At 41.2% G+C, this 288358-nt stretch overlaps 1 protein-coding gene across 10 annotated transcripts; it reads right to left on the reverse strand.

Annotated features, from left to right (window-relative positions):
* Positions 1-10411: 10411 nt before the first annotated feature.
* Positions 10412-156888, reverse strand: EYA4 (EYA transcriptional coactivator and phosphatase 4). Of its 10 annotated transcripts, none has more exons than XM_063124658.1 (20): positions 156801-156888; positions 138476-138577; positions 86555-86604; positions 69654-69778; positions 67410-67478; positions 62271-62351; positions 56165-56231; positions 52550-52692; positions 52296-52439; positions 49984-50063; positions 49653-49836; positions 35913-36049; positions 33395-33478; positions 27722-27811; positions 21073-21131; positions 20813-20973; positions 17666-17780; positions 15676-15797; positions 14279-14379; positions 10412-11461 (listed from the first exon to the last, which is right to left on the reverse strand). In XM_063124658.1, exons 2-20 carry the CDS (start codon positions 138506-138508, stop codon positions 11381-11383), a joined length of 1926 nt encoding a protein of 641 aa, XP_062980728.1. In that variant the 5' UTR covers positions 138509-138577; positions 156801-156888; the 3' UTR covers positions 10412-11380. The 10 variants fall into 10 exon arrangements, with proteins under 10 accessions (XP_062980728.1, XP_062980731.1, XP_062980729.1 ...); XM_063124661.1 differs by having other exon boundaries at positions 52296-52418; positions 62271-62366; XM_063124659.1 differs by having other exon boundaries at positions 49671-49836; positions 62271-62366.
* Between the last annotated feature and the right edge of the window lie 131470 nt (positions 156889-288358).

The following is a 288358-nucleotide window of genomic DNA, read 5'->3' on the forward strand; positions in this document are numbered from 1 at the left end:
CTAGCCATGCTTACCAATGATAAGTCATTTTATGCTAGAGTCCAGGAAGGAAAGGAAAGGAAAGGAAAGGAACTTCTCATGCAAGCACTTGAGTCATTGCTGACTCCTATTTATTTATTTATTTATTTATTTATTTATTTATTACATTTTTATACTGCCCAATAGCCGAAGCTCTCTGGGTGGTTCACAAAAATTAAAACCATGAAGAGCATAAAAACAACCAACAAATTTAAAACACAAATACAAAATACAATATAAAAAGCACAACCAGAATAAAACCACACAGAGGGATGCCTGCTTTCGCTGACGTTTTATTGGCAGACTTTGTAGTGGGGTGGTTTGCCATTGCCTTCCCCAGTCGCAGTTACCTTTCCCCCAGTGACCTGAGACGGCTGCCTGAGAACCAGCTTCCGCTGGGATCGAACTCAGGCCGTGAGGAGAGTTTCGGCTGCAGTAACTGCCGCTTACCACTCTGCGCCACACGAGGCTCTGGGCAGTGTCTCAAATTTCAAAATGTGCCTGTGGGGCCAAATGGTAGTGCAACCTGTGGAATTGGGTTTGGAGTTCTTGTCTAACGTGCATCTTGTAAGGAGGTATTACCATTATGAAATTCCCACTCACCCCCATCTTAAAAATAGGAAGGATGTGATGCTAGTTATGCACTCCTATTTTAAGGAGATTTGGGTTTTATGGGTACTTTGCTTACATTTGATGGGTGTTCTGAAAATTTTCCAATGGGGGTTTCTCACATTTTCATTTTTCAATGCTGGAAATGTCCTTTCAAGTTCTCACTCTATAAGATGGGAAGAATTTGTGTGTGTGTGTGTGTCTGTGTGCGTGTATAAGTCAAATATGGGCATTCTGAGTGTGCCTCATGAGGCAATTCATATAAAATCTGTCCTGTTTTACTGTTTTAATAAAAATAGCACTTTGAAGAAGCACTTTGTTGACTGAAAATGGAAGCTGGCCTCAACCTACAAATCTGCTTTGTTTCTTAATATCAGATCTATTTCTTTCCATGTGCCCCTCTTTTTTATATCTGCCAACACCAAGGGGTCAATTGGGCTGCCTAATTTATGGATCATTCTGAATTATTATTGTACAACATTCCAGTGTTTAGTTTCCAAAGCATCTTGTGAAGAGTTATTGGAAATGATGAATAGACTGCAAGAGGCCAAGCAAATGCTATTATGGTAACACCACATAAATATATATATATATATATATATATATATATATATACACACACACACACACACACACACACACACACACACACACACACACACACACATTAAAAAGCCTGATTTCCTTTAACATTGTTAAACATGTCACTTTATTAGGTACTTCCAGTCTGATGAATTTAAAGTCATTTTTGGAGAATGAATGTTAGACCCCTCAAACTTTATGTAAAAATAGAAAGGTGGGGGAGGCAGAGACAACCCAGAAAAGCAAAGAAGAATGAAGAGGTGAAAAGGGGCGAGGGAGAACAAAGGCGAGGTGTCCTTCCCCTTGAGTTTGAATGGAATGTGACCAGACAAGAGTCACCCAAGAATTTTCAATTTTCTGCCTTGGGGGAATCTAGTGTAATACAGATGGCAACACTGGATACAATCTCCCAGAGACATATTTGGCAAAGCCTCTGTATTTTGTAGCTAATAAATCCACCTTTCATGAGGAAATTCTAATAAGTTACATTTACCAGCTTTTCAGGGAGAAAAATTGAATACATTAATTATATACACTTTTACCATCTGCTAAAACAAGGCAATTTCTGGCTAGGCCATGGCAATTTCTCTTTTGGCAAAAAAAGGGGGGGAGGAAAAAGGGGGGCGCGTTAAAAAAGAGCCATTTCAGTCGTAAAATAGCTGCTCTACTTAAGGAGATATGGCTATCTAGGCAAACAGCTTATTACTGTCAAGCTCATGATTTGTTGTTTCATTACTGGCATAGGCTTTAAGGTTGACATTAAAAGTTGGGAGGTCAGCCTTTTCTCTGGTGTACAGCTGCTCGGCTCAGGATTGTACCCAAAGGTTCAAAAACACCGTCAGCAGAACCTAGGTTAGGAAATGCTTGCAAAGCCAGGCAAAGGACTGTCTTGTTTGTTTTGGAGATGTCTGGGCCACATTGTACATAAACCCGGGAGCCATTTTCAAACAACAGATATGTCATGCCCAAAAGAAAAACAGCATAAATAGGAGAGAAGTTGTCTCTATGTGTTTCTTTCTTGTTGCTCAGCATCATGATGCTCAGCTGCATGATTCTTCAATTTTAAAAGAAATGTGAGATAATATACATTTAGGGATTCACGATCAACTCCTATGCTCACCCCAAGCCCCGTTATTTTATCCATTAAATACTAACAAAGGTGATCACAAAGCACCCTCCTCCACCCGCTCCCCCTCGGCCCACAAACACAGAAACAAAGGCAGGTGTTCACAAGACCCTAGTGGAGCATCTTTTTCCAGCTGGGGACGAGGAGCTCCATCAGACAAGTGTTTTATTGCATGCTCATTACTGGGCACTCACAGATTTTCATGGGTCCCTCTCACGACATCGTCTGCCTCCTGTGCGCCTCCTGCCTCTTCTAGCCTTCTTCATGCCACAAAGAACACCCCAGTAAATCCAGATTATTTTTCAAGACGGATGTTGCCACTATCTCCGGTGTGCAGAAGCAGCATGATCAAACGGCTCACCGAATGGACCATGTGCACATTTACTTCCTCTTTCAAAAGGGGGGAGTAATGGACAAACACGCGGGTGGAGAAGCAATGGTAAGCAAACACAGTTTTGCCGTTTGTTGATGCTCTAGGACCCTAAGTATCTTGGCAGGAAATATATGCTATGCAGATCATTCATGCCAGGAAGGCAGAGAGCCTTCTCCTTGGTAGGAAAAATGTGCATAGTGAGTTTTCCACTGTGGTTGCAGGGAGTTGTCAGAAACCTGGTGAAAAAAGACCCTCTTCTGAGTTCCTAGGAGTGCCTATCTCTGCCTCCTTTCTCTTCCCAAAAGTAGGTTTCTGGGCCTTGGGTCAGGATAAAGGGGTGGATAAGGATAGAAATAGCTTGCAGGATTTAGGTGTCCACAACCCCACTTGCTGTACTCACAGCAGGCTCCAAGTAGCAGCGCTACAACAAAGTTTTATTCTAAATTCTCCCCACACACTCACACATTATCATTCAATTTGATTGAAAATAAATTGCTTTCAAGAAAAGGTTTCAAAGGGAAAGAACATTTTGGTGAAATTCTCAGAGGTGAGGTGTGGGATTCTTGCACTTACCTTCGTTATGAAGTAACTGAGGTGTGTGAGAATGCCTTGTCTTTCATTGTACTATCATCTCTCCATTGGCCTCCTCAGTTTCCTCCATTTCTATTACAATAGAAATAGTAACAATAGGGTAAGGAGGACAGGGCTCCTGCAACTTTAACTGTTGTGATGAAGAGGAAATTTCACCAGGTACTGCTTTCATACAAATGACACCTGCTGAAATTCCCTTTTCTATGCAACTGTTAAAGATACAGGAGCCCTGTCCTCCTTTCCATATGGTCACCCTAACTTTTATTAAAGCCCAGGGGATGGCATCACAAAATAATTCTTCCCATAGGGGTTCAGATCAGGAAGTGTGGGCAGTTGGAGAGGTTGCTGCAGAACAATGGAGAGACGTGTTGTTTTTATAGGGTAAGCTCAAAAACATAGCACAAGCTCAAAAGAAATTTTAAAGTGCCCTGAGAATGAAGCAGAAAAATGGAAGCCTTTCATGGGGAAAGAAAATATTGGGAAATTGGACAGATTTTAGCACAGCATTATCAAGGTGATCAGTGCTCACTTTGAGCATGTTTGCAATTATTTGAGCAGGGGAACTTGCATAAGCATCCCTAATGTGAAGTACTTTCAATTCCCCAAAGCACTATACTTATATTATTATTAATTCCTGTGAAGATCCTAAATTGGAAAATTCCTGTGCTGATTCCTGCATTGAGCAGGGGGTTGGACTCAATGGCCTTACAGTCCACTTGCAACTCTACTATTCTATGATTATTATTTTCAGGTTACAGATTTAAGAACACAAAACCTTCTCCTACTTTGATCAGAAACCATAGTAAAACACTTACAAATTAATACATATCCTTTTGACACGACAGCACTACAATACTGACTCTAAGAGCTCTAGGCCTTTTTTTGGATGAAAGACGTATTTGAATCCGTGTTAAAGCCAGAGTTTAGCTTTTAAAAAGCCTTTCAGTGACTTTGGATACATTGATCATGGTTTCTTGCTGGACTGGCTCTGCAAGTTAGGGCTGAGGCCCACAGTACTAGCGGGATGGATAAAGGCTAATACATTGATTCTGACAAGACAGTGGCACAGTGGTTTAGTGGCTCTTGGGCCCAGGAAATTGGCTTTCAGCCTATTCTGCATGGGGTAGCACTCCCCATGAAGGAGCAGGTGTGCCACTTCTTGATCCAACATTGCCACTAGAGACTCAACTGGTCTTGGTGGTCTGGAGCACTTTTTACTAGTTTTGGCTGGTTTGCCAGTTGCAGACTCTCCTGGATAGGAATAAACTTGCCACAGTGATTCACGCTCTGGTAACTTACAGGGTGGTTTATTGTAATTCATTATCCATGGGGCTGCACTTGAAAAGTTTGTAAGCTTCAACATGTGCAAAATTCAGCAGCCAGAATTTTGACTGGTTCATCTCAATGGAAACATATTACACCAATTCTTAAGGAATTACATTGGCTGCCTATTCACTTACTGAGCCCAAGACAAGGTGTTAGTTATCACCTTTAAAGCCTTAAATGGCTTGGGGCCCTAATACCTGAAGTTCCACCTCTTCCCATACTCTCCTCTCTGTGCACTATTATCTTCAGGAGGCTTTTTGAACACCATCTGTGGGAAGCATACACTATACATTTACAAAAGAGAGGGCCTTCTCTGTAGTAGTGCCCTTCCAATACAGCACCAGAAGCAATGACACGATAAACCACACTCAAGGGTTGAGTATGGGTTGTCATTGAACCTTAGCTTCTTGTTGATCCATGACTTATAATGCTGTCTGAACTCAGCCACACTAAAAAGCCATGGTTTATTAACTACACAACCTATGAAGAGAACTCATTGTTTGTTGTTGGGTTGTAATCTGTAGGTTGTTCGAGCTTAACAAACCAGTTTGTTATCACAACAGATTCAGACAACATAACCCTTCAACAACTCACACTCAAACCTTGTTGTGTGTGAACAGAGTCAGTATATCTATTATTAGTAGTATCAGTATTTATTTATATAGTGCCATCAATGCACATGGCACTGTACAAAATAAAAAATAAAACAGCAAGTCCCCACCACAAGTTGTACATTCTAATATGCATGTACACCATTTGCTCAGGAAGATGGAGGGTGCTATTGCACTCATGTCCTGCTTGTGGGTTCCTGGTTGACAGCTGGTTGGCCACTGTGTGAACAGAATGCTGGACTAGACGGACCCTTGGTCTGACCCAGCAGGGTTCCTATGTTAATTGGCTGCGACGTTATTTTCTTTTTGATGCTAAATTACATTTCATTTTAACATTTTACAAAAAAATAAATAAAAACTGGTTGATACGTTTTTGTTTGGCTTGCTGACTGAAGAGCTGCTGCATTAATTTGTCTTTTAATGTGTAATTGTGTGGTTTTTATATCGGATTTGTTTTAAATGTTGTGTACACTACCTTGGTATCCTTTATGGATGAAGGGCTGCTTATAAGTTAATAAAAAGAATTGCATTAGAAACATATTAGATTTATACCAGTTTAATAATTAGGTTTTACCAAGGAATATTTCGGAAATTGTAATTTGCTGTGGATTCTTCTATTAGAGATGCTTTACCTCCCTCAGAGAATAGTTTTCTGAACTATTTTCCTGGGAAGGAAGAAATGACGATTAAAGTTAAACCAGTTTAACTCTATAGTGCAGAGTTGCCCAAGTCTTTGAAAAGTGATTCACCCCAATGTAGGCTTCTGCACATATATCCCCAAACAGATAGTAACCTCATACACAAATGGTTCTTGCATACATGTTTCTCCTTTCTAATCCAACAACTTGAATTTGCATGTATGGAATCATTTCAAAAAAGGTTAAAATTCCCTTTCCCACCAAACAGCTCATCAGTAGGATTTTTATCTTTAGGAAATGAAATGGCTCCGTATATGCATCCCCGGCTACCTTGTGTACACTCCTTCAGATCAGTGCACTTATCTGTGTCAATGAATACTAAAAAAGACCAATGTCATGTAGAAAATCAAAGGTAGCACAGCATGGTAATGGTGCAGAAAATGACATTTCCACATGTATTTATTGAGAAATAGTAAAGATATACACATTTTTACAAGCTTTCAATATTAATTTACATTTTCTTAAATAATGTTATCCCCCAATAAATCATGATTTACATTACATAGACCCTTGGCTTCAACAGATCCACAAGGCTGCTATTGCTGGGAGTTCAAATGCAATAATGGCTCATGTCAGTTAAGTTTTTTTCTAAAAACACTAAATACCACATTTATTCAAGCATCTAGACATGGCTCCAAAATGCTCCCCCCCCAAAAAAAAAATCTGAAATGAAAATCACATCTAAAACGGCAGCGGGCATAGCCTATACTCCCTCAACATGTGGAAAGATATAGATATAAATTAGGTTCTGTTGTTTGACATTTTGTTTCAGGAGCATTTAGTTCAATGTTTCAGTTTAGAGATATCCTCTTTAAATGCATATTTAATAATATTTTGGTTGGTCCTAACAAAGATATTGCCCTACTATAGATTTAACAAACATCACGTTTAACTTCTTTCAGTGTGCTCAGGTTGTTGCTCCTACTTGTATAATAGACCATCAGTGCCGTGAGAACAATTTCCCCCATGCAACTGCAGGGCATGAAAAGCTTGTGCATGAGGTCCTTAGAAAGCGTGGGCCATGTACAGGCTTCCCATAGCAGGTAATGGCCGATGTGCTATGATGTGTGTATTATTTAGCCAAGGGCTAGTGAGGAAGGGAGAGAGAAGGGTTCATTGAGCCCCAACGAGATAGATTGTGCACAAAAATATAGATCATAATCTGCATATTGCATTTTTTCTGCTTTTCACTTTAGTGGTTTACTGAATTGAGTCCATCTATTCTTTATTCCTTGTATTTACATCAAATCAAATTGTGCTGTATTTCTGTATCTCAAGCACAATATTCAAAGTGCTTAATATTTAAGTGCTGAGTCCTTTTTTACTGGTACAGCAACGCCAAAGGCACAATGTTCAGTATTTTAATTGCACAACTTTTTAAAACAGAATATTTTTGTTCTTTGTGGTAGGACAAGGATTAAGGGGGGAAGGGGTTTGATTGCCTAAAATATGACGACAATCCAAATGACCAAATTTCAGTTTGCACAAAATCATACTTTATTCAGGATAGTCTGATATGCCTTAAATTGTGGCTTGGGTAGAGATGCGTGAAGCCCTTTCCCACTGGTTCACCCTTGCGGAATTTCACTAATCTTATTGCAATGATTTAACTTCCATCAAAAGGGCTACCCAAATTTGCTTCAAATCTCAATTTTTCATACAGACAGCTGAGTGTTTATTTCTATATCTAGAGTTTTGGCAATTTTGATCCCCTAGTATGCTGGAAGTCAGGCTTCCTCAACCTGGTCTCCTCCAGATGTTATAAACTACTACTCCCATTGGCACAGTCAGCACGGCCAATAGTCAGGGATGATACGAATTGTAGGCCAAAGCATGTGAAGGTCACCAGGTTGGGGAAGGCTGCTGTAGGTGATATAGAGTATTTTGGATTTATGAGCATTTGTGAAATATTAATGTAACAGTGTACAGACGACTAAATGAAGAACGGAATAGAACAGAAGTGACTCTGACATCAGTTGTAACTACATAACTCCACCAGTTACATTACTTCCAAACAAATGAAACAGAAACACCCAGTAATGGCATTCTGTAGTTTTGTCAAAATAAGGCAGTTTTGTCAAAAGATGGTTTTCATTCTGTATGTGTCACTGGAATATATCTTTCTTGTTAAAGGTTAAAGAAAACAAAATCGACAAGAAATGTACATTTACAGCCTGATTCAACAACATAAGTGTCTTTTAAGTATACAGCTTAAGTAATTTTTTAAAAAACAACAAAACTTGTATCAATAGTGTACAAGCATAAGTGGTTGGAAGACTACACCTAAGATACATTTCATTCAAATTTAGTCATAGGCTTCATGGACACCTCATACATAACTGTGTCCAGCTGAGAACAAGAAAGTCTTTTATGATTTCAAAAATTCCTTTTCAATATCATGTTTATTGAACAACAGGGCAACCCTGCCCCAAGCATAGCTCTATGCTATAACTTTGCTAGAATCTCTGTCATTGGAAAGATTTACTAATTTTTTGATGTATTTGTGAAAACATTTTCACACATGTAATCAGGAACTCTGAACTGGTGTGAATTTTGTTAATTTTGTTAACACAGAAGAAAATATCAGCATGCAATCCAATCCTGTGCACACTTTTGAGAAAGTAAGCCCTATTGAATATAAAAGGACCTGCTTCTGAATAAACATGGATAGGAGTACACTGCATTGCAGTCAGTGTAGTTTTAATATTCACATTTTAGACCAATTCATGTATGAACACATTCTAACTAAAGACCAAATCCTCTACTCTCTTTTGCTGTGCCCTAGGGAGAGAAGGCGCCCAGTTTTGCATATCTTACATAGCAATTCTATGCATGTCTATTCAGAAGTAAACACCATGGAATTCAAAGGGACTTACTCCCAAGTAAATGTATATAGGATTACACCCTTAATCATTACAAAGCTTGTGTGATTATCAAATAACCTTGCAAACTGGGAAACAAGAACGGGTCACATTTCACAGTACATTTTGAACTTACTATTCTTTAAGACAAACTGCACATGCACCTTTCCATCTCTGAGGCCATAAAATACGTTGCTTTGTTACTCTACTAGTAACTGTATACACATACATGGCGAAATGGGATTGTGCATGTTTCATCATATACTAATATAAAGGCTCTTTTGTACCAAAAACTCTTGTAGGAGAAATGTTGTATTTTAGAATGATTAATGCACTGAATCTATAAATCAGAGAACAAGATTGTAGGGATATATATATTTGAAAATTAAGGACATGATTCAGACACATATCCCAAATGTAGTTGTACCTGTAAGAGGGGATCTACATATCCTTCCACCACCTACCCAGCTGACCCACAGTCATGCATGCATATCATAAGTGCACCAGTCATTAATTGCAACAGGGGCTGATATGCAGCTCTCATATGGCTATCATATGGCTATCTAGTCTTGCCCATCTCATCCCCAAGGTCCCAGCCAACAAGCTACACATTCCTAAAAGAGAAGTAACTTGTAAACAGAGCTTTGGGGGAGGAGGAAGAGCAATGTCTGAATGGGTTTTATTTGTAATTACATTTCTATGCTGCTTTTAACACCTAAACAAGGTGGTTTACAAAACAAAATACCACAAAACAATTTTTTTTAAAAAAAGAATTAAAGCAAAGTATTAAAAGACTAAAAACTTCAATCTCAAATTAAAAACCATTAAAAGCTAAGCGGAATAACAATGTTTTCATTGCCTGCCTAAAAGTCATCAGGGATGGGGCTACTTTGACCTCCCCTTGAGAAGGATTTCCATAACCAGGGTGCTGCCATAGACAGGGCATACGGAAAAACGCATGTTGCCCTCCTATTGCGAACAATAGCTTGCATGCTGTGGTTACACATGCCCAGAGCAGGAGTAACTTACAGGTTGGAGCCATGGAGAGAACGAGAATGGCTGGACAAGTATATAGAACACACAAGTAATGCAAGTACGTACCATTGCAAGTAATCACGAACACACTACAGTGTGCTCACCGGGGAGGAGAAGCAAGAAAAAAAAGCTCCACTGAGCTCAAGACCAGTTGCAAAAGATTTAAATAAACTGGAACTGGCCTTTAGCTAAACCATACAGTGAAGTATCTAAATACTAAATTTTGAGTTCCATCGGCATTTTAATCTTAGGAGAATATTATTCTTGTTCTAGACTTCCAGTATAAAGTAATGTAATTTAGCTTGTTTGACAGGGTTTCTCTTTGGTTGAGTCTGAAGTAATCTGGAGTTAAACTACTGTTCCCCTTCTTTTCTGAATTGGCTTTCTTTATTTTGTGAACTCAGAGAATACGTTTGGACAGTACCAAATCATGTTTATATGTAACTTAGTGCCTGTTAAGTATGTAAAAACATAATTTGAGGCTAGGTGATTGAGAAGTAGCCTATTGCTTTTTATATAAAAGCGAACTCATTGCAGCACAAATAATTCATGAATTCAGTTAAGATAAAAATAGAGAAAAGTTCTCAAGTAACCAACTGTTTTATTTTTTTCTCCCAGCATTGCCCAATATCATTCCAGCTTCTTGACATTTTCTTAACTTGCTTGCCTCCTACAGTCAGTGGAATTATTAAGAAACTAAATAAAAACACTAACTTTAAATTATTGTACTTTTTTCCTTACTGCAACAAACCTTTAAGTGCTTTAGATGCAGCACTGCTCTTTGATTATTTGAATTTGAATTTTGGTCATGTCAAAAATTATCACAAAGATTTATTGTTTTATCTACATAATTTTAAACCAATGTTACATTGTAACACACAAACAAGATCTTGTCTTTTAAGGCACAACACATCATTATGCACATTCTGTTTGCCAAACTTATAAAAGAGACAATAATAATTATTATATACCCCCCCATCCCACACACCTCCAAAACGAAAGAAATAAATTGCATCCACTTCCAAAGTCAGCTGCTAATAAAGTCACAGTAAATTATTTTCATCAATAATTTACACATATTACAGATCTAGACAGGATTGTCATCGTACAGTCTGAGTGCATTCCAATTCAGATTTTCTGGGTTAGGTAGGTAGACGAAAGTTTGATTCAAACCTCAGTGCTGAGAATATATCCCATAGTGAGGAATGTTGTTGAATACCACCCTTGTCGATCAGAAAATGTATGAGTCCATTGCAAAAGCTGTTGACTCTGGCTAGGGCTCATTTGGTGTGTACCAGCAACCTCCTTTTATAGTTCTTGAATCATCAAAAATGCTGCGTATATAAGACCATATAGAGAATCCTCGTGTAGAATTAAAAGTTGTAATTCCATTCAGTGATCTGAATTCTTCACAATGGAATTTTCATTCCAAATATTGCTTTCCTTCTTAAGACCATACATATGTGTAAAGCCAAAGGCATCGGATCACACATAGAAAAATTCAGTGTACTTCAAAATATAAAAAGAATTTGTCAGCTATGTGACAACTGTTACAAATACTCTAATTCCAACGCTTGGTGTAGAGCCAGGAGGTCCGAGTGACTAGATATCCTCCAGAAAGGCATGTTGTGCTGTGTTAGTTAAGGGGTGGGGTGGGGTGGAAAAGTGAGAAGAAATGAGCAATATATTTTACACATCAGACATGGTTACATTTACTTTCATACACATTGAACGTTATGGAATCATCCTGATTTTTCTTAGTAAGGCACAGACAAAAAGAAACGAACAAAACCCAGTCCCAAATACATCTGAACTTATATTTTACAGTAAGGAGCTTAAGTAAGTTCCATTTCATTTTTACTAAGGCTGCATAAGGAATAATTCTGCTCGCATATTTATGAAGCAATTATTAACAATAGCCTAATGTGTGACAATTTTCAGGAGAAAATAATACACTTTTCTGCTCATCTGGGGAAAAGCCATGGCGTATAAAACACCCACTTTGCATTCATTGATTTGTTACATTTATACACCATCCAATAGCCAAAACTTTCTGGGCAGTTCACAGCATTCACCTTTGAGTCTTGCTTCAGGAAGCTTTTCCCCCTGAGGTGTACCCCCAATGTAAGGTGTACCCCCAACGCTTTCTCCCCTGTAAAGTATACCTCCAGTGTAACCAATACTTTTCTCTGTGGGGGAGATACAAAAATATCTATGTGTCTGTTGTTATGTAGCAACATCTTCAGAAACCAACTATGGGATTGTTTCCAATAGTCTAGTATTTCAGTTGTTAACAATGTCTAGTTTTATGTGATTAATATCAGCTTTTAGTATGATTGTCAAGCGTCACTCAGATTCTAGGGAGTTGTGAAAACAAAATCTTAGGGGGCGGGGGGAGGAAATATTTTTTCCCCCAAACTAATGTTGTGCACATGTGGGTTGCACTTTAAGAACCTTAATTTCACTCAGTTCAGATCTATTTGTGAAGAATTTGCATTCATTTATTCTTCCACAACTGTTCATGCAAGCAACAGGTTCAGTTAGAGAAAAGCATGCCAACCATAAAGAAACCAACCACCTGGTTTTTTGAACAGACTAGAAGACAATCCCAGCACCTGTACTGCATCTAGATAAAGCAACCATTTGGAACCAGCATTTAATTGTTAATAAAATTGCTATAGGTGTAAAGAGCAAAACCAGATCTATGATATTAAAAATTAGATGGTCTTTTGTTTTCCCAAATCTAGGATGGTTTTGGACATTTCCAAATGCATGTCACAAAGTATATGTCCTCTCCACATTGCTGATGATTACTTTCAAGTATGGAATGCATTAAATTTTGGGGGGAAATCCAGCTAAGTTTCTTTAAGGATTCTGATTACTGAGCTGTTAAATGTTTTGGCATTCAGTACAACTAATCATGGTACACTCCTGGGATGCTTGGCTGAAATGGGACTAGGGAAGTCCTGAACCAGTGTCTGGGTGCAGAGGACAACTGGATGTGGGTGAACAAACTGATGGTCAATCTAAACAAAATGGAGGTCCTGTCGATCAGTAGACAGGCCAAACTGGGATTGGGGTCACAACCTGTTCTGAAGGATCAGGTACACAGTTTGCGATTGCTCTTGGATCCAGCACTAATCCTGGATGGTAAGGTGGCAACAGTGGCCAGGACAGCCTTTGCTGAGCTTCGGTGAGTGCACTACTTGTATCCCTTCTTTGGAAAGGTGGATCTGGCCACAGTGATAAATGCCTCAATCACCCCATGTTTAGATTACTGTAATGCACTTAATATGGAGATGCACTTAAAGAATGTCCTGAAGCTATTGCAAAATGCAGCAGGCAGACTTTCGTCTGATGTGTGTTTTACAGACACAACTGTTTTGAAACCGCTGTGATTTGTTTCTAAACTCAATTCAAGGTCCTGGTTCTTACCTATAAAGTCATAAATAACTTGGAGTGAGGGTATCTGAAAGACCTGCCTCCATCCATATGAGCCTGCCTGAAATTTGCACTCTTCATCTAAGGCCGTGGGGCATGTCTCAGCTTCTGAAGGGGTGAAGGGCGCTCATTGTATAGAAGCAGCCCAGTTGAGGAATGCCCCCTCCAGGGTGGTTAAGCTGACCCCCACCTTAGTGCCCTTTAGACAGCTGGTGAATACAGTTTGTTTCCGCCGAGCTTTTAATAGTCAGTGCCATTCTCTTCTTATTATTATTAATTCCTGCTTTTAAAATTTGTTTTAGGCTTTAGTATTTGTATACCTCTTGATCTTTGTATTTCTATTGTACATTGCCTCAAGCACTCATTCAGTGAAGGGGCGATCCAAAATTTGTCTAAATAAATAAATAATACCAAATGCAAACTTTGATGGCACATATCTGTTCCTTTATGGATATGGAAGCAGCACATTGTTGATGAACCTTCGTGACTATAAAAAAAATCCTTGTTCAGTGTAATGGAAGGGTTTATAGCTGCAATAGGTTTATAGGTGAAGCGGCTCGTCTGTGGAATAAAACCAATTGCCTTTTGATCAAGATCTTCAGGTATATTGTATAGCTTTTATTTTGTAATGGCTGATTTTTTTTAAAAAAAATTTTTTTTTGCAGGTTTCCCATTAGCTTTCCACATTTGTCAGATAAGCTTTTGCATGCCTTTCTTCACAAAATTTCACCAAACTCACTCTATTGTGTCTTACAAATCCATTCAGCAAGTTTAACTTGCTAGAATTAAGGTCTTCAAATATCTATGGTCATTATCTTCTTATCATGCAAGTCATCATAAAGCATATGCTTGAATCCAAATGGTTTAATGGTAGGCCTTATGCCTTTGGCTTTTGGCATCTATCAACTCGAATCATTTGCCAAATGTGCCATAGCAACAGAAATGCAAACAGAGTAAGCTTGCATCAATATCTATGTATCACACCAACATTTCGTGAGACAGGTTACCTTTTTTGCTGCCTGTTCTTCTTCTACACCATCCCCAATTACAACATATACTACTTTTCTGCCAAACCTTTGCATTATTCGTTCAAAGCAACTTTCTTTTCCTGGAAGATAAATAAGATACAGTTCAGAGAGAAGTTTACCTGATTAGCTGCATGCTCCTCATCTCGGCCATCTCCAACCACAACATAAGTTATGTTAGTGCCAAACCTGGACACTATACGCTCAAAACAGCTTTCTTTGCCTGAAAAACAATGCACTACTTGAGCTATCAAAGAGAGGTATCACAAAGCGACAGGAGAGTACCACGAAAGACAAGGAGTGTTTAAAAGTCACATTATCATACCACTTGGCTTTTGGCTATTTCCCAGTTAAAATAAGAAAAAGAAATTAATTTGCTTTGCTACAACTAAACAGATTTATCTGATGATATATAAATATATGCATTTCCCAAATCAATACAAAGCTGAGTAAGTTAAAGAGTGGCATTGTAAGACACTTTCCGGTTTTCTATGGGGAGCCTGAGAGTGGTGAGAGTCTTATGGAGGGACAGCAAGAGGAGATGCTAAGTGACATGAGGCTGCAGTCTTGAATACAGTACTGAAGAGGCATCTGTGCAGAATTCTGCCCGCATCTTCTTTTACTGAGCCAGCTGGGCTGAAGCTTAAGTCCACCTTACCTGTGGAGTCCTTTCTGACTGTCCCTCTCATGTTGGTCCTTCTCAGGTCTGATTTCACACTTTTTATTCTTATTGCTACTGCTACCATTTTGGTGTGGGGCTCGGAAGCAAGGAGCCCTAGTGGAGCCTGACTACTCACACAAAGACAGGAAAATGTTTGGTGATTAAGAACCAAAACCCTTCCTTCACTGCACTCAAAGATGGTTGTTGCCTACCCAACTCCTGAGGAGGGAGATATCCCAAAACAAGCTGCTTTCCCTCTTCTCAAGAACCATAGAATCATAGAATCATAGAGTTGGAAGGGGCCTATAAGGCCATTGAATCCAACTCCCTGCTCAATGCAAGAATCAACCCAGGACCTCATACCAGTTATGTTACTGTTTTTTAAACTTCAACGTTTACAGCTCTAACGTTTTTAAGGGCTGAACCAAGGTTCCATATTCAAGGGTGGCAATTTCTAAATAAGGATTTTACTGAATAAATTAAACATACACAGTAACTGTAGTATGATAGGTACAGTGTTCATTACATTGATATACAAATTATGTACATTACCTGTGACTAGATATATCAATTAATTTTTATCCTCTGGTCTTCATAATTCTGCCATGATTATCAGAGCTGAATAAATTGCTTAGCTTAACCAAAAGTGTCATATTAGGGATGCAGGTTGGAACCCATACACAAAACAATGTAAGTTTAGGGAGACTAATTTTCTTACCTATTTTAGTTGCACTGTAAATATTTTCAATAGGAAAAGCACCTCCTAAACTATACAGCAGAACTTTTGCAAGGGCTGGTATAAGTTGGGTTGTTGTTACCAAGACATTTACACAGTTACTCCTGTAAGGAGAGACAGAACATACAACTATGTAATGATAACATGTATTTCCCTGACATCAATTATTACTCTAAATCTGCTACTCTCATTTATCAGTAAAAGGTTTGAGACTGAACTTTAAATAGGCTTCTAAACATCTCTCACAACTGAATACTACTTTATGGCCAGAAATTAAAGGTCCCTTTGTGCCAGATCTACAAAAGCACGTTAGCATTTTCTCTTTTTTCTTTCACAACCCAGCCCTCTGCTGAACTGCAAATTGGTGTGTTTTATAACTTACTGGAGTTTAAGCCCTGGGTACATATACATATGCAATTTTGTGGTCTCTGGGACTGTGGTCTCTGTATTCAGATATCATTTGGATTTTTATTCTCAGGCTACAAGAGTGCTAAAAGCTCAAACGTTGGCCAATGGTTCAGAGATAGAGGGAAAAATAATCAAACATTTTTTTCTTGTGATGCTTTTGTCACTATAAGTGAACTAGATAAAACTCATCTTTCTCATTTAATTATTTTAAGGCGCAATCCTACGCATGTTTTGACAGAGAAAAGGCTTACAACTTCCAGCATACCACAATCTTAGATGACTGTCATACAACACTATCTATAGCTGTTTCTACACCAGCCCGAAAATCCAGGCTGGTCACAGCCAAGTCCCTGTGCATCCAAATGACGCACAGGGACTCCCAGGGGCAAGCGGGGGGAGGGGGGAACAAGTGTGGGTTTCCCCAGGGATAAATAATCCCTGGGAAAACCCGTTTCTTCCCGTGGTCTCAGGATCATCTCGAGAGCACAGGAGGTGTGGGTGTCTGTCCCGGCTTTTTCCCTCCTCCCCGCAAGTAGCGGGGTTAGCAGATGGAAGGAGCTGGGCTGGGAGGAATGAAGAGACATGGGGATGGGTGGGAGCAGGGTTGTGGTTGTTGTTTTTTACACCTTAATTTTCGCTGGAGCACGTGCAGTCCAGCTCTTCTTCTTTAAAAAAAAATAAAAATGGCGGCCACGACAGGCACGATGCCAGGGACGTCATGCGGCCATGTGAACACAGGGCGACGATCTCAGAAGCAGGTAAGCCTGCGATCGCCCCTCCCCCTCCCTCTACACTCGTAGTTGTAGAAAGTCTCACCAGCCACAGACTAATCTGGCATACATGTGAAATGTTTTATACTAATTTGCAGAGCTTATGCAACCCTCTTATAGGCCAAGGATTGGGATAATATTAATCTAAAGTGTTTCTAAATGTGTGGGTCATGATCCAAAATAGGCTCACAGAACTGTTCCAGCTGGTCTCAGGTCCTCCTCACTCCTAGCTGTCACTCACCCACTTACATCACCTCCCACCTTGCTGCCTTTTCTCCTGCTTGTGTATTCTGATTGGCTGTAAACTTTTTATTGTTTTGCTCTCCTCTAGCCTTTTTCATATGATTAACAAGTAAAGGAAGATGTTTTGGTTTGATCCAGTTCATTGTATCCTGGGAACTGAAGTTAGTATATTTTGTGACTGGCTCTGCTTGTGCCTGCTGCCATTTTGTAAGTGCCTCTGCCTAAACCTGCCAATCTTGAATGCAGTATGGAGCCAGACAAGCTTACACAAATTCATTTCTGCTGAAGGTTATTCTGAATAATGACAAGAAAGCTTGAAACTGGGAAGGATCATAGCTCAGTGATAGAGGACATGGTCTGCATACCAAAAGTCCCAGGTTCAATCCCTGGCATCTCCAAGTTGAGCTGTGAAAAATTCCTTTCAGAAACTTTACACAGCCACAGCAAGTCATTGTAGACAATACTCAGCTAGATGGGCCAATGGCTGCTACTTGGTATAAGGCAATTTCTTATGAACCTAACTGATTTGCAAAAATTAAACATATACTTACCTTGTACTAATAATTGATAATGATTTAAGTGCATTTGTTAGCCAGGAGTCAGTGAGAGCTTCAATCTCTGCTCTTAACTGTAGCCATGCATCTCTTTTTGCAGGGCCAAGAAGTCCTGATACACAAAGGAGAACATAAGCAATTAAAAATGCATTCCATTTAAATAGGAACTGTCAGAATAAAATAAAATAAAATAATACTGGACTTTAATTCTGCATTAGATTGAGCTTATAATGAGTTATAAAATACCAATGGATCCATTGAGTTATCTAAAAGGGTATGTCGAAATCTTGGGAGAGATGGCTCTTAATTTATTGACAGCAGTCTATTCAACATAGTGGGAAAAAGTGTATTGCCCTTCCACTGTTTGATTCGTTTTTCAGGATATAAGATGTTGCTGTTATCATGACATATTATATAAAAGTAAGAGAGAATCATGTTTGATAACAGGTTTATTGAGCGTCTTAATTACATTTTGGAACGATAAATTCCAGGATAGCATTTGCCCATATTCCTTACGTTTAAATTCATGTATTAGAAATCATGTATTAGTAAGATGATTTATTTTGCATATTTCTTATTATTTTAAGAAACAAATGACACTTTTTTTTTTAAAAAAAAGAATGGTCAGAGTATGCAGTCGTATATTAATTTCAGCCAACTGAATGTCTCCCCCCACCTCCTGGAAATATTTCAGTTTTTTAAAAAATCTAATTCACTTGCCTACCAATGCAAAACGTTAATTAATGTGCATTAAATTGCTTTATAGAATATAATACGGGAACAGATAGGTATTTCTCTGTTAGATCTGCTTTAAGCTTATTTTAGAATGAAAGAAATCATGTCAAGGCCAAGCTACACATTCAATGGGAGAAGTTGAATGCTGTCTCTTTTTTTTAATGAAATGCAGCCCTCGAAACTAAAAATTTGAGTGAAACAAGAATAGTGGGAGAATTAGTGATGAATGTGAAGGCTTTTTTTTGTTTGCCAGACTCTTCACTCTACTCTCCCCACCGCTTTTGGCTTTTTTCTTCTGTTTTTAAAGCGCTTGCTTCTAATTGTGACCCTGGGCTGGTCCACAAAGTCTCCTGTTGGGAGTAGTTAGCAGTGGCTGTATTAGCTGGGAAGGACCTCCTAAGTGGCCCCGGACGGCGTGTCAGCAAGAAGGGGACTCTGCTCATTGTCCAGCCTTGCTCTCATCAAAGTCGTGGAAGCCATGAGCCTCGTGGGCTCCCTGGCAGCGGTGGCAGGAAGAACAGTAAACAATTTCAACTCCCACGCCTATCCCCAATTCAGCGTCTCTCTCTCTCTCTATTTCTCTCACTCACACACACTCCAAAATAAGACAGAAGGAGGAGGAGAAGAAGCGAGTTGAGTACAGAACAGGGATGATATCATGTGAGTACCCCGCTGCAAAAACACATACCAGGCATGGCAAGACTGCGATAAATCACCGGTGTGATGGAGCTCAAAGAAACAAACCTGCTGTTTTACAACCAGTTTCAAAATCACTGATAATCTAAACATATTTAAACTATGGTTGCATGCTTTCTCCGCTGTGGCACCCCGGTTGTGGAATGAGCTCCCCAGAGAGGTCCGCCTGGCGCCTACACTGTACTCCTTTCGTCGCCAGCTGAAGACCTTTTTATTCACTCAGTATTTTAACACTTAATTTTAACTTAAATTTAAATTTTACTGTTTTAACTCTGTATTTTAATCTTATATCAATTTTGCTGCATGGTTTTATTCTGGTTGTGCTTTTTATACTGTATTTTGTATTTGTGCTTTTAACCTGTTGGTTGTTTTATCATGGTTTTAATTTTTGTGAACCGCCCAGAGAGCTTCGGCTATTGGGCGGTATAAAAATGTAATAAATAAATAAACAAACACTGGCCATCTGCCTAGTGAAATGTAAACTATGGAGGATGGGGCGATGGATTTCCCCTCCTCCCTGCAACTGCCCCCCATCCCCCAATCTGCTCTGGAGAACTGGGAGTTCCTCTGGAGCAGATTTGACAGGTGAAGCTGCAAAGGAGAGAATAATATGAGGAAGTCCAGTTACATAAGCCAAATTCCACTTGCACAATGTTAGACTTAACACTATGGCTGCGTTTGGACAACACAATAGTCAATGGTGGGTTAACAGTCAACTTCACAGTTGATTATTGAGGGGCTACTCCCCACTCGACTTGGTGTGGATTAAGGCGAGCCCTGAGTTGACTATTAGTCTATGATGTGCTTGATTGATACATCTCCTGCTAGTATCCCATCAGCCATTATTAGTTCTGCTGGTTGGACTAGAGTGGCAGCCACTGCTTTGGTCACTCTTGCCAGAGGATTCTCTTAGTCACCGAAAATAACCAACTGTTGTACACTGCCTTGGGAAGTCTCCTGCCCTGAAAAACGGCCTAGAAATATAGTATGAAGATTTTGATGTAAAAATCTACAGTATTAGAGTATGTAAACTGTAGAGTTCAATATTTCAATATTATAAAGTTTTTGTTGATATCCAAATATGCTACTAGTCCTTAATATTGTGACTGTATTTCTAAATAAATAAAACACTTTTGTTTTCTACAAAACTTCTGGCCTTTATTTTCATCTTTTTTCCCTACTTCTCAGATGGCAACAACTAATATACATGTGCTTAGGTAGCATAGGATATAGCTGTTTGCAGTCCTACCTCTCTCTCTCTCTCTCTAATACATCACTTTAGAGTGTAGATGAGGAATAACGTATTTGAATGCTCCCACAAGATAAATAAAAAAACCCCTCCATGTATATAGAAAACTAGCATTTCAGGGAGAAGACTTGCCTAGAACACTTCTAATTGGCATGTACCTGAAAACTCTCCTTACAGAGATGAGTGTTTGTTTGTTTTTAACCTGAGATATGAGGTAAAAGTGATTACCTGCAGGAAGGGAAATAACACTTGATAGTTTAAAACGTGTAGTTCAACTCTAAATTTTCATGAAATATAGGAGATTTCTTTCGCTTTCTTTTTTTATCCAATTGTATTGAATAAATACCAAAACAGCAAATACCGTTTGTTTGTTTTTTAAACAGTGACATGGATGGGGGAACTATAATTCTCAACGGGGGAGTATAGAGATGGGATTGATCTTTTAAAAATAATAAAGCTCTTACCTCCTACATTATTCTTGTAAGTATTATACAATTCTTTTACTCTTCTGTAACGGAATGCCAGCTTTCTCATCCAGTCAACTCCTCCTCTTACACCTGTTGGCAGACAAAGGTTTGCACTACTTGCAGCTGCATGGAAGCCATCAGTTGCAAAACTGTAGGTACTGCAAACACCCAAAATATGCAAAAGTGAATACTTCTTCTTCCTACAAAATATACACTTATTTAATTTTGTTACAATGTATTAAAAAGGTATGGCTCACCTTAGGTCTTGTCCATTGTCATCTGAAGAAACATCATCTATATGTACTTGATCACATTCCTGTTGAAAGATTATTATTTTTTTTAAAAAAAAGAACACTGATACCTTGCTTGCTATATTTACATGATGTGGTAATGCGTCAAGACACAGAAGATTTAAATGATGAGTAGCACTTGTACTGCCAGAAGATGGCAGAACCTGCTCACATAAGATCTCATAAGCAGGACCCTTCTTTTAACAGAATCAACCATCCTCAATAGCTCCTTCCACACTGGGGTATACCTGAATTTATTGCTGTACTTGGAATTCTAATTTGCTGTGATAGCCAGGAATATAATATAATATAATATAATATAATATAATATAATATAATATAATATATATTCCATATAGTAGAAAAGGTGCTCTCTAACCAACCACTTTAACATACGCTTACTAACAATATCTGCTTACACAGCAAAAAAACAAAAGCCAATTATTATTTTTTGTTCACACTATATCATAGGAAAGAAGTTCACACCAACATATGTTATATATTTGATAAGACTAATACATCTTGAAACTCTTTTTTTTAAGTCCCATGGTTGGCTCTTTCTGCACCTCAAATTATATTAACATTTTTAGAGAAATAGCCAGGTTTTTCAGAAATAAAAATGTATTTAAGATAAATTATACTGCAATGAAATCTCAAATCTAGATTCATGTCAGTCACCTAATTCAGACTAGATTTATGCCTAGTTACACATGAACTGGCCAGGGTAGTCTCACAAATGATGTTGGACTCCCCCAGACTGGTTGTTCTGGGACACTTCAACATCTATACCGAAGCTTCCTTGTTTGGACTGTCTCAAGAATTTATGGCTACCATAGCAACCATGGGCTTGTCCCAGGTAATTTCTTGCCACACACATTCAATTGGACACAGTCTGGGTTTATTTTTTTGTGCTGGGTGGGATGAGGTTGATCTGGGGTTGGGGGAACTTGATATAGGCCTTAGCTAGACCTAAGGTTTATCCAGGGATCATCCTGGGGTCGTCCCTGCCTGCTCCCGGGATCCCCTGTGTGTCATTTAGATGAACAGGGATGACCCCAGGACGATCCCGTGATAAACCTTAGCTAAGGCCTTAGTTTCATTGACATGGATAGATCACTGATTGCTTAAATTTTGGCTTATCTGCACGCCAGATGTTCACAAGGTTGGGGGACGCATTAAGATGGCCCTCCCCATGATGATTCCAAGTGGTTTTCTGATAGCTCTTAGGGATGTTCTTACCATAGAGGTTGGAAATCTTTTCAAATCCCTGGTTGACCACTAGAATAGGGATATGATCCAAGTGGTTGACATAATTGCTCCTTAATGTCTTCTCCCTAGGTGTGGAGTTTATATAGGAAGCTACCTTGTTGAAACATCCACACTGGCTTTCCAGGAATGATTCAAAATGCTGCTGCTGACCTTTAAAGGTCTTTATGGTTTATGACTGGGATAGCATATCTGAAGGACTGGCTTCTCCTTCTTGCCTACTAAGACCATCTTCGGAGATCCATCTATATTCCAACATCCCCAGAAATACATTTAGTTGGGACCAAGGAAAAGGTCTTTTTGGTGGCTGCATCTAGGCTTTGGAACTCCCTTACAAAGGAAGCCCATCTTAAGAACATAAAAGCCACGCTGGATCAGATCAAGGGTCCATCTAATCCAGCATTCTGTTCACACAGTGGCCAACTAGCTGTTGACCAGGAACCCACATTGTTGCCTCTTTAATGGTCTCTCATAAGTTGGCAAAAACCTTCCTTTTCAGTAAGACTTTTTGGTTGTAAATAGCTCTTTTTACTAAACTGGTTTTAATTGTCTCAGGATTTTTAATCAATGTTATTCTGTTGCTTTCTGTTCTTCTTGCTGCTGTTTTAGTGTTACATTATAAGTGATATTTTATATTGTTAAAGTTTGCTGTTAGTCACCTTGAGCTCTTAGGAAAAAGTTAGAAATGTTTGAAATAAATAAATAAATATATCCCAAATGGCTCAAATAAATATTATATTCAAGCAACTGTTAAAATTTGAATAAAAAGATATTTCAGAAAATAAACAGTTGAAATGCTTAGAATTCGCAAAGGCCCAATTTTATATCAAAAATGGGTAGAAAGTTATGTCATATTATCTCCCATTTGGTTATATGTTATATTCAAAAGACTGCCTTTGTTGAAATTATAGTAAGCTTTAATATATAATTATATGAATATATTGAATTTGAAATTGATATATTCAAATCTATGTAGCAACACTTTTCCCTTTATATTTTGTTGAAATTTTACAATAAAAAAATAATTAAAAACATTTAAAAGTAGCACTTCCTAACTGACCTACCAAACTGGTCCTGGATCTCACCCCCTTCCTTCTTTCCTATTTTCACTTCAGCTCTACACAGCCATAGCCCATTTCCTAACAATTTCATTTCTTAACAATTTTGTTTTGTAATTTCATCCAGCCAAAATAAATTGAATTTAGGTCCCATTGAAGTCAATGGGACAAATTTAGGCATGACACAGTTCTGTTCATGTTTACTCAGACAAAAATTCATCTCCTTTTGTTTATTATTTATTGTATTTCTATGCCATTTCTATGCCATCTTAAAATAAAATATCCTGGTTTGTTCAGCAGCAGTTACAAGGCTATGAAATAAATACATTACTCCCAAATAATACCTGGGCAGAAGCATACTGGTGTGTTTGTGTGTGTTTGTGTGTGTGTAAGCACCCCATTGGAGGCTGCCCAATACCTACACCTTCCTTGGATACAGTTTATTCTTGGGAAATGGAATGGGATACATTAACCACTGATCAATGATCAATCAAGCTAAATTAAAACAAAACAAAACACCATCTCATAAAATCCCTAGACAGGGACAAATTCATTATTTCATACTTTGATTTCTTAGTCCTCACAATTGGAGATTAAATCAGGGAACCTCTTTGTACAAAGTATGTTCCCCAACCCTGAGCTCTGGTCCTCTCACTAATGGCTATTTGCTTTTCATAATAAATATTCTATTTACATTTGGGGCATATTTGATTTCCTATTCAATTCTGTATTTAAATCCTCCTCCTAATATTTCAGGGGAAGTAACTTCCTGATAACTATATAAATGCCTTTAAATTAAATTACAGCCCACTGATGTATTGATAAATTTTTGAATCTGCAACATAGTCCAGCACCCACTTGAAAGTTCTGAAACGCACAAATTGGGAAGAATGAAATGGAGGGGAATCTAATCGGTGTCTAATGCCACAAAAATAGTCAGCTCTGCATGATGACGCATGACTACTGGCGGTTTCTCCCACTGCAGTTCCCAGGGTTGCAGGGCTCTTTGGGAGACTTTCTCTATGGCCAGAAGTCACAAGTTTGCAAAATATAAGATGTCTATGAAATATGTACTGAAACATGTATTGAAATATGGCCATAAAGATTAGCCACAGCTGAGTGGGTAGGCAAGTCCCAGCTCCAACTTCCCCAGTCACCATTCCCTTCATCTTCCTTTACCTTGGCCTCTGCTTCCTATAGTCTTCCTCTCTTAGCACCTTGCTTCCTACCAAACTGGTCCTGGATCTCACCCCCTTCCTTCTTTCCTATTTTCACTTCAGCTCTACACAGCCATAGCCCATTCTTATGATTGCACTGGTATTGTATAATTAGAAATCTGGGCTAGAAAAGGGCTGTACTTATGGAATTAGCATTTTTGTCAGGCACATATTTTCTCCTTCATTTGGCAAAATCCCTACTTTCTCAAGTCCTTCATTATCATTATAGTCTATAGGAGCTGTGCTGCTTTTGCGTATGTCTCAATGCTCTTAGCCATTCCTAGCATTGTTCACCAAGTCTGATATTAACATTTTCCATGTCGTCTTCTTCTTTTATTTGTTCCCATCATTTCCGTCCTTTTTATACTTTTCCTCCAAATATATCAGTTGACTAGAGCAGTTTCTGTTTCTAGACAGTGCTATATTACACAGTTCTTTCGGGGGATTAGAGCCTGCAATATCCCACCCTACCCTTCTCACAGCTTTATACTCCACTTGAATGTAATTATGCAAATAATTTTGAGAAGAGAGATGGAAATGGAATATTGTCTAGTGATGTCACAAAGGGATTGAAAGCTTTGATGCAGCTTTCCCATATGCTGTTCTTGGGGAGCAAGGCTTTTGAGAGGTTCTCATCGAGACAATAGGTCACTGATTCCCCAAACATAGCCTATTACCATTCTGCCTCTCTTAGTTTTCGCATGGTATTATTCTCATCAATACCAGTGAGGCAATTCAGGAGGAGATAGCAGGCAGACAGACTTGCAGACACATAAGATGATTATGTAAGAAGCTAGAACCACACAGTATTTAGTCTGGCTATTATGAATATAAAGTGGAACATTTGCTGTTAAAATCTGAGTGACAAATCTATATGGTGAAAAAAGTGCTGTGCCTATTTCCTACTCTTCTGTGGTTCTATGGCACATTTTAATATATCACTTGTCACTTGTTTGAACACTAGTTGAACGCTAAAATAAAGACATTATATACTTTGTGCTCTGTGCATATAGTTCTTTCAGAATTCTTGTTAAACTAAAAGATTACAATTTTTTCAAGATACCCGAGAAAAATCTGTAATACACACATAATATTGCAAAAATCTCACACATACACTTGTTTAAATCAAATCTCAGAAATATCCATGTTTTAGGCCCAAATCCCAAAAATACTCAGACTTGTACAAGTACTTAAAATTAACACTGAACATAGTTCGTTTAGTATGTAATGGGTTTTTACAACATCAGCCAAAATTAATTCCTCCCATTCCCAGTGGAAACTAACAGTCTGCTAGCATAACATCAAGATATTGTTGTTTGATCATAATAGAGATGGGATAAAAGTGGGGGAAATGCTCTCTGTTAATTTTAATTTTAAGGTAAAATACCTTTCAAAACAGCTACAGAACTGGCTACACTCAAGTCACAGTGGGCCACTGGCTGTGCAAGTTCAAAACTAAGAAAGATAAGATATATTGTCCATTATTGAGTGTTTACAAATTCATGTACAAGAACTGATTTTGACTGCTGTAATATTAACTTAAATCATGTCTCAGTGCAACTAGTTCGTTATAGAAATGTTTCACAACTTGACATTTTACTAAGGAGTGCAAAACCTACAGATGACCCACAAAAATGATCCTTTTGGAATTGTCAGTAATTTCATTATCCAATCAAAACAATGACTCACTGCAGTAAAAACAAAAATCCTATTATGCAGCAGAACTTAGAAGTTAGAGTCTTGAGGGTGAACAACAACTCCTATTCACCATTATCTTCTGGATAATAGGAAAATTGGCATATATTATCTGCCAAGCATATGAGAAATATTTTCCTAAATAGTAAAATAAAAATAAAATGCAGCATCGTTTTTCATAATTTACGAGACAGAAATGTTTTTTGTCAAGCTCATCAATTCAACTTTTGAATATAACTTTAGAAAACATTTTCCTTTGCAAAGGACTTTTTTTAACACTAAATAATAGCGGCACAAAGCTTTTACTTTATTTCCCCTAAAAGTAGTCTGTATTCCATAAACTATATTCTGCATAGTGTTCTTCTGGCTCCTATTAAGAAAAGCACTGTTGTATCTCCAAATAATTTTGCAAGCAAGTTTAATTTGATGAAATAACATGAGCAAAAAAGAAAGACAGGCTAACATGGAGTAGAACTTTCATTAACCAGGAGATGAATATTTAGGTCACTGAAGGTTCTCTTACCATGTTAGAACCTCTACATTGCTGTGATCGGAATATTCATTCAAATACACAGAAACTAATGCCTAGCAATGACAAATGCCTGCCCTTTCACTTTCACAGTTTTGCAGCCTGTGCATAGGAGCAATACTGAATATACTGCCATATATGAAAGTTATACTGAAACCCTTCCATGGAGTAGGACATCCATCAGAAGGTAAGATTTGGATAGTCTTTCTTAAAAAGCTGTATAGAAGGCTCTATAAACCCCTTATAGGCTCACCAAATCAGGGAGTTAATGAGCAATTGGAAGGAAATATTTACTTTAAAAAGGATTGAGTAAAAGGATTTTTGAAGAGAGCAAGAACGCCCCCCCCAGGATTTAAACATAATCTATACAATAACAAACAAAAACACTATTAAAATGCCATTTTAAAACGTATTTTTCTCTTCTTTAAAAACGGTTGTTGTAGTGCTTTTTAAAATTAAAACAAGCTGTATTGGGACAAGCTAATAATTTTGTCTGTAACTGTGATCAATTCTAAACACTTCAATTGAATTTATAACAGCATATGTCACTTGAGCAACCCTCAATATTAGACTGCAAGCTTTTCATGCAGGGCCTTTCATTTATGTACAGCATGTAGTTGTAGCAGGTGCTTGACAACTAATAAATATTATCAGATATTATTAATTGTCATTCATTTCCAACTTTATTAATTGACAGTTATTTGCCACTTCTGCCAGTCTAACATTCGCACAGACCATTGCCACAAATGTGTTTCTATAAGATTTTATTTCTAGCTACTGATAATTGTCAGAAAACAAGGGATTATATACTTGGATACAGATAGCCTAATATAGATTCTGTGGATACATACCTCCAAATCATTAAAAAACAGATGTGTATCAGCGAGATTAAAAATCATTTCTTCCATCCGAAGTCCAAGAGTCACTGCCACAGGTGGGTCCTTGGGTAAAAAGAAAGAATATGGATACTCTTATGTAATGGGTTGACTAAATGAATGTTTAAAAGGACTGAAAAGAGATTCACATGCATATACTGTAACTATGCACAGAACTGCTGTCATAATTTTATTTTTAATCACAATTAGATGTCTAGTGACTTATTTAAAATTATTTAAATCCTGGGAAATTAAGGAGTTGGAGACAATTTCATTTCATTGAGACATGAATTCTAAAGGCAAACACAGGGCATGGCTAGACCTAGGGAGGGGAGGGGGAGGATAAGGTGATATGGTGATTGTGAGATCCTCCCCCTCAGTCCACACGCGGCGCGTGACGTCCCGGGAGGAAGAGGACATCCCACCCACCATTTTGTTTTTCATTGAAAATGAGTGCACGAGCGCTCCAGCGATGCAGGTAGTTTGTTTGTTTGTTTTAAAAAATGATCTGGCTTTACCCCTCCCATCCCTGATGGGCACAGAGCTCCTGAAGACATCTGTGTTTACTCACAAGGAGCCGGGACGAAACTGGGATGGCTGTCCACACGTCCTGCAGTCTAGGGACAATCCTGAGACCATGGAAAAAGTCGGGATTAAAGCCGTCCCAGTTATCCCGGGGAAAGGGAGAGATCATCCCTCCCTACCCCCGGGATCCCCTGTGCATCATGTGGACGCACAGGGATGATCCCGGGGCGATCCCCAGGATAAGCCCTAATCTAGACATGCCCACAGTGGTTTATTTAAGATGCAATAACTGTACAATAACTACAAAATATTTATTGCAGTCTGAAAATGCTACAAAGAAAATAAATTAAGCAATGATTCACTTGAAGTCTTAGTTTTGAATTAGGCACAGCATGTCTGGTTTGAAAGCATACCTAATTTCTTATGTAAGAGTGAAGAAGATTATGCAACAAAGGTTTATATCCAAATTAAATGACTAACAGAGTAATCCTAGTCATGAATTACACCCTCTGGCCAGGAAAGTTTTATTTCCAAACTTCTTTGAACCAGCAGGCAACAGAAAAAAAATTACATCAGCATACCAATACCAGTGGGAAATCATTGTCGGCACAATCGGCGACAACTGGGTTAGATGGAGTTGGGAGCATGGTTCGAGAGTGGGCTCGATTGGAATCCTATGCTTTCTCAGCGGCAATAACGCCTATATTGGCAGAATATTATGTCTGTAAAAGCTAAGACACTTTTACTGGAGTCAATGGAAAGCCACAGTGGACTGCATTCCATCTCTGTCTCAGCCTCAGCCTCCCCAGTTATTAGGATAGGATATAATAGGATTCCAATTAACTCTACTGCCAATTATGGGAAACTATGTGGAGTATATTCTTTGTAAACCGCCCAGAGAGCTTCGGCTATGGGGTGGTATATAAATGTAATAAATAAATAAATAAATAAATAAATAAATAATATAAGATCAAGTCAGAGAATACAAAGCACCATTAGAGAGCCCACGGGGCTACATTATATGCCTTTAGATGCCAGGTGAAGACCTTTTTATTCTCCCAGCATTTTAACAGTCTATAAATAAATTTTAACTTGGTGTTTTAAATTTGTAATTTTGCATTGCTGCTGTTTTTATCTGGTTGAGCTTTTATATTGTATTTTATATTATGGTTTTATACTATTGTTTTATACTTTGAATGGTTTTAATTTTTGTGAACCGCCCAGAGAGCTCCGGCTATTGGGCATTATAGAAATGCAAAAAATAAATAAATAAAAAATACATTACTGTGTCCAAATTTCTGAAGAACTATGAGAACACTTCAGTCAAAATAGTAATCAATATATCCAGAACAGCATAATATTAAACACAATAACATATCAGCAATGCAAACATTAAACATTAAATGAACACTTCAAATACAGCTGAATATAAAAAAACAATTCAAATTTCTCACAAGAATAAATATGAATATAAAATTTCCAGTTAAAGAAGCCTAAGTACAATAAATCACCGGCACAGTAACATTATTAATAATCTTTATACAAAAATACAAAATGTAAATTGTAAATGGAGAGGACTAAGATACTTGCAGAACTTAATTTAAATCGGGGCAGGAATTGACTCCTCTTTATGAACCATTCTGGAAGCCATACAGAGTCACTGCTCTCCCAGAGAAATGCTCAGCTCTCACCTGGGCCACATACCAATACTCAGTTCAGTGTCTCTCATAGAAGAGTACTGAGAATTTTGAGCGCATCAGCAGCAGAAAAGGGAAATGGTTAAGACTGCAAACCTATGCACACTTACCTAAGAGCAAAAGCTATTTAACTCCATTCCGTTTATTTCTGAATAAACATGCATAGGATAGTGCTGTAAATAGTCCTTCACACCTTTCAGTCCAAAAGCCTTTTCGGTAAAAGGATACTTTTCAGTTAAAAAGAACTATCAATGGAAGGAAATACAATGGCACGTAACTTGTAGTTTGGCCAAAGGATTAGCTTTCCTGCCAGAGGAATACAGCTTTCTAGAGCTGCCTATATGGGGAAGAAGATTCAGCACGATATTCCCCATAAACGTCAGCATGTTAGAGGAAATCATGACAGGAGGCAGCATTGCTTAGAAGGTACAGAGACAGAAGTCTTCTGGCAAGGATAAAAATAAAAAAATAAAATCTATGCAGACTAGGAGAGAAGAGAGAGTAACTGGATATAGCAGGTTAGATACAAAAGGGGCAGGAATAGCACTGCAGCAGCAGCTAACAGAATCCAAGTACATGTGTTAAATGTGAGTATTTAACTGATGCATTTCATAGCATGTTATGGTAAATTGAGCAATGTGGGTTACTAGTTTATTTGGTGATTAGATCATGAAAGACTCCAGCTTTATTTGCTGCACTATAGTGACAAGGGAAGGGACATCATCTCATATTAATTATCATTGTTTAACAGTAAAGGTATCATTTTATATAGGCTCAAGTAGCAACTTACTTGTGATAATTAAATAATGCTTTGTTATTAAATCCATTTATTGTATCCCAAATATTACACTTTCCTGAACATAAGAAGACCCATGCTGGATCAGACCAAGGGGCTATCTAGTCCAGCACTTGGTTCACAGTGGCCAACCAGCTGTTGACCAGGAACCCACTAGCAGGAGGCTGTCTATACATGGGGAAAGCCCCGGGGTGGATCCGCAGTGGTGCTGTGTTGTTTATTTGAAGCAGAAGCTACAAATGCTGTGTTGTTTATTTGAAGCCATCCCAGGGCTTTCCCCTGAAGCTCCAAAATAAAATAGTTGGGGACTTAGCCCAATTCTTTTGACCAGAGCATGGTGAGGATGGCGCATCACCATCTGCTGCTGTGCTCTGGGGTCATGGCAGAGGTGTGGCTGGGCAAATGGCGACCTCTGGTTGTTCGCTATTCGCCAGGGCAGGGGGAAGGGGGGCAGTGAGCTGAATGGCCACCAGAATACCCCTGCGCTGCCTCTGGGGAGAAGAGTCTCCCTTTAGGAAAGTTCCAGGGAGGAACAGGCAGCAGTGGCACACTGAGGAAAGTAGGCCAGGGGGGAGGTACTGGGGCGGCACTGCCTTTTGGCTGTGTCAGTGTAGGCGACCAGTGCTTACTTGCTTCCTCCCTGTGTGCAAAGAGAATGTGAGGCCCATTTGGAAGAAGGAGCCTGAGGGCCAGGGGGAAAGTGGTGGTGGCGGCTCCCCCCACCGACATGATAATCAATATAAACCCTGCACTTTCTCCTGCAAGTGGGAAGAACATGGTTCAGCCCTGCAGGAGTAAAACTGTGGGGCTTTGAGGGCTCGTGGTGCCAATACACCATTGTCAAGACAGCCCCTAGGACACAAGTACAACAGCACCCTCCTGCCCATGTTCCCCGACAACTGGTGTACATAGGCATACTGGCTCTGATACTGGAGGTAGCATATAGCCATTGAGACCAGTAGTCACTGATAGCCTTCTCCTCCAGGAATTTCTCTAAACCCCTCTTAAAGCCATCCAGATTGGTGGCCATCACTACATCTTGTGATAGCTAATAGTTTAACTGTGCACTGTGTGAAGAAGTACTTCCTTTTATCTGTCAGGAATCTCACACCAATCAGCTTCATGGGCTGATCCTAGGATCTAGTATTTTGAGAGAGAGAGAGAAAAAGTCTCCCTATCCATATTCTTATACACCTCAATCATGTCTACCCTTAGCCTCCTTTTTCTAAGCTGAACAATCTCAGCCATTGCAATCTTCCCTCACATGGGAGATGCTCCATCCCCTTGATCCTTTTAGTTGTATCAAGGCAGTATAATATTGGCAGTTTTATTCTCAATTCCTTCTCTAATTATGCCTAAAATGGAGTTTATACGTTCAGTAGCAAATTATAGCAGCTTTTCTTCCAAGGTGACTATTAGTCACACATGACACAAATTTCATATAGCTGCAGCTACATGAGAAATGTGATGCCTGAACTTGCCCTCGTTTTAAAAGAATAAAATATGAAAGCAAGTACAGAAAAAGCAAAGAAACAGTTAAGTAAATTCAGTTGTCAAATTACCATGAGGTTAAACGAATGGTTCTGCATTAATACCCACCATCTCTGCAAACATTTTAAACAGTTCGCCCCTCAGGATGTATTGCAGATATAAAAAACCTTCTTAGTTCATTGGCTCTTGGGAACATGGCCCTTAGCCAGAGATTGCCAGCATTGCAAGGGAAGCTAGATCAACTATAACACTTCCCTATATCAAAATACAAATGCCTTTGGTTACGTTTGCAGTGGGCATAAATTGGAGCCAGACAGTCTGTCTGTTGACTTCTGTGCTAGACTGGGCCATCTACTAGAATGCCTCTTAGGAGACAACGTAAAAATATCTAGGAGAACCATCACATATATTTCTGAGGAGCCAGGCTGAGCAAAGGAGCTGAGAAATTGTGTCAAAAGACTGCTACTCTTTTTCATTCCAAAACAAAGTAGTTGAAAATTATATAATCAAGCAAAAAGCTTTTTTAAATCATCTAATAACATTCTAAAAGATAAAAATATTTCCTAGCAAATTTTTCATGATGCTTTCTATATGGTAACCAAATAGATTTCCAATCTACATCATGGACATTTAAAAAAAAACAAAAACAAAAAACAACCCAGTAATGATCTTCCAGAAAATGCCTGGATTTTAAATGGAAAATCTGGCACTGTCTTAACAGCACTTTTCAGTACTGTCAGAGTCTCTCTAACAGAGTTAGAGTCCCTCTAACTAGTAAAACTCCATTTTGACAGACTGGCTCCTTGAAGGTTGTTTCTTCCAGGCCCTGGTCATTTGGGTAGTATTTTGGATATGTATTTATTCCCTCTGTTCCAATTGTCCTGGAGCATTGCAGGCCTTTAGAAAAGCAGTAGACTCATTTGTTTTGATGGCTCTCTCATGAGATGTGAAATAATGCCCAAAAAAGGTACGAAGTATTGCAAAGTATTCCTTTATACCTGAAATTGCCACTGAATTCTGGATTGTTCCAAAGTTTTAAGATCATGACTTATGAGTGGATTAATATTTTCAACACACACAAAATAAACCACAAGAGAAGCAGTTTGTAGGACTAGTATTTTCAATTTATGTGTCACATACCTTCCCATATTTTTGAGCGTAAGATCCTGTAAGAAGCGAATGGAAGACAATGATAGTTTCATCCAAATCCCAAACAAATACACGCTGAAAACAGAAGCATTGACAAAAATCAGTACCTATAAAACAGCAGGAAAACCATAGGAAAAGTATATTTTATTAAAAAGTGAATAATGTATCCCAAAACTGTTATTGTGAGAAACCACCCTAGTTCCTGAGATCTGGGTTCACCTAGTTCCTTTCTTATCTATGAAAATCCACGACTGTTCTGTTCATGCCAAGAAAGGCTTTCATCTCCAAAAGAAATGACTTATATGACTTCCCTCAGAAAAGGACTAAAATACAGATTGATAAAAACAAGCATAGGGTGAGTCTCCACAACACTGAACTGATCAGTCTTGTAAGTAATAATTTACAGGAAGAACACCACTTTGTTAATCCCAGAAAGGTGTTGGAAAAGATCTTTTTTCTTTGATGGGCACTTGAATGCATCAGTTATGAAAGGAAGACCATAGCTTCTTGTGAGCTGCCACTTTCAACATCTAATACCAAATGTAATTAAGAAAGGTACCGTACATTTGTTTGTTCTATTTGCCTCTTATTCCATGTAAGTGTTCACTACTTCTGATCAATCTCTTCTTCAATTTATTATAATTGGACATGTAGTGTTGTGTGGTTAAGATGTAAGGAACTGAAAAGAACTAGTCTGCTTTGAAAGGTTCCATTTCTACTCAGGTGGAGGTTCTTTTTCTATTTTGTCATCTATTCTGAAGGGCTTTAGGGTTGGAAAGACAGGCCAGACTAGCGGCAGACTGATTGAGGCTTCCTTGCAAGTGGCTGCGGTAGCAGCTTTGATACCCAGGAACAGGGCAAGTGGAAATTTACAAATGCCAGTCTGGGAGCTGCAGGGATGGTGTGGGCCATGGAAATATATCTGTTACGGGCATAACAGATATATTCACCATGAGCAGGGCGGGGATGGGGACGGGACCGACGACACACACTAAAACTGCAAGGGAAACTCTTTGAAAGAGATATTGATCAAGTTCTCCATGGCAGTACAGCACAAGTGCCACAAATTGTTCTCAGCAGTGACTCCTATATTACAATAGATACAGAGGATGAAAAAGGAGAAGCAAATGTTGATTGCTGAATGTTATTAAATATGTATAGGTGGCTGGAACTGTTCCACACTGTTCTGCTTAAGCACTGTGAAGGGACGGACACATGAATGTACAAGCAATTCATTTCTGTAACAGTAATGCTATAGAGAACCCTATCACAAAATATGGGAAATAGTTTACCACTATTGCCATTTCAGCTCAAAAAATAGAAAATTTATAAAAGTTGTTTACGTTTTGCATTATAAGGTATTTGGTTCAGTGATGTATGTAATCATTCTAAAATTTATGGAAATATTAATGATAAATGTTGTCTTGTAAAAGGGGATTTTTTTTACTCTGACGAAAAGAAAGAGTTATTGGAAAATATATCCAGGATAATTTAATGAGGCGTTCAAACAAAATCTACCATTAGATTCAAAGGGAGTAAACTGTTACAGGCTCCATTACAATTTTGGAAAGGAGAATAAGGGTCCCGGGTGAGGTGGGGTGCACGAGACAGTTTTATATTACTTTAATTAGTTTCTTAATTTTATTATTGTGGTATATTAAGTTGATGTCATGTGATTATTGTATGTGTAATAAAATTCAAATAAAAGCTTTTTAAAAAAGGGAAAAAAAGATTCAAAGATTTTCTTGCTGTTTTATATAAAGGATGTAGTGGGTTTTTTTAAAGAGTTATTGTTTAGAATTATAATAGCTGCTAGAATAGCATACACTCAATATTGTAAGCAAAATAAAATATCAAGAACAAATGGTTAATTATGCCTGAATTATCAAGTTGCACTCAAACCAAAGAAGGTGGATTAAACACATACACACACACACACTATAGGTTTCAATTACCTACTGTAATAAGAAGAATAGGGGCAAAGGAAACCACTTTAAAAACCAAATTGTATTTGAAAGATTGATTTTACTTTTCTATAATGGTAAATTAGAAACAAAGTATTTATATTTAATTTGTGTGTACTCATGTTAGAGAAGGAAGACATTACACAACATTTAAGAAAACGGATTGAATTCATGACTTTCTGGAATAACCAATGATGGGCCTAGGAAATAGCTCTGCTTTATGGTTTGTTTGTATCCTCTCACAGAACATTTCAAAGAAGACAAAAAAAAAGAAAACTGATCAACTTATACCTTTACTAAACCAGTTTCTATTTCAAAAGCTTGCATACCACTAGACTAATAGTAACTGAACTAATGAATAATATTTTATATAATAATCTATTACCTGATTTTCATTTTAAGAAAATAAATAAGAGAGCTTCGACTATTGGGCGGTATAAAAATGCAATAAATAAATAAAAATAAATAAATAAATAATTTCTTCATCTGTGAGTTACAGCTGGGGGCAACCTTGCATTACTATTCTCAGTTTCTAAAGGACGTACCTCCAAGTCACTGTCAGGAGGGGGTGATGGATTATTTTTCCGCCCTCTGCCCCTTGATTTTGACCCAGAACTCCTACATGTTCTTTCATCTAGATCTTTGATTGGTGTTGAGGGGCTCTGCACAGAGTCAAACTCTCCTGTAAACAAAACAGTTCAGGAAAATGAAATGTCATTTTTACCTCTATACAAAGGCTGTCTACACAGTTTTATATACAACTGTTCAAATAAGGTACCATAAAGTTTTGGAAATGGGTTTTTTATTTACCTGGAAGTTACTTGTTCTTCCCAGGGAAGTAAGGCAGTCTACTCTACTCACTGGGATTTCCTGCCTTCTTTAACTATAATGTCATCTGGGAAGAAAGGCTCCCCATGTAGCCAGGTTGTGTCTGCATGACATAGAGCTCCTCGGATTTTCCTACTCAACTAGAGGCTTTTCCACACGGGATTTTTATCCTGTGATTGAGATCAGTTACTCATAGAACTTTGTGGGTCCTTTCCGTGACATCGTAAACCTCCAGCGCTGCTTTTGTGCTTTCTGAGCATTTCCGCAGCTTAATTCGAAATGGAAATAATGTGGTAAAAAGATCGGATTTCAATCCGTTTGCATTTGTCCTGCATAATGAGGAAGTGCCGCTAAACTACAGCCACTAGATTGCACTTAACATCTATTCGAAAATAAAGGGGAAAAGGGGGTGGGAGAAAGGCGCATGTAAAGGGCGAATCTTAATCCTACAAAAACTCTAGAAGCAAAAGCCCCAGTAAAAATCAAGGGATGAAAAGCCTCTGGGTGGAGAAGCCAAAGTAACTTGACAAACACATTACAAGGGCAATCCTATTCAGAGTCAGAGTGCTCAGATGTTGGAGCCTCTGGCATATTCAAAGCTCTGCTAGGTTGTTGCCAGCAGAGCAGAATTGAGGAAGGAATTGCATTCTCCTCACTTCCTTACAATTCTGTGGAGATGGGATTCGACGTATTTCCCACTGCAAGGAAGCAATGGTTGGGAAATTATTTGTGGTAGCTTCAGGGCTAGCACAAATTCCTCCTTGTGTTGGGGACATAATTAGAGACTAGGAGGACTTTGAATCTGATTGACCCATGCAACACACCCAATCCAACTCCCTTTTACCTCGCCTGACGTTGGGGAGGTATGGGCCATGTAAGTTTCTGTAGGGTCTAGCAGGATCCAAGGTCAGATCTCCCCTCTGAGGGCAGACCTCTCTCCTTACCCTTGGATGGAGAGATCTGATCTATTCTATAGTCCCTGGGATGCCTTCCTAGGGCCATAGGATTGCAACTTAACTGAACATGGAATGAAGGACAGAGAAGATGAGAGAATATCCCCATGAGTCCCTGTCTAATCCTACCATAAATCTGATAAAAGAGAAGAATGGTATCATGTGTGTATGTGGGGTGCAGACTGTTCTATTTTCATTAGGAAGACCAGGAAATGTAGAGGGGAGTCAAAATTTCTATTTCAGTTATTACTGGTGGTAGGGACATCTGTCCACTGGGATGTACAAGAGCAGTTCCATCCCACCATGGGATGTTCTCTTTCTGTACTCTTCAAAATTCCATCTCTCACAATATTCTGCACTACTTTGCCTCATGAAGGCAGCCGCTGCAGAAGGCCAAATACCATCTTGTCCCAGTGGAATATGTAAAACACATTAAAAGCCATTAAGAAAAACAGTTTTCCAAGTGAGCTCTCCATGGTTGCACACAGTTTTAATTGTTTCTATTGCTTTTTAAAAACTTCCACTGATTTTAATTTGTTAACTATTTAATACATTTTTAGTTGTGATTATTATTTATTGTTTTACATTGTTCTGATTTTATCTGCACACTACCCAGAGATCTCAGTAATATAGGGCGGGATACCAATGTTTTAATAAATAAATAAATAAATAAATAAATAATAAAGATATGGATGCTAGAGGTTCAAAGGGCATTAGAGATTCAAAGAACGTGGCCATGGGCCAGAGGTCCTGCACTCCTGATCTAGCCCAATATTGTCTACTCTGACTGCCCAGGGTCTTTGGAAGAGGTCTTTCTTATCACTTGCTCCTCTGAATTTAATCTGGGATGTTTTAATCAGGGATTTATTCTGGGATGTTTTGCATTCTTTTCCTGGTCTATGGCCGTAGCTAGACCTAAGGTTTATCCCAGGATTGTCCTGGGGTCAAACCTGTTCACCTAAGTGCCACACAGGGCATCCAGCGCTCAGGAAGGGACGAACCTGGGATGATCCTGGGATAAACCTTAGGTCTAGCTATGGCCTATGTCAGTTTTGCATGTGCTCATTCATAAGTCTGTTCCATCCTGCTTCTGCATCAATCTCCAAACTGCATGAAAATTGGAATTATTTTTGATGCATTATTTCACCATGTCTGTTTCTGTGCGCATTTTACCTGAACATATGCATTTTGTATACATTTTATCCTAAAATGTGCAATTTTATACACTTTAGTAATTTTTTTGAGCTGAGAATAGTGTTGCAAAATTAGGAAAAACTATGGAAACATGATTTCCTGCCCATGCTAGGATTATAGAAAAATAAACAAAATCCTCACTTTCTGAATATACTTTTCAAAAATGCTGAACATAAGCAATACAAGGCATTTTTTTCTTTAGTTACTAAATTATGCACTGAATTGCTCCAATCCACCTGATCTCAATTAATATTCTCTTTCTATCGCTGCCTTGCAAAGTAAACAAATAAATAAATGTTAATTTCAGTTTCACTTTACATTAGTCATTACCATTTGCTCTAGGCTTAATTTTTGGATCAAGTTTGTACACAATAGTATAATTCCTCATTAACCAGTACTGTAACTAATCATTGGATCTTGTATGTTCTGGATATTTAGAGCCAAGTTTATTTCATTAAGTTAATCTCTAATTCAGAATGGCCAGCTGTCTCTTACTTGAATGCAAGGTATGATTCTAATTTCAGATTGCAGAAGTCAATGGTTCTTTGAGCAACTGTAAGTATAATTGCTTGAATTGCATTTTACAAAAAATAACAGGTCATTATTATTATTATTATTATTATTATTATTATTATTATTATTATTTAATTACATTTAATGGTTTTGATCTTAAAATGATAGTTTGCATATAAGAAACACCACCAGTCTTCTCGTATGAGAAATGTAATATTTAACCCAGGAAGTCATACAGGAATATGAAATAATAAGGAACAAATATAAATGCTTATGCCAAGGTTCCCCAACATTTTGGGGCTAGTGGGCACATTTTGAGTGTATTGTGGACACTGTTACAAAAGGGCTGCCATGATGGGTGTGGCAAATTAGAAAACACCTATTTCTCAGAAAACAACCTGGTGGGACTAAAAGAAAATCACTTGTCCAAGAATTTGAATACAAAGCAAAGGTGAGCATCTGTGTTACAAAGGCCACAGCTAGACCTAAGGTTTATCCTGGGATCATCCAGGGTTCGCCCCTGCCTGAGCACTGGATCCCCTGTGTGTCACCTAGATGAACAGGTTTGGCCCCTCGCTGATCCAGGGATAAAACTTAGGTCTAGCTACGGCCAAAACCACTCTTTTGAACCCACAATTTTCTGCTCCAAGTTCCATTTCACAGTCTCAGAGACAATAACTTGGCTAAAAGACTCAATATAAGGCTGGTGGGTTCTGACTTCAAATGCCAAAACCCATACTTGTCTCCCTAGACCACAACAAAATTCTCATTTCACAGAAGCAAAAAGCTTCAGACAAACACTGCTCCCCAAAACACACAAGGAAAACAGGTCTAGCTATTGGCCCCACCACCATTTCCCTGTCTTTCTGGGTGCGCTTCAAAGTGAAGCATAGTACATCCAGAGGCATTCTTAAAAACATTGGTCGGCAAATTCCTTGGAGCACCCTAGCCTACATGGTCCATGAAATATTTTGTTGTAAGGCGCCACTTGTCCCATCTAATGCCCGTTTTTAACCTCTCAACAACCCTGTAAGGTGGGTTACACTTAGATAAAGTCATTGGTCCAAGTTTACCCAAAAACCTTTGTGGAAGAGCAAGGAATTGAACCTAGGTTTCCCTGGTTATACTACACTGGCTTTACCATATTTATTTATGCATGTTTCTATATTTAGTAACTGTTAAATAAATTACTGTGATGATGTTCATATGAAAACAAGGCAAACTTAGATATTTTATTTGTTTTCAAAACAAGGCTGCTCTCTAAAGCCCTTGCACCTGAAATATAAGTTTGCCCACTCACTTCCTATATCTATGAAGTGTTGAAATGATCATGCAACACCACACACACTGTCACACCCACTCCGAAAATACACCACATACCTCTATCCTTCTGTATCACTTTAAAAATACACTCAACTTAAACAGAGTGCAATGTTTTGAATGCGTAGCCATGAAATTTTACTGCAGTTCTGCATCATGCAAATAAATGGTAATCACAAGTAGCTAAGTAGTGTGCAAACTATATCATGTTTGTACGTGCATCTATGTCCTGCTTTTCATATAGATTATCCAAGACTGAATATGCCATAATTTGGGTAGGAAGACTAAGACCCTGAATTTGAAGCCCGTAGCATCAGAATGTCTATTTCAAACTATGAACTTAGTGTCTGCTAAATGCTCAAAAGCAAACTTTTTGTATGTTAGAAAAATTGAGAGGTTTTGGAAGAAAAGTTTAGGTCATTAGATGGGACAAGTGGTGTCCTACAACAAAATGTTTCATGGAGTAATTAAAGAGTTTAGAGCCCCACAGAATCCCACATTTCTATGTGTCTCCTTTCCCTTCCCCAGTGTCATTCCTCTTCGTCTCTCTATGCCTCTCCTCCCATTTCCCCCTCATTACTATGCTGTCAATTGTCCTGCCGTTTCCCCTTCTCTCCACCTCTGTTCCCACCCTGATGTCAGTGACGGTTCACCTCATCCATCCCCTTATCTTCCACTATCACTACTGGTTCTATTTTCTGTTTTCATTGTCCCTGCTCCTCTTCCTCCTCCTCCTCCTCCTCTCTCACTAAGGACTTCACCACACAAGGCTAAAATGCCACATCTTTCCCGGGACTTCTACTTATGGATTCTTTGCAGGAATAGGATTGGCTCCTTTACACAGGCAGACATATGCTTTTATTCAGGAAATACCTTTCTATGTGTTTCATTTTACAGCCACTAGATGTATAGCACAACTTCAGTATTTCACAGGAAAGAATTGTGCTTTGAAGTCTTCTTGTTGTATTTCCCCTGATCTTTTGAAAGTGAGGTAAAGCTCAAAAGCATGGGAGATGCCCTGGAGGTTGACGACATAGTGTAAAAGACCAGCAAACCTCCATGAGTGACCAATCATAAGTATGCAATAAGAGCCTCATGTAAGTCTCCTCTGTTCTAGTCCTCTCTAACATCTTTATTCACACACATATGTTTCTTCTCCTGCTTCCTTTCCCAGGCACACTCAGGTTGGAACCTGTGCATTGGCTTTGGAAGCCTGCAATGTGAACCCTGGTTCCAACTTTTTTATGGCAATGGTCCTGGGTGAGTCAGGCATATGTTATATTTTAGTCTTTGGGGGATTTTTCTACCAGATTTTTGTACTTCTGCAAATCTTGAGGTTCACTGAGCTTGTTGATACATCCCCCCCCCTTTGTGGGTGTGATATTAACTCAAAGTTAATATCAACAAAAATGGGCATATTGGAAATCTGTTGGAACACTAAGAAGCAGAAAGAACAATGAAGGGTTTATTGTGGGTAGTATTGCTTTATGCATCAAAGAGGGTATAGAGTTCAACAAAGTAGAAAAGCTACAAAAATGTACTCATCCACAGAATTGCTGTGGGTAAAAAGACAGGTTGCTTACCTGTAACTGTAGTTCTTCGAGTGGTCATCTGTGCAGTCACACATATGGGGGCTCTGCGCCTGCGCAGGGCCAGCTTCGGAAACTTCTCTAGCTGAAAGTCTTTTAGGCGGGAACCCCTCCCCCACCATCCACTGAGCATGCTCAGGGGTTCCCGCCTAATCCCCTCAGTTCCTGAAACCGCCTAAACAGTCTCACTGAGGTGAACCACCAGGTAATCAAAAAATGACACCATAGTGGGGACGGTGGGAGGGTTGTGTGACTGCACAGATGACCACTCGAAGAACTACAGTTACAGGTAAGCAACCTGTCTTTCTTCTTCGTGGTCTCTGTGCATCACACATATGGGCGAATAACAAGCTGACTACCCGGAGGTGGGTGGTGTCAGGTGATGGATGTAAATTCAACGGATTGCCGATAAGACGGCACGCCCAAAGGCACAGTCTCTATGCGCTCTGATGTCCCGACGGTAGTGACTGGCAAAAGTCAGAGGTGTCGACCAGGTATCCGCTTTGCAGAGGTCCGGTATGGCAATACGTCTTTCAAAAGCTGTAGCAGTGGCCCCTCCTCTGGTGGAGTGAGAGCGCACTTTCCCCTTCAGCGGGGGGCCAGCAAGTTCATAGGCTAATTTAATAGTCTGAAAAACCCAAGCAGATATTGTCTGCGGAGATGCTTGGAGTCCCTTTTGCTTGACCCATAACAAACAAACAAACAAACAAAAAACTTAGGGATCTCCGGAGAGTCACTGTTCTGTCCAGCGTATGTAGTGTCGACTCAAGAAGAGTTGCCGGAGCAAGGAAAAAGCTTGGCAGAGTAAAATCCTGCCCAAGGTGAAAAGAGAAACAACCTTTGGAAGAAAGCTGGGTCCGGTCTAAGGACCACTTTGTCGGCATGAAAAACCGTATAAGGTGAATCCATACGGAGTGCCGCTAACTCTGATGCACGTCTAGCAGACGTTATGGCAACAAGGAATACAACCTTAAAGTCGGTAAACGCAAATCTGTCTTTGCCAACGGTTCGAAGACAGTGCTTTTCGCACCAAGGAAAGGATCCATTGCGGAACAAAGGAACGAAGGGGTGGAACTGTATCTTTCATCCCTTTCATAAAGCGCTTAACCAGTGGATGAGTGAAGGCCGAACAGCCCTGAATCCATAAATGTGAGGCAGAAATCGCTGCCAGATAAACTCTAAGTGAGGAAACTTAAGGCCTCTTTTAACAAGGAAAAAAGGAAAGTGAGGATGGTGGAAATAGGCTCTGAAAGGGGTTTCTCATTCCTGCTTAGTGCAAAGGAGGAGTGAGCTTCCCATTTGGTAGCATATGACTTTCTAGTCGCTTGTTTCTTAGCTGCTAGAATTATGTCCCATATATCAGGGGGTAAGGATTGACAGTCTAACATAGTGGTTTCTACTATCAGGTCCAGAGAGCTCAATAAATTGAGGATTACTCCCACTGCCTTCGATAGCATCCTCTTCTAAGATGCTACTAGAAGCCAGTTGTCTAAATATAGGTAGACTTTCACCCTGTGTAGGCAAATGAACTGCCATATATTTTGCAAACATTCGGTGGGCTGTGCTTAGGTCCAATAGACGCACCCAAACTGGGACATATCAGTACCTATGATAAACCCAAGGTACCTCTGGCGAGTGTTCTGAATGGCTATATGGAAGTATGCATACTTATGTGTATGGGGCAAAACCTACTCCCTTCTTCAGGAGCAGCATTAAGAAAGACAGTGTGTCATCTGTAATTTGCTGGTTCTGATGCAGGAAACGAAATGAGTAATGAGATTGAACAATCCTTCACCATCGGATGGTAGGTCCTCAATCTAGTTCACAGAGTGAGACCTGCTAATCATAGGTATGCATGCGAAGCGCCAGAGCGCGCACCATCGTTCTCAATTCACAGTGAAGTGACGGGTCATGTAAAGTTGCTGACAAGAGGAAAAGTTGTATCTGGACATCATAACTAAATAGTGTATGACTCTGGGGCACAAAGCAGATGAATATGTTCTGAAAACTCCCCTTGGGGCTAACTGAACTAATATAGAATTGGAACACGGGTGCATAAAGAAAAAAACCCATGGCCATTACTGGACCTTATGTAAAGATTCTGCACTTTCCAATGTCAGAGCCATCAAAGAAGGGCCCTTCCAGGAATTTTTAACTGTCAGAAGCAGTGCTGGGAGGAAAAATATCGACACTGGAGTTGGCTTCTCAGTACATACAGCATGAGATACAAAATCCTGCACTTTATTTACCTAGTTATGTGTCTCAATACCAAGCCTGGTCATCCTCAATGACCAGGAAGTGGTATAAGTCCTCCAAAGGAGGTTCTGCCCTGTGTAGGTGATGCAGAAGAGAGCAATGTTGAGACCGACTGATAGTCCTCAAAGGATTGAAGGGAATCAGGTGTATTCTTATGCTCTAACTCATCTTCCCCAAGTTGATCTCCTGATGTCCCATGGAATGGAGGTGGAATGGGGAAGAGCTAAGTAATTGTGCTGACGCATTGTGGCTGTAACAGCTGAGCCCTGTGTATTGGTCGCAATGACAGTGATCACGGTTGTACGTATCCCCATCACGGTACTAAAGCCAGTATCCATGCTTGTATGGTATTCTCAGGAGACGTGGCCCATTTAACATTGTGTGCCCTCCTCTTCCAAGGGAGGGGGGGAGCCCCAAGAATGATGACATCAGACATCATGGTAATAAAATGCTCTCCATTGAAAGCAAAGCACTCAGAGCATAGAGACTCTGGAATGGGGACCTTGCAATTGGTGGTTAGGCTGCAAGGTATACACTGCCTGATGTAGTGGACAGATGTCCATTGGCTTTGGAGGGGAGGGATATTACATCTCACCCTCTGACACTGAAGCTGCATGCGAGATGCCCTCTTGGTATCAAGAGTCTCAGCGTTTGTACCAAAGAGCTATTAATGTTATTGCCAATCTCAGAATCAAGGGTGTCAGCCTTGGTACCGAAGAAACCAGTTATGTTATTATCATTTTCAGTACCAAAAATGTCAACCTTGGTACCAAAAAAGCCATTTATGTTATTGCCAGTCTCAGCATTAAGAATTCCAGCGTCTGTATTGAAGATGCTAGTTATGTAATTGCCACTCTTGGTATCGAGGGTTCCAGTCTGTACCGAAGCAGCTATATTGTTGCCAGTGTCGGCATTGAGGGATTCATTCTCGGTACCGAAGAAGCTAGTTATATTGTTGCCAGTCTCGGTACCGAGGGGTTTCAGGCTCAGCACTGAAGAAGCTAGTTATATTGTTACCAGTCTCGGTATTGAGAGCAGTCTAGGTAACGAGAGGTCACAGGCTAGGCACTGAAGAAGCTAGTTATATTGTTGCAAGTCTCGGTATCGAGGGTTTCAGTGTACTAAAGAACCTAGTTATTATTGCTACCGAGGAGGCCAGCCATGGGGTCTCTAACAGTAGAGGTTAGATCTGGCTTCCATCGAACGGCAGGTCCTCTATGCGGGTGTGTGCCTGCTGGGACAGCCCTGCGGACCTCAGCTATGCATGCCTTAGTAGCGCAATGGAAATTACCATGGCTTTGAGGTGCAGTCCGTAGCGTGGCGTGCTGTATTATGCTATTGTCGAGAAAGTCTCATAGCCTCAGTACAAAAACATCTGCCAGTTCCCTTTGGTCATCTGGCAAGAATCCGGAGAGAGATGTAATCTTCCCCCATAAAAAGAGCTCACGTTTTGCCATTGTGGCTTGGTAATTATGCACACGAAGGGATAAAGCTGTAGAAGAGTATACTCTTCTCCCCAGGCCGTGCAACCTACGGCCTTCTTTGTCCACTGGTGCATTATTTGAGTATTATTGAGTTAGGTTTTGGATGTGTAAATAGGAACGGGGCAATTTAGTCCTGCATCTTATAAATATATGTTGTCTAGCCTCCTCGACGTTGTGGCATAGAGGAGGGCAGCTTCCATTATTGTTGCGCTGTGCGCAGCAGCACAAGCAAATATGGGATAGCCACTGGGGTTGATGACCCACAGTATACATCATCGTAAACTGGGTCATTAAATTCCTCTATAGGTTGGGATATTTGAGTCCCTAGAGACGTTGCCATTCTTTGTACCTGATCAGTAAAGTGTGCTAAGTCCTCTGAAAGGGACACCACTTCTGCAGTGACCACGAGGTCATCTGGTGGTGATGTATCTAGTGAGGAGTCCGATTGGTAATCCTCCTCCGATGGAACATCCAGTCCCATGTCTGATGTAGGCAACGTCTGCAATGCTTGCGACGGTACTGAGCGGTTGGTACTGCGGTTTGTGTCATTGCGGAACGCGCCTCGGTACCGATGGTAGAGGCGGCGGTGGCATGGCCATGACATCCTCTGGGAGAGGTGGACGGGTGATCGTTGGGAGGGTAGTTGTGCGTACTGATAATAGTAATCTAAGTGCCTTCTGTGTCTCCAATCCTCGTAATAATTCGGAGGATACTGGGGAGGTTGCCAATCAGCGTAATAGTCCCGCATTCTTGGAGGGGACATAGGTCGTTCGCCATGGGTGGCATACTGGCGACCTGAATGAGTTAAAGCCAGTGAATGGCCCCGGGCTTAACCATAAGGCAACGCGTGTCGGTATCGATAACCTTCGGTATCGACTGACAGCTGCTGTGGCATTTATCGGTACCGACATTCGTCGGTATTGATGGGTTATGGCTCTTCTCGGTATCGAGGGGAAAGAGGGCCCCGATCAGCCGAGGTATTAACCATGGACGAACCTCTAATTTCGCCTTCCGAGACCGATGCCCTTATGGTAGGGTCGTCAGCCGGTACCATGATGATCCGTAACGGAGATGGTGCTGGCGAGTCAGCAATACACTCTGTTTGCTGCAGAGGGTTCAGTACCGGTGGCGAGGATGGAGTCGCCCGTCTCAGTATCGAGTATGGTCTCGGAAGCAATAGCCTCGGTACCAGGCTTAGGTAGGGAAAGCAATAGCCTCGGTATTGGGCTTATCGGTAGCGGTGGAGACCTTTGCAGTGAAAGGCTTGACATAGGGCTCCTATGCCCTGCCGCATGCCTCGGTACCGATGTGTTCGGTACCGGGCTCCTCGGTATCGTCGAATCAGTATCAACGACTTTTTCCTCACATTTATATTCTTGAGTTTTGCTCTTATTCCTCTGAGGGTCGTGTGTCTCAGAACACTCTCTCTCTTAGAAATCTTTTGCCGCCCTTGCGGATGCGGACTGAGAGGAGGAGGAGGGGGGAACCGGTAAGGCTCACTCTGTGCTGGAGGAAGTTGGGGCATAGACTCCATTACGATAGGAGATTTGGAGCGTCGAGATGGTCTCGGTTTCTCCACTGCCTCCAACGCCTTATCCCAGAGTATCGCCCGAAGGCGGTCTGAGCGGTTCTTTCTCGTTTGCCTTGAGAACGTAAACAAACACACAAGATTCCACAATGTGTGTTTCCCCCAAGCAGAGCAAACAAAGTGAGTGTCCGTTGGTTTGCGTGATCTTCAGCCCACAACAGGGCACTTCTTGAAGAGGCCTTGATGTGCCATAAGCCACAAGGCTAACTAACAACAACGGATCCTTTTTTTTTTTTAATAACTAATAGAAAAGGTTAGAAAACTGGAGAGAAAAGACAAGAAGGAAAATAGAATATTTTCAGCTGAGGTAAAGTATACCACACACGAGAAGTCTCCACAAGCTGTTGACCCACAGGCGGTTGAAGTGAACTGAGGGGATTAGGCGGGAACCCCTGAGCATGCTCAGTGGACGGTGGGGGAGGTGGTTCCCGCCTAAAAGACTTTTAGCTAGAGAAGTTTCCGAAGCTGGCCCTGCGCAGGCACAGAGCCCCCATATGTGTGATGCACAGAGACCACGAAGAAGAACTGGAAACATACTATCACATCCTTCACCAAAAGTCTGAGGGTGATCTTGAAATGGATAAAGAAATCAAGGAGACAGCTAAAATGGAAAGTATTGAAATAACTTTGATTTTGCTAACCCTCACAAAGACTGGATAAATGTACTTCTATGTTGTCATCCCCCCACCGCACCTCCAAAGACAAAATGTCAAGTTATGATCGACATGGTTCGGATCAGTTGGTTGTGCAACTTATTAAAGAGCAGGCAACCCTGGACTTAATTGTGAGTAGTGCCCAGGCTCTGGTGATATTATGTGTTGTTGAACCAGTTAAAAGCAGTGACCAAATCAGAAAAGCACAAAAGAGTATTCCCAGAGGATGCCAGCATAGTTAATAGAATAGGTCAAGGAAGCTATAAAAGGCAAGAAGCCTTTCTTTTAAAATTGCAAGGCTTACCTAAATGTGGAGAACCAAACTTTAGGGAAAAATGAACTTAGGAACTTTTGATGAACGGGTTTGTCAAAAGTTGTTCAAGTGTTTTAGTCTGCAATCGTATACATACTTACCTCGGAGTAATTCCCATTGAACTCAACAGGACTAACTCAAAAGGACTATGAATTCCATAATTTAACAATGCCCAGAGTCAGGACAAATAAATTGAAGTACTTCTTTGCACAGTGCATAGTTAAACTATGGAATTCACTACCACAAAATGCAGTGATGGCCACCAATTTGGATGGCTTTAAAAGGGGGTTGGATAAATTTCTGGAGAAGGCTATCAATGGTTACTAGTCCTGATAGTCATGTGCTACCTCCAATATCACCCATGGAGTTTTTGGGTTCTATTTCCAGTAACTTATTTCCTGGCTACTTCTCTGCTGCCTTTATCGTCGCTGGATGTAGTGAGAAAATTCACAACTGCCCTCTGTGTGAGTTGCCTTGGAAGCTCTGAGTTGAAACGTGTGTTTGCCTGCCTAGGTGGGATATGTTTTAGTAAGGTAAATGTTAATTTCTTTTGTAACAGTCCTAATATCCCACTTCCTCAGAATCCTTATGAAACCACAGTGGAGGCAAACCATTTCTGCCTAGTGGTTCTACAGCTTTTCACCCCACAAGTTTCAGACTGCGATCTTCTTTTGTTTCAAGGAATTAGGGCTTTTTGGGAGGCAGCATAGATGAATCACAGCTAGGACCATGTAACAATAGTAGTTAACCTTGATACAAAACGTGTCACTTTCCCACCCTTTTAAGATTATAAAGAATTATGGTGGCAGTGGTCTAAAAGTATTTTGATATGGGTTGAGAGTATGTTATAAAAGAGAGCAAGGGGCTTTTTTACATCCCCTCCTGCATCACAAATCCCATCTCTTTCCATTGGAAAATAGGATATTGTATCTGTTCATGCATGGAGGCAATTGTACCAAAGCAGGGATTTTTGTTTTTGTTTTTTGCAGGTGGACAGATTAAGCACGCATGTTTAAAAAAGTGTGCTTAATCTGTCCACTTTTGTTTTGGAGACGAGGCAGCCCCATGTCCCCGATACAGATCATGCTTGTGATCCAGATCAGGAGCCATGGTTGATTTCTGCTGAAAACTAGTCCCTCTTATTTATTTATTTATTTATTTATTTATTGCATTTCTATACTGCCCAACAGCTGAAGCTCTCTGGGCGGTTTACAAAAGTCCTGCTTACTACAAATAGCACCTTTCGGCGAAAATAGAAGCTAGACGAGGAGAATTTTCAGCAGAAAATTGGTACAGGGGCCCAATCCAGATCAAAAGCCCATTCCAGACTGCAGCCAGAGCTGCTTTTTCTCCAAAATGAAAGTAGCAGGATAATTATGTTTGTTTAAAAACATGACTAAGATCATCCATAGTTTCAATTTCTCCAACATCTAGACTTCCTTCCCAGTCATCTTTTTTTTTACAACATATTCCATACTGTTTTAAAACCTAGAATTCATTATTAGTAAACAACTACAACTAAAATACACATATATCATGGTTTGTAATTCTGAGTGCAATTTCTAAATAGATGGGATAAACAATTTTTTTTCACCTGGATGAAGATCTGTACCTGGTTGACTAGTTAGCCCAGGGAGAGATTCCTGGAGCTGATATGTTGATGATGAAGAAGAAGTACCATCTGTGGTATTGTTTGAGGTCATATATGCGCCATATGTTGAAGTTGAGTAATACTGTGGATATTGGTTTTGGCCAAATGCTGTATATGATGGATAATCCTGGAATGATAGAATTACTGTTTAAATAATAGTAACATTTTAAAAACATCTAAAATTCATTGATAGGACAGCAATTCTTGTGATTCTAAATAAATTGCTGAATCACATATCACTTTGAGCTTTATAGAAAAATAATCATTATCATACCTGTTGTGAACTATTGAAGTTTGTAGAATTTGAGACTGAATTGTTCGCATAAATCGTGGAGGATGGTGTAAAACTAGAACCTAGAGTTAAAATAATAATTCCCTATAAGAGCTAGGCAATATATTTCTCATAATGCAGACAAATGAAGAACAAAAAGTAAAAGGTTTCATGTTAAAATATAAAGAATATGTAAGTGAAATGTGTATATAGTTGCCAGCCTGACCTTCTATTAAGATTTTTTTTTATTTATAACTATGGCCTTAGCTAGACCTAAGGTTTATCCTGGGATCGTCCCGGGGTCATCCCTGTTCATGTAAATGACACACAGGATATCCCAGGAGCAGGCAGGAACGACCCTGGGACAATCCCGGTATAAACCTTAGGTCTAGCTAAGGCCTGAATATCATAAATAGCATCTGCTGCTTTAAAATCCAGCAACCTGCCAATACTTTCATTCCTCTATTAATTCCAAATACAGCTGTCAAGTTTCATAAAAGCACTAATGCAGATATTCATGTGCTACTCTATGAATCTAATCTATGAATCAGTGAGCCTGCTCAACCTCAATGATTTCCCCTCCATGCGTCCTGGCCTTTCCCTTCCTGGAATCCAGTTTCCCTAACACACTGAACAAATATAGTAGTGATGGCTGATGGAGAAGTGAGGGTAGAAGTAGAAGAGACATAGTAATTCTTTCCTAGGATGAGAAGTTCCATTAGTCTATGAAGTGATCATAATCTAAGGAGATATTCCATTTATACACTTACCCCAGAATTGTCAGCCTTGGTTGGCAGGAAATTCCCAGTCTCCCTTACCTACTACCTGAAATCTTTTTAACTGGAACTATATAAGACTAAATAAAGTGCATGACAACTCATGCACTTTATTATAGAGATAAAATGGAATATAGGATAGAGAACACCCACCCACTTCCTTTTCACTTTTTAGTAATTTTAAGCTAAAAAATTTAAGTAGAAATGAACTACGATAGGGGTTTGTTAGGCAGGAGCAGAATATTTCCCACCATTCCACCTTCCTCAAAATGAATAGACAGGAAGTGAAGCCATTGGGAAGAATATCTGCATGACTGTTAAGTACTTTTTCACACAGCGCATAGTTAGACTATGGAATTCACTACCACAAGATGTGGTGGAAGCCACCAATTTGGATGGCTTTAAAAGGCAGTTGGATAAATTCCTGGAAGAGAAGGTATCAGTGGCTACTAATTATGATGGCTATGTGCTATCTCCAGTATCAGAGGCAATAAGTCTATATACACCAGTTGCTGGGGAACATGGGTGGGAGTGTGCTGTTGTACTGTGTCCTGCTGGTGGGTCCCTGTTCGATAGCCTGCTGGCCACTGTGTGAACACAGTGCTGGATTAGATGGACCCTTGGTCTTATCCAGCATGGCCCTTCTTATGTTCTTATTGTTCCAACTGTATCATTCAAAATTATCTACATGCTCAGAAGTTGTTTTAAGTTTACAATCTTAAAGGTTTAATTTCTTGACAAGATCTTCTCCCATTTTCAATACTGAATGTCAAATGCAACTTAGGTAATGAACGGTAGTAATGAACAGGAAAGTGTGGATTTATTCAACTAATAAATATACTAGTGAGCTTGTTTGGACCAGATAGATGTGCAATGTCAGTCCTAGTTAAAACTCAATATCAGTATGGGTGCATAATCATCTTAACATTATGTTATTTTATGTTGTTGGGTAAAGATGAGATTCTAAATTTAAAAACTTAGGACAGCTTGGAATCAATATATAATAGAATCTATAAATAAAAAACCAATGGATTCTCATATTAAGAATACATTAGCCTTAAACAGGGCAGTTTGCATCCGCTTTATCAATTCTGAGTCCAATGTATCCAGAGATATGTTCAAAATGTGGAATGTCAAAGGCCTATTTCACGTAAGTTGGTTAGGATTGTTGCTTATATATTTCTCATTATCAAGGAAATGTTTTCAGATTTTCATTGTGATTTTGTTTTAGATTAATTTTGCGATTGGATATTTTATAACACTGTAAATAGACTGCAATTCCACTAACATTAAATTGTCTTATGATAAAGACATAGAAGAAAAATCATCAAAATTATCTAGATAAAATTTCAGACTCTCATGCCTTTAAAGAAAAGCACACATGATGCACCTATTATAATTGTACTGAACGATGTGTTTCACATTTTAGTCAAGATACTTATTCCATAAATTAAAAATGCATAGATTCTGAAATATTTTTTTAACAATAATGAAATATTTCAAAAAATAGTGACAAAAGAAGGACAATGGATTACTGACCTGGCATTTGGTATGAATATGGAGTTTGGCCTGGCTGCGGTGTGGAGAACCCTGGGCTGTAGCTAAGGCACCCGGTCTGCAAGGGTGATTGTGTTTGTGAAAGTCCACTTTCTGTCTTGATGCCTGGCAACATTACACCCAAATCTGTGTAAGAAATTAATTTTCAACTGATTCTTACAGATGGGGGGGAAAGCACAGCAGTTCCATGATGCCAAATATACTCGTAATAGAATAAAGAACTGGAAGTCAAATACCGTAAGTAGGTAAACTGTAAGGTTGCCCAGTCTGTGAATAGGCTGTGTAGACTGCTGGCTGCTGCATTCCCGAATACTGGGTCTGACTGGCATAGGCAGACATTGTTTGGGCTGCTGGAGTAGAAAGGATGTGTGGATAGGGCCTAGAGAGCAGGGGAAAATATACCATTACTGGTGACAATAAATACATGGAAAGTTGATTCAAACAAACAACAGTTTATTTTTTTTTAAGGTTACTACCTCTTTGATTGACTCTGATCTTTAGAAGCAGCCACAGACAAAACAATTAAGCATGTGAAACTTTTCATGGAATGGATAGAAGTGCTAAATTCTTGGTCTTGGGGCAATGGAAGTTTTTCTCACTGTTAGGGGAGATCTCACCCCAAATTTAGTTATTTACCAGGTCTCACCAGTATACACCCCTAGATCCCATTTCCAGTGCTAGGGCCCAGCCTTCCCTGGTGAACTCCAGATGTTTAGAATCCTGGAAATTCTAGTCCAAAACATCTGGAGGACACCAGGTTGGAGAAATCTGATGTATAATAACAAGAAAGTATCAATAAAATCCCTACACCACTGGGATGACTTGAGTTTTGGCAGCTTTCATTTTACCAATTAACCATGATGCTAGCTCAAAGGAAAATTTCCCCAAGACTTGCAAATATCTAAGGACAGAACTGGACAGTTTGCTCAACAAGTGGGTTACCACCCAAAATGGCAGCCGTGGGTTGAGGCAGACTCATGTCAGGAAATCATCATGTGAGCTTCCCTGACCTATATCAATGGCTATCACTTGTAGGAACAGGGAAATGCAGGAAAACAAGATGGTTAGGGAAAAAGCTCAACATGGGGCTGCCATTTTTAGTAGCAACACTGTGTCCAGTGTAATCACTAGTACTGTGCTAAGCTGTGATGGAGTATTTTTTCTACCTTATGTGTTAAGTAGCAACTAATAGACTCTGGAAAATTCAGCAAACTGCTGACATATCTCTCAGGGAGTGCTTGAATACTTCCCCCCTCCCACTATCTGTTCTGAAATCAGGAAACTTCTCTTGCTTCCTTCCTCTCCTCATGAAGAGAAGTAAACGTACAAGGGAGTACACGGCTGTTTGAATATGGGATTTTCCAGTGACCATAGGTTTTGGTATTGTACTGGAAGGGTCTCCCAGTTTGAGCATTTACTGATATGCATGATGTGAGAAGTAATGGCTGGCTGGAGAAGACAACAGAAAGGATGCTTACAAGTATAAGATCCACTCCTAACCTCACCATTAATTGAGGTAAGAGGTAGAATTAATGTCTGAATAACTTTACATGGTGGCAGCAAGATCAGGGAAGTGGGGTTTCCCAAGGATCCATTTTGGAACTGGTGGTTTTTAACTTGTTCATAAGTGATCTGAAGTTAGGGGTGACCAGTGAGATGGCCAGATTTGCTGATGACACCAAATTATTCAGAGTGGTAAAAACAAAAAGGTTTTGTAAAGAACTCTAAAATGATCTCTCCAAACTGGGGAACTGGTCATAAAATTGGCAACTGTGGCTCAGTGCAAGTAATTGTAAATTGATGCACACTAGGGCAAAAACATTTCTAAACATTTCATATTTGGTGATGGGATCTGAGCTGCCAGTGATTAACCAGGAAAGGGATCTTGTGGTGAAAACATCAGCCCGGCGTGGAGCTGCTGTGAAAAAGGCAAATTCTATGTTAGGGATGATTAGAAAAGGAATCAAATACTGCTAATATTATAATGCCTTTATTCAAATCTATGGTGCGACCACTCTTGGAATACAGCATACAGTTCTGGTCATTATACCTCAAAAAGGATACTGTAGATACAGAAAGTTACAGAAAAGTAAAATCAAAATCATCAAGCGCCTAGAACTACTCCCCTATTAGGAAAGTCATGCATCCAGTATACTGCCTATACTAGTATACTGTGTCCAGTGTCAGAGAGAGGCAGTATGCCTCTCAATATGAGTTGCTAGACAACATTATGGGGAGGGTGCTGTTGTGCTCATGCCATGCTTATGGGCTTCCCATGGGCAGCTGGTTTGCCACTGTCTAAACAGAATGCTCAACTAGGTGGGGCTTTGATCTTATCCAGTACAGGTCTTCTTAGCCTTATATGGATTTATAAGTCTACCATATTATTTATTTATTACATTTCTATCCTGCTGAGGCACTCTGGGCAGTTCAAAACAATTAAAACCATAAAACAAAATAAAATAAAACATAAATATAACACTTTTGAAATTTAAAAATAGCATGTAAAACCAAAGTAAAACCCAACAGCACTTACAACCCAGGGAAAGCGATGTGTGTGATGTTCGTGCAAAAGCTTTGCCCTAATTCAGATCAGATTAGAATGAACCATACATCGTATTACCGGAAATACTTGAAGGATTTCACAAGCATGGGCTATACAAGACTACCATATTGTGTGTGTGTGTGTGTGTGTGTGTGTGTGTGTATGTGAGTGTGAAATGGAACTATATACAGATTTTGAAATGGATACTTCATCTTTATTGAATTCATAATTCACATGAAATTTAGAGAGCAACCCTAGACAGTATCTAAGGGTGAAGCCATAGGATATTTTGGATTCCTGGATCTGATTTTGGAGAATGGGAATCTGTGTTTCCCTCCCTGTCACACCCAGTGTGGACAGAACTGTGCCAGCTGCCTCTCCCAGGTCACAAAAGCAACCTGGGAGAAGAAGGTAAGGGGGAGGGGTTCTGTGGGTAGGAAGGTTTTGCTGTATCATCAAGCCACTCCATCTTCTTTCCTTTCCCCTTCGCAGCACCCCAGCTAGATGGGTGAAAAGACTGTCTAGCTAAAATGCAGAGTAGGAGGTGACAAACACTTCTGATACCCCTCCCACTCTGCATTGGATATTCATAAGCTTCCAGGTTCAGAGGCTTACAGATATTCAGGGCGCAGTTGCACCCTTAATGGACTAAAGCTGGAACATGAATATACTGAAGGTTTGACAAAATAAAACCTGGCCATTTTCATAACTAAATATGATATTAATTTCATTTGTTATTTGTTTTTTAAAATTACTCTCACATTGTCAGTATAAGTTCTTTATCACATGTGCAGCATATTATCCTTCATAGTACTTACAGAATATTAAAATAAGCTTAAAATGTGTTTAATGTAATGACAACTACCTCAGAATTACACTGATTCTTTCCTTCTTCTTTTTGACACGAAGACCAAAATTGCAAATAAAATAATTTACCATTACAAGTTACTATGTAGCCACGCTGACTTTTAGAGAATTACTCTGAAATAAATAATTTTGGGGTTCTAAGTAGTACTCTATTAGTATACATCATGGAGCAAATCTCTTACAACTGATATCCATTGCAGAAATTAACATACCTTGATTTTTTTTAATCCTAAAAACATGCATGTAATTAACTTCCCTTGATATCAGTGGCGTTGAACTACCAATTTAGATTAGAGCGTACATCTCCAGATAATATGCATTTTCTATCAAACCAATCATTGATTTTATGCAGTTTCTGACTTTTAAAAAAGTCTTTGAATAAATAAATGACCTAATGAAATGACATGGAAGAATTCATTAGAAGATCATGCACACTAACTTGGAAGGATATAGCTGCGGTGAGTACTGATGTGATGATCTTGGACTGTAACCACTACTTGTTATTACTGTAAAATAAAAAGAATACAGAATGTTTTTTTGATTTATCAGAAGACTTGCAACCAAAAATAGGTTTTCATAAATATCAAACCTATCGAATCAAAGTATAATTGCTCTGACCAAAATTAATATGAAATAGATAACATCTATACAATATTCATTCTTTTTCTATGGAATCATAAAATAAGTACCCAAGACAAGCAATAACAAGGGCATATCTACACAGGATATTCACTCTGTTGTGGCTGTGAATTTGTGCACCTTTGGACACATGACACAGCCCTCAATTTGCAGGCACATTGCAGCTTTTCTCCCACAGCTGCACATTTTCACAGTAGCATTTTGCCATATATTTTCACTTTGGTACGTTGTTCTGCAGTTCTCCAGTTGTGTGTCATTGGTGAAGTGAATGTGGGTTAGGACATTGGGCATACTTTGTGGGTAAATCCCACCACCATCACCACTGTGGGACTTCCCATTTTTGTTTTCCTGCTTTGCTCCTTCACAGCTGTGCATGTGTGAGACAGGGATGGTGGCGCGACCCAGGTGAGTGTTTACAGACAGTAGGCATGGAACAGTCAAGTACCACTGATGAACCGAAGTATGGTAGATAATGTTGGTACTTTGTAGCTTCAACAGTCTGTAGCTTTGTAGTTGTGCAGTGTTACAGAAGATAAATTTTTTTTAGAGAGCCCTTTTGTTAATGACTATTTATTGCTCATTTACAGCCATGTAACTCAACGGTGCAAAGTTTCGCAGCTGGATACTTCACATTCAATTCCTTCTCCCCCCTCCTCATTTGTCATAGTGGCAGTTGTTTTGGAACTGATATGGTGCACATTTTTTGGGAGATCAGCATTGACAGTGGTGCTATGTAGGTGATGCCCTTATATGTCCAGGGCTGCATGCATGCTACATTGACTAACTCAGCATCTGTCTACCCTATGCTGGCAGGTGCAATAACCCTTTGAACTTATAATGGGGATCAGGATTGCAATTATTCCTCATGAACAAGAAATTCCCAGTAAGTGCAGATCATAAGCTTGTGTTGATCAAGTCAAGAGAGCTAGCGTAGTGTAATGGTTAGAGTTTTGGACTAGAAGTTGGGAGATCTGTGTTCTAGTCCCCAATCTGCCATGAAGCTCACTGGGTGAATTTGGGCCAGTTGCTGATTGTCAGCCTATCTACCTCACAGTGATGTTGTATGGATAAAATGGAGGAGGACTATGCAAGCTGCTTTGGGTTTCTTTCAAGTGGAAAAATGCAGAGTATAAATGTAACAACAACAACAACAACAACAACTACATTTAGTAAATAGGATTGTATTCAATCCTGGCTTTGCATTACTAGAAAGCACTTCTCTTCATACATATCAGGGAGAGTTTTCACCCATCCCCTTGTGATCCTGAGGACTGTGGCTTATATCCCATTTTTCCCCCAGAAGGCTCCCCAACCCTTAGGAATGGCTTTTACAACAGCTTCTAAAAGACAGAGGATCAGCAAAAATTGTGTGCATCTATTTTAGCAAGTGGAAAGCCATTAAACTAAAGTCACAATTGGCTACAACACTAATTTAAAGAACTGTGGGAAAAGTAGAGGTTTTATCACCCCAACATGTATAGCGTGTTTTTCTACACCTGGCACAACAGATCAGCCAGCAAAAATCTCTTTCTCTACATGGGGCCTGTTCAGACGACACGTGAACCGCCCAGAGAGCTTCGGCTGTGGGGCGGTATATAAATGTAATCTATATAAATAAAAATGAAAAAGACCGTTCGTTACTGTCGTTATATCTCCGAAAGTTCTTCACCGATTGCTTTGAAATTTTGACACAGCGTTGCGTTCGAATACGCGAGCGTTGTTATGTAACTATGTTCTCTATGGGGTCAAAGGTTTGTCTTAAAATCGAAAAAATAGGCCTCCTCAAAACCAGTCCTGCTGATCATTGTGACATCACCAACCAGTAGGCCAATCCGCTGCCTCTGCCTCCTCTCCTATTTGCATGTACTCTCGCAATTGGCTGAGTGAATATAGATGTCACACCTGTGACAGTTACACGTTCTGAAGAAAGGTAACTGCCAGGAGTTTTCAGTAACCTCCTCACCGTAAAAACATGCTTTTATATCTCCGAAAGTTCTTCACCGATTGCTTTGAAATTTTGACACAGTGTTGCGTTCGAATATGCGAGCGTTGTTATGTAACTATGTTCTCTACGGGGTCAAAGGTTTGTCTTAAAATCGAAGAAATAGGCCTCCTCAAAACCAGTCCTGCTGTTCATTGTGACATCACCAACCAGTAAGCCAATACGCTGCCTCTGCCTCCTCTGACATCGCCAACCAGTAGGCCAATCCACTGCCTCTGCCTCCTCTCCTATTTGCATGTTCTCTCCTATTTGCTCTTATAGGTCATTGTGACATTGCCAACCAGTAGGCCAATCCACTGCCTCTGCCTCCTCTCCTATTTGCATGTTCTCTCACAATTGGCTGAGTGAATATAGATGTCACACCTGTGACAGTTACACGTTCTGAAGAAAGGTAACTGCCAGGAGTTTCCACTAACCTCCTCACCGTAAAAACATCCTTTTTAAAAAACCAAACAGCAGGCCAATCCACTGCCTCTGCCTCCTCTCCTATTTGCATGTTCTCTCACAATTGGCTGAGTGAATATAGATGTCACACCTGTGACAGTTACACGTTCTGAAGAAAGGTAACTGCCAGGAGTTTCCACTAACCTCCTCACCGTAAAAATATCCTTTTTAAAAAACCAAACAGTAGGCCAATCCACTGCCTCTGCCTCCTCTCCTATTTGCATGTTCTCTCACAAAACTTTGCAACGGCACGCAGCTTGCAGTAAAAAATTACTGAGCAACGTCATAGAAGGAACAATCTTGACAGGACCTTTCAAAGGTGAAGATGTCCTCATTCCTTGCATTCCTATGATTCCAACAGATATGCCATTTCAATTTAAGAGATTGCAATTCCCAATTCGATTGGCATTTGCAATCACCATCAACAAAGCTCAGGGCCAATCTTTAGAATTGTGCGGTTTAGATCTAGACACAGATTGCTTCTCACATGGACAATTATATGTTGCGTGTTCTAGAGTCGGCAAACCAGACAATCTCTTTATCTACACAGACAATGGAACAACTAAAAATATTGTATATCCACAAGCATTGTGAAATTAAACATATTAGAAACATCCACTTTGTCTTTTCTTTCTTTTCAATTTAACCAGACTGAGCCACAGCAACTAGCAGGGTACAGCTAGTAAATAAATAAATAAATAAAGCCATGGTTAAACCTTTTGAAGCAAAAGGTAAGTGAGTGTGTTTAAACAGTGGTTATGTAGCACAACACACTAAGCCATAATGTTTAGCTCAAAATGCTTAACCACAGTGGCTTAGCATGTCCGTCTGAACATGGTCAATGACTGAGTTTGCTGACTGAGGTCACTGTTTACAATCCTGGCCCAATCTCCCTAATGTAAAGGCTCTACGCACACAAAAGTTCCTGTGCACTTGAGATTCAATAAGGGAATGACTGGAGGTTGCTTCAAGCAGACAATGCCATATATAAATGAAGCTACCACCTATATTGTAGTGAATGGAGAAGCTTGCTCAAATGGAAACAGAGCTCTAGTTTGATAGCAATGAGTACAGTGGGATGGTTTATGAGTGTTTCACTTGCCTTACCAATTTGATTTGATCATTTAAGATGAATGTTAGGAGTGGCTAAATACATAGGGCCATAATACAAAGCTGCTTAAACTCACACAAGGGACATTTACTTGTTAAGTGGCCTTTTTTTTTAAACTGCTAAGTTACAAGACCTGGCATGCTGCTAGCAAACAACTAGAATAAGCATAAACTAGCCTAATTAAATTGTAATGAATCGTGCAACGCCTTGTCGAATGCCTTGTGCGATAGCTTGCATAAGTGCAATCAAAGTATTGGATCTGACACTTGCACAAGGAAGAATTTTTTTTTTTGCAAGCAGCAGAAGCTTTGTACTAGAGCAGGATGATACCTTTAGATACAGCCCACAATGACACAAACACAAATAGATTGGCAGCAACCCTACGATATAACATGTTCATTTCATTTCACACAGAAATGAATAATCAAAAGCTCCAGTTTTGTAGTCATCTGATGCATACATGCCCATACAAAGAGCAGCTGTATTTTTCTGACCAAGTTTATGATGACAATGATACCCTTTTAAAAATTATTCAAGAGTACTGCCTAGCCTGGACTGATCCCCCAAAATTCAAAGTTTCACTTTCGTCTAACCATCCGTCTTGACTAAGACAGATGTGTTTTAAACGTATGTACTCTACAATTTTGAACCAATCCCTTCATAGCAAATTCATACTAGTTCTCATTAGGCCATCTGCTGTTCATTCACTTTTGAAAAGATGAAAGCAGTACACGAAGTTGCACTGGAATAACTTTAGTTTAATCGATCATAATTTTACTTCAAAGTACAGCCTCCTTCAATATGTCATAATGGTACTAGAAAGTAGCCAGAATTGCAGAAACAGGGAGTAGCACCTCACTATTTTGCAAAACGTATCTAAAGCACCATTCAACAGGCTCCATGTGCCTAAAGGAAGTTTGGGCTTCGGTTTCTTGAATGGTATGCTCTCCATATAACATGACAAACTGTTTCAAGAAATAAAGGCAGTTGCAAAAGCAGCTTATGATATGGTATGGGAGTCTGCTGTTCAAAGAAGGAAAAACCAAAAAACCAAAAAACCACACCAAACAAACCATTGGACGTATTCAAGACTTTGGTCTCCCAAAAGCAACACTCTGGAACCCTTCCTATAGCTACAGCTCAGCTTAATAAAATATACCTCACAATATAGCACAAAAAGAAATTGTTCTTAAGTTATTCTAAGTATTTAAAATATTAAGACGTCTTAAAGACAGCAGCTGAGTTCCAATGAGTTCAGTTCACTGACAAGTTTCCTTGGACTCATAGCAGTAATTCCATAGTTCTTTGAATCTTGGCCAATATGATATATAAAGATGTAGAAGAAGGAAAGACATAACTCATCTAAGGATTCTAAGCATATTTACTTTGCAAATCTAAACTTATTTACTTCTGAATAAACAAGGGTACGAAGGAGCTGCAAGCACAGTAAATTGACTTTTGGCAAAAAAAAATTAGGATCTGCTCAATCTGAAGGAACAAATTCTTTCCAATATAATTTAACTAGACAGAGCTGTGTCAATTGCCCACATAGGCCCAATCCATTATGTCTTGAAGAAAAAAAAATCACACCTTTTCTTAAAGGAATTCAACTCTCTTTATGAAGACAAAGCCAGAAATATTTTAACGACAGTACTTTGCTATTCAGGTAACCAATGATTGTATTCAATGCATTTTTGCTCTTTCTTGTTATTTTATTTCTAAAATGTATTTCTTGCCCAACAGCTAATAGCTCTTATGGTGATGAGAGTTACTTGAAGATTTACATAGAACTATATACTGCCACTACAGCTAACTGATATAAGAATACATGCATTTGTCCCGGGTTTTCCAACAAAGAAGTATAAACACAACCATCGTATTGGCTGTGCCTGGACAATCATATTTCATCTTAATAAGTCAAGTAATGAACAAGCCTTTGCCTAGGCACGCATCGTGGAAGCAAACAAACCAGGAGGATTCTAGCTAACAATAGTTTCAAACTATGTTTTAATGGTGATACTTTACACTGAGTAGGAGCATTGGTCCACCTTGCTAATTACTGCCTAATTTGAGTGGCATCATATCACCAAGGTCTCCAACGGGGATATTTCTCAATCCTACTACCTGTAATGTTTTTAACAAAAGATACCAAGATTTGTACCTTGGGTTCTACTACTAAGCCATAGATCATTTAACAGGGCAGTTAAATGGTTGCAAGATAACTAATTGCCATTAAGAAATCCTGAGTTTGCATTCTTAAGTTGTTTGTACTATTTATTGTTAGAAAGAATAACTGGCAAAAACTATCAATACAGATTTGACAGTACTATGAGCTTATTATATCTTTACCTGATCCAGTAAATGTGTCAAGGGATCCATCTCCACTTGTTGTTGCTGTCGATTCGCTGCTGTTCATGGGCTCTGTTTTGACTGCAAGAAGAGACACTATATAGAAGAATAAGCAGACATGAGATTTTACTTCCAAATGTACACATAAGCTACCATGCCTATTTCGGCAAAAACATGCATTTGCAGTCCAGCAAAAATATGCATAAACTGGAAAAATGTAGAACGATTCTATGAATATTCAACTACTGCACAATCACAGTTTTAAAACCATGCATTTCCTCTTTTTTTAAAAAAATAAATAAAAATGCTAACATTTATCCAGATATGCTTTAATTTAAATTCAGAATAGATTCCAGCGATGAAGGTAATTGAATGAAATAACGTAAGGAACAGGTATATCTTTATATGGAATGTTATTATGACCATATTCTTGCCATAAGAAGATTGGGGGTGGGGAAGGGTATCCTTAAGAACTATCGCTATTCTAAATATATCCTCCAAATTCCTCTAAATAATATGGTGACATAGGGTCTTTCAAGACTATCCTTCATGCAATAAATACACGATAGCTATTCCGCTCCCCATCAAAATCTGCTCTGAAGAGTTGGTTAACCTTCTGAAACAGGTTTTGGGAAGTGTGGGAGGTGTAATCACTGACAGATGCCTTCTGTTGGCAGAGGTTCACTAGCTGGATACCAACCATTTTGACTACCTTCCCCTATATACACCAGCCAACTTTTAAGATCTTCAGAGGAGGCCTTCCTGATCATTCTGCAACCACAAAATGTCACCACAAAATACCTTGAAGGCAGGCCTTCTCTGTGGCAGCACCTGCCCTCTGGAACACCCTCCCCCATGCAGTACGAGAGGCAAAAAAATGTAGTATGTTTTAAATCCCTTCTAAAAATGTTCACCCAGGCCTTCTCTAGCATGCAATTAATTGTAATTAATCATATGCTGTTCCATCTTATTGTTCCTTGTATTGTTTTTATTGTAGTTGAAATGGTTTTACTAGTGTATTTTAAATGTGCTTTGTACTATTTAGATGTAAACTGCTTAGAGATTTTTATTCTATTAAGTAGTATATATTAGTAGTAAATTAATTAAATAAATAAATTATTGATGCATGGCTATTGAAACATCGTGGGAACCTACTGGAGAGTGCCTGTGACATTTGGAGTTCTAACAAAGTTTGTTTTCGACTGTCTTGTTTTGTATTGTATTTACTTTTAACTACTGAATATTTTTCCTAGTTTCATAGACTCAGATAGTTTTATGGTTCTTGATTTTTTAAGCTGCCCCAAATGCAGAATTAGGTCAGTTGTAAATATATAAAATCAATCTCAATGTCAGTAATTTAACATAATCCCACTTTATATCCATGCCATTTTGTAATCTTTTGGTTTTATATTTTTTCAGAACTTCTTCAGATGCTGAATGAACTCCCAGTGTTTCATTTCTGCCTGGGAGAGCACTCATAGAACCCCTAAAAAAAATTGATGAACACCAACAAGGCCTGCCAAACACTACTCATATTTTGTAGGCTTTTTCATTTGTTATTTAGTGATCCAAAAGCTATGCATTTTTCCTCCTCATGTCTGAAGCACAATATATATTTTAAAATCATTGACTGGGAATATACCTAATCGCAGAACCTCCCCACTTTCCATTAGGGACATACAGTTGAACTACTGATATTCGTGTTAGCACAAATGTAGTACTAAGAAAAACATATAGGGTTGGATTCACACCTAGTCATATTTAGTGTAACCCACTGAAACCAATGGGAGTTAAATTCGTCATGACTATCTTAAATCCCATTGGGTTGTATTCAATGTTAGTCCATTTTGAGCCTCATTAATTTTAAGAGGTCTATTCTAAGTAGGACTAATATTGGATGCAACCCATTTCAATAGGTCTACTCTAAGTATGACTATATCTGGATCCTATCCATAGTAATTGAAGTTCCTGAAAAGATTCATAGTTGCTTTATATGTTTCAGTTTCATTTGCAAAATAGACCAAATACAGTAGTGATATGGTTGAAGTTAGTATGTTCATAAAAACTAAGTAGCTGTGACCTTGAGAAACAAAGAACATTAGTTCCAATTTCCAAAGCTCTGACCCACAGCCAGCAGGCAACTATTAAAGAAGCATAAAATGCTTCCTACAATTGCCTGATTCTTCACAATGCAAGAAGAATGTCAAGTTTCCATACTTACAAAAAGGGAATCAGTCAGATGAATCCAGGCACTATATTTTGCAACTCAAAGATCAAGACAGGGATTTTTTAAGTATAAGAAGCATGCCATGCAAAGAGAGACAGGCTAGTGCAATGGGTGAAAATGGATATGGAAGACTAAGTTCAATTGCATGTTCAGCCAGAGAAGATCAGAGGATGATTCAAGACTACAACCCTAGACCCATTTACATATGGATATATTCCTATGTATTTCTTAAAACTAGACTTCCAGCCAAATCTGCTTTGAAATAGGATCAAATGAGATAAGGCTAGGTTTTAATCCTACCACAAAACACATAAGACAGAAATCTATTAAATAATGTCGATGCACACACCTACGTGCATCTTATTATTTAGATGCTAAATAACTACTTTTGAACTGAACTGGTACCCACATGGTTTGTGCATTTTGCAAGGTTTGTGCAAATATACAGAAACTGTATTACTTTACAATGCTGAACTGGAGAAAGCAGTCTAAATACAGTCTTTGGGATGGACAGGGTGCACCTCTGAGAATTCTCTTACTTGTCATCAAAACAATTAACAGGCACTTATCACCTACAGTAAAAAACATACTTCAGTAGAGTTTGGATTTAAGCATGAGAAGTAACAACAACTAGTAATACAAAAAGGAAAACAACATGGCCTTGATTTGTCAGTTCCTCTATCCCCTCCCCACCCCCTTTGGGATGGCTGTGAGGAGGATATTGGAAGCTTCTGCTTCCATTTTCAACTAATCTCAGTTTATCATTGTGTCCAATCCAAGACAAAATAATCATAGCTATGGTTTAGAGAACAAGCCAACTTCAAACCATGGTTTACAATTCTGTCTTGTTTTCCTAAACCACAGTTAAGATACACCAGTTTTAGTTTCAGATGTAACAATAAAACACAGTTAACTGAAAATAGAAGTTAAAACTTTCAGTCTTGTTTTTCTGGATGTGCCACAGGATTGGGGAAGGAGGGGGGGGCGCACACAACCCTAATTCTTCTGCATGTAACACTAACACATACTTAGTATTACATCTCAGCCAGGTTAATGTCAGATTTGAGTAAACTGCTAATTCAATACTCTGCCTATTAAATTCATATTCTGCATATTCTTACTCAGCAGAACATCTAGTTAAATAAAATTAGAATCTCAATTACACATGTCAGAAAACATGTCAATCATGTGATTATAGGCTTCACTGAATTACATCTAGGTTTATCCTCATCATCTTAACTACATCACACCATAAAATGTCTCCAAATGCACAAGATCCTTTGTAATCAGCACTACATTTTTTAAGGATACCTATTTCTAGACTTCCATTCAGATGATATTTTCTATGAAGCAAGGATGCCCATGACTGCTAAAGTGCCATCATCAGCTGATAAGCTATATAAAAATATGATGAAAAGGGGACATTATAATAATTTTGCTGTAGGGGAAATTCCTGTTTGCTTCTTAAAACATTCACTTTAAAGTCGAAAAGGGGGAGAACATGCTGTCTAAACAAAAATGGCCATCTACTCCCTCCTGCACAATGACAGGACAGATAATCCATGTTCAATTTCTGCAATCCATATCACAGTGGGTGACTTCCAGAAAAGTGCCACCAAAACAAAGAGCTCCAAGTGGCAAAGACACCAATCCACTACCATAAGGAAAAGCCAGTATAGGGTTATTTCCCTGGTATAGAGAAGGAGGAATCTTATATAAGAACATCGTAGTGAAAGGCTTATTACTCGAGATCTACCAGACTGATTTTGCTCATTTTTGTTTTAAACTGAAGCTTGAGAAGTGTAGTTGTGCAGAAAATTTTGAAACTATGAAAAAGATCAAAAGTTGAGCTTTGGGCAACTCAGGAAGGGAGAGGGATGAGGCAAAGGGAAAGTTAATGCATACGCCCCACGTTGTGCATGTAATGTAACATGCAACACCAAGTGTGCATGCAGGTGTAATAATGCTTACTCCAGTGAGCTCTTAGACCATTGGGCCAATGAAAGGACATACACAGATTATTAGGAAAGAGAGTAGGAGGAAGAGAAGGTGAGGAGAAAGAACTGAAGGGCCACCAGAAGGAGAAGAAAGAGAAAGATCTTGTATCATGTATTTTTGACCTCAAACTTCAAAAATTGGTAAACAAACTTTTTTTAAAAAAGAACATCTTTTTTGGTTTTCACCTTTGCCAGTTTACTTGTAGTACATTTATTTTAGAAAGTGTAAAGTTGTTCAAGTTGTAAGGGAAATGGAAAAAATATTTTTATCCAATCATTTTCAGACTACTAGATCCCATGGCAACAAGGGAATTGCACTAGTACAATTAGAGAACAGGAGAGCCAGCAAGGATGCATGTTATTTGAATTCCCCAACAGAATATAAACTTTTGTCAACATAGTTGGCAAGAGAGTGCTGGGAGGTTACAACATCTTTGTGGAACACCACTCATTTAATGGCAGTGGAAAGTTAGCAATCTAGCCTGGAACTATAAGCAATCAATCTGCTGGCAGAGAAACTTTTATTTCTGCTCCTCCTGGAAAGATATTTGAGATGGGCTACACATATATGCTTGAATAATCACAGAACAGTTATATACATATTCATTTTATAGCTTGCAAAGTACACATGGAACTCCACAATACTATAGTAAATAACCACAACATAAGAACCCAAATGATCTGCCTTTTTCTAGGGGCTGAACTCTTTGTTGTTATACATGAAATATAGAAATATTTCAAGCTCTATTATGATAAAATGTTAAAACATCCTTGTGTTTCTCTTATTATGTAAAGGGTTCTGAGAAATAGACTGTTGTGCAATGACAAATCAAAAAGAATAAAGCAAATTATCTAATACTCAACACAAGTCAAGAAGCCAGCCACACACATGCATTGTACCAGGTTTGCTCATACTTGTTGCAGAAGAAGGAGTGCTGCAACTCAGCAACCAGTCTGCAGTGTTTAAAACAGTCATGTTGTCTCCTGAGAATTGGAATGGTATATAATGGTTCATTGTCTGAATATCTGTTTAGTGTACAGGAATATTTTTCAGTAAGAAAAAAGAAACAAAAATAATTCTCTAGACTGTTTTAAGGACTACTGGGATAAATGAACATGTACAGTTTTGGCTTCCCATCACATAGACAAATCTACACAAGGTAAATACCCCTATTTCCAGTAACATTTCTCTAAATACCGCACTAGCAAAAGGGAGATTTCACTGGCGTATTGTATGGTAGGTAGCACCACACAAATGGAATTGTAAAGTCCAGTTGATATCTTTAAACAATGATATAAATGCAATTGTAGCAAAGTACTATTTCTTATCACTTCAGTTCCTCCTGATAATGATTACATCCAATGGCTTATGCTATACAGGCACAAATTATGATATCTACGGCATCTATTTTTGTTTTTTAAAAGTTATAAAACCTGAAACATGCACAGTATCATTGCATAATAAGACAAATATAGAGCATTAATGCATGATATTAAATATTCTTTAACAAAACAATAAACAGCAATAAAAAAATAAGTTTCGCCTCCCCAGAAACATGTATGCCTAGCCATTTTCAAAACGTATTCCAATTACATCTTGCATGCAAAAGTCTCTTACATCCTGGTTCTTTTTCTCACTGATGCTTATTGACAGGGAGATCCCATAGCTCAGTGACAAAGCATATGCTTTGTATGCATAAGCTCTGGAAAAGACTCCCAGCTTAGAGGACCCTGACCTGTCACTGCCATTTACAGTTGATGACACTAGGCAAGAGGGATCTGAGGTTTGACTCAACAAAAGGCAACTTCCTATGTTCATATAATATGCCTTCAGGATTCTGGTACAACAGGGGACTCACTTGGGTCAAATGGATGACGTAGATGCTAAGGCTCAATACCTTATACATTTTCTCCTTCAGTTTCATCCCCCCTTTAATAAAAGTAAATGGTGATAAATGCACAAAATCTAATGTTAAGGTTGCTCAGGTATCTAGCTGAGCTGTACATTGATAAGCTGTGTTTTCCCCTTCTGTGTTAAAATACTAGAGGGCTGAAGCAAGTATGTTGACTTGCAGGCTAGCACAAATATTATACAAGCCAACTAAAATTAAATAAATTCAAGAACAGACATGTTAAGTCAAACCTACATGGTTTTTTGTTTTTTATCAAACATAGGCTAATTGACAAAAGCCTCAACCTTATCAATTGCCTCTGTCAGGAATAAGGCACAGTAGTATAAAACTCTCCATAACAGTTGAAATATCACAGGGAAACCTGCAGTATGTATTACAACAACTGAGGAGATGAGGCACCGCAAATGGACTGTTGCAACAAGTAGTCTCCTAAGAGAAGTGTAACATGTGAGCCAGGCTGTAGTCTGTAGCAGTAAGACCACAAAAAGTGCTGTGACACCTTAGAAACTCACTAGCTGACCATGGCATATAAAACATAATCCTGGTGTACAAAACAAGCCCTAATTAAACATATTAATGCTATATAAATAAAGTAATTTCCTTGAAGTATGAGAATCACCCATAGTCCACACTTTAGAAGTACAATGAATTTGCTAATTAACTCAAATACAGCAGACTTTCATTATAATTGTCCTTTGAACGTCAGCATTTGATCAAAAGGATCAGACACAGCCGTATACAGGTAAATTGCAATTTTTAAAATTGTAGCTTGTATTGGCGTTTTGGCTGGATATTTGGATAATAAGATGAAGGAAGAGAGGATGCCGACAGACTTGGCGGGTTTGAAGTATAGGCCAAGTTGCAAAGCCAGAAAAACAATGAAGGAATGATGAGACTACTATGCAGACAAAATGGTAGCAGTTTCAGGTATTAATGCAGACATAATGGAGATGGAAAAGAAGGTGGGATATGGCCTGTAGAAGCAACAGAAGGATATACAGGAAAGAATAGAGTGCTTATATAGTTTGCAGAACTGTTGGTAAACAAGAGTAGGTCCTTCCATAGGTCTCTCTACCTTACATACAACTTATTACTTTACTATATTCTCCAGTGTATATATATCTACCCCGCCCCCCTTTTTACCTTCTTAATGAATGTGAACTGTTGCCACTATAAACTAGTTGGTCTCTAAAGGTGTCAGAGCACTTTTCGTTTTTAAAACTGAAAGAAGTAGGTCTTCACTCACCGCCTGTTCCGTTTGTTGTAACAGATGTGCTGCTAAGATTAGATTTGTCCAGTTTAGAGCTACCCGGTGTTTCACTGCTTCCCACAAGATTATGAGGGTTTGCTAGATCCTGCATTTCCATAGATCTATTAGAGGGGGAAAAAAGTAGTACTATTACTATACTATTCGCATTATGGAAGTTTCCAGAGACCCTTTCAAACTAGCCATTTTACATACATATCTCTGAAAATAAACACTTTCCCCAAGACATATATGTAGAAAAACAACAAACTGTATTTTAAAATCAGTCACATATCCCTCTATATTCCTTTTGGAGTGAAACTGGTGGGAAACTGGTTGCCCAAGGAAGTTAAAGGAGGAGAAAAGGAGTAGTCCATCCCAATCATGCTCTTGTCAGCATTGGCCACAATGGTCAGTCTGAAAGGTGTATCCCAGCATTCCCGGGATCTTCATAAAGTGTGCCAAGTAACACTTTGTGGATTACAAACTCTAATTGTTAACACATGTAAGCTTCAGATTCCTGCAAAGCTGCAAGGAATGCTGAGGTGCACTTGTTGAATTACATTCTGTTTAAAATTTTGTTCACTTGCTGAGTATGAATTTGCCTGGCACTAAAATTAGTACTAAACTGTATATGTTGAAAGAAGCAGGAGCAGACAGACGAGAAAGAGGTAGGGTTTGCTGCTTCAGAAGCAGATAGTGACTTATTTCAGCTGCAATTGATAGCTGCAACCCTTCCTGTCTGAGATAGATCCAGCCACTGCCATCCATGTACTTATTAACCTTCTCCTTAGATTACGGCAATGTTCTCTATGTAGGACTACCTTGAAGACAGTCCAGAAATTTTATTTAGTGCAGACCTCTGCAGCTTCCCTCTTTGTTTTGGGGAAGATGCCAAGATCATATCACATCTCTTTTAGCTCAGTTGTAGAGCCCAGGTTAAAGAGCTTAAAGCCCTAAAAGTCCTATGCCTGATGTATCTGTGGGAGCACCTCCTCCCATATACACAACTCCCCATCATTTATCCAGATAAAACTGGAACATCTATGCATTTGGACCTTCTCTATTTTGACATACACACTGTGGAAACTACTCCAAAAGAAAATTTGCTTGGCAACCTTCCTGGCCAATTTCCAATTTTGTATTAGAGCAGAGATGACTCTGTCCCTAAATTGCCACCTTGCCCAAATGGATGGGTGCCCCCATCCATGTGGGGGGAGAGCTCTGGAAAAACTATTTGGATTATTTGAAGGGAGAATGGACCAGTGCCTAGACTCAGTAATGGGCTGATGAGGGCCAATAAACTGAAACTGAATCCTGGCAAGACAGAAGCTCTGTGGGTGAGTTGTTCCCGTGTCCAGGAGATAGGCTCACTGCCTGTTCTGGATGGGGTTGCACTCCCTCAGAAAGATCAGGTTCATAGTTTGGGGGTCCATCATTGCCGCTGGAGACTCAAATGGCCGCGGCAGCTTGGAGTGCTTTTTACTAGCTATGGCCTGTCCTGGACAGGGACAGCTTGTCCATGGTGGTACAGGCATTAGTAACCTCAAGATTGGATTAATGCAATGTGCTCTATGTGGGGCTTCCCTTAAAGCTGCTCTGGAAGATGGACCTAGTGCAGAATGCTGCAGCTCAGCTGTTGCCAGAGCTGCCCCTTTCAGCATGTAATTCCATTGCTGAGGGAACTGCACTGGCTGCCTATTCGCTACCGGGCCAGGTTTAAGGATCTTGTACTAGTGTACAAAGCCCTAAACAAATTGGGACCAGGACACCTGAGAGAGCACCTTCTCCCCTATCAACCTGCCCAGTCACTGAGGTAATCTGAGGGCATGCTCCTGGTGGTTCCACGTAAACCTATTTTCCGATTGGAGTCCACCAGAGGAAGAGTCTTCAGTGTGGTGGCCCCCTCCTATAGAATTCCCTGCTTCTGGAGGTCAGGCAGGTTCCAACTTTGCATTCTTTCTGGCACCTCTTGAAAATGCCGTTGTTCCAAAAAGCTTTCCCTTAATGACCAGTTGCAGTTTATTTTGCACTCTGTTTCTTTTAAAAATGTACTTTTAATGTGTTTTTATTCTGTTTTTATTCTATTTTATTTTGTCCACTGCTCTAAAATTCTGAATGGGAAGCAGTATATAAATATTGTAAATAAATAAATAAATAGCAGCAGGTTTTTTAAAGGAAGGAAGCAAGGAAAATGTTTGCTGCTGTCTTCACAATATGCACCTTCCTGTACTCTCAAAATAATCCGAATAGTTTCCCCTTCCCTGGAAATTTTCAGAATGTCTCCCCTTACCTGAGAATTGGGTAGCAAATTGGGGAAAGAAGTTTTATAGTAAGTTTTTTTTTCTATGAGCTGAAAGTCTATTACAGAAATAGAATTGAAAATTGCTGATTTTTTTTACATAATTTTAAATTTTCTTGGTGTATTCTAAGTATTTCACTCTGCTTTATGTATTTTTTATGAGATGTGATTGTGTTGGTTGTTTTAATATTGTACGCCTCTATGGATACATTGGGTTAAATCCAACATTGTGCAAGTGGACTCCTGCTCATGCAGTGAAGACTTCCCCTTACTCTCTTCCCTCATGCAGCCCCCTGTGTGCTCCCAGAATTTCTTACTCCAGAGTAATTGCGGGGCTGCAAGGGGGAGGAGAAATCTGTTCTGCCAATGTTTTCCATTCTTCTTGGCAGTCAGTCAGCATTGGATACAACCTATTGGCAAAAAAGTGGATCCAAGTTTCATAAAGAAATGAAAGAAAAAGCAACAATTGCATTTTTCACCTAACCGTGTGGTATCCTAACAGCAACTTTGGCTGATAGATCTGGCTCCTTTGTCATAACGTTTTCTTTTCTTTCTTTCTTTCTTTCTTTTTTTGCTTGTGGGTTCCCGGTCAACAGCTGCTTGGCCACTATGTGAACAGAATGCTGGACTAGAAAGACCCTTGGTCTGATCCAGCATTATGTTTTAACTGTAACCATTTGGAAAAGTGGAGTGGAACTGGCAGGTAATACATATACCTTGTCATCAGACGAGTGTTTCATCACACACTCCTTACTGGCCACTCACGTTTTTTTACAGGTCCTTTTGATGACAACGTCTGCCTCCCATGCATCTCCCACCCCTTCTGCTTGTTTTCGCGGAAAAAAAAAAAAAGACCCAGAAAATCAAACATTTCCAGCTGTAGCAAAATGTGCCATTTCCTGCTGTGTGCAGGAAAAGCAGAGGGATAAAAATGCCCTCTGAATGGGCCAAGTGGTCATTATTTACTTTATCTTTCTTTCCTGTGTAAAGAAAGAGGAAGTATTGTGGGACAGAAGTGTGTGTGTGTGGGGGGGGGGAAGCGACAATAAGGAAACATGATTTTCTCCCCATCTGATGAGACTCATCCTGTCCATTGAGCTGCTATTGAAGTCAGTACAGCTAAACTAGACCACAGAATTCTTTTTTAAATGTCAATAGGTGGGGATGAACAAAGACCTGAGGGAAAGAAGTTAAGAATAAAAGCTTGCAAGTGGGAAAATACTCCTCTTCTGAAATATGATGAGTGGCAAGGGTCAAAATATGTTAATGCAATTTCAATAGCTTGGTGAAAACTGTAATGGCCATTAAGTAGCTTAGTATTTTCATACTGTTGCCAAAGGCCAGTGTGTATATTTGAGTCAGTAACTGAAATATAGGAGTATGCAGGGATAGTGAAAAGGGAACAGAAGAGCAATTAGAAAAAAAGGGAGGAGGAGGAGAGACTCAAATTGCTGGCAGGCCACTTGGAGAAAGCGGGGATTTCCTAAAAGTTACAGCTCTCCAAAACTATTTGCTGACCATGAACAACTCAGTAAATTAAAAAGAACCAAAGCACATTTTGGAATGCTGGAAAATTCTCAAGGATGGAATCACCCTTAGTGACCAGCCACTATTTTGGCATTATATCAAAATTTCAGAGTAAAAAAATAAATAAAGGAGCCAAATAGATAAACGCATAAATGGGTAAAACAACACAGGGACAATACTTTTTGTCAACAGATAAGACAATTCTGAAGGCACAATGAGGGTGGATTCCAAGGTCAAAACTAAACATTATGAGGAAAATGTGGGGTTCTCAATCAAGGGTTTTCATTGTATGGCAAATGTGGGGGCTGATGAACATTTGCACTGGAGAATCAGTGGGTGCATAGTCTACTTATTGTTTCCAATTTTTTAACTTCCCAAATTCCCCCTGCAAGTCACTCTTTCTGATCATTTAAAAAATATATTTTCCCCATAGCCTAGCTCCAAAATGTAAAATATGTTTGAAAGAAATACACCCTTCCAACGTCCTATGCACATTCTTTTGCATATTATTCCAAAGATTCTGTCTTTTCTACTTTTTGCATAGTTGTACAATATATTGTTTTTGCGTGCACACCCCAAATCCCAGAGCAGTTCAAAGTTCCAGGGATAGCTGTCACAGGGTCAGTTATGTTGCTAGAGAAGCTACTGAAGATTTACATATGGTGCTTTCATAACAGATTCTGTTTATTAGTTTAGAAGAATGGAGCAAAGATACTCACAGGCAGTACTATTTCATAAAATTGCTTCAGTGTGCAAAAGACTTCTTATTGCTAGCTAACTTCAAAACTCAAACTCCTTCCCCTTTCTCTTCCCAAAACCAATATTGTCATTTTTCTCTTGGCCTCTGCCCTGCAAAATAGTTGTGACCTGCATCCCTTCTAGACTTTCTTTTCATTGATGATTCTTTTCACTAAACAGGATAGCATATGGTTGACAACAACAATATAGCTCCTAACAGTCAACAGTACAGAATAGCAGTTTAGCAAATGCCTAATTTTTAGGGTTAGATCTGGAGATTGGTATTTTTGTGTTATTATGCACATTTGTACTGCCCACTTTTCTTTTGAAGGGAGAATGGGACAGGATAGCTAGATATGCTTAAGTACTGGATGAAAGCTCTTTACAGCTGGCCTTGCAGTTGCCTGTTCGGGCAATCACACATTTGGGGAATGTGCATAGACAAGCAGCTTGGATTCTGCCTCAGTTCTAAAAACCTTCCTGCAATCAAGTGTAAATGGGAATCGTCCCTAAATACGTCACAGTACAAAGCATCATGCCTTTTATGCAAACAGCCCCTGGTTCTCCAGATAGGGCTGGAAAATATTCCTGACTGAAACTCTGGAGAGACACTGCCAGTCAGTGCAGAGAAATTGAGTTAGATAGACTATGGTCTAGCTCTGTATAAGGCAGCTTCCTATGTTTCTATAGAAGCAAATGGTTTGATCTATGGGTTAGTGCAAGCATATTATTCAAGTTCCCTGCAACTGGGCATCACGGCTGCAGCACTGATTACCTATTGTCATATGCCATGTCAGCTGAATCCATTTCACAGCTGAGACTGAAATTAATCTAAAGATTACTTGGCTCACCTGCCTACTAAAATAATCTCTACAACATTAACATATATCCATACTGAACATTAATCTAATCCTCGCTATCCAGATTAAAGTGTGCCATAAATAAAAACTTGGTACAAACAAGGTATATAATTCCAGAGATATCTGCAATCAAATATTTTTTGGAAACAATATTATTAAATACAAGTGATTTAAAGAAAGTAAAAGTATGTATTTTACTGCAAATAGGAGCTCTGAAAATGGAGTGGACCCCAGATCACTCTTAAAACGATTTGGGGGAGAATCAGGGAAGGGTGGAATGGAAGGAGGGAGCCCCAAAGGTAAGTGCCATTCTTCAAAACCTGGGAATCAGGTGCAATTTGATCCCCTTTCTTCAATTTGACAGCTGTTATCATGCAAAATCAACTCCCCCCACCCCGAAAGTTACAAATACATTTGTGCAAATTCCTGGGGCTTAATCTTTTTTAAAAAACACATCAGCCCTGTTTTCTGCAAATATCGGGGTACAAAAATATTTTTTTAAAAAATCTGAATGCCACTAGTATCATGACTGGTGCAGGGAGGGGGACTTGGAGGCAGACAAGATGGGTCATGCTGTCAAGTCCCCTGAGATATGTGCTGGACCTGGCTGGAGGACCAAAAGGGAAGAAGGGGGAGAACAACCCATAATAAACCCAATAGTCTCTTGAGTTCACTGTGGTTTGTTTCAACGACAACCCACTCTGTGTAGCATATTTCGAAGGGTGGGTTATGTCGTGCAAACTGATCCAATATAACCTAAGATTTAAACCTATACTTGCAAGTTGTAAGCCTATGCCAAACAAACCCAAGAAAGAATACTAAGTAGACAGGCAAAAGAATAAGTGGCTCTACCATTTAATTGTCAGTAAAAATAAAACTCAGAATTCATATTTTTGGCTCATTGCCTTTTTCAGTGTTCTGAATGTGAAAGCATTCAGCTGAAAAATATGTCTGTAGAGATTCCTAGACTGCTGCGTGCACTTTTCTAACATAACTCTACCAATATACCTTAATCATGACCTGCAACAACCTCATAATTCCGGTTCTGGGCCTCTTCTGAACAACAGACAAGAAACCCCTAAGGACTAGGTTGAGACCACCATACTCATTTTCACTTCTAACTAAATCCAGATTTGAACTTTGAAAGCATAAGGTGGAGAACTGATTGGGGAAAGGCAAATCCATTTTATGCTTAAAAGGGTGGGTAAAGTTACTTTACTTTGGGAATTGACCTTATATTTGGTCACTTTCAAAGAAACTTGGCAACAATGCAGACACGAAACATGCTGAAATACAACAGTTATATTGTAAAACTTAATTCTCTACAGGAAGCAGAATTTCGGATGCATGCTGGGATGTATAGGAGTCTTCTGGATTGCTCTTATGTTATAACGTAACACAGAGAATGTTTGAGACTCATAAAGAATAATATCTACTGGATAAAGAATGTGAGAGTCAAAGAATCAGTGACTTTTGGGGGTTGGGGTGGAATCTTGCAGGATAACCAGGTTGTGCAAACAGCCCATCTGCAATGCAACCACATAAAAGGCCCACGGGCAAATCCAAACGCATTAGGAGAAGTGCTCGAAGAATCTGCCAAGCAGCCAGATGCTGCTGATTGCAGAATTTTTTCTATAGCTGTCATCTGTATCCTCCAACTGCCATCCAAAATATGGACAATGAAAAATGGTGACCTGATAATGCAAGATGCAATGAGTACTACTTTAATCTGAATAATCATCTGTATTTGTGAACATATTTTAATGATGTAAAAAATAGAGAACAGAAAGCTGCTGAAGTCAGTATTATTCCTAAATCTTTCTTTGGATTAAAAAACAAAATAAAATTTCTTTTTTCTGCTGTTACCAGATATATTCCTGCATGCAAATAGAGCCCCCACTTCTTCCAGACCTCTATAGACCCCTGAACTCCAGCTACTGCCCTCTTTAGTCCCTTCTTTGCCTTCTTGACATCCTCCCTACTCAGATAATGCCTGTCAATTTGTAATATTGCATGATATCTGTAATATAAGTGTATAAGGAACACAGATTCTACCGGTTTTCTGATGGAACAAAGTTATTGAGGATTGCTTGGACTGCCACCCTTGCTGTGATTCTCCAACTCTGATCAATCCATCCAATCACAGTAAATGTTGGACAGGGAAACTCTTTAATGTAATCTCATACATAGGCCTTAACTAGACCTAAGGTTTATCCCGGGATCATCTCGGGGTCGTCCCTGCCTGCTCTCGGGATATCCTGTGTGTCATGAACAGAGATGACCCAGGGACGATCCCAGGATAACCCTTAGGTCTAGCTAAGGCCGTAGGTTAGGGAGACCATATGAAAAAGAGGACAGGGCTCCTGCATCTTTAACAATTATAGAGAAAAAGGAATTTCAGCAGGTGTCATTTCTATGCATGCAGCACCTGATGAAATTCCCTCTTCATCACAACAGTTAAAGCTGCAGGAGCCCTGCTCTCTTGACCAGATACAAAAGACAGCAGGACTCCTGCAGCTTTAACTGTTGTAATGAGGAGGGAATTTCACCAGGTGCTGCATGCATACAAATGACACCTGCTGAAATTCCCTTTTCTATACATCTGTTAAAGATACAGGAGCCCTGTCCAAATAACATAGGCAGGGTTTGGGGTTAACTGACAATTTCATGCGACGACTGTCTATATATGTGTAATTTTCACCACCAATACACAGCCAAATACAATTGCCGGTACACACAATGGATTGGACCCGGCTTGTGCTCAGCCAAGTTCTACTGGTACTGGATAACGGGAATGGAGCAGCATTTTCTTTTACAATTCCCCCTTCTCCCTGCAGATCCCACCACCACCACCACCCTTCTGCCTCCAGTGCCCCAATCCTTGGAAGCAGATTTCAAGAAGCACAGGAGGTTAAAGACTGAAGGAGAAATCCATGAACAACCCCTCCTCTCCCTTCTGCCAGAAAGAACACTCTGTGATTGGAATCCCATTTACAAGAACTCTAGAAGATCCATGCCCTTTTATTTTCAAGCAAAGAGTTAATAAATCTGTGTTTAGGTGCTCTGAGGTTTATGGATGCACACATCTATAGACAAACTATTTTGTGTACTATATACTCCTATAATGAAATATTTGTAATTTTTTTAAAAAATAGGATTCAATATGGAGACACTCTAGGCAGCTCAAAACATGATCAAAGAAAACAATTAAGCAGTAATCGAACAAATAAACAATTAAAAAAACTGCCGAAAGCAGGAAACAGCAAGTAATTTTAGACAAACATATGTGAGGGAAGAGGCGAGAAATCAGAAGAAACCAGAATGCAGCTGTCATTGCTCCAGACAGCTGCATTCTGAATCAGCTCACACTCAAGGGCAGGGTTGGAGTACTTATAGTAAATAAATACTCCAATCCTCAGGTAATTAAGACATGGTCGACTATGACCCAATACACCTTCTCCAGAATGAGTGCAGCTGGTTCCCCATCTTTAGCCGACAAAAGCACTCCTGAATAGTGCTGCTACCTTGACATCTAGTAGCAAAACTAGATCGAGAAGAACTCCCAAATTGAAAAGCTGAATCTTCCAGAGGAGAGCAACTGCATCCTATACAGATTGTGTCCCTATTGCCACAGGTCCTACTGAGCATCCAGCCCATTACTGATTCCAAACACCAATAGTATTGAAAGCTGCTTAGAGGTCTAGCAGAACCAACATGGATGAACTATTTGGTTCCCAGGGCAGGGTGTACATCAGGGTGACCAAGGTGGTTTCAGCCCCAAAACTGGGACAGAAAACACATTATCTAGACCAGCCTTTCCCAGTGTGGTGCTCTCTAGATGTTTTGGACTAAAACTCCCATTCTGCTTGACCATTGGCCATGCTAAGTGGAGATGATAGGAATTGTAATCTAATAGTTCATGAGGGCAGCAAGTTGGGGTAGGCTGATCTAGACCCATTTCAACAGGTCCCAAATTGAATATTAGTGACAATATGAAGGGGATTAAAGGACTTAGATATGAAAGAGAATCCATAACTGGGTACAACATTGGGTTATTGACAGATAACTGATTTACTCCTTTTTCCAGCTGAAATGTACAAACCGGGCTGCAATTTCACAACTAACTCTCTTTGGCCTTAGCTAGACCTAGCGGTTTAGCGGGGTGGGGGGTGAAGATCCCATGATAAAAAGTGAATGAACAAAAAGTGAGTGAACAAAGGACAGCAATCAATCAGCCTTTGTCTATATTATGTATATAATCCGTTTCTTATGACTTCCCGAAGTCATACATATATTTTACCAAAAGACAGCACCTAGCAGTGATTTTAAGTTCTCAAGTTCATGTTTAAAACAGTTACTTCAATGGTAAATGTCATCCTTGGGGTTGTATAACAGAAAGATTCTAACGTCAGAACTTCTCATTTTATGTTCTCTTTTGCTCCTTTTCCCCACTCCCACATAAAATGCATTCTCTGTTTCATAGGCAACAGGTACACCTAGAATCATGATTTCCTTTCATATATTTTCCTACATTAGTACATTTCTTTAGATAAATAAGTGCACCACAAATAAAGCTTGACCATTTATTCATTTCTAAAGAGAAAAGCCAAGACAAAGAATTTGCTGATACACACATGTCACTCCATGAATTCTCCTAACGAAGTTCCCACACCCAACTTAATTACTTCCCTACTGTAAAAACATGTTCCATCTGCATTTATTCTAATAGTTTCAAGTCCAAAACCAACACACAATAAAGCCAGCTAAATAAATGAAAGACTTTAGCCCCAAGTAAAAGGCCAGGAGTTATTCTCAAGTGAAAGTACCTCCAGCATCCATTTTTATGCTGACACTTCATATAATGTATGTTTTCACAAGACTTGTTTTAAGAAGAATTATCTTGCCCTACACTGTATCCTCTGCTATAGCAGTGCTCTCTAGTACCACTATGTAGTGCATAGTTATATTGCATTTCCAACCTCTCCATCTCCTATTTAAATCTTTGGTGAAGAATGCATAAACAGGATTTCAATCTATCACATAAAAATACTAATGAAAAATAAAATTCAAGGAACTTTGATAAACAACATTTTATCTTTTATGAAGTAAGAAGACACCCTATTCCCTAAGTGGGCATATTATTTAGTAACACTAATTCCACTCTAGCTATTGATATTGTAAGAATATTGTTAGTCAATACAGTAAGGTAATTTGTGCATAATTTCTGTACTTTTAAATTTTATTTTATATAGTTTTAAAAATCCTGTTCGACACCACATAAACTTATTCACTGCTATCAGTATTTATCAAAGTGGGCAGAACTGTGGCATACCTAAGATATAGCCCCAGTTCATGTGTAATGCTACACCATGGTTTAGCGTTACAGAAATGCACCATTGAGAGCCTCAGCATACATTCTTCCCAATCCCCTCTCTTCCTTCTCAGTGCACAAGGGAAAGTAATTTAAAACTTTTACTTTCAGTTTTGATCAAACTTTCCTGTTAGTTTCCTGAACTCACTTTTGGTTTATTCTTACTGTGGTTAGAATTACTGTCCTGGTTCTCTTCTTTTCTGGCTCATTTCCACTTGGCCTCGGAGAAAGGAATCCTGACTCCAGCTGAAGGGTTGCTCCTGCTGCTGAAGGTGCTTAAAGAACACCTCTCTGTTTGGTGCATGTTAAGGAAGAACTGATGATGGTGTATGTTTTTGGGTTCCCTGTTGAGAGAAGAATCCCGTGATGGATGATGTCCTTGGGGAGAACTAAGGGGCACAGACAAGGCAACCAAGACGAGGCATGGACAGACAAGCCATTGTTTATATCTGTGAACTTTATTGGCATGGCCTTTTTGGGTGGTTGAGGGATTTGAAAATATTAGCATATTTTCTGCTGCTTAATGTTTATTAGGATTACTGAGTCTCTATTTTGTGCTCCCTTATTATAATGGTGCTGGCTTTTATAGATATTGAATTAATTACTTTAAATTGTAACATTTTAATATTTATGCATTTTCTGATACAGATGTGGATTAATTAGCGAATAGTTTGTTAGCTAAATGGCAAACTGCCATCTTGGCCCTGTGGGGAAGAAGAAGGACCGAGGGGACAGGAGCAGGCAGAAGTAACATCGGGGCCTGCTCCTGCTGGACTCTTCCCCCCCCCCCACAGGGCAAACTGCCATCTTGGCCCTGTGGGGAAGAAGAAGGACCGAGGGGACAGGAGCAGGCAGAAGTAACATTGCGGCCTGCTCCTGCTGGACTCTTCCCCCCCCCCACAGGGCAAACTGCCATCTTGGCCCTGTGGGGAAGAAGAAGGACCGAGGGGACAGGAGCAGGCAGAAGTAACATCGGGGCCTGCTCCTGCTGGACTCTTCCCCCCCCCCCCACAGGGCAAACTGCCATCTTGGCCCTGTGGGGAAGAAGAAGGACCGAGGGGACAGGAGCAGGCAGAAGTAACATCGGGGCCTGCTCCTGCTGGACTCTCCCTCTCTCTCTCTCTCTCTCTCTCTCTCTTTCTCTCTCCTCCCTCCCTCCCTCCTTGACTCCTTTTCCTTGTGTGTCATGTCTTTATTAGATTGTAAGCCTGAGGGCAGGGACTGTCTTTTTTGCTAAGTGTAAGCCGCTCCGAGAGCCTTTTTTGGCTGAGGAGCGGGGTATAAGTATGATAAATAAATAAATAAATAAATAAATGCAGTTTTTGTGTGTGATAATTGTTCTTATTTATGAAAGTTATATGTTTAGAGAATTTTAATTTCGCTTGTCCAAATCAAACTGGACCTCCTTCATTTTTTTTCGTAATATAAAACTCCGCCAATACTTTGGGGAGAACACATCAAGATTTACAGACTCATTACACAAGACCTTGAAAAATTAAAAAAATACAGCTCCACATGCCTGGAACAACCTGAATCACAAAGAGAGAAATTCTACAGGCTTAGCTCAGGACTTCTCCACTGTGATAAAAGAAGCTGATAAGGAAAGTGCCATTGTGATTCAGGACAGTGTCAAATATAAAAACTTGATCCTTCGACAGCTGTCAGTCACCTCTGGATACAAATATGTACATATGGTCCTACCACTGGCCAAAGACATAAAGAGCATCCTTGTGGAAGGTCTGAGTTTGGGATATATAACAGAGGGGGAATGTAATACTTGTAACACCAACCCCAGGGTACCTGTATTTTAAACCCTTCCTAAATTCATAAAGGAGAGACCCCTCCTCCACGTTGCACCATAGTCTCTGGTTGTAATACAGTGTTAGAAGCACTTTCCCAGTTTATAGATCATTTTCTAAAACCTTTCATTCCCGTCACGTTCCTTTGTACGTGATTCCTATGATTTCATAACTAAAATAACACCCATTAGTATAGAAGACAGAGATACTTTAGTCACCATGGATGTAACATCTCTTTATACTAATATACCACACACTGGACAAGAGAGTAGAAAACATCTTCCTACACATTTTCTTCTTGCTCTTTCAGACATTTCTTTGACAAAGAATTATTTTAAATTTAATATCAGCTTTTATTGGCAGACCAAAGAGCCCCATGGCTCCAGAAGTAACCAATTTGTATATATGACTGATTTTGATAAAGTACTTGTGTCCTTTTTTTTTATTATTATTTAAGCATTTTTATGCCGCCATTCAGCCAAAAAAGGCTCTCACGGCGGCTTACAAAAGTATTTCTTGACAGTCCCTGCCCACAGGCTTACAATCTAAAAGACATGACACAAAAGGAAAGGGGATTGGGAGGGAGGGGGGGAAGAAAGCAAATTCAGGCACTACAATCTTAGTTTCAAAGTTCAGCAGTGACAGTTGACAGTTGGCAGCAGGAGGGAGGGTGCTCTCAGCTGGAGCTGGACCCAGGCACGATGGAGAGGTGCCTGGCTGCTCCTTCCTCCCCCTCTGAGGGCCCATTTACAGAACATCTCCTAGTGGTAGATTGACGACATCTTCACTATCTGGAGAGGGGATGAGAAGGATCTGTATATGCATTTACCACATGGATCAACTCAAAAGGTGTAAACATCAAATTTGACATCCATTATAACAGCCTGGAAATCCACTTTTTAGATTTAAAAGTGAGAAAGGAGGGACCACAGTTTAAGACCTCTGTTTATAGAAAGTCCACGGATGTCGCAGCACATTTGAGATTTGACAGCTCTCACCACTATTCTCTTAAAACTCCATCCGACGAGCGTTTTATTGCACTCTCATTACCAGGCACTCCCAGAGTTTGCTCAGGTCCCTCACATGATGTCTTCTGCCTCCCACGTGCCTTCTGCCCCTTCTTGTGCGACAAAAAAAACCCTCAATAAGTCAGATGTTTTTTTAAACTCGGAATTGCTGCTCTCTCCTGCTGTGTGCAGGAGAAGCAGCACCATTAGAACAGTGGACTCAATGGGCCTCATGTTCATTGTGTACTTCCCTCTTTTGAAAACGAGAGTGCAATAAAATGCTCATTGGATGGAGTTAAGAGAATAGGGGTAAGAGCTGTCAAATCTCAAATATGCTGCGACATCTGTGGTCTTAAGCTGTGGTCCCTCCTTTCTCACTTTTAAATCTAAAATATGGATTTCCGGTCAGTTATAATGGATGTCAAATTTGATGTTTACATCTTTTGAGTTGACCCATGTGGTAAATGCATATACAGATCCTTTTGAAAAGAGGAAGTTACTGAGGAACGAAAACACGGGCAGAAAAGAGAAGGTAGGGAGCGTGTTAACCTCCTGTGTGATGGAGCTTATAGGGAAAACTTCCCATATGGGCAATTTTTAAGACTTAGGCGTAACTGCTCCAAAGATTCTGAGTTCAGAAAGTAACCTCGCACATTATCCAAACAACTGAGAGACAGGGGTTACCCAGCAAGAGTGATTCACCAGAATTCCAACAGGGCAGATAAAAAATCATGAGCTGATCTTTTGAGAGACCAGGGAAAAAACCTCAAAACAGATCAACTGCAGTTTGACATATAAATATGTAACAAACCACATGCAAGGGAGCATAAGAAAACACTGGCATATCTTGCAACACATCCCTGGCTGTCAGGATAGGCCTCTGGTTTCTTTTAGAAGAAGAAATTCTTTTAGAAATTTTGTGAACTGCCCAGAGAGCTTCGGCTATTGGGCAGTTTAAAAATGTTATAAATAAATAAAATAAATAAGAAGGAATAGCAGAGATATGCTGATCAGTAGTGATTTCAATGAGTACAGGGAATGCCCACCTATCATTTTAGCAGATACAACCACGCCTAGGGGCCATCACCCACGTGGACAATGTAACTATTGCAAATACACATCTAGAAGAACCACATTCAAAAATCCATCCAATTGTATAACATATACCTTAAGATATTTTTCAACTTGCAGCAGTGTTTATGTAATTTATGTCTTCCAATGTAAGTTTCAAATATTTGCGTAGGAAAAACCATCAGACCCATTAAGAAACGAATAGGGGAACACCTGAGTAATATCAGAAACAACAGTCTAGGTGCTACACTGGTATGCCATTTTGGGGGAAATGAACATCTTCTAACAGATCTTAAGTTTTGGACACGGGGAAAACTTAACCATAAGGATGAGAAGCCGCTGCTGAGAAAGAAACTGGAGTGGATTTTGAAATTAAACACCCCGTCTCCACAGGGGTTAAATGAAAAGATAGAATTTTATTATTTGGTGAATACCTATGATGCTGTAAGGTTGCACTCATGTTAGTACATATATTTATCATACAAGTAAACTCATCAGAGAGCCAGGATATGTTGCAGATCCAATTGCATATACATAGACTAACTCAGGTTTGCCTCTATAAGGTAAGTGAAATTGTCCTAAAAAAAAGCAAACTTGATCTACTTCACATACAATGCAGTCTTATACTTATCTATCCAGAAACACGCCCCATTGAGTTCAATGGGCCTTCCAGATATGTGTGAACCGGACTGCAGACCTGTGCAATCATGTATGTTTACTCACTGTGTTCAATGGGTCTTATTCCCTATAGTGTTTAGGAATGCAACCTTAAAATATCTTCAACACTGTGGTGTAGAAATCAGAGTTTTATGCCTGAACTGGGGGGAATAGGTTCAAACCTCCACTCAGCCACGACCTTGAGCCAATCATCATTTCTCAGCTTAACCAACCTCACAAGAACGTTAGGAAAATAAAATATGGGCATCTATCATATATGCTACCATGAGCTATCCTGAAAGGAAGGATAAAAGTTTAAGAAATAATAAGTATTAAAATGTTTTTGCTTAAAAACTATGTTTTAAAATCCCAAGGAGAACTAAAATATTGGGTATTCCCTGAATACCACTTGAACTCATGACTTTAGCATGGCTAAAACTACACATTCAGGGTTCTGAGTGCTATTGAAAATATCTGTACCTAGCAGTTATAGATATTTAAGTACCCCAGCCTTTAATGAGAACAGGAAGGAAAGATGTAATCTTATGAAATAGCATGGAACAGGAACGTTTTGCTATTGATGTTAATAGCAAAATTCTCATTGATCTTGGTAGGAAAAGGGTCATATCTCATGCTACACTTACGTACATTTGGACAATATTCATTACAGAAAGTGTATTATCAAGCAACAAGAAACAAAATAAAAGATTCCTACAGCATAACTTGAAAGTCCCTAGATCTTGTAGGCAGCTTTTTCTTTACTCAGTTCCTAGAAGGATAAGTTCAGGATGGGTTTCAAAATTCATTTTTATTACTAAATCATTTTATGTCCCAGATAACCGCCCAGAGAGCATTGGCTATGGGGCGGTATGTAAATGTAATAAATAATAAATAACAATAAGAATTGTCACTAATAGCTTGAGTCAAGTATATGATGTGAAGATTGTTTAAAAACTAAGAATATTTAGACCTATTTGAAAACAGAAGCAATAGATGAAGCAACTCTGAAAAGGCCTAAGTTGTTTCACATTACAAATTTTACACAAAACAGATGTAACCTCAGAACATAAATGCCTGGATGGCATATTTACAGTCATTCTTATTTTATTGCCCAAAACAGAAACAAAGCTGCCATAAATGTAATATATATGTGCATGAAGCAAACACTAAAACACATTGGAGACTATAGTAATTTCCTAATATCTATGGCACTATTATTCCACTTAAAAGACAAAAATATTGTGAAAGTAAATGTTAATGTATATACAAATATATAAAATAAATCAGCCATCAAGCTACTTTAACTGGAGTATTATATGTTCATAAAGGTTTTCCTATTGATTATGCATTCTACTTCCTATCTCTTAATCCAGATCAGTAATGCCAAAATAGTATTACCTTTGAAGTGAAATAAATTCAGAGGAACTTAGCAGGAGTCATTTTTCAGTTTGTGAAAATAAATGATCCATCAAGCTATTTTCATTCATCTTTGGCTTTAATTATCATTTTGGTAAATAGACTTCTTGCTTTATACTGCTCAAACTCAAGACAGCGTTTTAGTTGCTTTACCTGGAATTCTGAGATTCTGAAACATCCGAACCTGTGCACGTTTTCTTCACCTACAACAGAAAAAAATATTGCCAGTTATTTTCCCATGAAAAAGAAAACAAACAGAAAGGCTTCCTCGCCCGCAGTTCATGTACTTACATCACACAAAATGGATATAGCCCTGCTCACCATGGTCTCTATAAAATACTTCTCACATTTTACAGTGCGGATATGCAACACTAAACAGTGTGCTTCATTATTATCCCACGAACAGCTGCCAACTTAACTTCCCTTGACTCCATCAGCATGTAAAATGTTCAGCTAAAATAGTTTGGGAGTAGTCTGACTTGGAACAAAGAAACCAAAGAACCAGGTTCCCTGCTTAGAAAGGAGAGAGCCAAACTGTTCTCAATTCTGAAAAGAAATGTTTTCCCAACTGATACTGCTTCTGTTTCCTGCTAAAGCTCACAATAATAAACACCAGATTCTGTGGCAAAAGTGCAGTGTTATCTAAATAATTCATACATTAATTTTCATCTTCTGAATCCGGTTATGCTTAATGTATTTTGCCAATGTGTGTTCCTCCAGTTCAAATATTGTGCAAATTTTCTCAATATGTATTTATAGAATATACTTTGTGTTTTCTATCTTTGTAATACAAGAAGTTTTACAACATCATTATACTTCCACAAAACCAATACAGTTTTCTCCTTTGTTCCTAGAACACAATTTCATTGAACTTGAATAAAAAGTTATAAGTGTGTGTTCTAAACTTCCAAATTATGTTTTATATCATACATGTTATGTTTTATATGACACCTTGGTATATAATGCTTTAGGACACAATCCTATGGGACTGATGCTCAATGGATGGAGGACTCAGAAGTTGGATCCCTCTGCTCATCCTAAGCCTTGCTAGCAAGAGATCTACAGGGCGAGATAAATAGAAGGTAGTTTCATAGGCTAGGCTTTTGCTGTATTTTTGGTTAGATGGGCCTTTGAGCCATTCTAGCTAATGCATGCTGCCAGGGATAGCATCTGAGAAATTTCTGGATCCAGTGGATCAACAGCTTCTCCTCCTATCTCCCCTGGCATGCCCCTCCCTAATTCTTTGTTATCATTATTCTGAGGCTGGAACTCAAATTTTGGGAGAGGAGCTGCTGCAGAGCTTTCCACTGCAGCTGGGAGGGGTGGAGAAAACTGACCACGGATTTTCATCTCTGAGGTCATAGCTCTTTCTACAGCTTCAGAGGGGAAATCCCTAGTATCCTATGGCCCCTCAGACGCTGTGTCTAGGCTAGGTATGTGCTCCGCTCCTATTAGAAGCGCAGAAGCAGGAGCGAATTGGCCTGCTCCGCCTTGCCCAGAGGCGGAGTAGAAGCGGACCGCGGACCCCTAGAAGCAAGGCGAAGAGAAGCGCCCATTTTCGGAGCGCTTCTCTTTCTGCGGAGCGCTCCGATCGCCATCTTGAAACATTTCGCCCATAGATAACTGGGTTGTTTTTGAAGCTATCGTTCTGAAAATTCTTGTGCTTAGACAGTCGTGGATGGGGGTCATTTTGAGACTACTCTCACCTTTCTGCGTCATGCAGGTCGCGTGCTATATTTTTTAAAAAATCGGGTCAACAAACAGGGACAGCGCGGGTCAAACGGCGGTTTTCGCCCATAGGATTGCATTGCGGAAAAGAATCGGGGATAACTGGGTTGATTTTTAAGCTATCGTTCTGAAAATTCTTGTGCTTAGACAGTCGTGGATGGGGGTCATTTTGAGACTACTCTCACCTCTCTGCGTGGTGCGGGTCGTGCGCTAGAATTTTTTAAAAAGTAGGGTAAAGGCGGGAAAAAGATTACCTTTTCGATTGCTGAGGGGCACAGTCAACTCCCGGTCATGATCACATGATCCCAAAGTTGGAGGAGGGGATAGGCAAAATGGGTAACTTGGGATTCTGGGAAACTTCTCTTTCTTAGTCTGAATGGACTTTTCCCAGTGTTTTTTAAAACAGTAGCCCCACCAAATGCACAAACACAACCAGTGAAATCATATACTAAGCCAATAATAAGAGATAGAAACACAGCACTGCTACCCACCCTAACTTTGGGGAACAACTGAAAAGATGTGGTGCAAGGGGATGAGCTCCCCTAGGGCATCTCATTGTGGACGTGCCCCCACTCTCTCCTGTACTTGGAAGGCCATCAGAGCCTTCCAAAGAGAGTAACCCGGTGGAGCGATGCCTATCATGAGTTGAAGTGACAGTTCCACTTCTTAGCGGTGGAGCAATGGCTTTCATGAGTTGAACTGACAGCCTTGCTTCTTAAAAGACTGGTTGACCACCAGTCAAATTGGCAGCTGCTGCTTCCCACTCCCCTGGGCACGTCCCCCTATTGCTGGTAAAAGACAGATATAGCCTTTTTAAAAAAGTTCTTCTTGCTGTTTATTCAGCAACACTGCTGCTTTTAATTCCACCCCTCCTTCGTTTATTTATTTATTTATTTATTCCATTTTATATGCATTACTGGCTTATCCTTGGCTCACTTCCTTATGCCCCCAGAAATGTCTGCTGCCTGCCTGCCTGCCTTCCCTCTCTCCTCCCCTGCTCGCCTTGCAGGGATGTTGTGTGTGTCTGGCTTTGACTCATGGGAGAAGTCCTTCCTGCGCTCACTTGGAGTTTTGGAAGTTCCAAATCCATTTTTCAAGTGTGGAAGAAGATTCATATAGGTTGATCTCTACTCCCCAATTCATGGCATGTTGGGATTTCCTTTGAAATGGCCCCATTGAGAGGTCTGCAGGTTTAAGCCCCGCCAAAAAACAGGGGATGATGGGACTGCCTTGAGTCTCGGCGTGCGGCGTATGTATCCCTGGATAAGCTATCATGGTGGTGAGTTTGAGGTGTTTTTTTAACGTGCAAATTGACGGAGCTATTGGAAAGGGGTGTGAATGGGTGTTGGATTTTCATAAATTCCCCAAAAATCAGGGGATGATGGGATTGCCTTGAAACTTGGCGTCCATGTGGACACATGGATAAGCTTTCATGGTGCCGAGTTTGAGGTTTCTAACATACAAATTGACGGAGCTATCGAAAGGGGTGTGACTTAGGGTTATGGGTGGTGCGTTGGACGTTAGAGCCCCGCCAAAAATCAGGGGATGATGGGGCTGCCTTGAGTCTGGACGTCCATGTGGACACATGGATAAGCTGTCATGGTGGCGAGTTTGAGGTTTCTAACGTGCAAATTGACGGAGCTATCCCAAGGGGTCTGAATGGGGTGCCCGATTTTCATAAATTCCCCAAAAATCAGGGGATGATGGGATTGCCTTGAAACTTGGCGTGCATGTGTATACGTCCATGAGGTGTCATGGTGCCAAACGTGAGGTTTCTAACTTGAACCGAAAAAAGTTGTTTACTTTTTTAGCTTTCAATGCAACCCTATGGGGGGGAAAAACGGAGCTCTGATCCGGATCTGGAGTTCCGAGCGGAGCGGAGCGGAAATGGGCGGAGCGGGGGCGGGGCGAAGCGGCCCGATCTGAAAATCGTGGATCTGGAAGTGAAGTGGAGCGGGGGGTCCATGCACACCCCTAGTCTAGGTGTCACAAGATTGCTCTGTTATAATTCTATTCACATTCATATTTTTTTAAATCTGTCTTTCAATATGAGGCAGAGGGGAGGGATAACAGAGACTGGAAACACAGTCAAGATTAGTAAAGAATAAAGCTAGAATTTGATCTAGATCCAAGCTCATGTCCACCATAAATATCTATCAGCTGGATTCAGACATAACAATTTCCTACTACAAGGACAATCCATGGTGAACCTTGGGCTTTCCTGCTTCCCCTCGTTTCTCCCCCACTTTCATGCCTGCAAGATGGAGATTAAAAGCTTCCACTTCCAATTTCCAATTAACCTCAGTTTGTGATGTCCAAACTCATGGAACTGGAATTTTTTAAAATTATTGTATGAGAACCAGCCATGATCTTCATCACCTGTTATACTAGAAAAATGACATGTTTTGGGAACTATAGGCCCGAAAGGGAAGTACAATAGATCATATGAAAATCTTTCAACTTTAGCCACTATCCAAGGAAGAAATAATGGCCCAAGGAGTTCTGGAATACTTTCTATGTTCTATGAACAAGGTAATATGTTCTGAAATCAGAACATCCATTATATTTAGTAAGTTTCTGAATTGGCTAGTTTAGAAACATGTCCCTAACAAAAGAGGCAGTGATTTAGAATGAAAGTTTGGATTTCTAAATAGTGTATGTCTTAGGTTCCCCCCCCCCCCCCCAAACTTGGTAGTTAACATCACCTTCCAATCTATATCTATATTTCTAAATAATGTGGGAGCTCTTTTGGAGCCATAATCTTTTCTATTAGCCAAAACCTATTCTCAACTTGGGGTATTTCTTCCTTTCCTGATAATGGCATCACAGATTCTCTAGGGCAGCCTTCCCCAGTCTTATGCCCTCCAGATGTTTTGAACTTCAACTCCCAGTGTTGCAAAAATTGCTCGTTCCCTGGTGTACCAAGTCCAATTCAGCACACAAGGAGGAGAGGAGATGAAGTATGGGTCAAACAACGTTTATTCTGCAGAATAAAGAGACACAAGAGCTAATTACTCCCAAAGTATGTGCCTACCTCGCGAGGTAGCTACATTTTATACACTATCTTCTCTGGTGTCACATATGTAGGCACCATCTAACAAGAAATTTCTAGCTGAAAAGAGAATACATGGCCTGTTCTTTTGGCAAGCATCAACATAAAGAGATAGGTACTCATTGTTCTTTAAGAGAACATTCACTTGATTTTGCTTATCTGAAGAATGGCTTCTTTTAGACATTTTGCAACATTTCGTTAGCAACGAACGTAGCAACTCTGGTTCAGAGCTGGTCTCTTTTCCATACCAGCAGGTTGGGAGCTCTAGAACTGCTCTAGAAGAACTGCTGCTGAATTTGGAAAGGCAATGGTATTGTAAACCGTTGTTTATTGTTTTTATGCTCTATTGTTTTGTCTTTTAAAATTGTTTTTAATATTTTTATGCTGCCTAGGGAATTGTTTTATTGATTGTTTTTTCTCGTTTAAATTGTTTTTAACTTTGTATGCTGCCTAGGATATTTTATATATAGATGGGATATAAATTGAATGAATAAATAAATAAATAAATATTTCATCAGCTGTAGTTGAATACTCTCATCACTGGCATGGTTCCATTATTTTCACATTACTTAGCTCATAAAAGGAAAGCATGAATCCTTCTACCATCCCCAAAAGCTTTCCTGAAATGGCTGGTTTCTTCTCTTGGGAACTTGACCCTCACTTGAGATGTCTGATGTCTTTTGTCAACATCTTAGGAAAAGATATAAGCTTGCATGGGACCATCTCACATGACAACTCTCCCTTTATCCCTACTATGCCTTGTTAAAGTAGCCTCCAATATTGTCCTGAGAAGGCTACCCAATTCTAGGATAAAAGGGAAAGGTGAATTGAAGTGTTTCCTTGGACATTTGGCCCATGTGATAATTAGATGGACTCCTGTGCTATTATTCGGCACCTTATCTAACCTGGGCGTATGGAATTATGAGGAACAACTTATACTACCCAGTCGAATTTTATGTCTGGCTGTTTTTTTAGTAATGTAGTGGTTTTATAAGTTTTTAATCAGTTTTATTTATTTTTATTTATTTATTTATTTATTTATTACATTTTTATACCGCCCAATAGCCGAAGCTCTCTGGGCGGTTCACAAAAATTAAAACCACAAAAAACATCCAAAAGGTTAAAAACACAATTACGAAATACAGTATAAAAAGCGCAACCAGGATAAAACCACACAGCAAAGTTGATTATAAGATTAAAATACAGAGTTAAAACAGTAAAATTTAAATTTAAGTTAAAATTAAGTGTTAAAATACTGAGTGAATAAAAAGGTCTTCAGCTGGCGACGAAAGCAGTACAGTGTAGGTGCCAGGCGGACCTCTCTGGGGAGCTCGTTCCACAACCGGGGTGCCACAGCGGAGAAAGCCCTCCTCCTAGTAGCCACCTGCCTCACTTCCTTTGGCAGGGGCTCACGGAGAAGGGCCCCTGTAGATGAACTTAAGGTCCGGGTAGGTACATATGGGAGGAGGCGTTCCTTCAGATAACCTGGCCCCAAACTGTTTAGGGCTTTAAATGTCAATACCAGCACTTTGAATTGGGCCCGGACCTGGACTGGCAGCCAATGAAGCTGGAAAAGGACTGGCATAATGTGATCTCATCAGCCAGTCCCTGTTAGTAAACGGGCTGCCCTCTTTTGTACCAGCTGAAGCTTCCGGACCGTTTTCAAAGGCAGCCCCACGTATAACGCATTGCAGTAATCCAAACGAGAGGTTATCAGAGCATGGATAACTGTAGCTAAGCTATCTCTGTCCAGATAAGGGCGTAGTTGGTATATCAACCTAAGCTGATAAAAGGTGCTCTTTGCCACTGAGTTCACCTGTGCCTCAAGTGACAGTTCTGGATCCAAGAGCACCCCCAAACTACGGATCCGATCCTTTAGGGAGAGTGCAACCCCGTCCAGGACAGGGCAAACATCACCTCGCCGGACAGATGAACCACCCGCTAACAGTACCTCTGTCTTGTCTGGATTGAGTCTCAGTTTGTTAGCCCTCATCCAGTCCATTACCGTGCTCAGGCACTGGTTCAGAACAGTCACTGCCTCACCTGGATTTGATGAAAAGGAAAGGTAGAGCTGGGTATCATCCGCATATTGATGACGCCTCAGTCCACATCTCCGGATAACCTCCCCCAGCGGCTTCATGTATATGTTAAACAGCATAGGGGATAAGATAGAGCCCTGTGGAACCCCATGGCTTAGGAGCCACGGCACAGAGCAATAATCCCCCAGCACCACCTTCTGGAATCGGCCATCCAAGTAGGAGCGGAACCACTGCAACGCAGTACCCCCAACTCCCAGCTTAGACAACCTATCCAGAAGGATACTATGGTCGATGGTATCAAAGGCCGCTGAGAGGTCCAGGAGAATCAACAGGGTCGCACTCCCCCTGTCTCTCTCCCGACAGAGGTCATCCCACAGGGCGACCAAGGCAGTTTCCGTTCCAAAACCAGGCCTGAAACCCGACTGAAATGGATCTAGATAATCCGTTTCATTCAAGAGTGCCTGGAGTTGTCCTGCAACCACCCGCTCAAGCACCTTGCCCAGGAAAGGGATATTAGCCACCGGCCTATAGTTGTTAACATCCTCCGGGTCCAGATTAGGCTTCTTCAGGAGTGGTCTAATTACCGCCTCTTTTAAAGAGGTCAGCACCACTCCCTCTCTCAAGGAGGCATTTACAACCTCCTGGACCCAGCCGGCGATCCCCTCCTTATTTGATGTAATGAGCCACGAGGGGCAAGGGGCAAGCACACAGGTGGTTGACCGGACTTGGCCAAGCACCTTGTCCACATCCTCGGGCCTCAATAACTGAAACTCATCCAATAAAACTCAACCGGACGGCGCTCTGAACGCCTCTACTAGTGGAGCTGCATTAAGTGTGGTGTCCAATTCATGACGAATCTGAGCAACTTTATCTTCAAAGTGCCGTGCAAACTCGTCACAGCGTGCTACCGAGGGTTCCACCATCTCTCGCCCTGGCCCAGAGTGTAACAGGCTGCGAACCACCCGGAAAAGCTCCGCCGGACGACACTGAGAAGACGCAATGCTGGTGGAAAAGAACTTTATATATTTTATAGTATTTTTATACTTGATGTTGTTCCCCGCCTTGATCCAGAGGGAGATGCGGGTAAGAAATAATTTTATATTATGATGATGATGATGATGATGATGATGTTAACTTGTATGTCAGTATTAAGGTTTACCGTTATTACTGTTATTATTACAGGAAAAGTAACATTACTACATGAAGAATACGGCATAAACTATCAATTCAGATGCAGAACGGAACTGCCAAATGCAGTTAACTGCCATAAGCATATGCAGCAACTGTCACAAGTTCACCAAAATTCTATTTCTTTAAAGCTTCAGTAAGTAATTTCTCACCACTGGGTTCCCTATGCCAGTGCTAATAGAGCTTGCTGTGGGAGACCCTCCTCCTGCTACTATTCTTCTGGTGCCTGCTAATCTCCAGGCAGGATTTATTCAGTCACCTTCTCCACAGCTTTAAACAGTTATATAGTCAAGTCAGGAAGGATCATCTCACTAAACCCTGCAGAGAGAAACTGCTCACCACATGATGGAAGACCTGCAGCTTTCCTCTTCAGAAACCATATAATTTGTAAATGTCAAAATCACCCATGTTACCTCAGCAATGTTGCTCTAGTCTATAGGGACTTTGTGCCCTTCTCTCAGGGTCTTTTGCAATGCTGATTCTTCTGAGGCTTTCATCTGCATGCTGGCATTGTCCTACTTCATGGCCGTTTTGAGAGGGGATGTTGATTGGGGGAGGAAAACATTGCCCTAACTCTTCCCTTCCTGGTGTACATGTAGGTAAATCCTTTTCAGATCCAACAGAATGGAATGAGTTTATCTCACAGCACATTGTCCCCTTGTAACATTCATAACACAAAGGAAAAAGGGCAGTGGGGGAGGTTGCATTGAATTACTTTTAACACAGGCGCCTGACAATTACATTTGGAGAATTAACTGGCAGAGCAAAGTGAGTTCAGAATCCTCCTTTTTTGTTTGTAATAGCTCTTCAGATATCAGAATGAAATTTTGCATACATGTTCAGGTCATAATTCTATGTTTCATCGTAGCCCTCCACACTATATTTAAAGGGAGAAAGGAAATGCAAAAATGCATTATCTCCTTTGAACATTCCTTTAAGCTGTAGAAATAAAATTGTGCATGAACATTCAGGACAATATGCTACATTTCAAGTATCACAACTTAATGTAAGTCTGGTTACTTGTGACATTTTAATCCTATTCTTCCTTCAATGGGGTTCAGGACAACATCCATTGTTTTCTCTCTTGCCCCATGTTACTCACACAAAAACTCTTAAATAGGTTAGGTTGAGAGAAAATGATTGCCCCATGGTTCACTTAGTGAACTTCATGGCTGTGGAAGAATTTGAATGTGGAACTCCCGTCTCTTCCACCTCATTTATGTTCATGTCCCAAACAGCTGTTACGGAAGACAGCAAGGATGTAACCACACATACACAATGTAATATGTTCCTTGAAGATGAAGATGTTGGACTGAAATTTGTTGAGTACTTTTAGAACAACATTCTGCATATCATGTTCAAAGGTTGACTTAAACACCACATCCATTTTCAAGGGCGAGAAATCCAAAATAGTTTGTAATGCAATATCTGAAGTGAAGTTTCTGAAACACTCTGTTTTACTAGTTACGGATAGTTGGAATTCTACTGTTTGGCCTTGGATCAGGGAAGAGAAGAGCTAAAGTTCCATTTTGCAGAAACTCCACCATCCAAACTGAACTGTGGAAGCTGGAATGAATTACACTGTTTACTCCAGACAAAGATGCCTAAATTTCCTTTCTGCAAAAACCTGGTTCAGAGCATGTGGTGGAGATGTTCTAGGAGCCTCACCACACCTAATGTTTTTGGAGCATTTGAGGCAGCCTCCTAGAGAAGCTCAGGGACATCCTGGACCACTCTAGGATTGCCAGTTTGCATGCTCCAAACCGACAGTGCAGCCAACAGGTATTGAAAATATTGCCTGCTGGCCACAGCAGACATAACCAGGATATGTGAGGTGGTCTCGTAGAGGATTTCATATGCTGTAAGTCTCTGGCATGACAGGAAGACTTACAAGCCACATGAAATGTGATTAACATTTTTGGAGTAGAGTACAATATGGTGCAATGCACCGGATCTTTGTCCTGCTCTGAAAATACTACCAAACCAGTTAGCTCAAATAGATAGCCCAACTAACTAGACTAGGGTCTACTTATGGATTGGAGATGGAGTAGGATGTGGAGCAATGCCCTAATTATTCTAGAAAACTCCCAGTATGCGCCCAGTATAAAGTTGCATTATCAATGAGATGGTATAGAGAGTTAACACTGTTTTACCATATTTCTTCAATTCTAAGACGCACTTTTCCCCCCATATAAACATCTCTAAAAACGGGGTGCGTCTTAGACTCGATGGCGTCTTACAATCGAAGAAATACGGTAGTTTAGTTTATTAAACGTATATCGCTCTACACAACCAAAAGGTCTCCCAAAGCAAATTACATTAAGTTTTTAGATATATGATTGCTAATCTTAGTTGTACAAAAAGAAATTCCAGTTTTTACAAATAGGTCCAACTGATTTCACCAACCAATTCCCAATGTTAGTGGAAGGAATTAGCTAATTTCAAAGGGATATATTTTCAGCATGGAAGTGTTTAACATCACTGCATTACACTCCAATCATATATGTACCTGTCTTATCAGGAATAACATCAATAATTGGCACCTTATAAAAGGAATTCCAAGATGTAAACAGAAACCTCTTTTTGCCAATAACAAGGGGACAGAATGTTAAGGACCTACTTATCCATCACAGCAGACTTCATAAGAAGGAGCAGTCTGTACTACGGAACTACTTGGAGAACCTAAGTGATGCAAATCCCAGTCATAGACACATTTATATGGATACATTAGGAGCTTAATGTAGTTCAGCACTAATGACAGCATTCTGTTGGAACCCTACAAATTATTTACCATTTGTAGATTATAGCAATAAGTGCCAAGAGTAAAATAACTCCTGGCATTATCTCTGATCCATCTCTCTCCTCTGTTCCACATATTTAGTCCAAAGCCAAGTTATGGCGCTTCTCATTTTAAATCACTGTATGGATGTGTTCCTTCCTCACTGACCCTTCAGCAAAAAACTCTGGTCCATGACCCAATCATCTTTAGCCTAGACTATTGCAATCTTCTCCTCTGTGGTCTTCTGTTACCTCACCTTGTCCCCTCCCCCCATTATCCTGTACTCTACTGTCAAAATCATTAAACTCTCTCATTGTTCTAATCATTTGGTACCAGGGGTGTTGTTAGGGGTAGGCCCACCTGGGGACGAGCCCTGAATCTTCTGAGCTGTGTCCTGGATCTTCTGAGCTGTCCCAATTGCCATAATCTGCCTTAATACAAGCCTGCTTCTTCCCTCTAAACTCAGTAGCCTTGCAGTTACTAAGCAGGCCTTAGGATTCACTCCCTTAGCAGATGAATAGGGAGTGCAGTGCATATGCACCAGCCTTTTAAACTGGTTTAAAAGTTTGCTCCAGAGTTTGCTCTTGTTTCTCTCTCCTCCTACCTTTCTGCACTTACATGCCCATTGTTGGGAGCTTTCTTGAAATTACTTTTTGAAGAGCTAGAGGGAAGGGGAAGAAGAGCTCCATGTGAAATACTGGTAATTCACAGAGCATCTGATTTTACTACCCCAAACTGGAACCTTTGAATTCTGTAGAAGTTTAGTATCTTCATTACAGCAAAGGATTCAATCAGCCTCTACAAACCTCTTCTCTCCCTCCACTGTAATTTTTCCTAAGTAGCTGCAGGCCTCAGATTATTCCAAGAGGAGGATTAGAACTACATATGATTGGGGAAGTTTTGGGGCTTTTAAATAGGTTTTATAGTTTTAAAAAAACAAGAAAAAGCCCTCAGCTGCTTTACCTCATAAAGTTAATTTAAGTATGTGCAATCCTTACAACCCCCCCCCCTCCCAGCCTCCTAAATTCCTCTGAAGTGCTACTCGGCTTGGGAAATTCTCTCCCCTCTTCATTTCCATTCACCATTTTTCTTTACTTCTTCTTCCCTCTCCTATACAGGGGCTGTTTCTACACCAGGAACATCCAGGAACATCCCGCGATCGTTCCTGTGCATCCAAACGACACACAGGGGATCCCGGGAGCAGGCAGGGACAATCCCTCCATTTTCATGGGATAATCCTTATGTGTAGAAAGGGCCAAGGTCTTTCTTTCCTCTTCTTCATTCCACCCAAAGCACATATTGGGGAATTCTTGTTTGTCAGTTGCTATTAACCAGCAACAGGAAGGGCTATAACTCAGTCGTAGAGCATATGCTTGCACAAAGGAGAGGGTGTTTTCAGTGGTGGCCCCCCAACTGTGGAATGATCTCCCTGATGAGGCTCGCCTAGCGCCAACACTGTTATCTTTCAGGTGCCAGGTCAAGACTTTTCTCTTCTCCCAGGCATTTAACAGCATTTAACAACACTAAGTTTGTTTTCTAACGGACCCCAGAACTGTTGTTTTTAAATGAGTATTGTTGTTTTTATACTGTTATTTTTCTGTTTCTGATGGTTTTTAAATTTTGTATACTTCTTTAATGTTTACTGTTTTTAACTTTTGTAAACCGCCCAGAGTGCTTCGGCTATGGGGCAGTATATAAATGTAATAAATAAATAAAACAAGACATCTGGAGTGCTGCTGGAGGATAGTAGAATGAGGATGGATTGTTGTATGGAAGAGAACATAATTGGTGGGGGAGAATGTAAGTGCTCAGTGGTGAAATAAATGTATTCCAGATATGTTCAGAGGCACTCTATATTTAAGAACATAAGAGCCCTGTTGCATCAGACCAAGGTCCATCTAGTCCAGCATTCTGTGCACATAGTGGCCAACCATCTGCCTATGGGAAATCCACAAGCAGGACATGTTGCAAAAGCACCCTCCCACCTATGTTCCTTTGCTGTTAACACTGGTGAAAAATAAATACATTCAAGTACTTCTAAATTTGCATGCTTATGTGCACTGAACTCGGACCAAGTCTGAAACCCAAGCAGAACTGGGCAGTCCTCATGTCTCAAAACAACATATTTTGCTTTAGTTTTGCTAAGAGCTGTAGGAGGAAAAATGGAATGTGGTTCAATGACTCACACATCCACCTTCTAATCCTAGGACACATTTTTACCATACTCAGTGTGCTTTGGGGAAGGGCAAGGATGGGACCATGGGACCAAGTCCTTTCAGTTCCATCTGAACCTTTGCAAGTTTTTTTATCTGGAGGACACCTCTAATGACCTGTGCATTTTCATACAAATTTACCAAAACCATGGAGGGTGTGAAGGGAAGGGAAACCAATCACTCCCTCCCCAAATTGGAGAACTCCCCTTCCGCATGAACTGCTGCACCTATCATCCTAAATCTTTTGCTGGTTTCTTACTCAGGGACATCTCTAGGCAGCCTGTAATTCCCAGAACAATGATCCACAAGGAACATAGGGAAATATGTATGTCCTTTTTTGGAGCCCTTCAAAATGTCAAGGCTACCTTTGCATGAAAAACCCCGCGGCTATCATTCTGCAATTTGGCAGGCATGATCTCTAATGGGGCAACTAATTGTAAACTTTTCATTCAATTCTTCCAAAAAATAAAAATACTTTTGGCAGTCTCCTTTAAAAGAAAATCAAAATATAAAGGCAAATAGCACAAAAACAAAACAAAACACCTGGCACCTATTTTTCTGGTTTTGGGCAAATGTAATCCCCTCCTAAGGGTTTTCTATGCCTGCAATTATCATCAAATTCTGCTCAAGTAAAAAAAGCTAGTGTATCCCATAATATTCAGCAGGAAGCACAAAGACTAAGGCCATAGCTAGACAGGGTGAAATCCCAGGGCAATCCCCGGGATCGTCCCTGTACGTTCACATGACGCACAGGGGATCCTGGGATCAGGGAGGAATGATCCCTCCCTTGCCCCGGGATCTTGCACTCCCCGTTAGGCCCAGTTTTTCCGCAGTCTTGGGCTGACCATGGAATGTGTGGCCAGGCGCCGTGGTTTGTCCCAGCTCCTTGCAGTTCTTCGCGAAGAGCTGGGACCCGCACCCCATTGGGGGTGGGGTGGTCTCGCAATTGGGGGTGGGGGGAGCGTGAAAAGTATTTTTTTTTAAAAAAACACCCTACCTTTTGTGCACGAGCGTTCATGCGCTGCTCTCCCTTTAAAAATAAAAATGGCAGGCGCAACGCCTCTCCCTCTGAGGTTGCCGTGTGCCGCATGTAAATGGGGTGGTGGTGGTCTCGCAATAAAACCATCACGAGATCTTCACTCCTCTGTCATGGACTAACAGGTAGTTTTCTGAACCTTGACTCAGATTTGTATTGAAATAACTCTAAATTTGCCCAAGTAGAGGCGGGATGTTTCCCAAAACCACTGAATTGCAGTCTGACTTGGAGTGTGTGTGTGGGGAGGGGGGGGGAGTCAGTATCTTATGTATGTATGTATGTATCTGTACACACACACACGATGTACACTGACCCCTCTTCCCACTTCAATATGATAAGCAGATGCAAATTTGGGTTATGGGCCTGTGCCCCAGATCTTTTAAGAACCTAGCAATGCCCCTGTTTGGCACCCCTCCCCAAAACACTACACTGTCACTGTCTGCTTCTGGAACCAGCACAAACTCCATGTCCTTACTTTCAAAGCTCTGTATGGGACTTGGCACCCACATCTCTCCACTCTTATATCCCAATGCATCCATTTGATTTTCACTCTTCTACCATCCAAAAGTCTCCTGTTCCTTCCAAAGGTTCTACTCTTAAATTGTAAGCTCCTTGTGACAGGGACCTGTCCTCTTCTACTCAGAGTAGCAATATATTTATATGAAAGACAATGAAGGAAACTGTATACCACTCTGTATACAGTGGTACGGTATACAGTGGTAAACTCAGGTTTACCACTGTAAAGTTGTAATGTGTGCCAATATTTAGCTGTACACAATAAATGCTTTTTCAATACTTGTGTATGCAACTCAAAAGTATCACTCATAAATCAGGTCTATCTGAATACTGGTCTGCATGCTGGTCATTTTCATTTCATCAGTAGGAATAGGAAGGTAACAGATTTTCAAGTTATTCTTTAAAAATAAGCAACTAAACAGCTATACTTATTTTAAAGTAGGCTTTATGCATTGATCCTTTTAGTTATAGCCATTTATTTCAGGAGTGGGCAACACATGGCTCACATGCACCCTTTCCTTCGTCTCTTGTACACACACACCCCAACCCGGACACACACACACGGCACTGAACTTGCCGTAACGGAGACAAGAAAAGCAGTTATTTTGCTTTAAAACAAGATTAATGAAGAGTGCAGGCCTTGTTTGCAAGCAAAATCATGTTCCCAAAAGTGTGATTTTGCTTGAAAATAAGGTATGCACAGCCCAGGCACCTTGCTTCCAAGCAAAACTGTCACCATGCTGCCAGATTTCAGTGGCAAATGTAGTGGGGTGGGGGGCAGGAGTTCAGCCCTTAGCCTTGCTCACTCTTGAGTTAGTTTCTATGGTATGTTCAAAATTATGAAATAATTTTGTTTTAATGTAGAATTATATAAAAATGGATTTACCAGATCATTAACTCAGTTAAGCTAAGGAGTTCTCTGTGTGTATACAGGCTTCCATGTTTGTATAATTTCATAGATCAGAAAACACATGCATAGATCTGAAGGGCACTGTAATGCAAATCCAAGTGCTGATGTTACCTATCTAATATATTACATTGTTGTTAACGAGTTTTGCATTTGAATGTGCATCCTCATCCCATTCTGGAGCAAGCAGTCTCCCATAAATAACATTTTAAAAGCACAAATATAGATCAGGACCTATTTACATAAGCGATGTCCACTTCATGTTACTTTTACATTCTCAGCATCCCTTACCCTACACACTTCCTGGATTGCAAGTTTCCTCAGCTGTCACAGCCTGCTCAGCACATTGGTATCACAATCAAAAGCAAAATTCTACCACATAATCAATCCAAACTCATCCCAAATACATTTTTTACAAAGGCATAAGCAGACGTGAATTTGTTCTTGTTTCAGTTAAGCTAAAATGGTAAACAATCAGGATATCCTTTGGATTATTTTCTGTACCTGAATATAGATGACACTTATACATCTGTATAATAATTATAAAGTGTGGAAATGTAGAACAAATTCTTTCCATTATATTTAGGGGGAAATGCATATATGAAAAATATACTTGGATTATGCTTTTAGTTTCAAATGATTCTCTTTTGGACGTCTGGAGCATGCAAAAATGCTGAATATCAAACATATACACCCAACTCCAAAAAATAAACATCTTTATTTATTACAATAAGGGCATTTTGGAATTTGTGCTCACACAATTCCTAAACATTGTCATTTGTTTTAATTGCCAGGCAAATAGAACAAACTTCCATTGTCACACACATGTCCAATCGTCAATGGCACCGTTCAGGGATAGCTATTTCTAAAATAACAATATCTTACAACAAGGCCTGGTTTTAACGTCAAAGATCTCTCCTTGAATATTTACTAAAACAATTAACAAATAAGGTCTAGACTAACCAAACAATTCTATAATTGTGATTTAACTATTAATTTCTCTACATAAATGTCACAGCCATTACTGTTTAACAAATATGTGTGTGTGTGTGTGTGTGTGTATATTACTATTAACTCCTTTTAGAAATAAGCATACAGAATCTATTTTTCTTCTGTTTTAAAACATATAATCACCAGCCCTGAGCTACTGGGATGAGGAGATTAAAATTACACACATATTTATGCAAATAAAATTATTCAAATATTCATAATGATGAAATGACAAGTGACTCTACTAACTGTAGAGTTTATTTTGATAAAATAATCTTACTCTTAAATATCTGATTGGCTAGGCAAATGTTTGTAATATGTTAACCTCTACATTACATAAGTTTTTGTGTATTTTTTTCTATTTGCTTATCATCAGTATTTTCCCATTAACTTCAACTGGGCTTTTACAGGACACATTACTGATTGGTTTTCCTCTAAGTAGTCATTTATTTCACAAACAATATCACAATCAATGATATATATAACACAGGTTTTATAATAATATTAAAACACAGGTAACTTTTTTTGTTCACCACTTTACGCTTTAAGCATATTCCAAACTTTTGGGTGAATTGCAACATTGCGGAAGTAGACTTCTGCTTGTACAACAGGACTTCACCTTCCTCTCCACCCCTTTCCCTCCTCAAATGTGCTCCATAGGGCCCCCCAACCCTCCAGAGCAGTTTTTTTGGGGTGCATGGGCAGCTATTGGGGGGCGGGGGGAGAGAATCCATTCTACCTATGGAGTGTATTCTTTTGGCAGATGGACCACATTGGATTTCACCCTTAAGTTTATACCGATGACTGGGGGCAGTGGGGAGGAGTGTATAGAGCATTCAGAAGTTGCCTACAGTGGTATTGAATTCTAACTTAAATATAATGTACATTATAGTTGTTAATCTTGGCTCATGTTACATTACACACTGGTAAGCAAATAATCCCAGATATCATTCAACATACACTTAATAAGTTGTTTGGCATTTGTGTTTCTTTAACAGCTGTCTTGCGTTTTCTAAACATACACTCATAATTTTCCCAACATTAAATCTGAGAGGACTTCCCAGATGCTCTTTTATGGTTCATGCTATGGAATTCATTAAACTACTTTATAGAACCATATAGTGTAATTATAAATATTTAAATAAAGACCTTTAAAAACAATGTTAAAGGGCTTTCCTTAATGTAAAATGGTAAAGATTTACCAGAAGAATTCATCTATAGATATGATTTTCATATTCTAAAAGCTGTTAATTTAGAAGTCAAAACCTGATTTAAAAAATGGTTCAATTGAGCTGAAATATGTTTCAGAAAATACTGAGCAACCTAAGAAAAGAAACATGTAATTGGATACCGCTGCTTGCTGTTCACTAGACCGTACAAACCAAATTGAGGAGCATATTGGCTGTAATAATTTATCATGATTTTCTGCAAAACAGGCTCCCCCAATAATACAATTCCCTGCAGCTATAAATCGATTTTCACAAATGGACAGTACAAGCATTTCATTTCTCTCTCCGAAACTTTACTTCCTTTTCTACAGTAATAAAATACTACTCCTAAGGCAAAAGCCTTTCCCAAGTTATATTGAATGAAAAAGACATTTAAGAAGCAATAGTTGTTAACACCAATTCACATCAAGGATCCTGAATGCAATAAGAGGCATTACCGGTAACTTTTGCTGTATATAATTCTGTTCCTCTGTCTACAAGAATATCAGAGTGTGCATGAGAGAGCACTATAATGGCTGAACACCTGCTTAACTAGTATAGTTTTACAGCCAGATACATTATTTGCATCACTATAAACTGTATCAAAAAGTCCAGAATGATTTCTAAACTCTGGAAAAGTGCTGTAAAATGCAAGCTCCGGAATTTGGCTCCAGAGTGTCAGGTTAAACCTTCAAAGAATTAAGGGATAGCAAAAAAAAACCAACAATGTGACATTTTCTGGTCTGCAATTACCTCCGAAACATTACAAACTAGTATTTAAGAGGTCTTCAGATACGATCACTTAGGCTGTGATCCTACAAATACTTAACCCAAAATAAGCCCCATTGAACATACAGTAGGACTTAATTCTGAATAAACATGCATAGGATTGTGCTGTTAGTTCATGTCAAGATATGATGATTTTATTGCACAACACTGCTTCTTGCACAAAACATAATTAGATATTAAATATTTCATATATTAGCTATCAAAGCTTTCAGTATACTTTCTCCATTTTTAATATATGTGAAATGTCTAAATATCCATTCAGATTATATATACAACAATCCTTTATAAAATGATGTTTGAAGGCAAAACTATTAAGAACTTCTATACATGTGTGAACTATTTTAATAAAACTATATAAAGAAACCCACAACTTTAAACAAACCTAGAAGGAAAAATTATACCTAAATGAAAAAATCTCAATAGTGATTTGGTGGCTTCAATGATTAGTTACTATTTATTTTCAGCTGCCTTCTGAACATGCTAATAATTAGCCCATATGGAAATAAATTACAAACTTACCTCATTTCCCTCTCAAGAAATTTAAAAGAATTCCCCAAGCGTGTTGATTCCGCTTTCAGAAGAAGGATATGCCTTTGTTAGGTTTAGCATCAACTGTATTCCAATACTCAACACTGGAGGTGCGCAGACAATTTCAGGATCAGATTATTTAGGAGACAGCACTCTTGTCTCAAATTCAGGTAGAACTAAATACACTTTGTTGTTCCTTGAGCAGTCACAGCAGGCTCAGTGGGCTTACTTAAGTTAACTAAAGTGGAGATCTGGATAGTAAACAAGCTTGGCTCAGACCAATAGCTTTCCACACCCTTCTGTTTATAGTAAGATGACTTGCATTCAGAGGTCACCCTCATCAACAGCTCCTGTCTTTCATTTGGTATCTTACATGGTGCATTTATCCCAAGGCTCTTTTAATGAACCCAGCTCCCCAGCCCCTACTTGCCTGCTGTCACTGTGGCACATCTGCTTCTTATTGTGTGAAGAAGTCCATATATATGTGTGTGTGTGCATTAACGTAACATTTCATTATAAAGTGAAAACAGAGAACAAGTAGGTATTTTTAAATTACAAGATGTTTTCTAACTGAATAATAATAGTAATAACAGTAACAACAACAAACCACGCCTTCTCTCAGGACAGCCATATAAGAATGCATTAGACAAGACCTACAACAGAATTTGGTAATAATTTAGAAATAAGGGACAATGACCGTTCAGCTCCTCAATTGAAAGAGCCAAATAATGTAGGACACTACTCTAACGTAAATATCAAATCAGCTTTTTCTTTCTTTTTTCAAATGGATAAATTCATGGTGATAGAAAACAAAACCAGTGTGAATACGATTTTCACAGTTTATTCATATTATCACCATTCCTAACATATTCCATTTTTCCTTGCAAAACTATAAATATATGCTTTCAATAGTGCTTAGTATGTTTGGACATATAATAAATATTCTTGTTGTTGTTGTTGTTATTATTATTATTATTATACATCACTAAGGCATTTAGCATATTGCAAGTTATATGTTGTAACAGTCAGATTAAAACAGTAGTTCGTAATTAAAATAATGATACTGTTTATTAGTGAAATTGTCATGTATGTGTTTTATATTGAGTATCCTGCTTCCCACCCTGTCCTGAGGTCCAGAACAAGCAGGTATAAGTTTACATTTGACAAAGAAGTAAAATTAAGAAGTTCAGCGTTGTTCGACAGTGGACACTTGAAACTGAAGATGGCACTCTTGCCCAACATGAGCACAATCTAGCTCGACTCTCAGACATAGCATTTGAGTGAAAGTTACACCTGCAGAACATTGTCCCAGTGCAACATTTAATGACAGCAGCTTGACTCCGTTAAAGCTAATAAAACATGATTGATGACTTGGATTAAAAAGCTATCTCGGTAGATTAGGATATTTGTGCCATCATTTGACAGCTCCAACACTTTATTATTAGAAAGGATTGCCAGGACCACAGGGGTCATTAGTAATACTTACATTCAGGCCTACCTTCCACATTACTTTTTAAAAGAAATGGATATGCTGTCAGCAGTCAAACCCATGAACTTATAATGTAATAAAGTGCGTATCGTGAACTAAAACAATCTGTATTTGGGAGAGATGGAAATAAGTAATACTTAACATTTAAAAACCCTTTATTATTTCAGCAATCCTGACAACATATGATGTGCCAGCATTATAACGACTAACCTAGCATGGACAATATTTGGGCTGGGACTTCCCAGCTCACTTTCTTAGCCACTGAACTACACTAGGAGTGTACAGCAGAAGCTGGATTTTGTGCACCTTTAAAAATAAAATAGATGGAAATTCACACATTATTTTAGGACATGGCTGCAAGTCAGGAGGATACTACTTTTTTAAAGTCATACACACAACATTTAAAATATGTTCCCAAGCTCTCAAACTAAATATATTTGAAATGTTATTTCGATATTTAGCAACAGCTTCCCCCCAACACAAATAACTCAGAACACCTCTTTAAACAATTGCCTCTCTACTGTAGTTATTTGAAGCACTGATATTCAAACTAATCTTCACTTTACTGCATTATGTAGGCTAGCCTCTTTGACAAGAAAAGTCCACTGAAACATGTTTCCATTCTGGAAGAAGCATAAGAAAATATTGATCTAATTTTGCTTTCTACTGCTACAACCATCAAAGGAAAAGGCGCAATGAAAGAACAATAAAATCTATACACATATATACTTTAATATTGCTTTTTCGTAAATACAGTTTACAATCCTAGAAGAAATTATGAAAAAATATAAACACAAGAATTTGTAACACCATTAGTGCCAATGAAAACTCCATAAATATTATTACAATAAAATATCACTTTACTACATAAAGTGGTTATTAAATGCCTTTCAAAATAAAAATGTCTTTACTCATTTTCTAATGGCTTATCCACATTATTAAATTAGTTTAATGTCCATTCACTCTTTTCAGAGATTTCTAGGAATTTAAGCACTGTAATGTAGACCCCAATTAGGCATGGCTGGATCTGTCAATCCCTGTCTTGCTGAGATTGACAGATCTGTTGGTTTTGCTGAGACAGATCTCGGTCTCGACAAGCTTGTTGGGTTTTTTAAGGTCAAGCTTGCCCTGTTTCTGCATGAGCCTGAGATTTATTTTTTAAACATTCATACATAAATTTGTGACCATTAATGTATGCATTTTTGTGCACATTTTAAAATGTATACATTCTTGAATGCATGCTTGCATGCATTGACAAAAGTGTGTATATGTGCAGTTTGGAAATATACTCATTTTTCAAATAAGTGCATGTTGTCAGAAGCATTTTTTGTTTTGTTTTTCCCAACAAAAGCTTAGAAATGTATTGATTTCTGACAGCAACTTGTGTTTGGGACTGCAAGGTGCAAATTGGTTAAATCCATAAAAATGTTTTGACAGAAGTAATTTCTCACACATCCCTGATCAAGATCACTAACAGAGAGTTATCATTATGCTTATACTACGCTATTTAGGATTCTTCAGGAAAAAACAAAGGCGGCAGCTAAAGTGGCTTAAAATTAGCACTGAGCTATAACTTCTTATATGGAAATGGTGTTTGCCCCATGAATTTAGATCCCTTCCCAGACAAGATGTCTGTCAAATTTACTATCTACAAATGGAGCAGTGAATTGGGGTGGGTGGGTGATGGGACGCATTTTTGCTTGACCCTATATAAAAATTAACCTTGTAATATACACATGGTCAAAGATTCAGTAGGGCACAGAATTTACAGGCTTAATTTTCCATATGGAAAATAAACACAATACTGGATGACGGCTAGAGTGCAGAGTGAGTACGATCGAAAATCAGCAAAGACCCTTCATTGTGGCTATTACGCGGCAGTGAGGATGGCAAAAAAAATCTTACTATAGCTCCTCAATTTCATCTTCAAAATGCCGCCCAGCAGAATTATTCCGGGTGGTGAAGAGCCTGTTGGGAGGAGGCTTGGGCTCTGGGAAACCAGAATTGGAACCCTCGGTAACCTGCTATGATAAATTTGCTAGGCACTTCAAGGAGAAAGTTGCTTGTACTCGCTTGGAACTTGATGCCACAGTTATCGCAGAGTCTGGGAGGGTGTACAGTGCCCCATCTAATCATGTTTTTTTGGGATCAGTTTCAGTTGTTGCAGCCTGATGATGTGGACAAGATGCTTGAATCAGTCTGACCCACTACATGTAAGCTTGACCCTTGCCCATCCTGGCTAATTCGATCTAGCAGAAGTGGATTGGCTGGGTGGGTCCAGGGAGTGGTAAATGCCTCCCTCTGTCAGGGAGTGGTGCCTGCTGCCTTGCTGTTCAACGTCTATATGAAGCCATTGGGTGAGATCATTAGGGGTTTTGGGGTTGGGTGCCATCAGTATGCTGATGATACTCAGTTCTACTTCTCCTTGTCGTCGGAGTCAGCTGGGGCTGTGAAGGTGCTGGACCAGTGCTTGGAGGCTGTATGGGCTGGGTGAGGGCCAATAAACTGAAGCTGAATCCTGATAAGATGGAAGCTCTGTGGATTGGTGGTTCCCGAGTCCAGGAATTGGGTAAGCGACCTGTTCTGGATGAGGTGGCGCTCCCTCTGAAGGAGCAGGTATGTAGCTTGGGAGTACTCCTAGATGCATCATTATCACTGGAGGCCCAGGTGGACTCTGTGGCACGGAGTACTTGGGGTCAGCTTTGGCTGATCCGCCAGCTACGGCCTTTCCTGGACAGGGACAACCTAGCCACAGTAGTGCATGCACTGGTAACTTCCCGATTAGACTATTGCAATGCACTCTACGTGGGGCTGCCCTTGAAGGAGACACAGAAGTTGCAGCTAGTACAAAATGCAGCAGCTGGACTGCTGGCGGGTACATCTTATAGATCCCACATAACACTGGTCTTAAAGGAACTGCACTGGCTGCCTATATGCTTCCAGTTGGAATTCATGGTGCTGGTAATGACGTTTAAAGCCCTAAACGGCTTGGGACCTCGATACTTGAGAGAGCGCCTCTCCTTATATATGCCTGCCCGAGACCTTAGCTCTATTGAAGGAGCCCTTCTCCGCATTCAATCAATGCAACATATACGTTATGATGGGACAAGGGAGAGGGCTTTCTCTGTGGAAGCACCCCGACTGTGGAATGCCCTCCCCTTGGAGGCCCGATTGGTGCCAACATTGATTTCATTTCGACGCCAAGTAAAAACACGGCTTTTTAACAAAGCCTTTGATGGTTAAACTCACTGGCACATTGTTTTAACTGTTTTAATCTGTATCTATTGCTTTTAAATTATATATTGTTTTAACTTGGATCATGGTTTAATTTGTTTTTATCTGTGTATATTTATTGTTTTATACTGTATGTTTTTATCTGTACACCGCCCTGAGATCTTAGTGATATAGGGCAGGATATAAATATTTAAAATAAATAAACCTTGCTGGTATGTAATGGCCTACATACAACATTCAACAGAAGCTATTATATACATCACAGGTTAAGATCTATATAATATAAAGTAGAGAGAAAATCTTGCCCACTGGCTGTATCCGAGCTTTGATCAAGTATCAGTGACAGTTCAACCAAAGGGCAAAATCCAACTAGTTCCCCTCCACCAAAAAAAAAGGCTTTCTGCCAGCAGTACATGGAGTTGTGCAATTTCCAGTGATAACCCACCCCCTCTCTGCATCCCTTACATTCCCCATAATTGGGAGAATCCTGGCTAATCATGCCATTTGATTCCCTTTGGCTCCCACTCCATAAATACTAACCAAATCTGGAAGCCTTTGTTTATCATCATGTCATCTGAAGCAAGGATCATGAATTATCATTCCCTTAACAATTGAGAATCACAAACCAGGGTTTGTGCTCCTAGTTTAGTTTCTGGCTTGTTTGGAAGCAACATGCTGGGAATGTGAGTTCAGATGATACACCAAATTCTTCATAAAAAGGAGGAGCAAAGCAAGAATTCTGGCTTACTATGAAGTGCGAACATGGCCTGCAATATGTGTGTGTGCATGTAATCCTGCACGAAGCTAGAATAGAGAGATAAAGAGCAGTCGTTTTGCCACAACTGGAAGCAGGGGAGGAAAGGAGAACAAAGAGATGAAGAATAAGAGCAAAGGTGGAAATAATGGTTGGACCAGAGATAATAACATTTTCAACTGTAGAAAGGGTTAGATTAAAGCTGTGTTTACTTCTCCCACTCTCTTTTGGCTTCCCTCTTTTTTCTGCCCACTGTGCGGGTGCTCAGGTGGAATTACACAACCGGGAAATGGGAGGGAGCGCAGACACACAAACACCCCACACAGCTCAAATGGCAGAAACAGGCACCAATAAAGTCCCAAATCATCCATGCTGTCTCCTGTTAAAAAACAACAACACCCTTTCCATTTATTGTGTAGTTCCTCAAAGGCATCCAATTGCTAACAACCCCCCTTCCCTTATATTGTTTAATATGATCCTAGGGGAAAGTGTTGTGTGTCATTTTCCCGTAGTTGCGCAGTTTCAGGCTACAGTGATTGCATACTGTTGCATTTGAGCAGAATTTTTTTTAAAAAAACCCACCGATTTCTGCCCACAAGGAGCCAGTTTGCAAGCAGCTGGTGTAACAAAAGATGCTGCGCCCTGTGCAGCTCAAATGCCAGAAACGGGCGATAAAACCCCAAATCCCTTTAAAGTTAGACAAAAAAACAGAATGAGGGAAGAGGGAGTGCGCCCATCACAATGTCCCTCACAGCCACAACAACCAATGAACTGCAGGGGGAAGGAGAAGGGAGGTGGCGGGACGGACGCAATAGTGGGAGAGAAAACAAGTGAGAGATTTCACCTGAATAGTAACGATATGAGGAAGTGCAAGCCAGCACAGGTGAAAAGATGCACGAGCTGAAATAGCGCAACAATGCGCACACGTGGAAGTGACCAGTGCTTGACGCGCTAATGAAATGAAGGCAGATAACATGGGGGCAAAGCAGGACAAAAACATAGGTGTGATAGAGCTCTAGAGCTAACAGTCAGAAGGCACTGTGCAGCTATTCCATCTTTTTTCCTAATGAATTCTTCTGGTAAGAAAAAAGATGGAAGAAGCGGTCCGATAACACAAGAGGTCTACAAGAGGAAGATGACATCAGGAACTCCTGTAAAATTCTGTGATGCAGGGCAATAGAACTATAAAAACCTTATCTGGAAGCCCCCGCTGAGTTTGTTCCTGTAAAATTAACTTTTTGCATGTGGCCACCAACTTTACAATGAATACAAGGACCTCTGATCAGGTTATTACAAAGTTATCATTACACTTTCCAGGCCTCTCTAACTAAGATTAAAAACAACACCACACTGCTCTTAAAGTCAAAGTCCTGTATTTTCTTCAGTTTGAATCTGATTTGGACATGTGTCCCCTCCCTCAACACATAGCACAGCCTACAGAAATAAAAAGATAGTGCAGCAGAGGGAGGTGACACCAGGGTTCCTGGTGAGGTGGCTGCAGTGCATGGGGCCAAGAATCTCTGCAATTATCATGGCCTACCTGTGCTCCCTTCAGGCTGGATAGAGCCTTTAGGAGGACAAAGGAACAGGCACAAAACAAAGCTGCCATCATCACCACTGCATATGCCAGGGAAATTCCCCTGCATCCGGCATTCACTGACTGGAGGCAGGGCCTGCATTAGCATAGGGTGCCTTTTCTCCTCACCACCCCTGTATATTCCTGTGCTGGGTCCTGAGGCTGACTCCACATTGGAGCAGGCCACTTTTACTGCTACTCCTCTGTATGAGAAGCCATTTGAAGGGGTCATGTCTGGTTATGACTCTTGCCTTTCTTCTCATTTAGGAGGAGAGGAGGTTACACCGCCCAGAGAGCTTCGGCTGTGGGGCGGTATATAAATGTAATTAAATAAATAAAATAAATAAATTACACAGTGTCACTCAATAGTCCAGGAGCTACATAAACTTGGCATTTTGCATGGCTCCAGCCAATCTGGGAGGCCATCTTTTCACCCAGCTCTCCACACCCCACTGTGGGAGCTGTTCAACATTTGAATCCTTTGTGGTTCAGTGGTCTAATCACATACAGAAGGTCCAAAATAGTATAGTCATTGGAGTTTAGATTGGGTCCAAGGTGACCAGAGTTCCATTTCCCTGTGTAGCTTTTTCTTACCGCCCAGAGAGCTTCAGCAATTGGGCGGTATAGAAATGCAATAAATAAATAAATAAATCTGCTATACCTGGGAGATTGGGGAAATGGCTTTGCGGTTTGTAGCATGTGTTCATATCCCAGAGCCCCTCCTTTTATCATTGTGAGGTTACGGTACATGCTTACCTTGCAATAGGATACCATGCAAAGATCAAAAACAGTGCCAGCAGTAGGTTACTGAGAAGGACTGCAAGTAACAAGTAGGTCACACAATTTGATGATATATTGGTTACAATGCCATCTCTTTGTAATGATATTGTCTGTCTGGGGAATGTATTGGAGGGTCAAATTCTCACCCCCAGAGTAATGGGTGGAAGATTTCTACAGAACCTGACAATTCCCAGCAGGAGGAAGTTTATCAGCTCATGTAGAATTTTGCTGTCAGAATGGGTACCATGGAACAAGGAGTACAAGCAGTGATAGCCCAGGGTTATTAGCCAGGCAGGAAACAGAAGGGGTTGGAAAGAACAGCTCTTTACCAGACCCAAATGGCTGTGCCAATCTGAAGAGCACTGGGCACATCAGTGGAGTGCTGGGCACAAAAGGCAGTGCCACCAGTTAGGCAGCCAAGGCAGCAGGAAGGGTTGGGCCTGCATTCATAACAACGGCAGCCAATGGGTCCACAGCCAGACAGAGAACACACCTGAGTAGATGACACATTAAACAGAACTCGGCGAAGTAAATGTGGCCCAGCAGGGCAACTTCCCTAAACTTGGCCAAAGTATTGGGGGGGGGGGGGAGAGAAGGTAGGCTTGTTCCCTGGTGGGGCTAGTGAGAGGTAGCCTACTTAGGCAGTTAAGGCAGTTGGGAATACAGGGAAGGCTGCTGAGGAGCAACTATACTGGGTAATCAATGGCCCTCCTAGTATAAGCCTTATGGAGGGATATCCTTGCCACCTGGGGGTACCTCTTGTTTGCCACCAAAGAAAAAACTGTTAAGGGGTGAGTATAGTGGTCTATTTTCCCTATTATTTTGTAACCCAGAGCCAAAGAGTTTGAAACAGAATTCTGCTGATCCTGCCCAGAAGCTGATAAATTTCAGTTTCCCAAGACTGAGCACAACTGTGAAATTTAGCTGTAGGGATACAAATTTACATTGGTCTAATGCCGCAAACCCAATGCCGGTGCCCTTCATACACCGAGCTTATTTTCCATTGCCAGAACCAACATGGCTTCAATATGGTGAACAATTTAGAATGACAGCAGCATTTGACCTAACCCTCCAAAAGAGCATAAAAGTTCCAGAAAGATTATTGGATGTGTTGTTTGCAGACTGGGGCTCACCAGGAAGGAGAACAAATAGCCATGTGCTGATAGCTGGGACCTCCAAATGACACAAGCTCCAAGTGAAGACTTTAGTGTCTAGGAGTACAAAGCCATGGACCAGTGCAAGATGATAGCATGTCCGTTTCAGCTGAGATGTGCAAACTAGGAGTACCATCCCACTGTATATGTTTTCAGGGGGAGAAAGTGAACTACACCCAACATAATGAGCAAGGAGGCAGTGGGATTGTAACTCATGGAGGGAAGTACTTAGGCTCTGCATTAGCGAGAATACATTAGACGAGATCCGTATTCATTTGTTGAGCTACAAGGAAGTTCAAAGTGTTCAATATATGTGCGTGACTTTAATGGAAGACATACTGAAATTCATTGTAACCTCTAATTATGTTTATTTTTGTCCCACAAAGATGGTTGTAAAGATATTTACCCAATTCTAAAGTTAATAAGAACATAACCAAAATAGGCCCATGAGTGGTTCTAAACAACATCATTGTGTCTATGAACTGGGCAGCAAAATGAGGCCACTCACAAAGTAGTGTATTCTACATATTACTTTAGATATGAAGAAAAATGTTGGTTCCTAAGTTACAAGAAATAAAACAAAATCAACCCAATGGGGACTGAGCGTCCAGGACCCACAGCATGTTGAAATTCAGTACCAGCTGGGGGAGGAGGAAGAAATAGGGGTAGGGGGAGTCGAGAACTGGCTTGCAAGTCAAAACAGCTTATAATATCCTAGAATGGTTTGGCATCTGGGGGATGTACATCATGAGGTTAAAACCATTCACTCTCTGCACTATCAGAGGTTTCAGCAGAGATGAGGAGGAAAAAGGATCCCTTTTCCCTTTCCCACTTTCAAGAAACCTCTCTCCACCTCTGCTGTATACCAAAACCAGGAAGTGCGCCCCAAGCCCTTTAGCACTATATAAGTAGAAAGGGAAAGTGGTTTTTTTGGGGGGGGGAAGGAAAAAGTGTTATTTTCACTTTTCTTAAAGTTCAATAAAAATCCCTGCATGTATTTTTCCTAATACATATTTATGTATGCAAATTGGTCTAATATACACATTTTACAAGCAATTTTCCTTATATAATACATCTTACTAAGATATACAATTTTTGTATTCGCTTTCCCCTAATATATGCATTTTTGTAAGCATTTTATCTAATTGGAGAATTCCAATGCAAAAGTGTGAATTTCGGAGAAGTGTGAATTTAGAATGTGGCATTAATATGTGAACTGAACTAATTCCTCTCCCATCACTAGCTGGAAGGGAGACTCTGGCCTTAGCTAGACCTAAGGTTTATCCCAGGGTCGTCTGGGATTGTCCCTGCCTGCTCCCGGGATAAACCTTAGGTCTAGCTAAGGCCTCTGTCTTGGTTCAGACACCACAATAAACCACAATGGGTTAACCACAGTAGCTTACACTTTAAATAGCCCACATTCCCCTGCCACATGAACAGGCTAATAACCTATTGTGAGTAGCTTATTGACCATTGTATGTAATTTGACTCTCACCCCACCCCTGTCCTGCTGCAGTTCTCCTGGCTGAGCAGTAGTGCTGTTTTACCTCTGAAACTGTTAATAGCAGCTCTTACACTGAAGAAATGAACCAGCTAGCAATTTTAAAAATGCAATGAATGAATCGTAAGGAAGGGGGGGAGGAATAGAAAAGTGTGTCCGTCCCCCTCCCAATGTGTAAAACCAATTCCAGTGATAAGAAAGGCAGGGAGTGTTCAATTGAAATGCAATTATCATCCAGTAATAATAGTCAAAAAGACTGATGTAAAATATAATGTACAATTATTTAAAGTGAAATGAATGAGCCCCTTTCATTTGTTGTAATAATTATGATTGTAATTATTTTATTATGACCATTAGTGCTATCTATGAGCATGACACTTCACAAAGAAGAGGTATAACAGGTCCTTATCTTAAGGTCTTAAAAACTAAAATAGACAGAGGGAAACAGAGGAAACATGGAAATGAAGGGATGGGGTAGGCAGTGGAAGAATATGTGATTATTTCATGTATTCTGGCTTAGTTCCAGCAAGGAACAGAGTGATGTGTATTATATTTCTCTAAAAGCAAATAGGTTGGAGGACCAAGAAAAAGAAAACATAGATTTGTAACTGTTATTCTGGATTAGGAAAAAGCAATTTCAGATTGAATTTGAGAAAGGAGGAAGGGAGACAATGAAAATAAGTAGGAGCTGGAGAGAGAGGACAGGCAGATGGCATAATGCTTGAAACAAACATCTCAGACAGTATCCAAAAAATCAAGCGTCCAGGGCAAACGCTTGAATTCTGGATACTGTTTGAGATTATGGTTTCAAACATTATGCCATCTGCCATCTACAACTCTCACTTGTCAGGCTAGTTTATTATAATTCAGGTCTTATTTACATATACCTGCAAATAAGCAATTTATTTATTAAAAATTAAGCCATATTCTAGGGTAATGAACCTTCATTTAAAGACAATAAATGTCTGCTTATATATAAGTCCTAGAAATAAGAACTAGGCTGGACTTTTGAACCTAGGGGGAAAATTACAAAGGGCGATTCCAAAACACAGTATAAAAACAGAAGAGTTCATATCCGCCTACAAATAATGGGGAATGAGGGCTTTCTAAAAGTTCAACAGCAGTTAGGCTAATGGTCTGGGAATTGTCTTGACTTTCTGCCAGTGCAATTAGGGATCCACACAAAGTTACAGCTTGTCAGTATAATATGAACGTATTTTTCAGAAATGTGTTTGCATAGCTAGACTTGCTCAATCAGCCTATGTTTAATTTGGCAAAATACTAAAGATTTGGCACCAGACTATTATATATTTGTAGAAAGAATGGAAGAGTCTATTGGACTGCAGACTAGCTGCTGGAGCTCCTGAATCTGTCATTTAAAGAGGCCAATATATAAGCAAAATCTTCAAAAACAATTCATCCTTCTTTACAACTCCATCCCCAAAGATAAACTGAAATGAACAAGTCAATGATCTGCCTTTTTAAAAAATCCTTTTATCTTCCAGGTAATTATTCATGCCAAAAATGAATTTTTGGGTTTGAGTCGAAAGAAGAAAGAAACATGAGTATTTACGCTTCCTTGAGTATTGAAAAAAAAAATCCGTACTGCCTCCAGCTAAGTGAATGCTTTAAACATACCTCAGTAAATTGAATTACTCTTCTTTAAAACATTTCCAGCCTAAAATCAAAGACAATGTCCTGTAAAATCAAGGTAAAGACTTGCATGGATACAACGTAGAATAAAGAACTAACCCTTAGGGCAGTCTTCCCCAACTTGGTGCCTTCCAGATGTTTTAGACTACAATTCCCATAATCACGGAAATGCTGTCTGGGGCTGATGGAAGGGCAACACGGTGGGGGAAGGCTGTTTTAAAGGAAAAGAGTGGAGAGCGTTTATTTACTGTGTGAAATAACTGAGCATATGCTTAAGAAGGTGATCATATACATATGCATTAGGGGTGTGCAAAGTGGGTCTTCTCCGCCTTACATAGGTCTTAAGACATGCCAAGATTGGAGCAGATCCCTTCAAGCCTTGATTTTTTAGGATTTTTTTTTTTAAAAAAATCATGGTTTTAAAATTATTTTAAAAAATCGCTATCATTTTTATAGCTAAAGAGATGAAATTTGGCATGATCCACCCCTGCACATTTATGGTAGGAGCTTTTATCCTTTACTTTGCTGATGCAGAGTGCCATTGCTGCTGGTGGAAGTTTCTACTCCAGCCTTCTCCAACTTGGTGCCCTCCAGATCTATTGGACAGGGCCCACCCACCCCGCCCTGCACTGCACTGGAAGCCCAGCCATCCAATAGGAGTAATAGTTTAACTGAAATAAAGAGCCTGCCTGACTCAGGTGTAGAAGCTTATTCACCCATGCCAGCCAGCCCAGCAGCACTTTCACTGTGGATGATTGACTTCTATCGAGTCAAAGCAGAAATGCGCTCCCTCTACACCCCACACATGGCCAGAACCAGCAGCCTTTTAGCATTTCCCACTCCCCCCGAACATTGTGATTGGAGGGGAACATGGTCACGGACAGGGCTGTGGCAATTCCTAATTGGTTAGCCACAGATGTCAATATTAAAGACACCCCACTCAGCATCTTTCAAATATGGAAATGTTCAATTGAGACACACACACCACTGACACATGAAAAGCAGTCAGATAATTTTGGAGATGTTAGAAGCTCCGATTGGGCATGTCTCCGCTCTGATATTAATCAATGTATTTGGAAGCAGACAATCTCTGCTCTGGAAGATCGAATGCTCCACGGATAATTCCGGGTTAGAGAGCACACCCCTAATATGCATTGTTGGAAATACCGTAAGGTTTACACTAAGAGGTACATCATGGTTTATGTGGCAAATGGAAATAAGAACCAAACTGGACATGAGAGTATTATTTCCCCCATTTTTTAAAATTCAAAACAGCCTAGGTAAGCTATGAATCTGAATTTGGGGGGGGGGGGCTGCTTAACCCTTTTCCCTTGGCTATTTTAAGTGGTAAGAATGGCCAAAGACAAAGGGCTAAGCACACATATATAGACACACAGAGAACCTGTTCAGAGAATATGCTAAGCCATGGCTAGGCCGCAACCTAATTCCTGGAGACTATCAATGGCTACTAGCCCTGATGGTTGTGTGCTATCTCCAGTATTCAAGGCAGTAAGCCTGTGTGCGCCAGTTGCTGGGGAACGTGGGTGGAAGGGTGCTGTTGCACCATGTCCTGCTTGTTCATCCCTGGCCGATGGCTGGTTGGCCACTGTGTGAACAAAGTGCTGGACTAGATGGACCCTTGATCTGATTCAGCATGGCACTTCTTATGTTCTGGTTAGTGACTGTGTTTAACCCATAGCCACCATGGTTAGGCATGGTTCACATGATACACTAAGTCATGGTTCACACCACACACTAAGGAATAATGTTCAGCTCAAAATGCTTAACCATCATGGCTTAGCGTGATGTCTGAACAGTCACACTCATGCACCCCCACCTTTCCTCTATTTAGACGTACAGCCATTTTGGTTTAATAAATCATGCAGAGGAGATACACAACTGTTCTATAATATACAGCCATCATTACTAGAAGGATGAACTGAAGGTTGACTCAGATTGACTGAGATAAAAAGACAACGCAAGGCCAGATCTTCCAAGCTGCAACTCAAGATGTCAGAAAATAAAATCAGAGGACGGTGTTCTCTCTGCCGATGAAAACTGCCCTAAACAGGATTAGAAATTCAACCTAGAAACAAGCAATCAATGCATGGTGACAGTAAAGTCTAATCAGCATCTGACAGATTTACACAGGGTATATTAAAGCTGTTCTAAATGGAGAGCAAGGGGGATACATAACAAGTAATACAATGCTCAGTTGCGGCAAAAGAAACATCCTCGGCCAAAGTCTTCAAAAATACTTCATGCAAATTTTAGACAGAAATCACTTCCAAGTAGCAATTAGGACAAGTGTGAAGTATATTTCAAAAATCAGAGCCAATTCTACCACAGAGCCAATACATCACAGACACTTAGAAAAAACTCCTGCAGAAACAAAGGCCTATTCTTAATACATAAACATCTAGAAAATTTAATTTCTAAGGGAGAGAGGTTTTCAGTTGTGTTTTTAACATAATTCACGTTGGTCACTTAAACTGTGTATTTACAGAAAATATACTTGTAGTAACTAATATTCAAGCTACAGAGATCTTGGCACTGCACTAGCCTTTGGTAGCTGGACTTGTCAGTATGGAATATTTTAAAGCAAATATTTTAAATTACATAATACACATACAATAGCTTGGATCCAGATATGTGCCTCTGCATGGAGGGAACTGGGAACCAACAGAAGCAGCTTCGGTTGAGGAAGCAGTTTTGGGCAATTTCTCCCCCCCACCCCCTGCTGCCCTCAATGCCACCATTTATGCTGTTACCTGACCCTCCTTAGCAGCATTTCAGGGGCAGAGGGGTAGGGATGTCAGAGAAATCCATGACAGACTCAAATGAGTTTGGAATTATATGAATCTGACAAGAGGATTGTGCAATAGACCAGCTTTTTCCACATCTTGCAGAGTTTGTGGACCAGGATGTTTTTTTGTTTGTTTCGTTTCGTTTCGCTACAGCTCCTACCAGTGGTCCAAGATTATAGCATTATGAATCTCATGCTTGCTGATATGACCTCCCATTCTTATTTCAATATATAAGATAAATATATTCCTAAAAAAATCCTTAGTTTTACTACCAATACTAGCAAGTATTATACTAACAGTGGGATTATAATTTATTTTCAAATAATTTTGTTTAGGATCACAGTGTAAAGAACACATATTACACCATTATAGAAAACCCAATAACACTTCATAAAAAAGCATTACTGCAGCAAAGTAGGTCCTCAATTAGAAACAGCAGACACAGCCTTCATTTATTATTGATGCTGCTTTGTGCCTATGTCAGCTCCTGATTAATAATTAATTTTAATCTCATTATGGCAGATTTTATTACAGACTAATTTAATTAAATGGTGAATTGGCTCCCAGATGTCACCATTTGTGACAACTTTTAAATAAAGCTGATGATGACACAGATTTGCTTGGGGTTTTGCCCCAAATGAAAAAGGGGCAGAACCCAACTTACTCAAACATTTTATCAGTTGGATAAGAAATGTACTACTGAAATAGCAAATAAAGATACAGTCACAAATGTTGGATGTAGCACTGCCACAATTTTAATTCGAAGGGTCAATAAAATAATATCTTTTATAAGTACCAACCAAAACTGCCTTGCAAGCATCTGGGTACAAAGAACATTCTCTCCAGAACTGTACTTTCAAGAAAAGAACTTTAAAAGGAAGACAGAAAATTTGGCATGAAGGTATGGTGTTAAACCCTTATATGCAGATTGTTTCAGACTTAAGATAGTAATGGATGGTTGCAAACTTAATTAGTTAGTGCTTTGCCATGTGTTAAGGTCTCAGGTTACACAAAGGCATTCTGGGATAAAGAAGCAATGGAGGGGCTCCGTTTGAAGTTATAAATATCAGTCGTAAGCCTTGCCTGTCTTTAGAACTAATCAGAACTTTCAGTTCCCTGCCAAACAAAATAGAATAAAGTAATTGTAAAATTACTTAAAACATTATTATGCAAAAAAGCTTATTTAAGAATTCATGCTCTTAAGAGAAAAACAATAAGGAAATGCTGTAAAAGATCCCAATTTCACTTTCTATCACAACTGTCCACGTAATTTAAAACCAAAATTTAAGCTTCACATGAAAACTATTTTAAATACTTTAACAAGACAAATAGCAAAAAGAAGTCCAGAAGTAATCTCTGCCAACAAGGTTCAAGGATTCTAGAAGGAAGGAAGCAGAGAGCTCTACCAGGAAGGGCAGATCTCTTATGGCAAAAACCTACAAAAACCTGAAACAAGCCTTGCATATTAGTTATCATAATGAATATAAACACACAGACAGAAACACACATGTCTTAACAGCAACTTTAGATAATGCTGTAACTACCTATGGTAGCCACTGCCAGCAATGCCACTGTGCTAGCAGCACAGCATCCAGGATATAACACGATATCATTCTTTTTTACTTTCTTTTTTTAAAAAGGAAGCCAAGTCCCCTCTTTCAATTATGTATTTTGATTTATCTATACTGTTGTTCACAAATTAACTAACTATTTTTGCATTCCTGAGCAAGTATTGCAAAATATTGACGGGATGCTTTAAAGTCGTAGTAGGAGTCCGTTAACTAGTGAACTTATTCAAGCCTTTCTATACAAACTGTTGTCAACAGAAACCTTCAATGGAGCTGTAACCTTAGATTCCATCGTTGCTGCTCTCCCTTGTAGACAGCAAACACAGCTACAAGCCTAGAAGCAATCACTTACTGGTGATACAATTGGTTGCCGATTCAAGGTGTAGGTAACTTTATAGGATAATTACCAGTCTTGCCGAAGTTGCTAGTAGCAAAAAATGTTAACAGAAGACCTGTGAAGTTTAACTTATTAGCCATCTGAATAATGGCTAGACTTTATTAATAAAACCAAATAGTTTAATTTGGTAAAAGGAAACACTCTAGAAGTAACTCCATATCTATTCATATTTCTTTAAAACAAAAATGGCAAGTGTATGTATTCTATTATATATCTGTTTATGTATTTGTAAGACATACTAGCTGTACCCGGCATAACATACGCCGTTGTAGCATATCTTAAAGTTTATTAATTAAATATCATTGCAGGGGGCGGGGGCTGCTTGGAGGCTGCTGATACAGCACCATCTGACAGACCTGGGGGGCAGGGAGGTCAGGGGGAGGAGGAGCAGGTGTCCCCCTCTCCTCGGTGTTCCTGTCAGCCTTGGGCCCGCCCAGCTCGCATGAGATTAGGCCGGAGCTCGCAGCAGGTGAGCGGCCTCCCACCCGGCCACCAAGGGCCCCGGCCATGCCTCACTCATGATCCGGACCGTGGTGCTGCCCCCTTCATGGGGGGGAGCAAAGAGGCAGAAAGGGGGGTAAGATTACCTTGGAAAGCCCAGAGGAGTCGGGCGAGGGGCTTAGCAACCTGTATCAGCTGATGTTACACGTTGTTACTGTTGCTTAGCAACCTGTATCAGCTGAAGTCTTTAAGGGTGCTTAGCAACCTGTATCAGCTGAAGACACCTAAGCGTGTGTGTGTATATATACATATACATATACACACACACACACACACACCATATACAAGGCATGATTTACTTATATATAGTGAATGTTAAGTTTACAACACAACTCTATACATGTCAACTCAGAAGCATATCCTACTGAGTTCAATGGGAACCTACTCCTAAATAGGCGTGTATTATATCACAGGCTTAACCAACTAATATTTGAATATTAAGATACAGATCCTCTTATTGAAACCATCTAAGCTAGTGGCCACCACATTTTGTAGCACTTAATTTCCATAAAATTGTGTGGTGAAGTACTTTCTTTTCTCTGTCCTGAATATAGTTTTTTCTTTGAAGTTTTAGAAGGGTTTAGTACAGGGAAATAATTATCCTCAACCCATGCACCTCCCTAAAGTCACCTTCCCCCTAACCTCAACAAACACCCTACAACTAGCATCTACAACACATAGTTCAACTAAGCATACAAATTTAACACTGCCACCCAAAAAGCAAACAAATACAAATGAGATACAATAATGGAAGAGCACAAAGAAATAAAAAAAAAATAAGGGAAGTGACTTCTAAGGAACTGTTTTCATATGTCCTCGCAAGTAATTAATTTAATTCCAAGACTCTTATGTTCTAGTAGTACTGTGAGAGACAAGAGAAAAATTATACTCTAGCCACTTCCTCCATATTATGCATAATTTTAAAAATCTCTATAATGTTAAACCTTGGTTGCCATTTTCTAAACTGAAAAGCTCCAAATGAGCTCCAGTGTAAGTTAATGTAAAGCAATGTACATTGAGGCAAAGGAATCCCAACTTCACACACACACACACACACACACACACACACACACACGGGGTCCCAACAGATAGCTGTGGTTGATAGCTCAATGTAAACACTGACCCATGTGCAACAACTGAAAAAAACAAATTCCATGCTAGAAATTATATGGGAATGTATAAAAAATAACAACTGCCACTATCATAATATCCTTCTATAAATCAGTGCAGCTACATTTGGAATACTGTGAATCGTTCTGGTCACCAGATATTTAAAAAATGTCATGGAACTGGAAAAGGTGCCCAAAACAGAAGCTGCACTCCTCAAATACAGGTAGAACTGTAACAGCCATTACATTTTCCCAACACTGATAGCCATTTTGGGAAAACCTAGGCTGTAATCCTATGCACGTGTACCTTGGAGTAAGCACCATTTCACTCAATAGGCCTTTCTTCTGAATAGATACATATAGGGCCTCAAATGTAATTTGTAATTCCAAGTTTCTATTTCACTTAAGGCAGACACATAAAACAGAAAATAGGACTTTAGAGTGAAATAACACTCATATAGCCACTCACTATGTGTTTTGCACACTTTCTGGCACAACTGTAAGCTTCACGTTGAAAAAGAAAATCACCAAATGACCCTTAGGATGCAAAGTAAAGCTGTTTATATTGGTTTAAGCTGACAGAAGCCATATGGTTAGCTCTGATCAGTGCTCCCATATGCAGGGTTTAGATGAGTTCTAAAAACACCACATAATATTAGGCAATTAATATCAACGTGAGCAACGTCAGAATATAAAAATCCCATTAAGATTACTCTCTTCCCTTCCCACTTCCTATCCCAACCTTGGTAACTGAAATGTAATATCCAATGGTATTTATTTTTGGCATATTCTTGCAATACCACAATACAATTAAGCTTTACTCTTCCAAAAATGATAAACTGATTATGTGGGATTCCATTGGTTTTGGTTAGATATTGATTCCTATCTATCCTTGAAACCATGGCTTTAGTTTGAAATCTTGTTTCACAAAGAATAATTTACATGTGTGCCATTGCTATTTTTAGCAAAAAAAATTCAAACATGCTTTCTATAACTTTTGTTGTTAGGTTGTATTATATATTAAGCTTTCTTGCTTTGAATATTATTTCTCTAGTCTGAGCAGTCAAAAATATTTAGTAATTAATCAGGTAAGTACTACTGAAAATACTCAAATATTTTGTAAATAGCTATTGTAAACAGAACAAGTATGAGAGCCTTATATTCACAGCTAGTGTACTTATGATAAAAACTAAGAATAAAATGTTGATTACTAAAACTTCACAATGTGATTTGAATTCATTGTATTTCTATTTTTTTCCTCTATTTTTTTCCCTTATTCTTTATTCCTCCCCCACCCCCTCTCTTTTCTCTGTTGATTTTGTTTTGGAAATGAAATCTTTTTTTAAAAAAACACCTTAAAACTCGACAATACTATTTCGACTGAATTTTAGATGTGAATTTAATTCCAGATAAATTTACAGAATGGGGAAAAGCTACTGGCAATGAAAGTAGGCCAATTTTACCATATGGAACCATTCTAGGTATCCTATATAGTCAATGGGGATAGAAAGCTCCCAAATCTACAGGGAAAGGTGCCAATAATTTCTCTCTACATCAGGGGTGGGGAAACTGCAGTCCTACAGATGTTGTTGGAGTTTAACTCCTATCAGTCCAAGCCAGTATGGCCAATGCTCAGGGACAATTACCATACATTACTATGTACACCAATACATCAACATACCATCTATGGCAACGGTGGGGAACATATGTTCCTCCAAATGTTCTTTGATTGCAACTGCTATGAGCCTGGCCAGCACAGCTAATGTGAGGGATGATGCGAGTTATAGTATAACAATATCTAGAGCAGCTTTCCTCAATGCCCATGCTGGCTAGCAATTATGGGAGTTGCAGTCCAACACATTTGGAGGGCCCCAGGTTGGAGAAGGCTGGACTAGACAGACACATGTGCCTGATCTATGGAGAGAAATAATCTTGAATGAAAAACCCTTAGATTACATGAGAAGAGTATGACTTTGCCTTGTTGAAAAATTAGTTAGGAGTAAAAAACATGGGAACAATGTATGTTATATTAGAAGTGGGTATTTACTTCTAAAGTTTTTAAAGAAAATGTAGTATTCTTATGCAGAAAAGCCCCTAAAACTTTGTTAAAAAGAATGTGGGTGTTGTCTATACAATACTATTATTATGGTTAATGTAATTGTTTGTTTTATAGCTCCTGAAGGAGACATCTTCTCTGAAACGTGTAGAGCACAATAAATTTTCTTCCTTTCTTTGAGCACCGGAGTTTGCCTTGTCCTTCATCGACTGGCCTTTGCATCAAGCCCTTGCACAAATCATAAGAAACCACAAAAGATGGACCAGTTAATTTTACAACATAGGAACCCAAAAGATTAGCTTCAAAGCTACATTGCTAACTTTTCTCCAAAAGTCCAACTTATAACATGTAAACAGTCAGGCTCTATATACTTTTTGTTATGTCAATAGTTATTTTAATAATGTAGAAAGAAGTGATATCTAAGAATTCAGATCTGGCTATGTCCCATAGCTGCTTTTGTAAAAATGGCTTTTTCCAATCTATCACACTGTGACAAACAAAAAATAGACATGAAATCATTCATTTGTTGAATGTGAAAATTCAACACTGGCCACACTCACTGTGGCCACTGGCCACACTCACATGTAACAACAAAGCTCTAGCTCATGGTTTCACAAGCTGGTTTAAGAATAAACTATGGTTTGCACAAACTACAGTTTGCCACCTTCAACTGCAGTTTGTTACAAATTAGATGGAGAAGTTTCTAATCCCCTTCCCCTCATGTGTGAAGGATGGAAGAAGATGATTCAGAGGTAATGCGCAAGTCCAAAACTCAATGTCACTCATTTCCATTACAACAAACCATGGTTCTTACGTTATTTCTTATTTTGAAATAAATTAAGAAAATATACAATAACCTTCCCAAACTAAAAAGTGAGAGTCACAAACGTTTCTAAGATAATATCTTATCTGACTATTATCTTTTATTATTACTTAAGAAAGCAATACTACCTGTCTGAGGGCTGAAGGACAGAGGCTTCCAAGTATCCAATTTCCTGCCGTGCTGCTGCTAGCAACCTGGGAGGATTGACAGAGGTGATTTTCACCTTTCCATCCTCCTGTACAGCAGTTTTCACTTAAAGGGCCTCTGGGTCTTTCTTGTGGAGTTGCATTGCTAAGGGTAGGACCAGGGGCTGGGAAGCCATTGGATCCAGGCAAGCCTCCCTCCCACTGGTCACAACAATGATAACTTGGTTACCATAACTTGGTTACTCACACTTACTGAGAAATAAGCCCCACTGAAAACTGGGACATACATATGAGGAAACATGCATAGGATGTATGTCATTCTACATTTAATAATATTATGAAAGGGGAACCTCTCAGTCTTCCAGATTGGAAGCCTGTCTCCTCTACTGGTATAGAGGATTTGATTTGAACTTTCCTTTCTCACAAGGCTCCAGGGGAAGATATGATTCCTCCTGAGATCTTTAGATGTTGGTTGGTGGTCTCTAATTCTAGCGAATTTACTGCCCATCTTCTTTCAGGTTGGCGCTCTAGTACTGTTGTGCCAATCTTTAAGAAAGGTAATTCATCAGATCCTCACAATTACAGAACTATTGGCATTTTAGATGAAGCCTCCAAACTATATTCACGAAGTTGTTCGAATGGGATAAAAACTGAACTATTATCTATGACAAAAAAAGCAGGTTTTCAGAAGGGCAGAAGCTTAATAGATCAGGCTTATGTATTATAGCACAACGGTTTTGTGAATTAGGTGCTAAAACAAGGGTTTTTTGTAGATTTTTCTTCAGCCTTTGACCCAATAGATAGGGAATGACTATGGTATAAATTGGCCAAGACAAACATTGGTAAAATACTATTTTCACTCATTGAATCACTTCACCAAGACAATTTACTGCAGGTGAGAACTGGCTTACAAGGCACCTTATCTCAAGATATCCACATCAACCAAAGGGTGAAACAAGGTTGTATTTTGGTACCCTTTTTATTTAACTTGTATATCAAAGATCTTATGTCTTCCCCTTTCTTTTTTCTTCCCTCAGTTAACAACCTAAGATATCAATACTGCTCTAAGCTGCAATCAGGAACTTCTATCTTGGGTTACTCTAAGTGAGCGATTTATAGCATGTTCATGGCTATCAACTTCGGAAGTTTGCGGGTCTTTTAAATGATGTTGTGAACAACCATGGCATCTCCCGTTGCAAAGTCCACCATGAAAAGAACCAGTTTTAACAACCTAAAAAAGTGGGATCTTCCACCACTGCATGGCACTGTCTCAGTTCAATTCAACTGAGAGGAAACATTCAATTCAAACCACGTGGTCACCCACCTCCTTCCATGTAATTAAGCCCATAACAATTGCACCAAACTGCAGGAAGCTCCAACGCCCCAGGTAAGCAATGTGATTTTCCCTTAATGTAGAGATGCCCTTTGAATAAAATTGGCATTAAAAGGATGCTAGTAAAATTCAGGCAGTTTTGCAAAGAGGAACAGATGACAGTCTTGCAAAGAAGAACAGTTTTGCAAAGAGGAACAGCTAACAAAGATGATGGTATTTAAAAAGAGGGACAAAATGTTTAATTGGGTACTCAACAGGTATGCCTTGGAATAGATCCATTCATTCAAATACCTGGGCTTGTATTTTCTAGAGAAACTCTTATGAAAACAACATTTAGATGTTATTAAACTATCATGTGTCAGTTGTACTGGACATCTTAGAAGGTTTTCTGTACTAGAGGGGGCCAATTAATTAATCTTGCCCTGAAGTCTTTGCTGTTAAAATTATAGCACAAATGCTATATGGGACAGAAATTTGGGGAGAAACAACTAAGCATGAGTTGGAAGTCCTGCAAAATAAATTATGAGGCAGATAATAGGGCTTCTCCCTGGGGTCCCATTGGCCCACTTTAGAGCTGAACTAGGCTTTCCATCATAGCAGCTAGAATTGATTTATCTGGTGTAGACCAAATGGAATGGAGGACCACTCCATTTCCAAGCTTTGTTGCTTTCAGCAATTAAGGTCTGGTGGCTGGACTCAGCAGTGCCAAAAGAAGCTACAGATTTATGACCTTTCTATGGAAAAATATTTAAGTTTAAGTCTGCATGCATTCAGGAATTGGAATTTTCACCATGATGCTAGTCAAGGTAGGGCAGCTATTGTTAATACATGATTTTCAACTTGGTATCCCCAACTTAAGGTTAATCATGCAAGATCATATTATTTTGAGTTTCTGTACTTTACACAGCCTTGAAGGGCTTTTATAGAACTTAGGTTCCAGCTGATGCCCTCTGCCTATCTTAATGGGAGATATCATGGAACCTCTGGCCTTAGCTAGACCTACTGTAAAGTCTGGGGGAGACCTCACATTGTGAATAATGCGAGATCTCGCCCCCGTTTACACATAATGCACGACGACCTCAAGAAGAGAGGCATCACACCTGCCATTTTTAAAAAAATTTAAAGGGCCGGGAGCGCACGAGCGCTTGAGCGACTCAAGGTAAGTTTTTTTTAAAAAAAAAAAAAATTCCCCGTTTTCCCCACCCTAGCCCCGATGGGCGCAGCTCCCGGCTCCGCGCGAGTAATCACCCTGGGATATAGCCTGGTCTAGCTAAGGCCCCAGTCACAGAACCGAAATGTATATTTGATTGCAATCAGATTAAAGACATAATACATTACTTGCTCTTCTGTCGTTTGTATGTGGATCCTAGAGGTAAATTTTTGCCATGTATTATCCAGCTGTATTTAGATCGAACACCTCAGGAAGTAGTAACAGATCTCCTAGCCAATAAACATCTATTTATCACATAGTACTCTAATTTGCTTTGGCAGCCAAGAAGCTGTGGTGTTGCTATATCAAGAATTATAATGTATTATAAATCTCCTTTTCCCCCCTGATTTGAGTGGATGGTAAACATGGTCTGTTCTTAATAGTTTTGCTGAGTTTTATAGGTTTTTTTTTTATTCCTTAAAGCTTTGTATTGGGAAAGATTTCCCTTTTTAAAAAATTATACATTGTATACAGGGCTATAACTATATACAATAAAGTTTATATGTATGTACATATACATTTCATAACCCTATGAATCAGGTACATGTTCCATAATACAACAAATACCTTTAATATTCATATCCTTAATGATTCCTACCATCCACTACTTTGGGTAGTTATTAAAATAAATTCATGTATTATCCCCCATACTTTTTCTCAGAAAGGATGATTCATGGTAGCGTAGTAAGGCCTGTTCAACTAACAATACTGTACTCATCTCAGTATGCCAAAACCAACACAGATTTGATTCAATCATCTTGTAGAGATACTCAGAATAAGGCCCCTACACTTTGAGACTGTATTTAGAGGCAGAGGAGAGAGAATATAATGAACACGTAAGAAAATTAATGTATACTAAACAACTGCCCTGGTTTTAATACATAACAATCTAGCGGCAATACCTATTTGTTCCAAGCTAAGTATTGAACAAATATGTATTGCCACAAGATTGACCTGAATTTTGCCCTAACTGGTTTTTTTTCCTAAAAACAGTATTTAATTAAAAAGGCACCAATATTTATTACTACATATTTTGTAAAGATTTTCAAAACATAAGTTTAGAATCAAAAAATATTTTAATGCTATTTTTCAAATTTAGAGAAAGCTATATAGACCAATCCTATTTCTATTTTGGATTAACCTGGAAACATAGACAATTCATTATCAGGGGCTGAAGCAGCTTTAATTCTTAATGTCTTAATCACTCACAGTTATTAAATTATTTAAAGGAGTTTGAACAGAGATGAGATAGTTCTCTGCAGCCAGTGACATTAAAATTCTGTGTTCCCAGAAAGTCTAAATGGGATAGGACAGCAGGAGAGGTGGCTGTGATAGTTTTATTTCAGGTGCTTTACCTTGTTTCTCAGCAATATAAAACAGCAAATTGAAAGAAACACTAGGAGTGACTTCGCGTTCTGGTTTCAGAAATATTACACTGGGGAACGCTTTCCTCTTCCTGGTTCTATTCATTAGCCTGTTTCCTGGTAGTCTTTAGTCTGTCTCTCTGCCATTTCAGGCTGAAAACATGTGTTACAATGAGGAGTACCTCTAAAACTTGAAAGAGAACCAATTTTAAGATTTGTAGTTTCTTTTCCAAAGAAGTAATCGTACCATGCAAAACAGAATGGTATGGAAACCACAGACTTGGAAGCCTTGCATTATGGCTTCTATTATAAGGACATGCGGGAAGCTGGAAAAAGATCCCTTTGCCATGATGCTATGGTGCTCTCCAAATGTGTTGGGACTATAATTCCCACCATGATGGTTGGTAAAGATGGGAATTGTAGTCCAACACATCTGGAGGGCACCAGGTTGGAGAAGGCTGTGCTAGTGTATTATGGAGTCCTAGAAGTGAACTAGGGCTATAGCTTAGTAATAGGGTTTTAGGTTCGAATTCTGCTAGGGCTAGGAAATCACGCTGCCTGAAATCCTGGAAAGCCACTGCCAGTTAGTGTTGACAATACTGGGATAGACAGTCCCATGGTCTGCCTCAGTGTAAGAAAGCTTCCTATGTTCCTATGAGGGCCTGTCAAGGCCAGGACACGATAGCTGAAATAAGACAGATATTAATAAACTAAAACAGGGGAAATAAGGTGAGATTATATGGATTTGGGCCAATAAAGGGAGAAGTTACTTTTTTGTAGTTACATGGCATAATGGTATCAAGGTAGGAATCGCTATAGGTAGTTAAGGAACTCTCCAAACTCCATATACTGCCACCCAGTCCCCTTATTAGCAAAAGCAACTTTTCCGAAGCAAGGTTTGCCAAAAATTAGCAACTGAAATCACATATCATCCACAATTCAATCTGAGTGTCCAATAACTTAGGGCCACTGCTCAGTGGTAGAGCAACTGCTTTGCATGCAGACGGTCTCAGGTTTAATCCCCGGCATCTCTAGGTAGGGCTGGAAAAATTCCTGCATTGAACTCTGGAAAGCCGCTGCCCGTCAGTATCATCAATACTGGGCTGGACGGACCAAGGGTCTGACTCAGTATAAGGCAGCTTCCTATGTACCTAATATGTGCTAGATTCTCAAGAGGAAACAAATACCACTTCACTAATGGATTGAGTAAAAAGACACCTCTAAGATGAATTAAATGTTGTACATGATGTGTTTGAAAAACCTCTATGGCCACTTTGTATAGGGAAAAGCAACTTTATGGGAGGACAATTTGGAGCAAAGTGGCGGCAGTTTATGTACTTAGCTTTTTCCTGCAATTTTCTTCTAAAAATCACCAATTAACCCTCCTTCCATGCCACTCACCCTACAGGTGGGAAGAAGTTGCAATTAAAATACATTTGACAGGGGAAAGGTTAAGCAGCCCCTCCCCATTCTCTGATCCAATCCATTTCCTGATAAATGGATTGACAGCTTTCCCTACAAGCTGTCAGTTTTTTGACAAATAACTTGCAGTTTCCCCTAAGAATGGACATTGGCATATATCTTCTTGTTTTGTGGAATCTATTATGTTCTGAGAATATGCTGGTTATCATGATGCAGTTTGTTTGTTTTAAAGGGAGATGTGATCCATTATGGTTAGCCAAAACGTAACACAACCCACCTTCATTTTAGAGCAAAGATTCTCGAATTTCTTTACAATAAGACGAAGTTTTCCCCTACATCTAGGTCAACAATGGTTGAAGACTTGTTTACTGAAGTTAGGCAATGAAAGAAATATGGCTTGGATAGCTTTTCTCATGCTAGAGTATAATGGTATATGAACATTTAGAATCTCCTCAAGGTCCCCAAGGGTCAGAAAATAAAAGGCTCTGGGAAAAAAGTAAGAGTCTAGTCCCACTGATCTTCCCATAGCAGGAGGCTCTTTTATGAATACCCAATGACAGTTAAACACTGGTAGCTGGGAATAGAATCATAAAATCATAGAACAGTAGCGTTGGAAAGGGCCTGTAGGGCCATCGAGTCCAACCTCCTGCTCAATCCACCCGACCAAGATGTAACCATGGAGGTGAAACAAGGAGTGGCCAGGCCCCCTCTATGAATATTCAGCTTTCACTGGACCCATTCAGAAGACACCTTAAATCACAGCTTTAACATGGTGGTTAAGCCAGAAAACCGGGCTGTGTTCAGAAGATACCTTAAACCACAGCTTTAACCACAGTGAATAAAGTTTTTTGCTTTATTCATCATGGTTAAAGCCATGGTTTAAGGTGTATTCTGAACGGGGCCATTGTTTAAAAAGTCAGTCTTTGGCTTTTTAAGGGTATACACGCAGGCAGTAGTCTATGAAATTACTCAGTGAGAAATAAAGTTGCTCGCCATCAGTTTTGATTTTCTCATCTAGGTGTTTGAAGCCTACGTTCTCCAATCTTGCTCTTGAAAACTTGTATAGGAGGGACTGTGATAAATGGTAGTTTTGATTTTGCAAAACAGATATAGAACAACATCTATCTCCTTTACATCTGAAACATAAAATTAACAGTACAGGTTGGATCCAACCCTTGCATGCGCAGAGGACCGCTAATGCAATGGGGCTTCTGCTCCCATAATAGGACTTATTGGTTCTCTTCTCCCCCCTTCATCACCACATGCACCCCAAATCTGCTCTGGAGCACCCCAACCCTCTGAGCAGATTGGGAGTATGACGGGCTGAACGGGGGAGAGTGAAATCCATTCTACTAGCAGTTCCCTTCCAGTAGTGGAATACCACCATTGGACCATCCTAAGACTGCAATCCTAAATACACTATTTAGGGGGAATACCCCACTGAATACAGTGAGTCTTGCTTCTAAGTAAACATGCACAGGACCATGCTGTTGTTTAGCACAAGCATTACTTTAAGCCTTTTACAATAACGTATCATGACATACAAAATAAAGGTATATGTACATAAAATAGTAATAATATAGCTTTATATTCAACTATGTAAACAACATCTCATGGTATCTACAAGTGATTGTAGACCATAGCCTATGAATACATGTTACATATTAAGCCCACTGGCAACTTGTGATTACTGAAAAGGAACAGATTTTACAACCAAGAAACCATCTCCCATCTCAATACGTATTCCAGAAGAGCAGCAAGAAAACCTCACTGCTATTTGATTTAGCAATTTAGATTTAATGTTAAGAGTGAATTGAAATACTTAGCTAAATTCTAGAAATTAGAAGCAGTGTGGTAAAACCATTCAAATAAGCAAAGAAAAGACCCATAATGCATGCTCTGATTCTATGATTCAATCATACACTCCAGAATATTTGTTTTAATTGATTTTCAAGAATTACATAACTTACACTTATACTATGTCCCAATTGTATACTTACTTTATTACTGTACTTTCAGTTAAATGGTGCTGGTGAATTTAACCCAAGGTAGGCTTGTCCTCTTCTAAGACTTTGAACAGTGCTATGTGTGCACAAAGGTCTAGTTTGTGGCCATTCATGTTCCAGTTTCACCATAGGAGCAAAATCATGCATGGAATACTACCACACAGCTTAACAGTGTCGATTTCCACCCTTCCTTGGCTTCTGCAAAGTAGTTCATGCTTAACCATCATAATTATTTAAAGACTCACCAAAATAGGATAAAGGTTGATGGCATTATACTAAATATTATTATTATTATTATTATTTATTTATATAGCACCATCAATGTACATGGTGCTGTACAGAGTAAAACAGTAAATAGCAAGACCCTGCCGCATAGGCTTACAATCTAATAAATAAATATAATAAAAAGAACAAAGGTTTCACAGAAAAACGCTCAGCCATTATACATATTTACAAAAACAACCAACTTCTGTGTTTGCTTTCTCAAATTCTCTCAAACAGCATCAGAATAATATTTCCTTTAAAAAATAAAATTAAAATGACTAAGTTGTACAGTCTCCAGTTAAATATTTCCACCTCAGACTGCCAGATGATTACAGCTAAACATAGAGAGATGTCTTAAAAAGAGAGGCAGCCAAAACTTACAAACTGACCCTCCTTACATGAACAATAACTTTTATTACCCTAAAAGAAAAATGCTCCAAGTGCAATAGCTTGCGAGCTTACCCGGTCAAAGGTGGTTCCATCAAGATGCTTGCCAATCCATTTCTAGAATCCCAGGCACCCTGCCTCCAAGGCAAGCAGATACCCTAATTCTGGGGGATAGTGCATTCCTTGTATCAAGAACAGACGACAAGACCAATATGACAAGATACTGTAGTAATACTATGGGATTGCAGTTTGTCTTACTGTGAGACAATACAATTCATAGTTAATTGTGATGTGCATTCTTTCATTCATTAAAGACCACTGGTATAAAGTGTGGGTGGGTGGGTGTTGAACAGCTAGTAATGCCTTAATAATCTAAAGAAATTGTGCTGTTGGGTGAGGGAGATAAAGATTAGTGGCAATGCCAAGCAAAGCAAGACATGGTAATCATCTTTTCACTTATTTCCATGGAAACAAAGCAAATATACATGTAACGTTTTTAATATCTGGTCATCATCTCACCGAATTAAACTAAACTTAACTTTACAGAACTGTGAGCATCTCCTTTTACAGTAGATGAATCTACTGTTAAAGTTAAAAACGAAGTAACCTAAATATGTGATCTTATATAAAAACTAAAAGCTGAACTAGTCTCTAATAAGGCTTCTTTTGAAATCATATACTAGGAAATTAGCCACTAGTTTACTGTTCAGTCAAGTTTTATAAAAGAAAAATAAATATTATTTAGAAAAAACAAAAAACAAAATAGTTAACATCTACATCACAGACACGCATTTGTTATCTATTCCAAAATACAAAGTGCTACAAAGGCTATGTTCATGTTATTAAACATCCTATAGGAAAATGCAACATGATATAATCTTTTCAAGTAACAAACCATTTGAAGTAGTTGGCTGTGAAATGCTGGGAGTTGTAGGACATTTTTCTGTCTAAGCATGCATAGGATTGCACTCTAAAGCTCACAGTTTGAGAGCTTTGGCTATAGAGCAATTCATAATTGAGTTGTTAAATAAATGTAAGGGCAAGAAACGATTTGCTTGTTTCATGGCACACTGTCACCTACCCATCCTATAGTCACACTGGAGACGAGCATGGCCTGAGTGCAATAGAGATCAGAAACACATGACCTCTGAAAACAGCTTATATAGAGACTTAAGAGTTGCATACAACTATTATTTAAGTGTGGAAAGCTCATAACAGTAATATTCACAAATCAAAAGTTTCAATCCTGTTCCTTTCACTGTACTAGAAAAGTTTACCTTGAGATAAAAACGCTTTATACTACCAATTAAGACAGAAATCCAGTTTAAATATATTAATAGTTATATCATTATTCACAAAAAGTAAAGACAGGTTGCTGACCTGTAACTGAAGTTCTTCAAGTGGTCATCTGTGCATTCACACCTGCACGGAGTAGCGTCCCATAACACCTCAGCTCTAGAAGTTTCCCGACGCTGCTCCGCACAGGTGCAGAGCCCATGGTGTGATGCACAGAGACCATGAAGAAGAACTTAAGAATATAGCCAAGAATTAGTTTGCACAAAATAATGATAAATACACTTATTTCCATTATGTTCTCCCAAGGACCTTGTTGATTCTTACAATTTAACCAAAGTACAGGACATTTTTAAAAAATGTTAGTATCCTGCTAAAAATGTATGAATTTCTGCATCCATGAACACAATATGACAAGCATAATGTTTGACTTACTTCAGCAGTTGCCCATTCACTACTGTTAAAGGACAGAAAGCCATTTATTGAAAGAATGGCCACATTTCTGAGGCAGCAAACAAGCCAAGAATTATTCCATTAACTATTGTTTCCTGTTTTGTCCAAACCAGAAAACTATGGTGAATGGCCAGAGAAAAGCCAGGATATTAATCCAACTTCAAACCAGTCTAGTTTGGAAATATCCTATTTGGAAATGGGAGAACACCCCACAGGCCCCTGCATCATCACGGTTAGTTTGGAGAAACTGCCCAATTCCTAATGGGAGGGGCATCAGCTTACTAAGTAAGAAACAATGCACTGCCCTGTTCTTCTGGACCAGCCAGCTTTCTTCCCTAGCTCACTGGAGCAAAATGGACTGGCACAAAATCAGCATGGTGTGCAATGCTTCTCCCCTGACATCTCCCCAGTCCTTCAGCGAACTCTAGCATGGGTGGTCATGGGCAGAAGAGCACGATTCACACTGTTTCTGGCCTGGCCAGTGCAGTTTCTGGAGTGAAGTCACTTGGGGAGCAGCTCAGGCCTGGACAAAGGTTGGATACAAGGCATTGCTTCTCGCATAGCAGATAATGCCCTAAGCAAAAAATGAAAGACATGAGCAAAGTGACACCTTGCAAGTCAAACATGACTTTGGCATAAAGAAACTACAGAAAATGTTAGCAGTGGCTGGATGTAGTGCCTGAGCCACCAGCTGGCCATCCCTGCTTTGCTATTATCATAGCATTCATATGAATCCTTTTCGACTTTTCCACATCCTTCTTGCACTACAGTTCCAGAAAGGTACACCATATTCCAGATCAAGTACTACCAGCACTAAGCAAAGAGATATTGATTTGAGTCTTGAAAGTGATGTTCCTATTACTACAGAAAATATAAAACGGACCTGAGTGCCATAACATGGTATCGCTCAGTATGGTGGTTACTCTAGATTTCTCTCAGGAGTGCTACTGCCTAGACAGTTATTATCTATTTATACTTGTGAATACAGGCACTCTGCTTACGCTATAAATTTGCCCTTGATGAGATTGATTTTTCTATAAGTTTACCATATCGCTGATTGATTGGGACCATTTAAACATTTCAGCATACTCTCTAAAGGGGTTGCAATCCCTGTCAATTTTTTGGTATCAGTTAATTTGACAAGTCCACTTTTCATTAGTGAAGGTGTTGAAAAACCCTTAACCAAGCAGTCACCCAAAATGCTTACATTTTTATGGTTCTTTTAAAAAAGGCACTGATTTTTTTTCTAATCTACAATTCTAAAATTTTAGAAACCACGTGGAAAGGTATATCAACCACAGTTCCTTAGCAAATCAATTAAACCAGTGGTACAATTTGCTATTACAAACAACTGCTTATTAATTTACAACAAACAAACAAATACGTGAATAACTGACTGCTGTTGAATTGCTCCATCATCTTTTAAGTCCTTACAAATGTTAACTATTAATTTTCTAGAATATTCAACTCAGCAATGATTTCAACAATGAAACTGAAGAGACTGGTTTTCAATATTACAAGGTCAAAACTACCCTCAAGTTGAAAATATATATGCCAGGACATGGAATTGCATTACTCAGAAAGAGCTTCAGCTACTGGGTAGTACAGAAATTAAATAAATAATAAAGAAATGGTCACACTATGGTTCACAAATCAGGAAAGAGAGATGGTTAAACCAACACATAAAAAGGTAATAAGAAAGCTTTTGATCATCATGTTTTCCCCTGTTTTATAACATACATTTCAAGCTTAAAAGGATTACTTTGAACACAACACATATTAAAAATAAATGTGTATTTATTTAACCAATTTTTTACTTACTGACTGTTCATTTAAATCCTGAGTGTCTTCCATGAGAGGTTACTCACTTTCCTGTTCCTCCACAAAGAGAAGTATCTTCCCTTTAAATCACAATTGGATGTCCTAATTTAAAAAAAAGAGTCAGAAGAGAAAATGTTACTTTTTTTACAGTAATAAACAAAATACTTCATTACAACACAAACAACCTATTAGAAACCAGCTGTTTTGAAAAGACACTGACGCACACATACCATAATCATTATTTCACATCTGAAGATCATTATTTTTGGGGTGGGCAATTTGTGGCCCTGAAGTTGTGTTAGCGTACAGTTCCCAGGATTCCTCAGCTTAGCTCTGCGAGTTAAGGCAGCTGGGAATTGTAGGCCAAAATACCTGAAGGGCCAAAAATTGCCCACCTCTTTTAAATACAGCAACTAAAATAGTGCTAATTGTCAAAGGCCAATTAAGTTCAACATGGGATTGCCACCAATTAGAAAAGCCTCACATTTTACCACCACCACTTGTCCCATAATATTTAGCCTAATTTACCATCTCCATAACATTGAATTGTATGTTTCCCTGCACCACCTCCATATCATTTTCGTTGACAAAGATAATTGTGCCAAAATGTTATGAGGAAAGTGGGGGGGAGGGGGGAGACAGAATATGACACCAGTCTATTTTCAGTGTCAGCCCCAATGTCAAATGTAAGATCAGTTCTACCTGAAATGAAAGCAACAGGAGCCATTTGTAAGAACTATTGTAGAATCAACCAGAAAAACTATACCAAAACTATAGTTGTCCCATTCCATCCCCATTCATAAGAACTAACAAGAAATTGCATCTCAGGATGTATGTTAATAGACTATCCTTTAAAGAGATCACATAAACACATACACAGAATATTATTTGGGAACTGTAATATTTCCCAGATGGATTCATGAACAGGAATGAATGAATTCATGCAATGGTTCAGCTCCAAGAGAAGTTACAATTCAAGTAATTGCTTTAAAAAGTCAATCCATGAAAGCAGAGTACACACACACACACACACACACACACACCTGCAACTGTAATAACCATAAGTTCATCCTTTATGCTAAATGATTGACTACCTTTTTGTATTCATAGCTTGCCAAAAACAAGACCAATAGTAACTTTGTTGATTGCTCACAAGGGCACTTTCAAACAAACAATTCTTTATGTGAAAATAAGTTTGTTAAGTCACCACATGAAGATTTTACTACCTCAGAGTTTGACATGGGAATCAGAATGAATCTGTATGAGGGTACCATCCAGTGCTGTCCTAGTGGGCTTCTATTCATGCAGTAGACTTTCCCTTCTTCTCCTCTCCTTGCAACTCTGGAAGGTTGGGTAATCCAACCTTCCAGAGCAGATTTGACGCATGTGGGGAAAGATTTGGGGCATGTGAAGAGCTGAAGGGAGACAGAAAACCTTTTCACTGGAAGACAGATGGAAACAACCCTAACTACTCTTGAACCCTGTCTTAAATATGGAGTGATACCCATATCCTGTGTGAAAAAATAAGATATTTAAGACTTGTATATTCATCACATAGCTAGACTAATCTTTTCGCCTTCTTCACATCAAAACATTTTACTGAAAAAAGTATACAAACTCTGTGGGGACAGGAACAGCTAAGGACTTATTAAAGCTATCTTCCCTGTAACTCAGAATTTCTATGCCAGAGCTCAGACATAAACACATTAAGGATAGACAAATCTGTCCATTTCACTTGCTTCCACATCCAAACTTTTAAAATCTCAAGTTCTTTCTGAAGTGTAAATGAAAACGTTTGCCAAATTTGATACATTTTTGTCAAAACCAAAACTCTCACCCATCTGCACTAGCCAAATTCAATAGGGCAGCGATCCCCAGAATGGGGAGGATCATGTTGTACCTGCCTGCCATATAGCTGTTAAAGATGAAGAGTGTATCAGAAAAAGTGTTGACAACCCTAATTCAGCACCACAAGATGGTTGAAAACATAAGGATTCAAACCCAGTCTTTTAGGAGCCTGGATGGACAAATCTGTCAAGTTTCTCCCAGATGTATTTTAAAAATAATAATAATCTTGTTTCATTTAAGAAGCAACTTGCAAATTTTGGTACATTTTATTGAAACATAAATGAGATAAAGTAATGCATAATTATGCATGCTGCAATGGGTACTAGACTTGGTTTTAAACAAGATGACAAAGCTTCAGCATACCCAGTTTTGCTCATTCTCAATCCCAATATCCTAATTTCCATAGTATTCCCTATCAATGTTATTCATCAGCAGCAGTTTTGGCACTTCACACGTAATGACAAACCATGGTTTGGCCTTCTTGGCTGAGTGTTGGGCCTGAGTGTCCCTCCCTCCCATTCCCTCTTCCCTTCATGCAAACCATGGTTTCCAATTCTGATTTGCAGTCAAACTATGAATTGCCACATCTTCTCAGAGGAAATCTCTTGGGGGCCACATACTAGGTGTGATTGGGAATGGAATTGGTGGCGGGTGGGGCCAAAGGTGGCCAGGGCCAGAAGTGGTGGTAAGGTTCTCTCCCCCCCCTCCCTTTCTCTCTCTCATTTTCATTGATGGAACCTTTGATCTAAGCCTCACTGCTGCATGGAGAGAGATTTGGGGGGAAAGGCGGAGTGCAGGGATACTCAGTATTTCCCTCTCCAGCTATTGCTACCCTCATTAAAAAGTGGCAATCAGGCTTACAAAAACAACCTCCCATTCATGTGAATGAGTGTTTTCTCCTAAACCGCACTGAGGAAGGGCCGAGGAAGGAATTCAAAGGCGCCACAGGCCAAAGGTTATAGGGAAGCCGAGTTCAGTGTAGTACACCCAAACTCATGCACACAAATATAAAACTCATACACCTAAATATAAAAATAACCACTGAAGGGTAATGCAAGTGTATAATGACATAACTATATTTATGCTAGACAGAAAGGGATCCTGTCTCTATTTTTAAGATACATTTTTCAAGATTTAAGAATAAAAACATTACAGAACTCAATGATTTTAATAAGGGTATCATTTAAATGCATAAAATTAAGTGAAGAAGTATAAACTCATGCAGTTTACAAGGTAATAATTTGGTTACCAAGCCAACCTTCATGCTTTATTGCATTGATAGAGCCATATTAAAAACAGAGGTCAGATAATGCTATATCCCTATTAGACAGCAAGTGTCTTTAACTAGTTTTAAAGTGATTGCTAAAAGTTTTAAAATTGCAGACAAGTTAGTGTGAAGAGAGACATCTGTTTCTGCAGATGTGGATTTAAAGCTGATGAAGTGTTTTATGTCCCAAGATTTTTTTAAGTGTACATTTTTAGACTATCTTAGTAAGAAGGGCTCCAAGTTTCCTAATCAGCAAATGCATTTAATAACCTTTTTTAAAAATCTGTATAACATACTTCATCTATTATAATTAACACTAGATATCAACATATTGATTCTAATAGATAACAATCTTCATTATAGAACTATTTCAGAAAGCCTTTGGAGTTCATATCTGAACTTGTATTCAAATTGTATACTTGTATTTATGCAAATAATCAAATTTTTATTTATTTTTATATCTAGATCCATCTTTTTTCGTCCAAGGAACCCAAGATGACGTACATAAGAGAGTTTGTGAGTGGCTCAAAGTCACCCAGTGAGCTTCCATGGTCAAGTGGGGACTAGAACTTGGACCTCCCAACTCCCACTCTAGCCACTACACCACATATCTTTGCCCTGCTTACCCATGCCTCTGTTTTCCCCTTCCTGTTATTTTCCTGTGTCTATTGTAGATTGTCATACTAGTTCTTTCTCTATTTTGCCTTTCTTGGCTTTTTAATTTGTTGCCAAATCATCATTATCATATAGCACTATCTACACACATAGTACTATATAAGTATGAATAGTAATTACTAGGTATCATCATCAAATTAAAAAACTAAGAAAGGCAAAATAGTAGAGAAAGGCAAAAACCACTACTTGGTAAAATTCCAAATTGTGAATACCTTCACTTGTTTTTCAATTGATGTGATCAGTGAATCGAATGGTTATTTCCTCCTCTTGTAGGCTAATAATTCCATCTTCTGTTTACTAAATTCTTACATTTCAGAGGAGACCTTTTCTTGCCTGTCCTGGGTGCCATCAAGGGTGGAGTGAATGCCAGAGAATGGAAGCTACTCTTGGTCCCCACACTTAATAGTGCAGCAAACAGAGTGTCGGCACAAAGGCTCCACTGCTCTCGGCAAATGGATGTGTGTGAGGACAATTGAATTGTAGTACTAACTTTTTCACTCCAGTCTTCTGTTCCTCAATCACCAACATTGCAGTGGAGCTTGTGATCTATTATATTAGGGGGCCGGAGGTGAAACCACTGCAAGAAAGCAGTTATCACATGCTTCTATGCTTGCCTTTCAGAAGAACTGTAGGCCTAGCAGGACAGGAGATTAGAAGAGAAGTGAGTAGACTGACTATTGGCATTAAGGAAGGGCAATAGTCCATCTGAGAAGTATGGCAATCAGTAGCAATTCCACCAGCACAAGCTGAGAACATAGCATCAAATACAAGAGAAGGAAACAACATAGACCAATAATTTATTATTCAGAAAGAGCTTTAGGATAGGGGATTCCTCACACTATGACATGATTTCTTGAGGAAATCAGGAAACAGAATGTCCCTTGTTTATGCACGGAAAGGGAAACCAGCCAAAATGGCCAAGGCAACTATCAAGAGCTTGAAAGTTGCCAAGCAGTACTTTACCACGAGTTTCCAAATTCCCTACAGAGATCTAAGATTGCCACAGATACCAATAATCTAAAATTAAGCAAGCACGGTGATGTGAGTTTTCCAGAAACTTTTGGATTGGAAAATTTATTGGAAAATTTGCATAGGGTAATTTGCATAGAAAAAAATTGATTTGCATTGGAAATTTTTCCAATGCAAATTACCGTATTTCTGCGATTCTAAGACACACTTTTTTTCCCATATAAACATCTCTAAAAATGGGGTGCGTCTTAGAATCGCGGGTGCGTTTATTATTTCTTAGAATCAAAGCTTTTTTCTGTTGGTGGTACTGAAATTAGTGTGCATCTTACAATCGATGACGTCTTAGAATCGAAGAAATACGGGTAGGTTGATTTCATTAAGAAAATGTTCAGTTGTTTTACTTGTACTTAGTAAACAAAGCTGAAAAGGTATCCCAGGTTAATTTTTGTCCCAATATAATGAAAATGTTTGACCTGAAATATTTGAAGGGGGGAATAAAACACACTTAAAGTGATTTATATATTACATTTAGAGATGTGAAGGCCTGGGAAAAAACCAGGGGGAAATTGTGAAAAAAGGGGGTTTCTGTTTTTTCTGAAGCCTTTTTTGTTTTGTTTTTTCTTAAAAATTGGAAAAAATGCATTATGGAATGTTTTATTTTAGCATGATAAATAAAATGTTTAAGACATAAATAATTTTCTTTGTTAATAACGTTGATGGTTTCTTCCTTTTTAAAATTGTTTTTTGCCTGCTCCTCATAAACTGGCAAAACCAAAGAGGTTCCTTACAGGTCAGGTGTTCCTAACAATTCAGGAGCTTCTAGCTCCATTTGTTACCAAGAAATGCAAGTTCAATTTGTAATAATTGTTTGAACACACTGTACTTTTAATATACCAAATGTGATAACTTTATGCCAAATCAACTTGTACATAATTACATTTTATGTTTCTAAAGTAACAAAGTGACTTTAGATTTGTAAAAAGTGCTAATATTGCATTTCCCCCCCCAATTTTTCTAAAACAATCATTTTTTTTCCAGAGTGGGTGGGAGAGAAAGGGGGGGGGAAACAGTTTTTTTCCATGGCTTCAAAATTTCTGAAAATTTTACATCTCTAGTTATATTATGTAGAGTTTTTATTGAAATACTTGTAATGGCCTATTATTTCTGTTGTCAATGTTTTGTCTCCTTTCCCATGTAGCTCCACTAAAGGAATTATTTTACTCCAGATTAATGCCAAACACTATTACAATGCTAGGGATAGATCTCCATACAACTACTGTTTGGTGCATGCACATGTGGATGGGACAGTGATTTTTTTTTAAAAAAAATTCCGCTAAAAGAAAACTTTAATGCTAAGAATTTTGAAACACAGAGTAAATAGCTGCCTTTTCCTCACTATAATTTGAGAGATATTATGTACAAGTAATAATGAATACAAATGGCAATTATATGAGTATATGGGAATCCCCAAACACTGATGAGAAAATAAAATTTAAAAAATTGGATCCCACTTAGGCAAAGTATGCTAAATAACTATGCTAACAAAAAGACTTGCCAGTTTCCTTATAAACAACTCTAATCTATAAAAACGTTTCTCCTAATGAAAACATACAAGCCAAATTACAAATTGCAAAACTCAAAAGCACACTTTACTTTAACTACTCTCACATATCAAAATGATTCATTACATCCCAACAATCAAAGCAGGCAGGACGACACTGTAGTCCACAGAACGGAAATAGTCCACTCCACGGATGGCTCTTCCCAGGGCGCCCTTGGGCAACACAGAAGTGCTGCTCCATGGAGTGGACTATTTCCACTCCTTTGAGTTGCCATCTCTCCCCTCTCTTGGTCTTACCCACTGAATGGTGGCACTGAATACACTTACCTTACCGGGGCGTCACCATTCTGTGGGGAGGAGCGGTGGGGGGAGGAGAGACCATGCAGAGACCGGGGAGCTCTGATAGTCAGCTGTTCCCGCTCTCTGCCTCAAAACTAGATGGGGATGGAGTAGGTGCCATCAAGACAACTGATGCCTTTTCAGTGGAGACGTTCTCTCCGCATCTATGCATCCTTCACCTTCGTCTCTATAGCAACAACACTGCCCACTGCCCTGTTGCTATGGAAATGATGGCGACAGAGGGGCATGCAAGGAGCCAAGCAGCTGTTGTGACGAGCAGGATGGACTCTTCCATGTCTCGTACCATCCCCATTCACAAGGTCAGAAGGAGAATCTTTTGCTGTGGCAGAAGGGATACAGGGGAATTGGATGCGCAAGTATCCCTTCTGTGCAGCAAAGGATTCCCTTTCAGTTCTTGCGAATGGGGATGGGACATGGAAGAATCCATCCTACTCATTGTAGCAGCTCGGCTCCTTGCGTGCACCCACCCACACATGTGCGTGCACCTCTGCCCCAATATCAGTGGATGGCTTTCTCCTGCGGTTGGACCAATACATAAATAGTTGTTCTTCCTAACTGCCTATTGTATTTGCCTGCCATATAAATACAAAATATTGTGGAAAAATAGTATAGTGTATATTCCATCTTAAACATCTAAGGCAAAACAAGTAAAGTGATTTTTATGGTATTAACTTCCAATGCAGATTTGCATAAGATTTCAAAGTTTGCAAGAGGACGTCTAGAGAGAGTGCTAATGTTAAACAGTTGTGAAAATTCCTTTTTCTATAGTGTTTCACGTTATTTCTGGAGATTTCCTTAAGCCTAATACAGAACTACTAGAAGGCCTTAATATAAAAATGCAAGGTAGATGATCCTCAACATCATCTACATTAATATTTGTTTTACAAGAGTCTGCTTTAGTGTTGTTTAGGAAACTTACAGCCAAAATATTGGTTGCATTCAGATGTAATTTGGATGATGAGATGGGATTGAAAGAAGTATGAACAGCGAGACTTGGGCTCTTCCATCTCCTGTGCTCCATTGGTATGGCTGCAAGGAAAAGAGTGGAAACTTCTGCTTCCATTTTATATAAACAACAGTTGTGTTGAAACAAGACGGCTTCATAAATCAAGATTTGAAGTTGTGTTGTTTCAGTTAACAATAGTTAATATTAACCACCATTTGTCTAGGTTCGAAAGTTACAGGAAGCTGTGGTTAATCTAAAATGGAAGCAAAAGCTCCAAATTCATTTCTATGGTTGTGTGGAGATGGGAGTATGAACATCAGGCTTGCTGAAGCTTCTTCTCGTAACACTCAACTTGTTCAGCATTATGTTTGAATGCAGCTATTTGGTTTTCTGGTACAGAGGCTCTGGTCTCCTACTCAGGTCTGACACAGCAGCAAGGAGTAGTATAGGCTTGGATTTGATTGAGAAAGACAAATGAGATATCGAAGTGAAGCAATTCTGACACTGGCAGATGTTGAAATACATATGGTATTATACAAAATATTTTATACTGGTGGTATCTCTGTATATATGTACTGTGTATAATTTGCCTCCCCGTCCCCACAGTCAAATTAAGTCTTTTAACATTTAAGAATGCTATAAAGACTGACCTCTTCCGGCAGGCCTATCCAGTGGAATTTTAGGATGTTTTTAGTATGTTTTAACAATGTATACTGTGTTTTGTTAATATTTTATGTATTTTATACTTGCTGTTGTTCCCCGCCTCGATCAGAATGGAGAGGCAGGTTAGAAATATTATTATTATTATTATTATTATTATTATTATTATTATTGGTTCAGTGATAAAAATTGGGCAAGCTCTTAAAATATTATTTGCCTGGCCATGAACAAATCTGTTTTGGGCATAGTGTTGTGTCTTAGTAGGTTGAGAGGGGTACATAAAATTTATCAAAGAATATATAAATACTCCAATTTCTTTAAGTATGACACTTACTGGCCAAATCCCAGTTGCTCATTAAGCTTGAAATGATACAAAGTAAAGTAGAAGGTGGAACTGCTGTTGTTGAATAACTGTGAGCTTTATGCAGAAGTACCAGCAGTAGTTTAAAAATGCTGGTCCGTAGGTCTTCTAACACGATGCACTAAATTCTTCTATTATTGCAATCTTCAGCAAATCTTCAAGGAAAGATAACAAAATAGAATGAATTAATAATGTTTTCAAATGAATGTGTTTTTAGACCAGTTTGAACATTGTAAAATGCTCTTAAAAGGTCTCCAGTTCTTAGCAGTGATATGGGTTTTCAGGGGGGAAATCTGAACTTATTAGTGAAAGTTGCATGGGGAAATTGTCAATTTTTTGTATTGGAAAATGTTGTGATGACACACTAATTAATGTTAGCAACCCAAAGAACTCACCACTGACATGCTGACAACCAATCATCTATTTCATCAGAGTTCAGTTTTCTTTCACTAAGATTGCTGGGGAACCTTCAGTTTTGCTGTCACTATTTATTAGTTCCATTTCACCTCGACATACGTATATATATTTCAGTAACAGATATTGTTAACACTCTCTCCAGTGAATGGACCCTTCAAGGACCCACTGTGACCTCTTTGCATCATACTTTGAGGACAAAATCGCTCATCTCTGCAGCAAAATCGATGCTGTATTTAGCACAGCTCCAGTCAAGGTGTCTGATGGCACCATCTGCTTGATTCTATAGGATCAGTTTCAGTTGCTGCAGCTTGATGGCATGGACAAGGTGCTTGCAGCAATGCAACCAACCACATACCCTCTCAATCCTTGCCCTTCCTGGCTAATAAAAGCTAGCCGAGAGGGTATGACCAGGTGTGTCCAGGAAGTGGAAAATGCATCCTTAAGTGAAAGGCTGGTTCCTGCTGTCCTTAAAGACGCAGTAGTGCAACCACTCCTGAAGAAACCCACTCTGGACCAAATGGTATTTACAACTACTGCAGAATCATGAATACCCCTTAAGGAAGGTACCTGAGTGGGTCGTGCTGAAGTCTTCAAGGATACTGATTATCTAGACCCATTCCAATCTGAGATTTGACCTGATTATGGACCGAATTAGCCTTTATCAGGACAGGGACAGGAAGAACGCAACCCTGATAATTCTGCTCAATCTCTCATCAGCTTTTGATACCATTGATCATGGTATCCTCCTGGATTGGCTCCGTGAGTTGGACATTGAAGGCACTGTGTTACAATGATTTTGGTCTTACCTGTGGGATCAATTTGGAAAATAACATTGGGTGATTGTTCCTAGACCCCTTGGCAATAGAGTTCTATAGTCACATCTTGTCCCCAATGTTGTTCAACATCTTTGTGAAGTTGCTGGGATCAGTCCTTAGAGCAGCAGTTCTCAACCTGTGGGTCGGGACCCCTTTGGGGGTCGAATGACCCTTTCACAGGGGTCGCCTAAGACCATTGGAAAACACATATTTCCGATGGTCTTAGGAAACTGTATTGACTGAACTATGTCATGTATCATCTTTTGTATTATTAAAGCTATTGTTATGTATTATTTTCATTAGCAAACCATCCCATGACAATGGATTGTGTAGAGAAGAATGAAAATAATTTTATGGTTGGGGGTCACCACAACATGATGAACTGTATTAAAGGGTCGCGGCATTAGGAAGGTTGAGAACCACTGCCTTAGAGGATTTGAAGCCAAGTGCCATCCATAAGCTGATGGCAGTCTATCTCCCTGTGCCAATCAGATGAAGCTGTGCAAGTCCAAGATCAGTGTCTAGATTCAGTGATGGGCTGGATGAGGCTCAATAAACCTGTCCTGAACCTCTAACTAGTGCAAAATGCAGCAGCTTTGCTGTTGTCCGGAGCTACCCCTTTTCAGCATGTAACTCCTTTGCTGAGGGATCTGCACTGATTGCCTTTTTGCTACAGGGCCAGGTTTAAGGTTTTGTTACTAGTGTATACAGTGCTAAACAACTTTGTATCAGGATACCTGACAGAGTGTCTTCTCCCTCACCAATGTGCCTGTTCGCTGAAGTGATCAGAAGAGGCGTTCCTGGTGGTTTTGCATGCATCTATGGACTGCATGGAATCCACTCAAGAGTACAGCCTTCAGTGTGGAAGCTCCTTCTTAGTAGAACTCCTTGCCTCTGAGTGTCAGGCAGGCGCCTACTGAAAACATTTCTATTTCAACAACCTTTCTCAGAGTGACCAGCCATGTTTTTTATTAGTATTCTGGTTTGTTGTTGTTGTTGTTGTTGTTTTAAAAAAACAACTTTTAATACTGCGTTGGATTCATTTTATCTTTTATTGTTTATCACTCTGGAATCTGTTTAGATGTGGAACAGTAATAAAGTTATAAATAAAATAAAATATATGTGCTAAGGGAAATCAACTGAAAAATATTAATTACAAATTTGAAACTGACAAGCTTGCCTAATATTATATTTGCAATTGGCATACATGCATTTTTAATAATGAATTTACGTGGAATTTTTTCAACATAAAAATAAAGCCATGAGTAATTGTCTGATATGCATCACTGGTTTCATCCTGCTTAGCACTGAAAGAGTGGTTATCAGGGGGAAGCATTTAAGAGCTTTTCCCTGGGGTGTAAAGGAGGTGTGGGCAAGGAAGAAAGCTACTGATTGATTCAGCCCTGCTTCCTCCTGAGCCTTGTCCTGCAGAGGTATGCCCTGCTTACTTCTGAGTAGGCATGCATAAGCTTGATATTTGGGATACTAATTGAAGTTGCTGTTGGGTTATTCAGTCCTGCTTATTTCTGAGTAGACATGTGGGGGTGGGGGGTGGGGGGGTTGCCCTGCTTGTTATGAGTTGGTATGCGGTTAATGCTTACGTGTGAGTAGACATACTTGCTACTCACAAGTACTCATAAGTAACAATTAAGTTTGGAGTTTTGATTTTTCAGGCCTGTGGTTCCACTCACTTTCCCCTGTGGCCTTCCCACCCACTACTGGAATGCAGCCCCTGAGAGTGTCATTTAAATGGAATCTGGCCCTCAGGGGAAAAAAGTTCTCCATGACTGTTTTAGGTGGTGGACTGCTTTAAGCTATGCATAGACTATTGTTTTTACAGAGACCAAGGCTATCTGGAAGAAAGGCTACCTGAGAGGAAGTTCAACTGAACTCAGTGAAGCCTCCTTCTGAGTTGACATGCACAAGAGTACACTGTTCAAACTTGTAAGAGGGTACGTAACAGTATTAAGACTTCCCAGTTGCTTTCTTGCAAGCAAATTTAAAATTAATGGGTCATTTAAAAATATTGGCATTCCAAGCTGTTTAAGCGTGCTACTGTTGTGTTTTAACTGACCTATGTTTTATAATTGAATTTGTGCTGCTGTATAGTTTTATTGAATTTAGTTTCATTGCATTTTGTGTTTTCATTTATTGTTATGAGCCACCATATAAGTCCAACATGCTAAAAGATAGCCCATAAATACTATTATAAAACAATATGACACATTTCTTGTACTTTAAGGATCTCTTTAACTATACACTACAGCAGCAGATAAAAAGATGAGTTCTATTCCACACATTATACAGCAACAAAGCCAAATTTGTCACCTAGTGCATGCTAGACAGAGAGCTGTATCCACAGCCAATCCCAACTCCCTCACGAGCATACCTCTATCATCAGCATATTAGTCACATTCACACATTAAATTTTAAGTGTACACTTCAATCATCTTATAAACCTAGGAAGTATTGTATTGTAACCAGCGGAGCGTGACCAAAAGAACACTCACACAAGAATTCTCCATGCACTCCTCCCAAATGCAGTCCCCTGCTCATCCTGAAAAAACTTTCCAGAGGTCAGGAAAGGCCTGCAATGTGGGAAAGGAAAATCAGACCAAGGCCAGTTGCACAGTCCATAATACAAGAAGAGACCCTCACTGCACCTATCTGCATACAATGACAGCTTTGCTATACTACCTTCAAGTCTCTGGTGCTGTACTTCTAGAGTTTTCCAAATCGTAGATGTGCAAATATAGTTATAGACATTTGTACCCGACAATTCATCTAGCTCTTGAACATGTCAACTTCCATATACGCACATCCACATCCTTTGCCCATACCAAGCTTCTCGCTCCATTGATATGAATGGGGAACTCCTTGCAGGTAGGAATCTTCTAGTGCACATTGGAGTCAGAGACCACAAAACAGAAGGCTGGAAATAGTTTGCAATATACTGGCAGTTTGACATGCAGTTTAGCCTAGTACACATATTATGTATATTTCAAAAAGCTTTTGCCTGTTTTCTGAAGTTACACGCATTCAATTAACCATTCCAAGTTATTTTCAATTGATTTTCTATATCTATACTAAAGTTTCTGGCTTAAATCTCTGGGATCTGGCTTAAACCTACAATGGCTTAATTTGGTAGAAATTTGTACTTTTAATTATGGCTTGGATCCAAAGAATTATTTTGTAGTTACTGCCAGGATTCAAGCATACTCAGTGGGATGGTTTACTTCAGCAAAACTTCATGCCTTATCAGACAGTGCTTTCAAAAGTCCCCTTAGTTCCAAAAAAGTGGTTTGCCATGTGGCAAGGACTGCTGTTTGTGTATATATTTCTCAAAGACCCTGTGGGTAACTAGAAATAGCCACATAGTACTCTGGATTTTGCCCTATATGTTTGCATTCGCTTCATTTTCAATTGGTGTTAAGGGCTTTGATGCTTTATGGTGCTAGCATCATAAGGATAAATGCCAAGACAGGGGTGGCAATTGATGGATTACATTATTTAAGCTAATTGTGAATTATTACAGGTACCAAAAGGTCTAGTCCTATGTCCATTAATCAATCAACTACAGATCCTCCATTGTACTGAAATATTATATTATAGTATCGTGTGGAGTTATTGCAAAATGCTAGTTACTATGAAGAGTAAAAAAAGAAAAAAAGCTATAGGTCAGACACCTCCTTATTATATGTTACTTTTATAAATTGTTGCCTGGTAGATAAAAAAAACCGAATTTATTTCCCTTCCTCTTTTTTGTGTTGAGAAAAAATATCAGTCTTGACTAACTTGCCAAAGTGCTCAGAAAGCAACTGAACAACAGTTTCGAAAATAACTGAAATACACTTTTCTACTGGAAAGAAAGAATTTGCAAATATCAAGCTCAAAGCTCAGAAAAACAACCAAATGATAGCAAAATCAAAACATGGTTAATTTGTACAATAAAAAGTTTTACAAAAATTAAACAAACTATTGAAAACAGACCTCTAATATTTTACATTTCAGCCCAGAACAGCAAGTGCTCCAAATATATTTCTAGAAATAAAATTAATTTTATTTAAATATACAGTGGCTGGGCTTGGACATCGAGTAAACCAAGGTTTATTATGACTGGAACAAGCAGCCATTAGCCTTAGGCTCTCACATTCCTTCTTCCCCAACTCTCCCCTGGTGTAGTTCAGAGGAGCAGTTCAGAACCTTTTGTTTCTATTTTTAATTAAATACAGCTTGTTGTTTTATCTGAACTGGACAATGTGGTTAATTTTAACTATGGTTTCTTTGAAACAAGTCAACTTCAAACTATGAGTTATGAAGCTGGTATGTTTCAACAAGCCATAGTTCAGATTACTTACACTTTAAGGTTCAGATTTAACACTTAACTGTAGTTAATCTAAAATTGAAGCAGAAGTTTCTAATCGCCTCCTCATGGAAGCACTGGAGAAGAGAGGAAGGATAAATGCATAAGACCAAGGCTCAATGCAGCTTGTTCTCATCACAATAAGCCACAGTTTATGTGATGTCTGAATGGAGTCACTGTCACTGTCTATCAAATCTGCATTTTCCAGACTGTTAAGGCTTAGTAAAATAGGACCACTTCTAATTTCGTGACAGATAACACCCATCAACTGACTAGTAGCTGTATATATATTTTTAACTGCAAAGTCGTTAGTAAGTAAAGAAGCTCAAACTGCCTTCAAAATAGGTTTGGCAACAAATTGTTCATCAAGCACAGGTCCCATATTAATCTTCACTGAACAGAATTTTATCTTGAGCACGGTTTACTGGATTGTATCCATACTGTGTAAGCTTCATTTATTTAAATTATGTATATGTCTGCGCTCCCTTTTTTCAAATTTAATTCATTAGTATAACAAGTGCATCTTTAATAAACAGTTTTATTTTTTAAGCCAGTTAAACGGGTTTTATGCATAAGCATCGTCTGAAATTTGAAAAAGAATTAAAAGCAGCAGGAAAGCTTTAAGTTTTAGCCATCACACTAAGACATTATGCCAATGCCTGCAGGATCAATTTGCACTTTTCAGTGACAGGAAAAAGTTATAGCTGAGCTAACATTTATACAATATCCATTATTATTATTTTAAAAAGCCTTCATAAATCTGTTTTGTTTATAAACAAATCATTGGTCAACCTGTACAATATTCACAAGTTATCAATGTAAATACTACAGTATGTTAATACAGTATGTTAAAGAAGCGTTGTCACAAACATAACACACATTAATTATAAATATCTATATCCTGCCTTTCCGTGAATAATGCCAAAGGTGACTACCATGTAGGATCTGAAACCATAAAGAACATTCAAGCTTGTGGCATTACTATAGGATTGTACAGCGGACTTGACATTGCTACTAAATCTGATGTATCAAGAGAACTTATCAAGTTTTTAAATGCTTAATAACTATGAACAAGTCAGTTTTTAGCCCCGATGATTATTCACAAAATTATTCCTCTTTAATTCATTTCTATTAATTGAAAGTAAATGTTGATTTTGGTAAATTATTTTAAGTATCAGACTCTATTCTGTAAAACTCCAGGTTGGTCACAGGTTTGAAATGTGAAAACTGTTAATACTTTGGGGAATAAGTTAAAACACTAATTGCGTAAAGCAGGTGAATGTGCATCTTCTAATCCACAACATGGTAAAAAAAAAAAGAGAGAGAGAGAGATGTTAAGTAGAGGTACAAAAGGTTGCAGATTTATGAAATATTTCTAATGATAAAAACCCACATTTAAAGTACCCAGAGAAAAATATTAAGAGTCTATCAATAGTGGGGTCATTTCCAGAGGAAAATCAAAAGCTTATTATACGGAGGAAGTAAATTCTTTCAGTTATTTGTTATTTTTAAATTGTAAAACCCAACTTGCTTTTGTTCAGCAATGGATTTTAGAGTCCTGCTTCTCCATTTATTTCTTCAAGCAGCGATTTGAAATATTTACTACCAGACAGTACCTAATTTTAGGTTTTAAGTGCTTTAACAGCTCTATGAAATATGATCAGCAGCTGCTATATAAAACTATGCCAAAGAAACTCCCCATGTAAAAAAAGAAAAGCATATTTAGCCAGGGTTCATAAAGTCGTCATTTTCAAAATTTAAAATAAGAGCTTCATGTCCCCCCACCCCTGCCTTGCAAAGTGTATATATAACCAACAGAGTGATCTACCCAACCCCCATCCTAACTTTCCCTTTCAGGAGGGAAAGTAATTTTTCTACTTGAAGATCATAAGCCCTGAATGTCAGTTAAAAAAAAAAAAGTAAATTTGCTGTTGCCCTCTTTCTTTAAAATGAGAGTATCTGAGGACCTATTCAATGGTAACTTGCAAGGTAACTTCGTAACATCCCAATCAAACCAACAAGAATACACTAGTGATAAGTGATCACTTAACAGACTTGAAAAACAATATTTCCTACAGATAAGCTTGTTTATATCAATGGCTCAAAAAATAATGTTGTGACTTGAATTCTAAAAATATTTCCTTGAAAATAAGTTCCACTGATATCAGTGGAACATCTTAGGAATGCATCTTAAGAGGTGTATTTATAATGATTGTATATAATAAATCATTATGAGCTATACTACACAAGTGAAAAATTCAGAGTGAGCTAGAATTTTATCGATGAGCTTTCCATCAATTACTGTCAAAACAAGTTTCTATTGCACAGGAACAAAGGATTCCAAAAATGTTGTGCCATCTAACTGTTCCAGAAGAAACAAGCATACATTGAACATGCACACTTCAAAACAACTGGGATAACTGTAAGTATGATTAGTGCCATAATACAATACATACATAAATGTGTGGCTTTGTTAGACTGTGTCAGATTGAAAAAATCCTATTGCACACTATAACAGATTACCTGGCAACAGAAATACTAGCAATTTCTTTATATTGTGAGCTTTCTTCACAAATAAATGATGTATCACTAAATAAAAATGTCAACATCATTAAGAATATTTGTATTCTTAGTGTAATTCAGTTACAATGATTTTTTTAAAAAAAACTGGGTCCCGACTGCAGATGTGTTTTAGGAAAGCAAAGCAGACAGACCAAGGAACAGTTAGAGCTTGGAGTCCTACAACTGCTTTCAAAAAGCTGATCAGAGAAAAAGAAGCATATATTAGGAAACCTCGAATTTGAATAAGTTATAATGTATTGTAATAAAGTCAGCCCAGATTGACAGGTGAATATATTTAAATTGTATTTTAAGGAAAAATTAAGCTATGTTTATCTTAATATTTTAATGTAAAGTAAAATTCAAGGTGCGTCAACTAATTATACTAATTATATGAACCACTTATAATATGGAATATTCACTATGATAACCTGAGTCTGAACTCACAGATCTTGTAAACTGGAAATAAAATGATTTTGTTCTAAAACTTTGACAAGAAGTTGAAACAAAAATACATGACAATCATATCAGCTTTTAATGTCAGTGATTTTCTCACAGGTAGTTAAAATCCTCTCACAGGTAGATAAAATAATTGAAACTTCCTTGGAAAAGCCAGCACTTTGTTTGCCAAGAACTCTTCACTACATGACATTGAAATGGATGCAAACAGCAGAATAGTGTACAATAAACAAGCAGACAATGGCAGTTTGAATATAGTCACGTTTTACCCGTTCTGATTTCCTCCCATTAATTCAATAGGCACAGCAATCTGTACAAAAGGATAGTTAAGAGAACTAGGACTTTTCAGAACATACTGTAGTACCATCAAGCAAAACTCCATCATCATCCAGTTCCTCATGTATAGCGGATTTTGCGAGTCTCTAATGACAGGCTGAAAATCAAATTAATGGCCAAAAGCCCACTGGGTTGAACACAGAAATTTCTATTACTTCAAATAGAAACAGGCACAAGTGACTCCTCCACGTGGAACTGATTTCAGACCAAAACATAAAGCTCCTGCCTGCAGCGTTCATTGCACCTAGATGAAGACCACTACACATTCTCTCCGTCTGGAAAGTTAATTCATCTGTCCCCACCACAACAACAGGAACAGGGGAAAGAGCCATCAAAGCAGCAGTGTTCTCTGTAACTTACGTGCACATACAAGCATTTTTGCCCCAGATAAAGGGTACAGAGCACGCAAGCAAACTGACAAAAGCAGGCTTGTGTCCCATACCTTTATACTTCACCTAGAAAACTGCCCGTATTTTATCTTACTGCCAGCGTAAAATCCAACTGCTTTATCATCAGCTATTTCTAATAAATACAAACAATTGCAACTGTTTTAGGAAAAGAAAAGGAAAAAAAGGCAAATGGGAGACTAGAAAGTTCCACGTTGTTTAGTTGAGCGAGAAATATATATATTCCAGATTCCACGCTTCACAGTCGGGGGGGGGGGGGGCGCAAAGGTTGTTCCCAAAAAGTCGGCGTATATTGCCACAGTTAAGAACAGGAGTTTCTTACTTCTACGACATCCATGCTGCAATTTCTACTTGCTGGCAAGTTGAGCCATACAAGTTCTGGCATCAAACTTTCAGAGACTTTCACGATCTCTCTGGTAAACCCCCAGGGACCGAGACAACCCCCAGCTGAAATACCACACCGCTGTGACTTGGAAGCGTGTACGGTCGACTAGAAACGCAACGGAACCCTAGAACAACGAGAGAGAGAGAGAGAGAGAGAGAGAGAGATCCTTCCAAACAGAAAACGAAAACTGACGAGGAGCAATCCAGGGCAATCAAAAGCGGCCGCCTGATTTCTCTTACCGGTATGTCACGTTCGGTACAGTGACACAACAAACCGGAGAAGGAAACTCGAGACAGAATTAACCCGGCGAACTGGGGATACACACGAAAGAAGTTTGGAGAAAGTTTCTAAACGCCTCCTCTATTCCTAGAGGCAAAGCAAAGGCAAGGACCGCCTCCCCCCCCCCCCCACACACACACCGCCGATCACCTGAAAAGAGCTTGATAAGGCAACGAAGTCCCCGTAGATCCAACGCCACTAAAAGAGTGTGTGTCCCCCTCTCAAAAAAGCTTCGCGTGTTTCTACACACACACACACACACACGCCCTTTCTGCCTAGATCTAGTCCCGTGACGTGAAGGGCAAAATGGATTTCAGTAGCTCGCTGGGTACTGAACCAACTCCTTACTCTAGGCAAGACTCCAGTCGTCAGCAGCTTTTCTGCTGGCCCTTTGACATGTTTACCTCTGGAGGGGCGACTTCGTTTGTTGTTGATATAAAGGAAAGCGGCGATAAACCAGGGGTGATTCATGTGCCCACAAACCCAGAGGCGGGGGTGGGGGTGCGGGTGGGGGGGGGGAGAGAAACTACGGGAAAGGTAAAGAAAAGCGCCGCACTCACCTTCTCCTGCCAGTGTTACTGCTTTTATTCTTGCAGTCGCCGCTTCTGCCCCTGTATTTATTCTCTCCCCTGCTCCAAAGCAAACCTCTCTTTTTGAACAGCTCCTCTAGCTATGCGGGGGGAAAGGGGAAGCATCTCTTCTAAAGCTATACCCTCTCCCCTTTCTTCACGCACTAAAGCAACTGGGAAGAAAATAAAAGAGGCTGGAGATCTCTCTAAAAAAAACAAAAAACCGGTTTTTGAAAGAAAGAAAAAACACCTCTTCGTACTGTACTTAGGTGCAACTAATCCCCCCCCCGCACAGCTCCCTCCCCTTCCTTTTAAAGGAGAAAGTCCCCTCACGAAGGGAGCTGTACCTATACACGCATGTGGGTAAACACACACACACAGCGCGCGCCACGTTGCCCAACTTTCTGGACGCTTTCTTGTTTTGCACTTGTGCAGGGAGTTGTTGCAAGTTTGGTGGTGGTGCTCAGAAGCGGCGGGCCGTCGGCGCGTGCGTGATGCATGTATGTATGTGCGTGAGGTGAGCGAGGGGTGTGGGGGGGAGAGAGTAATGGTGTTTACAGCAGCACCGGGAGCGGCTACTCGTCGTCATTGGTTGTTTTCTCGCGTGGGTATTGGAGGATAGCTGAGCGCTAGAGGGAAGCGGCACGTGGATTTTGGCCGTCAGCCCCACCTCCTCTCCGCCGGCCCCGTCGCGAGCGCAAGGCGCGCTCGTCCTGCTGCGCCGCCTCGTCTTCAGTTCTCGCCTTCTCTTCTGGCGAGACGCGCTCTCCTCGAGGTCCCGAGGGACAATAGCTTGTCCGAGATTAAGGCGCTTGCTCAGCGACAAAGGAGTGTTCATATCTTCCACTTGCAGAAGTTTTTTTTTTTTTAAAAAAAAAACAACCTAAATACTAGATTTCTCCTCTGTTTATATCCTCCCAACTCTCAAGAGCTAGATCCAAGTCCATGAGGTTCAGTGTTAAATAGGTTGTGTGTATGGCAGCCTCTCCCAATCTGGTGGCGCCCTCAGGGCCGGTGCTACCATAGAGGCCACTCAGGTGGCCTCCTAGAGTGCCAAGCTAAGGGGCGCAGAACGCAGCACTCACACGCGTTGGCTGTGAGCCAGGCCGGCCTGGGGATTCAGCTGGGCCTGGGCGGGCGAGATGGCGCCCTGCGCCTACTCAGCCAAAGCGAAGCCAGGGACTTGGGGGTGGGGGTGGGGCAGCTCCACATTCGGACTTCCGGAATGCGCCCGGAAGAGAGAGAATGTATGGGCGAATGGGGTGCATGGGGTCTTTGAGTGCATGCATGTGTTCATGTGTGTGTTTGTTTGGAGTGAGTGATGCTGAGTGTGAGTGTGCGCATGTGTGTGAGTTGGGGATGATTTGGAGGTGATATTCCTATTAAATAATGCATTTTAGGCCCATAGATGTTCCTTTCCAATTTGTTGGCTATATTTCTTGCACTTTAAATTTCTTGAACTTTATTTCTTGCACGTTAAAATAACGTATAATGTATTCCTTGCACTTTAAAATAAATGTAGCAGTTTCAAGTTTTGTGCTTCTTATTTTTTCCAGGAAACATATGTTCTTAAAAATCAAAGTTTGCATTTTTTTGTGGTGTGTGTGTGTGTGTGAAAGTAGTTCACCTTGCCTAGGGCGCAAAATAGTCTGGCACCGGCCCTGGGCGCCCTCCAGATGGACTACAAATCCCAAAATCTCTCAGCCAGGTCGGAAAAGAAAGGTATATGAGACCACCGGCCCTCTGTTGGACTGCAGCTGGCTTCCCAACATGATGCCCTCCAGATTAATTAATATTAAAAGTATTTTTATCCTACATTTCACCCAAAAAGTCTCATGAAGCGGCTTAAGTATAATCAATAAAAGAAAACAGACCCAGAAATACAATCTGAGATACATAAGGAAAAAAGAATGGGGAGGGAAGAAGAAAAATTAAGTCTTTCAGCAAGGCTGGTAAAATGGCCCCGCTTCCCCCTCTCAACACCCTCAGAACAAGACTGCTGGAATAGCTGCTGGCAGTGACAGTTGAAGGAGAGGGAGCCAGATGTGATGGGCTACAACTCCAAGCATTCCCCAGTTAATCCTGCTAGAAAGCACAGCTGGAGGGCACCAGGTTGGGGAAGACTGACATAGAGACTTCTGGATTTGGATTCTTGCAAAGCCTAGGCAACCCACTTCACCCCTGTAAAAGTCATCACAGCTCTGTTTGATAGCGAATAGCTCTGCTACCACACAGTGCTTTTGCTTTGCCTAGAAGGCAAGAGCCTTGGCCAGAAGCAGGAGTGGTCATCTGGCTTCTACCTCCACCCAGGCCCACCCCAGTTTCCATTTTAGAGTTAGCAAGCAGAGGAGTTGAAAGAAAACGTGAGTTCTTAGGTCCTGAGATGGCTTAGAGATTCAAGGAGGAACAGACTATTAGTTGACTATTATATCAGCATCACTAGCTGCAAACGAAAGCTTAGTGTTCAGAGACGCAAAATAGACACAGGGAAATAACAGAGGAAAGGGGGAAATGAAGGCACAAGTAAGCAGGGAAAGAATAGGTAATTACTCAAACTGCACGTACTTTGGCGTGCGCCAAAGTACTTTGAGGATGATCCACAGGCTTCTCAGAACGGTGAGTTTTCAGTAGACTCTTAAAAGAAATAACAAAGGTGTACTACATGGGAGAAAGTATTTGAATTTTCTTATTTAGGAGCTAAAATTCTTCAGGCCATCTCTAAAACAGTTAAATATTTCCTCATAATCTTTTAACTGCTGCTAGTTTAATTGTGTGTGTGTGTAGGGGAGAGTTATTTAAAGTTTTGTTTTTTATTTTTAATTGAAACCTGCCTTCAACCTAGTGCATGCCAAATGTGTTGACTACAATCCGCATCATCCCCAGCCAACATGGCTAATGGTCAGGACTGCTGGGAGGTGCAGTGCAGCACATATGCAGGGCATTAAGTTGTGCAAAGATGAATTAATGTAATAAATAAATAGAGTGGTATCCAATAGCGGACAATGGTCAGTGGAACACATTCCTCCCACCCCCATATCTTCCCCGGAAGACTGGGGTACCTTCCAGAGCAGATCTGGGGGACACCTGAGGGCTGCAGGAGAAGAACAAGGTGACATCTCTTGTATAATGCTGAATTTAACCACTTATTAAATATGTACACTGCAGACCACATCTGACATGGCTCTTGCAAAAAGGAAAGTCTGTATATTTCCTTTCACATAGATTTGCATAATATTCAAAATTGATATATTGATAAATTGTAACTAAACAGTTGCATGTCAATGGCTCCGCAATGTTCTGGTTATATTATTATAATATTATTATTATTTATTACATTTATATACCGCCCCATAGCCGAAGCTCTCTGGGCAGTTTATACTCAAACAGCGGAACCACATGGGTGGAACTACTGTAATTATATGGTTTATTCCAATGAATATTCAGATGGAAAAGAACTGCATTTTTAGCCTTTATGGCAGTATTGTTCCTGCATTCAGATATTACTGGTGTTAGAGGAAAGCAGCTATCATACTATTGTGGTAATGTATTAATTAGCCCTAGGAGTACTTAGTTGGATCAAAGAACAGAGTGGCAATCCTATTTCAACTAAATACAAGATTCTGTCTATTCAGGGGTGCAGGGCAAATACAGATAAATAAATATTTATTTATATGCTTGTGTTTGCTCTTCTCTTTGCCATTGTAGCATTTGCCTGGGATCCATAGTGAACTCTTCTATTTTTGATTCAAGCTTTTTGCTACCCTGAGCTCCTTTCTCCATGATCTCAAATATTCTGTATTCCCATGTAGTTCTATTCCCTTCCTTTTCATTTGATAAGATTCTTTACAAGAATAAGAGCATGTGCTGCAAGCACACAATTTCTTTATTTGCTTTATTTTATACGGGGGCAGGCTTGCTTTCATCTGAGAGCAAGTTCATCAATCTGTAGTAGATGATATACTGAGGATCTTGCCAGTGCTTCAGAGACTCACATTCTTACAGAGTAAAAATGAATGGGGTAATTTTTACCATGGTTCTCAAATTTCAGGTAAAAAAAGAAGGAACGATATCTACCCTCTTCAGTAATTCAACCTGTGTAAGAGTTCAGCTATGGATTCAGTGATGGGTTACCGCAGACTATCAATTGTAACCTTGACATTTCAGTTATGCCTGTAAATTTATTAGGTAACACCTTTTCTTTTTTAAAGAAACATTCATTACTTCACAACTGAATATATTGTGCTATACATTTTAAATACCTAAACAAATATGAAAAATCGTATATAGTCAATCATAAAGCTTCTTAGGTGGGGTTACATCATCACCATAATATGGTGGATTATCTTGCAACTCATAAACCCCAGTGCAGCTTTTTGATTAAAACAGTATGTAAAATTGATTGAAATTTAACAGAAGAGACAGAAAATAGTCAGTGCTCTCATAAACTCAAAGAAACAAATCTAAATGCATATTTGGTTCCAGAAGTAACCAGCTAAGGGCCACTCAATCTGACTATAAAACAGACATAGGAATGGTGTAATCACACAAACCTTGGAAGAACAACTAGACAACATTACAAGTCAGGTGCAACAACTTGAATATTTAGAATGGGGTTTCGAAGACTCATTCAATGAATTCCACAAAAAACAAAAATTACAGACTTAATGAGCAAAGTGAATGACATCACTAAAATGGATCATGAGGTTCTCAAGCTAGCAATTAACCACAAATTTGACATAATGAAACTCAAAAAGGGTAGCATGGATCTACAAGACCGTGTTGAGGACCTTGAAAATAGGAGCAACCTTCCAAATCTGAGAGCAAGAGGAGTTGAAGAGTCTATGGAACGACTGAACCTACCAACGTTCTTATACTTCATACTCTTCCTGGCCCTACCGATCATACTAGGAGAGAGAGAATGAGCACCTTGAACCTTAACTGCAAAGTTACAAAATGGAGGAAAACTATAGGATATTATCAGATTCAGAAATAACGCCACAAAGGTCAAGATCTTAAGTGTAACACAATGGCTTTCAACCATAGAATTCAGAGGAGATAAAATAATGCTATTTATTTATTTATTGCATTTTCATACCGCCCAATAGACGAAGCTCTCAGGGTGGTTCACAAAAAATTTCAGGACTTTTCTGCAACATTGCAGAAAAGGGAAACTTGTACTTACTTCACGGACCAACTAAGGGAAGTATGGATCTGCTTTCGGTGGAGGTTGTCCTTTAAGATAATTGTAACTCAAGACAATGCATATTATCAAAATTTCTTGCATTATCCAACTTAAATCCAGACAGTGAGCTCCTTCAGACGGGGGAAGTCACATTCCCTTACTTTGACTCTGCTTCTTGTTGCTCTTCCGCTTCTGCAACAAGCTGTAATTACCCAAGGAAGAGAGCAGTGACTATGTGGCCTGTACAGCTCAATGCAGTTGAATGGCACAATGCCCTCTAGTGGACATTTTATAGCACAACTTTGCCTACATATGGCAGAAAAAACTGACAAATATTGATATATCCCAGAAGAGTTGGGTTTTCTGAGGTTTTATTTTTAGCACTAAACCTGCAAAATGGAGCGGGAGATGCACAGGAGGCTGATGTTGTCAGAATGACCCACAAACATCCATGAGCGGCTAGTAAAGAGTGTGCTATAAAACACTTAGTGATGAAGAAACAGACACTGATGATGAGAGAGAGAGGAGGCAGTTGAACACAGACCTAAGAGCAAAACTAATGGGAGAGAACTAAAAGAAAGAAGACAATTTTTGGAGCCTATAAGTCAAAGGCATCTGAGGAACCAGAAAATCTCCAATACTATAATCATTCCTCCAGGTGTAGATAACAACATGGAAGAAGGCAAAAGGAAGGAGTAAACTGTTAAAGGAAAATATACACATATATTATACCATTTAAACAGTAAAAGAACATGTAGCAGAGTGAGGTGCCATAGTTCAGTGTTAGAGCACAGTCATTCAATGCAGAAGATCCCTGGTTCAATCTCTGGCATCTCCAGGTAGGACTGGAAAAACTCCTGTCTGAAACCATGGAGAGCTGGTGCCAGTCAGTGTATGTAGACAGTACCGGGTTAGATGGACCAATATAATGCAGCTTCACACTGCAAAGCAGGCTGGACACCAGACAACAGCTCCCTGGAAATGACGCCAGAAAGCCTGTAGGAAAAAACACCCTGACAGATGCTGAAAGAGTATTGAGAATCTGTGAGTGATCAGAGGCAAGGGTACAGGCGCGCATGAGGGCAAAACAGTTTATCTGCTTGAGCGCTCAGAAAGGGAATCGAGCGTGCTTCTATGACAGTTGTGCAGAGAACAGACATCATAGCCAGGTGACATGGGTGCCATCAAGGAGAAGGGAAAGAAAAGCCAGAAGGGAAAAAGAAAGAAAAAGAAATTAGCAAGAAATTAAACTGACAAGCGGTTAAAGAACAAGAGGATCATAAATGCTAGGAATGTTTAATACCATAGGGCCTGTAATAATAAGCATATTCATTGCTTTGTTCTAGTTATATGAAGCTAAACATGATGTGAAATGTTAAAGGAATTTAAAGTAAAAGAGGGGGGAGGGCAAAAATGCTGCATCTTCATATCTTTAACCCAAGTATACAGGAGCAATGTCCCAGGCTGGAGTCCTCTGTATGTGCCATTTCAGGCCATGGGTCCTGTTGAGTTCAGCAGTTGAGCCAGCTGAGGATCCTGTACTGTCCGGGTTCTCAGGGATATGATCAACAAACAGGTTCAGCTCCGATAGGCAAGATCAGGCACAGCAAGGGTAGAGTTACAGGATGGTCAACATGGGGGAGAGTCCAAAAGCAAGGGGAACAAGAAGCAGTAATGAAGCACACTCAGCTGGCCAAAGTCGAGTGCAGCACTTAGCAGGGAGGGAGCAGCACATTAAGTAAGGGGAATCCCCCTGTTAGGGTCTATCTGGGAGTGAAGATTCCAAGGGGATTCCCCTTCATGCCATTTGCTTTCCCCTTAGGTGATCAGAGATAACAAGGGGATTTCTCTCTGTGACCCCTCCCCAAGCAGGCAGTATCCATGGGGTAGAGCCTGTGGAGGGGGCGGGCCAGGGGGAGCTCACAGAGCCTCAGTAGGCAAGGTGTTTGCACTCGCTTCAATTACAGGGGCAATTACAAAGCTCTCCACCTTTGGGGCTTTCCTATCTCCTCAGCTCTTTGGTAATCTACTCCTCTGTCTCCCAATCTACCCATTACCCCAGCAACATTTCAGCACAGTATGCCTCCTATGTCTACTTTCGGTGTGAGCCTTCTTTTTCCTTTTACTTCCTCACTGCAGCTGCATGGATTTTGAATATTATAGGTCAGGATCTTCCAACACAACAGCAACAGCTTTCCATTATATCAAACACCACAGCCATTGCTGGGGAAGTAATACATCCACAGTGATACATTCACTCCTTTGAATCTACAGTTTTCAGCACTAACAGGCAGGGCCAGTTTTAAGTTGTTGAAACCATCTTGTTTAGATAGAATAGATTCCCCACCATAACACCCCAAATAATGTCAGTATTTTAAACTGTTGTGAAAACAAACCTGGGAGCTCCTGGGATTTGCATTTTTCCAGTGCAGTTAACTCTGGGCTAAATAGCAGTTGAGTAGTAAATATGGTAAAAAGAGAAGAAGAAAAATCTACAAAGAGCATTTTGATATATGCTTAGTTTGACAAACAGTGGGGTTTAAATTTGCTATCTGATCATTTAGATGTGACGCCCTATTTACATTTGAGTTGGATCTGGCCCCTTTTCTGCCAGCAGGAGCATTCCCTGAGAGGAGGTCTGCTCAGAACCCTCTCCCCCACCCTTGATACAGAGATGGGCAACAGTTTGGGGCCACGGGTGCATCTGGCATTCACATTTGAGAAACTGTTGTAAGTGCTATCACAAAATGGCTGCCATAGAAGGCATGGCAAAGGACAAGAAACCTGCCCAAAAGCCTGAGTGCAAGGCAGAGGTCAGGTCTGAGATCCAACAACTCCTTTGAACCTACAGTTTTCAGCACTAACAGAACCCTATTTCAGAGCTATCCAAGCTGCTAGTTTTTAAAATACTTTTTACTCTTAAGTGGAAGGAGACCTTAAGCTCCATCACTCCTACACTTTTGCCCTCGTATTATCCCCCTTCGTTTCCATAGTGTGTGAAGCCCTGATCACTTACACCTTGCGCTTTTAGAGTTCATGCATCTTTACACCTCTCCTCCCCTGCGCACCTGCAAATTGGCTATTACATCTGCCACCCCACCCCACCCCCCGGATCTCCTTCGTACCCCCCCCACTTTATTGGTTGTTGGTGGTTGGACAACTCTCTCTCTCTCACACACACACACACTGACTGTGATGGACATGGGGCTACTAGGTGTTCGTCTTCTTTTTCCTCGGCAGTAGCTTCTCTCATTGAACAGATCTGGGAAAAACAAGGACTTCTTTCCCCTAAGTAGTTTCGTGAATATCCCCTGTAAGTCATTAAGCACCCTCCTACACATCTTTACTCAGAAGTAAGTCCAGGTTTGTTCCATTCTGCCCTTTAAATAAATAAATAACCCACTTACCTGAGAGTAAGCCCTGCCGAACTCGATGAGGCTTACTTTTGAGTAGACTTACCTACCCCTGCCCCCCCAAGTAATAAATGAAACTGTCCCTACAGCACCATGTACATTGATGGTGCTATATAAATAAATAATAATAATAATACTAGGATCGGAGTCAGATCTTAGGGGAAAGAGAAAGAGGCAGAATTAGGAGCACTGAACACTGCCTGGGATCAGGCTGGTAGAAGGAAAGAAAGAAAGAAGTGTGTGTGGAGAAGGGGAGAGAGAGAGGGCACCACATTGTCACCCCTGCCCTGGCAAAAAGGGAAAGATGGGTTCTGCCGATGCATCCTCACCCTGCAGTTCCCAGCTCCACCTTGTTGGCTTTTCTGGAGTGTCCCCAACTTCAAGAGTAGAGGTGAGGGGCATAGGGGGGAGGGAGGCTCAACAAAAATCACATCCCGCCATTTCCTTTAGTAGGATTTCTCTGCTGCATCAGAAGCCTCCTACAGATGGAAGGAACCCTTCTGCCTATAGAAGTCAGATTCTGGATCCAACTCATCATCATGTTTGGAGGGGTATAGGATATTTGGTTTCCAATCTCCAAGGTTGGAGACCTTGGATCCAGGAAATCACGCTCCCTGCCCCTGCCATTTCCGCATCATAGCCAACATGGGGAGAACCACACTGGCTACCTCTCCATGCTCGTAAATAAAGCATGTAGACAAGGAAAAGGGGGCATTCTGGGAGTGGGGAGTGGAGGAGGCCGGGGCAGCTGTGCAACTACCTATCCTATGGCTGCCCCAGCCATCTCCTCTCCATCTCTGAGGTCCTTTTGCTAGATGGTCAAAATCGCCCGGCTAGCAGAAATACAGGTTAGCTGGAGCACAGAAGCAAACATCGAGTTTTATCACACCAGCGTTATACTGTGCAATCACTACGAATTGCATGCAAAGGACTCAGAAGTTTTCCGCCTTATAATCTGCTTTTATTGTGACGTACTCCCATGCATTCTGCTTTAATTGTGCTTCGAAGCAAAAAGATTCGCTCTATTTAGGCCCTGCTTTCTGAGCGTACCTTCTGAGCCGCCACTGGGGCGCAGGAGCAGGATTTTAAAGAAATGCTTACATTTGCGTATGCTTCAAAGATAAAGACACCAAAATTTGCACATTAATAGATATTAGGGAGAGCTTTAAGCATACCAAATTTGAATTTAATTGGGTTATCCGTTGAATTTTTATGATTTTTTACATTTCCCCCCTTCAACTCACTTCCTGGTATGCAAAGGATCGCTGCCTTCCAGTAGCAAAAACAAAAACAACGGTGAAAGCTTAGCACTCTGGGGATAATCTGAAGGAAGCAGGTACGTGTGATAAAGCTCATCACCTCTGCTGCCATCCCTGCCCCGCTCTCTATATTGGCAGCCTCTGAGTCTGGAGGCTTCCAGGTATCCACATAGGATTGCGCTCCTACATTTCAAAGTTTGTGAGAATACTTGTTTCATATATACCTTAGATGCAGTTACTTTAGTAAATGTTACATTAGCTAGGTAAGATAGTGTTGAATTAAATTTAACCTGCAAGAGGAGTTGTGATTCCCAAGAAGGATATAAACATTCGGTGGCAATCAAGTCTGCAATCACATTCTTCTTCTTGTCCCAATACAGGAAAGCTGGGCCACCTCCCTGTTTACACTAACATTGGCAAGCTGCCAGATGCAGCGTGCCACCCTCTTTACCACCGGAATTGGTTGCCGCATGTTGGTGGTGCTCCTTTCCAATACTGGGTGGAGAAGCTCTGTGATCTGAAAGAGGGTGGCTCTACACATTTGGAAGTTTTCAATCCACTGTTCATTATCCCACATCATTAGGACAAAGTTTTCCCACCAACCACAGCTGGTTGGGAAACACCACCATCTCCTCTGCCTCCATGCTCCGCTAGCACCAAGAGCTAACTTAGATGATAAACTGTCCTCTGAGGTTGAATACTGTGGATCTGTGCATCCTCCATCTCAATAAGAAGGCTGGCCATTTCCTGTTCCTATTGGCGTTTGAACACAGATACCGAATACACTGGATGGTGCTTTCGATATTTGCAATGAGAGAACCGCTGAGACCTAAAGAACCGCTGAGACCTAAAGAGTACAAACACAGGATCCATCTTGAAACTGGAGATGCGAAAATATGCCACAACACCTTTGTACACCTGTGGAGATGTGAAGTATCAGGAGAACACACTACTGGTGAGATTGCAGTGTTGGGCAGGACTTTCAGGTGACAAGGGAGTGTTGGGCAGGACTTTCAGGGGACCAAGGGAGTGAGTACTTAGTTGCAGTTGCCATGGGAATGTTGACCACAAAATTCCCCCCAAAATAATTGTACTACTTGAGCTGCATTTATATTGTTTATTATGAACATATTCTGAGCAAAAGTCCATTGTTTCTGCGCAAATGTGCAGTTCCAGGCTCCCGCACCTTCACATTTGCGCGGGAATAAAAAAAGAGGAAAAATGGGTTCCTGCCCACCCATGGCACGTTTGCTCCGCAGGCAGTTCGTGTAACACAGGATGCTGCGTGTTATCCAGCACAGATAAACCGCAGTGGCTGCTGTCGTGTAAGCCTATTGCTCTAGACTTGTAGCCAGGAAATTCCAGGTTTTCAAGGGACCCCGGAACAACACAGAGTCATATAGACACCCCCTCTGACTTCCTTAAATCCAGTACTGTTGAGGACCTTCCTATAGGACCAGTACATTAGGACCTTCCTATAGCTAGGCCCCATTGTACATTCCCTAGCAATCAGAACTAGGAAACAATGGAAGGATGTGGGAATACCGCACCTCATGTCATTCAGCAATTCATCTGGTTGACTAAACCCTCTCTGGATAACTAAAAGCTCCCTAAGGCCTGATTCCAAGCCAGCATTTATCAATTGGAAAGATGGTTTCAGTAATATAACTGCTAACAATTGGAGTTGAAACAGCAGGGAGAAAAATGAGGTATCTCTTTAGAGACCCCATTTGAGACATGAGGCATCCTCTTGAGAGAAGTAAGTGAATGTTAAATGTGGTGCAGCTGCTGTCTTAACTTTCAGAGTGAATAGCATGCCCTGGGGACTTTCCCATAAATATCGAATGGGGCAGGACAACCCAGCAATGAAAGAAGGACATAAATTGTTATTGGAAAATGCATATGAAAATTTATATCTATTTTATTTTCCTTATTTATTTGCATTAATTAACATCCAGCTGAAATTGTGGTTGGCACAGATGACAACTAAATGAGTAACCGTCCTTCCAGAAATACTTTTCAGTATAATCAAGAGTGACAAAGAATTTGTGGAAAACAGAGAAAAACACAACATATAAATCAAAGGAAGGCAGAGAACCCAAGTTTTTCAGCAATACAGTCAATAGGTACATCTTAACTGTGGATTTAATGTAATACCATACATGTCTACTCAAAAGTAACTCTCATGGAGTTCAATGGGGCTTTCTCCCAGGTAAGTAGGTATAGGATTGCAGCTTTAGATGGAATCTTGTTTTCTCCATATTTACAGCCACCCACTTAGCATCAGATGTGTAAATTTATTTACAGTTATTTGGAACCTTACAAACAGAATACTGAATTACCCTAACTGCTCTCATTTCTGTCTCTGTGATTCAAGAGGCCTCATCTTTGTGACCAGTGAGATTTGAATAGCACTAGAGATGGAGACATGACTTATTACTGTTCTTTATAATTACCAATGAAATATAATAATTTCCTAATTTGTCTTGGAGGCTTTACAGACCAAATAAATTCCCATTATTTTAATGGGATTTACTTCCATATCAGTATGCTTAAGACCCCAGCCTTTAGTATAACTTGGAACTTTGCCAGCATAGCCTGTTTTAACTAGGACTGCCTGTAGCCCAATTAGAGATATCTCATAGCAAAATCCTATACATGTCTACTCAAAATTAAGTCCAATGGAGTTCAACAAAGCTTAATCCCAGGTAAATAAATATAGGGTTACAGCCTGCATTCATAACTCATAGGAGTTATAGTAATTCATCATTTAACCTCTGATTAATTTTTTATAAATATGTATGTATGAAAAACGTTTCTGAAGAAGCATAACCAGTACACCTAATGGTGACCATATTAAACTAATTTTAAAATCACTTCAATGGCTGCCAATTAGTTTCCAGGCAAAGTATAAATACCTTCAAAGCTCTACATCATTTGGGTCCAGGTTACCTGCGGGATCACCTTCCCCCATACAATCCGCCCCGCACACTCAGGTCCTCTGGGAAGAATTTATTTCAGTCAGCAAAGACTAGGCTGACAATCATTATCCAGAGGACCTTCTCTTCTGCCTCTCCCAGACTGTGGAATGGCCTGCTGGGAGAGATTCATCAATTTAACAGTCTTTCTGAATTTAAAAAAGCAATAAAGATTGATCTCTTCCGGCAGACCTACCCAGTCGAATTTTAAGATGTCTGGCTATTATTTTAATAATGTATGTGTTTTATATGTTTTTAATCAGTTTTATATATTTGATAGTATTTTTGTATTTGTTGTTGTTCCCCGCCTCGATCCAGAGGGAGAGGCGATTAAGAAATAAATAATTTTCTTCTTCTTCTTCTTCTTCTTCTTCTTCTTCTTCTTCTTCTTCTTCTTCTTCTTCTTCTTCTTCTGGCTTCCAGCATTGTGCAATAGGGCTTTTTCTATTTTTATTTTTTCTATTTCTAGAAAAAAGGTAGTATTTCTGCTATTGTACCTTCCTATCCCATCCAGGCTCACTGTTACGGTGCCAGAACGAAGCAGTAGTAATTGGACTTCTTCAGGCTTTGGAGGCAATGTCTAGCTTTGCCCTGTATGCCTTCAAAAGAATGCCATAGAAGCTGTTACAGTGAATGCACTGTATGAATACACTATCACCATCACCCAAAAAACAGAGATGGTAGACCTCAAACAAGTGCCAAGAAAAAAGTTTAAGTTTCCCTGTGCATTTTGATAAATATCCTTGAACTTTACTATCCTGTATTAATGTTGGGATCACTTGTTTGCCCCCAGAGAAACTTAAAATTGCTATCCCAGTAAAGATTGCATTGAACTTTTCCTTGGCACCTGATTGAGATTTACCTCCAGGGTTTTCTTTCTTTGGCCACAGCTAGACCTAAGGTTTATCCTTGGATCGTCCAGGGGTCAAACCTGTTCATCTAGGTGACACACAGGAGATCCAGTGCTCAGGCAGGGGCAAACCCTGGATGATCCCATGATAAACCTTAGGTCTAGCTGTGGCCTTTGTGTTACAGTACAGCAGACAGGGAGTGAAAAGGATTGGTCTGTGAGAGGAAATGGTCACAAGCTTCAATTATTTGCTCCAATTTATTTATTTATTTATTTATTATTTATTTATTACATTTTTATACCGCCCAATAGCCGAAGCTCTCTGGGTGGTTCATTTCATTCCTCTAGCCTCAAAATGAAAAAAGTAGACAAATATCTACAAATACAAATATTTTCTGAATTTTGGAAACATTCCTGCAATGCTATAACCAGAGCTGGCCTTAGACATGTTGACACCAGAGTTGGAAAATCCAAATTATGCATCTCCATGCAAATATTCAAATAATAAATTTAATAACTGACAATTTGCCATCCTTTAATGACACTGAAAATTTGTACCTCAAGTGGCCACCTATCTCATATTTGTTTATTTATGTATTTATTATTAAAGACCTCATGAAATAAATTTTGCTGGGCATTTTACAACAGCAGCAGCAGCAACAACACATTTAGAGAATTTCCCCCCTTTTATACTTTCTCTGACCATACCTTTGGTCCAGCTCAGTGGATCTTGTTTGCTTAAGTAGTATCCTTTAAAAAAAAATCATTACAAATTCTTGAAAGTATATAGTGGTTAGTTTCATCTAATTTTTATGATAACCACAGTCCCTTGGTACTTTTCAAACTCAGTGAATGTCTTTACTCTGAGAAGGATAGCAGATATGGCTTTAAACCAAAACTGCAGAGGTGAAAGTACAACTAAAGCTATTCAACCTATCATTTCCTTTCAGAGAGATCATTTCCTCTTGGCACCAAGCACGTTGCTTTTGTTGCTCAACAAAAATGTTGTTTAACCACTGTGCACAGACTCAAACATAAAGGATTATGGAATCTATGAAGCTTTTTGCCTCTGCTGAAAGGTTTTCCTTACTTTAAACAAGAAATATTTTAACATTTATAAATTTACCACACACAGAGACACACATACACACAAACATATGCACACAATGTCAAAATCAAAGTGAACCGTTAAAATATTGCACAAGCGATACACACACTTCTTGAAAAACAAATAAACTACCTTTCGTGCATTCACCTGACCTAACAACTTCAATTTATCAATCAATGACAATGCCCCAATTTTAGCTAAAGGGCATATGCATGTGAAAGCAAGTTTCTGCATATGTATCTCAAACTGGAAAAGAATTGAACACATAAATGGATGCTGTATATGTCCCAATTTAACATAATACCAGACGTTCATGTAATGTATTATTACATTTATATCCCGCTTTTTTTTTTCCTCCAGGGAACCCAAGGAGCTTATATGATCCTCCTTCACTCCATTTTATCCTCACAACAACCCTGTGAGGTAGATTAGGCTGGGAGTCAGCGACTGGCCCAAAGTCACCCACTGAGCTTCATGGCCAAGTAGGGTATAATATCCAGATTCCTGAGTCCCAGTCCAAAACTCTAACCACTATGCCAAAAAACCAAAAAGAAACCTTGCCAGGTGGCATTCCACGTGACTGACATCCTATTTAAATTGGGCTCTCGGCTGCTATATGTGCAAAAACAGCATACCACAGCAGGTATGCCACAGATCCCTGGAATGCTAACTCATAGTCAAGGTGAGTGGTATATATGAGATACCAGTTACGTGGAACACTGTACATTGATTTTTTTTTTTTTTTTTTTTTTTTTTGCACATCTGACATATTACAACTGGGCCAGATGCCATGGCCAGGGTGGCACACATGTTGCCCCTCACCCAATTATAAAATCAGCAGTTGTGCCAATATGCATATTGGCACTATATCACCAAACATCCACTATTCTAAAAACAACAACCCAAAAACAACAACAACCCACTACACTTTTCAAAGCCGGATTGTAGCTAGACAAGTTTTTTTGTGGTCAGATTATAGCAACAATATGAAATCAAGTCACAGCTTTCCATTATTATATGGAATGATTATATTCCATTATATCCCAAAATTATATGGAATTCCATAATTTTCAATCTTTTGTAATTCTTCTACAAACATACGTTTATTCTAGTGGCTTATCAAATGAGATATCCCGAAATATTGCATGTGTAGAGTATTCTATGCAAGCAAAACAAAACAATTATGTAACTGTATAACCTAATATCCTCTTATGGAAATGAATACAGTCTCTCATTCTTATCCAAACTATTTTTCTTATTAAGGAAATGCCCTTCTGACATAATTTTCTCTCGTGAATGAAATGGAACATCAGAGAAGCAACTCTTAAATGTTTAAACCTTGCCTCTTTCACTTGTTGAGATATTAATACAATAATCAAGCAATTACAATATGATCCAGCCAAAATGAAGCACAATGAAAACTCACAGATTTCAACAAGAGAGCTAACAACATGCATTTTAGCCTCAACAGCAACCTGAGGTCATTGAGATCAGTGCTTGCTTTTGGCAAGTATCTAGAGAAAAACAGTGTGCTTGCTAGCAGTTAATGGCAGGCCAATCTAATTTCCATCTCTGTATACCCTCCATTTACGTGGTTCACACATAATAATAACCCTGAGTGTGGGTTGTCATTGAATGGGTTGTTGTTGAATCATGGATTGTCATCATGTGCAAACCTGTCACTATTTTGAAACTATGAGTCTTTACTACTAACAACCTAGAGTTCACAGCCCAACATCAAACCATGGGTTCTCTTTCATTGTTAACAAACCATAGTGCAGTATTTGCATGTAACGACACCCATGATTCAATGACAGCCCTGTGAACCAGGCCTTTGTCTTGGGCCGTTTCTACACCTGCCTTTTTTCCAGGGATCGTTCCAGGATTATCCCTGTGCATGCAAATAACACACGGGATCCCAGGAGCAGGCAGGGACGATCCCTCCATTTTCCTGGGATAATCCTTAGGTGTAGAAAGGGCTTTGGTGCTTGTACCTATATTCATCAGGTCTCTGTTTGGTCTCTCAGCCTGGTGCTAACTATGTTGAGCCAGATGAGATAAGTTTACTTAGAGGGGGAAATTGAAAACCAATGGGATTTACTCCCAGAAAATGCACTTAACTTTGAAGTCTAATGGTACAAGTTCACTAGGTGACATTGGTACATTTGCTATCTTTCAGCCTAACCTATAGAATTTACTACCACAAGGTGTAGCAATGGCCACCAATTTGGTTGGCTTTAAAAAGGGGTTGGACAAATTCTAGGAGGAGAAAGCTATCAGTGGCTACTAGTTCTCCCAACTGCATGCTACCTCTAGTTTCAGGGGCAGTATGCCTGTGTACACCGATTGCTGGGCAATATGAGTGGCAGGGTACTATTGCACTCATATCCATTACAGAAAAGGGCAACTAAAATGTTTAAGGGGCTGGAGCATCTCCCCTATGAGGGAAGGTTGCAACAACTCAGATTATTTAACTTGGTAAAAAGGAGGCTAAAGGGAGACATGATAGAGGTGTACAAAATTATGCATAGTGTGGAGAATGTGGATAGGGAGACATTTTTCTCCCTCTCTCAAAATAGATGAAGCTGATGGTGGGAGATTCAGGAAAAAATAAAAGGAAGTACTTCTTCACACAGTGCATAGTTAAATTAAGGAACTCACTATCATAAGATGTAGTGATGGCCACCAATTTGGATCGCTTTAAAAGGGGGTTGGATAAATTCCTGGAGGCGATGGCTATCAGTGGCTACTAGCCCTGATGGTTGTGTGCTATCTCCAGTATTTGAGGCAGTAAGCCTATGTACACCAGTTGCTGGGGAACATGGGTGGGAGAGTGCTGTTGCACCATGTCCTGCTTTGTTGGTCCCTGGCCAATGGCTGGTTGGCCACTGTGTGAACAGAGTGCTGGACTAGATGGACCCTTGGTCTGATCCAGCATGGCACTTCGCATGTTCTTACTTGTGGGTTTCCCAAAGGCAGCTGGTTGGCCACTATTTGAAAAGGGTGCTGGACTAAATATGCCTTTGGTCAGATCCTGCATGGCTCTTCTGTTCTTAAATATAATAAATTAAATTTAAAAAATTGGAACCAGTGTGGTGAAAAAGGTAGTTTCAAACCAGAACCAGGGAGAGATTTTCAAATCTCCACTGAGCCATGCAACTGTAGTTAGACCAGTCACTGTTTCTCAGCCTAACTTACTTCAAAGGATTGTCATGAGGATAATAATAATAATAATAATAATAATAATAATAATAATAATAATTTGTTACCCGCCTCTCCCTCTGGATCGAGGCGGGGTACAACACAAATGCAAACACCATAAAATACATATAACTAATTAAAACATTTTAAACTAATACATTATTTAAAGCAGCACATGATTTAAAAAAGGCATCTTAAAATTCAACTGGGTAGGCCTGCCAGAAGAGATCAGCTGGGCATAAAATGAGTTGGGGAGAACCATGCAGGATAAAAGGAAAGGGCGGGTTGGTAAAAATGAAATGATAGAATAAATGTACTGAGATTTGCTCTGCCTAGACGAAGAGTGTGCAGCCATGTATTCTGGCATGAGGGCTGGGTACACCCTGATAGCAAGGAATGGAGCATACTTTTCATTTTTCTTAGGAGGGCGCATACTTCTCATACTACAAAATATTAAAATATGGGCAATGTTGGAAGCAAACTGAATTGACCATACTAGAATACAGCTGATCTATCTATCTGAATTTAAGCTAGTTCTGGTGAGTAAACAATTCACATGAGGTTCTGCTGGGATATAAATAACGATATATAAGAAATTGTTTATAAAGCATTTAAAGCATGTGAACAGAAATTGCTAGTGAAGGCTCCATTGTAGTTTAAACACTAACATTACATAGTGAGAACAGTCTGTCTAATAGGAAAACCTGTTAAAAATATTTTCCCACCACACGACTCGCCAGCCAAGAACAATTTTGAACAATGGTTTCACTTTTTAGTAATGACATTCTGAGCAGCCTCATTGTTCAAAACTGGTCCCACAGATATCTAATTTTTAGTAGGATCAAACATGTTATTAGACCATATTAGGGTTTGTATCCAGAAAATTTCTCTTGTACTTTATGTCACCATATGTGATGCCTGATGACGATTTCTAACTACTGAATTTGGAAATGAATACACTTTGTCACAGCAGCCTGAACCGTGACAGACTTGAACTGCCGCAGGGTGTTTATGGACCAGAAGTAAGGCGTCTGTTTTAACTCATCAGAAAGTGATTTTAATGAATAGGCTTAAAGCCTCGTCTATTTGCTGCTGTTTTATTGTTTGTTAAGTCGATTAAACTGATCCATGATTCTCAACATGGTTATTCTCACATCTATAAGATAGCTGATGTGAAAATTCAGTCTGTACTTTGGCTGTGACAGGCAGCTGGAAGATACAAACAGTGTTGGCTTAATATACTCTCAATAGGTTTTTAACATTACCCGTCTTAGTTAAAAGAAATAACTTAAGCAATATGGAAAGCTTTTTTTACATGTAGAGACGGATATATCTAGATCTACCAATAACAGGTTTCATTTATTTATCTGCCTTTTCCCCTAAAGCGAACACTCTCTAGACTTTCAGCTGAATTGTGCCTAGCACCAGCTTCTAGCACCCTAAATGATCACCAACCAATCACTTTTTTGTGACCCAGTATATTGGGATCTAGAGCACTTTGCTGAAGTTTGGGGGACAAAGCACTGGGGAGTTGCCTTCTAGTCATACGGAAGGCTGCCCAACCATTCCCAGACAAGGGAACATGGCTGTATTTGTTTCCTTCTTGGTACACAGTATGTGTGGTTATGCCTATACAGGAAACATGAAAGCAATGATAGAACAAGGGACAAATACCCTGGAAGGTGAGGAACTGCAAAAATGGGCACTGATATGGACATGCCACCAAGGGCACATCACAGTGGCAAGACCAGAAGAAAATGTTTAGGGGAGCACAGAAAGGGACAAAATTAAGTTTGGATTGGTGGCTATCTTGCATATTAGATTTCTAAACGCAAAATAATGGTACTTCACTGTAATGCTCTCATCCTGAACATATTTCCTCTGTAGACAGTCATATTGATTTTGACAAGTTATTTTTTGAGTACCCATGCTTGGGACTGCAGCCCTATTTTAATTTAAAGTGTATAATTTATATAATTTGTGAGTGTCTTTCCCTCACAATTGGAAATGTGAGCTACTTTTCTGGCAGAACATTGACCTTGCTCTGGCACAGCCTATGATACCTCTACCCTGCTCCAAATTAGTCTTAGATAAAGCAAATATCTTTCCTTCTGAAGACCTTTGAGTTAACTATGTAAAGCCAACCATTGGGGTGGGGGGACACACCGAAACAACTCATGCAGACAAAACTTCCATTAGCTGTCTGGAAGCATGTGAAGTGTCTTACATAATATACTGTAGCCATCAGATATACCAAAATAAGTGCATTTATTACCTTATGTTCTAGAACTGCCGTAATATTCTCTCCCTGCAAACTGTGGCTGTAAATCAGGATCCAGCCTCAGGAACAGGAACTCCCTCCTCCTCCTCCTCCTCCCTCTGTGGTATAAATCCACACACACACACACACACTGGTTCTCCTACTAGCCTAGATTTAGTATAATGTCTGTACCAGTGTTAACCATAATCAATACTAACCAGATTTCTTCAAGGTTTGCAAACCTACTTCAAAATCTGTCTTCAAATCCTGGCTATGAAGAGGAACCAGTTAGTGGTCATTCATTAAAATTAGTGTCTGTGGAGATGTAACTCTAAACTATGGTTACAGCTGACAAGAGAAATCAAGTGAGAATTTGCAGGGGAGGAGGGAGGGGAAGGCATTCACATGGATGGATCCCAGTTTGTAATCCATAACATGCAAAGAGCCATGGTTATATCTGGAGTGAATCTTGGGGTACTGGATACACTACTTTGGCGAATCTGTCCTGGCCCTAAGAGCGAGCCATACGTCTATTCCCTGAGATAACGATGATTCACACTTTTGCCCTTTGATCAGGAGACTCCTTGCAGAGTAGTATTCTGTAAGTGAAAATCCAAGGTGGTATCCTCTTCAAGGGAAAGATTCTTAAGGCAGCCTCATCAGAAACAAGTGCAACCATCGTCATGATTGTCGGGATCACTGCAATTAATTACCACTGCAAGGAGTGACAGAGCCCAAAATAGCACAAGCTGCTGGTGACCCAAAAAACCACTCACAGCATGTCCAAGCTAGTATTTGGCAGAGAGCATATGCAGCTTAAAAAAAGAACATAACCCTTTAGGCCCATGCAAGCAATTAAACATTTTGTGGAAATGTCAGGCCGTAAGTAGGAAAGGACCTTTCAATTGTTTACGGAGCGTTTTCCTCCAATTAGTGGGAACAGATTTTAATGTTTACCTGCTTCCTTTTCCCCCTTAAAAGGGCCAGATAGGCTTAAGTTTTAAAAGGCAGCTGTTCAATTAAAAAATAACAATAATTCTTGCCAAGACAGACCCCATGATTCTTATGGGGAGGGTGGTGGGTGAGCAAATGCCAATCAGCTTAGCAGTATTTAAAGCTACGTTAGGAACTTCGCCTGGGAGCTCTGCTGACGACGTAAAACTAGGAGGCATTTCCAGAAGTGTCTGTCAAACAAAGTATAAAAATAATCAGAGGCTGATGACACGAGTTACTCAGGCTTTTGCTGGTGGGCAAGACAGTGCAACTGGGCAGAACTCAAGTAGTGCTCGTGCTATTGTTTTGTTGCCTTTTTACTGATCAGTACTCTAAAAGCAAAGACTGGGGGGGGGGGCAAAAATGTGCACCACAACAACGCAGCTTGCAGAATTGATTCAGAAGTTCGGTATGAAATCATACAAATAGTTCAAGCCCAAGGGAGGCAATATAAGACTTTCCCCATACAGCAGGGCAGGATCTACACTACTGCTTTAAAACAGTTTATAACAGTAGTGACAACTGTTGAGGCCCAGGACACACTCCCTATACAGTCTTCAAAAGGTTTTCAAAACATTTTCAAAGTAGCCTGCTTAGTGTAAATCTGGCCCTGGTTTTTGTGCACCTCCAATTCATCCTGGAATAATGGGCCTATGCTAGCCACAGGAGCATCCAGTGGCTACATAACCCAGGGAAACAGGAGGTAGGTCCAGGGCTGGTGCTACCATAGAGGCCACTCAGGCGGCCGCCTAGAGTGCCAAGCTAAGAGAGGCGCCAGGCACAGCGCAGTACTCATGCATGTTGGCTGTGAGCTGGCCCGGCCCGAGGATTCAGCTGGGCCTGGGCGGGCGAGATGGCGCCCTGTGCCCACCCAGCCAAAGCGAAGCCAGGGACGCTGGGGTGGGGGTGGGGCGGCTCCATGTTCGGACTTCCGGAACGCACCCGGAAAAGAGAGAGAGAGAATGAATGTATGGGTGAATGGGGTGCATGGGGTCTTTGAGTGAATGCATGTGTTCATGCGTGTGTTTGTTTGGAATCAGTGATGCTGAGTGTGTGTGCGTGCATGCGCGTGTGAGCTGTGGGGGGATGATTTGGAGGTGATATTCCTATTAAATAATGCATTTTAGACCCATAGACGTTCCTTTCCAATTTGTTTGCTATAATTGGCATGACGTATTTCTTGCACTTTAAAATAAATTTAGCAGTTTCAAGTTTTGTGCTTCTTATTTTTTCCAGGAAACATATGTTCTTAAAAATCAAAGTTGGCATTTTTGGGGTGGTGGTGGTGAAAGTAGCTCACCTTGCCTAGGGCCAAAATAGTCTGGCACTGGCCCTGGGTAGGTCAGATGGTTAACTGGCCTGAAGTTAACTGGCCCTAGCACAAGGTAGGCAGGATCTACACTACTGCTTTATAACAGTTTTGACAACTGTTCAGGCCCAGGACACATTGAATACACAGTTTTCAAACTGTTTTCAAAGTGTCATATCCTGCTTAGTGTAGATCTGGCCCTATTGCCTCCAATGGCCTTTGCTAGACCTACCTCTTAATCCGTGCAGCAGGAGGGGCAAGCCTGTGGTGCAGCTACTGCGGGCTGTCACTCTAATCTAGACGTCAGACACGGCGGGCTAAAGGAAAGCCCCGTCGTGTCTGCCATTTTTTTGTATTTAAAGGGCTGGATGCGCACAGACGCTCGTGCGCTTAGGCAAGTATTTTTTAAAAAAGTTGTCCCCGCTCCCCCCCGCCCCTGATCTCCCCCCCGGCTCTGATCTCCCCGGCTCTGATCTCCCCCAGCTCTGATCTCCCCCCCCCCAGCTCTGATCTCTGCCCCTGGCCCTGATCTCTTCCTCCCCCAGCTCCGATCTCTCCCCCTGCCCCGAAGGGCACAGTGCTCCTGCGGAGCGCTGTGCCCCTTGCGCGGCTTCTCCCGGCTACATGCGAGTAAGCGGCATAGCTGGGAAAAGCCACGGAACAGGCTAGACCTTCCGCAGTCCCAGGCTCAGCCTGGAACTGCGGAAATACCAGGCCAAAAGTGGTGCCCGTTACCCCGGGGCCAGGCAGGGTTGACCCTTGCCTGAGCCCGGGATCCCCTGTGCCTCATCTGGACACCCAGGGGCGAGCCTGGGTGTCTAGCAAAGCCCATGGAATACATGGAGTTAAATGCCAATAAATCAATGGCAGCCGTGTGTGTGTGTGGTTTTTTTTATATATAATTCTGCTGTGGATTGGAACTGCTACCTGGAAATTTAGCTCCCTGTTTTGCCATCAGCTAGAAAAACACCAGGGCCAAAATAATAATAATAAAAAATAATAAGATAACTGAGAATAGGTGTTGACTCAAAACTTGTCACCTCCTTCAGTGTAAAATTGTCTCTTCAGCCAGGGTAAATCTTGCCACTTAACTAAAATTTCCCTTGACATTCGGAGAATGGGAGGAGGATATCCTGTGGGTCCATCAAGTACCACAGGGAAAATGAAATTTCCTGCCCCAACTTTCCCTTCAAAAAGAAAGCCTGGTAATTCTAATTACTAATCAGCAACGTGGGATTCTTCTCTGAAAATCTGAAAATTCCATGTCTGTACAGATATTCAATGAATATTTGATATTTAGCATCAGTATCCGCCACCGAAAGATTTTTTCAATGGCAGTAAACCTTTGACAGTATCTGGCAGCTGACATTCAATAGCCGTCGAGATTTAACTGTATCTGCCATGTAGAAGACAGTGTTTGACAAGACGTGACAGCTGACAGTCAGCAGCAGTCAACACATGACAGTATTAGGGATGGCACTGGATTTTAGAATGGTGGTTCAGAAATAGGCTCCTCCAGTTTGTAAAACCCATGCCAGTTATGTGACGAACCAATGCTCCCCTCCCCTTCCGAAGTTTATAATTACGGCACCTCAGAGACAACCATTCCTTGCCTCCTTCCCTCCTTTTCCAAACTTACCCCGTGAGGGGGAAAAGAATGGAAACTGGTGGCAGAAAAGGCTTGGGACAGCAGAGGCCCCATCCTTAAGTTCCAGCATGCTTGGGAGTCTCCAATGCTTTTGTGGACAGTAAGTTTGTCTATTCAGCCATGAGGACTCAAACTACAGATCACAGTGTTTCCAGTGGTCATGGAGGTGCTTGAGCATGCTTGGAAGTAGTGACATCACCACAGTTTGGAGTTACAAGATTCAGAATACTAATATACCCAGCTTGCAATGCTCAAATGTATGATGGACCAAGTTGACCATACCTGGGTTGAGATGGCTTAGCCACACTGATAACCAGACTCTTGCAAAGTGCTAGACATATAAAGTTCTTTTAAAAATGGAAACTGCAATTGGTTCAGAGTAGGGATACAAGATTATTAACTGAGTCTGGACATTCAACCATGTAACATCCAGGATGGCAGGGCCAAAGCCATGGCAAAGTTTTCCAGTCTCACTACTGTGGACACTAACTCCCCCATTTTTGGTGAGGTGTTTTCTGGGTTTCAAGACGTGTTTGCCTAGTTGTTTCAAGAACTTGGAATGTATGTGACTTTAAATTTAAAACATGAAAAGAAGAGAGACCATCGGACCTGTTGCTGATTAAGTTTTTCGGTGGTCTGTATATTCAAGGTTTTGGTGATCAGCGCACACTTCCACTGGGTGAGAGTTGCATCCTCCAGGTGGTGATGCTAGTTCTTGAAAGCTGACTGGGTGGTCAACAGTTCTTTATCCTAGATGGTAGAGGGGGTTTTTTTCTGATGGACTGAGTTGCAAGAGAGTTTGCATGGCATAAGTGCACAATGGGCGAATGAAGGTTGAAGTAGCAAGGGCCCAATGGCTACATTAAAGCTGTTGGTCTCAACCACGAATGGGGTCTGTAGATGCAGATGCTGGAGAATGGGCTCCAAGGTGAACAGTTTCTTTAAACATTGAAATGTCTGCCGAGCAGCTTCATTCCATTGGAAACAGTCTCAGGAACAAAGTGATTCAGTTAATGGAGCTATGACCTTTTGAAGATCGGTATAAACTGACAATAATAACTGGTGACACCAAGGAACTTCTGAACATCTTTTATGTTTCTTGGAGCCTGTTAGGTCTCCACTTTCATTGGATCCATCTCAGGACCACCAGGTGATATTTAGTGCCCTAAGAGCTCCACCCTTTCCAGATCAAAGGCACATTTCTCCAGTTCAATGTACAAATGGTGTTCAAGGAGTCATTGCAATATGGCCCTTACAGGGATGTTATGGACATAGTAATTTGACAAATAGATGAGAATACCATCTAGAAAAATGATCATAAATTTATCAGGATAGTATTGAAAGATGTAATTCATTGGATGTTGTAAAACATCCTGAGCATTGCACAAACTAAACAGTACAACAGTATATTTGTAATGTCCATAATTCATATGGAAAGCAGTCTTCCATTCACTTCCTGCTTGGATCTGGACTACATGATATGTCTCATTCAAATCCAAATTTGTATGACCGCTCTAGTAGCTCTGGGATGAGGGATATTGGGTACCAGTTTCCTTGTTCAGGGCCCAGTAATTGTTACACAAGCATAATTCCAAACACCTTTTCAAAATGAATAGTACAGGGGCTGCAGTGGCGAAGTGGAGGGTCAGATGAAAAATTCTTATCCATGAACTCCAATAGGGCAGCCCGCTCAGGTTCCAAGAGAAAATAGATCCTCCCCATTGGCACCTGAGTCCCAGCATAACCATGGTCTCAACATGGTTTCCCAACCAATTAAGACTGGTACTTACTGTCAGAGGTTGGCATAGTAGGATGCCCTGACCTAAGACCCCTTCTAGGCCATTGTTTCCCACCACCAAAGGATGTGAGCATATGGTAGGATAAGAACTGCCGCATTGACTGTACTTTCCACAATACAAACAGACCTGTCTGACACTGTTTTTTGTTTTTCTTCAGCCATTAGTCACTGTTGGGCGCACTCACACCCAACCGCATTGGTTCCTCCCATGGGTCCACCCAACATCACAGGCAAGAATGGCTAATCAAGTCACAAAAGCCAGATCTACACCAAGCAGGATATAACACTTTCAAAGTTGTTAAGAACAGTATATGGAACGTATCATGGGCTCCAGCAGTTGTCATTACCGTTATAAACCATTATAAAGCAGTAGTGTAGATCCTGCCAAGGTGGAGATTTTCCAAATTTCTATTGGGAGGCAGAGTTGTATCAAATTCTGCAGAATGGTTGGTTGCTCCACCCAAGCCAATTCATTTAGGACAGAACTAGAATATGAAACACATGTATCCTTCTCTTGGAGGTACCTTTCAGTCTCTTCCTTCTAAGAATCCTCACAATTTTCCCTCAAAATTGGACAAGAGGGGACTGAATTGCAATAGGTAGAGGGTTGCCCATTTTGTGACTGAGCAATTAAGCAAGCTGATAATGAACCACCCTAGACCCAGTCATTCAGAATATCTTCAGGGGTGCATTTATGTGTAAAGAGTACTATGAAAGCAGGAAACTTATCCAGGGACTCATCACATTTCTTGGGCAGAGCTCCTGGACACGTGCATCTAGGGAACATACCTGAAGGCAGTTGTTGGCACCCACATGATTTAATTGGGTCTGAATGATATTCACCATAATGGTGAGTTGGCTTACTTGGTCCCTCTTGCAATGCCACCTCCATTCTTTAGTTGGGGCTGGTTCAAGGGCCCAAGAGTTCCCAAGTGGTCAACAAAAACAGGGATCAGGCAAAAGGCAAGACCTCAGCTGTCCAGATAACAGACAATAAGGTTCCAAGACAACACAAGTAGACAAGGAGCAGGTAAGAAAAGGGTTAGAGTACAGGACAGGTAAAAGGCAACAAGGTCCTAAGGCAGCCCAACAAACAAGGAGCAGGCAGAAGAAGACTCATAGTTCAAAGTAGTCACACCAGGAATCAGACAAGGAAGGAGTCTGGAATCAAGGTAAGGGAAGCTGGATTAAGAAGGTCTGATCAATGTCATTTCCAGCAACTTTCTCAGCCTTACAATGCTGTTTGTATGCAGAGCTACGCCCAAGCTTCAGCTTTGAGCTCTTAGTGACCGCAGCTGAAATGGTCCTTGTGAACAAGCCTTCTCTATGTGAATAGACTTTTTCTCACAAGGAAGCCTCTGGCTCATCCTAGCGCTCCTGAGTTTCTGTCTTTTCAGGAGGGGGGTCTGCGGGTTTCTCTGCCTCTATCTCTGAGGCAGAGTCCATGTCCTCCACAGGTGATGCCCTCATAGTAGTTACCCCTCAGGGCCTGAGCTCTTCCTGGTCTATTGGTGGAGCCTGGGCATTGCTAGTAGCAGGTGGTTCCTGGCCCTCCAGCTCTTCCTCTGAGGAGGAGTCTTCCAGCAGGGGCATGACACAAATGTGTGAATGTCCAACATATGCCTAGATTGTGAGTCACCACCTTCTGGTTCCCACCAAAGGAACATGGCCTAGTATTGGTAACTATGCAAAGGAATTCCTGGATGGGTCCGTGCATCTGTAGAAAAAGGCATGGTGAGCCATTATCTTCAGATCCCCAGCTTTCCTTTTTTAAAAAGAGAGCAAGTTAATAGCACTTGTAGAACCCAAGATATGAGGCAAAACTTGTAGCCATTATTCTGCCCATTGTTTTGTAAGCAAAAAAGCTCTCACCTTTTAGTGTTTTGGGCCAATGTATAAAGTCATAGCAATGGTTAACACACCCATTGTATGCATGTGTTAACCATTCTGGGTGTGTTAACCTTTTGGGGGTCTTCTTGTGTGGAAATAATTGCAGCCTCATTAAAAAAAAAAAATTAGAAATCCAGGAGTTTAATGTAGCTGAGTTTGGGCAGCAGTTTGTCTGACAAATAGTACAGGTAGCAGCAAGGACAGAAGTTCATGAACTTTCTAACTCAAGTCTTGTTAATATTTTTTCCCTGAGTGTATAAACATTTTAAAAATAACCTGACAATACGTTATTATTACACCCATATTGCAGGAAACAGGGCTGTGACTGAGAAAGTGTGGGTTACACCATTCTCCAAAGTATCCTAGTGTTGTTATTCCCAATTTGCAAGAGGGTTAGAGTAGTGTCTAACAATTCTTCAGTGTAATCCAATGTTGTTAATTGTAGTAGCAGTGCAATTTATTATGGGCTAGAGGGGGTTATTGTGATGTATTGAATCTACAATTTTTCGCTCTTGCAGTAGGCCTAGGTGAAACTTCTCTCCATCTTTCTCTTGACACAGTGTGCCATGCAGCTCCTCAGAAGTTATTTTCTTATGTATTACGGTAATAAATAACCTTATTGTGAAGGTACTTGAATCTGTTGTGCAGTGTGGACTGGAAGCTGAGCAGGCTATCCCCACACACCAATTTTAATCACACCCCTCACTCCTGTAATGGCCCTAGGCTCAAGGGCCATTACAAGGGTGAAGGGAGCCAGAGAAAGAATTGAGGATCTCACCTGCGGGAGAATATGATGCTCTTGAGACAGCTGTATTGTTCTTGTGCAGTTGGGTTTTTTCTTTTGTTCCTAGGTTGTTGGTGTTTTTTTAATCCCTCATTCCAAATAAAGTTTGTTGGAGTTCAGGATGTTTCTTGAATATAATACTCTTCTACATTAGTGGTGTTCAGTTCCCAGGAAATTCTACTGCTCTGTAGGCTTCTAAATGTCATTGAATGACATGCTAAGCAACAAAGCACACACACGTTTGTTGTAAATCGCTGTATCTTTCTGCACGTGCAAACACACACACGCACACACTGACCCTGAAAAATTCCTACGAAAACTCAGGTGGACAGGTACTTGGATCTTGAAAATCGCAGTTCTCCCAATCCCTATTTGGGAAATGGAGGTACACAGCAATGGTAGCAGGAATGGGACAATCTTCCACTTTCTGAGGCAGTAACAGAAACAGGACAAGCAATAGAGTAGTTGTTCCCAAACAAGGATCTGCTGGCATGTCATGAGAAATTAATTAAAGCCCCATTCTGAGCCAAAGAAGCCACCCAGAGAAGAGATTGTCTGCATGTCTTACTGTTTCGGTCTTGCCGCCTTCCAATCACAGCTACTCGGGGCAGGACCAGCCCTACTTTTATGCAGGCTGATGTGCCTGTATCAGACGGCGGAGTGGGAAGAGTGGCAAATCATGCCACTCTCTGACCAGGGGGGCCTGGTCAGAGAGTCCTGCCAGCTGCTTCCCAGTATAACATTTGCTGCAGCAAGAGAGCAACTGGCAGGGCTCTCTAGAGCAACCTGCTAGGTGTACTACTGGCCACCAGTTCTTTTTCTCACAGGCGGCTGCTCCCGCCTTGTGCCACAGCTGCAGGGCTCCAATGAGAGACCGATCAACTTCTTATGGAAATACCATGACTCAGGCGGAAGGTGGAAATAGCCCCACAGCAGGAGCAAGTGGTCAGCCAGTTTGGCTGGCCAAGTGAGTGAGCAAGCAGCCAGGTGGCTGGCCAAGAGCGTAGGCCAGCCAGCTGGCCAAGCCGTCAGCCAGCAGCGGTAGTGGCAGTGCCGCCTCACTTGAGATGGTAAGATATACTGGCCCAGGCCTAGCTGAGGGTAAATACACTGTGTATCTGCATGAGATGTGATTGGACCACATCTTATCCAGAACAGTGACTCATGGAGAAACAGAGGGACAGGAGTCCTCTGAGTTCAGGTAGCCCTTGTTCTTGCAGAGTCTAAGGCCATCGCTAGACCTAAGGTTTATCCCTGGATCATCCAGGGGTCAAACCTGTTCATCTAGGTGACACACAGGGGATCCAGTGCTCAGGCAGGGGCAAACCCTGGATGACCCCAGGATAAACCTTAGGTCTAGCTGTGGCTTAGGCCAAGCTTTCCAGATGTAAGAGTTACAATGTGATATATATAGCTAATGGAAGTTTGAGAAACACTGCAAGGGAGGCCGGTCATCACCTTCAATGCCCTCCTTGCCAGTTTCCAGAAGTATCTGACTGGCTGCTATTGGAAAATGAATGAGACTAGAAACAAAGACTAGAAACTAGAGACTAGAAACTAAAGACTAGAGACTAGAAACAAAGCCCTATGAAGAGAGACTGAAAGAACTGGGCATGTTTAGCCTGGAGAAGAGAAGATTGAGGGGAGACATGATAGCACTCTTCAAATGCTTAAAAGGTTGTCACACGGAGGAGGGCCAGGATCTCTTCTCGATCCTCCCAGAGTGCAGGACACGGAATAACGGGCTCAAGTTAAAGGAAGCCAGATTCCGGCTGGACATCAGGAAAAACTTCCTGACTGTTAGAGCAGTGCGACAATGGAATCAGCTACCTAGGGAGGTTGTGGGCGCTCCCACACTAGAGGCATTCAAGAGGCAGCTGGACAAGCATCTGTCAGGGATGCTTTAGGGTGGATTCCTGCATTGAGCAGGGGGTTGGACTCGATGGCCTTGTAGGCCCCTTCCAACTCTGCTATTCTATGATTCTATGATCCAGCAAGTCAGTTCTTACCTTCTTATATTTCAAGGTGATCCAATCAGCAGTGATGGAAGACAGCTACAGCTGGGTATAAGAAAGGCCAAGCATGAAAAGCAGTGTCACATAATGAAGATTTAAATTTTTCAGAAATGGCAATATTAAAATACCAAGTCATTCGTACTGAGGCTTTCAACAGTTATCACCAGGGCTGTAGAAAACAGCTACAGTTTACATGTGCAGCCAGTTGCTTTTCTAATTGCTACAGCAGGCTACCACTGGGAAGAACAAAGGAAATATTTAGCACATCGTAAATTCTTCTGCAGCCCTGCCAAGTGGCTGGAGTTCAGATTACAAGTTTATAACCAACATTTGAGAGCAATTTTGACTGCACTTTGAGAAAGTAGGCGGGGACGGTGCTTCTCATTGTTTCTTCTAATGCTGCAATAAATGTCTGTGTGAAATGAATAAGCCTGGGTTCAGAATGCCACACTCTGCTTGTCTTTTGCCTTAAAAACAGTGAAGTAGCGCGAGAAGGATGGCACAGTTCTAAGGTCCATTTTGTTAATAACTTCAATTACCTTCATGCAATATCACAATTCTCTTACAAATTATGACAAGCCCCTGGCCGAATCTACATTACTGTAGCTGTAACATTATAGATAGCTCTGGATGATGTCAGTGATCACGTGATGTGTTCCTTATAACGTTATACAGAAAGGTTTTGTACCATTTTACATTTCGTTGTAACACTTCTGCGTCGTTAGACTTCTTTCAATGTGCTCTGTTGTTACGATGTCTTCTGTGTCACATTGCGAAACTAATGTCACATGATCCCTCACCGGGCTTCCTGTCTGATGTAACTTCCTCTACGCACCTTCAGTAACCATTGTTAGAAGTGGTGAACGGAATGTGTTAAATCTTTCTCATTTTTTAAACATTATTTCCATGGCATTACATGCAACCTACCTTGGATAAAAACTTTTTTTAATTTTTTTTTTAAAAAATAAATTAAGGATGCTCATATGTGCATCCTTTAATATATATTTAAAAAAACGTTTTTACCTGAGGTAGGTTGCATGTAATGGCACGGAAATAATGTTTAAAAAATGAGAAAGATTTAACACATTCCATTCACCAGGCATCCCTACATTTTCCTCAAGAGACAAACAACTCCGACAATCCACAAACCACTCTCTGAAGAACTCCCGCCACAAAGATTTGAAATTAAGGGAATGCTCGTAAAGGAATGTTAGCTAGAGAGGCACGGAAAATACAAAAACAAGGAAGTGGGAGGCGCAGAGAAAGGACAGTCTGGGAATTGCAAGGATTACAGAAACGAGAAGAAGAAACAACACAGACAACAGGGCAACGAACAGTGTGCTCCGCAACAACGTTACAAGAAAAGGTAAATAACGCTACTGAGCAACGGTATACAAGGTAGCGATACAAGTTACAACGTTACAAAGGCTCAAAAAAAAAGCAGAAGTGTAGATCCACACCCTGTTCGGACTCTCCTCTACTGAAATCGAAAGAGTTTTAATAGTGCTTAACATTGACTGGACTATGCAGTGTGGTGACCTCAAGATGTCTCCTCTGCAATGCAAAGACATACTAGACAAATGCTTTGAAAATGGCAGGCATTATGTGTTGGTTACACGGAACACAACGCTACCTCTTGCTTGCGCAAAGTTACTTCTTAAAGGCACTGGGTCATTTTCAATCTAGGAAACCATAGAACTGCTTACCCAAATATCTGCTCTGGAAGCTCTTTAGTGCTGTGTTGTTATTTTTTGTTTAAAGTTACAAATCTTCCCTCATCCCTGCCAATAATTGATTATTATTCTCAGGCTGGAGAATGATCCCTTTGTGTAATAGAGTTTGTATGGTGGTAACTAATATAATCCATGCTAGATTATGGCTGAAGTCCTATACATACTATGGATGCCAGTGGGAATTATTTTTAAGTAAACACATACTGGATCATACTAGATCTTATATTAGGATACCATATTTCTCTGACCTAGATGCCTGCACTTCTACAGATACAAAGAAGGAAACTTGCAGATTTACATTATTTAATTTGGGCTTCCTTCTATACCTGCAAGACATACATAAACCATTAAAATCAGTATGGTTTAAATGTGCACTTCAGTTGCATGGATTTCAATTAGACAGACAGTTCTACACCATGTGTCAAATCATTATGAATGTGGAATAAAAAGCAGTATATGAAAGGGGTATATGCACTGTGGATTGTGCCTCAACAGTTACCAGTGCACTTCAATACCGCTATAAAGCAATAGTGTAGATCTACAGTACATGTAACTTGCTCTGGCTTGTGCTTTTAAACAGTTTACCAGTTTGCATCAGGAGGGAATTTCCTTTGGGGCCAATGAATCCAGGCAAATAATACTATGAACGACTCAAATATTCCCTTATGACAATAGGAGGAGATCCTAAAATGAACATGATTGAAAGCAAAGTTCCCAAACAAGGAGAAAATGCGACCGGGAAGATCCTCATTTATTAATGTTCAAAGCAAGACAGACTCTGTTTTCAGTCCCAACTCAAGAGAATAGGTCCCAAATTTGAATCCTGAATGTGAGGGCTGGATGTTATAGCTAAACAATATATCAGAGAAAGCTCTACAGCTGCCTTCCACAACCTGATGCCCTACAGATGTTTTGGACTATAACTCCCAGCATTCCTGACCAATGGCCATGCTGGCTGAGGCTAAGGGGAGTTGGTCTAAAACATCTGGAGGGCCCCAGATTGGGGAAGGCTGCTTTGAGTATGAGAATTAATGTAAGTGATAAGAATCCTATTCCAGGCCTTTTAACATAAGGAAAGGAGTTCCACCTGTACAGAAGGACTCCAAGTCTTCAAAAAGACAGAGGATGTTCTTAGTATGAACACAAGTACATCTTTAGTGCAAATCTAAGTCTTACACAAGGAAGAGTAAATGGTTAGGTATGATGGAGATACAGTCGAAAAACATCTGGAGGGCCACACATTTGCCATCCTTGATCTAAGCCTAATATAATCGATGATGTCAATAGCTCTGTCTTAAATCATTGTTCAATGTGGGTTTTATATTGTCATGGAATAATGATTTAAGCCTCCAGTTTAAAGGATCTGAGATTAGATGGACTGGGAAAGGTCTTAGCAAGAGCTTCTGCCACAGTAGAATGTGTGAATGTGGTTGATATAAGTAGAAGACAGAAGAGAAATAAAGTGTATACTATAACCAATGTGTCCATTATAGTAAACACTTCATTTCTCTTCTGTATTCTACCTTCGTTGAACCATATTTACACACAGCAAAAATAACTCAAGAGATGCTGAAAGGTGCATTTAAACATTGCATGTGAAAGTATCTTTGGATCCAGCAGAGTGCCTAACGGTCTCACTCACAGCATAGCTCAGCCGTCCCCAACCTTGTGCCCTGCAGATGTTTTGGACTACAACAACAATCCAAGCCAGCTTGGCCACTGGCCAGACATGATGGGAGTTTATTTATTTATTTATTACATTTTTATACCGCCCAATAGCCGAAGCTCTCTGGGCGGTTCACAAAAATTAAAACAATAATAAAACAAACAACAGGTTAAAAGCACAAATACAAAATACAGTATTAAAAGCACAACCAGGATAAAACCACGCAGCAAAATTGATATAAAATTAAAATACAGAGTTAAAACAGTAAAATTTAAATTTCAGTTAAAATTAAGTGTTAAAATACTGAGAAAATAAAAAGGTCTTCAGCTGGCGACGAAAGGAGTACAGTGTAGGCGCCAGGTGGACCTCTCTGGGGAGCTCATTCCACAACCGGGGTGCCACAGCGGAGAAAGCCCTCCTCCTAGTAGCCACCTGCCTCACTTCCTTTGGCAGGGGCTCACGGAGAAGGGCCCCTGTAGATGCTCTTAAGGTCCGGGCAGGTACATATGGGAGGAGGCGTTCCTTCAAATAACCTGGCCCCAAACTGTTTAGGGCTTTAAAGGTCAATACCAGCACTTTGAATTGGGCCCGGACCTGGACTGGCAGCCAATGAAGTTGTAAAAGGACTGGCATAATGTGATCTCGCCGGCCAGTCCCTGTTAGTAAACGGGCTGCCCTGTTTTGTACCAGCTGAAGCTTCCGGACCGTTTTCAAAGGCAGCCCCACATATAACGCATTGCAGTAATCCAAAAGAGAGGTTATCAGAGCATGGATAACTGTAGCTAGGCTATCTCTGTCCAGATAAGGGCGTAGTTGGTATATCAACCTAAGCTGATAAAAGGTGCTCTTTGCCACTGAGTTCACCTGTGCCTCAAGTGACAGTTCTGGATCGAAGAGCACCCCCAAACTACGGACCCGATCCTTTAGGGAGAGTGCAACCCCGTCCAGGACAGGGCAAACATCACCTCGCCAGACAGATGAACCACCCGCTAACAGTACCTCCGTCTTGTCTGGATTGAGTCTCAGTTTGTTAGCCCTCATCCAGTCCATTACCGTGCCCAGGCACTGGTTCAGAACAGTCACTGCCTCACCTGGGTTTGATGAAAAGGAAAGGTAGAGCTGGGTATCACCCGCATATTGATGACCAAAGGTGCGTTGTAGTCCAAAGCACCTGGACGGTATTGGGCATGAGGTTAGGGAAGAATGCTTTAGCTCCATGTCTAATCCAGCATGTTTCCATTTAAACATTATCAGCCATTCCTTCACATAATTCTCTTTTCTTCTATTTGTTAGTGTATGATCTAAAAATGACAAGCAACTTTTCCTTTGTAGTTGTACAGAAAGCCTTAACTGTAAGTAATTCATATTACCACTTTTGGTCATCATCCATATGGTTATGTGGTGACCTCTATACAGGCAGTAGATTTTCTGGACTTTTTTTTTTTTTTTTTTTTTTGCATTCAGGCCTCCTACCATATACCTCTGGACAACGACTCTCAAACCTATTGCAGGGGAGGTAAAGAAACAATCTCTGATGCAGTATGAGCCTGGGGAAAATAAGTTATTTAATACCCACCCCCCACGCTGCCCGGCGTATTCCACTGCAAACATCTCTCATTTCAAAATTATTTTTGCTGCATACAAATCCAGGTGATTAATGATTTTTTTTGTTTTTTGCTTTTAAAGATAACTACATCATAGAGGGATGTGATCAAAACATTTTGGCTATTTAAGATTGGAAATACCTTCTCTGTTTTTTCCGACCGTAAACTGTAAAACACATTCTCTTTTAAAATAGAATATTTCATCCATGAATAATGCTTAACATTCTTTTCTGCAGAATTCATTCACACCTGCTCTATTCAAAAAACAAAAACTAAACACTCTACCAGTCTCCAGCTCATTAAAGAAACTTAATAAGCACATTTCACAGGTAAAATAGCCCTAAATTAGGTGCAAAGCATTCTGCTAATGCCCTGTGAATTACTTTTTTAAAAATTGACCTGTGTATTTTTTCTTCTTCAGTTGTATGCTACTACATCCCTCTGCCATACTAATGTTTTGTTGGTGCTTTATTAAAGTAGTTTAAAAGCCATTCTGTAAACACATTGACATGTACCAATATGGTTTCCCAGACTTCTAAAAAGGCAGAGATAGTTTAAAGGAGCCTTCTCCAATATGTTGCCCCTCTCCTGATGTGTTGGACTGCAACTCCCATAATTCTCAGCCACCATAGCTGTCAGCAGCATATAATTGGCTGTGGGGTATGGCAATCCTGCGTATTGCAGTCCACAAGGTTGGGAAGGCTGTTTTAAAGGTTTATGAAAATGTGCAGGATACAAAACCGGCCATTGTAACAGTGCTCTTGCTCTTAGGGAACTGATGAGAAGTTTGTCATGATCAGGTTTAAAATCCATCTCATGGGGCCCATATATCATTTCATTTCATTTATTATATTTCTATACCACCCCATATCTGAAGCTCTTTGGGCAGTTCAGGAAAATTCAAAACCATTAAAAATGCATTATACAAAGTGCAAAACCATTTACATAAAAGCACACAAACCAATAACACACACATTTCTAAAAACAATTATTTAAACAGTCAACCAAAGACAATCCGCAACTCATTACATATTGCCAAATGCCTGAGAGAAGCTGGCAGTTTTAACTTGGCATTGAAATAACAACAACAACAACAACAACATATTTATTTATTACCCGCTTCTCCCTCTGGATCGAGGCAGCGAACAACATTAGACACAAGTACCATAAAATACATAAAACTGATTAAAACATATAAAACTAATACAATATTAAAATAACAGTCAAATATCTTAATATTCGACTGGGTAGGCCTGCCGGAAGAGATCAGTCTTTATAACCTTCTGGAATTCGAAAAGACAGTTAAGTTGGAGAATCTCTCCCAGCAGGTCATTCCATAATCTGGGAGCAGCAGAGGAAATGTTCCTGTAGGTGACAGTTGTCAGCCTTGTTTTGGCTGACTGTAGTAAATTCTTCCCAGAGGACTGAGTGTGCAAGGCGGATTGTATGGGGGAAGGCGACCCCACAGGTAACCTGTACCCAAACCATGTAGGGCTTTAAAGGTAATAACCAACACTTTATACTTCGGCCAGAAACTAATTGGCAGCAAGTGAAGAGATTTTAGAGTTGATGAATGGTCACCTGTAATTGTTGGAGCCAGGCAACCCTTGTTGAAGAGATCATAATGGAGGGGGGGCACACCGAGAAAGCCCTCTCCTTTGTTGTGGCCGTCTGTGCCTCCCTTGGAGGAGGCACCTGGAGGAGGGCCTTAGATGCTGACATAGAGTAAGGATCGGCTCATGCCAGGAGGGACGCTCCATCAGGTGTTGTGGGCACTTTAACAGCAACAATAATTCCAAGAGCTATTTTAAGTGCACTAATTGACTTGTGCATGATGCCTAATGAGACTGTGAACTTCCCCCTCCCTGCTTGAAGTAAAAGTTCCTCAAGTTATATCATAAGCTGCTTTTGAAGCTCTATTCAGTTTCAAACGGTGTCTATCACATTCCATTGGATGATTGCTTTTTGAGACACAGGCCTGAGTTACATATGTACAGAACTAGTTGTGCAGTTCTTTGGATCATGGCCATGATTTTCCATTTCTTCTCATTCATTCTTCAGTGGAAATGGATGTTTTTATATGTACACTTCTTAACATGAAAATGCTTCATAGCTCAGTGGTAGACCATGTGCTCTGCATAAAGAAGTCCAAGGTTTAATCCCAGGAGTCTCATAAGAACATAAGGAGAATGTACCTGGATCATCAGACCAAAGCCCTATGTAGTCTTCATTCTACTCTCGTAGTAGCTAAATAGATGCCCATGGGGAGCCCAAAAGCAATAGATCTCACGGAACTTGTGTTGTTATGTCTCCGATATATCAAACTGGAGGAAATATATAGCCATCATGACCAGTAGTCACTGGTAGCCTTATCCTTCTTGAATTTGTGTAATCCCTTTTTATATCTGTACAAGCTGGTGGCCATCACAACATCTTGAAGAAATAAAGGCAGCCCTGTTCCTGTCCTTCCCCTCCCCCCACCCATGGTTTTATTTATTTTTTACTTTTAAAAACTGGGAAAGTTCGCACTTGCGTTCCTTCCCTTGCAGATGTTGTGAAGGAATGCAAGTGCGGGTGCAAGGCACCGCGTGGCGCTGTAAAGACAGGGGTCAGCAAATATTTTTCCTCTGTATCTCTTCTGGGGACAAAGCACATTTTAAAAACAACAACTGATCATTCCTTACTCACCTGAGATTTGCCTTTTAAAAAGCAAAATGGTGTTTTTTCAAAGTCATTTGCAATAAAATGATTCTATAAACTTACTTTGGGTTTTTCATTTATTAAGAGTGCAATCCTATGCATCTTCAGACAGAAAAAACAGTTGCTGGTCTGTGACAGTAACTAAATAAACTTGAACTTGACAGAAAAAAAGGCCTACAACTCCCAGCAGCCAGCCATGCTGGGACTTGTAGGACTTTTTTTCTTTTTTAGGGATTGTGCCCTAAGTAGCTTAGTGCTTTGAAAAGACAGAAATATTTTAAGTAGTCTACTAAGGCTGCAGTTCGGCACGCAGACCCCTGGGCAGCCAGATCTCATATATGTTTATTGAGATGTAAATGCTACTGTAACAAAGATTGCTGATGCTGGATTGCAACCTGAGTGACCTCAGTGGGACTTGTTTCTAAGCAGATACGCGTAGGTTCCCACTGCATGTTCCACTGAAGTCAACAGATATGAAGCAGTCTAATTGTACATATAATCACTGTCTACTCCAATGCACACACTTACTTTTGGGCATTTACCACTGAACTGAGTAGGCCTTGGTTCCAAATAAACAGAATTAGGATCATACGACACACACACACACACACACACACTCATTTCTATTATAAATTACTTTCCCATATTTTAAGAGGTACTTATGCTTTTTGGAGAGTATGAGAACTCTTATTGGTTACTAGGAGCCCCCAGATAATTTGGACATAAATTGAAGTGGGTAGTAATTTGTTTTTAAAGAAAATTGCATAAATTCTATTGTTTTTGTGTATATTTTAAACATTCAATATACAAGTTTTGCAGTAGCCCCCTCTGCTAACCTTAGCACACTAGAAATAAAATCCAGTCGAGGCTAAAGGCATCTGTCTGCTTAAGGATACGACTTTCCACAAGCAAAATATTTTCTGATTTAAGATTGTAAACTATACACTACAAACTTACAAGGCACAATGAAGGACAGAAATGCCAAAGATGTGAAACATATAATTGAATAACAATAGTTTAAGTCCATATGTCAGATTGTATATTGTAGATAAGGTTTGTTCACTGAAGCAGAACTCCAGCAAATGCATTTCTAGTTTTTAATCTCTATAAACCTTTCTTTATTTCACAACCCACATAGTTGTAACCTCTTATGGGTGTATGTCGAATTAAACTGGTTGAGTCTAAAATCAAACAAAAGCAAAGGAAAATGCTTAAGTATGTATGTAGCCTTGCATGTAACATCTAGTTCTGCCATTGGCTGCATTCTTATCTGGGGGAACTTCATTGTCAGTGGGATTTACTTAAGAGCCAATACAGTTAGAAGTGCAGTGCCGGTCATGGTAATTCTAAAAAAGTTGATGAAATTCTTACTCTATCTCTTATTGCCTTGATTCAGTGCAAATGTTCTCCATTATGCTTACTGCCTGAAGTGTAAATTCAGGTAGCTCTTTCCTCAGTTAGACATGAAAACAGAAGTCTCACTGCTCAATGTTAAAGCGCATTACTTAGAAATAAGCTCTGTTGAAATCAGTGTAATGTTGTCCAAAGAAAATGGCTTTGTGTGAAGTTATGTGAATAGGACTGATTCACAGAACCATTGAGGCATGCCTGGTAGAGAGCTGACATGATATGTGTTGCCATTTTTCCATGGTGAAGTGGTTGTCCAGAGTGTTTCCTATGGTAACATAAGGTCACCATCAAATAAATGAGAACCAAAAGGAAGTCCAATGACTACTTCAGCATGGGAAAATAACAACATGGATCATTACAGCTCACTTCCTGACATAGCAAAAGGATTGTATGGATTGGCCCTTAGTTTCTTGGATCTTGGAGAGAAATGGTAGAATGCTAGGTTGTCAATCCATGTCAGATTCAAATGAAATATACATTGCAGCCCTATAGACATGTGTAGTTGTGACATATACTTAACAGTGGAATCCTATACGAGTCTATTCAGAAGTGAGTTCAATGGGACTTACGCCCAGGTAAATGCATATAGGATGGCAACATCAATAAATAACAAATAATTCTATACATGTGTGCCTTCCACACTTGACAGAGCTTGTGTATTTTATATTTGGTTGTGCAAACAAAAAATAGAGCAAACATAGTCCCCTGCTTTCAAGCAAGCATGGCTAGGAATGCAATCTAAATTAAATTTACTGTTCAAGATTTGTTTGTCAGTTCTGTAAAATGCTCCACTGCTGGGGTCTTTCGATAGCTCACCACTATATTCTAGCTAGATGTGATGCTCTGGAATACAACTATTCCCTTAAAGAAAACTGCCCTATAATTCAGAATGCAACCCTAGCTAAACTATATTGACCAAACAAATGCTACTTTATTCTCTCTGTCTCTGTATTTGTATTTAAATCCAAAATTGCAATACAAAAAGAAAAAGAAAGAAAAGAAATACTTTTGTTCGGCAGCTATTATTATGTGTGTCAGTAAGAAGCAAATAAACTGAATGGGTTTTCAGAATCCATTTTTCATACTCTCAGCCATCTATTACAAAGTCCTTGGTGAAAAGGCCATGAGAGAAACTTTGATATAGTGAGATAAATTCCAATATCACTGCCACACTGTAAAACTATCCAATAAAAAGGTAGCATGTTACATAGTCAGGGGACCTTTTTTGGCTCTTAGCCTTGTGCATTATATTGGTTTACTATAAAACACACAATATTAAATACCTTGTCCAATTGCATACTTTAACTGTCTTGAAAAATGCTAAACAAAATAAAGTGATCCATGATCCCTCTAAGTCATGACTAGTGGAACAATTTTCTTCTTATCCAGAGTTGCTTGGATTCAGGGGTACTTACTTCTGACTAAATATGCTTATTATAGTGCTGCATGTCCCACTGAAACTAATGGAGGAAGTTGGTCATGTATGCATTACTATAAAAAAAAAGCCACCAATCTGCATATCCTAATTTATACGTATAGATGCAAATTTAGGGAAGTATCCAATACTGCCCATCTGCAAGTAGGGCGAACTGCCGCTTCCATTCTGTGAGCTGTTAGCCCCTCCAATTTCACAGTGCAAGTGGAGCCCACTGCTTGCGCAACAGAGATTTAGCATTTCCAGGGGAAAGCCCAAAAATGTGCAGAAGCACTTGTTTCTGGAAGAGGATTGGTCATGGAGCTCCCCTATGCGATTTCTGCTGACCTGGCCCATTCCAGAAACAAGCAATTCCACTTGTTTGGGGTTGCCCCGGAAGCACCAAATTTCTATTGTGCAAGCGATAGGCACCATTTGCATTGGGTGACCATATGACCGGATTTGCCCAGACATGTCTGGGAATTGGGGGCCAAAACCGGGTCCGGGGGGAAAACCTTGAATTTGCCCCCAAATCCGGAAAAATTGCCTACATGGGAAGCTAGAAAGGCCTGTTTTTGCCACTTCCGGGTACAGGCTTTTCCAGCGTCTCCCATGGCACATCCGGGCTCTTGCTGGGTCATCACCATGGCAACGACCCAGAAGGAACCTGGATGGGGGCTGGGCGAGGCTGGAGAAGCTTGTTTCTGGAAGTGACAAAAACGGGCCTTTCCGGCCTCTCCCACGGCGCATCCGGGGTTCTGCTGTCTCGTCACCACAGCAACAACACAGCAGAAGCCCAGATCGCTGCTCTTGGGAGGCTAGAAAGGCCCGTTTTCGTCACTTCCTGAAACAGGCCTTTCTAGCCCCGCCCATCCAGGCTTCTGCTGGGCGACGATCATGTGGGAGGTGCTGTGTCCGTTCCTGCCTTCCTGGGACTCCGGAAACAGTTTGCTGCCTCTCCCACACACCGGGGGGCCATTGGCGCCTTTTTTAAAAAGCCTCTTCTGTCTAGGAGAATTTTTAAAATCTTGATGGCTCTGGTGAGTGGGAGAAGCGGCGTTCTTTTGAGGCCTCCAGCAAAAACTTTGCTGCCCACATGCTCCATGTGTCTTAAAAAAAAACCTTATCCTGTCCAGGAGAGAGTTCTTTTAAAAAAAATAAAAAATCCCGATTGCTCCTGTGAGCGGGAAAAGCAAAGTGAAAGTGAAAGAAGACACTGCTGTTTACAAACTGCCCCGAGTGAGATGTGCTGCAGCTACAGCTTCTTTTGGTCTCCTTCTTCTGTCTCCTCTCCAAGGTAAGGAAACTGAAAAATGGAGCTCTCTGTTTTCTTTTGTGCCTTCCCCACTTACAAAGCAAAGCGACTCCAGTTTGGTAAAGACAATGGCCCCGCCTAAAAATGGCCTCTCCTGCTGCTGCAGGAAAGAGCTTTCTTTGAGTCCTGATGGCCCTGGGTGGTGGAAGGGAGAGGAAAGAGAAAGAAAAAAGAAACAACTTATACTAGAGCCTACCGGTGATACCAGAGCAGGAAAGAGTATAAACACTTGCAGGACATCACTCTGCAGACTTTAAAAACTAGGGACACACACTGCTGTCTCCAAATTGCCCAGGGAGAGATGTGCTAAAGTATCAGAATAAAACTCCAGCTTCTCTTGATCTCCTTCTGTTTCCTTTCCAGGATACGGAAGCTGAAAATGTTAGCTTATACAGTAAGGAGCTCTTTCTTTTCTATTTTTGCTTCCCCTCTTACAAAACAATTTATTACCAAGCAACTCCAGTTTGGCAAAGATAATATGTCAGGAGAGCACTTTTTTGATTCTCTATGTACAAGGTGGGGGGTGGGGGAAGCTATCTGCATATTTATAAATTGGAGAATACTACATTTAATTCATATTACTTTCTTAGCCCATGGACTTCATATAACCTGAATCAATTTCAACTCAGTTACCCCAGCTTAATCAGTTTGGTGACCTGCAAAGAAATAGCAGTAGCATTTTTTCCTCTTAATTCTTTACACTTAAAATGTATTGTTTTGCTATTCACAGGGCACGATTCATGCCCTTTCCTTACTAAGCTCTTATTGGGAAACTTGCCAAATCCCGCCGCCGGCTTCTTCTGCCGAGCTCTATGACCCGGGTGGGCCCGGATGGCTCTTTTGCCAGCAAAAGGAGGCCAGCGGGTAGGTGGGCGGCAGCTGATTCCCCGGCGAAGCCACCAGGCGTGGCAACTCTTCATCTCGTCCCCGCGAGGGGCGATGCGGGGCCTCCTCCTCCTCCTCCTCCTCCTCCTCCTCTTCTTGGAACGGTTAAGGTCGGGTGTACATCATCGATTTCGGGGCACCCTAAAGCGCCTTCAGGGCGTCCCGAAGCCTCTGTGTGGATCTGCTCCTGGCCACTTCATTGCTTACCCTGACTCATTTTGAATAAATTAATTAGCAATTATTCCAGTACAGATCTTTGAGTAATTTCAATGTCCACTGTGAAAACTGTTAGTTTATTACTACACTCTGTGTCCTGTTGTATTAACCAGTTCTCAACCCATAAGATCCTCTTATCCCAGGAGCTTTTGTTGAGGGACTTTGTCAAAATCTTTTGGAAGTACAAAAGTACAATGATGGGACTCCAAAAGAATTCCATAAGATTGGTGATGCAAGTCATCTCTTTACAGTAGCTGTGTTGATTCTTTCTCAACCAAGCTTGTATTTAGTACTAAATCCGAGGGCTCTTAAATTCTGTTTCCATGATCCTAGATGTGTTCTTATCAGAATTACATATTATACTATCCTCACCTTTTCAGTAGAAGTTGCTTTTTGCTAGCCAATCATGACAAGTGCTCCTTATTTGTTTTAACAGTTCAACAGGTGCATGCTCTAGAGAAGGTTATAGATACCTTCTTTTTGTACACATTGAGTTGGATTCAGGCTTAAGTTATGCTTTTGTCTCATTGATTTCAATGGGACCAATGCATGATTAACATACTCAAGATCCAACGCATTAGGTGGGTGGGGTGTACTGCTACAGATAGGCAGAATCAAGTGAAATCCTAAATTAGCAGGGAGTGTATGCTGCTTTAATATAGTCTTGCTACACAGCACAAAGTTTGGTAGATTTAGTGTAGTAGCTTTTAATAATTTATTTTTTAAATAATACATTTTGACCCATAGACCTTCCTCTCCAATTTGTTTTGATATAATTGGCATGATGTGTATTTTGTAACAATTGCTGATAATTTTTCATCCTTCTTAAACAATCTTTTTTTTAAAAAAAAAAATTAACAGTGTTCCCATTATTATCTCTCTTTTTTGCTCATGGTGTTTTTTCTAGATGAACATGATGGGCTTTGCCAAGCCATGCTCTCTTTTACTGATTCAGAAATTTCCTGACTATTGAACATCTTGTATGACTGCTTTGTGGATGTTGGTGTGGATGTATTTTGGTAGGCCTAGTTTCTGAAGGTTTTCTGTAAAAAATAAAATTAAAAAATGATGTGACTGTTGACTAATGAATAATTGTAACTTTTTCCTGCTGCCACTGTTCTTTAATTTCCATATCCAGTGGTGTATATTTTCCTCTCTTTTCCTCTTCCTTTTCTGCAACATTTTTGTTATTAGGAATTGCTATGTCAATGAGGTAGTTGTGTTTTTCTTTTTTGTTTAGTAACTGTTATGTCTGCTCGATTGCAAAGTATCATCTTGTCCCAGAATTAGAGTGACCATATGGAAAGGAGGACAGGGCTCCTGTATCTTTAACAGTTGCACAGAAAAGGGAATTTCTGTGGTTGTCATTTGTGTGCATGTAGCACCTGGTGAAATTCCCTCTTCATCACAACAGCTCAAGCTGCAGGAGCTATTCTAGAATGACCAGATACAAAAGAGGGCAAGGCTCCTCCAGCTTCAACTGTTGTGATGAAGAGGGAATTTCACCAGGTGTAGCTATGTGCTGTGAAATCAGACATGTGACCAAGGTCATGTTCAGGTGGGCATGCCCCCCTAAGGACTGGACATGTTGGTAGGTATGCCCCTTTGAGGACCAGACATGTTGGTGGGCACGCCCCCTTGGGGGCTGGACATGTTGGTGGGCACTCCTGCTTGGGGTGGCCATTTTGTCCTCCTTTTTAGTTTCCAAAATATGGTCAGCCTATATAATCTTCTAGGGCATCATGGGAAATTAGAACAGCAGCTAGGCCCAGCTGCCTGGTGGCGCTTTGAGGATGAGGCCAGAATATGTTTCTTAAGGGGTCCAGGGCAGGTATCAACGGTGGGCCTGGTCAGAGTGTTTGGGCCCTGGCAGCTATCTGAGGCACCAGATGCTGCCTCAATCTCCTTACAGGAAAAGGCAGGCTCTCCCACACTAGAGGCATTCAAGAGGCAGCTGGACAACCATCTGTCAGGGATGCTTTAGGGTGGATTCCTGCATTGAGCAGGGGGTTGGACTTGATGGCCTTGTAGGCCCCTTCCAACTCTGCTATTCTATGATTCTATGATTCTATGAAACATAACAAAGAAATAAATGTGTTAAAATCTTGGTCTTGTTTGCAGTCTTTCACAGGAGAGGCAGGTCTCTTGCTGCAGCAGAGTTTCTGCCACTGGCACCATCACTGATAGTTCTTCAAATCAACCACCACTTCCTGGTACAGGTATTCCAGTTCTATCAATGCACCAAAGAGGGGAGTAGAAGAAGCCGCAGATGGTTTCAGCTCAAGATGCCAGGCTGTCACACCTGTAAGGTGAAGGAGGGCTGGTTTTCAATGAAGAAAAACCTGCCCAACGTCACCCAGAGAAAATAACAAAATTGGCACATCCTGAATTCCAATTCCAGTAATTCTGGATAGCAGCTTTGCGTATGGTGGCCAGGTGCCCTGCTTTACTGAGGGCAGTGGGCTAATTGAAGGAGTATCATAAGACAGTTTTCTGTTTGAAGGACTCATCTATTTCAGGGGTGATGAACTTCTTTGAGCCTGAGGACTGAGTTCTGTTTTGGAGAAGCTCTTGTGGGCAGCATTCCAGTGGTGGACAGGGCTGAATGAATAATCCCCCTCAAATTATCCCCCAGGGATGGAAATTAGGGGCAGGCAACCCAATCAATTTCATGGGGTCCACTGGCTTGGGGAGGGTATGATAGGGGAACCCAGCTTGGGCTATCTATTTGACTATTCATTCAACTGGTGAAACAAATAGTATACGGAGTTCATGTGGCATGAATAAATGCATACAGGCTTACAGATGCATATGTGCAAATGTACCACATAACATGAAAGGGACACATCAGAGCCATGAAATAATTATTTACGACATTTATATACTGCTCCACATCTAAACAAATTCTGGAGCATTGAACTTTTTCCAGGTCTAGCCTTTAAGGCACTGCCAAGCTTTTCCTTGGCAGCTGTTTTAAAGCCTTTAGTTTTGGTTTTTTTTTTGGTTTGTTATCATTTTGCATTGTTTGCTACTTTTGTGTGTTTCATAGAATGATTTATTTATTTATTGCATCTATATCCCACCTTTTTTCCTCCAAGGAACTCAAGGCAGCGTACGTATTCGTTCTCTCAATTTATCCTCACATCAAAAACTTTGTGAGGAAGGTTAGGTTGAGAGTCTGGGAGTGGCCCAAACTTACCCAGTGAGCTTCCACAGCTGAATAGTGCCCAGAACCCGGATCTCCCAACTCCCAATTCAACATTCTAACCCCTACACCACACTGGCTCTCAGTGCTGTGTGTGTGTTTTTTTAAAAAATAGAAAACTGGGGTAGAATTTAATAAGAATTAATTTGTGGAAGTACTTATCAAGCACAATTGTCCAAACCAGCCAATCCTATGCTGATGTAACCACCAGTGACCAAAGTCCAGAAGTCAAACGCATGCCATAAATGTGGCCCTCTTCTATAACTCCATAACACCTATGATCTTAATACTATCTTGAAAGTGAGTTTAAGTGGGATTTCTTTCAAAGTGGGGGAGGGTTTTGGATAAGAAAATAACTTGCCCAGCACAGTTTCATCTGAAGGAGCCCTGTCCCCCTCTGAGAATCCTCTCCTAGGCAAGGAGTGCCTGAACTCTGGCTCCAAGGGGAACAACTCTTATCTTGGGAGGGACTGATGGGATTTGAGGGCCAACATCATCTGAAGGGCCATAGGCTCCCCAGCCCTGATCTGTGGTGACACGGCTCTCTTACTTACTCTCCAGGGAAAACGGTCTACCTGGCAGCTTCTTTTGCAAACTGCTTAATCTTGCTCTTTTGGAAGGCTGGGCTAGTTCTAGTGAGTGTTTTATAAAGGTATTTTTAATTCTACCAGTTGACACTTTTATTGACGTAATTTGTTTTCTTCATATTAATTTCATATGCCTTTGCCCGAGCTGTTCTGTTAGGCATGTGGCTCAAAATACCAAATAAAATATTGAAAACAACCTCAACGAACTTCCTGACCTGAAGGAAATGAATGGCTACATTGGAGCTAATCGCCCATCCCCCAAAGGTGCATCATGGTATGTGAAGCTGTAGTCTAACAGGGGTTCTCAGTAGAGTTCCAGGCCCTGCTGTAATGCAGTGTCCTTGGGAAAATCCATTTCACCCCCACTTATTGTGAAGACTGCAGCTAAGCTCAAAGGGAATAGGACATTCTGAAGGGTGGGGATGGTGGAAGATGTCAGCATCCCAGCTAATAAACAATGTACCAACATGGCCTACTTGTGAGCCCTGTACCACTACCCTGGGATTATCTAGTGTCAGTTTTCACGTTGGGAGCAGATGGCTGGCTGTGGCAAAAAGGGCAAGCCAGAGACTACCCTCTGTATTTTCTGACAGCAGGCCTTCCTTCTCCCTTCCCAGGCCAAGGACATGACAGACAATCTTGCAGCAGATCTCCTCTCTGGACATAATTTTAACTGATGTTGCTCTGCCCAAGGTAAGTGAAATAGTAATAAAAGAAGTCTTAATAGAATGTCTAAAGCTAAAGGGAAGGACTCCAGCAAAGGAGATCATTACCTTGTCGTGGTGCTGGAGCTTGAGCACCTCAAGGATGCCATGAGCTAAACCGTGAAGGGACACCCAAGATGGGAAGGTCATGGCAGAGAGGTCAGACTAAATACGATCCCTGGGGAAGGTAATGGCAACCCACCCCAGTATTCTTGCCATGAAAACTAAATGGATCAGTACAACCAGAGATATGTCGGTATACCATCGGAAGATGGGACCCCCAGGTCAGAAGATGGTCAAAATGCTACTGGGGAGGAACAGAGGATAAGTTCAACTAGCCCCAGATGTGATGACACAGCTAGCTCAAAGCTGAAAGGACGGCTAGCGGCAGACAGTGCTGGTGGTAAACGATGAATCTGATGTTCTAAAGATCAACACACCATAGGAACCTGGAATGTAAGATCTATGAGCCAGGGCAAATTGGATGTGGTTATTGGTGAGATGTCAAGATTAAATATAGATATATTGGATGTCAGTGAACTGAAATGGACTGGAATGGGCCACTTCACATCAGATCACCACCAGATCTACTACTGTGGACAAGAGGATCACAGAAGAAATGGAGTAGCTTTCATAATTAATAATAAAGTGGCTAAAGCAGTGCTTGGATACAATCCAAAAAATGATAGAATGATCTCAATTCAAATTCAGGGTAAGCCATTTAACATCACAGTGATCCAAATATATGCCCCAACCACAGATGCTGAAGAAGCAGAAGTAGATCAGTTCTATGAGGATCTGCAGCACCTACTGGATAATACACCAAAAAGAGATGTTATTTTCGTTACAGGAGACTGGAACGCTAAGGTGGGCAGTCAAATGACATCTGGAATTACAGGTAAGCATGGTCTAGGAGAACAAAATGAAGCGGGACATAGGCTGATAGAATTCTGCCAGGACAACTCACTGTGCATAACAAACACTCTCTTCCAACAACCAAAAAGACGGCTTTATACATGGACTTCACCAGATGGCCGACACCGAAATCAGATTGACTACATCCTTTGCAGCCAAAGGTGGCGGACATCTATACAGACGGTAAAAACAAGACCTGGAGCTGACTGTAGTTCAGATCACGAACTTCTTATTGCACAATTTAGAATCAAACTAAAGAGAATAGGGAAGACCCGCAGATCAGTTAGATATGAGCTCACTAATATTCCTAATGAATATGCAGTGGAAGTGAAGAATAGATTTAAGGGACTAGATTTAGTAGATAGGGTCCCGGAAGAACTATGGACAGAAGTTCGCAACATTGTCCAAGAGGTGGCAACAAAAAACATCCCAAAGAAAAATAAAACCAAGAAGGCAAGATGGCTGTCTGCTGAGACACTGGAAGTAGCCCAAGAAAGAAGGAAAGCAAAAGGCAACAGTGATAGGGGGAGATATGCCCAATTGAATGCAAAATTCCAGAGGTTAACCAGAAGAGATAAGGAATTATTTTTAAACAAGCAATGCGCGGAAGTGGAAGAAGACAATAGAATAGGAAGGACAAGAGACCTTTTCCAGAAAATTACACACATCAGAGGTAAATTCCAGGCAAAAATGGGTATGATCAAAAACAAAGATGGCAAGGACCTAACAGACACAGAAGAGATCAAGAAAAGGTGTCAAGAATATACGGAAGATCTGTATAGGAAGGATAATAATATCGGGGATAGCTCAGATGGTGTGGTCAGTGAGTTAGAGCCAGACATCCTGAAGAGTGAGGTGGAATGGGCCTTAAGAAGCATTGCTAATAACAAGGCAGCAGGAGACGACGGTATCCCAGCTGAACTGTTTAAAATATTGCAAGATGATGCTGTCAAGGTGATGCATGCCATATGCCAGCAAATTTGGAAAACACAAGAATGGCCATCAGACTGGAAAAAATCAACTTATATCCCCATACCAAAAAAGGGAAACACTAAAGAATGTTCAAACTATCGGACAGTGGCACTTATTTCACATGCCAGCAAGGTAATGCTCAAGATCCTGCAAGGTAGACTCCAGCAATTCATGGAGCGAGAATTGCCAGATGTCCAAGCTGGGTTTAGAAAAGGCAGAGGAACTAGAGACCAAATTGCCAATATCCGCTGGATAATGGAGAAAGCCAGGGAGTTCCAGAAAAACATCTATTTCTGTTTTATTGACTATTCTAAAGCCTTTGACTGTGTGGATCATAACAAACTGTGGAAAGTTCTTGGTGGTATGGGGATACCAAGTCATCTTGTCCGCCTCCTGAGGAATCTGTATAACGAACAAGCAGCAACGGTAAGAACAGACCACGGAACAATGGACTGGTTTAAGATTAGGAAAGGAGTACGGCAGGGTTGTATACTCTCACCTTATCTATTCAACTTGTATGCAGAACACATCATGTGACGTGGTGGGCTTGACGAATCCAAGGCTGGAGTTAAAATTGCAGGAAGAAACATTAACAACCTCAGATATGCAGATGACACCACTTTGATGGCTGAAAGCGAGAAGGAGCTGAGGAGCCTTATGACAAAGGTGAAAGAAGAAAGTGCAAAAGCTGGGTTGCAGTTAAACCTCAAAAAAACCAAGATTATGGCAACCAGCTTGATTGATAACTGGCAAATAGAGGGAGAAAACATGGAGGCAGTGACAAACTTTGTATTTCTGGGTGCAAAGATTACTGCAGATGCTGACTGCAGCCAGGAAATCAGAAGACGTTTACTTCTTGGGAGGAGAGCAATGACAAATCTTGATAAAGTAGTTAAGAGCAGAGACGCCACACTGACAACAAAGGTCCGCATAGTTAAAGCAATGGTATTCCCCGTAGTAACCTATGGCTGCGAGAGCTGGACCATAAGGAAAGCTGAGCGAAGGAAGATAGATGCTTTTGAACTGTGGTGTTGGAGGAAAATTCTGAGAGTGCCTTGGACTGCAAGAAGATCAAACCAGTCCATACTCCAGGAAATAAAGCCAGACTGCTCACTTGAGGGAATGGTATTAAAGGCAAAACTGAAGTACTTTGGCCACATAATGAGAAGGCCACATAATGAGAAGACAGGATACCCTGGAGAAGAGGCTGATGCTAGGGAAAGTGGAAGGCAAAAGGAAGAGGGGCCGACCAAGGGCAAGATGGATGGATGATATTCTGGAGGTGACAGACTTGACCTTGGGGGAGCTGGGGGTGGCGACAGCCGACAGAAAGCTCTGGCGTGGGCTGGTCCATGAAGTCACGAAGAGTCAGAAGCGACTGAATGAATAAACAACAACAAAGGGAGGGAAGCAATGAGGGAGATGAATGACCTGAGTGTTGCAGAACAAACCCAATTTTGCATCCCAGCCAACCACACCTTTGAAGTTGGACCACATTTAGCTAATCCCCTTTGAAGCATCTCATCTCTCTTCAGTAACACCTACATTGTTGGTGATAAGATGAAAGAATACGTGGGCTATATTTTTGTCTATTGAAGGGGTAGAATAACGTGACACATCAAGGCAACAACCTTCTGCTCCAGCCATCCTTGCTTCATTATCATTATTTATTACATTTGTCTACTGCCCCATAGTCAAAGCTTTCTGGGTGGTTGACATAAAATTAAAAACATATACAATTTAAAACCATAAAAACATGCAGCATACACAACATACATTTGAAACCATAAAAACATGCAGCATACACAACATACATTAAAAAAACCCAATAAATATGCTTCTTCTGCCTTTATGCAATTCCAATTTGAGGTGGCTGCCCTCTGCCATCCCCGTTTGTACCCGAAAGGAAGCCTAGGCAGGTACAATTGAATTGGCTCACCTTTGTTGGTACCTTCTCCATAAAACTCCACATATATTGATGTATCAGCAATCCCCAACCTGGTACCCTCCTAATGTTTTCAACTTCAACTCCCATCAGCCCTTGCCAGCACAGCCAAAGGTCAGAAATGCTGGGGATCATAGTCCAAAACCTCTGAAGGGCACTAGGTTGGGAAAGGTTGTGCTCTATAAATTAGTGATGGGAAGATGTGCCTCAGGTGAAATTGTTGTTTTCCTGTAGTCACTCAAACAAGAGTTCTAATTTAATATGAAATCTCATTCAATGTGTCTGGGCTTTTCACCTTGGAAGTTTCCTCACACTCAGCTACATTTCCAGGAAGGATCCATCACGATGCCCCATCATTAAGCCACCTTCTATTAGGTCATCATTGCTAAGCTGAGACGTCCTCATGTGCAACACAGTTCTAAGTCAGCCATGTGCTGATGGCCTTGGCAGCCTTCCCAACATACAACTTGAAGCAGCAAATGGACATTTGGAAGCAACCAAAACACATAAACATACAACCCAGAGCTATGAGTAACTTCTTCCCTGAACTACTTAATGAATTCCATAGTGGTCCCCAAAAGTTCCATTGGGCTCCCTCAACCATTCTATTTTGTAGGGACAATTTCCTTACTGGCCCCATTTCAGAACTCATGGCTCCAAGGGCTTTGGCCATAGAGTTTTCCGGTTCTTCTAGGGCTGAGGATAATTTTAAAATATCCATGTGATTGGCACCTGCCTCATAAAAGGGAACAGCTCCTCTGAGGTACGTTTCTATTATTGCTCCTCCATTAGCATTGAGATAATTGTGAATCTGGGCAGCAGGCAAGGATTTCAGGGTTCTCCCAGAGGAGGAAATATATGAAAGGGAACACAGGCCAGGGTCACTGCACGGAAGCATTTTGTGGACACTCTCTCTGCATTGCCAAAATGTTCCAGCTGCATATGCATAGACAAATATAATCTGCACATTGGTCAGACTGTCTTGGAAGGGATCTGCCAGACTCCTGCTTTTCCCTTGGCTCATCTGAGCATATATTTGGGTACTATTAGCATATGGGGAGGGTACCCACTTGTGCTAGAGGGTAAAAAGTTTTCATTACTTGGGGCATACATCCAGGAGACATTTTCCCCATCCCATGACTGGCCAGGACTGAAAATATGGGTAGGCCACTTTTGGCATCTTTGGGCCTGTGAGAACAGACCCAGTAGTGGGTCTTGTTCTGAGTGTTGTTCTATCTGCTTTACATGATGGAGGAAAGTGTTGCCTTAGTAGAAGGAACTCACAGGGGTTACAAATGGGAAGACTAATAGGATTTCTCTTTTCATGAGAATTCTATCAACAGAATTATTGTAACAATAATAATGACTGTGAAAAGCAAACACACTAAGTAAGGCCAGCGTGGCTGAACCCATGAATAAGTAGTTTCTAAACCAGTTTTCACTGAGGGCAAATCCTGTCAGTTCAGTCTCTTCAACTTCACTTTGAGGTCTCCCGAGGGGTTAGCAGTCCATCTGGTGGTCATGAGAAAGCCATCCGCAACTGCAGTCAGTTTCTTCTGGGCTGGGCAGCCTGCGTCGCTCCGTTGGGAATCGCTGTCTCTGTCCCTTGGTGTCATCTCTTGACTGGCGTCGGCAGTCACTCTTTTGCAGTGCGAGAAGTAGACCCAGCTGTTGTAGCCCTCACACTTATGGCATTGATTACACTTAACAGCGGCGTTGATTGCAAGAAGCACCTGATACGGACTTTTCCACCTCGGTTGCAGGACGTTCTTCCTTTGAAACAATTTGATGTAGATCCAATCTCCAGGCTGGAGATTCAATCTCCAGGCTCTAGTAGTTGATGCAATCTTTTGACTACCTGTGAATGAGAAGCTTGAACACACTTCATTAGGTTCTTGCAATAGTCAGACAGCAGTTCATGTACTAGCTCAGTCTGGCAAACCACTCTGTATATGGCTCAAAATACCCAGAAGATACGGGTTTTCCTCTCCTCTGAAACATGGTGTGTCCTTATATCCTCAATATTCCCTTTTCTTAAATGCAAAAAGAGATTTCATTAAATTCCAAGACCCCCAGGTGATCAGGCTGGAAGTTGGGATTTCATGAAGAGGAGTCAGGAAACTCAAACCTGCCTCCAAAGGAGGAAAAGGCTACATCATGCCTTGCAACAAGGTCACAATACGTTTAGGGTATCAAGACATGCTCCATGGGGTGAGTAATAAACTTTACATTCTTTACTTACAGAGGCGGTCAGGTCCACTTTCCTGTGTTGCTTGGTCTCACAGAATTCCTGGGTTGGGATTCGAGCGTGCTCCGGACCCACGGTTCCACCCGAAGGGAAGGCCAAGCCAATAGGGATTTCAAAAGGTCCCTTATCTTGGTGCGCGCTGGGATGGTGGTCCCCAAAGGGCTTCTACCGATCTGGTCCTGACGAGCCTTGTCGACTCCCAGACAAGGAATCCAGGCATTGTCATGGATTTCCAAGGCACAGACAAAGACATTAGCAACAGCATTTCAGCAGCAAAAATTTTATATTACAGAGTAAAGAAACTCTGTTTGTGTGACTCATTTCTGGAAGAATTAACGAAATACTTTATGAACTCAACCTTCAGGATTAGAAGCTGCTGTGCAGGAGGATGGTCCATATGGATTGTTGAGGGTCAAGGAGTCAGCAGGGTCCAGAGAAGCAAGGCAACATCTTGAGGTTAACTTACAGTTGACTGCAGCAGAGATCTGCTTCCAGCTGGACTGATTTATGCCTGGTCCTTAAGAAGCAAAGCAGGCTAATTAAGTCAGCATGTTACTTTCAAAGGAGGCGCCAAGCTATGGCTTTTTCCTTCTCTACCATTCACATCTGAACCTATGGCATCTGTACAGATGAAGCATCTCTGGGTCTGCGTCCTGCACATAGGGACATCTGAGAACAACATTGGAGGAGCCAAGCAGTACTTCCAAACTTTCTGTGGAGTGCTGTCAGCTGGACCATGAGATCTCTTGCCTGATGGGCATCAAGGTAGGTTTAAGTCCCTAACAACCCAATGAAAGGAATGCTTTAACGGGCAGCTGGGTAGCTATAAGTCCCTGGTATCCCAATGAATGGGACACTAGTTGTGTCTAACCCAGTTTTAAGTCTGCCAGCCCTTTAATGGGTAGCAGGGTAGCTAAAAGACCCTGACATCCCAATGAATGGAACACTACCTGTGTATAACAAAATTTTAAGTCCACCAGCCCTTTAATGGGTGGCCGGGTAGCTGTAAGTCCTGGTATCCCAATGAATGTGATACTAGCTGTGTCTAACAGAGTTTTTAGTTAACAAGCCCTTTAACAGGTGGCAGGGTAGCTATAAGTGACTGGCATCCCAATGAATGGGACACTAGCTGTGTCTAACACAGTTTTCAGTCCACCAGCCCCTTAACGGCTGGCAGGGTAGCTATAAGTCCGTGGAATCCCAATGAATGGGATACTAGCTGTGTCTAACACAGTTTTAAATCAGCCAGCCCTTTAACAGGTGGCAGGGTAGTTATAAGACCCAGGGGTACTAGCTGTGTCGAATAAAGTTTTTAATCCACCAGCCCTTTAACAGGTGGCAGGGTAGCTATAAGTCCCTGGGGTTCTAGCAGCATCGAACACAGTTTAATGTCGGCCAGCCCTTTAACAGGTGGCAGTGTAGCTATTACTCCCTGGGATCCCAATGAATGGAACACTAGCTGTGTCTAACAGTTTTAAGTCAGCCAGCCCTTTAACACGTGGCAGGGTAGCTATAAGTCCCTGGAATCCCAATGAATGGGATACTAGCTGTGTCTAACACAGTTTTAAGTCAGCCAGCCCTTTAACAGGTGGCAGTGTAGCTATTACTCCCTGGGATCCCAATGAATGGGACACTACCTGTGTCTAACACAGTTTTTAATCCACCAGCCCTTTAACGGCTGGCAGGGTAGCTATAAGTCCCCGGGATCCCAATGAATGGGACACTAGCTGTGTCTAACACAGTTTTAAGTCAGCCAGCCCTTTAACGGGTGGCAGGGTAGCTATAAGTCCCCGGGATCCGAATGAATGGGACACTAGCTGTGTCTTACACAGTTTTTAATCCACCCATCCTTTAACGGGTGGCAGGGTAGCTTTAAGTCTCTGGGGTACCAGCTGTGTCTAACACAGTTTAATGTCTGCCAGCCCTTTAACAGGTGGCAGTGTAGCTATTACTCCCTGGGATCCCAATGAATGGAACACTAGCTGTGTCTAACACAGTTTTAAATCCACCAGCCCTTTAATGGGTGGCAGGGAAGCGTTAAGTCCCTGGGGTTTTAGCTTTGTCTAACACAGCTAAATGTCCACCAACCCTTTAACAGCTGGCAGGGTAGCTACAAGTCACTGGGATCCCAAATTAATGGGATACTAGCTGTGTCTAACACAGTTTTAAGTTAGCCAGCCCTTTAACGGGTGGCAGGGTAGCTATAAGTCCCTGGCATCCCAATGAATGGGATACTAGCTGTGTCTAACACAGTTTTAAATCAGCCAGCCCTTTAACAGGTGGCAGTTTAGCTACAAGTCCCTGGGATCCCAAATTAATGGGATACTAACTGTGTCTAACACAGTTTTAAGTCAGTCAGCCCTTTAGAGGTGGCAGGGTAGCTATAAGTCCCTGGCATCCCAATGAATGGGATACTAGCTGTGTCTAACACAGTTTTAAATCAGCCAGCCCTTTAACAGGTGGCAGGTTAGCTACAAGTCCCTGGGATCCCAAATTAATGGGATACTAGCTGTGTCTAACACAGTTTTAAGTCAGCCAGTCCTTTATGGGTGGTAGTGTAGCTATTACTCCCTGGCATCCCAATGAATGGAACACTAGCTGTGTCTAACACAGTTTTAAATCCACAAGCCCCTTAACGGCTGGCAGGGTAGCTATAAGTCCCTGGAATCCCAATGAATGGGATACTAGCTGTGTCTAACACAGTTTTAAGTCAGCCAGCCCTTTAACAGGTGGCAGGGTAGTTATAAGACCCAGGGGTACTAGCTGTGTCGAATAAAGTTTTTAATCCACCAGCCCTTTAACAGGTGGCAGGGTAGCTATAAGTCCCTGGGGTTCTAGCAGCATCGAACACAGTTTAATGTCGGCCAGCCCTTTAACAGGTGGCAGTGTAGCTATTACTCCCTGGAATCCCAATGAATGGGATCCTAGCTGTGTCTAACACAGTTTTAAGCCAGCCAGCCCTTTAACAGGTGGCAGTGTAGCTATTACTCCCTGGGATCCCAATGAATGGGACACTACCTGTGTCTAACACAGTTTTTAATCCACCAGCCCTTTAACGGCTGGCAGGGTAGCTATAAGTCCCCGGGATCCCAATGAATGGGACACTAGCTGTGTCTAACACAGTTTTAAGTCAGCCAGCCCTTTAACAGGTGGCAGGGTAGCTATAAGTCCCCGGGATCCCAATGAATGGGACACTAGCTGTGTCTTACACAGTTTTTAATCCACCCATCCTTTAACGGGTGGCTGGGTAGCTTTAAGTCTCTGGGGTACCAGCTGTGTCTAATACAGTTTAATGTCTGCCAGCCCTTTAACAGGTGGCAGTGTAGCTATTACTCCCTGGGATCCCAATGAATGGAACACTAGCTGTGCCTAACACAGTTTTAAATCCACCAGCCCTTTAATGGGTGTCAGGGTAGCTATTACTCCCTGGCATCCCAATGAATGGAACACTAGCTGTGTCTAACACAGTTTTAAATCCACCAGCCCTTTAATGGGTGGCAGGGAAGCGTTAAGTCCCTGGGGTTTTAGCTTTGTCTAACACAGCTAAATGTCCACCAACCCTTTAACAGCTGGCAGGGTAGCTACAAGTCCCTGGGATCCCAAATTAATGGGATACTAACTGTGTCTAACACAGTTTTAAGTCAGTCAGCCCTTTAGAGGTGGCAGGGTAGCTATAAGTCCCTGGCATCCCAATGAATGGGATACTAGCTGTGTCTAACACAGTTTTAAATCAGCCAGCCCTTTAACAGGTGGCAGGTTAGCTACAAGTCCCTGGGATCCCAAATTAATGGGATACTAGCTGTGTCTAACACAGTTTTAAGTCAGCCAGTCCTTTTATGGGTGGTAGTGTAGCTATTACTCCCTGGCATCCCAATGAATGGAACACTAGCTGTGTCTAACACAGTTTTAAGTCTGCCAGCCCTTTAACGGGTGGCAGGGTAGCTATAAGTCCCTGGCATCCCAATGAATGGGACACTACCTGTGCCCAACACAGTTTTAAATCCACCAGCCCTTTAATGGGTGGCAGGGTAGCTTTATGTCTCTGGGGTACTAGCTGTGTCTAACAGTTTTAAGTCTGCCAGCCCTTTAACAGTTGGCAGAGAAGCTATAAGTCCCTGGGATCCCAATGAATGGGCTACTAGCTGTGTCTAACACAGTTTTAAGTCAGCTAGCACTTTAACAGGTGGCAGGGTAGCTATAAGATCCTTGCATCCCAATGAATGGGACACTAGCTGTGTTAAACATAGTTTTTGGTCCACCAGCACTTTAAAAGGTGGCAGAATAGCTATAAGTCTCTGCATCTCAATGAATGGGACAGTAGCTGTGTATAACACAGTTTTAAGTCAGCCAGTTCTTTTATGGGTGGTAGTGTAGCTATAAGTCCCTGGGATCCCAATGAATGGGATACTAGCTGTGTCTAACACAGTTTTAAATCCACCAGTCCTTTATCAGGTGGCAGGGTAGGTATAAGTCCCTGGGATCCCAATGACAGGGACACTAATTGTGTAACAGAGTTTTAAATCCACCAGCCCTTTAATGGATTGCAGGGTAGCTTCAAGTCCCTGGAGTTCTAGCTGCGTCTAACACAGTTTAATGTCCGCCAACCCTTTAACAAGTGGCAGTGTAGGTGTAAGTCCCTGGAATCCCAATGAATGGGCTACTAGCTGTGTCTAACACAGTTTTAAGTCAGCCAGCCCTTTAACAGGTGGCAGAGTAGCTGTAAGTCCCAGGGTTCCCAATGAATGGGATACTAGCTGTGTCTAACACAGTTTTAAGTCAGCCAGCACTTTAACAGGTGGCAGGGTAGCTATAAGTCCCAGGGATCCCAATGATTGTGAAACTAGCTGTGTCTAACACAGTTTTTAATCTACTAGCCCTTTAACGGCTGGCAGGTTAGCTATAAGTCCCGAGGATCCCAATGAATGTGACACTAGCTGTGTCTTACACAGTTTTAAGTCAGCCAGCCCTTTAACGGGTGGCAGGGTAGCTATAAGTCCCTGGCATCCCAATGAATGGGACACTACCTGTGTCTAACACAGTTTGAAATCCACCAGCCCTTTAATGGGTGGCAGCGTCGCTTTACGTCTTTGGGTACTAGCTGCGTCTAACACAGTTTTTAGTCAGCCAGTCCTTTAACAGGTGGCAGGGTAGCTTTAAGTCCCTGGGATCCCAATGAATGGGACACTAGCTGTGTCTAAAACAGTTTTTAATCCACCCGCCCTTTAACGGGTGGCAGGGTAGCTTTAAGTCCCTGGGATCCCAATGAATGGGATGCTACCTGTGTCTAACATAGTTTTAAATCCACCAGCCCTTTAATAGGTGGTAGGTTAGCTTTAGGTCTCTGGGGTGCTAGCTGTGTCTAACACAGTTTAATGTCCACCAACCCTTTAACAGGTGGCAGGGTAGCTACAAGTCCCTGGGATCCCAATAAATGGGATACTAGCTGTGTCTAACGCAGTTTTAAGTCAGCCAGCCCTTTATCAGGTGGCAGGGTAGCTATAAGTCCCTGGGATTCCAATGAATGGGACACTAGCTGTGTCTAACACAGTTTTTAATCCACCAGCCCTTTAATGGGTGGCAGGTTAGCTTTAGGTCTCTGGGCTGCTAGCTGTGTCTAATGCAGTTTAATGTCCGCCTACCCTTTAACTGGTGGCAGGGTAGCTCTAAGTCCCTGGGATCCCAATGACAGGGACACTGACTTGTTGGGTTATTGTGCCAGAACTTTTCTCTCTCTGGAACTCTGTTTGTGCTCAGAAACAAACACACATCACGCAGGTCTTACACAGCAGAGCTGGTTTATTTCCTTCAGGCTTCTGTGCAGTTCAATTCAGATCAGTTCAGATCAGCACACTGAGGCATACACAGAGAGCAGTGATTATAGAGCAGTGATCAGTAAGCAGTGATCAGTTCCATTTTACACAAGTGAGAAACTATATACACATCTTACACAATTCTTATCTACATTACATACAGCTGTGATGAGGCTAACTTAGAATCTTGGCAAGGTTCCCAGAACAGCCTCTATCTCAAGGTAATTGCCCACAGATAGACTTTCTCTGTTTAACCCTGAGATAGCCATACACACACAATTTTAATGACTAAGCAAGTATTTCTTTTCATATACTTAACAGTCCTCCTCTTGCGCATGTTGTTTAAATTGTGTTACAATCTGAGACCCAGCTTTAAAAGCATCTCTTTGTGTTTTACCATTGATACTGGTTTTGTGAATAAATCAGCCAACATCATTTCAGATGGACAATATTCAAGCTTAATCCAGCTCTTCTGAATTATATCTTTCACATGAGAATAACGAACATCCACATGTTTAGTTCTTGGTTTACACTTTTCAGATGTAGCCATACTAATACATGCCTGATTATCCTCAAATATGGTTACTGGTGTCTCAATTTCCAACCTTAGATCAGCAAATAATTGTTTATACCACTCAATCTCATTACAAGCCAGAGATAAGCTGATATATTCTGCTTCTGCACTAGAGGTTGCTACACAATTTTGTTTTCTTGTAACGTTCCACCTGTCCTTTCTCATTTTGTTTTACTTTGAATACCCATTTACAGATAATGGCTTTACGACCTTCAGGTAAAGGTACTAGCTCCCACGTTTCATTTTTTTCCATTGCTCTGATTTCCTCTGACATTGCTTCATGCCAGCCCTGAGCTTCTGTAGGTTCCATCTCCTGAATTTCCTCAAATGAAGTAGGTTCATAGGCTATTAGTAAAGCTCTATGAGAAACCTGTTTGCTTTGGTATTCATCTGAATAACGAATTGGAGCTTTGCGTTCCCTTTCTGGTCGCTTTGGCATAGTTACAGGCATAGTTTCCTCCTTTACAGTTTCTTCCCCCTCCCTCTCTTGCTGAGATTGTTCAGGAATTTCTTCTGTTTCTACAGCTTTCTGTTCTACAGGCAAACTTACATACTGTTTTGTTTCCTGCATTTGTTCATGAAAAACTACATCTCTGCTCACAATTACACTTTTGTGATATGGAGACCACAAACAATAGCCTTTTGTTTGTGTATCATATCCCAACAGTTTACATTCCAAACCTCTTTGAGCTTGCTTTCCTGGTCTGTTTTCTTTCTGAATATGAGCAAAACATTTACTTCCAAAAACCCTTATATGTGACACTCTAGGTTTTCTTTTGTAAAACATTTCATATGGGGTTTTTTCATGTACAGAGTGGTAAAGCCTGTTTAACAAATAATTTGAGGTGGACAAAGCTTCTGCCCAGAACAGGTTAGACAATCCTGACTCTCTCAATAGAGCTCTTAACATGTTCTGCAAGGTTCTGTTTTTCCTTTCTGCAACTCCATTTTGAAATGGTGAATATGGAGCAGTAAGGTCATGTTGTATACCCTCATCACTGAGGAATTTTTTAAATTGGTTGCTGAGAAATTCACCTCCCCGGTCCGTTCTTAGATTAGCTATAGGTTCTTTAAATCTATTTTTACTCCACTTAACAAACGCTTTGAACTTTCCAAAAGTTTCACTCTTCTGTTTTAACACATACACAAATCCAAATCTACTGTAATCATCAACAATAGACAAGAAAAATCTGTTTCCTCCTTGACTTGTCTCAAAAGGACCTGCAAGATCTGCATGAATTAATTCAAAAATTCTTTTTGTTGTTCTCTCACTATGTTTTGGAATGTTTGACTTATGACACTTGGTTTCACTGCATACATTACATTCTACATAGTTAGAACATGGTTTGATTTTCACCCCTTCACACAATTCTGGAATCTTAGAAATTGTTTTATAGTTAGCATGACCAAACCTTTTATGAGTTAAATGGATACACTCTTGGTGTGGTTTGCAATTGGCTATTGTTTTTGTTGTGACTTTGCTGGCTACAACTTCATTTTCTGTACAAGTATTAATTACATACAAAGATTCTTTCATTATTCCTTGCACACACACCTTGTTTCCCTGTTTTATAGTACAATTTTCTTCAGTAAAACAAACCTCATACCCCATTTCTGTTAACTGAAACACACTTAGAAGGTTTGTTTCCAATTCTGGTACATATAAAACACTTTGTAGTTCAACTCCCAGACAATCAAAATATACATTACCCACACCACAAATCTGGATTTTTGTTCCATTTGCAAGGGTAACACACTTTTGCTCTGAAGTAGAAGTTTCCAAGGTTACAAATGAAAGTTTGTCTTTTGCCATACTTATTGAAGCCCCAGAGTCCAAAAACCAAGGATTCATTGTCTCTTTGACTCTTGCTAGAAGACACTTCTTTGTTGATTCAGCTTCATTCATGTTGTTTTCTTCTCTCCACTTTGCTGTCGACTGCTTTTTCTTCTTGTTGTTGTTGCAATCCCGCCGTAAATGTTCTGTGGAACCACAATTAAAGCATTTCCTTGCCTTTAATGCAGCCACCACGTCAGAAGATTTATGGCTTTGTTGAAATTCAGCCACAGGAAGTTTAAGGCTCTGTTGTTTTGAAGCTTGTCTTCTTTCATAGGTTTCCAGTAGTTTTCCAGCTACATACTCGAGGGTTAAATTTTTCTCCTCTTGACTTTCCATCATGGTGACAACCGCGTCGTACGATGAATCAAGACTTGACAAAATCACATAGACTTGGTGTATAGTTGTAAACTCCATCCCTCGTGCCCTGAGTTGATTGAAGATTTCTCTCATGCTTTTCAAATGGTTTGACATAGACTCCCCTGGTTTCAGCTTCATTCCATACAGCTTCCGGGTTAGAATTATTTTACTGCCCGCTGTTTCTCTTTGATATACAGCTTGTAGCGCATTCCAGCACTCTTTTGATGTATTCAAAAACTGAATGAAGGAAATTTGAGAGTCTTCCACAGCTAATGCAATAACTGCCATTACTTTTGCATCGTCCTTAAACCATTTAGCATTCTGTGGATCTGCTCTATCTGGTGGATCCTCTGTGACTACATACCACAGTTCAGCCTGAATCAGATACATTTGCATTTTGTAAGACCATAATGCATAGTTAGAGTCATTCAGCTTTTCTAACAATTGATGCAAACCAGACATATTAGCTCCTGCCATTCCTCTGCTTTAGGAATTTGTATCTCACCGTCCTCCTGCTCAGAGTCCTCCTCAGAGTCAGCCGACTGAGATTTTTCCTCGCTTTGCAGCACTGGCTTTAGCTTGATGTCTTCCTCCATCAACAGTTTTCTGTTTTAGCAGACTCCTGGTTCTGGTTCTGATACTGCACCGTTCCCATCAAGTTCTGGTTCTTCTGCCTGGGTTAGGCTGGCGTAGGCTTCCTGGACTGGACTGGACTGGGCCCATAACCTTTGTTGGGTTATTGTGCCAGAACTTTTCTCTCTCTGGAACTCTGTTTGTGCTCAGAAACAAACACACATCACGCAGGTCTTACACAGCAGAGCTGGTTTATTTCCTTCAGGCTTCTGTGCAGTTCAATTCAGATCAGTTCAGATCAGCACACTGAGGCATACACAGAGAGCAGTGATTATAGAGCAGTGATCAGTAAGCAGTGATCAGTTCCATTTTACACAAGTGAGAAACTATATACACATCTTACACAATTCTTATCTACATTACATACAGCTGTGATGAGGCTAACTTAGAATCTTGGCAAGGTTCCCAGAACAGCCTCTATCTCAAGGTAATTGCCCACAGATAGACTTTCTCTGTTTAACCCTGAGATAGCCATACACACACAATTTTAATGACTAAGCAAGTATTTCTTTTCATATACTTAACATGACTGTGTCTAACACAGTTTTAAATCCACCAGCCCTTTAACAGGTGGCAGGGCAGCTTTAAGTCTCTGGAGTGCTAGCTGTGTCTAACACAGTTTAAAGTCTGCCTACCCTTTAACGGGTTGTCAGGGTAGCTATAAGTCCCTGGGATCCCAATGAATGGGATACTAGCTGTGTCTAACACAGTTTTAAATCCACCAGCCCTTTAACGGGTGGCAAGGTAGCTTTAAGTCTCTGGGGTACTAGCTGTGTCCAACACAGTTTTTAGTCAGCCAGTCCTTTAACAGGTGGCAGGGTAGCTTTAAGTCTCTGGGGTACTAGCTGTGTCCAACACAGTTTAAGTCCGCCAACGCTTTAACAGGTGGCAGGGTATCTATAAGTCCCTGGGATCCCAATGAATGGGACACTAGCTGTGTCTAACACAGTTTTTAATCCACCCACCTTTTAACGGGTGGCAGGGTAGCTTTAAGTCTCTGGGGTACTAGCTGTGTCTAATGCAGTTTAATGTCTACCAACCCTTTAACGGGTGGCAGGGTAGCTTTAAGTCCCTGGGAACCCAATGAATGGGATGCTAGCTGTGTCTAACACAGTTTTAAATCCACCAGCCCTTTAACAGGTGGCAGGGTAACTTTACGTCTCTGGGGTACTAGCTGTGTCTAACACAGTTTTTAGTCAGCCAGTCCTTTAACGGGTGGCAGGGTAGCTATAAGTTCCCTGGATCCCAATGAATGGGACACTAGCTGTGTCTAACACAGTTTTTAATCCACCCGCCCTTTAACGGGTGGCAGGGTAGCTTTAAGTCTCTGGGGTACTAGCTTTGTCTAACACAGTTTGATGTCTGCCAACCCTTTAACGGGTGGCAGGGTAGCTATAAGTCCCAGGTATCCCAATGAATGGGATACCAGCTGTGTCTAACACAGTTTTTAATCCACCCGCCCTTTAACGGGTGGCAGGGTAGCTTTAAGTCTCTGGGGTACTAGCTGTGTCTAACACAGTTTAATGTCTGCCAACCCTTTAACGGGTGGCAGGGTAGCTTAAAGTCCCTGGTATCCCAATGAATGGGATACCAGCTGTGTCTAACACAGTTTCTAATCCACCAGCCCTTTAACGGGTGGCAGGGTAGCTTTATGTCTCTGGGGTACTAGCTGTGTCCAACACAGTTTAATGTCTGCCAACCCTTTAACGGGTGGCAGGGTAGCTAAAAGTCCCTGGCATCCCACTGAATGGGACACTACCTGTGTCTAACACAGTTTTAAATCCACCAGCCCTTTAACGGGTGGCAGGGTTGCTTTACATCTTCGGGTACTAGCTGCGTCTAACACAGTTTTTAGTCAGCCAGTCCTTTAACAGGTGGCAGGGTAGCTTTAAGTCTCTGAGGTACTGGCTGTGTCCAACACAGTTTAAGTCCGCCAACCCTTTAACGGGTGGCAGGGTAGCTATTAGTCTCTGGCAACTCAATGAATGGGACACTACCTGTGTCTAACACAGTTTTTAATCCACCAGCCCTTTAACGGGTGGCAGGGTCGCTTTAAGTCTCTGGGGTACTAGCTGTGTCTAACACAGTTTAATGTCTACCAACCCTTTAACGGGTGGCAGGGTAGCTTTAAGTCCCTGGGATCCCAATGAATGGGATGCTAGCTGTGTCTAACACAGTTGTAAATCCACCAGCCTTTTAATAGGTGGTAGGTTAGCTTTAGGTCTCTGGGGTGCTAGCTGTGTCTAACACAGTTTAATGTCCGCCTACCCTTTAACGGGTGGCAGGGTAGCTATAAGTCCCTGACATCCTAATGAATGGGACACTAGCTGAGTTGAACACAGTTTTAAATCCACCAGCCCTTTAACAGGTGGCAGGGTAACTTTACGTCTCTGGGGTACTAGCTGTGTCTAACACAGTTTAATGTCCACCAACCCTTTAACAGGTGGCAGGGTAGCTATAAGTCCCTGGGATCCCAATGAATGGGACACTAGCTGTGTCTAACACAGTTTTCAATCCACTAGCCCTTTAATGGATAGCAGGGTAGCTTCAAGTCCCTGGAGTTCTAGCTGCGTCTAACACAGTTGAATGTCCGCCAACCCTTTAACAGGTGGCAGGGTAGCTATAAGTCCCAGGGATCCCAATGAATGGGATACTAGCTGTGTCTAACACAGTTTTAAGTCAGTCAGCCCTTTAACGGGTGGCAGGGTGGCTATAAATCCCTGGTATCCCAATGAATGGGACACTAGCTGTGTCTAACACAGTTTTTAATCCACCCGCCCTTTAACGGGTGGCAGGGTAGCTTTAAGTCTCTGGGGTACTAGCTGTGTCTAACGCAGTTTAATGTCTACCAACCCTTTAACGGGTGGCAGGGTAGCTTTAAGTCCCTGGGATCCCAATGAATGGGATGCTAGCTGTGTCTAACACAGTTTTAAATCCACCAGCCCTTTAACAGGTGGCAGGGTAGCTATAAGTCCCAGGGATCCCAATGATTGTGAAACTAGCTGTGTCTAACACAGTTTTTAATCTACTAGCCTTTTAACAGCTGGCAGGGTAGCTATAAGTCCCCAGGATCCCAATGAATGTGACACTAGCTGTGTCTAACACAGTTGTAAGTCAGCCAGTCCTTTAATGGGTGGCAGTGTAGCTATAAATCCCTGGCATCCTAATGAATGGGACACTAGCTGAGTTCAACACAGTTTTAAATCAGCCAACCCTTTAACAGGTGGCCGTATAGCTATAAGTCCCTGGGATCCCAATGAATGGGATACTAGCTGTGTCTTACACAGTTTTAAGTCAGCCAGCCCTTTAACAGGTGGCAGGGTAGCTTTAAATTTCCTGAGGTTCAAGCTGTGTCTAACACAGTTTAATGTCCACCAACCCTTTAACAGGTGGCAGGGTAGCTACAAGTCCCTGGGATCCCAATGAATGGGATACTAGCTGTGTCTAACGCAGTTTTAAGGCATCCAGCCCTTTATCAGGTGGCAGGGTAGCTATAAGTCCATGACATCCTAATGAATGGGACACTAGCTGAGTTTAACACAGTTTTAAATCCACCAGCCCTTTAACAGGTGGCAGGGTAACTTTACGTCTCTGGGGTACTAGCTGTGTCTAACACAGTTTTTAGTCAGCCTGTCCTTTAACGGGTGGCAGGGTAGCTATAAGACCCTGGGATCCCAATGAATGGGACACTAGCTGTGTCTTACACAGTTTTCAATCCACCCGCCCTTTAACGGGTGGCAGGGTAGCTTGAAGTCTCTGGGGTACTTGCTGTGTCTAACACAGTTTAATGTCCGCCAACCCTTTAACGGGTGGCAGGGTAGCTAAGTTCCTGGCATCCCACTGAATGGGACACTACCTGTGTCTAACACAGTTTTAAATCCACCAGCCCTTTATCGGGTGGCAGGGTCGCTTTACGTCTTTGGTTACTAGCTGCGTCTAACTCAGTTTTTAGTCAGCCAGTCCTTTAACAGGTGGCAGGGTAGCTATAAGTCCCTGGGATCCCAATGAATGGGACACTAGCTGTGTCTAACAGTTTTTAATCCACCCGCCCTTTAACGGGTGGCAGGGTAGCTTTAAGTCTCTGGGGTACTAGCTGTGTCTAACGCAGTTTAATGTCTACCAACCCTTTAACGGGTGGCAGGGTAGCTTTAAGTCCCTGGGATCCCAATGAATGGGATGCTAGCTGTGTCTAACACAGTTTTAAATCCACCAGCCCTTTAATGGGTGGTAGGTTAGCTTTAGATCTCTGTGGTACTAGCTGTGTCTAACACAGTTTAATGTCCACCAACCCTTTAACTGGTGGCAGGGTAGCTACAAGTTCCTGGGATCCCAATGAATGGGATACTAGCTGTGTCTAACGCAGTTTTAAATCACCCAGCCCTTTATAAGGTGGCAGGGTAGCTATAAGTCCATGACATCCTAATGAACGGGACACTAGCTGAGTTTAACACAGTTTTAAATCCACCAGCCCTTTAACAGGTGGCAGGGTAACTTTACGTCTCTGGGGTACTAGCCGTGTCCAACACAGTTTTTGGTCAGCCAGTCCTTTAACGGGTGGCAGGGTAGCTATAAGTCCCTGGGATCCCAATGAATGGGACACAACCTGTGTCTAACACAGTTTTAAATCCACCAGCCCTTTAACGGGTGGCAGGGTCGCTTTACGTCTTTGGTTACTAGCTGCGTCTAACTCAGTTTTTAGTCAGCCAGTCCTTTAACAGGTGGCAGGGTAGCTTTAAGTCTCTGGGGTACTAGCTGTGTCCAACACAGTTTAAGTCCGCCAACGCTTTAACGGGTGGCAGGGTAGCTTTAAATTCCTGGGGTTCAAGCTGTGTCTAACACAGTTTAATGTCCACCAACCCTTTAACAGGTGGCAGGGTAGCTACAAGTCCCTGGGATCCCAATGAATGGGATACTAGCTGTGTCTAACGCAGTTTTAAGGCAGCCAGCCCTTTATCAGGTGGCAGGGTAGCTATAAGTCCATGACATCCTAATGAATGGGACACTAGCTGAGTTTAACACAGTTTTAAATCCACCAGCCCTTTAACAGGTGGCAGGGTAACTTTACGTCTCTGGGGTACTAGCTGTGTCTAACGCAGTTTAATGTCTACCAACCCTTTAATGGGTGGCAGGGTAGCTTTAAGTCCCTGGGATCCCAATGAATGGGATGCTAGCTGTGTCTAACACAGTTTTAAATCCACCAGCCCTTTAATGGGTGGTAGGTTAGCTTTAGATCTCTGGGGTACTAGCTGTGTCTAACACAGTTTAATGTCCACCAACCCTTTAACTGGTGGCAGGGTAGCTACAAGTTCCTGGGATCCCAATGAATGGGATACTAGCTGTGTCTAACGCAGTTTTAAATCACCCAGCCCTTTATAAGGTGGCAGGGTAGCTATAAGTCCATGACATCCTAATGAACGGGACACTAGCTGAGTTTAACACAGTTTTAAATCCACCAGCCCTTTAACAGGTGGCAGGGTAACTTTACGTCTCTGGGGTACTAGCCGTGTCCAACACAGTTTTTGGTCAGCCAGTCCTTTAACGGGTGGCAGGGTAGCTATAAGTCCCTGGGATCCCAATGAATGGGACACAACCTGTGTCTAACACAGTTTTAAATCCACCAGCCCTTTAACGGGTGGCAGGGTCGCTTTACGTCTTTGGTTACTAGCTGCGTCTAACGCAGTTTTTAGTCAGCCAGCCCTTTATCAGGTGGCAGGGTAGCTATAAGTCCATGACATCCTAATGAATGGGACACTAGCTGAGTTTAACACAGTTTTAAATCCACCAGCCCTTTAACAGGTGGCAGGGTAACTTTACGTCTCTGGGGTACTAGCCGTGTCTAACGCAGGTTTTAGTCAGCCAGTCCTTTAACGGGTGGCAGGGTAGCTTTAAGTCTCTGGGGTACTAGCTGTGTCCAACACAGTTTAAGTCCGCCAACGCTTTAACGGGTGGCAGGGTAGCTACAACTCCCTGGGATCCCAATGAATGGGATACTAGGTGTGTCTAACGCAGTTTTAAGTCAGCCAGCCCTTTATCAGGTGGCAGGGTAGCTATAAGTCCATGACATCCTAATGAATGGGACACTAGCTGAGTTTAACACAGTTTTAAATCCACCAGCCCTTTAACAGGTGGCAGGGTAACTTTAAGTCTCTGGGGTACTAGCCATGTCAAACACAGTTTAATGTCCGCCAACCCTTTAACGGGTGGCAGGGTAGCTTTAAATCCCTGGCATCCCACTGAATGGGACACAACCTGTGTCTAACACAGTTTTAAATCCACCAGCCCTTTAACGGGTGGGCAGGGTCGCATTACGTCTTTGGGTACTAGCTGCGTCTAACACAGTTTTTAGTCAGCCAGTCCTTTAACAGGTGGCAGGGTAGCTATAAGTCCCTGGGATCCCAATGAATGGGACACTACCTGTGTCTAACACAGTTTTTAATCCACCCACCCTTTAACGGGTGGCAGGGTAGCTTTAAGTCTCTGGGGTACTAGCTGTGTCTAACACAGTTTAATGTCCACCAACCCTTTAACTGGTGGCAGGGTAGCTACAAGTCCCTGGGATCCCAATGAATGGGATACTAGCCGTGTCTAACGCAGTTTTAAGTCAGCCAGCCCTTTATCAGGTGGCAGGGTAGCTATAAGTCCATGACATCCTAATGAATGGGACACTAGCTGAGTTTAACACAGTTTTAAATCCACCAGCCCTTTAACAGGTGGCAGGGTAACTTTACGTCTCTGGGGTACTAGCCATGTCTAACACAGTTTTTAGTCAGCCAGTCCTTTAACGGTTGGCAGGGTAGCTATAAGTCCCTGGGATCCCAATGAATGGGATACTAGCTGTGTCTAACACAGTTTCTAATCCACCAGCCCTTTAACGGGTGGCAGGGTCGCTTTACGTCTCTGGGGTACTAGCCGAGTCTAACGCAGTTTTTAGTCAGCCAGTCCTTTAACGGGTGGCAGGGTAGCTTTAAGTCTCTGGGGTACTAGCTGTGTCCAACACAGTTTAAGTCCACCAACGCTTTAACGGGTGGCAGGGTAGCTACAACTCCCTGGGATCCCAATGAATGGGATACTAGCTGTGTCTAACGCAGTTTTAAGTCAGCCAGCCCTTTATCAGGTGGCAGGGTAGCTATAAGTCCATGACATCCTAATGAATGGGACACTAGCTGAGTTTAACACAGTTTTAAATCCACCAGCCCTTTAACAGGTGGCAGGGTAACTTTAAGTCTCTGGGGTACTAGCCATGTCAAACACAGTTTAATGTCCGCCAACCCTTTAACGGGTGGCAGGGTAGCTTTAAATCCCTGGCATCTCACTGAATGGGACACAACCTGTGTCTAACACAGTTTTAAATCCACCAGCCCTTTAACAGGTGGCAGGGTCGCTTTACGTCTTTGGGGTACTAGCTGTGTCTAACACAGTTTTAAATCCACCAGCCCTTTAACGGGTGGGCAGGGTCGCATTACGTCTTTGGGTACTAGCTGCGTCTAACACAGTTTTTAGTCAGCCAGTCCTTTAACAGGTGGCAGGGTAGCTATAAGTCCCTGGGATCCCAATGAATGGGACACTACCTGTGTCTAACACAGTTTTTAATCCACCCACCCTTTAACGGGTGGCAGGGTAGCTTTAAGTCTCTGGGGTACTAGCTGTGTCTAACACAGTTTAATGTCCACCAACCCTTTAACTGGTGGCAGGGTAGCTACAAGTCCCTGGGATCCCAATGAATGGGATACTAGCTGTGTCTAACGCAGTTTTAAGTCAGCCAGCCCTTTATAAGGTGGCAGGGTAGCTATAAGTCCCTGGGATCCCAATGAATGGGATACTAGCTGTGTCTAACACAGTTTCTAATCCACCAGCCCTTTAACGGGTGGCAGGGTAGCTTTAAGTCTCTGGGGTACTAGCTGTGTCCAACACAGTTTAATGTCCGCCAACCTTTTAACGGGTGGCAGGGTAGCTTTAAGTCCCTGGCATCCCACTGAATGGGACACAACCTGTGTCTAGCAGTTTTAAATCCACCAGCCCTTTAACGGGTGGCAGGGTCGCTTTACGTCTTTGGTTACTAGCTGCGTCTAACTCAGTTTTTAGTCAGCCAGTCCTTTAACAGGTGGCAGGGTAGCTTTAAGTCTCTGGGGTACTAGCAGTGTCCAACACAGTTTAAGTCCGCCAACGCTTTAACAGGTGGCAGGGTAGCTATAAGTCTCTGGCAACTCAATGAATGGGACACTACCTGTGTCTAACACAGTTTTAAATCCACCAGCCCTTTAACAGGTGGCAGGGTCACTTTACGTCTTTGGGTACTAGCTGCGTCTAACACAGTTTTTAGTCAGCCAGTCCTTTAACAGGTGGCAGGGTAGCTTTAAGTCTCTGGGGTACTAGCTGTGTCCAACACAGTATAAGTCCGCCAACGCTTTAACGGGTGGCAGGGTAGCTATAAGTCCCTGGGATCCCAATGAATGGGACACTAGCTGTGTCTAACAGTTTTTAATCCACCCGCCCTTTAACGGGTGGCAGGGTAGCTTTAAGTCTCTGGGGTACTAGCTGTGTCTAACGTAGTTTAATGTCTACCAACCCTTTAACGGGTGGCAGGGTAGCTTTAAGTCCCTGGGATCCCAATGAATGGGATGCTAGCTGTGTCTAACACAGTTGTAAATCCACCAGCCTTTTAATAGGTGGTAGGTTAGCTTTAGGTCTCTGGGGTGCTCTCTGTGTGTAACACAGTTTAATGTCCGCCTACCCTTTAACGGGTGGCAGGGTAGCTATAAGTCCCTGACATCCTAATGAATGGGACACTAGCTGAGTTGAACACAGTTTTAAATCCACCAGCCCTTTAACAGGTGGCAGGGTAACTTTACGTCTCTGGGGTACTAGCTGTGTCTAACACAGTTTAATGTCCACCAACCCTTTAACAGGTGGCAGGGTAGCTATAAGTCCCTGGGATCCCAATGAATGGGATACTAGCTGTGTCTAACACAGTTTTAAGTCAGTCAGCCCTTTCACGGGTGGCAGGGTAGCTATAAATCCCTGGTATCCCAATGAATGGGACACTAGCTGTGTCTAACACAGTTTTTAATCCACCCGCCCTTTAACGGGTGGCAGGGTAGCTTTATGTCTCTGGGGTACTAGCTGTGTCTAATGCAGTTTAACGTCTACCAACCCTTTAACGGGTGGCAGGGTAGCTTTAAGTCCCTGGGATCCCAATGAATGGGATGCTAGCTGTGTCTAACACAGTTTTTAGTCAGCCAGTCCTTTAACAGGTGGCAGGGTAGCTATAAGTCCCTGGGATCCCAATGAATGGGACACTACCTGTGTCTAACACAGTTTTTAATCCACCCACCCTTTAACGGGTGGCAGGGTAGCTTTAAGTCTCTGGGGTACTACCTGTGTCTAACACAGTTTTAAATCCACCAGCCCTTTAACGGGTGGGCAGGGTAGCATTACGTCTTTGGATACTAGCTGCGTCTAACACAGTTTTTAGTCAGCCAGTCCTTTAACAGGTGGCAGGGTAGCTATAAGTCCCTGGGATCCCAATGAATGGGACACTACCTGTGTCTAACACAGTTTTTAATCCACCCACCCTTTAACGGGTGGCAGGGTAGCTTTAAGTCTCTGGGGTACTAGCTGTGTCTAACACAGTTTAATGTCCACCAACCCTTTAACTGGTGGCAGGGTAGCTACAAGTCCCTGGGATCCCAATGAATGGGATACTAGCTGTGTCTAACGCAGTTTTAAGTCAGCCAGCCCTTTATAAGGTGGCAGGGTAGCTATAAGTCCCTGGGATCCCAATGAATGGGATACTAGCTTTGTCTAACACAGTTTCTAATCCACCAGCCCTTTAACGGGTGGCAGGGTAGCTTTAAGTCTCTGGGGTACTAGCTGTGTCCAACACAGTTTAATGTCCGCCAACCTTTTAACGGGTGGCAGGGTAGCTTTAAGTCCCTGGCATCCCACTGAATGGGACACAACCTGTGTCTAGCAGTTTTAAATCCACCAGCCCTTTAACGGGTGGCAGGGTCGCTTTACGTCTTTGGTTACTAGCTGCGTCTAACTCAGTTTTCAGTCAGCCAGTCCTTTAACAGGTGGCAGGGTAGCTTTAAGTCTCTGGGGTACTAGCAGTGTCCAACACAGTTTAAGTCCACCAACGCTTTAACAGGTGGCAGGGTAGCTATAAGTCTCTGGCAACTCAATGAATGGGACACTACCTGTGTCTAACACAGTTTTAAATCCACCAGCCCTTTAACAGGTGGCAGGGTCACTTTACGTCTTTGGGTACTAGCTGCGTCTAACACAGTTTTTAGTCAGCCAGTCCTTTAACAGGTGGCAGGGTAGCTTTAAGTCTCTGGGGTACTAGCTGTGTCCAACACAGTTTAAGTCCGCCAACGCTTTAACGGGTTGGGAGTCCTGAATTAGGACTGTTTTTTTGTGATTTTTATATCTTTGTATAAGCCTGCAAAATTTGGAAGAAACTGAAGACTCAGCATCAGTCAATCAGCTTAAAGGTCAAGTTTGCAGCTGGACTTTATTGAATTATTGGGATGGTGCAAAAGTCTAATTGTCTTGCCATTGCCAATTAGTGGTTTCATCATTTGTTCAGGGAAGTGTATATAAAGAGAGTTTTGGAGCTTTGTAACCAGATTAAAATATTCCCTCTCTGCTGCTGTGAGCCCTGCTGTAATCTGTATGACCAAGTGTGTGAGTATGTTAGTGTAAATTTGTATTGCCATAAACTGTGTTATTTTCTATCAGTAAAATACTTTATTTTTGTACCAAACAAAACAGACTCTGTCTTGAAGTTAATTTGGTCTTTGCTGACTTTCATAGTTAAGACCCGCTGCTATTCTGCTAGTTCACTGGTATAGTGAACAAAAGGGTTTATAAATAATATATAAACCTCAAGAGGTTATGGGCCCAGTAACAGTCTGGACATAATTCTAGTTCTTAACAGAGAAACAGTAGGACCTGATAAGACAGAGAAGCCATGCGTTGACTAATTGCCCTGGAGCGTTGCTTTTTCAAAAGAACGTTGGGATTTAGACAAAGGAAGAGGCTTTTTTGTAAAGCTTTTGTCTTGCAAAGTCACACGCTGTCTGATAGAAGGCTATTTTTGAATTTGAAAAGGGATTCTGAAGTTGTTAAGCCGGTCAGTTCCCAAAAGGAAATTCAAATAACAAAAGGGTTGAAAAAACAACCAATTAGCAGTTATGGCACTTCAAATAGGAATGAATACACAAATGGAACAACTCACAGACACAAATTATATTACTTAGTCATTTAAGATTGAAATGAGTTTAAAGAACCAAGGGCTGTGGGAAGTTGTTACAGACCCACCTGATGAAGATTTAAGTGCAGCTGATTTGAGAGAGTGGAATCGAAATGCAGAGAAAGCAAAAACCCACATAATCCTCTGTATGAAGAATGATCAGCTATTCTATGTTAATAGAGAGGATGCTGTTCATGTGATCTGGACAAAATTGCGTGAAGTATATGTAGGAGATACAGCAGGTTATCGAATAAATTTAACACGCAGAATGTATAGGACGATGCTAAAAGAATCTGGAGATATTGGCAAACATTTGCAGGAGCTAAGAGAAATATTCCAAAGTTTAGCATCGGCTGGCTTGACTCTTTCAGAAGAAATGAAGTCTTATATTATTTTGTCTAGCTTACCAACGTCTTGGGACGTGTTGGTGACTACCCTAGAGGGAGTGACTGTCCGTGATTTAACCCTGAATTATGTGTGCGGAAAATTATTAGAAGAACAACAGAAAAGACATTCCAAGAGAGAAGCCGTGAGCTCAAACGGCAAGGCAGACTCATTTCAACAATGGTCTGGTTCTGAAGGGGTTAAGACCGGGACTGTGAAAAAGGAGGAGACTGAATCTGCTTATTCAGTTTCTAAAAAGCACAAGCCACAAAAAACAATTGTTTGCTGGCGATGTGGCAAAATTGGACATAAGAAGATTGACTGTAGAGTGAGATTACAACCTGAGAAAGTTTCTGAGCATCGCTGGAAAAATGCTTCTTGTTCAAAGAAGTCAGCACAGCTCGTTACAGCCGGAGTGAGCAAGATGTCGAAGGAGGAAGGAAACGGAAGCTCAGCTATCTGGCTGATAGACTCAGCTTGTAATTCCGTTATTTCTACTAGAATGGAAAGCTTCCTGGACTTCAGAGTCACGTCTAACAGATTTATTTTCCTTGCTGACGGCTCAAAGCAGGAAGTGAAGGGAGAAGGAATTTGCCATATTCCTGTCCTTAACGAAAGCTTTGCTAATGCTATTTTTGTTCCCAACTTAAGTCATTCTCTTTTAGGTGTGTCAAATCTAATGGAGAAAAAGTTCTCTGTCTCCTTTGAGGAGGGGAAATGTTTTATTTCCAGGCATGGAGAACTGAAGGGGACTGCCAGTTTAAAAAACGGTTTGTTTTTCCTGGACAGGAGCCAAGGTGGAGAGGAAGATATTTCTTCAAGTTCTATGACTTACAAAAACATTTCTCCCCATGACAATTGCCTACATTTATTCCATAGGAGATTTGGACATCCTTGTTTTAGATCTCTGGGCAAAACTCTCAAGATTGCTGAAGATGTGAGAGTAAAAAATTGCCAGAATTACCTTGACTGTTCCGTTTGTAAGTTGGCAAAATCACGTGTAGCCAATATTCCACGTGTAAGAGACTGGAGACATAAGGACATTCTTGGTCTAATACATTTGGATCTGACTGGTCCTTTCCCAGAGAGTTATGGGAAAGCTAAATATGCCCTGGTCATTTTAGATGACAAAACACGTTATTCATGGGTATATTTGTTAAAGCAAAAGTCTCAGTGTCTAGCCAAAGTAAAAGAATGGGTTAAAAAGGTAGAGAGATCTTTGCAAAGGCAAATACAGAACTTCTGTTCGGATCGGGGGGGCGAGTTTAGAAGTCTAGAGTTTGCTGATTTTTGCAGAAAGCATGGGATTTCTCATAAGTTTACAGATCCCATGGCGTCTTGGCAAGCTAGGAATGTGGAGCGGCGGATTAGCGTGCTGAAAACGAAAATGGAATGCTTAATGAAGGATGCCAAAGCAGATCCCAAGCTTTGGGGTGAAGCTTTTATGGCTGCAAACTATCTGTGCAACAGAACGTGGTCTTCAGCCATTAACAATATTCCTTTTTTCTTAATTTTTGGCAAAAATCCTAGTTTAAAACACATCAGAATCTGGGGATCCTATGCAATTGTGAATATTCCTTTAGCTCAAAGGAGACAGCTAGGACCCAGGGGAGTCAAAATGATGTTTGTTGGTTATGAAAATGGTAGTTAGAGGTTTTTGCACAAAGGAAGAAGAATTGTTGTCTCAAAATCTGCTTCCTTTGCTGAGCAGAATTGGGAATCGGTACATGATAATCCGTCAGTTTTACTAGATTTAGATTCTTCTAGCAGGCAAACGCCTGTAGCAACTCAGACCGAGCCAGAAGACAGAGAGCAAGAAGAAGAGGAGGAGGAGGTGCAGATCCCCCGCAGGTCTCAAAGACAAAACAAAGGCGTGCCTCCCCATAGGCTTAGAATACACGCTTGTAACGTGAGCTGTGAACCTAATTCTTATGCAGAAGTAAAGCAATTAAGTTCTTTTGAACGAAAACAATGAGAGTGTGCCATAGAAAGCGAATTACAGAGTCTTCAAGAGAACAAGGTTTTTGAAGAAGTTGTTTTGCCTCCGGGACAGAAATCTTTAACTTGCCGCTGGGTTTTCAAACGCAAGCCGCTTGAAAACGGGGACACTAAATTCAAGGCTAAGCTAGTTGCTAAGGGATATAATCAGGTTAGGGACGTCGATTATGACGTCACTTTCTCACCCACTGTAAAATCAGAGACTTTACGCTTATTTTTAACCCTTGCAGCCAAAGAAAAGTTGAAAATAAGTCAGTACGACTTTACCACAGCATATCTAAACGCACCAATCCAGGAAAAATTGTACTTGAAGAAACCAGAAGGATTTGATAACAACAACAAAGTTTGGTTGTTAAAGAAGGCGATTTATGAGTTAAAACAGAGTGCGAAGTGCTAGAATTCAACTTTAAACAACACTCTGGTAAACGACATGGGTTTTTCTAGGAGCATTGCAGACCCTTGTCTTTACACGAAGAGGAGTAGTAAAGATTATAAAGCCTTAATTTTGTTTGTTGATGACATTTTGATATCTTGTTATAGTGACGCAGAGGTCCAAAAAGTAGCACAGCAGTTGGCTAGTAAGTATAACTTGAAATCCCTAGAGCCAGTGAAAAATTACCTGGGAGTAGAAGTTAAACAAATGGAGGACAGAAGCTTTCTGCTAAGTCAAAAGCAGAAAATTGAGGTGTTACTTGAACAGTGTGGGATGCAAGACTGCAAACCGGTGAAAAGCCCCATAGAACTGAACATACAAAGTACTTTACAAGATGAATGTTTTAGCAACCCAAATTTGTATCGGTCTGTAGTTGGAATGTTGTTGTACTTAGTTAACTGGTCTAGGCCAGATTTGTCAGCTTCTGTCGCCATTTTAAGCAGGTTTGTTGCAAAGCCCACAATACCAGCCTGGAATGCCCTGAAAAGAGTTTTAAGGTACCTAAAAGGCACCTTAGAGCACAGATTAAGTTTATCTGCAGAGCCAGATGAAGATTTATTGTGCTATGTGGATTCAGATTAGGCAGGCTGTACAGAAGATAGAAAATCCACGTCTAGATATATTCTATTATTTAGAAAAGCCCCAATATCCTAGAAGTCAAAGAAGCAAGCTTCAGTGGCCATATCTTCATGTGAGGCTGAGTATGGGGCACTGTCTGATGTTTGTGGTGAGATTACATGGCTATTGCAATTATTAAAGGACCTCAAAATCCATGTTGCAAAGCCTGTAACTGTGTTCTGTGATTCCCAAGCAGCAATTGCATTGGCGAATTCAGAAATCCTAAAGATAAAGTCTAAACACATAGCTATCAAGTTTCATAATGTCAAAGAACACATAGCTAGTAGAACATTGAAGTTAGCCTACTGTGAGTCCCAGAATAATTTAGCAGACGTCTTTACAAAACCGTTAGGAGCCATCAAACATTAAGAGATTTGTGAAACGTTAAGTTTCAAGGAGAACTAAAAATGTGATTAACTGTACAAATGTTGTAACGTAATGAAATAGTAGAAAACCCAAAAAAGAAAAGGTGTTGGGAGTCCTGAATTAGGACTGGTTTTTTGTGATTTCCATATCTTTGTACAAGCCTGCAAAACCTGGAAGAAACTGAAGACTCAGCATCAGTCAATCAGCTTAAAGGTCAAGTTTGCAGCTGGACTTTATTGAATTATTGGGATGATGCAAAAGTCTAATTGTCTTGCCATTGCCAATTAGTAGTTTCATCATTTGTTCAAGGAAGTGTATATAAAGAGAGTTTTGGAGCTTTGTAACCAGATTAAAATATTCCCTCTCTGCTGCTGTGAGCCCTACTGTAATCTATATGACCAAGTGTGTGAGTATGTTAGTGTAAATTTGTATTGCCATAAACTGTGTTATTTTCTATCAGTAAAATACTTTATTTTTGTACCAAACAAAACAGACTCTGTCTTGAAGTTAATTTGGTCTTTGCTGACTTTCATAATTAAGACCCACTGCTATTCTGCTAGTTCACTAGTATAGTGAACAAAAGAGTTTATAAATAATATATAAACCTCAAGAGGCAGGGTAGCTATAAGTCCCTGGGATCCCAATGAATGGGACACTAGCTGTGTCTAACAGTTTTTAATCCACCCGCCCTTTAACGGGTGGCAGGGTAGCTTTAAGTCTCTGGGGTACTAGCTGTGTCTAACGCAGTTTAATGTCTACCAACCCTTTAACGGGTGGCAGGGTAGCTTTAAGTCCCTGTGATCCCAATGAATGGGATACTAGCTGTGTCTAACACAGTTTTAAGTCAGTCAGCCCTTTCACGGGTGGCAGGGTAGCTATAAATCCCTGGTATCCCAATGAATGGGACACTAGCTGTGTCTAACAGTTTTTAATCCACCCGCCCTTTAACGGGTGGCAGGGTAGCTTTAAGTCTCTGGGGTACTAGCTGTGTCTAACGCAGTTTAATGTCTACCAACCCTTTAACGGGTGGCAGGGTAGCTTTAAGTCCCTGGGATCCCAATGAATGGGATGCTAGCTGTGTCTAACACAGTTGTAAATCCACCAGCCTTTTAATACGTGGTAGGCTAGCTTTAGGTCTCTGGTGTGCTGTCTGTGTGTAACACAGTTTAATGTCTGCCTACCCTTTAACGGGTGGCAGGGTAGCTATAAGTCCCTGACATCCTAATGAATGGGACACTACCTGAGTTGAACACAGTTTTAAATCCACCAGCCCTTTAACAGGTGGCAGGGTAACTTTACGTCTCTGGGGTACTAGCTGTGTCTAACACAGTTTAATGTCCACCAACCCTTTAACAGGTGGCAGGGTAGCTATAAGTCCCTGGGATCCCAATGAATGGGATACTAGCTGTGTCTAACACAGTTTTAAGTCAGTCAGCCCTTTCACGGGTGGCAGGGTAGCTATAAATCCCTGGTATCCCAATGAATGGGACACTAGCTGTGTCTAACACAGTTTTTAATCCACCCGCCCTTTAACGGGTGGCAGGGTAGCTTTATGTCTCTGGGGTACTAGCTGTGTCTAATGCAGTTTAATATCTACCAACCCTTTAACGGGTGGCAGGGTAGCTTTAAGTCCCTGGGATCCCAATGAATGGGATGCTAGCTGTGTCTAACACAGTTTTTAATCTACTAGCCTTTTAACGACTGGCAGGGTAGCTATAAGTCCCCAGGATCCCAATGAATGTGACACTAGCTGTGTCTAACACAGTTGTAAGTCAGCCAGTCCTTTAATGGGTGGCAGTGTAGCTATAAATCCCTGGCATCCTAATGAATGGGACACTAGCTGAGTTCAACACAGTTATAAATCAGCCAACCCTTTAACAGGTGGCCGGATAGCTATAAGTCCCTGGGATCCCAATGAATGGGATACTAGCTGAGTCTTATGCAGTTTCAAGTCAGCCAGCGCTTTAACGGGTGGCAGGGTAGCTATAAATCCCTGGGATCCCAATAAATGGGACACTAGCTGTGACTAACACAGTTTTTAATCCACCCGCCCATTAACAGGTGGCAGGGTAGCTTTAAGTCTCTGGGGTACTAGCTGTGTCTAACACAGTTTAATGTCTACCAACCCTTTAACGGGTGGCAGGGTAGCTTTAAGTCCCTGGGATCCCAATGAATGGGATGCTAGCTGTGTCTAACACAGTTTTAAATGCACCAGCCCTTTAATGGGTGGTAGGTTAGCTTTAGGTCTCTGGGGTGCTAGCTGTGTCTAACACAGTTTAATGTCCGCCTACCCTTTAACAGGTGGCAGGGTAGCTTTAAATTCCTGGGGTTCTAGCTGTGTCTAACACAGTTTAATGTCCACCAACCCTTTAACAGGTGGCAGGGTAGCTACAAGTCCCTGGGATCCCAATGAATGGGATACTAGCTGTGTCTAACGCAGTTTTAAGTCAGCCAGCCCTTTATCAGGTGGCAGGGTAGCTATAAGTCCATGACATCCTAATGAATGGGACACTAGCTGAGTTTAACACAGTTTTAAATCCACCAGCCTTTAACAGGTGGCAGGGTAGCTTTAAGTCTCTGGGGTACTAGCTGTGTCTAACGCAGTTTAATGTCTACCAACCCTTTAACGGGTGGCAGGGTAGCTTTAAGTCCCTGTGATCCCAATGAATGGGATGCTAGCTGTGTCTAACACAGTTTTAAATCCACCAGCCCTTTAACAGGAGGCAGGGTAACTTTACGTCTCTGGGGTACTAGCTGGGTCTAACACAGTTTTTAGTCAGCCAGTCCTTTAACGGGTGGCAGGTTAGCTATAAGTTCCTTGGATCCCAATGAATGGGACACTAGCTGTGTCTAACACAGTTGTAAATCCACCAGCCTTTTAATAGGTGGTAGGTTAGCTTTAGATCTCTGGGGTGCTAGCTGTGTCCAACACAGTTTAATGTCCACCAACCCTTTAACGGGTGGCAGGGTAGCTCTAAGTCCCTGGCATCCCAATGACAGGGACACTGACTGTGTCTAACACAGTTTTAAATCCGCCTACCCTTTAACAGGTGGCAGGGGAGCTTTAAATTCCTGGGGTTCTAGCTGTGTCTAACACAGTTTAATGTCCAACAACCCTTTAAAAGGTGGCAGGGTAGCTACAAGTCCCTGGGATCCCAATGAATGGGATACTAGCTGTGTCTAACGCAGTTTTAAGTCAGCCAGCCCTTTATCAGGTGGCAGGGTAGCTATAAGTCCATGACATCCTAATGAATGGGACACTAGCTGAGTTTAACACAGTTTTAAATCCACCAGCCCTTTAACAGGTGGCAGGGTAACTTAACGTCTCTGGGGTACTAGCTGTGTCTAACACAGTTTTTAGTCAGCCAGTCCTTTAACGGGTGGCAGTGTAGCTATAAGTCCCTGGGATCCCAATGAATGGGATACTAGCTGTGTCTAACACAGTTTTAAATCCACCAGCCCTTTAACGGGTGGCAGGGTAGCTTTAAGTCTCTGGGGTACTAGCTGTGTCTAACACAGTTTTTAGTCAGCCAGTCCTTTAACGGGTGGCAGGGTAGCTATAAGTCCCTGGGATCCCAATGAATGGGATACTAGCTGTGTCTAACACAGTTTGAAATCCACCAGCCCTTTAACGGGTGGCAGGGTAGCTTTAGGTCTCTGGGGTACTAGCTGTGTCTAACACAGTTTAATGTCTGCCAACCCTTTAACGGGTGGCAGGGTAGCTTAAAGTCCCTTGTATCCCAATGAATTGGATACTAGCTGTGTCTAACACAGTTTCTAATCCACCAGACCTTTAACGGGTGGCAGGGTAGCTTTAAGTCTCTGAGGTACTAGCTGTTCCCAACACAGTTTAATGTCCGCCAACCCTTTAACGGGTGGCAGGGTAGCTATAAGTCCCTGGGATCCCAATGAATGGGACACTAGCTGTGTCTAACACAGTTTTCAATCCACCCGCCCTTTAACGGGTGGCAGGGTAGCTTTAAGTCTCTGGGGTACTTGCTGTGTCTAACACAGTTTAATGTCCGCCAACCCTTTAAAGGGTGGCAGGGTAGCTAAGTTCCTGGCATCCCACTGAATGGGACACTACCTGTGTCTAACACAGTTTTAAATCCACCAGCCCTTTAACGGGTGGCAGGGTCGCTTTACGTCTTTGGTTACTAGCTGCGTCTAACTCAGTTTTTAGTCAGCCAGTCCTTTAACAGATGGCAGGGTAGCTATAAGTCCCTGGGATCCCAATGAATGGAATACTAGCTGTGTCTAACACAGTTTTAAGTCAGTCAGCCCTTTCACGGGTGGCAGGGTAGCTATAAATCCCTGGTATCCCAATGAATGGGACACTAGCTGTGTCTAACACAGTTTTTAATCCACCCGCCCTTTAACGGGTGGCAGGGTAGCTTTATGTCTCTGGGATCCCAATGAATGGGATGCTAGCTGTGTCTAACACAGTTTTTAATCTACTAGCCTTTTAACGACTGGCAGGGTAGCTATAAGTCCCCAGGATCCCAATGAATGTGACACTAGCTGTGTCTAACACAGTTGTAAGTCAGCCAGTCCTTTAATGGGTGGCAGTGTAGCTATAAATCCCTGGCATCCTAATGAATGGGACACTAGCTGAGTTCAACACAGTTATAAATCAGCCAACCCTTTAACAGGTGGCCGGATAGCTATAAGTCCCTGGGATCCCAATGAATGGGATACTAGCTGAGTCTTATGCAGTTTCAAGTCAGCCAGCGCTTTAACGGGTGGCAGGGTAGCTATAAATCCCTGGGATCCCAATAAATGGGACACTAGCTGTGACTAACACAGTTTTTAATCCACCCGCCCATTAACAGGTGGCAGGGTAGCTTTAAGTCTCTGGGGTACTAGCTGTGTCTAACACAGTTTAATGTCTACCAACCCTTTAACGGGTGGCAGGGTAGCTTTAAGTCCCTGGGATCCCAATGAATGGGATGCTAGCTGTGTCTAACACAGTTTTAAATCCACCAGCCCTTTAATGGGTGGTAGGTTAGCTTTAGGTCTCTGGGGTGCTAGCTGTGTCTAACACAGTTTAATGTCCGCCTACCCTTTAACAGGTGGCAGGGTAGCTTTAAATTCCTGGGGTTCTAGCTGTGTCTAACACAGTTTAATGTCCACCAACCCTTTAACAGGTGGCAGGGTAGCTACAAGTCCCTGGGATCCCAATGAATGGGATACTAGCTGTGTCTAACGCAGTTTTAAGTCAGCCAGCCCTTTATTAGGTGGCAGGGTAGCTATAAGTCCATGACATCCTAATGAATGGGACACTAGCTGAGTTTAACACAGTTTTAAATCCACCAGCCTTTAACAGGTGGCAGGGTAGCTTTAAGTTTCTGGGGTACTAGCTGTGTCTAACGCAGTTTAATGTCTACCAACCCTTTAACGGGTGGCAGGGTAGCTTTAAGTCCCTGTGATCCCAATGAATGGGATGCTAGCTGTGTCTAACACAGTTTTAAATCCACCAGCCCTTTAACAGGAGGCAGGGTAACTTTACGTCTCTGGGGTACTAGCTGGGTCTAACACAGTTTTTAGTCAGCCAGTCCTTTAACGGGTGGCAGGTTAGCTATAAGTTCCTTGGATCCCAATGAATGGGACACTGACTGTGTCTAACACAGTTTTAAATCCGCCTACCCTTTAACAGGTGGCAGGGGAGCTTTAAATTCCTGGGGTTCTAGCTGTGTCTAACACAGTTTAATGTCCACCAACCCTTTAAAAGGTGGCAGGGTAGCTACAAGTCCCTTGTATCCCAATGAATGGGATACTAGCTGTTTTAACACAGTTTCTAATCCACCAGACCTTTAACGGGTGGCAGGGTAGCTTTAAGTCTCTGAGGTACTAGCTGTTTCCAACACAGTTTAATGTCCGCCAACCCTTTAACGGGTGGCAGGGTAGCTATAAGTCCCTGGCATCCCACTGAATGGGACACTACCTGTGTCTAACACAGTTTTAAATCCACCAGCCCTTTAACGGGTGGCAGGGTCGCTTTACGTCTTTGGGTACTAGCTGCGTCTAACTCAGTTTTTAGTCAGCCAGTCCTTTAACAGGTGGCAGGGTAGCTTTAAGTCCCTGGGGTACTAGCTGTGTCCAACACAGTTTAAGTCCGCCAACGCTTTAACGGGTGGCAGGGTAGCTATAAGTCTCTGGCAACTCAATGAATGGGACACTACCTGTGTCTAACACAGTTTTAAATCTACCAGCCCTTTAACAGGTGGCAGGGTCACTTTACGTCTTTGGGTACTAGCTGCGTCTATCACAGTTTTTAGTCAGCCAGTCCTTTAACAGGTGGCAGGGTAGCTATAAGTCCCTGGGATCCCAATGAATGGGACACTAGCTGTGTCTAACAGTTTTGAATCCACCCGCCATTTAACAGGTGGCAGGGTAGCTTTAAGTCTCTGGGGTACTAGCTGTGTCTAACGCAGTTTAATGTCTACCAACCCTTTAACGGGTGGCAGGGTAGCTTCAAGTCTCTGGGATCCCAATGAATGGGATGCAAGCTGTGTCTAACAGAAATTTAAATCCACCAGCCCTTTAATGGGTGGTAGGTTAGCTTTAGATCTCTGGGGTGCTAGCTGTGTCCAACACAGTTTAATGTCCACCAACCCTTTAACGGGTGGCAGGGTAGCTATAAGTCCCTGGCATCCCACTGAATGGGACACTACCTGTGTCTAACACAGTTTTAAATCCACCAGCCCTTTAACGGGTGGCAGGGTCGCTTTACGTCTTTGGGTACTAGCTGCGTCTAACTCAGTTTTTAGTCAGCCAGTCCTTTAACAGGTGGCAGGGTAGCTTTAAGTCCCTGGGATCCCAATGAATGGGATGCTAGCTGTGTCTAACACAGTTTTAAATCCACCAGCCCTTTAATGGGTGGTAGGTTAGCTTTAGATCTCTGGGGTACTAGCTGTGTATAACATTTAATGTCCACCAACCCTTTAACTGGTGGCAGGGTAGCTACAAGTCCCTGGGATCCCAATGAATGGGATACTAGCTGTGTCTAACGCAATTTTAAGTCACCCAGCCCTTTATAAGGTGGCAGGGTAGCTATAAGTCCATGACATCCTAATGAATGGGACACTAGCTGAGTTTAACACAGTTTTAAATCCACCAGCCCTTTAACAGGTGGCAGGGTAACTTTACGTCTCTGGGGTACTAGCCGTGTCTAACACAGTTTTTAGTCAGCCAGTCCTTTAACGGGTGGCAGGGTAGCTATAAGTCCCTGGGATCCCAATGAATGGGACACTACCTGTGTCTAGCACAGTTTTTAATCCTCCCGCCCTTTAACGGGTGGCAGGGTAGCTTTAATTCTCTGGGGTACTAGCTATGTCTAACACAGTTTAATGCCTGCCAACCCTTTAACGGGTGGCAGGGTAGCTATAAGTCCCTGGGATCCCAATGAATGGGATACTAGCTGTGTCTAACACAGTTTCTAATCCACCAGCCCTTTAACGGGTGGCAGGGTAACTTTACGTCTCTTGGGTACTAGCCGTGTCTAACACAGTTTTTAGTCAGCCAGTCCTTTAACGGGCGGCAGGGTAGCTATAAGTCCCTGGGATCCCAATGAATGGGACACTACCTGTGTCTAACACAGTTTTTAATCCACCCGCCCTTTAACGGGTGGCAGGGTAGCTTTAAGTCTCTGGGGTACTAGCTTTGTCTAACACAGTTTGATGTCTGCCAACCCTTTAACGGGTGGCAGGGTAGCTATAAGTCCCTGGGATCCCAATGAATGGGATACTAGCTGTGTCTAACACAGTTTCTAATCCACCAGCCCTTTAACGGGTGGCAGGGTAGCTTTAAGTCTCTGGGGTACTAGCTGTGTCCAACACAGTTTAATGTCCGCCAACGCTTTCACGGGTGGCAGGGTAGCTATAAGTCTCTGGCCACTCAATGAATGGGACACTACCTGTGTCTAACACAGTTTTAAATCCACCAGCCCTTTAACGGGTGGGCAGGGTTGCATTACGTCTTTGGGTACTAGCTGCGTCTAACACAGTTTTTAGTCAGCCAGTCCTTTAACAGGTGGCAGGGTAGCTATAAGTCCCTGGGATCCCAATGAATGGGACACTACCTGTGTCTAACACAGTTTTTAATCCACCCACCCTTTAACGGGTGGCAGGGTAGCTTTAAGTCTCTGGGGTACTAGCTGTGTCTAACACAGTTTAATGTCCACCAACCCTTTAACTGGTGGCAGGGTAGCTACAAGTCCCTGGGATCCCAATGAATGGGATACTAGCTGTGTCTAACGCAGTTTTAAGTCAGGCAGCCCTTTATCAGGTGGCAGGGTAGCTATAAGTCCATGACATCCTAATGAATGGGACACTAGCTGAGTTTAACACAGTTTTAAATCCACCAGCCCTTTAACAGGTGGCAGGGTAACTTTACGTCTCTGGGGTACTAGCCCTGTCTAACACAGTTTTTAGTCAGCCAGTCCTTTAACGGGTGGCAGGGTAGCTATAAGTCCCTGGGATCCCAATGAATGGGACACTACCTGTGTCTAACACAGTTTTTAATCCACCCGCCCTTTAACGGGTGGCAGGGTAGCTTTAAGTCTCTGGGGTACTAGCTGTGTCTAACACAGTTTAATGTCCACCAACCATTTAACTGGTGGCAGGGTAGCTTAAAGTCCCTGGTATCCCAATGAATGGGATACTAGCTGTGTCTAACACAGTTTCTAATCCACCAGCCCTTTAACGGGTGGCAGGGTAGCTTTACGTCTCTGGGGTACTAGCTGTGTCCAACACAGTTTAATGTCCGCCAACCCTTTAACGGGTGGCAGGGTAGCTTTAAGTCCCTGGCAGCCCACTGAATGGGACACAACCTGTGTCTAACACAGTTTTAAATCCACCAGCCCTTTAACGGGTGGCAGGGTCGCTTTACGTCTTTGGTTACTAGCTGCGTCTAACTCAGTTTTTAGTCAGCCAGTCCTTTAACAGGTGGCAGGGTAGCTATAAGTCCCTGGGATCCCAATGAATGGGACACTAGCTGTGTCTAACAGTTTTTAATCCACCCGCCCTTTAACGGGTGGCAGGGTAGCTTTAAGTCTCTGGGGTACTACCTGTGTCTAACGCAGTTTAATGTCTACCAACCCTTTAACGGGTGGCAGGGTAGCTTTAAGTCCCTGGGATCCCAATGAATGGGATGCTAGCTGTGTCTAACACAGTTTTAAATCCACCAGCCTTTTCATGGGTGGTAGGTTAGCTTTAGATCTCTGGGGTGCTAGCTGTGTCTAACACAGTTTAATGTCCACCAACCCTTTAACTGGTGGCAGGGTAGCTACAAGTCCCTGGGATCCCAGTGAATGGGATACTAGCTGTGTCTAACGCAGTTTTAAGTCAGCCAGACCTTTATAAGGTGGCAGGGTAGCTATAAGTCCATGACATCCTAATGAATGGGACACTAGCTGAGTTTAACACAGTTTTAAATCCACCAGCCCTTTAACAGGTGGCAGAGTAACTTTAGGTCTCTGGGGTACTAGCCGTGTCTAACACAGTTTTAGTCAGCCAGTCCTTTAACGGGTGGCAGGGTAGCTATGAGTCCCTGGGATCCCAATGAATGGGACACTAGCTGTGTCTAACACAGTTTTTAATCCACCCGCCCTTTAACAGGTGGCAGGGTAGCTTTATGTCTCTGGGGTACTAGCTGTGTCTAACACAGTTTAATGTCTGCCAACCCTTTAACGGGTGGCAGGGTAGCTTTAAGTCTCTGGGGTACTAGCTGTGTCCAACACAGTTTAATGTCCGCCAACCCTTTAACGGGTGGCAGGGTAGCTTTAAGTCCCTGGCATCCCACTGAATGGGACACAACCTGTGTCTAACACAGTTTTAAATCCACCAGCCCTTTAACGGGTGGTAGGGTCGCTTTAAGTCTCTGGGGTACTAGCTGTGTCCAACACAGTTTAAGTCCGCCAACGCTTTAACGGGTGGCAGGGTAGCTATAAGTCTCTGGCAACTCAATGAATGGGACACTACCTGTGTCTAACACAGTTTTAAATCCACCAGCCCTTTAACAGGTGGCAGGGTCACTTTACGTCTTTGGGTACTAGCTGCGTCTAACACAGTTTTTAGTGAGCCAGTCCTTTAACAGGTGGCAGGGTAGCTATAAGTCCCTGGGATCCCAATGAATGGGACACTAGCTGTGTCTAACAGTTTTTAATCCACCCGCCCTTTAACGGGTGGCAGGGTAGCTTTAAGTCTCTGGGGTACTAGCTGTGTCTAACGCAGTTTAATGTTTACCAACCCTTTAACGGGTGGCAGGGTAGCTTTAAGTCCCTGGGATCCCAATGAATGGGATGCTAGCTGTGTCCAACACAGTTTAATGTCCGCCAACCCTTTAACGGGTGGCAGGGTAGCTTTAAGTCCCTGGCATCCCACTGAATGGGACACAACCTGTGTCTAACACAGTTTTAAATCCACCAGCCCTTTAACGGGTGGCAGGGTCACTTTAAGTCTCTGTGGTACTAGCTGTGTCCAACACAGTTTAAGTCCGCCAACGCTTTAACGGGTGGCAGGGTAGCTATAAGTCTCTGGCAACTCAATGAATGGGACACTACCTGTGTCTAACACAGTTTTAAATCCACCAGCCCTTTAACAGGTGGCAGGGTCACTTTACGTCTTTGGGTACTAGCTGCGTCTAACTCAGTTTTCAGTCAGCCAGTCCTTTAACAGGTGGCAGGGTAGCTTTAAGTCTCTGGGGTACTAGCAGTGTCCAACACAGTTTAAGTCCACCAACGCTTTAACAGGTGGCAGGGTAGCTATAAGTCTCTGGCAACTCAATGAATGGGACACTACCTGTGTCTAACACAGTTTTAAATCCACCAGCCCTTTAACAGGTGGCAGGGTCACTTTACGTCTTTGGGTACTAGCTGCGTCTAACACAGTTTTTAGTCAGCCAGCCCTTTATCAGGTGGCAGGGTAGCTATAAGTCCTTGACATCCTAATGAATGGGACACTAGCTGAGTTTAACACAGTTTTAAATCCACCAGCCCTTTAACAGGTGGCAGGATAACTTTACGTCTCTGGGGTACTAGCCGTGTCTAACACAGTTTTTAGTCAGCCAGTCCTTTAACGGGTGGCAGGGTAGCTATAAGTCCCTGGGATCCCAATGAATGGGACACTAGCTGTGTCTAACACAGTTTTTAATCCACCCGCCCTTTAACGGGTGGCAGGGTAGCTTTAAGTCTCTGGGGTACTAGCTGTGTCTAACACAGTTTAATGTCTGCCAACCCTTTAACGGGTGGCAGGGTAGCTTAAAGTCCCTGGTATCCGAATGAATGGGATGCTAGCTGTGTCTAACACAGTTTTAAATCCACCAGCCTTTTAATGGGTGGTAGGTTAGCTTTAGGTCTCTTAGGTGCTAGCTGTGTCTAACACAGTTTAATGTCCGCCTACCTTTTAACTGGTGGCAGGGTAGCTATAAGTCCCTGACATCCTAATGAATGGGACACTAGCTGAGTTTAACACAGTTTTTAATCCACCAGCCCTTTAACAGGTGGCAGGGTAACTTTACGTCTCTGGGGTACTAGCTGTGTCCAACACAGTTTTAAGTCAGCCAGCCCTTTAATGGGTGCCAGGGTAGCTATAAGTCCCTGGGTTCCCATGAATGGGATACTAGCTGTGTCTAACACAGTTTTTAGTCACCTTTAACGGGTGGCAGGGTAACTTTAAGTAACTGGCATCCCAATGAATGGGGAGTTTGCTGTGTTTGTTTTTATGATTCTATTTTCGCACGCCTACAAATTATATTCTCACCTTGTGAAAAGTGAATTCATAGTTCATTTGCACACTTACCTGGGAGAAAGCTAATAAGCAACTTAATATTTTTAGAGGTAGCACAAGCAAGGTCTTATAACTAAGTTCTTTGGACAATTAAGAACAACTGTTAAAGCCATATTACACATTATTAATTATAATGCTAATTGCCAAGTGTTGGAAGTACGCAGAAAGTTTAAACATAAGGAGATGGTACAATGTATTATGTTACGTAACTCTGACAGAAACTTATTTAACGTTTGAGAGTATTAAGAGGCGAAAAGAAAAATGACACTTTTGTAATACAATGCCGGTGTTTTATTATACGCACAAACGAAATGATAGCACCCACACGATTTTGAAATGTCTTTAATAGGTTATCATTACAATAGTTTCTCAGGAGAAAACATTAAAATACACAGTAATAAACTGACAGCCTTCCTTTTGATTTGGGACCTATTCTCTCATTAGTTAATTATATTTTAAATCTGCCTAAGAACTAATGTTAAATTTGTACTGTGTATTTATAGTGTTGGACTCTATAGTTGGACTTTATTTATTTTTTTAATAAGTATTTGCAATTTACTACTTACTCCTTGCATGCTGATATTTAAGTTTTATATTTGCAAATAAGTTAAAATAAAATGCAATCCACAGCAATTAAAACCACAAAATATATTATGATGTAAAATTCAAAAGCACATTTATAAAGCCAGGAAGTAATCTTGGTAAGGGTTTTTTAATCCTATCACTGCTAGCCAGTTTTCCTCTAAATCACCATCCCCCAACCTGGCACCCTCCCATTTCACAGTTAAAGACGTTGGGATTTACTTCTAATTAAATACATGTAGAGGTGTGTGATAAAACCCTAAAAATGACACAAAACAACTCCCACAACTTATCTCTCTGGGCAGTTCACAACAATTCAGAGCACAAAATGCATCATCAAATGAAATTCAATCCACATGTCAAACCACAAAATGCATCATCAAATGCAATTCGATCCACAATTCAATCCACAAAATGCATCAACAAACAAAATGCAGTATTAAATGCGAAAGCACCATTAGAAAGCCATGAAGGAATCTTGGTAATGTGTGTTTAACCCTGTCACGGCCAGACGTTCTTCCTCTACACCATCCTTCCCCAACCTGGCATCCTCCCATTTCACAGTCAAAGATCTTGGCCTTGTTCAGTAAACACGCAACACCTTAAACCACAGTGGTTAATGCTTTTTTGTTAACAAAAAAACCTTAACCACCATGGTTTAAGGTGCCTTCTGAACAGGGCCATTGGGATTTACTTCTGATTAAACACACAAAAGATTGTGTGATAAATGCTAAAGAATGACACAAACTGACTCTCAAACCGCAAAATGCATGACAAAGTAAAATGCAACTCCCAACAATTCAAACCACAAAACATGTTATAAAATCAAATCCCAGGCACTTACCTTTCTTTGAAGCAAGCTGATCAAGCAGATAGACAAGCTGGGGAAGAGAAGTGAAAATGTACAATTACGAACAAGAACAAAACACACACAGTAAGACTGAAAAAAAGGTAAAACTTACTAATTGCAATATCCAAAGAGACACCTTAGTTTTCAGGTGTCCCTCAAGCAGAAGCTGCATTTCAATAGGGATTCTTTGCTCATTTGCCATTCAGTACAGCCAGGAGGAGAAGGCCAGTACAGCTAGCTCATATAAGCCATGACAGGCAAGGGTCAAGGGAAAATGTGGTGGGTTGAACCGATGCTAGTGTCTTGTCCACATCCTAGGCTCCAAAAACTGGGATTGATCCCACAAAACAGGATAAGACCATGCACTGGACACCTCAACAGACACTGAATCAATAGTGGCATTTGAGCCAGCGTGAAGGTGAGCAATTTTATCCTCAATGTGTCTTGCAAACTCATCACAGTGAGCCCTCGAGGGTTCTAGTATTGAATTGGGTGGGTTAGATGCAAGTAATCCCTGAACCACTCTGAAAAGCTTAGCTAGACAACAGCTCGATGCAATAGAGGCAGCAAAGTAAGCCTTCTTTGCTGCCTTCACCACCATGCAGTAGGCATGATTATACACTCTTATGCATGTTCGGTCACCTTCATGATTAGTCTTACGCCACTTACACTCCAGCCATCTTCTGACCTGTTTCATTGCCCTGATCTCCCCAGTAGACCACGGCACCTTCCAAGTCCTACAGTGTTGAAAAGGGCACGCAGGAGTGATTGGGTCAATGGTCCTTCACACTGCATCTTTCCATAGTATGACAAGGGCCTTGACAGAATTGCTGGCTCTGGCTACTGAAAATTCTCCCAAAGCATTCAGGAACCACTCGGATTTCATAAGTCTCTGGGGACAGACCATCTTAATGGGTCCCCCACCCTTGCAGGGAGGGACTGCCAGTGGCAGCACCAGAAAGGAAACTCGGGGGGGGGGGCACAGAAGGGGCAAAGTATATTTCTAGGTGAGCGGGCTGTGTCTCACATAAGTTCTCCGAAATAAAAATAATGGTATATTCTCACACTAAAACTGCTATCCTAACCATATATTCTGAAGTCATATATTGATTAATTTACCCAGTTGGTGTTTGTTTTTTAATCTAGCATGTATGAGCCAAATTCTAATTACAGTAAATAGAAAAGCTTTCAAACAAGTTCAGAGTCACTACACAAACATTTTCTTGACATACAGATTAGACAGACAGAACACTTTCTTTAGGAAACAGTTACTTTTGAACCAGTACAGGGTAGACTCCTAGTGTAAAGAAAGTAAGAGCAAACTGAGGCAAGATCTACACCAAGCAGGACATGACACTTTGAAAAATGGTTTGAAAACAGTACATGTAGTGTGTCCTGGGCCCCAACAGTTGTCACTACTGTTATAAACCATTTTAAACTGGGGAGAGGTAATGGGGGGGTACCACAGAGCTCAGTCCTTTACCCAGTGCTCTTCAACGTTTTTATTTATGACTTGGATGAAGAGGTGCAGGGAATGCTTATTAAATTTGCAATTGACACAAAATTGGGTGGGATAGCTAATACCCTGGAAGACAGAAAAAACTTCAAAGTGAACTTGACAGGCTGGAGCAGAATGAAATTTAATTGTGATAAATGCCAAGTTCTACACCTGGGAAAAAGAAACCAAATGCACAGTTACAAGATGGGGGATACTTGGCTCAGCAATACTACAAGCAAGAAGGATCTTGGAATTGTTGTAGATCACAAGCTGAATATGAGCCAACAGTGTGATGTGGCTGCAAAAAAACAAATGCTATTTTGGGCTGCATTAATAGAAGTATAGTGTCCAAATCATGCGAGGTACTGGTTCCCCTCTATTCAGCACTGGTTAGGGCTCATCTTGAGTATTGTGTCCAGATATGGGCACCACACTTCAAGAAGGATGCAGACAAGCTGGAGGAGGTTCAGAGGAGGGCAATGAGGATGATCAGGGGTCTGGAAACAAAGCCCTATTAGGAGAGAATGAAAGAATTGGACATGTTTAGCCTGGAGAAGAGAAGACTGAGGGGAGACAGAATAGTACTCTTCAAATACTTGAAAGGATGTCACACAGAGGAGGGCCAGGATCTCTTCTCAATCCTCCCAGAGTTTAGGACATGGAATAACGGGCTCAAGTTACAGGAAGCCAGATTCCAGCTGGACATCAGGAAAAACTTCCTGTTAGAGCAGTACAACTATGGAACCAATTACCTAGGGAGGTTGTGGGCTCTCCCACAATAGAGGCATTCAAGAGGCAGCTGGACAGCCATCTGTCAGGTATGCTTTGAGGTGGATTCCTGCATTGAGCACGGGGTTGGACTCAATGTCCTTAGAGGCCTTTCCAACTCTACTATTCTATGTTTCTATGAAAGCAGTAGTGTAGATCCTGCCTGAGACACCTGGGCCCTGTACAGCTAGGAAACCCAATGCATGTTGTTCTGTGCCTAACTTACAGCTATCTTCGGCCAGGGCCACCTGAAGACATTTTGCTGTCCGAAGTGGAATAGCAAATGACTTGATGCCCCCCCCCTCAAAAAAAAGTCACAGTGCACAAGCCAGTCAAGTCATTTTGGCACCTGAGGCCAGTTGACAACAGCTTATTATGCCTTAATAAAGTTGTGAGTCTTCACGATGTCACAGGACACTTTATAGCTTTTGAAACCAAAAGAAGAAGAGTTCCCTATGCTTCCCTTAACATCTGTTCACCTTTCTCTAGCAAGTGCAAACCCCTGCCAAGGAGGACTATACCACAACCTGGCCTTGTGGATCATATAACTAGCAGGTACGGTCCAGAAAGATGTTTTGAGCGCCAAGGAAACCCAGACACAAGCAATTCAAGCCAAACCACACTACATACCCACATATTATCTTGCTCCTAGCCCAAACGTTGCTGCTCACATCCCTTTTTGCTGCAGTGCCACTTCTGTCTCTTTAACCCAGATAAGGGGCCTGGGCAGCTTGGAAGAAGCAACAGGTAAAGAAGGCCTCTGGCACTCCATTGAATATGGCAGAAGCCAGTCCACCCACTCCTCCCCTTGCCAGGACCCTCACTGTCTATAATGGCAAAGTGTAGTAATTGGCTGGGCACCTCTTTCTGCATAATCAGGTAGTAGCTTACAATGGTGTTGTTTAGCAATTTTAGATACTTATAGGCCCCTTTATATCTTAAAATGTATCACTTCAGTTCAAATGGCAGATATACCTTCCACACTGACAGCTGCTACATTCCTGATACTAGAGCAATTATATCAATCAAAAAATCAATCAAAAGTTTACTGGCTAAGTCTTCAGACCATTTCACACACAATAAACGTGTTAAAAACAAACAATACATGAATCTTAAAACACTACCTTTAAAAAGTCTATAATTAAGGTTATACAATATTTTAAAAGAGCAAAGTACATGCTCCTATTAAGGCCCCACAAGATTTAGAAGCGGATACATGGCTCATTTAAAACACACACAAACATATACGTGTGTGTGTGTTTCAACACATGTGAAGAGTTTCACATTTTAAACTCATTTAAGGTGCAACCCTATGCATGCTTGGAAAGAAAGAAAAAAGTCCTACAATTCTCAGCATACCCTAGCCAGCATACCCTAAGAGTTGAAGGACTTTTTTCTGTCTAAACATGCATAAAATTGTGCCTTTAACTCATCATGCCACACTAGCATGAATATAGGAATCAAATAGGATTTCCTTTTGCAGTGGAACATGCTTACTTAGGAGTAAGCACCATTTTGTTATAGGAAAGGATATGTTTTTAATTAATGTGTGTTTAATTAATGTGTGTTTTTTAATTTGTTGGTTGTTTTATGATGGTTTTAATTTTTGTGAACCGCCCAGAGAGCTTCAGTTATTGGGCGGTATAAAAATGTAATAAATAAATAAAAATAAATAAATAAATAAATAAACCTATCTGTTACCTGGTACAGAGTTTTCTCATGGAAAAACTAGCTGGTTCACTGTTGCAATTATTTGATTGAGACTAAAATACAGTTACACATGAATGAAGGAGAGGGGCACTAATTTTAAGGGCACTAGTCATTACTGTACTTATTATTTTCTTTAAATATGGTTAAACATCCCACAGTTATCTTGCTATTCTGTTTCTACAATGCCTTCATTGGTATCCTTTTCTCTCGTCTTTACTTCATCCTCCCTTCTTTTTCAGGCTGACTCTTATGCACATTTACCTCAGAGTAAGTCCTACTGATCTCAGTGGGGCTTACTTCTGTGTAGACATACTTAGGATTGTGCTGCAGCTCTGTTTTTAAGGTTTAATAAGATACACATCTACCATGTTTACCAAAAGAACAGCTTGAAAAAAGGGGGTTGGACACCCTAAAATTAGCAAAGGCAGATAAGAATTGTTTTAGCAAACTTTCTGAAAAAAGTGCTGGTGGTGAGTCCTCCTTAACCCTCCCTCCTTTCTCTCTCAGTCTTGCTGGAGTCCACACTTGGGGGGTGGGGAGAGAGAAAGAGCTAAGGAGAGAACACTCAAACATACAGCTTCTCTCTCTCTCCTTGGTCAGCAACTGTCGCGAGAGGTCAGGCAGAGCAGCTCATAGCAAGGAGCGGCTGGGTGGGGGAGTGAGCGGAAGAACGAGTGAAGGCAGTGGCTGAGCCAGTGAGAAAGATGTCCTTGGCCTTCCTTTGCAGGAGCGGGATGGGGAGAGCAGCTGAATTTGCCACTCTTGCCTGCTCCACTGCAACTGGGGTGGCAAGCTCTTTGTTTGGGGGGAGCATTTGCCCCCACCCCCGCCACTGTGTGAGACCAAATTTCACCAGGAAGTAGTCTGACCATGAGAATGGGGTAATTTCCATTCCCCACAAAATCCAGACCACCCCCTCACACCCTAAGGCAAAGACCGAGTCAATGGTATGCCCTGTGTGTCGGGCCTGCGACAAATGGAGACAGCCCCACAGTTGTCATGGAGAATACGAAATCCTGAGCTGCTCCTGTTAAGGCAGCCTCAGCGTGAATATTGAAATCCCCCAGGACCAAGTCCCTAGGATTTCCCAAGACCACATCCGAGAGCTCCTCAGGCAGCTCAGGCAGGGAACCCATTGGGTAGCAGGGTGGGTGGTACACCAATAGCATCCCTAATCTGTCTCTTTGGCCCAGCACAAGGTACAGGCCCTCATAGCCTATCCCTGGGCATAGGGGATCTCCTGGTGAGCAAGATTTAACTTTTATGGATCATGGCAACTCCCAGCCCTGGCCCTCAAGCCTGGATTGGGTCTGCACTAAATAACCAGATGGGCAAAGCTGGGTCATGTCTACACCATAGGGTGACCATACAGAAAGGAGGACAGGGCTTCTGTATCTTTAACTGTTACACCGAAAAGGGAATTTAAGCAGGTGTCATTTGTATGCATGCAGCACCTGGTGAAATTCCCTCTTCATCACAACAGCTAAAGCTGCATGAGCCCTGCCCCTTTTTGTATCTGATAATAATAAAAGTTTATTTCTTACCCACCTCTCCATTTTGATTGAGGCGGGGAACAACAGTATAGCTCCTGCAGCTTTGACTGTTGTGATGAAGAGGGAATTTCACCAGGTGCTGCATGCATAAAACAGCACCTGCTGAAATTCCCCTTTCAATACAAATGTTAAAGATACAGGAGCCCTGTCCTCTTTTCCAAATGGTCACCCTGCTACACTGCCCAGCTCACTGAACCATGTCTCAGTGATGAGTGAGATTTTGTTGCAAGCTGACCTGGCATTCACCACCAGCACCACAACCAGAATAGCTGTTTCCACAAGGATACTGTTGTTTTTATGCTTATGTTTTTAAATTTTGTATATTTGTTTTTAATGTTTACTGTTTTTAACTTTAGTAAACCGCCCAGAGAGCTTCGGCTATGGGGAAGTATATAAATGCAATAAACAAAGCAAGCCAGAGGGTTCAGTAGCCAGTCCAGCAGGAACCTGGGGGGTGGGTGGGGATCTGATCAGAAAGGGCCATGGCTTGTAGCCATCTAGCTCCCCCACAGCTTCAATAACATTTCCTCCTCATTGTGCCAGACCTTCCCTTATCCATGACAACTGCTATGGCAGCACCCTCTACCTCTATCTTACCCTCCCTTCTATCCTGGCACATCCTGGTTTGTAAAAAATCCCTGCCCCCGAATTGAGAGAGAGAGAGAGAAAAAATGAATAAGAAAAGCGAGAAAGAAGGGGGAGAGAAATGCCCAGCTTGTCCCCAAGATGGCAGCTTGCCCCACATTTGGGGGCAAGGAACCACTTGGGAACAAGCCAGGCAAGCCCCCCTCCCCATAGGTTTGGATGTTAAAGCGCTTTGAAAACATTTTGAAACCTGTATATGCAGTGTGTCCTGGGCCCCAACAGTTGTCAAAACTGTTATAAAGCGCTTTAAAGCAGTAGTGTAGATCCCTGAGGCTCTGGCCCAACCCATCCACCACACAGCCCCCAGCAGCAAACCCTTACCAGCAAAGCTGCAGATTGAAACAGTCCAGGTAAGCAGGCTGGCCACCAAGCAGAGCTTGGAGAAGCAAGAAGGCCCTCTTGCTGGCAGGTAAAGCAGCTAAGGCAGAGGGTGAGGCGTTTTGTGTGGCCCAATCAGCCCCATGCTGCCAGTTGGGCCCTTGTGCTGCTGGAAGGAAGGAAGGAAAGCCACAGCAGGGCTGGTACTTTCATGAGCCTCTTCCAGGTGAGACTTTGGCCCAATCCAGCCACCACACAGTCCTCAGCAACAACCCTTTACTAGCCAGCTGCAGATTGAAACAGTCCAGATAAGCAAGCAGGCCAAACGAGAAGGCACTCTTACTACCAGGTAAAACACAGCTGAAGGGCTAGCTTTTTTGTGTGTGGCCCAGTAAGCCTCATGCCGCCAGTTGGCCCCTTGTGTTGCTCCCAGGAAGACACAGGAGGGCTGGTTCTTTCATGAGCCTCTTCCAGCTGAGGCTCTGGCCCAATCCAGCCACCACACAGTCTCCAGCAGTAAACTTTTACTAGCAGGCTGTTGATTGAAACAGTCCAGGTAAGCAGGGCAGCCACCAAACAGAGCTTGGAGAAGCAAAAAGGCACTGTTGCTATCAGGTAAAATGCAGCTGAGGCAGAGGGCTGGGTGTTTTTTGTGTGGCCCAGTAAGCCTCATGGTGCCAGTTGGTCCCTTGTGCTGCTCCCAGAAAAGAAGCCCATGGCAGGGCTGGTTCTTTTATCAGCCACTTCCAGGTGAGTCTCTGGCCTAATCCAGTCACCACAGTCCCCGATGGCAAATCCTTACCAGCAAAGCTGCAAATTGAAACAGTCCAGGCCAAGCGAGAAAGCACTCTTACTAGCAGGTAAAACACAGTTGAGACAGAAGGCTCATTGCTTCGTGTGGCCCAATTACCCCCATAGTGCCACTTGGGCCTTTGCACTGCTCTCAGGAAGGATGGAAAACCATGAGAGAACTGGTTCTTTTTTGAGTTTCTCCCCTGTGCAAACTCTCTACCTAACTAAGGAGCTGGGAATACTGAGAGATTATATGCACTGTGGCTCTGTAGCTGCAGCTGAATTGAGTCTGGCTCATTAGTATTCACAGGTGGTTCTTCCTTCACTTGAGTAGACCCCTCTAGTCTTCACCCTTTTGCTCCTGAGTAGGAATTTTCAGCCTTCAGCTTTTCGGTGTTCTGTAATGTGACAAGGTGGCACATATAATTAATTAATTAATGAATTGTGGGGGAACTGGTTCTTCCAAAGCTGATTTTCTCCTGCAAAGTAGGTGCGTTACTACTGAGCAACAGCGCCAGTCCTCAATCCCCTTTAACTCTGCTTATGGGAAGGAGGGGGGAATGGACCCCTTCCCCTTCTGTAGCTGAAGACTCTAGACTGAGGGAACCCATGGCTTTTGTTTCCTTTCAGTTAATTTTACTGTGAAGGAGCAGTGCATCTAATGGGTGATTTGTGGCAGAGGTTTTTCTTGAAAAGGGACATGGAAGTTTGGAGGTGGGGTGGGTGCCTGAGAGTGAGGAGAGAGATTAAGGACTGAACTGTGGAATGGGGCGGGGGAGAGAGTAAAAATCCTAGACATGAGGGAATACTAATATTTACTTTGGGGGTTTTGAGATTGCTTGGTGACAATTCTGTCTGAAGGACTTGAAAACATGGCTGCTGCTGCTGCTGCTGCTAGCTTCTTAATGACTTTTTACCTCAGGCCAAATTCCCTAAACCTTCACCCTCAGCAGATACACCCACAACCAGGTCCACCTCTTGGGTACAGTCTTCCTCTCACCCCTAATGTTTGTTACACTGTAGTCAGCTGTTACTAATTGCATTCTGATTTCTTTGTCTGGGAACTGCTCTGTTAGGAGTTAAGGAGTTGCTCCTTTTGTTGGGGGGATTTTTCTTCAGCATTGCTACCACCTATGTGATTTCCTATTTACAGCAAATGCCTGTAGCAACACTCAACTGTAAGTACCATCAGTTTTGAAGAGTCCAAGCGTCCCCACTGCCCAGAGGCATGGGGCCATGATGCTGAAATTGCTGGGTGCCTTTACCACCACCTGGAGGGGAGGTGCCACACTGCTGCTGAAATCACTGAGCCTCTCCTCCCAGAGGAAAGGCTCCTGCTGAGACCACTAGGCTTCTTGCTTGCCAGTTGTATTGAAAGGGGAATTTCCACAGGTGTCATTTGTATGCATGCAGCACCTGGTGAAATTCCCTCTTCATCGCAACAAGAAAAGCTGCAGGAGCCCTGCCCTCTTTTGTATCTGGTCACGCTAGGCACAGAATTAATTTTTAAACTTAATTTGTGTAGCTCTACCTTTAAAGTAGACTATTTATTAGGAAGCAAAATCTGATTAACAAATACAAGGAGTTATTTACTAGACTTTACCACCATTTCAAGAGACAAAAGCAGGATCTACACTACTGCTTTAAAGCACTTTATAACAGTTTTGACAACTTTTGGGGCCCAGGACACACCCCATATACAGTTTTCAAAACATTTTCAAAGTGCTTTAAAGCAGTAGTGTTTCTTGAGAATGTTCTTTCTGTGCTACACAGCATTCCTTGACAGGCTTTATACTTGTAATTTCTACTTCTAAACATGCCACAGGATTTTGTTTACAATTTGGCATGGCAGAAACTTTAGACTGGGTTTGCTCACTTAAACTGGGGGATCTTTAAAAACTGACCCTCTCATGGACTCACTTGGCTTAGGAAGTGAAGCCTCAACTTCTCTGGCTGAGGGGAAATTTCCCTTGTGCATTTCTGGGAGAGGTTTCTTTGGCAGTTAAGAGTATTGCCTCCTCCAGTGGCTAGGGTTTTAAGGAGAGTCTGGATTTCTGTTTGCTGCTTTGGGAAGTCTCTTTCTGACACTTTAGATTCTCCCTCGGGCAACAATTGTGCACCTGCACTGCCTATACTTACTTTTGCTGTTGGCTGGGCTAAGTATCCTGGTTCCCACTGTAGCCCTATCAGGGGGTCATCCTCTGAGCATTACACTGAAGCTTCTTGTTCATTTGAGGATGTCCATGGGGGAACCGGGCATCCCTATACTGCTGCACATGCTTCTCTCAAGACCTGCCTTTGCTCAGGAGTCCAGGAGTTGGCATCAGTGATTGGTGCTTCCTTTGCTCTATTAATAATGCCCAAACCTTATACAAGAGTACAGTTGGCTGCTTGTCATTCATGTCTTCCCCTAAAGAACTGAGTTCATTCCATAGGGAAAAAATCTGAATGGATCTATTTTCATTTCTGGGGGAGCCTGTTTTGAAACTCCCTGCCTACTGCTTCCACTCAGCAGGCTTTGCTGACCAGGGCCCTTGGTAACTGGCACGAGGTTGGGGACCCCTGCCTTGCTTGGGTTTAACTGAGGAATGGGCTCCAGTAGGCAGAAGTTACAGCTTACAATGGCTCCAAGTGTGTCTTTTTTTCCCCTGGGAGGACTTCTTTAAGTTACCAGAGCTCCTTAGCAGTTTGGAGGCTTGCAAAAACCTGACTGTGTGAAGCCAAATATTGAAAACACTCAACTTTTCTTTTTAGATGCCAGCACCGCACAGCAAGGAGCTAAATCAAAGTGCACCCATGACTTGAGTGTACAAATACTAACGTTTTTGTAGGGTGACCATATGAAAAAGAGGGCAGGGCTTTGGTATCTCGTAGGGTGACTGTGAAAACAGAAGGACAGGGCTCCTGTACCTTTAACAGTTGTAGAGAAAAGAGAATTTCAGGTGTCATTTGTATGCAAGCCACACCTGGTGAAATTCCTTCTTCATCACAACAGTTAAAGCTGCAGGCGCTATAATAGAGTGACCAGATACAAAACAGGGGAGGAATTTCACCAGATGCTGCATGTGTACAAATGACTCCTTCTGAATTCCCCTTTTCGATACAATTGTTAAAGAGAGCTCCGGCTATTGGGCAGTATAGAAATGTAATAAATAAATAAATAAAGATACAGAAGCCCTCTCCTAGTTTTCACATGGTCACCCTATCTCAAGGGGTATCTTAAAACATCATTTGAGGATGTGTGCATCTGCCTCTTTACCACTTTTGAGAAAGCTCAGCTTAGCCGTGTTCACTTTGGGTCTGATTTTGTGAATTCAGAGCTATTTCACCATCCCTTAGAGCCTTTCCTTTCACAGGTCAAACCTCCCCGCCCCCTCGATGTTGCCTTTCCCCTTTCGTTTGTCAGAGTTTGATATGACCACAATGCTCTTTGCAAGATTGTGGACCTGTTCAGAAGACACCTTAAACCCTGCTGGTTAAGGTCTTTTGTTAAGCAAAAGGCCATGTTTGGGTGGGCACGCCCTATTGGGGGCTGGACATATTGGTGGGCACGCCCCCTTGGAAGCAGCCATGTTGTCCTCCTCTTTGGTTTCCAAAATATGGTTACCCTACATTTGCACAATGGAAAATGTGGGGATGGCTACTCATGGGTGGTCACCATTGGATACTGTCCTTAGAAATAATTACTGTAATTTAAATAGAAATACAGTATATCTGCCCATAGTAGGTAAGGCTGTGACTAGGTGACCCATGTGCCTGCATAGTCTGCTGTTTTGGTGCTAATTGCCGCTGCTCTCCATTCTTATGGTTTCTTTCTCTTTCATCTGAACAGGGACTGGACAGACCTTCAAATAGAGGAAAGTGGGACATATGGCCACCCTAGTCACATTGCTTTCAATGGGACTTAGCGGCAACTAAATTGTACTTGATAAAGACCTCAATGTATGATAGATTTACAAGCAAAATTATTAAACTGAGTTTTCACCCTAAAGTTCAAGACTTTACTGCATTCAATACAGAATACCCTTGTTGTTTTGCAGTGTTCTGCTGGTGAAGCTCTCTGTATAACCATCCAAGCACTTATATGTTGCCACAGCAAGTCTTTGCTCGCATGCTAGAGGGTAAGAAATTGGGAAGAAATTATGCTGATTCTTCACCAAATCCAATATGGTTTGAAAATACTAAGGACTTGAAAAGTGGACACTTATGATATCACTGGAGCTGTAGAACTGAATTAGCATAAATTCTGGACAGCTGTTTCTTAATGTGTGCTAATCACTCAGGCTGCATATAGTTACATTTATGGTTGGGAATATCGGTTACACATTATTTAAAGGTATCGTAACAGTAAATCTAAATCTAATTATAATAATATGGTTCCCACAGGCAGCTGATTGGCCACTGTATGAACAGAATTCTGTACTAGATAGACCTTTGCTCTGATCCAGCATGGGTCTTATTTTATTACTTCATATAATTTTGGTGAGAATGAATAACATAAATATTGCAAAACACCTATCTTCAAAAGTGTAAGAGTCCTAAAATAGTGTTTATTTCCTTTTACTTTCATATTTGTGGTTTGAGAGGGGGAGATAGAACTGTATCAATTTGCATCTTTATTAATTAATATATTTCTGTATTGTGCAAGAGCTTTATCTTGAGATAAGGGGAGTAATAGGAAAAAGAAAATATTAGTGAGTGGAAATGTATTTTCTTTCGTTTGTTCTCTTTTTCTTCTTTTTTCTTTAGAGCCATCCAAACTTGATACTTAGATTATGAGCCCTTTGGGAACAAAGACAGTTATTAATGTAGTAACATGGGATAAGGTGGGGCATACATCGAATATATACATATATTCACAGCACTTGGTACATTAAACATTCTATGTACATAGTTAATCTTAGCATCATTCCAGCAGAACCACTGAAAGACTTAAGGCCTTCCTAGACGAGGGTTTAGCCCGGTGTGAGGCCCGGGCTCCCTGCTGTACGTGCAGATGACGCACAGGGGATCCCGGGGTCAGGCCGGGCTAAACCCTCCCTTGACCCGGGATAACTGGATCCACTTTTGGGCCGGTTTTTCCCACGGTCCCGGCCTTAGGTCGGGCTGAGGCTGGAACCGCAGGCGTGTGGACTGTTCCTCCGCTTTTCCTGGCTACCGCACTTACGTGCGAGTAGCCGGGAAAAGCGGCGAACGGGCCACAGCACTCCTGCCCCCCTGTCCCCCCCCAGCGGCGGCAAATAGCAGGTGGGGACATGGGGGGAGAGGGGGGATCGAAGGCCAGGGGAGGTGGGGGGCTTTTTTTAAAAAAAAACTTACCTGGCCATTGGTGCGCTCCTGCGCATGCGGCCGCTTTAAGGCGCGGGGGGGAAACGGAGGACGCGACGGGGCTTCCCTCAGCCCCGTCACACCTCAGGTGTAGATGGGGCCGACAGGCTGCGCTACTTCTAGCGCGGCCTGGCCCCTTCTCACCGCCAGATTTGGCGTTAGGTCTAGCAAGGCCCTTAGAACTGTGTGTCTATATCTGCTCAACAACAGTTCAAAACTAGTGGTCCTCTTCTTTCCCAGAAGATGAGAGGTACATTTTGGGGAGCTTTTCTGCAATGGAGATACTGCACCCTTAGGCAGATTAGCCCTGTCTTTCTCAGCTGAGGAGTCACACTTTCTGCCACGCCGAGACTATTGGGTGTGTACAGACACGCAAAGCTTGGCTCAGAGCTATTACTTTTTGTTTACACCTCATTGAGTGTTAGATAGAAAAGGAACATTTTGGGAAAGGGCAGTGGACTTTTATCCTCAAAGAGCCTTCCCAGTGCCTGCTGTAAGTTGGTGCTCATAGAAACAGACAGAAGCTTTCCTCACACATCAGGTCAACTTCCAGAAACACCTTCCAAATAGAGTGCTTATAAAATGTAAAGCATCCCTTTTGGGAGAGGGGGAGAAAAAATGAATTCAGTTGCTTTGTTAAACATTTTAGGAGCTGGAGAGGTAAATTCCTCCCCACTTCGTCGTGCCCAGTCCAACATGGCAAGTGTGACTTGGAGACAAAATGGATGCTGCACTAATAAAAGTGAAGACCACAAAAGCCACTTTGTGGCCATTTTCCACACTGCTCCTTAGAGCATTGACTGCTTGCAATCAACTAATACCTCGGAGAGGTGTTCTGTGGAGTGATATGAGCTGAAACTGGGGTTCTGATCTCCCGATATGCCAGATGCTAGGAAGTGTATGAGTATTCTGATCGGGGCAGGGGGGAGGGAGTGTTAAGTGAGGGACCTTTTTAAAAGGCTTTAGCAGTCCTTTTTGTATGCTACATGGCTTGGCATATGGGAAATGTGATGCCCCTGTGGAGATGAATAAAAGAAACTGTGATTGATCTGATTCTACAGTGTGTTTATTCAAGATTATTACTTGTTGTACAGGTAAGCAAAGGTTGTGATTTGTGGAGCAAATGGAAAATTCTGCCACTGAAAATACATTGAGCTCTTGCCACTCCTTCAAAATACTAGATTTGTCACTAACATTTGCTTCAGGCAGAATTTTAAACAAAATGGAAGATTCCTCTTAAGAATAAACATGCAGGACATTGAAAGGGATGCTAAAAGAGCTTTTATAAGACTAGCAACATTTGCACATCCCCACTGCTGTTACAGGTACAGAAGCTGTTGTAGAAAATAGGATAGCACACACTTCTGCCATACATTTCTGCATACATATGCAAACATTCTGTGTTTCTGCAAACATTCAGCAAACTTTCCACCAGGTCATTATGGGCTTTCAAATGGGCCCTAAAGACTTACCTGTTTACTTTGGCCTATAGCTGAATTAGGCTTTTTTATTGGGTGTCAATTGTGGATATTGAGCTTTTGGGCAGTATAGAATAATGGTGCTATGTAGTTGAGTTGTTAATTTTGAACTTATTATTGTTTTTGTTGTTGTTATTATTATTATTATTATTATTATTAATATTATTTATTTATTTATATAGCACCATCAATGTACATGGTGCTGTACAGAGTAAAACAGTAAATAGCAAGACTCTGCCACATAGGCTTACAATCTAATGTATTTCATGATTTTGGTTTGTTGAAGCAAAATACTTTGAAGTTTCTCCAGGTTCAGACATAACACTAAAAAGTTACAGGTTTTTCATGTGATAATGCTAAGGCATAGTTTAATGTTGCACTGCATCTGAATCAATCTGAATCTGAATCTGAATCACCTTGAAATCAATGCGGTGATCACTAGAAGCCAACATGGATTTGTCAAGAACAAGTCCTGTCAGACTAATTTGATCTCATTTTTTGATAAGGTAACCTCCCTTGTGGACCGTGGGAATGCTGTGGACATCATATATCTCTACTTTAGCAAAGCTTTTGACAAAGTACCACATGACATTCTGATTAACAAACTAGCTAAAAGTGGGCTAGATGGAACAACTATTAGGTGGATTCACAGTTGGCTACAGAATCGGACTCAAAGAGTACTTATCAATGGAACCTTCTCAAACTGGGGAGAGGCAACGAGTGGGGTACCGCAGGGCTCAGTCCTGGGCCCAGTGCTCTTCAACATTTTTATTAATGATTTGGACGAGGAGGTGCAGGGAACGCTTATCGAATTTGCAGATGACACAAAATTGGGTGGGATAGCTAATACCCTGGAAGACAGAAACAAACTTCAAAGTGATCTTGATAGGCTGGAGTGCTGGGCTGAAAACAACAGGATGAAATTTAATAGGGATAAATGCCAAGTTCTACATTTAGGAAATAGAAACCAAAGGCACAGTTACAAGATGGGAGATACTTGGCTCAGCAATACTACAAACGAGAAGGATCTTGGAATTGTTGTAGATCGCAAGCTGAATATGAGCCAACAGTGCGATATGGCTACAAGAAAGGCAAATGCTATTTTGGGCTGCATTAAATAGAAGTATAGCTTCCAAATCACGTGAGGTACTGGTTCCTCTCTATTCGGCACTGGTTAGGCCTCATCTAGAGTATTGCGTCCAGTTCTGGGCTCCACAATTCAAGAAAGACGCAGACAAGCTGGAGCGTGTTCAGAGGAGGGCAACCAGGATGATCGGGTCTGGAAACAAAGCCCTATGAAGAGAGACTGAAAGAACTGGGCATGTTTAGCCTGGAGAAGAGAAGATTGAGGGGAGACATGATAGCACTCTTCAAATACTTAAAAGGTTGTCACACAGAGGAGGGACAGGATCTCTTCTCGATCCTCCCAGAGTGCAGGACACAGAATAACGGGCTCAAGTTGAAGGAAGCCAGATTCCAGCTGGACATCAGGAAAACTTTTTGACTGTTAGAGAAGTGCGACAATGGAATCAGTTACCTAGGGAGGTTGTGGGCTCTCCCACACTAGAGGCCTTCAAGAGGCAGCTGGACAAGCATCTGTCAGGGATGCTTTAGGGTGGATTCCTGCATTGAGCAGGGGGTTGGACTCGATGGCCTTGTAGGCACCTACCAACTCTGCTATTCTATGATTCTATGAATAATTTGTTTAGGAATCCAGATTTGTTTAGGAATCTGGTATTACTTCATTTGACTATTATTATATGCAACACATATTTGAACAAAATGCCAAGAGTTACATAATATCAAGCCTCACCCTTAGCTGTTTTGGAATCTCCAAAAATAACCAACCCAATGCCAAGCTCATGGTTTCTCATATCTTGGAAACACATAGGAGAAGAACCACATTGAGACCACATTGTATGGAGGAATCTTGGAGGACTCAACAAGGATGTGTTTCATCTTCCCACATGAATACTAGTGCACAGGCAATACAACGGGGCATTACAGAGAATGGAAATCCTCTTGCTTTCTTACTAACTTGCACATCACATGGAGAGAGATGTTGAAGGTGCACATGGACCTTCTGTTTTATGTGTTTGTGTTGATGGAAAGCAGGGCTCTATTAAGGTCTGTGGGACTCCTTTGTACATAAATCTGGGCTTCTACTTGGCTAGAAAAAGCCCATTGTCTTTATTTTTTATATCCGCTACCTTTTGCATAGAATTACAACTTCCAGTGACCTTGAGAAAGTTACCAGAACCTTTTCAGCCTACATGTTTGTTGATGAAATTGATCTTGTGAATGCTTCAACGCATTATGAAGCTGCAGTCCATGCTCAACCTAGCTTTCAGACATTTCCCAAAATACAATTATTTGTGATTTCATGGTGTATCATGGTGTTCACAAGACCACATCACTACATAAAAAATGCAGGGTGCAAATTACCTTGTAATGGGTTGAAATGGTCATGTGAATTTACTCTATTTTAATTGCCTTTTTTGGCAAGTAGCTGAGATCTATAGTGCCAAGATTTATTGTGCCTAGTCATGTTGCTTTGTTGACAGTGTAATTAATACTTAAGTAGGTATTCATAGTTTATGATGGTACCTACAAAGGTGTGTAACTGATGTAGTAATTTCTAACTCATTCACTTGTCACTTCTCATTTCCCCGGTGAAGAAATAGGTTGTGAGTATGGGGAATAGAGGACCTGTCCAAACTGTTTTTGGAAAACAGATGACATCATTTAAACAAATCAGTTAATTTTTTTTGATTGTCACTAAATACTTTTCTATAGGTTGGACACTGTTGATCCTTGGCCTATTTATTCACATTTTCTACCACTATAAAACAATTACTGCTGAAATTGAGTCATAGCTGAAAGGTTGCCTTCCTTTTTAATCCCTTAACATGTTTTTATTTTGCTGAGAGGAAGTTTGATAAAATCCAGGAATTGAGAGTGCAGAAGGAAGGGAAGCCCTGCTTCTAATGGCAGGGAGGTACTGCTTTGAAAACATAGAGCTAGGGCTTCTTGCAACAAGTCACATTCTGTTCCATGGGGCTTACTTCCAGGAAATTGAGCACAGGGTTAAAAACTAAGAGCAGTCGAACTCCAACCCACATCAGGGTTTTGTAACAATAACCTTGTTTTATGCTTGCATATATTGTCTTGAGAGCAAGAAAAATGGATCATGAACCTTTTGGTATCATTTTAGTTGATGTTTTTATGATTATTTTGTGATTGTTTTACTGCATATTGATATTTTCTTGTTTGCTGCTATTGGGATGTGATGCCTAATACCTCCCTATGACCTGTGTGGCTTCCCAATGTCGAATAAATAAAATTAGGGCTGTGCTCCGCTTCTCTTCGGTTCTTAGAAGCGATAGCGGAGCGGCCTGATTCACCTCCGTTACAGGTGGAGGAGAAGCGGATCGGGTGGCTAGTGAAGCATGGCGAAGAGAAGTGACTGAAATCGAATAATTCGCTTTTACGCGGAGCGCTCCACCCGCCATTTTGAATATTTTCCACATAGGATTGAATTGTGGAAAAGATTAGCATATAACTTTTTTGTTTTTCAAGCTACATCCTTGAAACTGAAAATGCTTAGAGAGTCGTGAGTGGGAGTCATTTGTGCCTATTTTCAGCAGTTTTTGTGCTGCGGTTTGCTTGCAATAATTTTTTTAAAAATAGGGTTAAAAAAGCGGGAGGGGTACCTTTTTTTGAAGCAATGAGAGGCAGATTCAACTCCCAATTGTGATCACCTGATGAAGCATCCTCCAATCCCAAAGTTGGGGGGGATAAGCAAAATGGGATACTTAGTAACTTGGGATACTGGGAAACTTTTCTTTCTTAGTCTCTGAACGGACTTTTCCCAGTGTTTTTTGAAACAGTAGCTCCACCAAATGCACAAACACATCCTTAAATCATATACTAAGCAAATAAATAACAGATAGGAAACACAGCACTGCTACCCACCCTAACCTTGGTGAACAACTGAATAGATGTGGTGCAAGGGGATGATGTCCATAGGGCATGTGGATGTGCTCAGTGCACACTCCTGCCCTTGGAGGGTCATCAGAACCCTCCAAAGGTTAGCCAGTGAAGCTACTATGCTTGTCATGAGTTGAAGTATAAGGGAGCTTCTGAAAGACTGGTACTTAGACAGGAGCAGTCAAATTGGCACAGTTCCCCCTCCCCCTGGGCACGTCCACTTTCCTCTTACTGGTAAAGGACAGACATAGCCTTTTAAAAAAATAAAATAAAAAAAAATCTTGTTGTTGTGATTCAGCAACACTGCTGCAGTGTTTTTAATTCCACCCCTGCTGTGTTTATTTATTAAATTTATATACCACCCATAGCCCAAGCTCTCCTGGCTTTCCCTCTTCAGTGAAGTCAGGCAGGCTTTCATTGTGGTTCAACTTCTTATTGTTGTTGATTATTATTATTAATAATATTACTAGTACTGCTATTATTAACATTATTATTATTGTTTACTAATGGCTGTGTGATCACAGTGCAGTCAATCAACTCTGAAGCAAGGATCACAAAGCTTTACTCTTATCCTCCTAGTCCCCTAGTTATGGGATGCAAAAGAAAAGGCATCTCTCTGTGCTGTTCCTGCCTCACAGGGACAGTTTGCATTACTGGCTTTGAAACAATCCTTGACTCACTTCCTTGTGCCCCCAGAAATGTCTGCTGCATGCCCGCCTTCCCGCCTCCGCCTGGGTGCTGTTGTTGTGGGGTATCTGCTGGGACTTACTTCCCCATAGATCTATGGCATAGTTGTACATCTCTGCCTGCCTCTCTGCCCTCCTGGTGCCTGGGAGATGTACTACATGATGGGCTTTGTGGTTCAACCCCACAAGCCTCTGGCATGCTTTTCTCCCAGTGCTAAAGGGGCATGCTGCCTGTCCTCCTCTGTGCCCACCTCGCAGGGATGGTTTGTGCGTGTCTTGCTTTGACTCAGGGAGGGTGTCCTTCTGTGTGATAAAAGGCAGCTGCATTGCGTGCTCACCCTGTTTAAGATTTCTTGGCATGTGTGTGCATTTTTGGAAGTGTTTCACCTGAGATGAAGATCCTTATTTAGAAAAAATCTTGATTCCCCCAAATCATCTGTGCTATTGATTGCTATGGGCAAGCACTTTGCAATGGATTCCTATGGGCAGGTATGGTTTCCTTATGGGCATACTGTCCTTTTTTGTGGGGGATTTTTTATATATTCCCCCAAAATCACTGGAGGCCCAGATTTCCTTCCAACTGGGTGTTAATATGGATACATGGATAAGCTCTCATAGTGCCAATTTTGAGGTTTCTAACATGACAACTGACGGAGTTCTAGCATGGGACTTGAATTGGGGTGAGTTAAAAGGGAAAAAAATCGCCAAAAATCAGGGGATGATGGGATTTGCTTGAAGCTTGCCATGAATGTGGATCTAGATGGCATCTGTGAGGGTGCCCACTTTCAAGTTTGTATCTGTAAAAATGTCAGAGTAAATCCCATTTCTGATAATGGGGTGTAGGATTTTCAAAAATTCCCCAAAAATCAGGGGATGCTCGGATTTGCTTCCAACTGGGCATGAATATGGATACATGGATAAGCTCTCATGGTGCCAATTTTAAGATTTCTAACATTAACAGAAAAAAAGTTATAGGCATGTGAATTTCAATGCAAGTCTATGGGGGAAAACACGGAGCTCCGATTCAGATCCGGAGCTCTGCAACGAAGCGGAGTGGACCATAGGCAGATCGCTGCAGAAAGGAGTGGACCTGATCTGGAATTTGCAGTTCTGGATGAGAAGCGGATTGTGGGGGTCTGTGCACAGCCCTAAATAAAATAAAGCCAATTTCTGCTCCACCTACCCCTTTTGGTCAGACTGTAAGGTATTTCTGTCCCCTATCCTTACTTCATTTTTCATCTCATAAACTAACCTATGTAATTCTTCCCCATCATTTTTGTGATTGAGAGAGGCATGTGAACAGATGGTTCCTCTTGGCTTTCAGGCCTTGCCTCTGAGGCATGCTTGTTACTAGGGATGTGCTCCGCTCCGATTAGGAGCGTAGAAGCAGTAGCGGATTGGCCTGCTCCACCTTACCCAGAGGCGGAGTAGGAGCGGACCGCGGACCCCCTAGAAGCAAGGCGAAGAGAAGCGACCATTTTTCGGAGCTCCGAGTTCAGGCGGAGCGCTCCGGTCGCCATCTTGAAAACATTTCGCCATAGGATTGCATTGCGGCAAATAATCGCGCATAACTACGTTGTTTTTGAAGCTATCATTCTGGAAATTCTTGTGCACAGAGAGTCGTGGATGGGGGTCATTTTGAGACCACTCTCAACTTTCTGCGTTGTCTGGGTCGCGGGCTATATTTTTGTGAAAATCGGGTCAACCGCGCGGCTCAAACTGCGTTTTCGGCTTTTCGCCCATAGGATTGCATTGAGGGAAAGAATCGGGGATAACTGGGGGGGGGGGTTAAGCTATCGTTCTGGAAATTCTTGTGCACAGAGAGTCGTGGATGGGGGTCATTTTGAGACCACTCTCAACTTTCTGCATTGTACGGGTCGCGGGCTATATTTTTGTGAAAATCGGGTCAACCGCGCGGCTCAAACTGCGTTTTCGGCTTTTCGCCCATAGGATTGCATTGAGGGAAAGAATCGGGGATAACTGGGGGGGGGTTTAAGCTATCGTTCTGGAAATTCTTGTGCACAGAGAGTCGTGGATGGGGGTCATTTTGAGACCACTCTCAACTTTCTGCATCGTACGGGTCGTGGGCTAGACGTTTTTAAAAAATCGGCGGGAAAAATACCTTTTTCAAAGGGCTGAGGGGCAGAGTCAGCTCCCGGTCATGATGATCCCAAAGTTGGAGGAGGGCATAGGCAAAACAGGTAACTTGGGATTCTGGGAAACTTCTCTTTCTTCATCTGAACGGGCTTTTCCCCGTGTTTTTTAACACAGTAGCCCCACCAAATGCACAAACACAACCTGAAATCATATACTAAGCCAAGAATAAGAGATAGAAAACACAGCACTGCTCCCCACCCTAACCTTGGGGAACAACTGAATCGATGTGGTGCAAGGGGATGAGCTCCCCTAGGGCATCTCATCTTGGACGTGCCCCCACTCTCTCCTGCACTGGAAGGCCATTAGAGCCTTCCAAAGAGAGTAAAACGGTGGAGCAATGCCTATCATGAGTTGAAGTGAATGGTCACTTTTCAGTGGTGGAGCAATGCCTGTTCTGAGTCGAAGTGAGCGTTTTACTTCTTCTCAGAGCTGTGGCTGTCAGTGTCTTGAACTGGCAGCTACTTCCCCCTCCCCCGGGCACGTCCCCCTATTGCTGGTAAAAGACAGATATAGCCTTTTAAAAAAAGTTCTTCTTGTTGTTTATTGAGCAACACTGCTGCTTTTAATTCCACCCCTCCTTTGTTTATTGATTGATTTATTCCATTTTATATGCATTACTGGCTTATCCTTGGCTCACTTCCTTATGCCCCCAGAAATGCCAGCTGCATGCCTGCCTGCCTTCCCTCCCTCCTCCCCTGCCCACCTCGCAGGGATGTTGTGTGTGGGGTGCCCGATTTTCAAAAATTCGCCAAAAATCAGGGGATGATGGGATTGCTTTGAAACTTGGCATGCGTGTGTATATCCCCATGAGGTGTCATGGTGCCAAACATGAGGTTTCTAACTTGAACAGAAAAAAAGTTGTATAATTTTTTAGCTTTCAATGCAAGCCTATGGGGGGGGGAAACGGAGCTCCGGATCCGGATCCGGAGCTCCGGGCGGAGCGGAGCGGAAGTGGGCGGAGCGGGGGCGGGGCGGAGCGGCCCGATCCGGAAAATGGCGGATCTGCAAGTGAAGCGGAGCGGGGGGTCTGTGCACACCCCTACTTGTTACATGCTACAACCCTGGCTACTCTAAATTTAAACAAATTTATATTTGAATTGTTCTGTAAATATTTTCCTGTCCATCTCTCAATCTGACAACTACCACAATATATGTGACACATACTGCTTTCCCCCTATGATCTAGGATGCTGTCCTGTGTTAGGGGAACAAATAAAATATAAACCAACTTTTGTTCACCACTCCCTGTACTGCCAGATTTGCCAGGTTGGGAACACCCCTAAACTTGTAAATCTGGACACAGTAAGCAGAGTCAAACATAAGTCTTTGTGGGGGGAGACTATGGAGAAGGACTCACCAATGAAGAGGCATACCATCGATTTCACTAACTGTCCAAATGGGATTATTATTTTATTCATAACTGCCAAAGGCAGTTAGGCTGGTGAGAACAAGGGAGAGGGCTTTTTCAGTGGTGGCCCTGCACCCCTGAAATCAACTTCCATCAGGGATTTGTCAGCCATTATCTTTACAGATCTTTATGAAAGCTCTGAGCACCCACTGGTTCTTGCTTGCTTTCCCATAAGTTTGAGTATTTGGTTTATATTGGTACTGGGGTTGTTGTTGTTGTTTTAAAAAAATTAATTGGCCATCTTTTTATGGATTCAATGGATTTTATTGAATATATTTTTATGGATTTTTATTGTATTTTAGATAGGCCAAAAAGACGAGACCTGTACATAGAAAACAATATGGAACATACATTCAAACCTAAACAAATTCTACCTACAATTCTTAGAGTAATTTAAAGAGTAGGTCAAGTTTACATGTGACAAGGACAGGCCTAGATGAATCATATCACCAAGTCTCTCTCTCTCTCTCTCTCTCTCTCTCTCTCTCTCTCTCTCTCTCTCTCTCTCACACACACACACACACACACACACACACACACACACACACACGATGACTACCTTCTTCTCTCTGACAAGTCCCAAGGGCCAGTGAGTAGGGTTCTCTCCACACTTCCCTCCTGGACTCTATTAAGGAGTTGCCCACCTCCCCCTTGACAGACAGCTCCTCAGTACCCCAGCTGACAAGCCTGCCAGATCATTTTGTTACAGGGAGCTTTGCTGAAAAGTGCGTTATATTCTGCAAAAATAATAAATAGCATAGAGGCCACTTTGATAGCATCAGAACAGCTGTTTCTCTTCTCAGCCATATCTCGTGTTTCTGGGCAGGAAGAGAAGGTAGGTTCTTTTGGTGATGATGGTGGACTCAGTACATGGCAGGTGGAAGCCTTCTTGGTTGCAGCCCAATGTCCTACAGACGTTTTGTACTTCAAATCTCATCCTGCCCAGCCACCAGGGCCAGAGGTCAGGAATGCTGGGAGTTCTGGTCCAAAACATCTGGACGACACCAGGCTTGGGAATGTTAGTATATTACAGTGCTGGAGAATGGATGACGTGGAACCCCTTCTCCAAAGATGATGGGGACATTGGTCTTTACGCTTCCTCAAGAGAAAAGGGGAGATGTCCCAGATAATAGACTTCCCTTATGTTGAGAGAGAAGGAATGATTATGGACATCTTTAAGGACATATACTCCATTGTTAAGTATTTTCAAGTTAGCATTGGTTGAGAGGATTATGCTATGGATTTCTGTGTTATCTTTTCATCTCTGCATTTAGCACAGAGTTGTGGTTTGCATCAAAAATGAAAAGGCAGCCCATGCAGCTTGTTTAGTTTGGTTTTCTGTGCAACACTGTAATTTTCATGTCCTTTGCTCAAAATATTGACATAATTTTGGAGAGGAAGTTGCAGTTGTTGGTTTATTTTACATAGCGTGAGCAAAATAGTCAGGGCTGGAAGAATATGGAGAGAATACTTTCCCCTTGGCTGGTTCCACTGCTCAGTCCCTTCCTTGTAAGCTTACTTGATGACAATGGCAGGCAAGAACAGCATTCTAATGGAAACTCCATGTAAATTTCCCAGAATGCTCCAGAGCAACCCTATGTTTGGAGCATTATGGGAAATTTATATGGCAGCTCCTAGATCCTCCATGGAGTGTGGCACCATTTGAATTTCCCACAATGAGATGTAGCAACACTATCTTGTAGAGATGATTGAAAATTAAAATGCCAGGTCTGAGCCCCCAGTTTCCTGGCACTTGGCAAAAAAAAGCCCATTAAAAAAAATAGGACAGGGCAGGCATCAGTGGTGGGCCCCATTGTAGTTCCAAGAGATGCTCAACAGTGCTATGTGCTGCTGATACTGGGCTTGTCCATATTTTTCCATGCTGTCTGTGGATGATGGGAGCTATAATCCTACACATATGGAGGGCACCAAGTTGGGGAAGGCTGTTCTGCAAACTATTGTGTTGAGGTAAGGCCCCTAAGTCTTAGTTGAAGTAAACCCAAATTAGGTTCTTGCCCCTGAGGAAAGATTAAGGCTACCGTTTATAAACTTTTGGTGGGATCCACAGAAAACCTGCCAGTCGAAATACCCAAAATGTACAGTCCTCTTGAAAGCTTCCCAGTTATTAACAACCCTTAAAAATCTAACTTGCTGAAAGCGTGATGGCCTCAAAGCCAATTGTGAGTTTGACCCTTTCAGACAATCTATTTTGGCTGTATTAAATAGCATTGGAATCTTTCAACAGCCACAGAATTTAGTGGGAAGAAATTTAATCATTTGAATCTATTTATTTATAAAAATAATTTCTATTCCACTCTTCAGCCTCAAGGCCATGTCAAAACAATACATGACAATAACAAGATCTAAAAGATATCTCTAATATTCTGTGAGTTGGGGTTGCACATATACTTGCCCAAGACATTTACGTGCTCAGGAACAAGGTTATGGACAAAGCCAGTCCTAAACTCCTCAGAATGTAAAAGGAAAATGTAGGCTTATGAGGTTCCTTTATTTTGTATTTCCACTCTGCAGTGGATGGAGATTCTGTGTTGAACAGGAAGTTGGATTAGAGGTACCCTAATGCTCCCCAACTCTGATTCAGCTTTATTAATTGTGCACTATGCTCCTAAGCTTCATACTTTTTGCCCTCCTTCCTCAGTCTGTAGTTTACTTCTGTTGTGAAGCTAGTGCTGAATTGTCATCTGTAGTGCCAGTTTTAACATCCATTCAATGACAGCTAAAAATATAAGAGAGTAACAGCAGAATCCGAGGGCTGTTTACTCAGAGGTTGGGATATCCATCACTGCAAAGTATGGTTCAATTTTGGCTTGATGGGGTTCTGCTCTGCGTTCTGCGAGCCAAGCTGTAAACTGCTCTCCAAATTTCGGGAACCCTTTTGTGTATTTTTTGGAAGATTCTGCAGTTTGTGCAAATTTCTGAATAATTGCACAAGTTACAGCAGAATTTGTGCAAATTCTGTTGTAATTTGCACAAACCACTTGGAAATTTGCACAACTTGCAGAGCATTCCCCTCCCCCCACCCCAAAAGAGCAAAAAAGTCCTTGGAGTTCAGGAAATAGCAGATGCAAAGTGAGTTATACACACCACAGAACTCTGTTGAGCCAAAAGAGAATCAGCTTTCCCAGCAACGGATATCTCTACTCAGAAGTAAATCCACCTATGCACAATGGGGCTTACTCTTGCATAAGCATGTATAGAAGTGCAGCCTAAGACTGCTACCAATACTAATATATGCAACTTCAAAAGCACAATTTTTTACACTTCCCAGTGATATAGGATTAAATTATTAAATCCAAGTAAAACCTAAATTAATTGAGGGTTTCCCCCCCACCAGCAATCTACTTTGGGGCTAGTTTTATTCCATGGATGTAAATAAATCCCTCCCCCCTGTCTCTCCATTACTTTATCTGCACATATGGTTTACAATTTGAGCAGCATTTAATTAATTTCATGTGGAAGGCCCTGGAGTTATAGCTTGTGGCTTCAATAAAACTGTACTTGTTTGCAAACAAAAACAAACACAGTAGCGTGTGAGCCTTTGTCGGACACATACACACACAGAAAATTAAGACCTAGCAATATTTTGTAAAGTTCAGGCTCACATTGCCAATGTATCTGTGTATACCTTGAAATGAAACTGATAACATTGCAATGAGTCTTTAGGAAACACACCATGGCCTTAAAAAAAATTCCTTTTTTTTTTTAAAGGGTATATACTTAGGAAAGTTAGAAGCGTCCCAGAAAGTTGTAACAATTGGTCTCCTGTACATCCAGTGCTACAAGAGTGTGGGGTGAGGGGCAGGGGAGTGAGGGGGACTGAATGCATGAGGAATTTCAAGGCTACTGACAGGGATAGGCTTTGGCACACACAGTGTGACAAACAACCAGCTGGAAGGACCCTGACAGATGCTATGAAAAGACTGGTGTTAAGTGCTTTTTTCAGGATATTAAACCAGCATCCCAACTGATAAAAAAATAATGAATTGTCACTGACATTTTGTCAGCCTCCTTGTAGGCCCTCTCTGGAATGTTTTGCAGTCTGGTAACTATTATGTAGAAGGGATCAATATTCTCCCTTCAGTGGAAGAATATAAATAATGATTTCCAATAAAACCTATTTCAGACCATTCTGACTAGAGGACAGAGACAAGTCATAGAATATAATGCACTTAAAGCCTCCCTCTTTCTCCCTGTTTTCCCTTTTAAAAGCCTGAATAATGGAAGAAGGAGATCTAGTGATAAGGTGTGTGTGAGTGTGCTGGTGTTCGCGTGCACACACATATACACAAGAGCATTTTGGTCCAGACCAATCTGCTTTGTTAATGGCTGTAAGCTGATACCTGTAATGACATAAAAATGTCTCACTGCAAGCACATAGCTCAACAATTGTTACGCACACCAAACTCCCTTTATAATCTAAGTGATGTGCATTAAGCAAGGCACTGGAAGAACATTCTCCCTATTTAAAAGTGAGCACTAGAGCTGCATTTGAGGAATCAAAGAGGAGCCATGCCTTACTTTTACATGTCATAATTTTGCTTTTTTATTAGCCCAACATGGTGGCACCGGGGGTGGTCTTTGTAATGTTTCAAACCAGTAAACATGGAGAAAGGAAGGGGAATGTAGTCCTGAGTTTATTAATGTGATTGTGAGTCTACTAAGAAAAGAAAAAATTCAGGCGCTCTTTGCGATGTCTCAATGTATTTATGTTTCATACTACTGAAATAATTGCACTATTTATTTGGATGTTTAATCTGTCCCATCTGCAAGGTCTCACAGCAGGTAAACAAAGGCCAGATCTATACCAAGCAGGATCTAACACTTTGAAAGCGTTTTGAAAACAGTACATGGAGTGTGTCCTGGGCCCCAACAGTTGTCAAGACTGTTATAAACCATTATAAAGCAGTAGTGTAGATCCTACAAAAGACAAAAGCAATGATACAGTGAACCTAAAGTACTATCATATCCCCAAAAGTTAACTGGTTCATAAGAAAGGGAAATACATGGGGAAACACATATGCATCTCTAAACCACGATACTGGCACATATGGATTTCGTGGGTATTCATGGCATGAAAGTTGATGGTGTTGTTTTTCTGATTACATGTGATTGCTTTCATATAAAGCTATTTGTATGTTTTTATAGATGTATAGTTTGTCTTAATAGAACAAACTCTTATTATAAGGTGGGTAGTATCCAATTGGGGCCTTGCGTGCATGGTCAGCCTCACCAGGTCCAATCCACATGCACTCAGCTCCAATGGCCCCAGTCTGCACATGGCTGCAATGTAGCGCTTCTTGGGGCAAGCCTGGAAATGAGCACAAATGCTCATTTCTTGAAGGGGCACACACTGCCCCTTCCTGGAATAAGTGGTTTTGCTCATTTGAGGGCTTCCCCCTGAAAGTGCTACATTGCAGCTCTGCATGGTAGAGTCCATGTGCAGACTGGGGCTGGACATGCATTGACTGGGGCCCGTGGGACTGGACACGTGCTCAAGACCCCAATTGGACAGCTACCCATAGTTTTATAGCTCTCCATAACCTATTTCCTTCTTTGTCAGAGGAAGTAAAAACAGGTAGAAAACAAGAACTTTTTAGGGGTTTCAAGGAACTTCATGCACATTTCTGTGTCATGAGCCTTGCAACAACCCTGTGAGAAAGTCAGTATTACTATTCCCCATATTGTCGATGGAGAGAGCTAAGGCTTAGAGAGATTGCCACATGATGCACATGAAGAGATGAACTGTGTTTGCGAGTGGAGAAGGAAGTATAGAATAAAGATACAGACACGAGAACTTGGGTTAAACTAGGACCTTTTTATATGAATAACATGGGTAGTTCTCCCCTCCCTGGCTCAGCATGTGAAAGTGCGGGAATCAATGTGTCCTTTCTCAGGCCACTTGCCTGGCTTTATGGGCGAACCACTCTCCAAAGCCAGGAGTTGGGTAAAACCTGGCTTCTTTCTTATATGCCACTCTGCAAGTGTGGGGAGACTGCCAATGTCCACTTCCCATCCAAGCTGTTCCGGCTGGGCAGGTATCGGGTTTGGCAGGGATTCCTGTGGTGGAGCATGCATTGATACTTCTGGTCCATTCTATGGATTCAATTTCAATTGAAGTGGCCTGAAGATATGGAAACGGTACTTGGAGAGATTCATCCAACCACCTCAACCCTTCCCAAGCTGGATTAGTTACATCGAGTCGAGGGAATTGACTGGATGGGACCAGAAGGTTATTAATGCCTCTCCAAGAGAGAGAGATAGTGATCAAGCTACCTTGATGGAGGTGGTCGTGAAACGTTTACTAGCCCCAGAAGGTTGAAACAACTAAAGCTCAGTCACTTATACCCATCCAATAACACCTTTGGAAACAAGGCTCTCAAGAGAGTAGTGGCACCATTGGCTTATCTAGGCCTATTTAAATCCGATGTTAAAACCTTTGTATTTGTCCATAAACTTCATAATTTTATATTTGTATTTTTAGCTAGTTGAAACAGTTTTATGCCTCCCAATTTTATTGTATTGAATATTTGATTTGAGGCCCTGCTCTCTGACCCATCTATAAGAGATATTAGGTTGACTGGTACCTAGGACAGAGCCTTTTCAATATTGTCCCCACACTTTTGGCACTCTGCAGAACATGAATGGCCCCATCTCTGGAAACGTTTATGATACAACTTAAAGCATTTATATTTCAATTTGCTTTTATTAATTGGTGATGATTTTCTATCTCCTACTGCTCAATTTGAAGGGAGTGTAATCTGGTTTCAAATGGATTGTTTCATTATTCATTAGCATTACTAATTATTAATCATAATATTAATATTACTGTATTTTATGAAATATTGTATACTACCATGAAGGGCAATTGTGCTCTAAAGGGCAGTATATAAATCAGGCAATATTAAATACATAAATGAATAGTGTGGAGTACTCTTCTTCCAGGTTCCAGCCAGCAATTCCCCTTTGAGGATATTCTCATTATACCACCAACCCCATTTTAACACCCACCCCTAAATATTCAGCATTCTGTTCCTGTTCAGCATGCTTTGTCCTCATTGGATGATTTGGTGTGTGTTTTTAACCCCTTAGGATTTTTCTTAACATTTCTTTGTACTTCTGCAAACCTGTCGAAACCTTATTCTACTAGTTTGCTTACATAAAGACTGAGTTTACTTGTAGCATATAGGCTGCACATGTTTCCCTTTTCATGATTTTTTTTGTAGTGGTGGTAGGGAGTGGATTCTCATCGATGAAAGAACAATATCTGCTGGTGAAGGAAATAGGGTTGGTGTAAAGTAACTGTCTAAGCAGTGTCACCGTTTCTTATTTGGCCTTCGAGCTCTTTGTACCATTCCAGCTTCTGTGTCTCGTGGCGCAAACTTCAGCCATAGGAAAGAAGGTCCCAAGGGTGCTGAAGCTGGATTGCTGTGGTTTAAACGCTTTCCCCTGGATCTCCCTCACAGCTTGCAGTTGCCTGATCTCAATCAGTGGCTCTTCTCTCCACATGTCCGACTATCAATCCATTCCCTCTCTTGGATGTGTGTGTGGCACAGCACGGTGCTTGTTCTAGTTAAAAAAGAGACTTCACCATAGCTTTCATTCAGTCATTAATGGGCATTCCTTTGATAATATTAGTTATAATGAGAAAGAAAACACATGATGACATTTCTCTCTTTCTTAAAGGAAGTAGGCCAAAAGCCCTCCAAGTTGCAAGAGCAGGAGAGAAGGCGGAACAAGCATTGCTTTCTGTGGTCGGGATGTAGCTGTCTTTTGACAAATTGTAAGTGATGCAAGACTGAGATGTCTTTTTCAAAATGCAATAAAACCTCCCCTATGCGCTCTCTGTCGTGCACCAGCCATTGCCCTCTTCACAGCATACCTCCACAACAGCAATAAGCATCCTGAAGTGGAGCCAGTTAGCATTTTACATATTTCTGTTGGTATGAACAAAAAATAAACTAACCTTGTCAGCCTCAAATTATTTGCTCACACATCACTCTAAGATATTTTGGCAGCAGTTGGAGCTGAACTGAATGCCTTCTTCTCCAGCTCCATTCTTCTTTCATAGCTCAAACTAACCAAACAGGCCATTTTCTCCATGTGAGGTATAAAGTGGCTTTTCCTACAATCCTTGGTTTCTAATGTAAATATAAAACCTAAATTGACCAGATTGTTAATTTGACTTACAAATGCCTCCTCCATTAGATTATGTTGGGCTCCTGATCTGTAGAGGCTTTTTTCCCTACTTTTTTTTGGTGGGGAGGGTACTTCTGCGAATTTTGGCCAGGTCTCCACCAAGCAGGATATGACACTTTGAAAACAGTTTGAAAACAGTATGTGGAGTGTGTCCTGGGCCCCAACCATTGTCAATACCATTATAAACCATTTTAAAGCAATAGTGTAGATCCTGCCTGTGTTACCTCTCTCTTGGGTGTGGATGGTGCCATTTCATCTGCAAAAGAATTGCTGCTCACTATGAGCTTTGGAAATTGAGGAAATCTCTGCTTCAATGGTACCAGATAATCCAGCAAGATGTAATCATTCCAAGTATGCAGAAGGAAATCATTCAAATCCAGTTTTGATCATTGTATCCTAATGTCAAATCCTGGACCAGGCCAGGAAAACAATAATCCCTGCATCACAACAGACTGCTTTTGTTTCAAAGGTTGAGTGCCTGCCATTTTTGTGGCAACCAGACTTTTGGTTTGCAAAGAGCCCCAGAATGATGCAACATCTGGAGTATCTGGGAAAAGAAAATGATGGGCACCAGAAAGGGATAAAGAAGTCTGTTCAACTGCTGAAAGTAAACAGGGAAAATAATCCCAGGGCTCATCTACACCAAGCAGATATTCCACTATGAAAGTGTTATGAAAGTGGTATAGAAAAGGCAGGAGCTACACTACTGCTTTATAGCGGTATTGTAGTGCACTGACAACCGTTTGGGCCTATTGACACATACCATATACCACTTTCATAGTGTTATGTCCAGCTTGGTGCAGTTGTGTCATGGGCTCCACCAGTTGTCAGTGTAGTTCAGTGCCACTATAAAGCAGTAGTGTAGATCCTGCAGTGCACTTCCATAGCACTATAAAGCAGTAGTGTGGCTCCTGCGTTTTACATACCACTTTCATAGTGGGATATCCTGCTTGGTGTAGATGAGCCACAAATGTGTAGACTGAAATGAATGACTGTTTAAAAGAACAAATAATGAAACAAATGCAATTCTTACAAATAAAAAACTGAATTAGGATCACTTATTAGTCTGGGGACTTTCTAAATCTTTACCACTCTCTACTAGCCTTCACAAACCAAATAAATGGGTATCAAATTGTCCCAGCTTTCTTACTAAAACTAAACCCACAATAAAATATTCCAAGAAATTGCTAGTTGAGTCAGTAGAGCAGTAGGACATTAGAGTATTATGGTGGGAGAGATCTAACTGGGGTACCATTTATTCTGCAATATACAGTTTTGGGGGAGACCTTTTGGCACTGGTGCTTAGAATGTAAAAATGTATCAATTTGATTTTCATGTCAAATGTACCCCCAACACAGTCATTAAAATAAAACACCCGGGAAATGCTATTAAGCACGACACTGTTTGCAAGTAAAACAATTACACCTTCATTGAGAACTTTTCTTTTTCAATAAACAATTAAGTTGCAAAGAAATAATTTAAAAATGTGTGGGGTCTAATTGAATGCACAGTTTTACATGTTTTAATTATTTAAGTATACCACCCTTGAGCAGAGCATCTAGGACAATTTACAAATGTAAGATAAAAATAAAACATAAAACATAAAACAAGAGTCAGTAAACCTATATATATATATATATATATATATATATATATATATATATATATATTCACCAGTTGCTGGGGAACATGGGTGGGAGGGTGCTGTTGCACATGGCCTGATTGTGTATCCCTGGTTGACAGCTGGTTGGCCACTGTGTGAACAAGAGTGCTGGACTAGATGAACCCTTGGTCTGATATGACTCTTCTTATGTTCTTATGTACTTAAAACATTTGCCTAAAGCCAAATTGTAATGGATATAGGAAATCAGCTTCATCCAAGAGTGCCCAGAGACGATTGCTGATCACTTGTTTGAGCACCTTGCTCAAAAAGGGGGTGTTAGCAATATGAGAAGTTGGGTTTCTTCAGGGGAAGATTTCACAACTGCTTGAGCAGAATAGACAAATCCGTTACGTGAAGCATATCACCGCTGCCATTTTCTCACATTTCTTCAACCACAAAGATGACACTTGGCCCTTTTCTTGGTGTCAGCAATGGCAGGCCCTATCTGTTCTGAGGCTGGCTCTCTTGATGTCCCAGCAGACAAGTTGACTATGTTTCTAGACCAAAGCCAGGATTTAATTAAGGCCAGACCTTTGTGGATTGTTCAGCTGCTTTTTAAATGCCTACACTGTCTGGCAGATCACTCCATTGTGGATTGTTCGGCTGCCAGATAATATCTGCTGTACTTGAAAAAAACCACCATTGTACACCATTTGATTGTGCATTTGGAAATGTATGTGCAAAACATCTGGTGTGGTCACAGGTATGTTTACTACCTTTCTTCTCATTATAATTAAGACTGATCTCAGGCTTGGATTTGTTGTCTGAGATGTTTGCATCTTTGTGGATTGAGGGAAGGCAAATCACTGTCTTTCTGATCTTTGGCACATCACTTACAAGTATCATATGTTTTTGAAAACCAAAAATGCTTCTCTTGACGCTTTTGGATTTGTGGACAAGGAACTCTGAGGGAATTTCTAGTTTGTTTGTTTTTCACTGTGCCAACTGGAGTCAGGCTTATTCTTAACCAATTTCCCTGGCGAGTGGCACACTTGTAAAAAGTTCTCAGTTGTTTTATTTCATCCAGAACCCTGTAAATGTGGTGTTAATTTCTCAACCACTGTCTGGCCTAGGGTTTGAGCTGCTGGGGTTGGCTGGTTATAAAGATGCCTGAGGGCAACCCTCAACAACACAGTTTGCAAAGATCTTCCTGTAAATACAGGGAAAGGGTCATCTAACAGTCCCTGATGGAGAGTTGCTATTTGGTCTGGCCACCTGTTGAGGTCAGGGTGCAGGTGAACATTTGCAGATGCATTTTGGGTTAAAATGACCCCAAAAGCAGAATTAGTATGTATTGGTAAGTGTGAACTCTGCAAATGGGTATGATGATGAAGAACAAAAACATTTTTTGCTGAGTTCAAGGAATGTTCCAACTGGGAATTCTGAAAAAGAAAACTCAGACTTGAAAGGGGTTTTTATATGCCTCTGAATTACTACTGAATCCTAAAACCATTTGTGCTGGCATTAAGGAAAGTGACTAATTTGTCCATTGCAAAAGAGTCAATGTTTTGTATTTTCACCCTCTGTGTTGATTTCTCAGAAGTGGAAAGAATAGTTTCTGGTCTGAGCAAGTATAGATATGAGGAATTTCTAAAAAAAATCAATCAGTAACTTGTGGGGTCACTTTGCCCCCTAGCTGGGATGAAAGAATCAGCATGCATTGAGCTCCTTGAACATAGGAAGCTGTCTTATCCTGAGCCAGGCCTTTGGTTCATCTAGACCTGTATTGCCAACACTGACTGGCAGCAATGGCTTTCCAGGATTTCAGGCAGGAACCTTTCCTAGCCCTACCTGGAGAAGCCAGGGATTGAACCTGGGCCCATCTCATTCCCAATCCCAAATGTGAGCTTTAGTTGTTGTTGTTGTTGTTCAAATGGGAAAAGTGTGCATCTGGGTACATTTTTTCTTAAATGTGTATACTTCTGTGTAGTATAGACTTTTAAATTGACAGAAGCATTTTTGTGGTGTGCATCCTTTTCAATGAACACATTTTGAAATGCAATTGCAAGCTCACGAATATGTGAGCTTTGCCCCAAAATGTGTTCACATCCAGGGGTGCAAAATGTAAATAGGGCAAGTTCTGATGATTAACGAACTGAAAAAAATCTCATCCATCCCTACCCCTACCTGGTGAGTGGCCAGCAGTGGCCACCTTTCCTGATGCCTCACTCTGAAGAGCCCTCAGAGCATGGCACAGCCTGGGTTGGTGTGGCTGGCTTGGTAGTGGCAGCCAACTTTGCAGGTGGTAGAGAGTATGGCCCTCCCAGGAGGTTTGGAATAGATAAAAGATGTTTCTTCTTCACATAGCACATAATTAAACTATGAAATTCACTACCACAAGATGTACTGATGGCCACCAATTTGGGGGTTGGCTAAATTCCTGGAGGAGATGGCTATCAATGGCTACTAATCCTGATGGTTATGTGCTACCTCCAGTATCAGAGGCAGTCAGCCTATATACACCACTTCCTGGGGAATGTGGGTGGAAGGATGCTACTGCACCATATCCAGCTTGTGGGACCTCGGTCAACTACTATGATTGGCTACTATGTGAACAGAGAGCTGGACTAGATGGGACCTTCATTCTGATCCAGCATGGCTCTTCTTGCATTCTTATGTGTGTTTGTACGCATGATGCAGTCCCTTCCAATCCTACAAAAGATGCCCCTACAGCCCCCTGTGGTGGATGGACTGTCTACACCCCACAGCAATTTTTCTGGGCTAAACCTCAGAAAGCAATTCTGGTACAATCAGATGGAGTCTACCAACATATCTTGCTCAGAGACTGCACCCGGAAGGACTACTGCTGGAAAGGGGTGATGGTGGTTCTTTTCTGAGTCTCAAATTTACTCAGATTATTTATTTATTTATTACATTTGTATACCGCCCAATAGCCGAAGCTCTCTGGGTGGTTTACAATTATTACTTTTTACCAACCAACCAACACACACACACGCAAAAAACTCAAACCAAACCAAAAACCAAAAAACAGGGTCATTCCCAGGTTAATCCAAGTCTAGTAGAGAAGAGCTCACCTGTCTATAATTTCCTCCAATACAGACAAGAGCCCTCAAAGAAATGCAAAATTGGGGTTCAAGAGATCTTTACTCAGAAAGATATATTCCTCAGTCATGTCAATATCACTCCTCAGTGTAAGTATACGAAAATTTACTCTGGTGAGAATTCAGTTGATGCCCTCTCCTGTCTTAGAGGACAGGCTGTCCAAAATCCCATATAACTTATGTTCTTGCTGTTGTGGGAGTAACCAAACTGAAGAACTCCCTTCTAATTCACTTGACTGCCCATTGACATGAGGAGTGAGGCTTATCTCATGGATATTTTAAGAAAATGCAGTAACTCTTCTGTTCTCTGAAAGATTGATTTACTGCTTTTAGAATCATACTTTTAAGGTAACGCATAGAATCACTAACTTTTCAATGGCATTAGCAAAGTCATGACCTGATTTTATCAAGGATAATGTAGTTACTCACACAATTTGATAGCTTTATCATGCTATGTTATTGATTGGTTGTAATGATACTTTTTTTAAGATGGGATGTTATGGCTCATGTCTAAAACAGAAATGTGAAACTGAACTGATCCAGCAGCAGCCACAGGAAGGGCCTTCCAAATCATAGGCCATTCTTAGCAGAATTGTGAAATGGAAATGTTAGCTTTTTGTTTACTCTAGTGTAAACATGTGTGGCCCTGATGTGGATTGGAACCACTACATACCACATTGGTACCACCACATATTCCCCCAAAGAAATCTCCCCATGGGCTGGGTGGGGGGTAATAAAGCAAAAATCCTGAGTCGCTTTCTCATCTCTATGCCCCCTCCTCCACACAGTCCCATATTTGCGGGGGAGGGGTATGAGATACTGCATGGGGGAGGGGAAATCTGTTCCACTAGCAGTGCCCATTCAACTGGTGGGTGATCAAAGTTGGATACAACCTGCAGAGTCTATGCTTTTATATTTATATTATACTCAGTATTGGGGACAGGCTGAAAGTGTATTCAAGGAATGGCAACAGATGAAAGGGCTGAAGAATATAATATTCAGTGCTAACAATTTGATAGTGCTAATATCAGTACACATCTTGCAATAGTTATTCCAAATGTCTGGTTGGTTGAAAATGTTTTATCACTCACTAAAAATAAATGATACAAACATAAGGGTCCTGCTGGATTGGACCAAAGATACATCTGCTCCAATATCCTGATGCCTCATAAAAGCCAACAACTGGAACATGAAGACACCTGGTTCCCTTGTTGTTTGTCCCATCTCCATCATTCGGTTTTCAGATATATGTTTTGGAGAGCCTTTGAACATGGAAGTTCCATTTAGCTATCATGACAACTAATTTTATTAGCTATTTACTGTGATATCTAATCACAAAGATTCTGTTGATAGCTATTTATGTTGATGTAGGATAGTAATGTTTGGATGATTCCAGATGTATGGCCCCTAAGGGAAGCAGTCAAAAGGCATCATGCACCTATTCTGTCTTTTCCTCCTTAATTGGCGCTTTTTTTAAAAAAAAGGGGGGGAGGAAAAAGACAAAAGAAGCCATGAGAAAACATGGCATGCTTACAAATGGAAGAAGGTCATGTTTGGACCCTCTGTAAAACTCTGTGAATGAGGCAGGGCAATAGCACAATAAAAGGCCTGTTCAGAAACAAACTGTGACTGGTTGACATTGATCACATGTTCAACTTCAAGTAAAAAAATAGTTACCAGTGAAAGCCAAATGACACGAGTAGGGTATATCCCAGTTTAACAATGAAACATGGCCTCTAAGAAACATATTATTTTGCTTATTATCACTTTGTCATATGTGTAAGTAGTGAATGCACCTGGCTCCACCTGAGTTGGAATAGCCCTTTGTTTGATACAGTGAAGCCATCAAGCAAACATACAGAGTTGGACACATTATCTTCACCCCATCTCAATGAAGCTATGCCCAAGGTGCAACCTCTACCATGGTGTATCCCTAGAGTCCCCTGGAGGGGGTGTATGTCCACTCTATTCCCCTGTGGGAGTGCTGCCCATGGTGGGACAGATGTATATCTCTGTCCCTTGTCTTACTAATCTTCCCTGGCTTCAAACTATATGGACTGCAAAGCTATGTACTGATTAGGAAAGTGTGCCTCTTGTGGCTGAAGCTATTATTGCAGGCTTCTATCACATGAACACATTTAAATCAATTAAAGTTAATTAATACATTTTACAAACAAAATAACTTTGAGTCACACACCCCTAGGACCCCCTTAGTACGCATGCCATGTTTCATCTCTCTAGATTTCACAGTTTGGGCACTATAGCACTGACAGATGGACAGACAGGCTTCCTCTTTTAAAATTATAGACTGCATGTCCACAATCCCCCCCACAAGAAATTGCAGATCTCCCCAAACCCACTTTTATTTTTCCTACTTTCCATCGCAAGCAATGTCATCTCTGTTCATTTTTTTTGCAGGACAATCTTAAGTTTGGCATTAATTTCATCTGCACTAAACCCATCAACATTAACTCCTTCCCCGGGCTCAGTAACTAACACAAGCATCTGTAGGCTCTCATTTACAGCATCTAAGGCCAATATAATGTCATGCAAACTATACAAGGAGTTGGGTTTGATTTTGGAAATAGGGTGCACTGTTGAAAAGATGGCTAGACTTCAGACCCTATTAAAATGGCTCACAAATGACATTTTAAATTGTTTAAACACAAGATACCAACATTACTAGAAGAATGGTCTTACTTTCTTCCACAGTGCCATGGAACGATGCTAGGTGTGAGGCATTGTAGAAGATGCAAAATGAGGATGCAAAATACAGTTGCTACTGTCACCACACACACACAAACAACACATGGGGGGGGGGGACACGGAAGCTGTGTAGCAGCCCCTGCAAATGGCAAGCCCTACCTGTGAGAAAATGTTGGGCTCCTCCTGTGGAGAACCTCAGCAAAAAAGTCCCCACAATTTTTCTGGCCACAAATAAAGTGGAGAATTTTGAGAGGCCATTTATACACAGCTCTGTTTTAAGCCCTTTTCATTCTTTCTATCTCAACAATTCCATATCATAGATCCATGCTTAATTCTCCCTGGCATTTTCTCACCTACCAGCCTTCTTTCCGTGCATTAGCAATAAAAATCTGTAGCCTTCCAGATCAGGGACAGAACATGTGGCCACAAATATGTTCTCCAGGTCTCGGTTTGATATCCATTAAAAATGGCAGCACATACCTCAAACAGACCATTTTACCTGGCAGCCCAGCTCCAAGCTTTAGCATTATGCAATGATTTCTTCCACCATCCTGAAATGGGATATTGCATGCTCCTGGCCATGCATTTCAACAGTTTCAGTGTCGGAGGGAAAATCCAATGATGTCCAAGCAGACATCTGCTTCTCCTCTACCATCAGCCCTACACACACACACACACCCCGTCTGCTCAGGAGGATTCCCCAATTTGCATTATCCCCCTCTCAGTCCACTTTGATTCCATGCAGTTTCATCAGCAGGAGGAGTTACTTGTATATTGCCCAGAATGATTATATTGCAAAGCCCCCCTGGGGACTATAGTGTTAGAAGCTTCTTACCACATAGATCAGGCGCTTGTTCTTGCACGAGTATCAGTGGACAGCAAAACCTTTATGTGTTGAAACCATCAATCTTTGCTGAATGGATCAGAAAATAACAAGGCTGCTTGTTTTCAAGTAAATCCACAGTAAATGGGGAGGGGGC

The sequence above is a fragment of the Elgaria multicarinata genome, chromosome 4, assembly GCF_023053635.1.
Source record: "Elgaria multicarinata webbii isolate HBS135686 ecotype San Diego chromosome 4, rElgMul1.1.pri, whole genome shotgun sequence".
Lineage (NCBI taxonomy): Eukaryota > Metazoa > Chordata > Lepidosauria > Squamata > Anguidae > Elgaria > Elgaria multicarinata.

Bases quoted from the DNA above. Each gene is read 5' to 3' on its own strand.
- EYA4 (XM_063124656.1), bottom strand. From the start codon at position 138,508: ATGGAAGACACTCAGGATTTAAATGAACAGTCA. The intron at 56,232-62,270 runs GTAAAGATATAA...TTTATTTTACAG, and splicing joins TGACACATTTACTGGATCAG to TAATAACAAGTAGTGGTTAC. The intron at 17,781-20,812 runs GTAAGAGCTTTA...TTTGTGTATCAG, and splicing joins TTACAAGAATAATGTAGGAG to GACTTCTTGGCCCTGCAAAA.